The sequence below is a fragment of the Neoarius graeffei genome, chromosome 12 (assembly GCF_027579695.1).
Source record: "Neoarius graeffei isolate fNeoGra1 chromosome 12, fNeoGra1.pri, whole genome shotgun sequence".
NCBI classification, from domain to species: Eukaryota; Metazoa; Chordata; class Actinopteri; order Siluriformes; family Ariidae; genus Neoarius; species Neoarius graeffei.
In genome coordinates, this window is record NC_083580.1 from 81910561 (window position 1) to 82198918 (window position 288358).

Sequence of the window (288358 nt, forward strand, 5' to 3'; positions counted from 1 at the left end):
GCCCACTATGTGATGCATGAAGTAGTATCTTGAATTGGGTCATGGTGTAGCAGGAAAAAATAGCGCAGAATTTAGGGCCATGTGGCTCTAAATTTATTAATTGTTCTCTTTAAAAAAAAAAAACTAATAAAATTGGAAGTCTGTGATTCGAATTCAGTAGCTTTTGGTCACTAAACAAAAATAATTGGATGTCGGGGAAATTCTTTTTATGACCTACACTTGAAAAATCTGAAAGGCAGTATACTTTTAAAGTGATCCACAAAACAGTATGTGAGGCGTCTGCTGAAATCTGGTAGATATTTCAGTCTGGGGGGTGTTCGGTCTGTTGGTCATGGTTAAAAATGGGGACATTTCCAGGGACAGCTCCAGACAGGGACAGGCCACCAAAAATGGGGACGTCTGGTTATCCTACATCATGCTGTCACCATCAGGACCTGTGTTACACGTGATTTAGTGACGATGTTCACGCGCACATTCACGGTTTTACCATGGACCTCAAACTTGTCAAATTCAGGAAATCAGCAACAGAGACCCTTGAAATGCTTCCACACACAGCAATTCCTCCAGCATTGAAACACTGATCTGGTTGAGATGTTTTGAGCAGCATTCGTGCTTCAGAAAGGGCAGAACATCACTGGAGGACGATGAGCGGAGAGGTCAGGGCAAGCCGATGATCCTGACGCACAATGCACTCAATTTCTTGGACATTTTCAAGGGTTGTGCTCATGAAGCATTTCAAGGGTGTCTGGGGCCAGTTTGCTGAGTTTGACACAGAATTTGATGCCTGCTCTCTGCTCGGGTTTGAGGTCGGCGTTAAAATCGCAAATGTGCACATGCACGTGGTCACAAAATCACATGTAAGACAGGTCCTGATTGTAAGAGTGTGACATCACACAGCATACTGACTCACGAAAATTACTGCTCGCTCCTGCTGCATGGGCATGACTCAGTATTTATTTATTTATTTATTATAGGTATTTATTATACACAAACACACACAGCTTGCACAACCTCACACGGCATAGACGCACATCCGATCCTGAGTCGTTATTCATCAAGACTCACAGTATTACTCACTAATCGCACTAATAAGACAAAAGTGTTCTTCTGACTAAACTGACTCACAGTTCTGAGCAGGACCTCAGATTTTATTCCATTATCAAAAGACTTCCATTTATTTTTAGTGACGTGACATTTGTGATTGAAATTCCTTCTGCAGGATCGTGATGTTGTCTGCTTAGCTCCGCCCACTCCTGGCATCGGTACACACACATGCTGTGGTCTTTTTTTTATGTTCATTTATTATTAATGCATAAAATATAAAAGTGTCACACTTCTGTTGTTTTATGGAACTGTGTAAACATGCAAACTGACGTTCAGAATAATAAATTGTGCTTTGTGTGTGTGTGTGTGTTGAGTTATTATCTTTTTAAAAAAAATACATTTACATCAGTTACTCAGGTGACTCCGATGTGCTGTATTTTCGAAAAAAAAAGATGTCTGAACAATGTGACATGTTTCATCTTCCATGTGTCTAAGAAACACTGAAAAAACGATGTAATTTCCCTTTAAATGGTCAATAAGCCCGATCATAATCATCTAGAAGTCTGGATTGCAAAAGGCAGCAATTATTTTGGCACCTCATATCTCAGGAGGACTTTTGTGTCAGAGAAGGAATACAGACCCTGATCCTTGTTTGTGCTTATTTCATAATAAATTTACAAAAAAAGAAGTGAGACCTGCTGGAGGTATATAGAGTTTAAATGTTGGAATGCTCTCTGGACTTTCGGAGTGCGCAATGCAAGGTGATCATATCATACTAGCATTTAACTCCTTGTGGAATATGACGATGTTTTTACAGCCCCGTTTCTAGAAAAGTGTGCTGGGGTCAGACGAGTCCACATTTCACATTGTTTTTGGAAATCATTGATGTCATGTCCTCCGGGGTGAAGAGGAAAAGGACCATCCAGACTGTTACCAGCACAAAGTTCCAAAGCCAGCATCTGTGATGGTATGGAGGTGTTCATGCCCATGGCAGAGGTAACTTACACGTCTGTGAAGGCTCCATTAATGCTAAAAGGTTCATACAGGTTCTGGAGCAACATGCTGCCTTACAGACGACATCTTTTACAGAGACGTCCTGTTTATTCCAGCAAGTCAACGCCAAGCCACGTTCTGCACTTGTTACAACAGCATAGCTTTGTAGTAAAAGAGTGCAGGCGCTAAACTGGCCTGTCTTCCTCCCATTGAAAATGTGTGCCAAGCCAAGTCAAGTCAGTTTATTTGTGTAGTGCTTTTAACATCAGACATTGTCGCAAATCAGCTTTACAAAAAAATAAAGACTTTAAACATATGAGCTAATTTTATCCCTGATAAATTGATTTATTAATGTCTGGGCAGGACCCAGCAATACTTTCTCTCTAGAATCGATTTGCGTTGTTCTTTAATAAGGCTCTGCGGTACCGCACTCTTTATCGAGGCTGGTTGCTTTTTTTTGTTCGCTCCTGAGTCACACTGTGGAGTTTCAGTGTGTGATTTTAGTTTTCTAAGTGAACACAGCTGGCCTGATTAAGGCTCCTAAAACAAGCATGGTGACACGGTCCCTGGATATTGGAGGGGGGTTTAGGGAAAAAATCTAAATGATCTTGTACAGTAAGTAGAATATCAAACTGTCACACCTCTGCTATGTACAATATCATCGAGTATGCTTGTGTACATCATATCCACCCAAGCTTTAATTCAGTGAAGCCCTGTTTTTTTACTGTACTTTATCCTTATCAAAAGAGAAAAAGTTTGTGATTTCACTGTGATGTGTGTGTAGCTGGTAGATGGAGTATAATAATTCTGATGAATATTTAATGCTGGGGGTGGCACGGTGGTGTAGTGGTTAGTGCTGTCGCCTCATAGCAAGAAGGTCCTGGGTTCGAGCCCCGGGGCCGGCGAGGGCCTTTCTGTGTGGAGTTTGCATGTTCTCCCCGTGTCCGCGTGGGTTTCCTCCGGGTGCTCCGGTTTCCCCCACAGTCCAAAGACATGCAGGTTAGGTTAACTGGTGACTCTAAATTGACCGTGAATGTGAGTGTGAATGGTTGTCTGTGTCTATGTGTCAGCCCTGTGATGACCTGGCGACTTGTCCAGGGTGTACCCCGCCTTTCGCCCATAGTCAGCTGGGATAGGCTCCAGCTTGCCTGCGACCCTGTAGAAGGATAAAGCGGCTAGAGATAATGAGATGAGATGAGATTTAATGCTGGTGTGTGATTAGATATTTAACAGTTTTTCCATGAAATCGAGTCGTACATGAGCCGATAGGTGACGAGGCGCGTAGCACCGAGTTGTCTATAATCCATGTACGATGAGATTGAGTGGAATAACTGTTTTATTCTATCCACATCCACTGGATTTTGAGAAACAGAGCATTTTTATTTTATTTTATGCAAATTCAATAAATAAAAACTTTATACAAAACATCCAACAAAATAATTTCCGCTTAGAATGTAAACAAATCAGTGAAATGACAGGAGCAATATGTGGAAAATGCGATAATAATTCTTGAGAAATAAAAAAGTTATGTTCTTACCATCAAATACTTTCATTCCATATTTTGTTGCTTTTTTTGTATTTTGGGGGGTTTTGCTTTCGAGTAGAGTTTTTATTTCGTCCTCGGTTGGTTCAGCAACACACTCCCATACATGTCAACCTATACGGAATGTCCGTATTTTATACGGATTTGATTCAATAAACGTAGTATACGGGCGTATAAATAAAGTTATACGGATTCTTTAAAAAAACTTCAATATTTATCTTGTCTCGTCTCGTCTTCTTCCGCTTTATCCGGGACCGGGTCGCGGAGGCAGCAGTCTAAGCATGGAAGCCCAAACTTCCCTCTCCCCAGACACCTCGGCCAGCTCCTCGGGAAGAACACCGAGGCGTTCCCAGGCCAGCCGAGAGACATAGTCCCTCCAGCATGTCCTGGGTCTTCCCCGGGGCCTCCTCCCGGGGGGACATGCCTGGAACACCTCCCCAGGGAGGCGTCCAGGAGGCATCCGAAAAAGATGCCCGAGCCACCTCAGCTGGTTCCTCTCGATGTGGAGCAGCAGCGGCTCTACTCCGAGCTCCTCCCGAGTGACTGTGTTTCTCACCCTATCTCTAAGGGAGCGCCCAGCCACCCTGCGAAGGAAACTCATTTCGGCCGCTTGTATCCGTGATCTTGTTCTTTCGGTCATTACCCAAAGCTCATGACCATAGGTGAGAGTCGGAACGTAGATCGACCGGTAAATTGAGAGCTTCGCCTTTTGGCTCAGCTCCTTCTTCACCACGACGGACCGGTAAAGCGACCGCATCACTGCGGAGGCTGCACCGATCCGCCTGTCGATCTCACGCTCCATCCTTCCCTCACTCGTGAACAAGATCCCGAGATACTTAAACTCCTCCACTTGAGGCAGGACTTCTCCACCAACCTGGAGAGGGCAAGCCACCCTTTTCCGGTCGAGAATCATGGCCTCGGACTTGGAGGTGCTGATTCTCATCCCAGCCGCTTCACACTCGACTGCAAACCGCCCAAGTGCATGCTGGAGGTCCTGGCTTGAAGAAGCCAACAGGACAACATCATCCGCAAAAAGCAGAGATGAAATCCTGTGGTTCCCAAACAGGATTCCTTCCGGCCCCTGGCTGCGCCTAGAAATTCTGTCCATAAAAATTATGAACAGAACCGGTGACAAAGGGCAGCCCTGACGGAGTCCAACATGCACTGGGAACAGGTCTGACTTACTGCCGGCAATGCGAACCAGACTCCTGCTCCGTTCGTACAGGGACCGGACAGCCCTTAGCAAAGAGCCCCGAACCCCATACTCCCGAAGCACCCCCCACAGAATGCCACGGGGGACACGGTCGAATGCCTTCTCCAGATCCACAAAGCACATGTGGACTGGTCGGGCAAACTCCCATGAACCCTCGAGCACCCTATGAAGGGTATAGAGCTGGTCCAGTGTTCCGCGACCAGGACGAAAACCGCATTGTTCCTCCTGGATCCAAGGTTCGACTATTGGTTGAATTCTCCTCTCCAGTACCCTAGAGTAAACTTTCCCCGGGAGGCTGAGAAGTGTGATTCCCCTATAATTGGAGCACACTCTCCGGTCCCCTTTCTTAAAAAGAGGGACCACCACCCCAGTCTGCCACTCCAGAGGCACTGTCCCCGACTGCCACGCGATGTTGCAGAGGCGTGTCAACCAAGACAGCCCCACAACATCCAGAGACTTGAAATACTCAGGGCGGCTCTCATCCACCCCCGGTGCCTTGCCACCGAGGAACTTGCAAACCACCTCAGTGACTTCGGCTTGGGTAATGGACGAGTCCACCTCTGAGTCATCAGCCTCAGTCTCCTCAATGGAAGACATGATGGTGGGATTGAGGAGATCCTCAAAGTATTCCTTCCACCGCCCGACAATGTCCCCAGTCGAGGTCAACAGCTCCCCACCCGCACTGTAAACAGTGTTGGCAGAGTACTGCTTCCCCCTCCTGAGGCGCCGGATGGTTTGCCAGAATTTCTTCGAGGCCGACCGATAGTCCTTCTCCATGGCCTCCCCGAACTCCTCCCAGTTCCGAGTTTTTGCCTCCGCAACTGCCCGAGCTGCAGCACGCCTGGCCTGCCGATACCCATCAGCTGCCTCAGGGGTCCCAGAGGTCAACATGGCCCGATAGGACTCCTTCTTCAGCTTGACAGCATCCCTTACTTCCGGTGTCCACCACCGGGTTCGGGGATTGCCGCCACGACAGGCACCAGAGACCTTGCGGCCACAGCTCCGAACAGCTGCGTCCACAATGGAGGTAGAGAACATGGTCCACTCAGACTCAATGTCCCCCGCCTCCCTCAGAAGCTGGGAAAAGCTCTCCCGGAGGTGGGAGTTAAAGACCTCCCCAACAGAGTGCTCGGCCAGACGTTCCCAACAGACCCTCACCATACGTTTGGGCCTGCCAGGTCTGTCCAGCTTCCTCCTCCACCAGCGGATCCAACTCACCACCAGGTGGTGATCAGTTGACAGCTCAGCCCCTCTCTTCACCCGAGTGTCCAAGACATAGGGCCGGAGATCAGATGAAACCACAACAAAGTCTATCATCGACCTCCGACCTAAGGTGTCCTGGTGCCACGTGCACTTATGGACACCCCTATGCTCGAACATGGTGTTCGTTATGGACAAACCGTGACTAGCACAGAAGTCCAATAACAAAACACCACTCGGGTTCAGATCGGGGAGGCCGTTCCTCCCAACCACGCCCCTCCAGGTGTCACTGTCATCGCCCACGTGAGCATTGAAGTCCCCCAGTAACACAATGGAGTCCCCAGTCTGAGCACCCTTCAGTACCTCTCCCAGGGACTCCAAGAAGGCCGGATACTCTATACTGCTATTTGGCCCGTAGGCACAAACAACAGCAAGAGCCCTCTCCCCAATCCGAAGGCGCAGAGAGGCGACCCTCTCGTTCACTGGGGTAAACTCCAACACATGGCGGCTGAGCTGGGGAGCTATAAGCAAGCCCACACCAGCCCGCCGCCGCTCACCATGGGCGACTCCAGAGAAGTGGAGAGTCCAACCCCTCTCGAAGAGCTGGGTTCCAGAGCCCAAGCTGTGCGTGGAGTTGAGCCCGACTATCTCTAGCCGGTACCTCTCAACCTCCCGCACAAGCTCAGGCTCTTTCCCCCCCAGCGAAGTGACATTCCATGTCCCAACAGCTAGCCGCTGTGTCCGGGGATCAGGTCGTCGAGGCCCCTGCCTTCGACTGCCACCCAATCCACACTGCACCCGTCCCCTACTGCTACCTCTGTGGGTGGTGAACCCACAGGAGGTCAGGCCCACGTCACCTCTTCGGGCTGAGCCCGGCCGGGCCCCATGGGCAAAGGCCCGGCCACCAAGCGCTTGCATACGAGCCCCAACCCCAGGCCTGGCTCCAGGGTGGGGCCCCGGCTGCGCCATACCGGGTGACGTCACGGTCCTTGATGGTTTCTCCATAAGGGTTTTGGTGAACTGCTCTTGGTCTGGCCTGTCACCTAGGACCTGTCTGCCTTGGGAAACCCTGACAGGGGCATAATGCCCCCGACAGCATAGCTCCTAGGATCATTCAGGCACACAAACCCCTCCACCACAATAAGGTGGCAGTTCTAGGAGGGGTTCAATATTTATTTAGAGCTATAATCAATTCCCACGATGATAAAAGAGCGCATAACATTTACAAACGTACTGTACACCACAGACAGCCAGTAAAGAGTCTTATGAAATCGCGCGTTATCTTGTGGTAGCGAGACTTCGTTCCACTTTTGATCATGCGCACACCGCATTGCGAGAATCCCGCCAACCGTGAAGTCATAGACATATAAACATAGACGCCGCCTTCTGCGTAGAATCATACATCATCCTCGCCGCCATATTGGATGTGGCAAAGTGGAGATTCTTCAACCGTCTCTGGTATAGCGTCTAGACAGTAGCGGAGAATAAAGATGCCTCATTCATGTGCTGCGTTTAACTGTACCAACAGGTTTACCGTCCAAACGAGATCACATGGGATTACCTTTCACAGGTGAGACTGGAAAAATACTTTTCATTGTATTTGGTCATTATAACGTAATTTTACGAACAGATTTTCCTGACTTTGTGGCTAATATGAAGTCTCGCGCATAATAGCCGCTCGGTGAAACCTGTCTCCAAACAATGAAGTATTTCCTTCGTAACTACGCTGATAACACTTTGTGTTTTTGTCAAACATTGGAGCTTTGTATTCATTCTGAAGGTTTATTGTTATTAATATTGAATAAAAAGTAACTGGGATGTATCATTGTTAATTATCATTCAAATTTTAGGTAAATTATTTTAATTTGCATCTTATACGGATTTTATAAGGGAAATACGGAGTTTGGAGGTTGGTTATACAGGTTTGATTGACCAAAGGTTGACATGTATGCACTCCGCCATTTTGTTTTTCTCTACTCATGGTATATGAGCTGATAGCCTAGAAGTGGAGTAGCCAATCAGAGCGTGTGATTGCTCATATCCAGTGAATGTGGAGAGAATAAAATGCTTTACATTGGTGGTTGCAATTTAGAAAAGTGGTAGTTGCTGTCTATTGTTTGTGCCACAGCTCCAATCAGCACCTCAGGTTTGGAGCTGTAGTGGCACTAAATCTGAAGGTCAGGAGTGTTCTTGGGTTGACCTTCCATGATATTTTAACAGCAGTGGTTTTAAAGTTAGTTGGATGTCACTTTCATACTTTCATTTTTGGTTGTAGGCCTCAATTTAGAAGACTTATTTTGAAGTATTAAGTTTCAAAATTGTTCCCCCCCACCGGACCCCCCCACCCCACCCCACCCCATAACATACGCCTCGACGCTGCGCATGTCGCTGCCCCTCTTCCCCTCCTATTCTTTCAACTCCTCATTCTACTCAGAAGCATACTGAGAGACTATTCTTTAAATTCGTTTCTTAAGACAAGGATTTTTTAAGATGTTACCTTGACAGTTTCGGCGATAAACTTCCGCCTTCTTCAAAACAGTGTTTTGAAGAAGGCGGAAGTTTATCGCTGAAACTGTCAAGGTAACATCTTAAAAAATCCTTGTCTTAAGAAACGAATTTAAAGAATAGTTTCAATAGGTAGACATAATGAACTTTCACTACATACTGAGAGAGCTGAAAGTAGAATGAGATAATACTGGTGCTGGGTTGCATTTGTAGTTTTGTCTGCTGTCGGAACCAGAACTGGGGAGTCAGAGGTCCATTTTAAAACTATAAACAATAAAATGTTATTTCAGAAGAGTTTCCATTACAGGGTATTTGGATTGGATTGGATTGGATTGGATTGGATTTGTCAGATTGAATCACTGAAGCATTCTCCAGGACACACTGATGAAATAAAAACAGCCTAGTAAAACAGGAACCTCAGATTACTGATCTGATCTGTCCTTTTTGCGATGCTTACTGCAGATTTTTCTCTTCTTGAGTTCCTGATATTGTCTCCTGTCCTTCACCTTGCAGGTGGTCTGATGTGTGAACTCACCTCATGTCTCTTTCCTCCATGTGTCTTTGGAAAGAAACGTTTTTATACCTACTCATGGTCCTCTTGGTCCTATTTTAATGGATCTGCAGATGTTGTCTGTGGCTCCTACCATGTGATGATTGTTTTGGCCTCTGGTCAGGATGCTCCTGTGAAAACGTCAGATCGCAGGCTCTGAGGAACTCATGGCAGATTGATAGGAAGCCGTGGAGGCCGGTGCACTGGGAAGCACGTCTGTCTGTCAGAAGGAACAACCAACCAATCCAATTACTGTACCAGGAGAGCGGAAAGGATCTGATTTAACTCCATGACTTCTTGGGTGTTGGTTTGGCCTCATGTTTAAGTCTCAGTTTCTCCTCATAAGGAAGAACATTAAAAGATCTCTTTTTGCAGAATCGATGCCAGCATTAGCATTGTCTGCCATGTCATGGAAAAAAAAGCAGCAAATGGTGACTATACCTGAGAAAGCTTTGAAAATATTTTTAAAAGACTAAAGTCTGACACCAGCTCACATCTAAAGACTTTGGCTGTGTTTGAAACAGAAGGTTGTTGTCTCGTTGCCTCACTGCTGTAATTGACCGGTGTCTCATGAGGCAGGACTTTCATCTGAAGGCATTTTCTCAGGATGTGGGGGTTTTTTTTCAAATGACCTTTTAGGATCGTGTTTACGGTAACGTGTGACGTCAGTACACCGTGTAACTAAACCAGAGAGTTCGCTAGTTGCCCAACAGATGCCTCCCAAATCACATCAAACAAATTTCACTGGTTACAGTTGTTACAAGTAGGCCTGTTGCGATATATTCGATATACCGACTTATCGTACGGTAAATGAAAATGAACTTGGTAATTTTTTTTCCGTGATTTTGGCATGTACATCTACATAGGGAAGTCGCCAGAATATTAGCTTGACACACTGACTGAATAAAACACCGCGCTGTTTTCTGTTGCCTCACGCGGCTCTCTGTCAGAGGCGGGGCCTCCCAGCATGCAACAGTTATCCAGCCAGAGTATCCACTGAATGGGGAAAAGACAACAACACGTTGCTCCGTTGTACAGACCATAGGCGTAGAATTGGGTATGGATATGTCCCTACCAATATTTCTGATTGAAGAAAAAAAATCACGCTCTGTGCGCGGTACACAAATGGTCACTGTAGGTTTCCACTAGGCGAAACCATGCAAAATTCACTCATGAATATTCGCTCTGGGGGCGTGGTCGTGAAAACAGCAATCAAGTCTGGCTACCATGTCAATTAGCAAGTGCGGTTGCAGTGCAGTGCCTGGCTGCTAGCTAGCAAACTGTCCTTGAGGAATGGACCGTTAGATTAGCTCATAAAATTAATCAGTTAACAACAGTTCGGATTCAGTGTGTAAAAACGACAACATACGAATATGACTGTTTTCTAAGTTTGTGTGGCATGTAAATAACAATCCGACTCGATACCGACAACAACTGGTGTTCATTAAGGTCATAAAGACATTATTAAATCACATCAGATTGTGCTAATGTTGGCTAATATTGCACCGAGTCTTGCTTGTGAAGTGCCTGCAAACTTTAGCAGCCCGCTAACCCTGAATTTGAAGCGCTTCAGTTAAGACCTGCAGAGCCCTGACCGAGTTCGGGTAACATGACACATATAAACAACAACCCGATGGTGATGTGGACATTGTTCGTGGCCCAGACACCTTTTAATCAAATCAAACATTTTCATGTAATAAGCAGAACAGCCTCCGCCTTCTGGATCAGATAGTTTTGGTTACTCCAACTCTCTTTTGAAAATGTCACATCCCGAGTCCACACATCCGCTGGACTGATTGGTTTTCGAGGCGGGTCATTTGAAAGCGGTGGCTAAAAACTTTTCTCTGCAAAACACTGCCCCCCCGCTCTGGGCTCAAGAAGACAACAAAAGGGCAATAATATAACAACAACCAATCAGAATTCAGATACAACAACCAATCAGAATTCAGATACATTATGTTGCCAAGTAAAATTGTAACCTTTCAACATGTCAAAAAAGTTCTCGAGCCCTCGTGCTGTTTTACCGTTAGAGCAATCACACATCAGCTTAAACTAGCATTCTAAACTAGTTACAGATCCCACAGAAGAGAGCGACTCCCCCTGCAGCCTCATGGAACGCAGTGTTTAAGGCTCCGGATGGGTTTTATTTCCATTTATGAGGGAAAGGAACATACACCCTCCCGACAGTCAGTGCGTTATTCGCTTGTAAAACACATTTGCAAATTGGTAGAATGAGTTAATCATCACATGCAAGATTTGCAATTAATCAAATGAATTGCACATTATTATTATTATTATTATTATTATTATTATTATTCATGAATTACTACAGTTCTGAACTTCAAATTTTAAAAGTCTGAACTTTGGAGAGATGATGGAGACTCTTTTGGTGGAACACAACAGAGCAAAATATTGTGACCCTCTAATGTTGACCTGAAGTTGGCGCTACTGGGGGTTGGCATTGGGTTTATGTCCCCACCAGTGTTAATACCAAACCTACGCCCTTGCCTACATGTTATCTCGTTCTAATTGTTGTTACTTTTATCCAAATGACAGTTGGCAGTACGTTGTTACTTTGCACTTTTTGTTTATCTGGGTGCTAATCTTTGAGAAACTGGATTGGCAGAATGTTGCCTGTGAAGAAAAGAATGCCTTTTTATTACCCTGTGCCAAGTTAATATTTACTTAAGTGCAATTTTTAAGAGCCATACGGTAGATTGTATTTTATTTATTGTTTTTGTTGTGATTGGTTTTGTTTGATTGTTTTATTTCGTTAGGTTACAGCGCTGAGCGTAAATGAGTGCACCCCCTTTGAAAAGTAACATTTTAAACAATATCTCAATGAACACAAACAATTTCCAAAATGTTGACGAGACAAAGTTTAATGTAACATCTGTTTAACTTGTAACGGGAAAGTAAGTTTAATAATATAACTTAGATTACACATTTTTCAGTTTTACTCAAATTAGGGTGGTGCAAAAATGAGTACACCCCACAACAAAAACTACTCCATCTAGTACTTTGTATGGCCTCCATGATTTTTAATGACAGCACCAAGTCTTCTAGGCATGGAATGAACAAGTTGGCGACATTTTGCAACATCAATCTTTTTCCATTCTTCAACAACGACCTCTTTTAGTGACTGGATGCTGGATGGAGAGCGATGCTCAACTTGTCTCTTCAGAATTCCCCAAAGAAAATAATTTCTTTACACCGCAAAGGTGAAGGCTACAAGAAGATCAGCAAAGCTTTACTTATCAGTCAGAATACTGTAGCAAAAGTGGTACAAAAATTTAAGAAAGATGGAACTGCAACCATCTCACAGAGACGTCCAGGTCGTCCACGGAAGTTAACACCTCGACAGGAGCGTCTTCTGATGAGAAGGGTTGAAGAAATTCGGCATGCAAGTTCACTGCAGTTATCTAAAGAAGTAGAAAGCGAAACTGGGGTGACTATTTCCCGTGACACAATACGGCGTACGCTGCAGAGGAATGGCATGCATGGATGCCGTCCATGAAAGAAGCCTCTCCTAAAGCCCAGGCACAAATAAGCCCGCCTAGAGTTTGCCAGGGCCCATGCTGACAAAGATGAAGACTACTGGGACTCTATACTCTGGAGTGATGAGACCAAGATAAATGTTTTTGGAACTGATGGCTTCAAAACTGTATGGCGTCGCAAAGGTGAGGAATGCAAAGAAAAATGCCTGGTGCCTACAGTGAAACATGGTGGTGGTAGTGTCCTTATGTGGGGCTGCATGAGTGCTGCTGGTGTCGGGGAGCTGCATTTCATTGATGGCATCGTGAATTCGCAGATGTATTGCTCTATACTGAAAGAGAAGATGCTACCATCACTCTGTGCCCTTGGCCGTCGTGCACTTTTCCAACATGACTAAACACACATCTAAGGCCACTGTTGGATTTCTGAAGAAGAACAGGGTGAAAGTGATTCAGCGGCCAAGTATGTCTCCTGATCTGAACCCAATCGAACACCTATGGGGAATTCTGAAGAGACAAGTTGAGCATCACTCTCCATCCAGCATCCAGTCACTAAAAGAGGTCGTTGTTGAAGAATGGAAAAAGATTGATGTTGCAAAATGTCGCCAACTTGTTCATTCCATGCCTAGAAGACTTGGTGCTGTCATTAAAAATCATGGAGGCCATACAAAGTATTAGATGGAGTAGTTTTTGTTGTGGGGTGTACTCATTTTTGCACCACCCTAATTTGAGTAAAACTGAAAAATGTGTAATCTAAGTTATATTATTAACCTTACTTTCCCGTTATAAGTTAAACAGATGTTATATTAAACTTTGTCTTGTCAACATTTTGGAAATTGTTTGTGTTCATTGAGACAGTGTTTAAAATGTTACTTTTCAAAGGGGGTGCACTCATTTATGCTCAGCACTGTGTGTATTTATATTTATATATATTTTACGTTCCACTGTTGAATTGAATAAGTTGACTTAATTAAAAAGTTTACTGTTCTCTGAAAGGGTGTATTTGCATGATCATTATTATTTTACTTGTGGCATAAAATTTGTCTTGAAAAGACATCAACAATAATATCGTTTATCACACTAATTTCTGAGACAATATATCGTCCAAAAAAATTTGTTATCATGACAGGCCTAGCTACAAGCGATTTTTAAAATCAGGCGAATTTGGATTTACATCGGTGAATTAGGTCGATATTCTTAAAAGGGATTATTTTTGTGGGGGGACTCATTTAAAAAAGGGGCTTGGATTTTTTAGGGGATTTATAAAAGAATGCACACACTTCAACAACTGCCCTCTAGTCACCTCCCCCCCCTTTACTGTATATCATTTTGCACACACCGAGACCTGGGTAACTGCGTTTTGTTCTTATCATGTCACGTGGTTTGAATGACAGTAAATCGGAGTCTGATCTTCTACCTCTCTACCCAGAATTGCACTCATACACATCTGTCTTTCTGTCTAATTTGTCCCCCCCCCCCTTTTTTTTTTTTGATGTCCTTGCTGGGAATCAAACTCAGGACCTTCTGCTTTGAAGTCTATCACTTTACCACCACTACACCACAGAGGATTCATTTATGGTAAAGAAATTAAAGATTCCACTAGGTTACCCAACCCTAACCCTAAACTCTCATTCTGGTAAATCCAGAGTCACCTGATTTCAAAAATCACCTGTAACACAGTCACTGGGTTATAAGATCATATAACGTTTATTTCTTGGTAACTTTTCAAAAAAGACAAAAAAAAAAGCCTAAAAACTTATATTTAAATATAAAAATCACTTTTCTGAAGTTCAGTCTGCCATATTTTTTATTTTTACCGTTGTTTGAGGGATCTCAGATTCTCAGCACAGATTTCTGGGTAACGGGCAGAATTGAGGATCCATCCTGGGATACAACTGGGGGCAGTTTGAAGGAGTTTTAGAAGACAGGAAATGAGAGTTCAATCCGTTTCAAATGGTCCTTGATGCCTCGCTGTCTTGTTCGCCTCCTCCCGAGGCAGCAGTTTCCCCTTTTTGAAAGAACCCAGCGTGTCATTAGTCGCAGTTTTTAGTCACAGGCTACGATTCTGCAGAAACTGGGCGTCTTGCAGGGTCACTGTTTACAGAACTTCAACTGGATTCCTTTTGAGCAAAGTTCCTGCCTGTTTGGTGCTGGAGGGAGTTCACCTACTGGTTATTGATAATGTCCATGTTTTTAATTTGTCACATAGATCATGACAAGGGAAGAATAAAGGGCAAAGCCCCAATTGATTTTCAACCCCTTTGGCTACACCGGATGCCCTTCCTGATGCAACCCTCCCCAATCTGTCCAGGCTTGGGACCTGCACTAAGCCTGTATTGGCTTGTACAACCCCAGTGTCTGGGTATTTTACCAAATCTGCATGTCTTTGGACTGTGGGGGAAACCAGAGCACCCAGAGGAAACCCACAGACACAGGGAGAACATGCAAACTCCACACAGAAAGGCCCCTGTCAGCTGTGGGGTTCAAACCCAGAACCTTCTTGCTGTAAGGCGACAGTGAGAACCACTACACCACCGTACCACCAAACCATATGTCACTATAAGTACAACCCTGATTCCAAAAAAGTTGGGACAAAGTACAAATTGTGCAACCCCGATTCCAAAAAAGTTGGGACAAAGTACAAATTGTAAATAAAAACGGAATGCAATGATGTGGAAGTTTCAAAATTCCATATTTTATTCAGAATAGAACATAGATGACATATCAAATGTTTAAACTGAGAAAATGTATCATTTAAAGAGAAAAATTAGGTGATTTTAAATTTCATGACAACAACACATCTCAAAAAAGTTGGGACAAGGCCATGTTTCCCACTGTGAGACATCCCCTTTTCTCTTTACAACAGTCTGTAAACGTCTGGGGACTGAGGAGACAAGTTGCTCAAGTTTAGGGATAGGAATGTTGACCCATTCTTGTCTAATGTAGGATTCTAGTTGCTCAACTGTCTTAGGTCTTTTTTGTCGTATCTTCCGTTTTATGATGCGCCAAATGTTTTCTATGGGTGAAAGATCTGGACTGCAGGCTGGCCAGTTCAGTACCCGGACCCTTCTTCTACGCAGCCATGATGCTGTAATTGATGCAGTATGTGGTTTGGCATTGTCATGTTGGAAAATGCAAGGTCTTCCCTGAAAGAGACGTCGTCTAGATGGGAGCATATGTTGCTCTAGAACCTGGATATACCTTTCAGCATTGATGGTGTCTTTCCAGATGTGTAAGCTGCCCATGCCACACGCACTAATGCAACCCCATTCCATCAGAGATGCAGGCTTCTGAACTGAGCGCTGATAACAACTTGGGTCGTCCTTCTCCTCTTTAGTCCGAATGGCAAGGCGTCCCTGATTTCCATAAAGAACTTCAAATTTTGATTCGTCTGACCACAGAACAGTTTTCCACTTTGCCACAGTCCATTTTAAATGAGCCTTGGCCCAGAGAAGACGTCTGCGCTTCTGGATCGTGTTTAGATATGGCTTCTTCTTTGAACTATAGAGTTTTAGCTGGCGACGGCGGATGGCACGGTGAATTGTGTTCACAGATAATGTTCTCTGGAAATATTCCTGAGCCCATTTTGTGATTTCCAATACAGAAGCATGCCTGTATGTGATGCAGTGCCGTCTAAGGGCCCGAAGATCACGGGCACCCAGTATGGTTTTCCGGCCTTGACCCTTACGCACAGAGATTCTTCCAGATTCTCTGAATCTTTTGATGATATTATGCACTGTAGATGATGATATGTTCAAACTCTTTGCAATTTTACACTGTCGAACTCCTTTCTGATATTGCTCCACTATTTGTCGGCGCAGAATTAGGGGGATTGGTGATCCTCTTCCCATCTTTACTTCTGAGAGCCGCTGCCACTCCAAGATGCTCTTTTTATACCCAGTCATGTTAATGACCTATTGCCAATTGACCTAATGAGTTGCAATTTGGTCCTCCAGCTGTTCCTTTTTTGTCCCTTTAACTTTTCCAGCCTCTTATTGCCCCTGTCCCAACTTTTTTGAGATGTGTTGCTGTCATGAAATTTCAAATGAGCCAATATTTGGCATGAAATTTCAAAATGTCTCACTTTCGACATTTGATATGTTGTTTATGTTCTATTGTGAATACAGTATCAGTTTTTGAGATTTGTAAATTATTGCATTCTGTTTTTATTTACAATTTGTACTTTGTCCCAACTTTTTTGGCATCGGGGTTGTATGAGCCAAGATGAAAACTGTATAATAACATTAAACACGGCTGATTTTTATCGGAACGTCAAGATGAATAAACAACTGATTTGAGGCAGTGAATCTGACCACCTGACATCAAACGATCATGATGACAGAAGAGCATCACATTTCACTGAAGGACGTGGAGACAACAAGCTAGACGTATAAATAAACTTTCAAACACGCAACATTCAAACATCACTTTATACATGTAATTACAACTTGTTTACAATATATACCAAACACTGTACAGAGATAACCTAACAAGCTTTACTGGTTTGTGTAAAACGGTTCTGGATTCGGTTCCTGATCCGCTGCCCGAGCTCTGAGTGCTCTGTGATTCCCACCGTCTCTGTCAGTCGAACTTCACACAATGCAGGAAGATTCACTGTGACGCCTCGCATTCCCTCGTTCACACTCACGTCTCGTACACACTTCACTTCACACTGTTTATCATATTGCTGTTTAGTTGTTTGACGTCGTATTCCCTTTTTCTACACGCAGTATTAAGTGAAAATCCCCTGCTGTGTTTCTCTCTTAAAGCTTTCACACTAATGCATTTGTGTGACCTTTTCCCTGCCTGTGAGAGGAGCGTTTCTCTGAGTAATTACTTTCCTCTCCGGGCTGCTTTTTTCCCACACAGTGAAATGGTTTTCTCTGCAGACTAAATTAGTTCTGTTTGTAGCAGAATTAGGAACTGAATTGCTTATGTGATGGAAAAGTAGTGTTTAAATAAGGAAGATGGAAAAGAGGGAAACGGTTCCTCTGAGTCGCTTTTAAGAGAGAAAAGCTTGTTTAAAAGTGACAGGATGTTAGAAATGAATTACTGTTGTTATCGTTGTTATTATTGCCAAAAAAGCATTATTAATTATATATTATCTGTGTGTGTGTGTGTGTGTGTGTGTGTGTGTGTGTGTGTGTGTAATGATGTCACAAATTGTGCTGAATTACGCAGGGTGTTTGTATGAAACTGTTTGATATCAAATTGTGGGTTGAAAAGAAGAAACGCAGCACTTTACAACAGAACAAATTATTGATTTTTAATGACCGTCTCCATGGTGTTGGTTGCTATGGAGATTCTCTGAGCGCTGTCTGAGAGCACGTGTTTACCTGAGTTCACTTCCTCTCACAAAGCTCTGGTTTGACGCCACATCCTTCATCTGTACAACACTATCAGTAATGTTCTATTACATCCAAGATGTGTCATATCTCTGTGGGAACTGTTGCACATTAACCATGTGTGTGTGTGAGAGAGACAGACAGACAGATAGAGAGACGGAGACAGAGAGAAAGAGACAGAGAGACAGAGAGAGACAGACAAACAGACAGAGAGACAGAAAGAGAGACAGACAGGCAGACAGACAGACACAGAAAGAGAGACAGAGCGAGAGAGGGACAGACAGAGATGAATCATGCCAGCTATGTGTAGAGCTGTGAACTCTTCAGCGGCCTCTCAGGTCATTTTGTAGCCAGAGTGTGTGTGTGTGTGTGTGTGTGTGTGTGTGTGTGTGTGTGTGTGTGTGTGTATTTACGGGTTGTGTAGGTGCTGAACACAGTAACCCTGTGTGGTTGTAAGTCGTCGTGTCGTTATGCTGGAAGCTGATTGCTGTTAATGTAAAACCAGGTTCCCATAAACTCGTGCCTTCAGGTCACCTGGCTGTCGATGTGAACATTAAACACCATTTTCACAAATATGAAATTAACTCCATTTTCTTTGTTTCACCAAATCATTCTCTGATTCAAATTCATGCAACTCTCTGCTTGCAAATATTTTGATTCGATAACATTTGATTCTTTTGACGCTGCACTTAAATACACCAGCACTAAGCTCACATAATCCTACAAACAAATCAGATTATACAGTTTACATGATTTAGCTTTACGGCGTTTATCACACACCGGAGCAGTTGAGGGTCAGGGGCCTCGCTCGGTGTTTGAGTTACTCTCTGCTCACTCACTCAGTGTAATGGCACGCCGTTAGCTCTTCCTTGGTTACTGTACCGTTTCTAGAGTCAGTCGAAAAAACACTCTTTTTCCACGCGAGCGACGAGACATGACAACTTCCCTTGTCTTTCTAAAATGTTTACTTAAAAACAACAAGGTAAATCACGAATTCTGGCGCACGGTCAAAACACTGTGTTGCTTCCACCATGTTCTGACTCGAAACTAAGGCCCTGTTTACATTATTTCGAATCAGCGGATCATCAGATTAACGTTTTTAAAACGATTCGTGTACACACACAATTTCTGTGCCCGCAACAAAACTGTTCCCCGTGCACACAGCAACGCCAATACACGGATACGCTAATCACATGACTAATTAGACGGCACGTCACATGTGCACGAAGTTGTCCCACCAAGCGCTGCTTCTTCCTGGTCTAACCCAAAACCAGCGCTCCATGTATGGCTTCCGTTGCCGCAGTTGCAGGGTATTCACATCGCAGAAGGCTTGCAGAATCTCGCGCCTCCTCGCCAAGTACTTCTGGGCAAACTGTACTGCCAGCAGTAGGACAGAGAGCAGGTTCTGAAGATTCTGAATGCGACCGTCGTTGTCCATGTTGTTTTCCATGCTGTATTTCCGTCGACAAATAGCAGGAAGTGAAGTCCGCGCCGTTTTTCAGCAGTCGTGTCACATGACCAACGTGGCATGACCAACGCCAGCGAATCAGGAAGGTGGATGTCACAGTGACGTTGTCCAATGACGACATCATCTAGAGCTCAGCACTGCATATCCTCGTTCCTCAATGTTTACACAGCACCGGATCAGATACGTACTGGGTTGAATACGTGGGCCCTGGCGGATTCAAATTGTTCCGCCTGTGGAGTTGTTTCCCGGCATTTTAATGTGCACGGACAGTGCATCCGCAACAAAAACGATACGGATACGGTCTAATGTAAACACCACCTAAGGTATACACAGTCAGTTACCATAGTTACCACCATAGTGATGTCATATCATAAGATTTAGAACATGGAACTCTTTTCTATGTTCTTTTTCTATGTTCTAAACTCATTTCTATGTTCTTAAATTATCATCATTCATTTTTAACTGTTTTTAACTTAAATTATTTTTGCTTAACTGGCCCTTACACTCAGCGTTTTTGTTTTTTGCACCATGCTGTACAGACTGTTGTGTGTAAAAATCTCAGGAGATCATCAGTTTCTGAAAAACTCAAACCAATATCCAGGCCACAGTTAAAGTCACAGAGAGCTCATTTTTTCTTCACTCTGATGTTTGAAGTGAACATTAATTGAAGATCTTGATCTGTATCTGCAGGATTTTATGCCGTGCACTGCTGACATGTGATTGGCTGATTAGAGAACTGCATTAATGTCTCAGCTGTTCCGATTAAAATGGACTTCCTACAGCTTCATAAATATATATAAATATATATTAACATTTCGATGCACTTCAATGCAAAATCATTTCTGAAATTCCAATTCAGCTGCAATTCCCAAGAGAATTTTCCTGTGTTTAGTGTTTTATTTTCCATCTGAGATATTTTTATAATGTCAACCTTTTTTTATTCTGTGTATGAATCACTGTTTTATACCTTTTAGTCAAATATTATGTCTAACATTAGTTTTACTGAAACCCTGAATATGAAGAGACTGAAAGATGAGCATGTGAACAGTAAATGTTTCCAGAACTTCTGAAGGAGAAAAGGGTAAATCTGTGCAGAAAGAGCGTCATGTGAAAATGTTTCTCCATGAGCAGGATGGATTTATACGAACAGAACATACAGTGTCCTCAACACCACACTTAGGATTAAATACATGAACTTTTGGCAGTAAAATGACACCATAGCATTTCATTTTTCGGTCACACGGAATATCTGTTCGGCGATGGAGCAGTCCACGGGTCCACATGTGGTTCCGCTCCGGGGCTGGGCGTGAGTTAGCTGTTGTAAACATCACCGATGTGAAAGCTGTATCCTTTTCCGCTCAGGTGTTTCTCTGACGTCTGTCACACCGATGATCTTTTTTTTTTTAATGCACAATGTTAAAGGCGTTTAATTTGTGTGAATAAAATGAAAACGAATATATTTCCATATCGGTGGACACAGAACCCAGAGTCCACAGAAGGAAGAGGAGTTCCATACGGCCCTCGGCTAATTTATTCTTCTCCCACAGACTGTGTGTCTTGTCTCCAGCCGTAATGTGTTAACTGAAGGGTAATCACATAAAAGAAAGAGGAAAATGGCACAATGTTCACTGGTCCTTGTGCCATTTATCTGTTTTAGCATTGAGAACATGTCAGGTTCTAATTGAATTGGGTTCTCGCTGAAATCTTTTATTGCTTCCCCGTAGCAAGGCAAAGGAACACAAGTACTGCTTTTTACCCCTCTCCGGTTCATCTTTTATATAAATCTTTAGAGTTATAATAATAATAATTGGGGCAGCCATGTCCTAAAAGTTAGAGAAGCAGACTTGGGTCCAAAGGGTCATCAGTTCGATTCCCTGAACCAGCAGGGAAATGCATGGCTGAAGTGCCCTTGAGCAAGGCATCTAACCCCCAACTGCTCCCCAGGCACTGTGTGTGTGTGCGTGTGTGTGTGTGTGTGTGTGTGTGTGTGTGTGTGTGCGCACACTCATTGTATGTCGCTCTGGATAAGAGCGTCTGCTAAATGCACGTAATGTAGTAATAATAATAATAATAAGTAGAAGTACTGTTCATGTGTGAGACTGTGCCACACTCAGCGTGTGTTCTTGGCCTGTTTTCTGTATAAATGTGTCCATCATCAAGCTTCAGAAGCTCAGGAAGCTCATGGGGTTCTGGTGAGATGTGTTTGCTCTCCAACCGAGTGTAGTGTAAAGAATAACACACTCCATACCATGCTGTTATGTGAAAATAATCCACGCCGGGGTGGTGGGATCTGACCTGATGCCAATCGGAGTGCTGTTACCACTCTGGAGTGGATTATTTTTGTACAACCACATGGACAGGATGCTAACAATTAAAGCGTTTCATTCAAAAAATTTGAAATCACAACTTACTTCCTCTCTCTCTCTCTCTCTCTCTCTCTCTCTCTGCAGATATTTTGATATTCTTACACTATTCTCAGGTATTCTTCCTATAAGCAACTGAAATTATACATTTTACATTTACATTTATATCCCTCATCAAATAATTCCCGTGCAGGGATTGGCCAGGGATGGCTCACGTGACATAAAATAGCAGAACCATTGATTAAGCAATGTACGGTATCTTGTGACATCAAAAATTTTAAAAACAGATATGGTGTGAGTCAGTCATGGTATATCCTGGATATACCATGGACTGATGTCACAATTTCACGCTTTACGGCTGACTCGAGTCACAGCTGTGGCTCCATGAGCATTTCTGTGTGTGTAGATCTACGTCTCCTAGCAAGGCAGAGTTAGTCCTCGAATATTTATTTCAGGTTTATTTCTAATTTTCTGTAGTTAACACTTTTAGTTTGGAAGTGTTTGATGAGGGATATAAATTAAATATACCATGCACTGAGAGGCAGCGGGAATTCTGGATTCTCTGTGGTGACTGGCGTAGTGCTCCGCCCCTCAATAAATACTCCTGTACCAGTCACCTCAGAGAATCTACAGTGCCTTGAAAAAGTATTCATACCCCTTGAACTTTTTCACATTTTTCCACCTTACAACCACGAGCTTAAAAGTTTTTTATTGAGATTTTATGTGATAGACCAACACAGAGTAGCACATAATTGTGAAGTGAAATGAAAATGATAAATGGTCTTCAAAATTTTAAACAAATAAAAATCTGAAAAATGTGATGTGCATTAGTATTCAGCCCCCCTGCGTCAATACTTTGTAGAGCCACCTTTTGCTGCAATTACAGCTGCAAGTCTTTTGTGGTATGTCTCTACCAGCTTTGCACATCTAGACACTGAAATTTTTGCCCATTCTTCTTTGCAAAATAGCTCAAGCTCAGCCAGATCGGATGGAGAGCGTCTGTGAACAGCAGTTTTCAAGTCTTGCCACAGATGCTCAATGGGATTTAGGTCTGGACTTTAACTGGGCCATTCTAACACATGAATATTCTTTGATCTAAACCATTCCATTGTAGCTCTGGCTGTATGTTTAGGGTCATTGTCTTGCTAGAAGGTGAATCTCCTTCCCAGTCTCAAGTCTTTTGCAACCTCCAACAGGTTTTCTTCCAGGATTGCCCTGTATTTAGCTCCATCCATCTTCCCATCAACTCTGACCAGCTTCCCTGTCCCTGCTGAAGAAAAGCATCCCCGTAGCATGATGCTGCCACCACCATGTTTCACAGTGGGGATGGTGTGTGCAGGGTGATGAGCAGTGTTAGTTTTCTGCCACACATAGCGCTTTGCATTTAGGCCAAAAAGTTCAACTTTGGTCTCATCTGACCAAAGCACCTTCTTCCACATGTTTGCTGTGTCCCCTACATGGCTTCTTATGCCTGTCTTTCAACAATGGCTTTCTTCTTGCCACTCTTCCAAAAAGGCCAGATTTGTGGAGTGTACGACTTATAGTTGTCCTGTGCACAGATTCTCCCACCTGAGCTGTGGATTTCTGCAGCTCCTCCAGAGTGATCATGGGCCTCTTGGCTGCTTCTCTGACCAGTGCTCTCCTTGCTCGCTCTGTCAGTTTAGGTGGACGGCCATGTCTCGGTCGGTTTGCAGTTGTGCCATACTTTTTCCATTTTTGAATGATGGATTGAACAGTGCTTCTTGAGATGTTCAGAGCTTGGGATATTTTTTTATAACCTAACCCTGCTTTAAACTTCTCCAGAACTTTATCCCAGACCTGTCTGGTGAGTTCTTTGGTCTTCATGATGCTGTTTGTTCTTCAGTGTTCTCTAACAAACCACTGAGGCCTTCACAGAACAAGTGTATTTATGCTGAGAGTAAATTACACACAGTAGGACTCTATTAACTAATTAGACGACTTCTGAAGGCAATTGATTGCACTGGATTGTATTTAGAGGTATCAGAGTACAGGGGGCTGAATACTAATGCACACCACATTTTTCAGATTTTTATTTGTTTAAAATTTTGAAGACCATTTATCATTTTCGTTTCACTTCACAGTTATGTGCTACTCTGTGTTGGTCTATCACATAAAATCTCAATAAAAAACTTTTAAGTTCGTGGTTGTAAGGTGGAAAAATGTGAAAAAGTTCAAGGGGTATGAATACTTTTGCAAGGCATTGTATAATCTCAGCCAGAGCCTCTCAGTGCAGGGGATATCTGATTATTATGCCATTGATCAGATTCCTGAGCTGTTGGTAACTTGGCAGTGCTGAGACTTGAACTCATAACCTTCTGATAACCTTCAGCCTCATTATAATTTGACTCATGTGTCATAAAGAAAAAGCATGGACAAAGAAAAGTGTCATGACATCAGCTTTTGGAGAAGCAAGAATCTCAAAGCGTGAGAGTCCCATCCTTGGTAAAGATGAGTAAAAACTTATGAAAAATGCATTTGTGTTTAATTAATTATTAGATATTGATATGATATACAGAGGCTGTTATACGGTGGCATGAAGATATGAAGTTGATCTTTGAGTGGTGAATATATTCATGAGTGAGTAAAGTGAACGAGTGATATATTTTTCAACACTAGAAGATAAACTTCATATCTTCAAGCCAATATGTGATTTTCTTTTGATTATATCGACACATTCACAAACAGAAAGTCCCCAAATTTATCAAAACAATTCATGGATTTCCTCACGGGGGACAGATAGAGATTTATGCCCCGGTTTTGGTTCTCCATGTCCCGGATGGAGCTCGGATGGAAAATATCAGTGATGTATTTCACACTAAAACACTCATGTCTGTGTAATATAAATATAAATATAATATATAGCAAGGTCAGTGTGGGGTTTTTTTCGTATTAACTTTAACCCAACCTGCCAGAACCAATAAGACAAAGTTGTTATTAAGAGAAATTAAACCTAATGGAGTTTTTCTGGTGAATTGATCTGGGGACAAAGTGATGGTTTTGATCAGATGACAGCTCGGAGGTTCTGCTCAGAGCTGTTCATCTCCTCAGACATGGCAATTAGTTGTTTCTATGGAAACACACTCAACATCTTAGTGTCTTTAAGATAGAAAGACAGAAAGTGAACCTTTACTATTGATCATGTGGTTGAGACTCGAAACTGATGTTAATAGACACCTTTAGAGTTCAGTCCTGATTACTGTAACTGTACACACCACTGCTACGCTTTCAGTCGGGTCGTTTTACGTAACATCACACACAGGTGGGAGTCAGATTTCAGAAACTCGTATGTCGTTGTTTGTGATTGTATTGTACATTCAGTGTTTTCTTGGCAGTGTTAATAAGATTAAGAGTACGAATTGTTCTTTATTGGTGAAAGAGAATGAACATCAGCACAGAGGTGGACATGATGGAGGAAGTGGGATTTCTGTTCTATTTAATGTTAAACCACTGGAATTTTACACCCTCTTGGATCAGACGCGTCAAACTATACAACGTCCTGCTGCCTCAGTTCATTCAGAACGGCCCGGAGGTTTCTGCATTCATGACGACTCAATGGATTCCTATCAGACCCGTTCACACTTAACATCCTGATCGAGTTTCATCGACTCCTGAATGTGCAGCTCTAACAGACTCGTCTGTACGTCCTCAGATATATACAGTATTTAACAAAAAATATAATCAGTGGAGAAAATATGATCATCTCATAGTTTCTGTTCATCCTTCTTTTTCCTAGAAACACCCTGATCTTGGTTCAGAGCTGGATATGGACCACGTTAGTCAAGTCAAGTCAACTTTATTGTCAAATATGTTATAGATGCTCGACATAGCACAGATGAAATATCAGTCCTCTCTGACCCACGGTGCAAACAGGCAATGCAATAAATAAAAATAAACAGTATAAACACTCTAGATAAGAAATAGACATAGACTAAACACACATACATATAAATTGGAGCAAAAGGACATAAAATAAACAGTCAAGGGCACTTGAGGTATAGCAGGTAAACATGAAATAAGCAGAATAAACAATAAACTAGCAGCTGTTAAGATGAGGTAGTGCGGAATAGTGCAAATGAGCGAGGTAAAGTGAGATGTGCGGTCCCTGAGTTCAGTGTGTTAATGAACGATGAGATGTATGTGTGTGTGTGTGTGTGTGTGTGTGTGTGTGTGTGTGTGTGTGTGAGTGTGTGTGTGTGTGTGTTGAGGGGGGGACTGTGAGATTGACATGTCAGATGCTGAAGGGGGGGCAGGGGGGTGTACGGGCAGAATCTGTGGCAGGGGGCAGAGGGGGGAGGAGGGGCAGAACAGGGAGGGAGTTGAGCCTCCTGACCGCCTGGTGAAAGAAACTGTTCTTGAGCCTGCTGGTTTTGGCCCGGAGACTCCGCAGTCTCCTCCCCGACGGCAGCAGGCTGAAGAGGCTGTGAGATGGGTGGGTGGGGTCACCTGCAATCCTGATGGCTTTGCGGGTGAGGCAGGAGTTATAGATATCCATAAGAGAAGGGAGAGAGACACCAATGATCCTCTCAGCTACTCTCATGATGCGCTGCAGAGTCTTGCAGCAGGACACGGTGCAGGCGCCGTACCACACGGTGATGCAGCTGCTCAGGATGTTCTCGATGGTGCCTCTGTAGAATGTGTGCATGATGGGGGCCGGGACTCTTGCTCTCCTCAATTTGCGGAGGAAGTACAGACACTTTTGGGCTTTTTTGGCCAGTGATGCGGTGTTGTTGCTCCAGGACAGGTCTTCAGAGATGTGCACACCCAGAAACTTGGTGCTGCTCACCCTCTCCACTGCAGCACCGTTGATAGTGGAGCATGCTGGGCGTGCTCTCTCCTAGTCTTTATAAATAAAAAGAGATCTTTTGGGGTAACCTGGTTGCAAAAAAAACCTGAGTAGCCGAGCAACTTGAACTGGTTCTAATCCCATTTACCTTAATGTCCGGACATCTCCTCGAAACTCCAAATGTTTATCAAATGAGGATGGGTTCCCTTTTGAGTCTGGTTCCTCTCAAGGTTTCTTCCTCATGTCGTCTGAGGGAGTTTTTCCTTGCCACCGTCGCCACAGGCTTGCTCATTGGGGATAGATTAGGGATAAAATTAGCTCATGTTTTAAGTCGTTCAAATTCTGTAAAGCTGCTTTGCGACAATGTTTATTGTTAAAAGCGCTGTACAAATAAACTTGATTTGATTTGATTTGATTTATCCTAAAGAGAGAAACTGAAGACACACGACTGTCTCTTCTTGTTTACAACTTTTGTTTGTGAGCACATTCAGGACAATATATGATTGCACCATTGAAAAAAAAAAAAATAAATAAATAAATAAATAAATAATATCCAAAGTTTGTTTGTATGTGGGAATCATATTGAGTCAATAAAAACGTGTCTTCCATATAAATTTATGAAGTTTTATTCCAAGCTTTTGGACCTACGGTCCATCATCAGGGACAGAAAGGAATGTGTAATTACAAACATCAACAAACTAGTTTAATCAGTGGCGGCTGGTAGTCTTTCAAACAGGGGAGGCTGGTCGGTTACGATATTTCCAGATTTTAAAAGAAAAAAGAAAAAACACATCAATTTTACCCATACTCTTGCCTCTGATCTGGCTGATTGTTGGCAGGGTCACAAACTGTGAAATAACAGGTTCTGTTGGCCCATTAGCCTACTGTCCAATATACATGATGGTGGTGTTGGGGGGGGAGGGGTATATTTTAACATTTTATATTTTAAAATTGTGGCATGTTGTTTAAAAATTGATCATTATTGAAAGCAGCTCTTTGTCAGGAACCTCAGCAGTAACAGCAGAGTGTTCTGGAATAGGCACAAGCACTGACCTTGGGGAGCCAAACATGGAGCTGGGTGCCACACATTTCATTCAATGACACTTTCCCTATATTTTACTTATTTTGACTGAGAAATGTTTTATTGACAATTTTGATAACCCTTCACTTTTAATCCAGGTCTGTAGTGTGAAATGTTCTCGGCTGTGTTTTTGTTTAAAAATGTTTTCCAAATTGTAGCTGTGTTTAATTCATATCCAGAGAAATATATATTCCAATATAATATACTCAGCATAAACATTTTAAATAGATTCTATATTTTTGGTCCATCCATGACATATTACTAAAGTAGCCTATTTACTGTTGTTGATGTGGGTCACTTGCTGTTAGCCAATTCACTTTCTTGTACCAGGAGAGCTGAAAGGAACGAGTATTATTCCCTACCTTTTTCACCAAGTCAATTTGAGGCATTGCTCTACCCTGCTCTTTAATTTTAATTTTTTCCTCGAAAGGAAGACTGGCAAATGGCTTCGCCAAAATTAAATCAGCAATGCTTGGCATCCGTGCGCAGCTTTCTTGCTAGTTGACTAGCCCCCTCAAGTTCAAGTTCAGTCACTCAAATAAACGAAATTTCTGGAACTAAGATAGCAAACTTGAGAACACTATATTTACACTTTATTTACAATGAAAATATATACAAACTAAAAAAGCTGGTAGAAACCGTATGTAATGAATGAAATCGAAATGTAAGCTGATCTCTTACAATACACCACAGCACTTGCGAATCCGCATGGGACTGAACTGAAATTCACCGCTGCCTGTCTATAGTTGAAACAAGCTGTCAATCAAAGAAAATATCCAGCTGCTTTCACCAATCACCAGTCTCCTCGTGGAAACTGCCATGTCCCTCCCACTGTGAGGCTGGGAGTCTGGTGGGCGGGCGTTTTCGCAGTATTTGTCCAATAATCGTCTTGCATTTTGAGATTGACAAGCGCAGAGCTCCCAATCCACTGAGGCTGGGCTGCATCGCGCTGTCACGAGGGGGAAAAACTCACGCACACATTAGGCGAACTGGGGAAAGTTATAACGGAATGATTTCGCACTGTAGTGGGTTGAGCACATATATTTCTATGATTCTGGATCTGAAATAGCAATGTTATGAGGTCGGCTATAACATAAGCCTAGCGCAATTCATCCTACACGATGTTCATCATTTTTAGAGGAGGCTGAGCCTCCCTCGCTGTCTTAGAGCAATCGCCCGTGAGTTTAATCGAAAATAACAACAACTACTACTACTACTAAACTGTCACTCACATTATGACGGGTCATGGACTTATAAAAGAAAATCTCCAAGAAATATTGAATTGGGAGGAGGACATAAATAAATAAATAAATAAATAAATAAATAAATGCTACGAGATAAACTAAAAAACCTTACATAAAATTGACGTTATAAATGATATCTTTTTTTAAGATTTAAAGACAGATAACGTTCAGGTATTTTCCTGCCACAGTCTCTCTAACCATCTAATTAAAAAAAAACCCTAATGAAAAATTAGTGAGCTAAATGTCTCGATAATACACAACTTCTCAGTAAGAAAGTGAATGAGATATCTAGCGTTGGATTGCAGGTTTGTTGATACAGATTTTAGGTGAGGTTTGTTAAACCAGTGTAAATTCAGCATGTTCGTGAACGAGCAAGCTGAGCCTGTTCAAATCCCAGTTTTTACCAAATGATAGTTTGCTATTGAGCTGCAAATACGGCGGCCGCCCTGTTGTCCCGTCGCCCTGTCGGCTTGGAAAGGTGTCTGATTTGGTAGTCTGCACTAAACCAGATGTGTTTATGAACATTTTGCCGATTCTGACACCCAAGCAACACAACAGGACATTTTTACTCTTTCAAAGTCTCCGACTGTGTTTCTGCACCAAGAGGCGTGGCTGATATCGGTCACGTGACATGTCTCACTCGGGGTGGACTAGTTTAACTGGAAGAATAGATGATAACGTCAAAAAAATTTATAGCTTTAGTTATCTTTTAAAGACTGATATAGCCCAAGCAAAAATTTGAGTTTGACCTTTCACCCTGTCTTGGATGGTAAAACCTTGAAGATGAAAACCAGATGGTCCAAGTTTTTAATCTGTGTGTAAGCTGTATGTTTTTTGTTTGTATCTCCTATCAGTGTATTTGATTAATGGAGAACGAAGGCAGCTTTGATAGTGTGACAGTTTCCCCCTGCGAGTGGGCGAGGTGGTGCGTCAGATCATCCCATGACACACTTGACCTTCTTTATTCCGCTTGCGTGCCATGGCCGAGGCTGGTAGAGACCCGAGGAGATGGAGTCAGACTGCAGGGAAATACTTCAACAGGAAAAAGAAAGAAAGTTCATGAGAAATATTAAGATGAATAATTCTTCTCTTCGGAGAGTTTCACGTCTTGTTTTAGAAGCGTGGCATTGCACAAGGCTTCGAATGTTCCTGAGCGGTGTTTAGCCGTGTGATGAGTCGTAGATTGTCCGTGTGAGTTGTGTGGTCTGGCAACACGATGACTGTATGATGTAGAGATGACTGATGAGGTCAATAAACTGCATTCTCATGTGCATACAGGCATGAAAGTACTTTCTTACAATCACAAAGCTTTTGGGTTTGTGTTCAGTTGTACAGTTTTTCCTCCTTTACGTCAGTCTTCAGGGATGAGATGCAGACACATGGCTGAGAACGTAGATTTATCAGACTTTACTCTTCCATTACAGAAAAAATAAAATACTAGAAATTCTGAAATTCATGTAAAGATTTAAAAACTTTTTCACTCAAGTTACTGCTGATCAGGCCTGGAATTTCATCATTTTAGGGGCGGGGCCACTTGGCCTTTTGTGCTGTCAATTTTTTGAGGGCACGAAGGCCAAAAGCCAGGGCACCAAGGCCATAAAATAAAACAGTTATTTTAAGTTCACGTCTATAATGAATTTAATTTAAGGACTAATGACTCTTCTGAGGAAGATTGGAGTCTCAGTCGAAACTATCAAGCAGGTAAAGAAACATCTCCTACACTATTATGTCTGAAGATAAGAAAATATTGAACACATCTAAACTTATCGATCCATCACTCACTTCAAAAACTGTAAAACTTATTAAACCTACATCCTCCCATCATTTTTGTTCAATTGACACCAAATGTGCAAGCGCGTCTTCAGACTGTACTACTACACAGATTTTTGATTTATCAAAATTGAGCCTGGAGTTCATCAGAATGTTTGACTGTAAATGGAACATATACTAGCATGCAGGCTACTGATTAACCCATAAGAGCCCAGACCCATTTCTCAATCAAGGAAAATTATTGAGGAAATAAAATTAACTAAATAGACGACAAAAAACATTTCTGACCTTTTATTTTTTAAAATAGCACTTTCATGTCTCAAGATCTGAAATATTAAATTGCAAATGTGCAGAACACTGCAACGCTATTACACTGTTAACCCCAAAGTTCATTCAACGCAAACAGTTTGAGTAAATTCCACTTTTAAAGATTCGTTTTATTGCATTACTTAAACAGTGTGAGTATATGAAGAGTATATGAGAGAGTCATTGGGTTACTCATTTTTGTAATTTAAACAAACTTAAACTATCCTGTTTTACCTCAGGCCGCAGTGCTGCCCTGCTGTGATTGGCTCAAAACTCAAGACAAGTCTGTGCTTGTCCGTTGACGGCTACAGAGGAAGTTGCGCCATTTTCTAATTTATACAGAGCAATTTAAGGTCTTTGCATTTTTGACAGCAAGCTAATTAGCATTTGTTAGCGGCTACAGTCGGTACTCGGCACGTTAAAAGTGGGTCAACGTTGTAACGACATAACGTTACTGTACAAGCAATGCTTATTTAACGGTAACAAACTTAAGCCCTATATGTTGAAATTCCTCTCTTATTCGTTCGTTAATTTATCACACAGTCTTACCTCAGTCAACTTCTTCCCTCCTTCTGTGAAAATTCAACGTCTCAGACGCGGACACGAGTGGGCGGGGAATGCGTTTGATTAAGTCTCCTGATTGGCTGGAGATAGATTGGTGTCATTATAGCGTGTCGGAGCAGTTCATGCCAAGCTCGAGTCCGATCCACCACTGATGAGTTGCCCAATAAGAATCCAGAATGTCATCAAAAGACGTATTTTTTTCTCAGTAGACGCAGGTGATGTTAAAGCCTATTGGCAGTCACGAGGCAGACTACAAAACCGCAAAACCGCAGGGCATCAAGGCCACTGTGGCCTTACGGCAGATATTTTTTTCCAAGGGCACAAGGCCAAATTGAGAGGGCCACGAGGGCCATGGCCCTCGTGGCCCTCGTGAAATTCCTGCCCTGCTGATGATGATATAATTTCTAATAATTTAATAATAATAATAATAATATAATTCTCATCTCATCTCATCTCATTATCTCTAGCCGCTTTATCCTTCTACAGGGTCGCAGGCAAGCTGGAGCCTATCCCAGCTGACCACGGGCGAAAGGCGGGGTTCACCCTGGACAAGTCGCCAGGTCATCACAGGGCTGACACATAGACACAGACAACCATTCACACTCACATTCACACCTACACAGGGGTTAAATTGGGATTGGTTATGTGGGGGGGCTCTGCCTCGTACCTGCCCCTGCCCCAATATACTTTTTTGGAAAATAACCCTCTAATTTGATAACCATATCATATTGCACAGAGATATACACCTTATCTGTGTGTTGTAGGCCTATGTGTGTCTTGTAGTGCCCCCCTACACATTATGGCAGTTTGAATGTAGATTGGTTGGCCAATGTAACAGATTGTACAGGTTGTTGTACATTGGTTTGAAGGAAATGATTAGTGGGGGGTCTGGGGGTCCTCCCCCAGAAGTTTTTTATTATCATACATGTTATTTGCTGAATTCTGGTGCATTTTAATAAGTTGTTAGCTGACTTTACAGAGGTAGGTTGAGCAATATCATGTTAAATCTTGTCACATGCCTACAGGTGAAAAATGTGAAGGAGAAATGTTCAGTGAGAAAATTTGAAGGCTTGCACAATCTTAAACCAAAACAGTTGATTTATTTTGAAGGATAAATGTTAAATATGCCAAAACACTGTCAGTCAAATTGTCAATCAAATATATTCATGCAGTGAATGCAACCAAATACAAACAACACTATAACATTGGAAGCATTTATTATTATTGCTATTATTATGTATTCAATTATTTATTTGGCATGTGGTGCTTTTTGTATTGTCTACAAAAAGCACCACATACCAAATAAATAATTGAATACATAATAATAACAATAATAATTACACTAATAATACACTAATAATATTAACAATAAATAATAATAAATTAACATTAAATTAAATATTAACAATAAATAATAAAACACTAATAATATTAACAATACAGTGAACATAATCATTATCATATTTTTTATTATTAAAAACAAAATATCAAATAATACCGAAGAGGGGAAAAAATAATACTGATCTAAATATGTTGTGTTTTTATTTTTAGACAGTATGTGTTTTGCTAAACACATACTGTCTAAAAATAAAAACACAACATATTTAGATCAGTATTATTTTTTCCCCTCTTCGGTATTATTTGATATTTTGTTTTTAATAATAAAAAATATGATAATGATTATGTTCGTATGCAGGTAAAAGGGGAGACGGTGTACGGAGAAAATTATAAACAAGTCACAACGCTGAAACACAAGCCCAAAAACCCGCAAACCACGACTTCTGATTTTTTTTTAAAGCGAGCTCACAAAAAAAGAAACCCCAAAGTCGCTTATAAAAAGCGGAATTGGCAACCCACGCAGTGTTCCAGAAACCAGAATCTCTGATCGCAAGTTCTGTTCTAAATAGCTTTGACAGGTCGTCTTGTTATCAGGAAAACTATGATCTATCTCATAAAAGTCATGGGTTTATTGATTAATAAAACGATATTTAATTATTCAGAACTGAAAATCGTGAAAAGGGTTTGTTGCTTTTGATGTGTGCGTGATCATATGCCAGCCGCTCCGAGCTTATGTGCCGGGGCTCAGCCCCGGCCCAATTTAACCCCTGCACCTACGGTCAATTTAGAGTCACCAGTTAACCTAACCTGCATGTCTTTGGACTGTGGGGGAAACCGGAGCACCCGGAGGAAACCCACGCGGACACGGGGAGAACATGCAAACTCCGCACAGAAAGGCCCTCGCCGGCCACGGGGCTCGAACCCAGGACCTTCTTGCTGTGAGGCGACAGCGCTAACCACTACACCACCGTGCCGCCCTTAATATAATTCTAATAATAATAATAATAATATAATTTCCCCCTACCCCTAGTCTGTAACACATTCATTCACACAAGAAAACTACCTCATCCATTTGCACATCACACCACAAACATTAGCATTACTGCTGTATCTGCTGCTATTGCTCATTTGCACTACTGTCATATTCACCTCATAAACTGCTCTTCTAGCACCTTCTCCGTTATTGTACTGTATTGCACTACTGCTATTTTGTACATTGTTTGATTTTAGAGTGCATTTTTATCTGTATTATCTATATTTATATATTGTTTTTCTTAATTTTTTAATCTATATTATCTAGATTTACAAATATTTATATATATTGTTTTTTTCATAATTTTCTTTGTGTGTGTCTATGTGTGTGTGTGTGTGTGTGTGTGTGTGTGTCTATGTGTGTGTGTGTGTGTGTGTGTGTGTGTAATCTTTATCTGTTATTTTACAAGTAAGGTGAGAGAGAAACGGCATTTCGATTCTCCTATACAGTGGTGCTTGAAAGTTTGTGAACCCTTTAGAATTTTCTATATTTCTGCATAAATATGACCTAAAACATCATCAGATTTTCACACAAGTCCTAAAAGTAGATAAAGAGAACCCAGTTAAACAAATGAGACAAAAATATTATACTTGCTCATTTATTTATTGAGGAAAATGATCCAATATTACATACCCATGAGTGGCAAAAGTATGTGAACCTTTGCTTTCAGTATCTGGTGTGACCCCCTTATGCAGCAATAACTGCAACTAAACATTTGCGGTGACTGTTGATCAGTCCTGCACACCGGCTTGGAGGAATTTTAGCCCATTCCTCCGTACAGAACAGCTTCAACTCTGGGATGTTGGTGGGTTTCCTCACATGAACTGCTCGCTTCAGGTCCTTCCACAACATTTCCATTGGATTAAGGTCAGGACTTTGACCTGGCCATTCCAAAACATTAACTTTATTCTTCTTTAATCATTCTTTGGTTTAACGACTTGTGTGCTTAGGGTCGTTGTCTTGCTGCATGACCCACCTTCTCTTGAGATTCAGTTCATGGACAGATGTCCTGACATTTTCCTTTAGAATTTGCTGGTATAATTCAGAATTCATTGTTCCATCAATGATGGCAAGCCGTCCTGGCCCAGATGCAGCAAAACAGGCCCAAACCATGATACTACCACCACCATGTTTCACAGATGGGATAAGGTTCTTATGCTGGAATGCAGTGTTTTCCTTTCTCCAAATGTAACACCTCTCATTTAAACCAAAAAGTTCTATTTTGGTTTCATCCGTCCACAAAACATTTTTCCAATAGCCTTCTGGCTTGTCCACATGATCTTTAGCAAACTGCAGATGAGCAGCAATGTTCTTTTTGGAGAGCAGTGGTTTTCTCCTTGCAACCCTGCTATGCACACCATTGTTGTTCAGTGTTCTCCTGATGGTGGACTCATGAACATTAACATTAGCCAATGTGAGAGAGGCCTCCAGTTGCTTAGAAGTTACCCTGGGGTCCTTTGTGACCTCGCCGACTATTACACGCCTTGGTCTTGGAGTAATCTTTGTTGGTCGACCACTCCTGGGGAGGGTAACAATGGTCATGAATTTCCTCCATTTGTCCACAATCTGTCCGACTGTGGATTGGTGGAGTCCAAACTCTTTAGAGATGGTTTTGTAACCTTTTCCAGCCTGATGAGCATCAACAACGCTTTTTCTGAGGTCCTCAGAAATCTCCTTTGTTCGTGCCATGATACACTTCCACAAACATGTGTTGTGAAGGTCAGACTTTGATAGATCCCTGTTCTTTAAATAAAACAGGGTGCCCACTCACACCTGATTGTCATCCCATTGATTGAAAACACCTGACTCTAATTTCACCTTCAAATTAACTGCTAATCCTAGAGCTTCACATACTTTTGCCACTCACAGATATGTAATATTGGATCATTTTCCTCAATAAATAAATGACCAAGTATAATATTTTTGTCTCATTTGTTTAACTGGGTTCTCTTTATCTACTTTTAGGACTTGTGTGAAAATCTGATGATGTTTTAGGCCATATTTATGCAGAAATATAGAACATTCTAAAGGGTTCACAAACTTTCAAGCACCACTGTATATCCTAGATATATAGTGAATTGACAATAAAGAATCTTTGAATCTAATGAAAGATTTTGTATTACAGCTTGAGTCCTGAAGCCTGTTGACGTACTTCTTCCTGTACAGTGTTCTTCTGAACCAACTGATAAACAGGAAGTGGGTTTAGAAGATACAGTACAGTACAGTCGCTACACAGTGACTGCATGCTTGGCATATTGTTGTAACTCATTTGACGTGCATGATGATGATTATATTATAATACTGAAGGACACTAGTGAAAAATAAAAAAGAAACATGTCAGGTTCAGTTCCAGTGTTTGCATCTTGCAGTGTAGAAACAGCACAAAGACACAGTTGTGAGTTTTGACAGGAAGTGGAAAAGGGAAACGGAGTCATTGGGGATTTGATCTGCAGCTGTTCATAAACACTTGGAGTCAGAATTCATGCTTGAGTCATTTTGAGGCTGTAAACTAATCCCTGTCCGAACTAAAGAGCATAAGGTAACTCAACTAACAGTACAGGTCACATCGCTAAGTCCGCGTTTCGCTGTGACCTGTAGCTATGAGCTGACACTTGAGTGTGCTTCAGTACTCACAGTAATGGAGTCATTAACGCTCCCATTACATAAAATATCTTGTTTTCTGACCATTACAGACAACCTGCTGCTCAGATTTACACAAAAGTGATAGTGATCTGGGTTTATTTTTATGCTACTAGTCTGTATTTTTTTGTGCAGCTTCCTACAAACTGTTGTCGTGGTTTCCGGCTAAAAATGCCACAGATGATAAAGTTACTGTGTGGCCTGTGTGACAAAACGATTTAATCGTCTCTACACAATATTACACTGCAGTGAAATCCAGTGATGTTTACTTTGATTCTATTCTATTCTATTCTATTCTATTCTATATGTATTAATATAACCAGCAATTTAATATCAGTGTATGCTAGTACCAGTGCTGTAGAACTCGAGTCTGGTCTCAAGTCTACTTTTTGAAAGTCTCGGTCTTGTCTTGGAATCGAGCACGTTTTTACTCAGTCTTGGATCTAGAGGACTCAGGATTTTATTTCAAGACCGGTCGAGACCACAACTGTGTGGATTTCACTAAACTGCCTGTGTATTGTCTGATTTATTTGTAAACATCGTTACTGTGATTGGATGTAAAACTTCCTGCTTCAAATGCGACCAATAACGTGACTCATTGCAAATTTCAAGTTTTCATTACTGTTAATGGCTGTCACCCCTCCCCCACCCCCTTCACACACACTGGTCTGGTTCTGGTCTTGACTCGGTCTCGGTCTTGACTTGATCTCAGTTAGGTCTTGACTCCAACACTAGCTAGTACAAGATTCGCTGATCCAATCATCTGAATCTCTCGACTGGGTGCTCTCACTTTCTGTCACGGTAAACAGAGAATATTTTGAGTTAATTAATTTATGTGGAGTAAAAATCTATTAATGTTTTACTTAGCTACATTACATTAACGGCATTTAGCAGACGCTGTTATCCATGTTTCAGTTTGTTGTCCTCTCTTGACTATACAAACTGAACGGTTGAGTATTACCCTTACTCACAGGGAACTTTATTAAACACTTCCGTAACTCACTCTTTAGTACAATGCAGTCTCTACTCATCGCAGGTACAACAACAACTGCGCATGTGCGGTGCCTCCTAATGCAGTCCGTGTGTAAACAACAGTATGAAACAATCCCATTGTTACGATCCAGAGCGACGTACAACACACCCAGAGTAGCCTGGGGAGCAGGTGGGGGTTCGGTGCCTTGCTCAAGGACACTTCAACCATTCCTGCTGGTCCAGTGAATCAAACCAGCAACCTTTTGGTCTCAAAACTGCTTCTCTAACTGTTAGGCCATGGCTAACATTAGACACATACATAATTAACATTCAATGCTGTATTTATTAGAGGTGCCATCAAAAATAGTTAACATGGCTCATTCTGTTTTCGGGCAAAAGAGAAAAAATGAACGAACATTTTGACCCAAAAAAGATCAAATCAGCCAACCATGAAGCATCAGATTGAACACTTTATAAATAATGTGAAAATGTTGGTGATGTGGGCTTTAGACACCCGAATGTGACTCCAGAGCTGGTAATGTTTTTACACCTCCACAACTCTCTTTAAAACATTTTAAACTCGTAAATTGCAAGCAGTAAAAAAAAAAACACTTTAACCAAGGTCTTATCATCAGTGTGCAAAAAAAAAGCAGTCTATAAGTGATGATATTGCTCACTTGGGAAGAAATAAATAAATAGGGAATAGTGATCCATTCCATATAATAAATTCCATTTGTCCTCTGTGTTTGGAGTTTATCCTTAATCCAGATCTCTCTCTCTCTCTCTCTCTCTCTCTCTCTCTGCATGGATAAAAGGCTTTATAATTCTCCTGTAGACCAACTAATGTATGTCTATGGAACCTTAAAATGTCAGTGAAAGTGTTCTGCTTTGGGAAAACGAACGTTTCCCGTCACATAACAGTGCGAGAGAAATCCTACTCATCACCGCGTAGCGTCATTAAACCCGTCTCGTCCTCAGAGCCGCATGTTAAATCACTGTGAGATTCACTGACACTTCGGTTATGTTCATACACTGTAAAAATGATATCTTAGCAAGTGAAAATATCTTGAAAGTAGCTGAAACGATTGAGCATTTCCTATTAGAAGAATACAAGACAGCAATTCTCAGATTATTAAACCGAGTTCTAGATTGCAACCAATTTATTCTAAGACGTCTTATCAAGTAAAAATATCTGTCCATGCAGCATCATTTCACTCGTATTACGTAATTTTCTTCTCAAATTCAGTTTTCAACTTTTTGCAGTGTAAGCACATACTATTATAATGAAACTTTATTCTTCTTCATGTTGGGTTCAAGTTTCCTTTAATCATCAGCTCGTTAAAATTCCTCACAGAGTGCGTGGGACCATCATGACCATCATTACACACATCTGTTAGAGCTGAACTTGTGGTGAGAGAATAACGGACGCTGACACGGCTGTGTGATGAGGAGAAGGATGCAGTTGAAAAATATCAGAAAGTGTTTTATCACCGCAGATATACAGTACATTCTTACTTCCTCCAGCAGTCTTCTAAAATCCAAAAAACCAGTTTTTCAGATGAAGGAAGGACTTTAATGATTTTATATTTGGTGTGTTATACAGTGAGCAGTGCTGAGTGTGTTTAAAGGTAACTATAAATGGATAAAAAGCACAACATGGTGTTCATTACTAAATTAAAGTTTGTAATGTAGGTATCATACCGCCATCTTGTGTCAGAACTACAATTCCCAGTCCACTTCCGTGTGACCTACGTCACGCGTGGGCGGGATCATCTACGTCATCATACAAGGAAACATAAAACAATGGGACAACGCTTCCATCTTTGCTCTCTCACGTCTGGCTTCCGATGGATCTGGATGTATAAAGAGGCGCGCTCTCCACCCCAAAAAGACGTCTTCTTTCTTGCAAGATCCATCACTCAGCGCGATTTTCCTTCTTACCCTTGGCAAAGGTAAACTCTAGAGTCGCGCGATCTTTAAACTCAACCTGAGTTACAACCGGTTTACTTGCATTAGAAGTGACGTCACGACTGCAGCCCAGGCAGTTAAAAGTTAAGAAGCGATTGAATCCTTTTTAACTCAAAGCGCTGTGCATCTTATTCTGATCAGAGACTTTTCCTCACGAACGCTGAGGTTCGGACCAAGAACCCTCTGCTTTCCACGGGAACCACCCAAGTGCTCCGTTCGACCCGAAAGTTTCTCCGCCTCCATCACGAGCGGCTCACGTGCTCCCACGGCGAGGCCCGAGACTACACCGGCGAATAGTTCTTCATATCTTGCTAAAGGCAGGATTAAGTAAGATTTTGGCATTTGGGCATAATTAGGATAGTCTTAGGAATTTGCTTTTATTTGAAATAGTGTGAATTTAAACCCAGGTTTATTGTTACACTGTTGAACACGCAGCGTGTTGATTTATTTTGGTTCTATGTTCTCTCAATTGTTTAATAGATAGGCTGCGCATGCTTCTCTCTTTTATTCTTTACTACTAACATATAGTTCTCATTATTATACATCTTGATGTCATTAAGATTTCAGTGGATTCAGTATGGTTATGAGCTAGTGGGTTAGCTACAGCTTCGCTTTTGTCTGCTTAGCAACACAAAGCTAATCAAGGCCTACCATGTGCTCAGCAAGCCATCAGGCCTAACAAACACACTTTAGCTAGGCTATAGGGCCTTTCACAAACACATACTAGCAACACAAGGCTAATCTAGGCCTCCACCACGTGTAGTTAGCTACACGAGGCTAAACACAGAGCTAATCCTTTGTTCTGTTTAGATAACATTCTTTTGTTTAGCTACCAACAAGCTAGGCCTCCACCACGTGTAGTTAGCTACACGAGGCTAAACACATGGTCAAGTCCTTCACACTCCCTCTCTCTCTCTCTCTCACACACACACACACCTCACTGCTTGTATATATTGATTTATCTTTTTATCTTTGTATAATAAATTCATTTATTAAACAAACTGTGTTTATTTGTGTGAACAACATCTGAAGTCCCCAATTTTCTCAAAGAATTCAAAAAGGGTGCAAATGTTATATAATATGGTAAGTGATCTTAATAATTTGGAAATGTACCATAATTTAGCTGTTTGGTAATTTATTATTAAGCACCAGGATTAATGGTATGATTCCCTAAATGATTCCCTAAATGATTCCCTAAATGATTCCCTAAATGATTCATTGAACGATTCCCTAAATGATTCATTGAACGATTCACTGAACGATTCACTTCAAATGAGAGTGATTCTATGGTATGATTCAATTCAAACGAGTCAAATTAAATGATTCAATGGGATTGATTCATTTTAATTATTGACCTTCAAAATTTAATGAGACTGATTTAACGAGATTGATCACTTAATATCAATAATTAACTGATTGCACCCACAGTTAAATTGGTGCCCCGTGTGAGGAGATTGGTTTGTTGACTTCTGGATTATTGTTCAACAACAAATAAACTATCAGTTTAATTCAGCAACTGCTAAGGTATATCCCCAGGTGTGTTAAAACGGATAACAGTAGTGTGATAACCATATCACCAATACTCATAACCTATTCAACTTAGGATAAGAGAGCATTTCCAAATAAACCTTCATAATTAATTACATAGTTAATTAATAATGATTAAATTAATAATTAACTTGATTAATTATCTAGCATCCAGCCTAAGTAAAATGGCATCCCCTCATGTCTCAAAAATGGAAGACAATGCTCAAGACGTGTCTCTCCTTGAGGTCATCGCAGACCTCATTCACTGCTCTGCCTCCGAGAAGGCAAACATTAAGTGCACGAGTGAGAGTGAATGCCAAAACAACATAGACAATTCAAACAAACATATGAGAGATCCAAAAAGAACAACTATTAGTGTCCAAGCGGCACTAGGTAAGCTATTCCTATCATACTTCCAAAATGCTGATTCAGAAATCAGATGCCTTCGCGGAGAGGTTGAAAGGCTGACCACCAGCAATGCCAAGCTGACAGCCGATAATAATGATTTACATAGGGAGTATGAGCTCTTGAAGACCTCCCTTGATGATTGCACCGAGCGGCTAGAGAAAGCCGAAATGGTTGCTAAGAGGGCTGCCCAGGAGCAGACCCCCCAAGAGCAGCGCGAGGGGCGTGAAAGACCCCCAACAATGCGCCAAAGCTCAGAGCGGGAAGAGGCGTCCGAACCGGACACCGTAAATGATCTGGTCGAGGACCAGACACCCCGCCAAACTCCATCAACTCGCTACACGACTCCGTCGTCATCTAGCCAGGATGGAGCCGCCCTGCGCTCATCCCGAGCCCAGGCCCGTAGCACACCTAGGTCAGTGCGCTTCAGTATCCCTGATCAATCTTCAGATGAATCAGACCACGAATCTAGTGCGAAACGGGAACAACACCAGAGTAGCTTAGATAGTGAGTGCTCAGAAGAGCCAAGAAGGTCGCACAAGGACGTGCACCAAACCCTTCGCTTACGGCAAATTGACCTACTTGCCCAAGATATCGAGCGATTCGATCCCGATAATCAAAGAACAAACGTAAACTATTATTTACGAGGAATTGACCGATGCCTGATGGACCTGCCGAACGCCACAACACGTGAAAAACTTAAACTAATCTGGAAGACCTCCAGTAGTAGCGTTCGTGCCTTTTTAGAGACACTACCCCCAAACATTCGCGATAGTTATTCGAAACTTCGCAATTACATGAGGGAAGAATATGCACCATACACGGACGAAACCTCCGCGATATTGTGTGCATTACAAATCAAACAAAAACGGTCTGAGGCGCCTCGTGAATATTACAGACGGCTACGTACTGCCTATTTCCAAGGTAGTAGTGCACCAGGGTTGGAAGAAGATAGAGGTTTCATATCTCTCTTCTTGCATAACCTCCACCCAAGCGTGCGGACCCATGTCACACTGACGTGTCGACAAGGTCGCTATTCGATGAGGGAAATTAGGCGACTAGCCCAAATGACCTGGGAGACCATTGTCAAAACCGCAAACGGAAATGATGATGAACCCAGAGTCCTTAGTCTCCAGGGTGAGGACAAGCCCCCGCTAACCTTAGGAGGTGAAGCACCGAAAGGGGGACCCACCTGGAAGAATTCCGGTCCAGTCCGATCCTTGCCGAGCCATCACAAGGGTGAGTGGAAAAATCGACAAGGTAAGGCCAGGAGGGACCGAGGGCGAGTCCACAGTGACGATGGCAATCGCCCATCACATGAAAAGGGTCGTAGGGAACAAAACGGTTGGCAGCAAAACCGTCATCCCCGCTCTGACCAGAAACGGCAGAAGCGTTCCGACCGTAGCTCTAAACGCAAGGGTAGAGACGACCAACACAGTGACTCAGACCAACCTGGTGAGTTCCACTCAGAGCTGGACTCTTTAAAAGCCCAGTTGGCTGAGATTAAAGAACTGTTACAGGAGACGTCAGACCCCTCAACAGAGAAAACAAAAGAGCCCAAGAAAAATGGCAAAAAGCTATTTGCTGGCATGACTAGGCCAGGAACCACGGGTATATCTCGTAAAAGGGGGAAGGAGATCCCTCTGAAACAGCAGGCGAGGGTCAGGATGTAGGGCCCCCCCTGGTGGCGAAGGCAAACACACAAGACGCACCTCTCATGTGCGCTAAAGTCTTCACCACCATTTCTCAGACACACGGCTCTCACAAGGCGACCCAATCCCAACCAAGCCCTGCGACATAAACTTAGTCAACTTCACACAAAACAAAACCCCACAGTCGTTGGATCCCACAAAATATGCACAAAACCGTTGCGACGAGATTAGTGCGAACACCGATCAACCAAGCGCCACGCGAGATCAAATTTCGTATGAACCTCAGTTCATGTCTTTGCACACCGAGTTCGATGTCGAAACACCCGACATTGCGATTCCCCCTAGTGGCAAAAATCTCCCTTTATCCATCGACTCAGACACAGACACCCATTTCACCGCTGGTGTAATGGCTGCGCTGTGGAACATGTTAGGCGTCGAGGTGAAATTCAATATCGCGTACCACCCTCAATTCTCTGGTCAGGCTGAACGAGCCATTCAAGCCATTGTGAGCATGCTGCGAGAGTATATCACAAACCATGGTAAAATTTGGGACGTGAAACTTCCCTTGGTGCTAAGGGCCATTCGGTCCACCCCTCATTGCGCCACTGAAGTCACACCCTTTGGGATGATGACTGGGCGAGAGTCGGTTCTTCCCCCGCATCTCCTATACAAACCAGAGGCCATGAGCGTCGCGATTGCATACACCGCACATCAACATGTCGCCGACCTACAACGCCACCTACAGTCAATCTTTATAGGTGCCCAAAAGAATCTCGATTCGAGAGTAGAAGGACACAAAGCCTACTACACCCGAATCTCAGAGAAGTTCCTACCACCCTGGTCGAGACCTTTCGATCGTGGGAAAACCGTTCCCCATCGCGTATCACATTAGGACATCTAGGCCTAATCAAACGCTTTCATATCGATTTAATCGAACCAAACCTTTTGAACAGTCCTCACTCCAAAAGGGGGTGGACGACAGCTAGGCCCATCCTGTCCACTTAGCTTGTACGCATCACTCAACCATAAGCGTACACTAACATTCCCGGTCAGACTTCACCAACACAAAGAAGTAACCCTTCAGTATAACATGGTAGATAAAATACTAAAATCCGCTATTATTACTAGTGTGTAGTCATCGCAAATACACCTGCCGTATAGTCTTGGCAGTGCTATCCTCACTTTTGTGAATCCACAAAACTTAGAGATGTGCACCTTCACGAAAGACATCCACTGGGTCTGCCCAGGCAACCCATACATAACACTACACACCTAGCTAGATAAGATGGTCTGTGTCCCCGACAGCTAGCTGCAGTAGCGCATGCTTTCTAGCCAGACCCCCCACTGCTATCACCTTCCCAGAAGATTAGGTTTGCCAACCCAAACACTAATACTTCTTTCCTTCCTTCATTTCTTCTCTTTTCTTGTTTTTTTTTTATGCATAGGAAATTAAACGCTACATGTTTCATGTTCAATGTTTAATTTTTTTTTTTTGATGTGGTTTTGATCTAGTTAGTTAGTGATTATATGCCCAAAATGCCCATAGTGATTATATTATGCCCAAAATGCCTCTGTCTCCAACTGTCTTACTGGAACTCACAAGTTTACAGTCTTCACAGGACACCATGGACTGCACAGGACAAGTCTACCTCAAGGACTATGGACACGGCGATGATACGATACGGTGCTCTCAGTGCTACGACTCCGTCATACCCCTGAGACCAAAAGGGGGACTGTAGGTATCATACCGCCATCTTGTGTCAGAACTACAATTCCCAGTCCACTTCCGTGTGACCTACGTCACGCGTGGGCGGGATCATCTACGTCATCATACAAGGAAACATAAAACAATGGGACAACGCTTCCATCTTTGCTCTCTCACGTCTGGCTTCCGATGGATCTGGATGTATAAAGAGGCGCGCTCTCCACCCCAAAAAGACGTCTTCTTTCTTGCAAGATCCATCACTCAGCGCGATTTTCCTTCTTACCCTTGGCAAAGGTAAACTCTAGAGTCGCGCGATCTTTAAACTCAACCTGAGTTACAACCGGTTTACTTGCATTAGAAGTGACGTCACGACTGCAGCCCAGGCAGTTAAAAGTTAAGAAGCGATTGAATCCTTTTTAACTCAAAGCGCTGTGCATCTTATTCTGATCAGAGACTTTTCCTCACGAACGCTGAGGTTCGGACCAAGAACCCTCTGCTTTCCACGGGAACCACCCAAGTGCTCCGTTTGACCCGAAAGTTTCTCCGCCTCCATCACGAGCGGCTCACGTGCTCCCACGGCGAGGCCCGAGACTACACCGGCGAATAGTTCTTCATATCTTGCTAAAGGCAGGATTAAGTAAGATTTTGGCATTTGGGCATAATTAGGATAGTCTTAGGAATTTGCTTTTATTTGAAATAGTGTGAATTTAAACCCAGGTTTATTGTTACACTGTTGAACACGCAGCGTGTTGATTTATTTTGGTTCTATGTTCTCTCAATTGTTTAATAGATAGGCTGCGCATGCTTCTCTCTTTTATTCTTTACTACTAACATATAGTTCTCATTATTATACATCTTGATGTCATTAAGATTTCAGTGGATTCAGTATGGTTATGAGCTAGTGGGTTAGCTACAGCTTCGCTTTTGTCTGCTTAGCAACACAAAGCTAATCAAGGCCTACCATGTGCTCAGCAAGCCATCAGGCCTAACAAACACACTTTAGCTAGGCTATAGGGCCTTTCACAAACACATACTAGCAACACAAGGCTAATCTAGGCCTCCACCACGTGTAGTTAGCTACACGAGGCTAAACACAGAGCTAATCCTTTGTTCTGTTTAGATAACATTCTTTTGTTTAGCTACCAACAAGCTAGGCCTCCACCACGTGTAGTTAGCTACACGAGGCTAAACACATGGTCAAGTCCTTCACACTCCCTCTCTCTCTCTCTCTCTCTCTCTCTCACACACACACACACACACCTCACTGCTTGTATATATTGATTTATCTTTTTATCTTTGTATAATAAATTCATTTATTAAACAAACTGTGTTTATTTGTGTGAACAACATCTGAAGTCCCCAATTTTCTCAAAGAATTCAAAAAGGGTGCAAATGTTATATAATATGGTAAGTGATCTTAATAATTTGGAAATGTACCATAATTTAGCTGTTTGGTAATTTATTATTAAGCACCAGGATTAATGGTATGATTCACTAAATGATTCCCTAAATGATTCATTGAACGATTCACTGAACGATTCACTTCAAATGAGAGTGATTCTATGGTATGATTCAATTCAAACGAGTCAAATTAAATGATTCAATGGGATTGATTCATTTTAATTATTGACCTTCAAAATTTAATGAGACTGATTTAACGAGATTGATCACTTAATATCAATAATTAACTGATTGCACCCACAGTAATGAATGGCAGTTATTGTGTTATAAAGAGAATAGCACATGATGGATTGTGTTTATATAAAAATAATCTTCAGGGTGGATTAATTTTCTGTAACAGCACGGCCCATCGGTTGTTATTCTTTACCTGTGACGAGTTTCAGTTGATAATCATGAAAACTTTGGTCAGTTGTGGCCAGAAACGTGTCCATGTCTCTAAACTGTAGAGCGATGCTCAGAGACATTCCACAGAGAGATGGATCAGATGCTCAGATGTTCCATATCCCATGAGCAGAGACTGAGACTTTCTTTAAATTTATAAAAATCCTCCTGATCTGATCTGATCTGATCTGATTTGATTGATGGAGGATAAAAGATTCACATTATCAGCATTTCTGTTAATAATATCCTTTATTCTGTTCACATTATTATCACAGGGAGCGTTTCCACGCGGAAAACAGTTCACATTGCTAAGAAAGGTCGCGTATGTTTACACCTCGTCTCTAAAGGCACAGAGCAGGTTTCTTCTCGGTCGTTAAAGACAGAGCCGTCTCTGATTGTGTAAGATTGTGTTTATCCCGTGGCATGAGCTCACACTGCACCTGTTCTCCCTCAGTAACACACAAACCGGGTGATGGTTAGACAAACGACATTTAACACAAACGAGGTGCTACTGTAGAACAAGACATGCCTTCTTGGAGGGCGGGGCATGTCCAGTTCTAGAGAGCATTTGCATGAATATGAATAATTAAAAATGTTTTGATCATTTCCTGGAAATGATGAACAATAAAAATATCTCTAAAAGCATTTTTTTGTGTTTTCCATAACACTAAGAAACAAAAACAAAAAAAATAAAAAAATATATATATTTTTTAATGCTTTTTGTATGTCACATAGTTCCGTGTGTGTGTGTGTTCCATATGTTGTTTCAGAGTTTTGGTGTCTTCAGTGTTGTTCTGCAGTGTAGAGAATGGTAATACAGAAAAAAAAACTATGAATGAGTAGGGGTGTATAAACTTTTGACTGGTACGGCGTATATACTACAAATCACTGATACTGTATAAATCACTTAAGAATTTAATTTGCACTTCAAAAATCTACTTCAAAAAAAAGACAAAAAGCTCAGAAGCACTGATTTTGATTTCAGAGACACTTCAGTTTAAAGCACTGGCACTTTATCTCTCTTGCGTCCACGTGATCCATCTCACACACCATTGTGATTTGCGTGTGCGTGTGTGTGTGTGTGTGTTTCCTAAAAGCAGACTGTGAAAGGCAGATCAGTGCCCTGACCTCGGTCCACGTTTTCCCCACAGTATCTCTCCAGACTCTTCTACTTTGTCCTGCTTTCTTTTCTTAGAATATGACTTTAAAGTGCATATCCTGGACCAATTTTGTTTTTTTTTAATATGAAAGCATGTCCCTTGACACACTCATCCAGAAGGGTAATTTTGCACAAGGCCATCTGTCTACAGCAGAAAAAAATAAAACTAGACTGCATTTCCACAGAGAAAATGCAAAGTGTGCTTGCTGAGCTGTAGCAGAACAGCTAGCATGCTCAAAGCTAGCATGCCAACATGCTAATGCCAACATGCTAACAACTAGCATGCTAACTGTTAGCATACTAACATGCTAACAGCATACTAACATGCTAAAAGCTTGCATGTTAACATGTTAATACTAACATGCTAATGGATAACATGCTAACAGCTAGCATTCTAACCTGCTAATGATTAACATGCTATTTGTTAAAATTCTAACACTTTAAGGCTAATATGCTGACAGCTATCATGCTAACAGCTAACAGGCTAACATGCTAATGGCTAGTATTTTAACTTTTAGCATGCTAACACACTGAGGGTGACATGCTAACAGCTAACATGCTAACAGCTAGCATGCTAACATGCTCAGGCGAACCCGCTAACAACAAACATGCAAACTCTGCACGCTACCATGCTAATCCTAACATGTTAACAGCTCTCATGATAACATGCTAATGGTGAACATGCTAACAACTCGCAAGCTAACAGCAGGCCTGATATCGTAATGGGTACCATGCTAACAGCTAGCATGGTACCACGTGAATGCTTATATGCTAATTGCTATCGTGTGCGCGTGTAAGTATTCCTAATAAAGTGGCCATTGAGTTGAAGTTGATTTGCAGTCAAAGTCTCAGATGAGCAGATCCTTGCCAAATGCATCATCACCTATGGGGGAAGGGAGGAACGACTCAGTCGAGCTTCCACTGATTAGCGGCAAAATGGAGAAAAACTGGACGGATGAAAGGCGAGAGAAAGGCGAGTGCGGGTCAGAACCGATATCGTGTGTGATGGTGATTTGGCCTGAGGTGCCGTATGAAGTTTGGTGGATGTGTGGTGAAGTGTTACTGAGCAAAACTCCATTCATTTGAATGGGGCCAAAAATCAATGGAAACCTATGGAGGTAAAAAGAGATGCGTGAAAACCAAGGAAAAGACGAGTGCAAGTCTCAGATGAGGGGATGGATCTGTGCGGGGACTTGGCCTGAGGCATCAAGTGAAGTTTCTTGAAGTTTGGTCACTTGGTTAAAAAAATTGATGGAGAGATTGGGGTGTCGTGGCTCAGGTGGATAAGTAAACTTAAGAAGAACAATAGTGTGCTTGCCTTTGGCTGCTGTGTGCCTGAGCAATAAACACTAATCACAAAACGCGTCTGGAAAAATCCCAAGGGAGTCTGGAGCCAGATTCGTGACGTCACCTGCGGAAGCGCCAGCAGGCTGCGCGAGCTTTGCACGGTTTCAGTGCACAGCCTGTGTAGACCAAGCGCTCCCATTTCTCTCTCATTGTCCGGTCTTTTGGGAAACGATGAGTACTAATCCCATCATGATTGGTGTTGCTACACCCTCCTACGATACATCTGTTCACCATTTTAATAATTACGCGATAACGTTGAAGAAATTTGCAGAAAACCACCAGGTCATTTTCTCATAAACAAACCAGCGCTGACGTGGGATTCAGAGGGAGGCGTCCCGCACGCGACGTCACGAAAATCAATGTTTCCCGGGAAATCCAAATGCCAGTTTTTTCAGAGGTGGACCAATTCGCCTCAAATGGCTTGATTTCAACTGATTTTTCTGGTATTGCACAAGGTAAACAAACTGCACAAAATGCAGAATGTGACAGATATTTGACCAAAGTTTAATATAAAATAGGAGAATTACATTGATCTTGCTCCTGAATTTACCCGTGATATGCACTTTAATCTCCAGAATGTCACATTTCTGCTTCTTTAACTCCTCTTTTTTTTGAGGCAGTGATAAAAGTGCTGTTTTTTTTTTCTTCCATTATGACCAGGGGTGTAGTGGTAAAAAAAGAGGTGGGTAAACTATACATTTTGGGATCGGGGGACCATGACGTTGTAAGGGCCAATTCATAGTCGACGCAAGCATGACGCAAGGATGCTACGATGCGTATTGTATGAAACAACTTTTCTGACACATAGGAGTGTGTGTGTGTGTGTGTGCATGACAGTGCATGTGTGTGTGTGTATATGACAGAGTGTTTGTGAATGTGCATGTACTTGTGTGTGTGAGTGCATGTATGTATGTGTGTGACAAGGGTTCCCTGAGGTCTCTACTCTATATCATTCATAAAACAAGATACACAATAAGTATGTTTGAGGTTTATTAAATCTTAATAAAGAGAAATATAATGTCAGTGTGAAAGAATGGCAAATTACACATACCAACAGTAGGCCATATGAAATCCATAAGCTGACAGATACATCACAGCAGTAGACCTTGCACTAGAAGAATGTTAACTTTTGTATGTGTATGAAAGTGTGTGTGTGTGTGTGTGTGTGTGTGTGTGTGTGTGTGTGTGTGTGTGTGTGAGTGTGAATGTGCATGTGTGTTTACTTGTGTGCATGTGTGAGTGAGTCCAAGCATTGTGTGTGTGTGTGTGTGTGTGTGTGTGTGTGTGTGTGTGTGTGTGTGTGTGTGTGTGTGTGTGACACCAAGTAGAGTGGTGTTTATGAAATCTAAATAATCAATAAAGAGAGAAAAATAAAGACTGTGTGTAAGAATGGCAAATTACACATACTTTCAGTCCAGATGTGTGGATGGCATCTGATGCTTTCTGATACTGTCTCAGTTTCCTCTGCCTCCATTTCGTCTGTCTCTGCATCTTCTCTGTCTGATTCTCCTCCCTTATTTTCTCTTCCTTCTGTTCCGTCTATCTGTTTTTCTTCCCTCATTTTCTCCTCTCTCTGTTTCTCCCTCAGTTTCCTCTATCAAAGTTTCTCTTAAAGGCCTATCTGATTCTCCATCCATTTGCCTTCTCTCTTTTCCTCCCTTTTCTCCTCTTGTAGTTGATCCTGTTTCATCCTCTCTTTGCCCTATTTTCCTCCTCTCACTCTCTCCTCCTTCTGTCTCTCCTCCTGCTGTCTCTCCTGGCCCCGCAACACTGTCTGTCTCTCCACCACTATCTGTAAAATTAAATTAAAACGGCTAAGTACACCAATCATGTGGACAAGTATTTCTGCCCAATCTGAATGCTATAGCCTTCTTTAAAAAATAAACACACACACCCACACACCGAGAAGGGCGGGGAGGAGTGACTTGCCTAACGTTACTTTAGGCTAAGTTCTCTATATTATGTCCGTGACATGAAGCTAGCATGCTGTCATCATGACTTCGAGATTAACATGAAATGACAACTATTTGTCTTACAATGCGCTACAAATACTGAATTTATGTTGATATAATAATTACCAAAAACTTTAGACTGCACTAACAACGTCATTTGTCTGCCAGAAAGGTAGGCTAATTTGTTGGCACAAGTTAACAACCTAACGTTAGTTAGTGGCATGGGTCACAAACCAAAACGATGGGGAGTTTATCCTAAAAACGTGAAGTTCAGGATTCTTTTTGGACTCACTGTGTCGAGACGTTTTGCTGGTATCAGCTGGAAGGGTGATGCTCCGACGCTTCAGAAATCGCCTAATATCCATTTCTTCACCATTTCTTCACACACGTAATCAGTGACTAATGAATCTCGCAGTCTGCTGGCTCCCGCAAGAGGGCGAGCGGTAGACAGACAATTACTACGCGTAGGCTACGCAGTGTTGATAAAACCCACAAGAACTTGTGCAGGATCTACTAGGTGTAGGCAATTGAAAAATAACGGAAAAGCTGTTTTAATATCTGTATAAAACAAGAGACATACGTGCGTAAACTGTATTTAGAGGTGGGTAAACTATGCTTGGACGTGCGTAAACTATATTTAGAGGTTCATAAACGCTATTTCCTAAAATCTGGAGGTGGGTAAACGGCGTTTATGTGCGTTTACGCACCACTACATCCCAGATTATGACACTGATTGCTGTTTCAGTTTGTTTCTGAGCCTCACATTGTATGTTGTGTGGTTCTCGGTTCATTGCAGTTCTGTTCTGAGGCCTGAAGCCGGCAATTTGAGCTCATCTGATCCGATCCGACCCAAAGCCCCGGCCAGTAAGATCTGCCTGGTGTGTTCGGATGAGGCGTCTGGTTGCCACTACGGCGTTCTGACCTGCGGGAGCTGCAAAGTTTTCTTCAAAAGAGCTGTAGAAGGTGAGCATCCAAGAACTAACGACCCAGACTCAGAAAAACACTCATTTATTTTTAAACTGTTTGTGTAATTTGTTTTGTTTTTGTTTGCTTTTTTTGCTATTATACACACTCACTGGCCACTTTAATAGGAACGTGTTGTTGATTTGTAGGATCCCTGTTCTTGGCTGCAGGAGTGGAACCCAATGTGTTCTTCTGCTGTTGCTGAGATGCTTGTCTGCTCACCACAGTTGTAAAGAATGATTACATGAGTTATTATATCCTTCCCGGGGGAAAAAAGTCAAGTCAAGTTTATTTGTATCGCGCTTTTAACAATAAACATTGTCGCAAAGCAGCTTTACAGAATTTGAACGACTTAAAACATGAGCTAATTTTATCCCTAATCTATCCCCAATGATGAAGCCTGTGGCGACGGTGGCAAGGAAAAACTCCCTCAGACGACATGAGGAAGAAACCTCGAGAGGAACCAGACTCAAAAGGGAACCCATCCTCATTTGGGCGACAACAGACAGCATAACTATAATATTAACAGTTTTAACATGAAGTCAGTTTCGTTGATGTTATAAACTCTTCATTGATGGAAACTTGAGTGCAAAACTGTTCATGACAACTGCAGTCCTAAAGTTAGCAAGTCAACTGTAGTCCTCAGCCATAAAAGCATTACTGTAAGAGTCCAGAGCGTCCTCCAGATGTGACTTTCAACTGTCCACATGGGGCCGTCCTCCACAGGAGCGATGTGATAAGACTCCAGCCAGACACAGGGCACCAGGATGGATCAGGCAGGTCCGAGGAGCAGAAGAGGTTCAGCATCTTGATCTCAGGACTGACATGTAACTCAGAGGGACAGATTGGGGGGGGGGGGGGGGCACAGGTTGTTAGGTATGCCCAATGTCACCTGAATAAGTAGGAACAGTATACATATTGCACTGAGTGCAAGCAGGGACTCCGGCAAAACTAACTATGACAGCATGACTAAAAGTGGAGAGCCAGAAGGTAAAACAGGCATGAGGGGCCCCGGGACATAAAGCAGCAGCCACTACACCGTCAACAAACTCGAGTGAGCAAGCGAGTGGGGACTGACAGCATCCATACATCCCAGTTTACCAAAACACTCTGTCTGAGGATCCTCCAGATCTACTCCTTTACCTCATAAACACCATTAACACAAGGCTTGACTAAACAGATCTGTTTTCAGCCGAGACTTAAACACTGAGACTGTGTCTGATTCCCAAACACTACTTGGAAGGCTGTTCCATAACTGTGGGGCTTTGTAAGAAAAGGCTCCGCCCCCTGATGTAGCCTTCACTATACAAGGTACCAGCAGATAGCCTGCACCTTCTGATCTAAGTAGGCGTGGCGGGTCATAGAGGAGCAGAAGTTCACTCAGGTACTGTGGTGCGAGAACATTCAGTGCTTTAAAGATCAATAGTAGTATTTTATAATCAATACGAAATGTGATTGGGAGCCAATGCAGTGTGGATAAGACAGGGGTGATGGGGTCATATTTTCTAGTTCTAGTAAGGACTCTTGCTGCTGCATTTTGAACTAACTGGAGCTTGTTTATGCACTTATTGGAACATCCAGACAGTAAGGCATTACAATAATCCAACCTGGAGGGAACGAAAGCATGGACTAGTTTTTCAGCGTCATGTAGTGACATTAAATTTCTTATCTTGGCAATATTTCTGAGATGAAAGAAAGCTATCCGGGTGATGTTATTAATGTGAGTTTCGAATGAAAGACTGGGGTCAATAATCACTCCGAGGTCTTTTACTGCTGCACGTGAAGAAACAGAAAGGCCATCCAGAGTTACTGTGGAATCAGAAAACTTACTTCTAGCTGTATGTGGTCCGAGTACAAGTACTTCAGTCTTGTCAGAGTTAAGCAGAAGGAAGTTAATAAGCATCCAGTGTCTAATGTCCTTCACACATTCCTCAATTCTATTAAGCTGGTGTCTCTCATCAGGTTTTGCAGAAACATACAACTGTGTGTCATCAGCATAACAGTGGAAACTAATACAATGTTTACGAATAATATCACCCAGAGGTAACATATATAAAGAAAAAAGCAGTGGACCCAAGACAGAACCTTGTGGAACACCAAACTTTATCTCAGTACGTCTAGAAAAATTACCATTTACATCAACATACTGATAGCGATCAGTTAAATAAGAGCTGAGCCAGGAGAGGGCCGTTCCCTTAACTCCCACAACATTTTCTAGTCTATCCAGAAGAATGGAATGATCAATGGTATCAAATGCTGCACTAAGGTCAAGCAACACAAGCAGTGAGACAAAGCCCTGATCAGATGCCAACAGTAGGTCATTTACTACTTTAACCAGAGCTAACTGTGGGTGGTAAAAGAGAGCAACTGGACTTGCTTGAAGATTCTTGAAGACGTTTCACCTCTCATCCGAAAGGCTTCTTCAGTTCTGTCTGACTGGTAGGGAGCATCAGGTATTTATCCTCTCATGGATGAAAAGCTCATCTAAGGTGTCGTTGAGTCATCCTGTTGGTGTGGGTCACTGGGGGCTGAATGTGAACGGTCTCGAGAGTTGTTAGGGTGATCAGTGGATTGCCCGTTAAGGTGATCAATGGAATGCTGATTCTCTCTGTCCTCCTGTGAGCCACTGAAAACAGCTGGGTTTTGGTGTGCATTCAGTTGTCTGGGAAGTGTGCCAAGGACTGCATTGTAGGTGGCTGATAAATTATGTCTTAGACCCCCACCTCTGTACAGTGATGGCCGTTCCAGGTTGACAAAAATGGCTTCTTTAACTCCTCGCTCATACCAACGATCCTCTCTGGCTAAAATGCGTACGTTGCAATCCTGAAATGAGTGTCCTTTGTTGTTAAGATGAAGGTAGACAGCAGAGTCCTGGCCTGAGGAACTGGCTCTCCTGTGTTGAGCCATACGCCTGTGAAGCGATTGTTTGGTTTCACCAATATACGAGTCCGTGCATTGCTCACTGCACTGAATTGCATACACCACGTTATCCTGTTTGTGTCTGGGTATTCTGTCCTTAGGGTGGACCAATTTCTGCTTCAGGGTGTTACTGGGTCTGAAACGTACCGGAATATTGTGGTTGTAGAAGATCCTCCTGAGTTTCTCAGATAGACCAGAAATGTAGGGAATGACAATGTTCTTGCGTTTGTTCCTGTTATCCTCCTTGTCCGTTATGTTCCTTTTTCTGCTCTTGAAGAAAGACCAGTTGGGATACCCACAGTTCTGAAGTGCTTTCCTGATGTGATTCTGCTCCTTCTCTTTTCTCAGTCTGACTACCACTTATTTCCAGTTTAATGAAAGTTTCTACAGACAGAACCATGGATGTGCCATGGGCTCACCGGTGTCCCCTATTGTGGCCAATCTTTACATGGAGGAAGTGGAACATAAAGCTTTGACCACTTTTTCAGGAGTTGCTCCCAGCCACTGGTTCAGATATGTGGATGACACCTGGGTTAAAATCAAAGCCCATGAAGTGGAAGCCTTCTCTAAACACATCAATGCAGTGGATATCAACATCAATTTCACTCGGGAGGACATAAGTGGGAATAATCTAGCCTTCTTGGATTGTGATGTACACATTAGACAAGACAGAAGCCTTAGCATCGAGGTCTACCGGAAACCCACACACACGGACCAGTACCTACTCTTCGACTCTCACCACCCACTGGAACACAAATTGGGGGTCATTAGGACCTTGCAACACAGGGCTCAGAACATCCCTAGAACGGTAGAGGGAAAAGAGAAGGAGCAGAATCACATCAGGAAAGCACTTCAGAACTGCGGGTATCCCAACTGGTCTTTCTTCAAGAGCAGAAAAAGGAACATAACGGACAAGGAGGATAACAGGAACAAACGCAAGAACATTGTCATTCCCTACATTTCTGGTCTATCTGAGAAACTCAGGAGGATCTTCTACAAACACAACATTCCGGTACGTTTCAGACCCAGTAACACCCTGAAGCAGAAATTGGTCCACCCTAAGGACAGAATACCCAGACACAAACAGGACAACGTGGTGTATGCAATTCAGTGCAGTGAGCAATGCACGGACTCATATATTGGTGAAACCAAACAACCGCTTCACAGGCGTATGGCTCAACACAGGAGAGCCAGTTCCTCAGGCCAGGGCTCTGCTGTCTATCTTCATCTTAACAACAAAGGACACTCATTTCAGGATTGCAACGTACGCATTTTAGCCAGAGAGGATCGTTGGTATGAGCGAGGAGTTGAAGAAGCCATTTTTGTCAACCTGAAACGGCCATCACTGTACAGAGGTGGGGGTCTAATGCCATGTACACACGTAGCTGGGTATTTTTAAAACCGAACATTTTCCCCCCCTCCATTTATAAAAATGTTTTATCCACACCACCTCGTCTTCGAAAAAAATCCCTTCCACACATAACCGAACATCTGCGTTTTCAATCACATTCATAAGCATTCCAAACCTGCAGATGGCTATTTCCCCAAATCCTACCCCCTAATCACATCGCCTGTGCTCTTGGAGCAGTAGTTGGGCTTCTAAAATTAAACATGTAAATAGCACCTGCACAATAATTAACGCTTTCAAGGCACTCCTCCGATCCATTACTCTTTAGCTAGCCGCACACTACGCCGATTTTCAGCGTACCGAGCCAACTGAAGTCGCGAGTCAGGCGTAAAGACTAGTTTTCGATGGTACCGACTCATCTCACAGCCGATTCGAAAAACTAATCGGGAGCCAGACTGATCGGCGAGAGTCGCTAGCAATAGCCAATCATATCTTTCGCATATAACACGTGGCATCATTAAACACAATTTCTAGCGCGAGAAATACGTGTTGGTAGCACCTAATGCAGGTATATACTGTAATTCCATAGACTGAAGCTTTATCCATAGACACAGTGGGCTGGAAAGCCACTCTGCTCAAGTTGTGTGGCTGAATTCCAAATCGCTTTAACTCCCCTATAAAAGTGCACTATTTAAGGTTGGAAATAATAGCTCATGCAGCCTAGATAGTGCGCTACATATTCCATGTTGTGTCATTTGTAATTCAGCCTGTAGCATCTTCAAGTGTTGGATTTAACAGTAACTATATCCAATAGCCAATCACAAAGCTATTAAGTTGTCACGTGTCGCTTCAATCGCAACTGCACTCGTCAACAGTCGGGAGTCGGCTCTGAAATGGGTCGGTTCGGTACCGCGTGGATCGCCGTAGTGTGCGGCTAGTCCAATCTGGCTTCTGCAGTAAACAAAGGTCGCACGTTTGACGTCAGGGCAGATTTGTTGTCATTTTTTTGGCGCAGATTGTGACATTCTAAAACGCAAACCTCCGGTTATCTCTGTCTACACGAAAAGGCATATACGGAGTTTTCAAAAATCTTCACTTTGCCCGGAGTTTTTTTAAATATTCGTTTTTGATGTGTTTTCATGTGGATGACAGGCCAAAACGTAGAAAAATATCTTCGATTTAGCAGATACCCGGCTATGTGTGGACGGGGTCTAAGACATAATTTATCAGCCACCTACAATGCAGTCCTTGGCACACTTCCCAGACAACTGAATGCACACCAAAACCCAGCTGTTTTCAGTGGCTCACAGGAGGACAGAGAGAATCAGCATTCCATTGATCACCTTAACGGGCAATCCATTGATCACCCTAACGACTCTCGAGGCCGTTCACATCCAGCCCCCAGTGACCCACACCAACAGGATGACTCAACGACACCTTAGATGAGCTTTTCATCCATGAGAGGATAAATACCTGATGCTCCCTACCAGTCAGACAGAACTGAAGAAGCCTTTCGGATGAGAGGTGAAACGTCTTCAAGAATCTTCAAGCAAGTCCAGTTGCTCTCTTTTACCACCCACAGTTACTATGACCTGGATGACTGAGAATCTTCACAGACATTTAACCAGAGCTGTCTCTGTGCTATGATGAGGTCTAAATCCTGACTGATACATTTCATGGATGTTATTCCTATGTAAATATGAGCATAACTGCTGTGCCACAGCTTTTTCAAGGATCTTGGAGATAAAGGGGAGGTTTGATATTGGCCGATAATTGGACAGCTGACAGGGATCAAGGTCAGGTTTTTAATCAGGGGTTTGATAACTGCTAGTTTAAAGGATTTGGGTACATAGCCGATCGTAAGAGAAGAATTTATTATTGTTAGAAGTGGTTCAATTACTCCAGGTATTCTCTGTTTGAATAGACGTGTAGGTAAGGGATCTAGTACACAAGTCGAGGCTTTTGATGCGGAGATTAATGAAAGTAATTCAGTTTCTCTAAGGGGAGTAAAACATTCTAATTGCTGATCTGATAGTTATATTGTTAACTACAGGGTCCCTTACATTGTCTGACCTTAAATTAGTAGTTTGAATTTTTTGTCGGATATTCTCAATTTTGTCATTAAAAAAATTCATGAAGTCGTTGCTACTCCATACTGCAGGTGTGCATGTGTCTATAGTGGACTTATTCCTGGTTAATTTTGCTACAGTATTAAACAGGAATCTAGGATTATTTTTGTTATCTTCTATTAGGGAGGAGAGATATGTTGATCTCGCAGCACTAAGAGCTTTTCTATACTTCAGGAAGCTCTCCTTCCACGCTAATTTGAACGCTACCAATTTTGTTTGATGCCATTTATGTTCCAATTTTCAAGTGGTCTGTTTTAAAGTGCGACTGTCATCATTATACCAGGGTGCTAATTTTTTGTCTCTGACCATTTTCCTTTTAAGAGGAGCTACATTATCTAAAGTATAGCAGAATGTTGACTCTAGTTCTGCAGGGGCTGACAGTGACCCAATCAAAGTTGACAACTCTGGGAGATCATTTATAAAGCTCTGTGCAGTAGTTGACGTGAATGTATGTTTAATACAGTAGCGTCAAAAAGCTCAACCCAATCTGTCCATTTCCCTCTGACCCTCTCTTATCAACAAGGCGTTTGTTTCCACCCACAGAACTGTCACTCACTCACTCGATGATGTTTTTGTTTTCTGCACCATTCTGTGTAAACTCTAGAGACTGTTGTGTGTGAAAACCCCAGGAGATCAGCAGCTTCTGAAATACTCAAACCAGTCCATCTGGATCAAACCAACACCCAGACCACAGTGAGAGAAAGTCACACTGTGAGATCACAATTTTTCCCGTTCTGATGTTTGAACATTGTGAACATTAACTGAAGCCTTTGATTTGTATCTGTGGGATTTGATGCATCAAGGGATCGTCTGATTAGAGAACTGCATCAAACTATAAGTGGACTTATGGGTGTTCCTAATCAGTGGCGTGCACAGACATTTTGGGGGGCAAGTGCTCTGGGGGGAAAAATGGGCACTTTTTTGCGCATGTGGAACACCTTATTATAAAAGTCTGAGATTTAACCCTCCTCTTGTGTTCGGGTCGCCACTGACCCGTTTTAGTTTTTAAAGGTGTAAAACAACCACTTAATGTTAATTTATTACATCAAGGCTTTTTGACTTTGCCAGGAATCTCTAGTTGAACAAAATAGAAAAAGAAATTTTTGTTTTCCTAAATCTGAAAATGGTCTAGCAAAAAATATAATACTTATGTGCAGTTGTTTCTGTATGCGACGGGCTACTTCACGACAAAATAATTACAGCTTGGGCTTAGAGGGCAAACAATACATTTTCACTCGATTCATGTGTTAGCTGGCTGGTGGGGCAGGGGAAGAGCTGACTGACTGCCCGATGTGTTGTCTGTGCTACGACAAGGCCGTGGCTTCCAGGACACTATGCTGCTGCAACCTCACATTGAATGCACTGCACGCTTGTTCACGTGACAGAGCAAGAGAGACAGAGGTCCGGTGTGTGTGCGGAGGGGGCACACATCGGGACATTATTTTCACACACGCTTTTAATGCCGCGGCTTTTCTAAAAGATCATGTCGACATTGGCCTCAGTAAACTGTAAAAAAAAAAAATTTCAAAAGGGCACTTTTTTGGACAGAGGGCAGAGGGGCAGGTGCTTGAGCACCACCTCGTGCACGCCACTGTTCCTAATAAACTGGCCAGTGAGTGTATATTTATTTTTAAGAATGTCACATACATGAACCTCTGAATTCGACTGAGTCGTGCACGGCTCCTCCTGTCTCTGTTACACAGATATCTGAATGAGATTTGTGTGTTTGTGGTTCATGCTGTGCATCCTGCAGTCAGATTGACAGATTTGCTGAAAGGATGTCGACGCCTTTTGTGTTTGTAAACAAAAAGAGATTCGTGTGCAACCATGTGTTATAAAAAATACCTGAGTAACCACATCATGACACTACGATAGTCAGACTGAAGGGTCTATTGTCGATCATTAGCAAAAAATTATTATTATTAAGTTGTTTATTTGTATCGCGCTTTTAACAATAGACATTGTTGCAAAGCAGCTTTACAGAATTTGAACGACTTAAAACATGAGCTGATTTTATCCCTAATCTATCCCCAATGATGAAGCCTGTGGCGACGGTGGCAAGGAAAAACTCCCTCAGACGACATGAGGAAGAAACCTCGAGAGGAACCAGACTCAAAAGGGAACCCATCCTCATTTGGGCAACAACAGACAGCCTGACTATAACATTAACAGTTTTAACATGAAGACAGTTTCACTGATGTTATAAACTCTTCATTGATGGAAACTTGAGCGCAAAACTGTTCATGACAACTGCAGTCCTAAAGTTAGCAAGTCAGCTGTAGTCCTCATGGGGCCATCCTCCACAGGAGCGATGTGATGAGACTCCAACCAGACGTAGGCAAGGGCGTAGGTTTGGTATTAACATTGGTGGGGACATAAACCCAATGCCAACCTCCAGTAGCGCCAACTTCAGGTCAACATTAGAAGGTCACAATATTTTGCTCTGTTGTGTTCCACCAAAAGAGTCTCCATCATCTCTCCAAAGTCCAGACTTTTAAAATTTGAAGTTCAGAACTGTAGTAATTCATGGATAATAATAATGCAATTCATTTGATTAATTGCAAATCTTGCATGTGATGATTAACTCATTCTACCAATTTGCAAATGTGTTTTACAAGCGAATAACACACTGACTGTCAGGAGGGTGTATGTTCCTTTCCCTCATAAATGGAAATAAAACCCATCCGGAGCCTTAAACACTGCGTTCCATGAGGCTGCAGGGGGAGTCGCTCTCTTCTGTGGGATCTGTAACTAGTTTAGAATGCTAGTTTAAGCTGATGTGTGATTGCTCTAACGGTAAAACAGCACGAGGGCTCGAGAACTTTTTTGACATGTTGAAAGGTTACAATTTTACTTGGCAACATAATGTATCTGAATTCTGATTGGTTGTTGTATCTGAATTCTGATTGGTTGTTGTTATATTATTGCCCTTTTGTTGTCTTCTTGAGCCCAGAGCGGGGGGGCAGTGTTCTGCAGAGAAAAGTTTTTAGCCACCGCTTTCAAATGACCCGCCTCGAAAACCAATCAGTCCAGCGGATGTGTGGACTCGGGATGTGACGTTTTCAAAAGAGAGTTGGAGTAACCAAAACTATCTGATCCAGAAGGCGGAGGCTGTTCTGCTTATTACGTGAAAATGTTTGATTTGATTAAAAGGTGTCTGGGCCACGAACAATGTCCACATCACCATCGGGTTGTTGTTTATATTTCTCATGTTACCCGAACTCAGTCAGGGCTCTGCAGGTCTTAACTGAAGCGCTTCAAATTCAGGGTTAGCGGGCTGCTAAAGTTTGCAGGCACTTCATAAGCAAGACTCGGTGCAATATTAGCCAACATTAGCACAATCTGATGTGATTTAATAATGTCTTTATGACCTTAATGAACACCAGTTGTTGTCGGTATCGAGTCGGATTGTTATTTACATGCCACACAAACTTAGAAAACAGTCATATTCGTATGTTGTCGTTTTTACACACTGAATCCGAACTGTTGTTAACTGATTAATTTTATGAGCTAATCTAACGGTCCATTCCTCAAGGACAGTTTGCTAGCTAGCAGCCAGGCACTGCACTGCAACCGCACTTGCTAATTGACATGGTAGCCAGACTTGATTGCTGTTTTCGCGACCACGCCCCCAGAGCGAATATTCATGATTGAATTTTGCATGGTTTCGCCTAGTGGAAACCTACAGTAACCATTTGTGTACCGCGCACAGAGCGTGATTTTTTTTCTTCAATCAGAAATATTGGTAGGGACATATCAGCCATCGTTTGATATTGGTAGGGACACATCCATACCGTCCATACCCAATTCTACACCTATGGACACAGGGCATCAGGATGGACCAGGCAGGTCTGAGGAGCAGAAGAGGTTCAGCATCTCAATCTCAGGATTGACATGCAACTCAGACGGACAGACAGAGAGTGGGGGGGGGGGGGGGGGGGGAGAAAACACAGGTTGTTAGGTATGCCCAATGTCACCTGAATAAGTAGGAACAGTATATATTTTGTGCTGAGTACAAGCAGGGACTCCGGCAAAACTAACTCTGACAGCATAACTAAAAGGGGAGAGCCAGAAGGTAACACAGGCATGAGGGGCCCCGGGACATAAAGCAGCAGCCACTACACCGTCAACAAACTCGAGTGAGCAAGCGAGTGGGGACTGACAGCATCCATACATCCCAGTTTACCAAAACACTCTGTCTGAGGATCCTCCAGATCTACACCTTTACCTCATAAACACCATTAACACAAGGCTTGACTAAACAGATCTGTTTTCAGCCGAGACTTAAACACTGATAGGGTGTTCACACGGCACATATTTGCATCGATGCTGCACCGATGTATTTTGTTGCGATATATCTTACACCGGTGTAAATTTTGCGTAGCGTTCACACGTCACAACCCTGCTTACTAGAGAGAAGCGTGTTAGCACTGGTGCAGCCCCACTTGCGGTCACACGGCAGTTTCTGCGACCGTGTTATAGTAGCAAAAACTTTATTACTATCATTTCCTTTGATAGTAATAAAGTTTTGATATTTCCTTTTATTACTATCATTTCCTATCATTATTACTATCATTTCCGATAGTAATAATGCGAAAATGAAATATGCGCATGCGTGAAAATGTACTTCCTTTTCCCGGTTGTCATGGCATCACCAAGCGCCGGGAAAACAATGTGGATGAAGACACCAGTGTTGCCAGATATCGCTGACGTTTTCCAGCCCAAAATATGTTCAAATCCACCAAAATGCACTTAAAACTGCCAAATCTGGCAACACTGGAAGACACGCAGTTCTGTTGTTGTTGATATTCGCCATTTTGGAAGCACAAAATACCAGGATGCAAATTATGCAATGCCCGTATGTAATCAACTCTCCTCACGCGTAGCGAGTCTACCCCTGTAGCGTTCAGACGTCCCATTTTATATCGGTGCTGCCCCGCAAACTAGCATTTACTCCGGAGTAAATTTCTTAAACCACCTCCCGAGCAGGGTTAGATTTGCACCGGTTTAAGCAGCTTTCAGGGGCTACACCGGTATAACTTTGTACCGTGTGAACGCTCTACCGGGGCAGCCCCGGCGCTACACCGGAGTCAAAGTTGCCGTGTGAACACCCCTCGAGACTGTGTCTGATTCCCGAACACTACTTGGAAGGCTGTTCCATAACTGTGGGGCTTTGTAAGAAAAGGCTCCGCCCCCTGATGTAGCCTTCACTATACGAGGTACCAGCAGATAGCCTGCACCTTCTGATCTAAGTAGGCGTGGCGGGTCACAGAGGAGCAGAAGTTCACTCAGGTACTGTGGTGCGAGACCATTCAGTGCTTTAAAGGTCAATAGCAGTATTTTATAATCAATACGAAATGTGATTGGGAGCCAATGCAGTGTGGATAAGACAGGGGTGATGGGGTCATATTTTCTAGTTCTAGTAAGGACTCTTGCTGCTGCATTTTGAACTAACTGGAGCTTGTTTATGCACTTATTGGAACATCCAGACAGTAAGGCATTACAATAATCCAACCTGGAGGGAACGAAAGCATGAACTAGTTTTTCAGCGTCATGTAGTGACATTAAATTTCTTATCTTAGCAATATTTCTGAGATGAAAGAAAGCTATCCAGGTAATGTTATCGATGTGAGTTTCGAATGAAAGACTGGGGTCAATAATCACTCCGAGGTCTTTTACTGCTGCACGTGAAGAAACAGAAAGGCCATCCAGAGTTACTGTGGAATCAGAAAACTTACTTCTAGCTGCATGTGGTCCGAGTACAAGTACTTCAGTCTTGTCAGAGTTAAGCAGAAGGAAGTTAATAAGCATCCAGTGTCTAATGTCCTTCACACATTCCTCAATTCTATTAAGCTGGTGTCTCTCATCAGGTTTTGCAGAAACATACAACTGTGTGTCATCAGCATAACAGTGGAAACTAATACAATGTTTACGAATAATATCACCCAGAGGTCGCATCTCATTATCTGTAGCCGCTTTATCCTGTTCTACAGGGTCGCAGGCGAGCTGGAGCCTATCCCAGCTGACTACGGGCGAAAGGCGGGGTTCACCCTGGACAAGTCGCCAGGTCATCACAGGGCTGACACATAGACACAGACAACCATTCACACTCACATTCACACCTACGCTCAATTTAGAGTCACCAGTTAACCTAACCTGCATGTCTTTGGACTGTGGGGGAAACCGGAGCACCCGGAGGAAACCCACGTGGACACGGGGAGAACATGCAAACTCCGCACAGAAAGGCCCTTGCCAGCCACGGGGCTCGAACCTGGACCTTCTTGCTGTGAGGCGACAGCGCTAACCACTACACCACCGTGCTGCCCTCACTCAGAGGTATAAAGAAAAAAGCAGTGGACCCAAGACAGAACCTTGTGGAACACCAAACTTTACCTCAGTGTGTCTAGAAAAATCATCATTTACATCAACATACTGATAGCGATCAGTTAAATAAGAGATGAGTTTAGTTGATTATTATTATTATTGTTATTATTATTATTATTATTATTGATTGGAACTTAAAGACTGGACATATATACACATCACATAGAACTGAAAGCATTCAATTACACCGAGATATCTAGCGTTGGATCGCCAGTTTCTTGATGTCGTTGAAGGTGAGCTATACAGCTTCGTTAAAGCATTATAAACTAGACAGGTTCACTAACAAGCACACTAACCCTGTTAAATCCTTCATTAGTTCACTGATATGATCGTTAGCTTTTTAACTGAGGTGAAACGGACGCTGCAGAGACGGAGCATCTCGGGTCAGTTATTCCTCATTATTGCCTGCAGTTACAGCCGTCCTCTGTTGGCTTGGAAAGTTTTCAAAGTTCAAGGTTCAGTAGTGTGCAGGAAAAAACAGTGTGTTTATGAAATATTTTCCAATTCTGATACACAACAGACACAACACACAGCACTTTAGAAATCTATTCTAATTCACTATTATTAATGAGGCTGAGGATTAGTGCTGAATTAACACAACCCCAAATCAGAAACAGTTGGGACGGTTTGTTGAAATTGGAATTAAAACTGAAATCAATGATGTGTAAATAATCTTTGACCTGTACTGAACCCAAAAGAAGAGAACAGTGCATTTATTTTATGTTTTACCTCGTGATTTTTTTTGTTTTTCTTTCACAATAAACACATTTCAATTCTGATTCTTGCAACACGTTTCAAAAAAAGCTGTTACAGTAAATCATTCCCCACTTTATAATGATGTGTATAATGTTCCCGTTCCTTCTCCCGACGCTTAAAAGCTGTTTATGGACTGAAGACTCCAAGTGATGAAGTGTTTCAGGTGTTATTTTTGTCCTGTTCTTTCTGTAAACAGGTTTTAAGGTGTGGAACAGTTCGGGGTCGTCACTGTCATATTTTTCATTTCTTAATTCTCCACACATTCTCTATTGGGGACAGAGAGGACACGCCCTTTTCTTCCACAGCCACACCTTTGTAATGTGAGCAGAATGTGGTTTTGCATCGTCTTGTTTAAATCTCCCTGGTAAAGACGTCGTCTTGAAGGCAGCAGATGAAATCTCAGTGCACTTTTCTGCATTAATGCTCCATCACAGAAGCGTAAGATACCTTTACCAAGGGCACTGACCCAATGCCATACCATGACACACCCTGGCTTTTGGACTTGTTCCTGCTAACAGTCTGGATGGTCCTTTTCCTCTTTGGTCTGGAGCACACGGCGTCCATTTCTTCCAAAAAAGTCCTGGAATACTGATTTGTCTGACCACAATACCCATTCCCAGTGTGTGATGATCCATCCCAAACGCCTCCGAGCTCAGAGAAGTCGACGGCGCTTCTGGACACAGTTAACATAACACTTCCTTTTTACACAGTAAAGTTTTAACTGGTGTTTGTGGATGCAACTCCGTATTGTAGCTTGATAAAGGTTTTCCAGAGTAATCCCGAGCCCATGTGGTTCTATCAGCTGTAGATGAATGAGGGTTCTTGATGCCGTCTGAGGGATCGGAGATCACGGGGGTTCAGATTAGGCTTGAGCCCTTTACACACTGAAATTCCTCCAGATTCCTTGAAAGGTTTAATGATATTCTGCACCGTAGAGGGTGAAATATCCAAATCCCTTCCTATCTTTCTTTGAGGAACATTGTTTTTAGGGTTTCAAAGGGTTTTTTACTGAATAAATTAGCATGGTGTCAGAGCGATCCCCGATACCGGTGTGGGTGTATCCTGAGTGCAGACACAGGGTCACAGAACAGCTCTTCAGTGAGTGAGGAGATTAGACATGGACAATGTGCCTTGTAAACAGACCCGACATTCAATTAATCACAAGTAATCAATGACTTCTGATACCTGGTCATTTAATTGTCTTAATTTAATCATAAGTCTCTGTTGGACAGTTTAGACTCCATGGCCTCAGGATCCTGACTGTTAGAACGAATTCGTCTGGATCCTTAAAGTAAAGCTGAACTCATTGGGAAGCCACCCGTGATGGAAATGAAGTGTTGCCGTGACTACCATGTAGAGTTTACTGCTCCAAACCGAACAGCAGAAACCCGACACTGATGTGGTTCATCATCCTCAATCTGATCAGATCGTGTGTTTGAATCCAGCTCAGTGCTTCATCTTCATCTTTAATTACAGCACTGAGGAGGTTTAATGTCCTGGTGCTTTTCAGTACTTTCATATCATTCTCTTCGTCTCATTTCCCAGAACAGTCTTGTTTTTGTCACTTTTTTCTATGATTCTGTGAATTTATTTAATTTGTCCAGAGGCGTGTGTAGTCGTAGTTGTACTTGTTGTGATCGTGCACTTCCTGTCAGAGGGCTGCAGATCACCGAGCCCACGCTTTAATGTAGTGGATTCCACTTACTCACTCCTTTATCAAACTGTTCATGAGGTGGAGTGGTGGAACAGGAAACCGTTCACTTCTCCGTCTCTGGAGTCTGAAGTGATGCTCCATGTGGTTTAACCCGCAGTGTCTGGGCGTGTAAGGAGGATTATTTAATTATTTACTCTGAATGAACCGCAGCCGTTTCTGTTCTTCTGCTTTTTTAGCCTCCAATCAGTTGGTGACCTCAGACCCTCAGATCCCCTGGGCTTATACGCCTGTGCGATAGAGAGGCAGACAGACAGACAGACAGACAGATAAACAAGTGGACAGATAGACAGCCAGGCAGATAAACAGGCAGGCAGATAAACAGGCAGACAGACAGGCAGATATACAGCCAGGCCAATGGTCTGACAGATAGACAGGCAGACAGATAGACAGCCAGGCAAATAGACAGGCAGGCCAATAGTCTGGCAGATAGACAGGCAGGCAGATAGACAGGCCAATAGTCTGGCAGATAGACAGGCAGGCCAATAGTCTGGCAGATAGACAGGCAAATAGATGGGCAGATAGACATGCAGGCCAATAGTCTGGCAGATAGACAGGCAGGCAGATAGACAGGCCAATAGTCTGGCAGATAGACAGGTAGACAGATAGACACCCAGGCAAATAGACAGGCAGGCCAATAGTCTGGCAGATAGACAGGCAGGCAGATAGACAGGCAAATAGATGGGCAGATAGACAGGCAGGCCAATAGTCTGGCACATAGACAGGCAAATAGATGGGCAGATAGACAGGCAGGCCAATAGTCTGGCAGATAGACAGGCAGGCAGATAGACAGGCCAATAATCTGGCAGATAGATAGGTAGGCAGATAGACAGGCAGATAGACAGCCAGGCCAATAGTCTGGTAGATAGACAGGCAGGCAGATAGACAGCCAGGCCAATAGTCTGGCAAAAAAACAGGCAGGCAGATAGACAGGCAGGCAGAAAGTGAGGCAGATAGAGAGACAGACTGATTGTCGTATCATACAAGAATGTTGTAAAACGTGTAGCCCTCAACATGATTATCATAAATCACACTGAATTATAGCTGCCCAGATCGTGAAATCCTGATCCTGTTCTCTGTGTAAGACTCGGAGATGGTGATTTTATTTTTACATGATGACCGTAGGTTCTTATTTTCTTCTGCCTTGTATGTGATGGGAGTCGATCGGAGGGTAATACAAAGGGACTCGGACTTCTCTGATGTTTTGTGTCTGTGGCTGCAGCATTGATATACTGTGAACTCTTGCAGGCACATTTACTGTAATAATAATAATAATAATCACACACCACTTTTTCCTCTCAGGTCAACACAACTATCTTTGCGCCGGGAGAAACGACTGCATTATCGACAAGATTCGCAGGAAGAACTGTCCGGCCTGCCGCTTTCGCAAATGCCTCCAAGCGGGCATGAACCTCGACGGTAAGAAATGCTGTATGATCTTTAACAAGCATCAGTTATTCACGTTACAGACCAACAGCACTTCTGTGTATGATGCAATTTATTTAACTGCTGTAATAATGAGTTTAAAAACATGGCAGCTTTCTGTACAATAATCCACTGTGCAGCTTCTTTAAAGGCACTTCAAGGAGTTTGATCAGGTTTGTCTACGTGAGTGCAGGGGCTTCTAGAGGGCATGACAATTAGTTCAAATTCTGGATAAGTGTGTGAAAGTAAAGTTGGTGCAACTGCAATGGTTCAACCAGTAAAGGTACATTAGTCAGGATTTATCCAGATTGGTGAAGATTAGCTCTCTAACTCAAGTCAAGTCAAGTCAAGTTTATTTGTATCGCGCTTTTAACAATAAACATTGTCGCAAAGCAGCTTTACAGAATTTGAACGACTTAAAACATGAGCTGATTTTATCCCTAATCTATCCCCAATGATGAAGCCTGTGGCGACGGTGGCAAGGAAAAACTCCCTCAGACGACATGAGGAAGAAACCTCGAGAGGAACCAGACTCAAAAGGGAACCCATCCTCATTTGGGCAACAACAGACAGCCTGACTATAACATTAACAGTTTTAACATGAAGACAGTTTCGTTGATGTTATAAACTCTTCATTGATGGAAACTTGAGTGCAAAACTGTTCATGACAACTGCAGTCCTAAAGTTAGCAAGTCAACTGTAGTCCTCAGCCATAAAAGCATTACTGTAAGAGTCCAGAGCGTCCTCCAGGTGTGACTTTCAACTGTCCACATGGGGCCGTCCTCCACAGGAGCGATGTGATGAGACTCCAACCAGACACAGGGCACCAGGGTGGATCAGGCAGGTCCGAGGGGCAGAAGAGGTTCAGCATCTCAATCTCAGGACCGACCTGTAACTCAGAGGGACAGACTTTTTTTTTTTTTTTTGGGGTGGGGGGACAGGTTGTTAGGTATGCCCAATGTCACCTGAATAAGTAGGAACAGTATCAGGGGCGGAGCTAAAGGGGTGGGTGGGCGGGGCCATTGCCCCTGGGCCTTGGGTCCTCCCCCTAGCCATACAGGGCCCCACCCTTTGACATTCAGGCCTTCCCAATAAATCTGCCTTACACAATTTCATTGGAAATTCCTTGAAACCTACAAGTTTTCACATGATTACAGACGAGTTGACCTACCATATAACCTCTAATGAACACCCCCTCCCTAATTAACGCCCCCCCCATATTTTGGAAAAAAATAATTCAAAATTAAAAAAACTAACAGTCTGAACAGTTTTACATACCCCAGGTTTTCTATCCAAGTCCAGTATCCAAATTGAATACGAATTCAATGTCCTGGGCTATCACAATCCGTTGATGCCTGCTCTGAATCACTGCTGTCAACCTCCTGCTCCGACAAAACAATCTCTGTGACATTTTCTAACACCTGTTCTCCCATGTCAATGTCCTCCTGGGAAAACCCTTCAAACGCCTGGCTGTCCTGGTCATCATCGTTCGATTGCTGCTGGAAAATATGGTCCTCCGAGCCGTCGAGGGCCGACGTGATGCCACACTTTTTGAAGGACTTTCTGATCATCTCTGGGGTGATGTAACTCCAAGCATCTTTGATCCACTACAGCACAAGTAGTTTCGGAGGGGGTTTTCTGTTGCCAGCTGGGGTTTTTTCAACCTCCCCCTCGAACAGCCAAGTGTCGTAGAACTCGGCCATCCTAACTTTAAATGGCTGGTTCCATGACACATCAGCTGGTTGCAGTCTAGACGTATAGCCTCCAGGTATGACACAAAGGTCAGTGTTGCATGTTTGTCGCAAATAATCCTTCACCTTTGGCGTTAGGTGTGCACAGAAAGCGTCCCACACAAGCATGCGACAGCGGGTATTGTTCCAACCCCATAACTTCTGCAACCAAAAGATGATACTCTGTTCCGTTGCCCATTATTTTTTTCCAGCACCACACATAAACACGACGATACCGGTGGGAATATCCTTTTTTGGGAGTGGTCGAATCCCAGGTAAGTGAACCAAAGGTGCCATTTTTGTCCCATCTGCATAAGCTCCAAGAGTCACGGTAAACTTCACTTTTTCACGGCCTGTTGATGTTACAGACACTTCATCATCGCCCCTACTTGCGTAAGTATTTTTGCCTGGCATTTCTAGATAGATCGGCGTTTCGTCCATATTCCCAATGTCCATATCACTGTACTCTTGCAAACGTCGCATGCATATGACATATCTTAAAAATCGGTCCACCAGTCCATCTGTAATTTCAACAGACTTCTGTCGAATGTGTGTTGTCCAGCGGAAGGCGATGTAGTTTCGCTTCTTAAAACGCCAGAACCATCCGTTTGATGCTTTAAACGACTGACATCCGTCTTTCTCATGGAGCCGCATTGCCTCCATTTTCAGTGCCTTGCCTGTGACCCTTACCCCAGCTTCCCTCCTTTGAAAGAACCACTCAAGAAGTTTTTTTTCAATGGCCGCGTACTGCAGAGGCCGACCTGCACCACTAGCCCTTTTCTGCCCGGCTGCCAGAGTTTCAATTTTGCGTTTTTGTTGGCACCATTCACAGACTCATTTACGATCGATCTTGTAGAGTTTAGAAGCAAAGTGCTTTCCTTTCTCCTCCGCCGTTTTTACGACTTTTAGCTTAAAACTCGCAGTGTAGGATTTGTGTTTTTCAACACGTGTGTCCATCTTTACGATTAGAAACAGAATGATCAGATCAAATTATCTGGGAGGCGCGTGACTTCTGCAAAAAGGGAGCTTTATGCAAAGTGAGTGATGTAACAGTGGTCGGCGAAAAGATCAAAGCCAGCTGACACGCGAGCTATATCTGGGCTGTTTCCTCGCCGAATGAACACCTGCATTACCGTATACACTCCAGTAAGCGCCCCAAAGAATAAAAAAAATCAATTTTTAAAAACACTTAATTCGACGACTTTTCACCTAGAAAACGTATGAAAATTAGGGAAAATTAGTAGAGCAGTTATGTTAGGGTTTGAAAAATTCGATCAACTGTGATTTTTTACCCCAAATAAACACCCCCCCTTTTGAAAAATGTAACACCCCCGGGGGCGTTCATTAGAGGTTATACGGTATATATCTCTCATTTTTGCTACACGTTCTTATCATGGTTAAAAAAACAATTTAAAAACCCTGTGAAATCAGGATAGTTGAGGCTTTTCTTGGATTCGAGATAACTGTGAACGCATCTGCTTCTGAACTGGGCTGAATTGTTAGCTGCATTGAAGGGAACGGCTTAGATCTCTCCAGATGTCGTGGACAGGGTTATGACGGTGCAGCGAACATGAGCGGAATTTATTCTGGTGTTCAAGCGAGAATAGCGGAGCGGGAGCCCCTTGCTTTGTACGTGCACTGTGCGGCTCATTGTCTGAATTTGGTACTGAATGATTCTGTCAAAACGGGCGGCACGGTGGTGTAGTGGTTAGCGCTGTCGCCTCACAGCAAGAAGGTCCTGGGTTCGAGCCCCGGAGCCGACGAGGGCCTTTCTGTGTGGAGTTTGCATGTTCTCCCCGTGTCCGCGTGGGTTTCCTCCGGGTGCTCCAGTTTCCCCCACAGTCCAAAGACATGCAGGTTAGGTTAACTGGTGACTCTAAATTGAGCGTAGGTGTGAATGTGAGTGTGAATGGTTGTCTGTGTCTATGTGTCAGCCCTGTGATGACCTGGCGACTTGTCCAGGGTGAACCCCGCCTTTCACCCGTAGTCAGCTGGGATAGGCTCCAGCTTGCCTGCGACCCTGTAGAAGGATAAAGCGGCTAGAGATAATGAGATGAGAATGAGATGAGATGATTCTGTCAAAACTATCCCAGAGATTAGACAATTTTATGATGTGGTTGCCAACAGTGTTAAGAGATGGGCATTACTTGGCGACTTATTGAGCCCAGAGAGCAGGGCCATAACCTTGAAACGCCTCTGCCCAACCCGCTGGTCCTCCCGCTATGATGCGCTTGTTGCGTTAAAGTACAGATATGGAGACGTCATTAAAGATCTCGACAAGCTCTCACTTACAAGCAAGAAAACGAATGAATGAGATGAGGCAGATGCACTTAAAAAGGCCATTACTAAATTTCAGTTTACATTTTTAATCAGCCTTCAGACAAAGATTTGGAGTGCACTAATGCCATCTCAAAGTTACTGCAGGAGAAGACCATTGATCTCCTCAAAGCGTCTGTATTATTGCAGAATGCTGTACGAACCCTACAGGAGTACAGGGAGCAGTTTGATGAGGCAGAGGCTTCCACTCTGGCATTAGCTGTGAAATGGGGCAGTCAAACGCAATTTGTAACCACCAGGTTGAAAAAGTGAAGCGCCACTTTGATCACCTTAGCGAAGACAGTCGGCTTTCCGATGCAGAACATTATTTTCGGGTGAATGTGTTCTATTCATGCCTTGATGTAATCATTCAGCAGCTGTCACAAAGGTATGTCAGTTTAAATCGGACTGCTCATTTGTTTGAGGCTATTCATCCAAATACGCTCCAGCATGCCAAGGACGAGGAGCTATACGAAGTGGCCCGTCGACTGTGTGATCACTATAGTCGGGATATTGACTCCAGCTTTCCTGGTCAACTAGTGTCATTTAGGGCTGGTTTCTAGGAGCAGATAGCGAGACACACATCTGTGCTTAGCCTGGCCAGGTTGCTGGTAGTAGATCATCCAGCAGTAACTTCTACATTTAGTGAGGTGTGCACGGCCTTCTTGCTTTTTCTCACTCTCCCCGTCTCAGTTGCGACAGCAGAGCGCTCTTTCTCCAAATTAAAATTGATAAAAAATTATCTCAGGAGCGCAGTGGGTCAAGAGAGACTCTGTGGATTGGCCATTTTATCGATTGAGAATGAGCGAGCAAGAGCGCTTAACATCCCTCAAATAGTCAACGACTTTGTGGAGTGCAAGGCACGTCGAATGCCTTTTTAATGACGAACGCAGGTTTCCGTGTCAGCTTTATAGTTGAAGACGTGCTTACACAATGAGGGTGTATCATTCATGATTGCTGGATTTTTTTGTTGTTGCTGTTTAGTGTCTATTTGGAACATAATAAAAAATGAATGGAAAATACAGGCTATGTAGGCCTATAAAAAATAAAAATAAATAATAATAATTAAAAAAAAACTTTGAGCAAGTTCTGTTCTAATATAGCCTGATTATATGCCGCAGGCCTTCTGTTTGTTTGCAATTTCGCCATGGCTAGGTCCAAAGGCTATGTTCTTAAAAACTGTTTTTTGTTAGATATAGCCTGAGTAGGCCTATATGCCGCAAGCCTTCTAATTTGTTTGTTTGCAATTTTGCCATGTGGTGAGTGGGGGGGTGGGGGGGTGGCTGATTGGTGTTTTGCCCCGGGGCCTTGTGTAGCAACAGCAGGGGCTCCAGCAACTAACTATGACAGCATAACTAAAAGGGGAGAGCCAGAAGGTAACACAGGCATGTTGGAGTCGAGTAAGATTTGTTGATTTTTTGTGAAGATGATTTCGTGAAGATGAGCATGTTGTTAACAATGAGCAGCCACAGATATCTGCATCGCCCATGCAGATTGAGGACCTGACCAAAGACAATCATGCCAAGGCTGCATCATCCACATCTCGACCCCATGCAAGTATCACAGAGACTGTCAGGGAGACACTCACAAAGACCTCACCAAAGTCCCAATCTCAGTCTCGCTCTTCTGACTTTGTTGTACCATCTCCGTCTCCCCCCTGCATGGATTTCCCTAAAAGTATGCAGAGATTGCTGCCAATAGCTGCACTCTCTTTTTCCAGCCCAAATCATTCGCGTCAAGCAGTGTACCCAGTTCATCAAAAATCAACCAACAGACTGAACTGTGTTCGCCCAGGACTTTCAGCTGGCTACCAATCTTTTTCACCATCTAAAAAATACATGACATCTCCAATCCTCCCCCCCCCCAACCTCATGGAACATACAGAGAGTCTTGTATGATGTACTGTGGGTCCCTGCATTGGGTGTAGTTTTGAAAACAAGCTGGGACCCAGTATGCCTATGCCATTCTCTATTCCTGTGTTGATAAGAAATAGAAAACATAGAGCATATTTAACCCAGGGGGTAAACCAGTCTAGTCTCCTTCCTGTTTCAAAACAACATCAGAGTGCCCAAGCGGATATTACTTCTAGACTTTCTGTAAAGTTAGCTCTTCTGAACGTTAGATCACTTTCAAACAAGTCATTTTTAATTAATGATCTTATTTGCAAACACAATCTTGATTTTTTGCTTCTAACTGAAACATGGCTGGATCAAGCAAAGAGTGCTACCACCCTTATTGAAGCAGCCCCCCCAAATTTTAATTTCATGAGTGCTACCCGACATGGGAAAGGTGGAGGGATCGCAAATATATTCAAAGCCTCTTTTCAATGTAAACAGTCCTCACTTGGTGATTTTACATCCTTTGAACACTTATGTGCACTTGTTACATGCTCTCCTAACATATTGTTATTAACTATTTACAGGCCTCCGAGACATTCAGCCAAAGTTTTTCTGGAAGAGTTTGGTGAACTGTTGTCAGTCATTTGCTTAGAGTTTGACTGTCTTATTATATCTGGGGATTTTAACTTGCATGTAGATAATCCTGAAAACACTTATGCCAGAGAACTACTTGCACATATTGACAACTTCAACCTAGTACAACATGTACAGGGCCCGACCCACTCTCGTGGTCATACCCTTGACCTCGTTATTGCAAAGGGTCTTACTGTTTCTACTACTGTTGTTGAGCTGGCCTTATCTGATCATTTCTGTGTTTTCTCTGATGTTTCTATGTCCCCTCACATTCAGAACAGCTCATCGACTATGGGTAGGAGAGTCATAAACGACAACACGTGTTCTCTTTGAGCAAGCTCTCTCTCGGATCTCAACTAAAATGTCAGACTCCGTAGACGACTTACTGGAAATTTTTTATTTAAATATGACCCAAATTATGGATGATATTGCTCCATTCAAAATCAAATGAGTCAATGACAAGCAGAAAGCACCATGGAAGCAGTACCCAGCTGTTAAACTGCTAAAGAGAGAATGTAGGAAGACTGAAAGAAAATGGCCCAAATCTAAACTTCACATCCATTATCAAATCCATAAAGAGATGCTTTGTAAATATAATTATGAAATTCGTAAAGCAAGACAGTCTTTCTTCTCCAACATCATCAACAGGAATATGAACAATGCCCGTGTGCTATTTTTAACAGTAGAGAAGCTAACTAATCCCCCACCACAATTAGCACCTGAACTTCTCTCAGTTAATAAATGCAATGAGTTTGCATCCGGGCAGCACGGTGGTGTAGTGGTTAGCGCTGTTGCCTCACAGCAAGAAGGTCCGGGTTCGAGCCCCGGGGCCGGCGAGGGCCTTTCTGTGTGGAGTTTGCATGTTCTCCCCGTGTCCGCGTGGGTTTCCTCCGGGTGCTCCGGTTTCCCCCACAGTCCAAAGACATGCAGGTTAGGTTAACTGGTGACTCTAAATTGAGCGTAGGTGTGAATGTGAGTGTGAATGGTTGTCTGTGTCTATGTGTCAGCCCTGTGATGACCTGGCGACTTGTCCAGGGTGAACCCCGCCTTTCGCCCGTAGTCAGCTGGGATAGGCTCCAGCTTGCCTGCGACCCTGTAGAACAGGATAAAGCGGCTAGAGATGATGAGATGAGATGAGATGAGTTTGCATCCTTCTTCAAAGGTAAAATTGATAAAATACGTCAGAATATTGCTCATAATATATCTCAGTTGCAAATAACTGAAAAGCTGCAATCACCAGTGACACAGACAGACAATTTCAACAAAATGTCAGAATTTTGTTTGATTGATTACGAGACTTGAAAAAACTGTACAAAATCTCAGTTCCTCAACATCTGAATTGGACATTCTGCCCACCAACTTTTTTAAGTCTGTTCTTCACCTCATAATTACAGATGTGCTTCAGATCATAAATACATCCCTAGAGACTGGCATTGTTCCTGTGTCCCTGAAAAAAGCCGTTGTAAAGCCCCTACTTAAAAAGAATAATCTGGATGCTTCAATATTGAACAACTACAGGCCAATATCAAATCCACCATTCATCGGGAAAATCCTTGAAAAAATTGTCTTCAATCAATTAACTGCCTTCTTGATATCAAACAGCTGTTTTGATAACTTTCAGTCAGGATTTCGTGCCAATCACAGCACTGAAACAGCGCTGATTAAAGTTATAAATGACATATGTTATAAATGACATATGCAGGCAAAACATCGGTCCTGGTGTTACTGGACCTCAGTGCAGCTTTTGATACTGTTGATCACAACATACTGCTATATCGACTTGAACACTGGGTTGGATTGACTGGTAAAGTTATCAATTGGTTAAAATCATACTTAAAAGATAGAAGCTTCTTTGTTACCATGGGAAATTGTACCTCAACATTAATGTCCTTGACCTGTGGTGTCCCCCAGGGGTCGATCCTTGGACCATTACTATTCAACCTTTATATGCTCCCACTTGGACAAATTATCAAGAACAACTCAATTTTGTATCACTGCTATGCAGATGACACCCAAATTTATTTTGCTCTATCACCTAATGATTATGCCCCCCTTGAATGTCTCTACCAGTGTATCGACCAAATCAACAACTGGATGTCACAAAATTTTCTTCAGCTGAACACAGATAAAACAGAAGTAATTCTATTTGGGAAAAAAGATGAAAGACTCAGGATTACCACTATTCTTGACACAAAGGGGATTAAAACAAAAGAAATGGTTAAAAATCTTGGTGTTTTCATTGACAGCGAGCTAAACTTTGACAGTCACATGAAAGGAATCACTAAATCGGCATTTTATCACCTAAAAAACATTTCCAAACTAAGAGGACTTATGTCAAAAAATGATCTGGAAAAACTAATACATGCCTTCATCTCTAGTAGGGTTGATTACTGCAATGGCCTTTTCACAGGCCTGCCAAAAAAGACCATCAAACGACTTCAGGTGATTCAAAATGCAGCGGCGAGGGTTCTCACACGAACAAAAAGAACAGAGCACATTACTCCAATTCTAAGGTCCCTTCACTGGCTTCCAGTAAGCTACAGAATTGACTTTAAAGCATTGCTGCTGGTGTACAAATCTCTAAATGGTACAGGGCCCAATTACCTCTCTGATATGTTGCAGCGGCCAAACCCAATCAGATCTACCAGATCACAGCAGAAAAATTTACTGTTAAAACCTGTTGTTAAAACAAAGTGTGGTGAAGCAGCTTTTAGCTACTATGCAGTACAGCTATGGAACCAACTGCCAGAGGACATTAAAAATGCTCCTGCTGTTGGCAGCTTCAAATCTAGACTAAAGACCAAGCTGTTCTCAGATGCTTTCTGCTAAATTATTAATATTGTCATCTTTACATGTTTTAAACTTTACTTAACTTTTATTCTATTTTATTCTGCTGTTTTTTACTGAACTTTTACTTCATTTTATTATTGTATTTCTACTATTGTTTAATTCTTATTATTTTTTTCTCTCTTCCCCCTTTATTTTATGTCATTTTATTTTCTATTGTTTACTGTTTTGCCTTTACCTCTGTAAAGCACATTGAACTGCCACTGGGTATGAAATGCGCTATAGAAATAAACTTGCCTTGCCATGCCTTGCCTTAAGCCCGCCCCCATTCCAACCCATGTACACAAAGCTCCGCCTCCAGAACCTATAGCAGTTCTACTGGAGTTAGCGTTCATTTCGTTAACTAGTGTTATCTGATAACTGCATGAAAGCCGAGTTATAACTCTATAAACACACACAATTTACATCCTACTGATTTCTGAGAATGATCACATCACCTTCACTGCCCTGTTTTTCTTTGTAATGAAAAATAAAAACCCTTATTTACACGATTCATTACGTGAAGCTGGACATTCAGACATTTTAGAGCTTTCTGCAGATTGTGTTTACAGACGTGTCCAGTAGCAGCGTCGCTAATTCTGTGTCCAGCGTCATGTCCTTCACCAGTAATACATGACTCCATCGTGTGAAAGTGCTGAGAGTGTTTATTCTGGTTTTACTGTTTCTTGTCATGAATTGTTTAAAGAGTGATTTTATGCTCACAGGAGAATGATCTGACTGCGCTGTGCACGAATGGAGTTCAGACTGAGATGTGGGTGTTAGGGAGTGTCTATAAAATGACTGACAGGAAGCCAGTGTAAACAGAAACAAGAATTTTGGACCATAAAGCAGTTTTCCAGAAAGGTTTTCTCAGCTGCATAACATGCGTGTGGATAAGGCCATGGTCTAAAGTGTTATTTTTCTTTGCATGTTCTACATATTTAACCGATTATTGTACAAGCAATAAATAACAAATATCAACTGTTGTACGTTTGAAGGCTCTTCGCAGCTGTAGAAATACACTGTCACCCTGCTATAATGAACTCCTTGGGTAATGTCCAAATAGTTTGTTATGCAGAAAAGTTCATAATACTGAACTGGAGCCATGTGTCACACCAAACACTCATGTTATATGTGAAATTTGAGGCACATTCTCCTTATCATGTATTACTATCTCTATAATTTCTGAGTCACTATCACAGTTCACTGACTGAATTAAAGAATCACAGACGGAGGTGATGGTTAATTTCTTCATCTGTTATGGAAATGACGGAGGTTACCGGTGTATCATTCATTGTAAATGTTCAAACACTGACTCACTGTTTTTTACATTTTCACCATTCAGTTCATTCATGTGTCGCAAATCACCAATTATGTCATTTATGTCGCGCCACTGGGTGGGGCGGGGCGGGGCGGGGCTGGGAGTATAAAAACACTGCAGGTACGCTTTAGCAAGGTGTTAAGTTTAGCGGTATCAGCAGTCATGTCATCCTTTTATCGATCTTTTGATCAGCGTTCTTGGTGATTGTTGGTGATTGACATCTAAGCGAGGCTCGTTAAGCCTTTGATTTATGGCGCGAACATGTATTGCTAACTTGACTGTGGACTTGATTACTTATTGTTTCTCTCTGGGGGAAGAGGAGCGCATGGCTCAGTGATTGTTTTTTTTTAAAAAAGACTGACTCATTGTCATTAAAGCCAGGGGACACGAACTTAGCTCACTGTATGCGAAAGTTCGTGGTAAGAGAGTTCGTTATAGTGCGGTTGCAGTGTGTTCACAATGGACCATTTAAAAAGTGGAGGGAATTGATGGTGATGATTTTTTCTCTTGACATGATGAGAAAACACCATGGCTTTGTGATATTAATATTTCCTAACGTTTGATTAACCCTGGTGTTTGTAGCACACAAACATTATCACTTTTCCTCTATCCTCTCTGTTTCAGCACGCAAAAATAAAAAGCTGACTCGACTAAAAGTGCAGCAGGCCACGCCCAAGTCCTTGCCCCCCATGGCCAGCGAGCGTCAGTCTTCTCTCATGCTCAAGTCTGTGTTTCATCTCGTCCCCACCATGCTGTCACTGCTGAAGGCCATTGAGCCTGAAATTGTGTACTCTGGCTATGACAGCACCATCCCCGACACCTCCACATACCTGATGACCACCCTGAACCGACTTGGGGGGCGCCAGGTCATCTCCGCCGTCAGATGGGCCAAAGCCCTGCCAGGTAAGAGCAAATCCTCTTAAAGTGCGGGACCACAACCTGCAGATGGGGAAAAAGATTGAAAATGATTCAGTTCAAGCAAATCAGTAAAGAACTCTATAAGACATGATGTTTTAGCAGATGAAGAGTCATCAGAGGTCAGCCTACAGTTACGCAGGTCCTCAAGAGCATAACTCTGGCAACCCAGTCTGAAAATACACTCCGCCATGAACAAATACTTTATTTAAACTCGTTGATGAAGTAGATGTTTTAAGTTTATATAGATTGAGTAAGGTGATTTATATTCTACTGTTAGCTTTATTTAAATTATTAAAATGAATCTCAGGCTTTTCTTGGACTATTCATAGAATAAAATAATTAATTGTTGTAGCTCAGGGTGGGCAATACAACAAAATATCACGATCAGTGTCACAATACGGTGCTTGAAGACATTTCTTAAATTGTATCACAGTATAAAGGTTTACGAATAAACTGGCAACATGCAGTGAAAAGCTGAATTTGGTGTGTCATAGAAAAATGTATTATTATCAGATAGTATGTTTTATTTAAAATATATTTTAAAAAACATTTCAATAAGAACAGTTGACATTTTTTGGTGTATTTTACACTTTTTAAGGCTCAGTGTGAACGTTTACCATCAGCTGCTGGCAGTCAAAATTTATAATTATTATGAAAAGAAGAATTCAGAATAAATTTTAAAACAGGTATCATGATACTGATGATATTTCAGAAAAGTGTATTATTGCAGTAAAATTCATCACGATATCAGTGTTAGATCATCATATCGGCCAGACCTCATTCTGTCCCGAGGTAAAATATTTAACTGTTGAAAGTTGGCCTGACTCCAGTGTTCACGAACACCGAGCATCGCTTTAATGAAGCCGACATCAGCATCAGGTGGAATTATGCATTTATTATTAACTTGATAATAAAGATATCAACTATGGGTGGGTTTTTTGTTTGTTTGTTGTTGTTTTTTTTGACAGAGAGAGACAGAGTTTTCTCTCGGTTCTAAATGAGCTACACTATTGCCGACTGGTGGAAAATTACACTTATTAGCTGCATTTCAGTTGCAGCTCAACATGTATTCTGCCAGTTTAATATTAATTCATTTATTATTTAAATGTTTATTAACCTCTGTTGAGAGCGATGGAGTATTTATACCTCAGCGATGTCGAGTTCCCGGATCAGAAGATGTTGATTAATTTTCTAGAAAGTCCTTCCGGCTGAAACACAAATCACAGGTTTATATTAATGAGCTTGTTCTAGTACATTATCATTATTGTTTCTATAGCAACAGCTCATTCACAGGGACTTGTACAGCAAACACTTCACGTAAACAGATTTAAAAAAACAAACAAACATTGTTTAGCAAAGAAGAATGTAGATCCTTGCGGTGAAGTTTCCTGCTGGGGATTTGTGTTTGTGACGTTTATGGAAGGAGTCTCCGGTGTCAGTGCTGTGTAACAGTCAGGGGGTTTTCTGACTCTTCAGGACACACGAGGTTACGCCTTGTGTTTTCATGACAAGCTGCAGACTTTCTACAAAATGATAAGTGATAAGTGAACTGAGCTCCACTTCCACATGCATGCAGTTTAACACGTCTTACACAACACACACACACACACACACACACACACGGATAAATACGACACAAAGTCCAGCCACTGTGCACCATGGTTTTTGCTCCATAGTTACCTGAAACGTTCCCTCCTGGTTCTGAACATCCTCTGATTTCGAAGGTAGATGAGAACATGTGAAGAACAGGAAGAAATAAACCAACGCAGGTCTTGAAGTCTGGAACAGTGTGACATGATGATGCAAAGCCAACACTTTATGGTAAAACCTCACTGGGACCAGCGGAAGAGCGTTTCTGTCGAATCCTTGTTTCCCCACAGCACTAGTGTCTGCCTTGTGTTAATTCTGTTGTGTGTATGGATTAGATTAGATTAGATTAGATTAGATTAGATTAGATTAGATTAGATTAGATGAGTTTCGATTCGATTCGATTCAATTCTAATATTACTGTATTTCCCTCTTCTAATCCAATTCATTGGTAGAAGATTCACAACAGTTTTTTTCCCCTTCCTGTACACAAAAAAACCAACAGTGGTGTCAGAAGCTCCAGGATAATTTGTCTCTGTAACCATTACGAATGCAGACTGTAACTCAGTCAGAGATCAGTGAAGTTCTCCTGCTAGCAATGGTATGAGAAAGGCACATGATACGTTAATCGCTGTAAGGATTTACTCCGTCCCTTTCTCCAGCTGGTCTTAGATCAGACTCAGAAGCGTGCGGTTACATAACAGCCTGCTTGAGTAAACACGGCTCTGGAGAACCTTACGACATCTTTATCACAGTCATTCCATGATTCTGAACATTCTGAAACATCTCCAGGTCTGGGGTAAACAATGTCTCAGAAACACAGAGTAAACAATTAGGAAGCACTTTTAGCATCCTGTAAACAACATCCCTGTTCAGATCCTCGGGGATTCGTTCATAAAAATTGTTGGAGGTGAAAAATATTTTTAGATCGAGTCGCTGCACTTATTCATTACTAGCCAATTCCTTATCATCTAAAAATAAATCTGTTTCAGTTTCATCATTTTATTGTGAAATATGCACAACGGTTATCACAATCATTCACTTTCTTGGAAAACTGTTGTGACATTTGTTTACAGCAGGAATTTTTGTCTGAATTGTGCAAAGCTCTAAAATGCAGATCTGATCATTGTGAAATGCTGTTGGGTAACAAATAAATAAATAAATGTAGAAGTCATGACCTTATGGTTTGAGAAGCAGCTTTGGGACCAAAAGGTCACTGGTTCAATTCCCTAGACCAGCAGGAATGGCTGAAGTGCCCTTGAGCAAGGCACCGAACCCCCAACTGCCCCCCAGGCTGCTCTGGGTCTGTTGTACATCACTCTGGAAAAGATGATCTGCCAAACGCCTGTAATGTAATGAATGAATAGCTGCAATTTCATATTCCTCATGTTTGTGGTGTTCAGTGAAACTCACTACATTCATTCCCTGGTATGTAAGGAATAACACACAACGCACCATGCTGTTATGTGAATATAATCTGGAGTTACTTTTAACACCCCAAAGTGGATTATTTTTCTACAACAGCATGACCTGTAGTGTGTTATTCCTCTTATACCACAGCAATCACATGCTTTTTTTTTCCAAGTTAGTTCCTGTTCTCACTTACATTATAGCAGCTATAAACGGTCATTCCTTCTCATTTTCTCTTTCTTGAAATTAATAAGACTTGTGTTCCAGTGCAGTGTAGACTGAGCATCACTCCACCTCAGATCTGAGATCTTGAAGATAATATTCACCTGTGATTTTGGGAATCTGGATCCGGGTTGTATTGACCTTTGTGTATTTATTCATTGTGTTGCTGTTCCAGGTTTCCGGAATCTGCACCTGGATGATCAGATGATGCTGCTGCAGTGCTCCTGGCTGTTCCTCATGTCCTTCAGCCTCGGTTGGAGATCTTACCAGCAGTGTAACGGAGGCATGCTTTGCTTCGCCCCTGACCTCGTCATCAACGAGTAAGCCTTTTAGTCTGAATAAAAACTTCATACAACAGAAAAGTGTTCGCTCTGTTGTTCAGAGAGAATTAATCCTGTAGCTGCAAACAGCCGTCCGAGGCTGGGAGACTTAGGTGGGGTTTACATTAGACCGTATCAGCGGATCATCAGATTAACATTTTTAAAACGATTAGTGTGCACACAGCAACACCAATACACGATTTGCGTGCACACAGCAACGCCAATACACGGATACGCTCGGCTCCGCAGGCATCCTGCGCTCCAAATCACTCCGCCCTGAACAGCGAGTGCCCTCTGGAGGGTGCGCACTCCGGCCCTGCGCAGCTCACACAGCGCGCGAGTGAAGTGCACGAGCAGTGATTCAGGACTGAGATGCTGTGTGTGTGATCCCAGCACATATCACTTACCACTTGCAAGTGGAAGGATGGCAAGCTTAAAGACAATCATAACTACACAATGGGCAGTATTTGCATCAGTATTTGCAGTATTTTCATACTTTTATACTCTTTAATGAAAGGTGATACAAGGCGGAAGTCCGCGCCGTTTTTCAGCAGTCGCGTCACATGACCAACGCCAGCGAATCAGGAAGGTGGATGTCACAGTGACGTTGTCCAATGACGACGCCAGCTAGAGCTCAGCACAGCGTATCCGCGTATTCTCAATGTTTACACAGCACCGGACCAGACACGATCTGGATTGAATACGTGGACCCTGGCGGATTCCCGTTTCCCGGCGTTTCCAGGCGTTTTAATGTAAACGGACAGTGCATCCGCGAAGAAAACGAGACAGATACGGTCTAATGTAAACTTGGCCTTATAGAGCAAAATTGGCCGTGCTGTATGGGTGGGAGGGGCACACCCTCTCTTTCCTGTCAATCACAGCAACACTAGCCAATTGTGGGATTCTGTCAGCTCATGTATGTGGAAGAGGGCAGATAGTGAGCTCCTCTGAGGATGTTACGCTGCTCTGTGATGCAGCAAGAGCAGCAATTTGACTAGTTCTGATATTTCTGAAACATTGTGTTGTTGATGGATCTGAGTAGAGTGTGTGTGTGTGTGTGTGTGTGTGTGTGTGTGTGTGTGTGTGTGTGTGTGTGTGTGTGTGTGTTGCAGGGAGAGGATGAAGCTGCCCTACATGAGTGAACAGTGTACCCAGATGCTGAAGATCACGAACGAGCTGGTGCGGCTCCAGATCTCCTACGATGAGTATCTGTGTATGAAAGTGCTGCTGTTGCTCAGTACAGGTTGGTGCAGTCGTCCGTCCGTCCGTCCTTACGTCTCTCTTCAACTCTGCTTTTGAAATTGTATTGTGAACGTGACGAGGAGTACCGCACTCAGACTCGTGTGCTTTCCTGCTTTTAGCTCTGAGGCAGAATTTGCAGAACCTTTTGTTTCTATTAAACTGGATGTTAGTGTCTCTGTCACTGAGTGATGAAAGACTTATCTAATAATCTAATACAGGTAATATCAGATAATATTATCTAATAATTACAGATAATAATTACACTTATTCGCTGTATTTCAGTCACAAATCACCACTTGTTTGGTCAGTTTTATATTAATTCCCTTATTATTTCCTACGGATGTTGAAAATGGAGTCCGTGTTCTCGCCTCTGGTGAGAGTGATGCAGATACAGAGTGAGGTTTCATTTTACACTTTTAACTGAAAAGCATTTATTTATTTATTAAAATACATATTTTTGCTGAAAACAGAACAGGAACTGGACCAGTACCAATGATTAAATGTTAGGTTTGTGTGATATAATGATTTAAACATCTGTACAATATTGGCACTGCTGTGATATCCAGTGACTGATTTTATTCCACTCTGTTTTAGTCTTCTCTGTTCTGTTCTATTCTATTATATTATATTTAACAGTTATTCTCTGAAATCAAGTCGTGCATGAGCTGATAGACAACTCGGTGCTACGCGCCTCATCGCCTATAATCCATGTACGACGAGATTGAGTGGAATAACTGTTTTATTCTATCCATATTCACTGGATTTTAAGAAACAGAGCATTTTTATTTTTAGCAAATTTGATAAATAAAAACTTTATACAAAACGTCCGACAAAATAATTTCCGCTTAGAATGTAAACAAATTGGCGAAATGACAGGAGCGATTTGTGAAAAATGCGATAATAATAATTCTTGAAAAAAATGTAAAAAAAACCAAACAAAAAAACGATACAGTCGGGGGCGTCGTGGCTCAGGTGGTTAAGGCGCCATACCATGAATGCGGGCGACCCGGGTTCGATTCCGGCCCGAGGTCATTTCCCGATCCCTTCCCGTCTCTCTCTCTCCCGCTCATTTCCTGTCTCTACACTGTCCTATCCAATAAAGGTGCAAAAAGCCCAAAAAAATATCTTAAAAAAAAAAAAAAAAAACGATACAGTCTTACCATCAAATACTTTTATTCTATATTTTGTTGCCTTTTTTATTTTTTGGGGTTTTGTTTTCGAGTGGAGTTTTTATTTCATCCTCAGTTGGTTCAGTAGCACGCTCTACCATTTTGTTTCTTTACTCACGGTATATGAGCTGATATCCTAGAAGTAGAGTAGCCAATCAGAGCGTGCGATTGCTCATATCCAGTGAATGTGGAGAGAATAATAGCTGATATTTACAGTTTAACATCAGAGTACACTCGTCCGAGTTCTCATTCAGAATATTCCAAAAGTTCAGTCTTTTTCTCTCCACCTATCTCGTGGCGCTCTCACTTTGTCACAGTAAATGTCATGGAGAATGTCCTGAGTTCATTAATGTGAACTAAAGTCTGTTAGTGTGTGTGTTCCACTTAGAGAACATTACACACACACACCAGTTAACATCAGGTAAATATATTTATGAGGGATGGCACTGGGAAAAATAAAAACCCTGTTTTCCTATTGGCTGTGCCCCACGGTGATGTTTCTTCTTTTATTTATTTATCTGTATTCTCTCATATTTGTCATTTTATTTCTAAGTAAAAGCCGAAACAGAATTCTGAGTATGAGGAAGTTTAGTCGGCTGAAACTTCAGTTGTTTTTTTGCGGTTAGCTCTGAATAAAAAAAAAATCTTCCCAAAGAAGAAGTAATTTTCTGGTCCTTCGTCTGTCAGCCCGAGATAGCGTTTGTTGTGAAATGGTTTCCTTTAACAAGCATTAAAATGGTTATTTTTATGCCTTTCAAAATTCTCTGAAAATGGCTGTGTAAAGTAAAAAGGATCAGATGCTCAGGTGTGTGTTGATCACTTCTTAAACAAATCTAAATTGCATGTTCGTTAAAGAAAATGCTTTTTTTGTTTCAAATAATCACGATGACTTTGACTAAAAGGAAAGCAGCGTTTATCACCGGGGTCTGTTCCTTCTGCAGCACCTCACTGCTGTGAACTTCAAGTGGACTTTGTCAAGTTTAGAGTCGTCTCTCTGATGCCACTGAGGAGTCGTTTGTGTAATGATTGAACTCTGTTACACGTCTGATAAACACGAGTCAGTGGTTAGAATGCGTTCATCTGGGTTTGTATCTAATCATATCATACGTGTCTAATTTATTCGAATCGATTTCAGTGACTGTTCTCTCGTCTGATTACACAGAAGGATACAGTGGTGCTTGAAAGTTTGTGAACCCTTTAGAATGTTCTATATTTCTGCATAAATATGACCTAAAACATCATCAGATTTTCACACAAGTCCTAAAAGTAGATAAAGAGAACCCAGTTAAACAAATGAGACAAAAATATTATACTTGCTCATTTATTTATTGAGGAAAATGATCCAATATTACAGATCTGTGAGTGGCAAAAGTATGTGAACCTCTAGGATTAGCAGTTAATTTGAAGGTGAAATTAGAGTCAGGTGTTTTCAATCAATGGGATGACAATCAGGTGTGAGTGGGCACCCTGTTTTATTTAAAGAACAGGGATCTATCAAAGTCTGATCTTCACAACACATATGTTTGTGGAAGTGTATCATGGCACGAACAAAGGAGATTTCTGAGGACCTCAGAAAAAGCGTTGTTGATGCTCATCAGGCTGGAAAAGGTTACAAAACCATCTCTAAAGAGTTTGGACTCCACCAATCCACAGTCAGACAGATTGTGGACAAATGGAAGAAATTCAAGACCATTGTTACCCTCCCCAGGAGTGGTCGACCAACAAAGATCACTCCAAGAGCAAGGCGTGTAATAGTTGGCAAGGTCACAAAGGACCCCACGGTAACTTCTAAGCAACTGAAGGCCTCTCTCACATTGGCTAATGTTAATGTTCATGAGTCCACCATCAGGAGAACACTGAACAACAGTGGTGTGCATGGCAGGGTTGCAAGAAGAAAGCCACGGCTCTCCAAAATGAACATTGCTGCTCGTCTGCAGTTTGCTAAAGATCACATGGACAAGCCAGAAGGCTATTGGAAAAATGTTTTGTGAACGGATGAGACCAAAATAGAACTTTTTGGTTTAAATGAGAGGTGTTATATTTGGAGAAAGGAAAACACTGCATTCTAGCATAAGAACCTTATCCCATCTGTGAAACATGGTGGTGGTAGTATCATGGTTTGGGCCTGTTTTGCTGCATCTGGGCCAGGACGGCTTGCCATCATTGATGGAACAATGAATTCTGAATTATACCAGCAAATTCTAAAGGAAAATGTCAGGACGTCTGTCCATGAACTGAATCTCAAGAGAAGGTGGGTCATGCAGCAAGACAACGACCCTAAGCACACAAGTCGTTCTACCAAAGAATGGTTAAAGAAGAATAAAGTTAATGTTTTGGAATGGCCAAGTCAAAGTCCTGACCTTAATCCAATGGAAATGTTGTGGAAGGACCTGAAGCGAGCAGTTCATGTGAGGAAACCCACCAACATCCCAGAGTTGAAGCTGTTCTGTACGGAGGAACGGGCTAAAATTCCTCCAAGCCGGTGTGCAGGACTGATCAACAGTTACCGCAAACATTTAGCTGCAGTTATTGCTGCACAAGGGGGTCACACCAGATACTGAAAACAAAGGTTCACATACTTTTGCCACTCACAGATATGTAATATTGGATCATTTTCCTCAATAAATAAATGAGCAAGCATAATATTTGTCTCATTTGTTTAACTGGGTTCTCTTTATCTACTTTTAGGACTTGTGTGAAAATCTGATGATGTTTTAGGTCATATTTATGCAGAAATATAGAAAATTCTAACGGGTTCACAAACTTTCAAGCACCACTGTATGTATAGATGAAGGATAGAGCTAGATATGATGTCATGTGACCTAAGAGCCGTGTGCTCTTCACTGCAGTGCCGAAGGAAGGGATGAAGAGCCAGGCTGTGTTCGATGAAGTCCGCTTGTCCTACATTAAAGAACTGGGCAAAGCCATCGTCAAACGGGACGAGACCTCCAGCCAGAACTGGCAGAGGTTCTATCAGCTCACTAAGCTGTTGGACTCCATGCAGGAGGTGAGATCATGAAAGAAATGTGTCATTGCTGTTCATGAATTTGTCTATAAACTGCTCGGAATTCAGTTTAGTTTTAATGAGTTAAATGTTTAGGTTTATGAGACGGCTTTAGTTTCCTGCTGATTTCAGCCTCCGAAGGACAAAAGAGGAATCTGCAAAATATATTTCCTCCTACCCATTCAATCATTATCTCTTACAGAGCATTTTCTTAATATTATTTTCTTTGCATATTTTTCAGAATTGTCACCCCTAACTGATTTAGAACTGAGACTTTGATTAGATATCACAAACTTATGAGGTACAAACACTGTGTTCAAGTAAAAAGCTGCACCGTGCATGTAAACTTTTCTAGTTTCTACATCTTAACTAAAACAGAAGCATCTGGAATTGAATATATGTGCAAACAAACATACAAACAAAAAAAACTACCATGATCCAGAGGTGCTCTCATAGCTAGTTACGGCCATCAGCACACATCTGTTCATGACGTAGATGGTAATATGAAGTACAGAACATTTCATCATTCATTCATTCATTCATTCATTCATTCATTCATTCACTCTCTGTACTATTTATCTGTTACGGGTCGCAGGGAAGCTGGAGCCAATCCCAGCCGACATCAGGTGAGAGGTGGGGTGCATCCCGGACAAGCCACTAATATATCACATGACCAACACAGAGAGACAGACAGACGTTCACACTCATATACAAACTTATGGGTAATTTAGTTGAGCCAGTTGAGCTTATCAACACGAGTTGGCCTAGTGGTTCGCGTGTTCGCCTCTCGACCAGGAGATCATGAGTTCTATTTGCAGTCGGGCCATACCAAAGACCATCATAAAAATGATGCCTCATGCCATCTGGTGAGGCGCTGCAATACAGATATAATCAAACTCTCGCTGTTACCAGAGGACCCGCCCCCTACTGTAATCTTAGCTACGTAATACACAAGAGGCTGAGGGCTACAGAAACAGAGATCGGTGCCAGTCACTGTTAGTACTGGACAAGAGACTGCCTGGGATGGTGGGAGGGGCTTTGAATTGAACTAATCTGCATGTCTTTGGACTGTGGGAGGAAACCAGAGCACCAGGAGGAAACCCACATGGAAAGCCCACAGATGTGGGAATGAAGCAAAGCGACAGTGCTGTCCACCCCTGTGCCTTACATTTCAACATTTTGTTTTATTTATTTTTTTGTCTGGGAATAGTGTGCTTGTATACAGCTTTTGGAAAGACGCACTCATTCAATAATTTTTTTTTATTTTTCTGTCTTTTTTTGGAATTGAAATGAATCGAGTTTCGGAATCAGACTTCCTGCTTGGTCACGTTTCAACACAGAGCCATCAAACTTCACATGACACCTCAATCCAACTCATCCATGAAATCAGCTCTGACCCGCTTTTATCTTTTTCTTGCTTTTTTCCGTCCATCTGTTTTTTTTTCTCATTGACTTCAATGCATTTTTGGCGCCATAGAAATGAATGAGGTTTTGGAATCAAAGTCATCCTGCTCGATCACGCTTCGTCAGAGAGCCACCAACCTTCATTTCATACAACCCCGATTCCAAAAAGTTGGGACAGAGTACAAATTGTAAATAAAAACGGAATGCAATGATGTGGAAGTTTCAAAATTCCATATTTTATTCAGAATAGAACATAGATGACATATCAAATGTTTAAACTGAGAAAATGTATCATTTAAAGAGAAAATGAGATGATTTTAAATTTCATGACAACAACACATCTCAAAAAAAGTTGGGACAAGGCCATGTTTCCCACTGTGAGACATCCCCTTTTCTCTTTACAACAGTCTGTAAACGTCTGGGGACTGAGGAGACAAGTTGCTCAAGTTTAGGGATAGGAATGTTAACCCATTCTTGTCTAATGTAGGATTCTAGTTGCTCAACTGTCTTAGGTCTTTTTTGTCGTATCTTCCGTTTTATGATGCGCCAAATGTTTTCTATGGGTGAAAGATCTGGACTGCAGGCTGGCCAGTTCAGTACCCGGACCCTTCTTCTACGCAGCCATGATGCTGTAATTGATGCAGTGTGTGGTTTGGCATTGTCATGTTGGAAAATGCAAGGTCTTCCCTGAAAGAGACGTCGTCTGGATGGGAGCATATGTTGCTCTAGAACCTGGATATACCTTTCAGCATTGATGGTGTCTTTCCAGATGTGTAAGCTGCCCATGCCACACGCACTAATGCAACCCCATACCATCAGAGATGCAGGCTTCTGAACTGAGCGCTGATAACAACTTGGGTCGTCCTTCTCCTCTTTAGTCCGAATGACACGGCGTCCCTGATTTCCATAAAGAACTTCACATTTTGATTCGTCTGACCACAGAACAGTTTTCCACTTTGCCACAGTCCATTTTAAATGAGCCTTGGCCCAGAGAAGACGTCTGCGCTTCTGGATCGTGTTTAGATACGGCTTCTTCTTTGAACTATAGAGTTTTAGCTGGCAACGGCGGATGGCACGGTGAATTGTGTTCACAGATAATGTTCTCTGGAAATATTCCTGAGCCCATTTTGTGATTTCCAATACAGAAGCATGCCTGTATGTGATGCAGTGCCGTCTAAGGGCCCGAAGATCACGGGCACCCAGTATGGTTTTCCGGCCTTGATCCTTATGCACAGAGATTCTTCCAGATTCTCTGAATCTTTTGATGATATTATGCACTGTAGATGATGATATGTTCAAACTCTTTGCAATTTTACACTGTCGAACTCCTTTCTGATATTGCTCCACTATTTGTCGGCGCAGAATTAGGGGGATTGGTGATCCTCTTCCCATCTTTACTTCTGAGAGCCGCTGCCACTCCAAGATGCTCTTTTTATACCCAGTCATGTTAATGACCTATTTCCAATTGACCTAATGAGTTGCAATTTGGTCCTCCAGCTGTTCCTTTTTTGTACCTTTAACTTTTCCAGCCTCTTATAGATAGTTTTCACTGACGTCACGGCATTCCGGGGAACGCCCCCCAGCTGCCATCTTGGAGGGCAAACAAAATGGACCATCGCCACTACTGGCTACGTTATCTCGGACGAATTTATGAAGTTATATAGTCAGTTGTCTAAAATAAAGATCAATGTCGGCAAAATCAAGCAAACAGAAGTATATAGATACATTAGACGACATCTCATGACAACGGTATGCAGCCAAACTGGCCTTGATTGGGGGAACGAAGTGGACAAAGATGCATTTTCAAGTGACTATGCAGGGCTGCCAAAGCCTGAAACTGCCAAAGCCTGAAACTGACTTCATCAAACTTTAAAGGCTGTCTGATATATACAACTTTATATATTCACAGCGTGTCTTTTGTCGGATGCCGCCTGAATCGCGCAGATCCGGGGGTTTTTTTAGGGGGGGCGTTGGAGTGTCTGATTATAATTTCAAAGTAAATTCTGTATTAAAATTACTAAATAAGCAAATCCGTTACAGTCCATGAAACAGGAAGTATAAGGATGAGAAAAAAACAGTTTAAATCGGGAAGCTGCGCACATTTGTGCAGTCCTGCACACCGCTCGGGCTGCGCAAATGTGCTCAGCTTCCCGATTTAAACTGTTTTTTTCTTATCCTTATACTTCCTGTTTCATGGACTGTAACGGATTTGCTTATTTATTAATTTTAATACAGAATTTACTTTGAAATTATAATCAGACACTCCAATGCCCCCCCTAAAAAAAAAATCGGATCTGCGCGATTCAGGCGGCATCCACCAAAAGGCGCGCTGTTTGCATCCCAAACACAAATTAAATCATACAGAATAGACCTAAAATGTTTTTCAAAAATGACCCTTGCATGAGTGAAGTGACAAGTTTCAAATAGAAATGTGACAAACGAGCGATATTAAGTGTATATTACAATGTAAATGTACACTCAGCGGTTCCAGTTAGGCATTCTCCAGAGATTGTTCACACGATGTTTTGGTTTCCAAAAACAAACTTAAACACAATTGATTGTTTATTTAAACAACTTACCACTTATAAAATGATCGGAGCAGACTTTGCTGTGTTCGGAAGGCTGATAATCCTTGCGGTTGATTCTCGCAAGCCATAGATTTCTCCTTTGTATGCTGAGTTTGTTTGCTCGCCTTAGTGCTCCCGTACAGTGGGAATTCCATAAAAGCTCCGCTTGACTTCATCATCTGACCTATTACGACAGCCGTGAATACAAGTTTGCACCATTGCTAGCTTTAAATAGTAGTAATATAACTATAAATGTAAATAATATATAAATGAATGTAACTCGCGTGCTACAGTGTGTGCTCAGTGACCCGTACGGTAAGCTGGCCCTCCAAGATGGCTGCCACCAGGGAATCCCCGACTCTGTGATGTCATGTGAAAACTATCTATTGCCCCTGTCCCAACTTTTTTGAGATGTGTTGCTGTCATGAAATTTCAAATGAGCCAATATTTGGCATGAAATTTCAAAATGTCTCACTTTCGACATTTGATATGTTGTCTATGTTCTATTGTGAATACAATATCAGTTTTTGAGATTTGTAAATTATTGCATTCTGTTTTTATTTACAATTTGTACTTTGTCCCAACTTTTTGGGAATTGGGGTTGTAGTTCAGACCAACTTGCCTGTCACACATCACGTTTTATTGCAGGAATGTGTCTGTAGTTTCTTTTTGTATTATGAAAGGAAACCACTGACAAACTCAAATATGGCATTTCTTTGGTTAAACACTTTTCCCCTCAGAGTTCCATCACATTATTACACACTCAGGCTCGTATTTAGTGCTAGTGCAGTCTCCTGACTTAATGCTTGCTAATGACTGAATGGCTTTTTGTGTTTGCAGATGGTGGAGGGACTCCTCAACTTCTGCTTCTTCACATTTATGAACAAATCTCTGAGTGTTGAGTTCCCTGACATGCTGGCTGAAATTATCACCAACCAGCTTCCGAAAATCAAAGACCAGAGCATCAAGCCACTTCTCTTTCATCAAAAATAACTGTCTTAGATGATGATGATGCCTTAACGCCACTGGTAGCTGAACAGACCTTCAGACCTGAGTAGACCTTCAGCCATCATGGCTTCACTGATGTGATTATTATTGTTTTGTTGGGATTTTTTCAGTGTGTGTAAAGATTGCTTGAGAGGGAGAATGAAAGAAAGTTAAAGAATGTCCATGGCACAGATGAGGACTGAACACACACACACACACCTTTTTCAACCCTTTATTCTCATAAATCGTCGTTCTAATATTTTGAAATTATGCTTGCACACTGATGCAATGTTTACAGAGGAACATCAGCAAAGGGAAAATGTGCCTTTAAAAAATTCTTCATGTAAATGTCTTACACTGCAGAAAATGATATCTTAGCAAGTGAAAATATCTTGAAAGTAGTTGAAACGATTGAGCATTTCCTATTAGAAGAATACAAGACACCAGTTCTGAGATTATTAAACCGAGTTCTAGATTGCAACCAATTTATTCTAAGACGTCTTATCAAGTAAAAATATCTGTCCATGCAGCAAGATCATTTCACTCGTATTAAATAATTTTCTCCTCAAATTCAGTTTTCAACTTTTTGCAGTGTACTGTCTCTGTGCCTTGTATCTGTGAAAGCCGTTTCTCCTCTTCTGCTAATCCTCAGGAGCGCTCAGGTTCAGGATGTAATCCCTGAAGCCACAACATGGGGAAACAAACGCCCTTTCCAACCCTTTGAGAATATCAGTAGTGTAAATGCCTCTCACCGCTCTTCTGTGCGTCCCTCATTAACATATTCACAGTTTATTTGAAATGATCGTTCCCTGTGATTCGAGATGCAGCCAAAAATTTAAAAAATGAAATGTTCTAGAACTTTGTCATTGCACGTGTTACAGGACGGCGAAATACAGTTTGCTTACGGTCGCGGTCGGTCGTTCTATCAGTTTAGTGCAGCAGCAGATTAATGAGTGATTCAAACTAAAATGGATTAATGGGTCGAACCAGGAATTCTGTTCCGGAGCCGCAAGTCAGCAATGTTCCTCACTGCATCACAATCAGTCTCCTGAAAGGATCAGATGATTCTACATTTAAATGTGGAACAACAACAAAAAAACCTTCAAATCTGTTTCCTGCTTTTCAGAACCAAAACGCTTCTCTGATACCCTCGACTCCCCCCCCATAAATAAATAAATCTAACTGACATTTTTCAGGCTGAGAAAGTTCTGATGGCCGTTTGATTAAAAAACAGAAAGAAACTTTATCTTGGAAAAATATAACAGATTAAAAAGCTCATCTTATCAGCACTGGGCTTTCACAGCACTTTAACCTGGTATAGTGCGCGCGCTCGTGTGTGTGTGTGTGTGTGTGCGTGTGTATGTGTGTATGTATGGGCGTGTGTGCGTGTGTGTGTGTATGGGCGTGTATGTGTGTGTGTGTGTATGGGCATGTGTGTGTGTGTGTGCATGTGTGTATGTATGGGCGTGTGTGTGTGTATGGGCGTGTATGTGTGTGTGTGTGTATGGGCGTGTGTGTGTGTGTGTGTGTGTATGGGCGTGTGTGTGTATGTGTGTGTGTGTGTATGTGCGTGTGTGTGTGTGTGTGTATGGGCATGTATGTGTGTGTGTGTGTGTGTGTGTATGTGCGTGTGTGTGTATGTGCGTGTGTGTGTGTGTGTGTATGGGCATGTATGTGTGTGTGTGTGTGTGTGTGTGTGTATGTGCGTGTGTGTGTATGTGCGTGTGTGTGTGTGTGTGTGTATGGGCATGTATGTGTGTGTGTGTGTGTGTGTGTGTGTGTATGGGCATGTATGTGTGTGTGTGTGTGTGTGTGTGTGTGTATGCACGCAGCTCTTCTGTAAATGCTAGTGGCTTTTTCCTGCACGTCCATTTTCCTGTTTGTTTCAATTCCACTGTAGAATGTGTTTAATTTACTAATTTTTTAATATATATAATTTTTTTAACACTTTAATCCTTATCTTGTCCTCTGTGCGCCTTCACAGTGTCAAAACCTACACACTGCTCTTCTGTCTGCTCAAGCCCAAGTCGTCTTGTCTTTCCGTCTGCTCATGTTTTTATGTGAGAGCGATTTTTTTTACCAAAAAAACTGCACCAGCGAAGGTTTATAGGAATTCCTGAAGTCCACAAGCCATTTAACACCAGCCTCGTCATTTTAGCGTGCACTTTTATTTATAGCACTTAAAAATCCTCTTTTTTTTCTTCCTGTGACCAGAATATTGCTATTTAAAAAGAAACTCTCTTTTCCCCAAACCCAGAGAGCACACAATAACAAACTCCTTCATTTAGGTTTAGGACTTTTTCCTTTGTTTTGTTTTTATTCCCACTCCTGCAGCCTTCAGAAGGAATTCTGATCAATCCCACTGCACTTATTCCGATTTGAACCACACTGTTACTTGCTCTAATTCAGTTTTCCAAAAATATAAATCTCTTTCTCAGTAATTTAAACCACAGAGACACTGAACTGTTACTGATGTGGAAGCGTAAATGCTGTTACATTCTTGTTTTAAACAGCGTCACCTTTCATCGTCCCACGAGCTTCGTTCTTGACCCCTGGAGCTGGGCGACATGACAAAAATATCACTTCATGAGACCTGACAGTGTAAACGATACACGATATTTATCATGATGCACAGTTTAGCAAACAAACTGCTGGCAAAAGAGAAGGATTAAACTTGTAAAAATGAGGAACAGATAAACAGAGTTTTTAATAATAATTTGCTTAATTTCTACATTCTAACACTGAAATTCTTTGAAAAATGTAGAATTTTAAAAGTATGGTGGGTTTTTGTTTTTCCATCAACTGCTTCCATTTAGTTTGTAATTATTAAAATAAACCCACAAAGTGATAACTATCACGATACGGACAAAATCTCAGAAAAGAATATCATGATGTAATGAAACACGTTATTGTACATCTTCACAGGGCTCGGGGATTATTTTCTCACGTCACTTTCCCAACACCCCAAAATATGATTCATGTCAGTCCTCACTAACGGAAGATGCTTTCGATGCGTTTCTGATCCGACAGCAGTTCCAAAAAATCTAATTTGTCTCGTGTTTGAATTCTGTTCCTGCAGTTTTGTTGCATAAGATGTTCTTGTCGTGTTTGTATTTTGTTTAAAAAAAAATGCATTGCACTTTTATGTAAAACAAAGTGTTAAGGTTGCTTTGTGATAATTCTCTAAATGAGTGGAAAAGACTTCAGAGTGATCACGGAGTTTTAAAGACAACAGATTGAGAATGTAGGGATTTTTTTGTTGTTGCTGTTTTAAAAAAAAAAAAAAGTGGTTAAAGCATGGAAGGTGTTAGATTGATGATGCTGATGATGATTATTAAAGAAAGTGTGTAAATTATACAGTGGTGCTTGAAAGTTTGTGAACCCTTTAGAATTTTCTATATTTCTGCATAAATGTGACCTAAAACATCATCAGATTTTCACACAAATCCTAAAAGTAGATAAAGAGAACCCAGTTAAACAAATGAGACAAAAATATTATACTTGCTCATTTATTTATTGAGGAAAATGATCCAATATTACATATCTGTGAGTGGCAAAAGTATGTGAGCCTTTGCTTTCAGTATCTGGTGTGACCCCCTTGTGCAGCAATAACTGCAACTAAACGTTTGCGGTAACTGTTGATCAGTCCTGCACACCGGCTTGGAGGAATTTTAGCCCGTTCCTCCGTACAGAACAGCTTCAACTCTGGGATGTTGGTGGGTTTCCTCACATGAACTGCTCGCTTCAGGTCCTTCCACAACATTTCCATTGGATTAAGGTCAGGACTTTGACTTGGCCATTCCAAAACATTCACTTTATTCTTCTTTAACCATTCTTTGGTAGAACGACTTGTGTGCTTTGGGTCGTTGTCTTGCTGCATGACCCACCTTCTCTTGAGATTCAGTTCATCGACAGATGTCCTGACATTTTCCTTTAGAATTCACTGGTATAATTCAGAGTTCATTGTTTCATCAATGATGGCAAGCCGTCCTGGCCCAGATGCAGCAAAACAGGCCCAAACCATGATACTACCACCACCATGTTTCACAGATGGGATAAGGTTCTTATGCTGGAATGCAGTGTTTTCCTTTCTCCAAACATAACGCTTCTCATTGAAAGCAGAAAGTTCTATTTTGGTCTCATCCGTCCACAAAACATTTTTCCAATAACCTTCTGGCTTGTCCATGTGATCTTTAGCAAACTGCAGATGAGCAGCAATGTTCTTTTTGGAGAGCAGTGGCTTTCTCCTTGCAACCCTGCCATGCACACCACTGTTGTTCAGTGTTCTCCTGATGGTGGACTCATGAACATTAACATTAGCCAATGTGAGAGAGGCCTTCAGTTGCTTAGAAGTTACCCTGGGGTCCTTTGTGACCTCGCCGACTATTACACGCCTTGCTCTTGGAGTGATCTTTGTTGGTCAACCACTCCTGGGGAGGGTAACAATGGTCTTGAATTTCCTCCATTTGTCCACAATCTGTCTGACTGTGGATTGGTGGAGTCCAAACTCTTTAGAGATGGTTTTGTAACCTTTTCCAGCCTGATGAGCATCAACAACGCTTTTTCTGAGGTCCTCAGAAACCTCCTTTGTTCGTGCCATGATACACTTCCACAAACATGTGCTGTGAAGGTCAGACTTTGATAGATGCCTGTTCTTTAAATAAAACAGGGTGCCCACTCACACCTGATTGTCATCCCATTGATTGAAAACACCTGACTCTAATTTCACCTTCAAATTAACTGCTAATCCTAGAGGTTCACATACTTTTGCCACTCACAGAAATGTAATATTGGATCATTTTCCTCAATAAATAAATGACCAAGTATAATATTTTTGTCTCATTTGTTTAACTGGGTTCTCTTTATCTACTTTTAGGACTTGTGTGAAAATCTGATGATGTTTTAGGTCATATTTATGCAGAAATATAGAAAATTCTAAAGGGTTCACAAACTTTCAAGCACCACTGTATTTCACAGAAGCACTTGGCATCATGTTCTGAATGTGTTGTTTTACTTCATTTTTATTTCTTTTCTGCATTTTAGACTCATGCATATTGCTGTGAAAGTGAACCAGTCACTTGAAAAAGAAAAAAAAAAAGATAAAACTATGTGAAAGTAAAGTGCCAGTGCTGGAGGATTTGCACTACCCAACTCTGATATCAGTCTGAGTTTATTTTGTAAAAGTTTATTTTGTAAAACATTAATGCAGAGAAATGTCCCTGGTATACGAGTTACAGCAAAATAAATCTATTCGAGGTTTGTTTGTATTTTAGTGATGTGAATGTAACCCAAAGTGAAGAATCATGCGTTTAAAATAGTTTTGTATTACACTTCAGTCGATTCAATTCAATGTCAATCTTTCAAATACATATTTGATTAAATGTTGAACACATGATCATGTCATCAGGAAGTAAAATTTTTGTTTGTTGTTTCTGATCGATTATGTTTTCTCGTCTGCATGGATGAATTTTAATGACATTTGTTTAATGATTGATTCATGTGGCTGATTTTTCGAAATCTGAGCTTTCAGAGTAAAATCACGGCATCAGAAAACGCAGAGGTTTCTCCAGGAGAATGAGGAGTCTGAATGATGGAGACGAACTGAGAGTCTGAACGATGACATTTGGATAAATTTCATGATTCTGTAAATCCAGCGTGTGACTCTGTGAGCAGATAAACAGGACATTAAGGTTTTAATGATGTTCATCGACTTGAAAGCTTAAAAGAAGCTTATTTTTTAAAAACTTTTTTCCCCATCTGCTCCATATCAACTCTGCTGTGTGAAATTTGACTTATTTCAGAATTTAGATGTTTCATCTCACAAATTGTGACATCTAAACATCTCATCTCATTATCTGTAGCCCCTTTATCCTGTTCTACAGGGTCGCAGGCGAGCTGGAGCCTATCCCAGCTGACTACGGGCGAAAGGCGGGGTTCACCCTGGACAAGTCGCCAGGTCATCACAGGGCTGACACATAGACACAGACAACCATTCACACTCACATTCACACCTACGCTCAATTTAGTCACCAGTTAACCTAACCTGCATGTCTTTGGACTGTGGGGGAAACCGGAGCACCCGGAGGAAACCCACGCGGACACGGGGAGAACATGCAAACTCCACACAGAAAGGCCCTCGCCGGCCCCGGGGCTCGAACCCGGACCTTCTTGCTGTGAGGCGACAGCGCTAACCACTACACCACCGTGCCACCCACAGCTAAACATTTTATGAGAAATATTCTTCTCTCAAATTCTGACTTAAAATTTTCAAATATTAGCTCAGATATTTGACCCAGTAATAACTCATTAATCTGATGGCGGACAGTGATGCTGTTCACATGATTTAGTATTTAGTGAACTCCTCATACACAACACACTTTCTATATTTTGAGATAAATCAGAAATTTAAGTAAGTGAACATTTTTTATTTATTTAAAAAATGTTATGCTATTATTATCTTATCCAGCCAATGAGTTTATTCCATCATGTGTCATCCGGCGTCCGTCCGGCGGCGTCCACATTTCATGAAAATCACTTCTTCTCCCTCAATTCTTCAGTGATTTTTATTCGTTTTGGCATGAAGGTAGGTCTGTCTGGGGTGCAAATGGCTTCTACCCAAATTTGCAAAATTACAATTAATAATTAAGATATGGAGTAATTAATCAATCCCAAACGAGCAGTTTCCACACAAATCGCTTCTTCTCCCTCAGTTCTTCACCGATTTTGATTCTTTCTGGCATGAAGGTAGGGGAACCTAGGGTGCATAGAACTTCTACCCAGATTTGCTTCATTACAATTATTAATGAAGTTATGGACTAATTAAGCCTTAATGAGCAGTTCAACAAAAATTGCTTCTTCTCGGTCAATTCCTCACCATTTTGGATTCTTTCTGGTAAATATTTGAGCCGGACTGGTTGAGAGTGGAACTGTGCAAGGTGGCCCACTTTAGATCGTTCCTTCTGGACAAGACGGGGCCGGAGTGAGCTACACCGCCACTGACTCTCATTTTCTTTATTACCTGGCAGAAATTTCAGATTTTTTAAAAACCTGATTCATGCATCAGACATTATGTGCATCTGTCTGATCCAGTCTAATCATAGTGGTGCTGCTAGCATTCAGCATTTTAGCTTATTCAGGCCAAAAAAAAAACAACTAACAGATGGAAATGAAATTTTAATCAACAGCAGAATCGAGTGATTTTTTTTATAGTTAGTCTCCACAGTGATCTTCAGTCCTACTGAAGGATATCAGACGCTCTTATCCCTCCATTCCTTTTTAAACCTCAATAAAAATCAGGATTCGATTTCAGTGTAAAGTGAAAAGTCACTCTTTTCTTATTCTGTAAGAAAGAAACACACACACACACACACGTTGATTCTCAGTACTGATTTTTAATAAGGAAACCTGAACATCATGATCTCATCAATTCCTGGTGCGTTTTAACATTTTAAGAATATTAAAACTGGCAAAATTAAATTAGATTTTTTTAATGTAAAAAGAGGAATCAATCATGGTACCAAAATTAAGTTAGTAAGCTAGAGTACAAAATAGAATTACTGTATTTACATCAACATTATGAACAAACCTCATGAATTGTTCGGTATTTACAGTACAATGTGAACATGCTCCAGGAGACGGGACACACATCTCAGCAGAGAGATCACATAAATACGAGTGGTTTTATCTCTGATTAGCACTGAATTCACATTATATTTTTTTGTATTTCTTTAAAAACTCGCGGACAAAAATGAAGAGTGGAAGACAGCTCGAGCGTTTCATAAATCATTTCCTTAAATACAAAAGAGTGCAAGTAGAGACAGAATTGCTCAATCTTTTTTTCTTTCCAAAATTAACCAGTTCCTCTTAGTAGTTCTAAACATATTACACAGGAGCGTCTGAAGATGGAAGATGGGATGGAGACGGGATGGAGGCGGGACATTCCCAATGCTCCATAAACTAGGGTGATGTAGGAACAGCTCCGAGTTCCTGAGCTGCTGGAGGAACAGGAAAATGGTCCCAGGTTTTTTTTTCTCTCTTTTTCTTAATAGTGGCAGTGCTTTTTGATAGCCAAGTATTCTCAGCCCACGCACACACACGCACACACACACCACTCCTCACTTCAGAGCTGCACTTTTCATCCTGTTCTGGTCCACAGCTACATAAACTCCACATAGTTCTCAGGAATTAAACCCGTCCTCCCGTCCAGCGTGCCCTCTAACCAGCCGGGTTCCCTCGATGGATGAACTGAAAGAGAGACCGTAAAGGGTTAGGGTGAGGTCTTTTGGTGTGTGCAGGACACTGCTTAGGACTTTTTGTGACTCTGTGGTAGCATCAGTGATTTTCTACGCTGTGCTCTGCTGGCTGTGGAAGTTCAGAGAGGGACAGGAAGAAACTTAATAAACTGGTCAGAAGGGCTGGCTCAGTCTTGGACTGTCCTCTGGACTCTATTGAGGTGGTGGGTGAGAGGAGGATGTTAGCCAAGCTGACCTCAATCATGGATACCCCCTCTCACCCCCTACATGAGGCTGTGGGGGCTTTAAGCAGCTCGTTTAGTAGTAGACTGCTGCACCCACGGTGTAAGAAGGAGAGATACCGCAGGTCATTCATACCTGCTGCTGCCAGACTGTAGAACAACCGCAACTTGTAACGTCGCACCAATAACCTGTTTGTCGTTATATTTGCACTACTTCACCACTACTACCTCTGCCATCTCTCATCGATGCAATTATTATGTGCAATAATATAGGTCTTAAACTATTTTTATGCATATATATATATATATATATATATATATATATATATATATATATGTGTGTGTGTGTGTGTGTGTATATACAGAGTCTACCTGTAATGTGCAATTTTTCTGAGCCTCTCAATAAGGCAATTTTTCTATACTTTTTCATGGTAGATAATGCAAATAGCCCTCTGTATTTAATCCTTTGTTTGTCTAATTTTTATTTCAGTTTTATTTGTTAGCTGTTTGACATTTTCTTGCTACTGTACCACGTGAATTTCCCCGATGTGGGATGCATAAAGTGAATCTAATCTAATCTAAAGGCAGTGTCTCATTTTAAACATCAGCTCGACTTTAATCTCGTTTACATCCTGCACTTTGAGGATTATTAATCTAAATCATGCAGGTTTGATCTCTTTGATCTAGAAACATTTAAATAAGATCTTTCATGTTTTATTATCATCTTATCTGCACGGATGTGTGTTTCTTGTGCATTCTAAATAAAAAATTCTGCCACGTTGCAATTTAGAAACTACAAAAAAAAAGAAAGAAAAACTTAGTTACAGTCAAACTGTTGTAGCAGGATTTAAATAAAGTGACTCGGTGGTTGGTGAACAAATCACTGCCATGTGGGGAGTAAAACATACATTTTCACCAATAATTGGTCTGTTTTAGGACAGACAATAAACGGGATGGACTATAAGACTGCTGGTTTTATCTCAGCCTGCGTAATGAGCTTTTTCTCTGGACTGCAGAACATCATCAGGCTGAGATATTAGCAATACAGCATAAATAACCCACTCAATAACCACCAACTCCGATTAGAGACTGTACACAGATCAGTTTAAAGGCATTTGCTGTTTTTCATTGCTGTAGTTTTGTTAATAATTTGCACATTTACAGTGTCCCACCACTTTCCCTGCTTCTCCATCATGAGTTCAGAATTGTGTTTCTGATGGGCTTTACACAACGTGCCGGAGCTCACACTGCTTCAGGATTGAATTCACAGCCGGACTTCCATCTGAACTTTCATTCCGCTGACCTCCTGTTAAAGCTAACAGTAACGCATGATGTTTATGAGAAATCAGATTCCCCAGCGAGCTGCAGTAATGAATAAAACCATCACACGCAGCTTTTAGATCACAAACCTGAGAGAGGAAGTGTGGAGTCACTTTCCTGACAGAATGAGTCAAGTGAGGTGTTTATTAGACTGATAAACTGCGAGAACAGTAAATTGTAATGAAATGGAGTTGGTAATAATGCAGACTGGGAGTCTTTTGTGCTCACAGGAACTCACCGTTCTCGAATATTGTCCCTGCGGTGAAGGACAGCTCAGAGTCATGCTCGGCTTTGCAGGCGTACAACGCACGAGCCTTTCGTACAGGAGGGCTGTGGGCAGAGAGGGAAACAGAGTTTCAATGATTTCCTGGCAGCAGATTGTTCATGGTTCTCAGTCACTGTGACTATTTTCTGTCATAAACCGAGTCCTGAGTCACGAGAATACGAGCATCTCGTAAAGCTCCATGATGAAAAGTCGGAAAGTCATCACACAGATAATCAGAGCAGTGATGTGAGTTAGTGATGTCTGTGTGTTGTGTGAGAGGCGTTAATCATCCACCAAACACTGCTGAAAAAACAAACAAACAAACAAAAAACTCAGGACACACCCGAGTGGGGACGAGTCACTGGACGTGCAGGAGGCCGACTGAGGGCTGGAGGGAGCAGAGAACATCGGCCAGGAAGGAGAGCGAGGTGAGGTGGAGCTGGGTGACGCTGGGCTGCGATACACACACACACACACACACACACACACACACACACACACACACACATATATATATATCAGAATGGCGGGGGGAAAAAAATTCCTTCCCTGTTCTCACCAGGTGCTAGTACTAGAGCGGGTTCAACTTGTGAACCTTTTAACATCTGGTTTGCTTTTCCACAGGCTCAAGAGCCACCGCAGAGCCACGTCATTATATCACTGGTTAATACAGCTAATGTTGCTAGCTCATCCCTGCTAGCGCCTCTAACCTGTTCCCGCTAACCCTGCTAGCACCAAGCACAACAACAACAACAGCCTACATCTCTTTCTTCTTCTTCTCTGGATTAGTCAGACTAGACACTACACTAGCTCTATTGTTTTTTGTTTCCAAAAAATACTGATCACACCATTTCAGCCCTCAGCCCCCATCATAAGCGGTTCTTGCTTCTAGATCAGCAAGGTGTTGCTGCCGCTCGCTCTGGAGCCAGTTTTCCTGGCCGAGAGTCAGTTCTTTAACTCTCAAAGCACAAAGAACCCGTTCAAGATTCGGCACCGGCTCCGAAGCCACCCTGGAACTGCCATGGTGGAAAAGGGGTATCGGTGATCTCAGTGACTCTCAGTGACTGTGGCCTGGGTGTTGGTTTGAGTTTTTCAGAAGCTGCTGATCTCCTGGGGTTTTCACACACAACAATCTTTAGAGTTACACAGAACGGTGCAAAAAAAAAACAAAAAAACATCCAGTGAGAGTCAGTTCTATGGGTGAAATGTCATGATGATGACAGAGAGAATGAGCAGCACTGACAAATAATCACTGTACAAATGTAGTGAGCAGAAAAGCATCTCAGAATGTACAACATCTAGAATCTTGAGGTGGAGGGACAACAACAGGTTCCTCTCCTGTCAGTCAAGAGCAGGAATCTGAGGCCATCTGAGTGTTATTACAGCCCTCTGTGGGGACAGCTTAGCATCTTATAACGACCATCTCCAGCATGATAGAGCATCACATCCATCACAAAGCACAAGTCATCTCAATAAGATGGTGAGGTCAGGGCACTTCAGTGGCCGTTCCAGTTTGAAATGAGACGCACAATAAGTCTGATCTGACCTGGAGTCTGATTTTTTGTTTTGAGATTCAAGTTTCTGTTTATAAAAATGAAACTCTCGTACTGTAGCACTGCTCAGGGTTCTCCTGATGAGAGAAGAAGTCCAAGAACACACACTATTCATCTAATGAAGCATGACACAGTGCATTCTTACCTTGTTGATACACTGCTACCTCGAGTCCTTGGAATTTGTCTAAAAAAACAAACAAAAAAACAGCAGTTTGGGGAAAGTTTATTGTTCATATTTACAGTAAAAAAAGACAGACTGTATAAAAGTTCTCCTGTATCTAAATTATATCAGGATATACATTTACTACAGTATTTGGCCAGAAGTATGTGGACAGCCATCCTAAATGATTGAATTCTGGTGTGTCACTGACACCCAGCGCGAGCAGGTGAATAAAATCCATGTCATCTCCACAGACAGACACTGGCAGGAGAATGGATTCCCCATTTACTACGTCATTTAGTGAAATTTCTGCCCTGCTAGATCTGCCCCAGTCAACTATAAGTATTATTATTGTGAAATCAGGAGCAACAGAAGCTCAGCCATGAAGCGGTAGACCATGGACGCTCACAGAGCAGCGCCACCAAGTGCTCAAGCTCGTAGCATGTAAAAATCCAACCCTCTGATTCATCGCTCACTGCAGAGTTCCAAACTGCCTCTGGAAGCAACATCAGCACAAAAATGGTGCATGAGGAGCTTTACGAACTGGGTTTACATGGCCGAGATCACCATGCGTGTGAGCCGGAGTGGTGTAAAGCACCAACACTGGGACTCTGAACCAGTGGAGATGTCTCCTCTCGAATGATGAGCCACGTTCCACTGTGCACAAAGTGAGATCCATGAAGACATCCAGGGGATGAACTGGAACGCCAACTGCACCCCAGGTCTCCTTGACGTCCCAACATCAGTGCTGGCCCTTACTAATGCTCTTGTAGTTGAAATCTCCACAGCCACACCCCAAACTCTATTGGAAAGCCTTTCCAGAGGAAACATTTCCATGGTAATGCCCTGGATTTGGAATGGGATTTCCAACAAGCCCATATAGGTGTGATGGTCAGATGTCCATATACTTTTGGCCACAGCACATAATGTAAAGGTTGGTCTGTATGCACACACCGTACAGTTTTGTTTTTTTTAATCCCAGATGTTTACACCAGGTTTGAAGAAGTAAAGTGATTGTTTTTATGCAGTAATAAATGTCTGTAGTGACGGTGAACAAACAGACAATGATCCAACTGAAGGTTGCCATGGCGATCATATGACCACAAAGCTTCAGGGTTCTGGCTCCCAAGCTGATGACTGTAAATTTTACAAAAATCTTAAAATGGAAATATCATCATGGAGTTATTAATCACTGTGTACTCACATAACGTTCAGCGTGTACTCACCTGTGACGTTAACCAATTAAATATTTTAGTGTTTATATCAGTCTTATTCACACTCTCACTCTTTTCTGTAATTCAACTCAATCAAATTAACAGTTAGGGCATGTCAGCGAGCTTGTGCTTCAGCACAGCCCCAAGGTTTTTAGGTGTAATGGAAAATACTGCATTCAAAGCTTCATAATTATAAGTAATAATTAATCAGGGAATTATTCACTTCATTTCTTTATTTGTGTTTGATAATATTAGCTGAAATTATTAAACTGCACTCGGTCAAAATGTCTTTAAAGGACTTTTCTTTAAAGCATAGAAAATAGTTTCCATAATCTCGAGCTTTGGTGTGGTTTATAAACCTGCAGCACTAGAGCTTTGTATGACTGACAGACAGGAAGTCAGAATCAGGGGAATATTACAGTGTATACGATGAAGGAGCGACAGAAACCTCAGACGCTTTTCCAAAAAAATTCCCAAAGCCTGAGTCATGGGAAAAGTGAAACGATCTCCATGAAAATACCAGGACCGAGTCCAAAAACTCACTGCTGCTTACAGAAAGCTGAGAGATTTAGGAGCATGTGTTGGACGCTGCACTTTCTGCTCCAGTAACAAACCCTTAAACCCCCAGCTGCTGAAAACATCATCATTTAATCCACCCGCTCATGGCTCGCTGAGGAAAAAACCCCCCAGCTTTTTCACTGAGGACACTGACTTTGATCATGTAAACAGGTATGCATTAAAATAATCTGGCTTATTTTCCACCTGAACACTCCATTCACGCTCACGGATCTGACCCGAACACCGTCTCTAGGCAACAGCGCTCAGTGTGTTTCTCCTGGACAGTGAAAAACATCCCTTTACTCTGTCAAAATTCAGCTAATTAGTGAGTTTAATCCATTTGATGCTTTTCTCTTGAGTGCCGCAGCGTTAATGCAACTTTGTCTGTTTACTGCTTTCTCCCTCAGAAAAAAAAAAATCTAAAAAATAAACTCCTGCAAGCCATAAAGTACAAGAACATCAGGTTACAGCCCATGGCCTCCATCTCAGGAGAAAGAAAGAAAGAAAGAAAGAAAGACAGAAAGACAAAGACAGAGAGAGAGACACACACACAGACAGAGAGACACACAGACAGAGAGAGAGAGACACACACAGACAGAGAGATAAACACAGAGAGAGAGACACACACAGACAGAGAGAGAGACACACAGACAGAGAGAGAGACACACACAGACAGAAAGACACACACAGACAGAAAGACACACACAGACAGAGAGACACACAGAGAGAGAGACACACAGAGAGAGAGACACACACAGACAGAGAGAGACACACACACAGACAGAGAGACACACACACAGAGAGAGACACACACACAGAGAGAGACACACACACAGACAGAGAGACACAGAGAGAGAGAGAGACACACACACACAAAGGGAGACACACACAGACAGAGAGAGACACACAGAGACACACACACAGAGAGAGAGACACACACACACACACACACACACACACACACACACACACACACACACACACACACACAGAGACACACACACAGAGACACACACAGACAGAGACACACACAGAGACACACACAGACAGAGAGACACACACACACACAGACAGAGAGAGAGAGACATACACAGAGACAGAGAGAGACATACAGAGAGAGACTTTTAAAAAAAACTTTAATTACGCCATTGTTCCTTGTGTGTGTTTTCTTTCACAATAAATAAAACAATAAATAATGGAGAAATTAAAAGGCACAGAAAAAGTCATTGCTAGAAAAATCATCAAATTCAGTCCATAAAAACCCTTCTCTAATAAACATTCTCTCTTTCTCACACACACACACACACACACACACACACACACACACACACACACACACACACACACACACACACACACACACAATTATACATTAAAAGCTGAGAGTTAGTGCACCATCCTCTTCAAGTGAACATAAAACCTGTCTAAAACCCCACAGACCTATAAAAGTGTCCAGGTTATTGGTTAGTGTGTAAAAAGCACGCTCTACCTTAAGACGAGATGCAACCAAACCTTTCAGGCTCTGAACCGCATCAGTCCATCCCAGGCCCAGCATCTGATTCTTTCTGGTCTTCCACGTTGCTAGTTTTGCAGTTACAATTAAAAAATTAATTAAAACCCGAGTCAGTCTTTTCCTGACTGTGTATTTCGGCCCAAAGACAAACAAAGGGACGGAAAATTTCTCCTCTAGGTGTTCCACCCACTCTCGCAGTGTCTTAAATAGGCCCGCTACACGAGGACAAAGAGACACCAAGTGTTCTGGGGTTTCCTGTTGACGGCAGAAGGGACAGTCCTCCCCAGTGCTGGGATCCAGGTGAGCCCTGTGTCTGTTTGTGGCTATCACTCCATGTATGATCCTCCACTGGAGGTCAACTGTCCATTTCTCAATGGGCGGCTTGTATAGAGTCCTCCAGCAGCCTTTAGGGGTGCATTCTGGAGCAAAAACCTGGGTCCGCCTCGACTCCCTGACTTCGATCAAAGAGCGGAAGTTCAGTACCTTTACACAGCTGTAGTAGAGCTGCTTCTTCCCACATGAGCTGAAGTTGCCCAGCACTGGTGTTTTCAGGGACAGAAGCAGCCCTCTCTCCTCTCGCCACTCTTCAGTTGCAGGTCTGACGCTTAGTGCAGGACAGATGTACTCGTGGTCCTCGTGCCATAGGCCAACCAGGGTACGGTCCTGGGCGTACACCCTGAGTGGTACAGACAGGGACTGCCAGACCTCGTCCACTATCTTCTTCCGCACCCTGGAAGACCTGATGCCGATGACTCCACCAAGCCTCTCCGGAGATGTTCTTATGAGGTGGCCCAGTTTGACAATGCCAGCCTCGACAAACTTGGTGCGAAGTGATGTGGAGGAAAGCATGCCAGATGTAAAGAAGTCATTGTATAACAGCGGCTCCTCAAAGATCCACAAACCAGGTCTGAGGTCTGCGGTCCATGTGGTCTTGAATGTCTTCCACACATCAAGCACCGAGTTGTAGAAAGGTGTTATTCCAGCCAGGTCAACTTCAGAGGACCTTACAAGAAAAAGCTGTTTATCCAGTCCCAGCCGGTCAGCCTTCTTCAGGAGCAGCTGAGCAGACGCCAGCCAGCAGTATTCGCAGCCATAGAGTAGCCTCTGTGCCGTCTGCAGTCTGAAGGCAGCAATTCTTGATAAAATGTCCATGAGGCCATGTCCTCCCTCAGCCACAGGGAGATAAAGAACTGGTGCCCTCAGCCAATGCTGACCTGACCAGAAGTTGTTCACCAGGAGCCGCTGTATGTCCCTCACGAGGCCTGGTGGTGGCACTAAAACGATCAGTCTATGCCAAAGAGAAGAGGCAACCAGGTTATTGGCTTTCAGAACTCTACCCCTGTAGGACAGCTGGGGAAGCAACCATTTCCATTTAGACAACTTGGCGCTCACCTTCTCCAGCACTCCCTCCCAGTTCTGTTTTTGGAAGTCCTCACACCCCAAGTACACTCCCAGAACTTTGATGGCTCTTTTTTTTAGGCTCCACTGACCTATTCAACAGGCTTCACATTTGTCCCAGTTAACTTTAGCGGAGGAGGCCTTTTCATACACAGTCAGGCTTTAAGTTCTTGTATGTCTCTCTGATCTTGAATAAAAACATTAACATCATCCGCATAAGCTGAGACGGCCACAGAGCGGTTCTGAGCCAGCTCAGGGAGACCCAGGCCCTGTAACCTGCTCCTCAGCCTACACAGAAGAGGTTCAATGACAATGCTGTAGAGCTGGCCTGAGATGGGGCAGCCATGTCTGATTCCTCTTTTAACTGGCACAGGGCAGCTCAACCCTCCCCACACCTTTACTAAACAGCAGGCTTCATTGTGCAATAGTTTGACCCAGGATAAAAAACTCCCCCCAATTCCAAAAGCCTGCAAGGTGGAGAAGAGAAAACCATGACGATAAAACATAATATAAATGCAATTAAAATGTTAAATTATATGTTCTCTCATACAAGCAATTCAAATTCACCATTGTCACACTGTTAAAATTAACCAAGATTACAAGGTCATTAATGTGGAAATTACATGGAATTTGATGGTTGACATGATTGACAGATTAGCTTAGTAGGCTACCTACATACATGAACATAATGTAAGACAACAATTAGACATCAATTTCCTTAATATTTAGTGCATCTTTAAGCTTTGATAAAATATTAAAGGGAAATTAAATTTGAGAACTCTATCTTCTAAAACTACAATGGCAAGCTGTTTCAGTACACTTCTTCAACATTCCGCCGACTTTCATGACAAAAAGGTCTGCCTCAATAAAAGCTCTTGCTTATAAACAATGAGTAGACTTAAACACTTCTCAGTGCCTCAGTTGTAATGCTTGGACCTTTGTTGTACCATCAGTGAAGTAGGGAATTTATTCAAGCTTGTTTAAGGGTGGAAAAAAAAGAATCTTTGACTTTCTAGCGCCAGTCTTTACTACTAGCAATGCCAGTGTGTTCGGACAAAAAATGACTAAACTCAGCATGACCTTTTAAAAATGACTGAACTCAGCATGACCTTTTAACATGCCATTTTTCATTTTACACCACCAATTGACTTTAATTAATATTAATGAAAATAAGTGCTCCAACCCCTAGTAATTGTGTTTGTTGTTTTGTGAACAGAATAGGATGATACGGAGTGAACGAGTAACCAATGGATCCACACTCTATTATCGGTAGTGTACATTAAATAGCACATGTATAGATTTACAATTATAAGTCTGTAATTATTAGTCCTAAACATTAAGAACAGAAGCCATTTCAAAAACATATGAGATATCTTCATGATACCATAACGATTATTTTGTCATAACAGTCATTGTTATTTCTTCTTGGATGTGAATTTATGGGCCAGGGCGTTTCAAGATTGATACTTGATTCAAGGATCGGACTGGATGAAACCTACACACGTTCATAGTACTGTGCACATTCATAAATGTGAACTGGTGAAGTGCCAAAAATATGACAATCTAACCAGACATGACAAGTGAACACATTATACACAAATATACTGTTATAATAATGTGTACATTGTTATTATATAATGTTAATACACAATGTAATTAATACACACATGTTGGAATTTACTCTCCTACCCTACAAAACATATATTCTGACCTTTTAATTGCATTAATATTTTGTTTTGGGCCTGAGATATGGGCAGATCTCCATTTGGCGGCCATTTTGGACGCCATCTTGAATTTCTCAGAGAGCACAAGGGGGATTTCCGGGGACTTTTAGTATGTCATTCCTAAAGGTATTCTGAACATATTCTGAAATTTTCAGCTTGTTACTAATTTGTTCCGGGTATAACCCTATTACTCCTGGGCTATAAACCGCCACCCAGAAACACAACTAAACAGGAAATGGAAGCCATCAGAACACTCACAAAGAACAAGAAAATAACAATACTACCGGCTGATAAAGGGAGGACCACGGTTATCCTGGACACTAATCAATATGAAAAACAAATGAATGAAATGCTCACGGACCCAAACACATATGAAATACTCAAAAAAGACCCGACAGAGGAAAAGAAAAAGACTAAAACTATTACTCAAACCGTTAATGGACGACAACAAAATCGATAAACAAACATACAACCACCTCATCCCCACAGCAGACATCACCCCCCGGATATACGGCACACCGAAAATTCATAAACCCGGAGCACCACTAAGACCCATAGTAGACAGCATAGGATCAGTTACTTACAACCTTTCCAAGACACTGGCAGACATAATCAAACCACTCCTCGGACTCACGGAATACCACTGCAACAACTCAAAACAACTGGCGAAAGAACTAAAGGAAATCAAGATAGAAAAGGATGAAATCTTTGTATCACATGACGTCATATCCCTCTTTACAAAAACACCAGTCACAAACACACTAAACATAGTAGAAAACCGGTTAAAAGCAGACAGAACTCTGAAAAAACGCACAAAACTTACAGCACAGGACATAACAAAACTGTTGCATTTCATTTCCACTTCCACATATTTCCAATTCAGAGGTACAATTTACAGACAAAAAGAGGGATTTGCAATGGGGGACCCGCTATCTGCCACTCTGTGCAACTTTTTCATGGAGGATCTGGAAACCCGAGCCATAGAAACAGCACCGGACGACTGCAAACCCATTTTCTGGAAAAGATACATTGATGACATCCTTGAAATAATCAAAACAGGCCACACACAACAACTCACCGATCACCTAAACTCCATAGACAAGACAGGCAACATCAAATTCACACACGAAGAGGAAACGGACAAGACAATAGCGTTTCTGGACCTAAAAATACACCACACAGAAGAAGGGAACATTAGAATCACAACATACAGTAAACCTACACACACCGACCAATATCTTCTCTGGACATCTGAACATCCCATCGCACACAAAATGTCAGTAATCAGAACACTATACGACCGAACACAGAACATCATGGAGGAGAAAGACAGACAGGAGGAGGAACAACACATCCAACAGGCATTAAAAAACTGCCAATATCCACCGTGGGCAATTCGAAAAGGGAAATTACAGACACAAAAAAAGGAAAAAAACAAACAAGAAAAAACACCGAAAAAACAAACCGGGGCTTTGTCACACTACCGTACATAAAAGGAGTCACAGAACGCATCCAACGATCCATGAGGAAATACCACATCAACACCCCGGTCAAACCATACAAGAACCTCCGACAGCTGCTAGTTCACCCCAAAGACAAAATACAACCGGACAACAAATGCAACGTCATCTATGAAATCCCTTGCCGTTCATGCAATAAAGTCTATATTGGCGAAACGGGCAGATGCTTCCATACACGAAGGAAAGAACACCAAATAGAGTGTGAGAAAGAAACAACAAAAAGACACACAAGATCCGAAAAAGAAAAAGCAAACCAAGAAAACCTAAAATCAGCCATTTCAGACCACTGCAAACGACAAAATCACATAATGAATTGGGAAGAGGCCAGAGTCATTCGCGCTGAAGAAAACAGATTCCAGCGTTGGATTTTAGAGGCAGTGGAGATACGCAAGCGGGCAGAAAGGACGATAAACCGAGATGAGGGAGCGTACGCGCTGTCACACACCTGGAGCGCCGTCCTGGGGGAGCAGCCTGACAGCAGGAGGCGTGGACTACCTGTCAAATCGGACAGGACGTTCACGCCTCCGTAACGTAACATCAGCTGATAAGGCACGTCACCACTCGACATCTGGTGACAGTTCTGAGGAAGGCGGAAGTTTCACGCCGAAACTGTCAACAAACAAGGTAACATCCTAAAAAATACGTGTCTTAAGAAACGAACTTAAAGAATAGTAATAAATGAATATGATGTATGTAATTGCTCAGTTAAAGTAAATAAAGCATGGTCACCTGTAATATCAAAGAACTTGAACTTGTGAATAATAAAAAAAAAAAAAAAGACAGAGAACAATATACTGAGGAGACAGGGTTTCAAAGAGGGCAAGACAGGTAGAGAATATTTGTCAGATAACAGGCCCTGACGAATGCTCTATTACTAATAAGAAACATAGATAAGAAATAAATTAATAAGAAATATATTAATATAGCTTATTTAAGTATGACCAAAATTTTTAAGCCCAACTTTGTGTGCACATTCCCACCTATGGCCAAGGTTCAGCTTTTTGTGTTTCAATACTGTTCAAACTTAATCATTTTAATGTTTCTTGTAGCACATGCACATTTTGCTTACTGTTTAAGCATTTTATTTGTTCTTTTGCTGTTGATATTTTCCCCCATGCCAATCTTCTGCTGAACCCAGTGGTGGGGAAAGCCCTTAAATGCATAATGAATAGTCAGTGAGGGACAATCTTATTTTTTGCAACAGTTATTAAAAACTTAACATTTAGTTTCAATTCAGAAGGTGTTTAGGCTTAGCTGATGAAATATTTTCAAACATGAACTTGCCTTTAAATCTGAAACACAGGTCTATAGGGCTACAGGAACATTGGCAGTCATCTGTAGTTTTCTAGTGTGGGGGCTTTTAAGCCAAAACTTGGTGCTTTTGTTGGCCACAAGCTGAAGGCCTGGCAAGTCAGGGTGTGTAAGAATGTAGGTATGGCACAGCAGGCCACTCCAAAAATCCACCAGAATGCAGGAACATCTACTAAATCCAAAATCTCACCCCCCCCCCCCATTGTCCATCTCCAGCTGGACGACCCACAAACAAAACACCAGAATGCAGGGGGACAAGTGAAGATCAAACTGAATACAAAATTCCCACTTACTGCATGGTGTGCGGAAAAATTTTGGCATCGCCCCCCCCCAAAAAAAATCTCACTCCAAGGAATTTCAAAAAGTTGGCAGCCCTGATGAAGTTGGTGCATCCATGTCTTGGAGTCGAGTAAAACATGCTCGGACTAGCGCTCCTTTAGCTCTGTCCTGCAACCCATCATTTTTTTTGTTGATCAGCTTGTGAGGTAAAACAATTTTCCAAGTCCCTTATTTCCTCTTCCAGTTTCTGGACAGTTCTCTGGATTTTAGCTGTTGAATTAGAGGAATACTGCTGACAAAACACTCTAATTTGGGCCTTTCCTACCTCCCACCACTTAATGAGTGAAGGAAAAGTTTCCTTCCTGGATCTCCAGTCGATCCAGAATAATTTAAAATTTTTACAAAAATTAAGATCATGTAATAAATTAACATTAAAATGCCAAAAGGACTGGTTTTTCCGTGGGAGATTAAAAAAAAAAAAAAAAGATCCATTAAAACTAAATGATGATCTGTAAAAATAACAGGGGAGATTTGGTAGTCAGTAATTCTTGAAGTAAAAGGTGCAGAAATATAAAATCTGTCCAACCTTGCTGCACAGACTCTACCGTCAGATATTTTCACCCATGTGTATTGTCGTACTGAAGAGCGCTTCATCCTCCACACATCGACCAGATCGGTTCTCTTTAAAAAGTGAGATAAAATGGACGAGGAGTGAATGTGTGGTTCCTCTCCAGTCCTGTCTAATGTAAAGTCTGTGCAGCAGTTCCAGTCTCCCCCCATTAAAGCACACTCCCCTGATCATTACAACTGAACTAAACAACTCGTCACGTTCAGAGCCTTGGTTTGGTGCATAAACATTGATAAAACTAAAAGTAAAATCCTGTATTTTAACTTTTACCATAAGAACTCTACCTTTCACCAACTCTGTACTGGACACGATGTTTATATCTAAAACAGGAGAGAATAAAATCGCAACTCCTGCACTAAAATGTGTCCCATGACTAAGAACGTATTGTCCATTCCACCATAAATCCCAGGCAATTTTATTCGACTCGTCACTATGTGTTTCCTGTAATAAAATAATATCCAGTTGGTTTTTTTGTCTGATTACTTCAGATAATAAAACTCTTTTCTGTTCATCTCTTCCCCCATTTATGTTTAAAGAAGCGACTCTTCACCCCTGCATATTGAAAGATAAAGAGACAGAACAGTAAAGAGACAGATGAAAAGAACCAGTGGAGATGAAAACCCAGTGCTGTGCAGTCATTGAAAACTTATTTTTTGAGTTTCATTTTCTTAATCATTCTACTCTTAGACTCTTTTAACCCTTTCCTCAGACCAGTGACGTGCTTTTTTAACCGATAACGTTTCTTTCCATCCAGTAAATCCATTCCAACAACTCTTTGAAGTGTGGTAACTGATTTGATAAACTTTTCAACGTCGGGAAAATAATCTTTAACATTCGCTTTTTTTCCAAAAGTTTCATCCAAAAAGTTACTAATCTCCTCAAGTGAATAAAGGTCCTCGCTTTGAGAAATGCTGTCCGCTATAGAAATAGAGTCAGAGTCACATTCCATATCTGTCACACTGTCACCATAACAACTGTCCGGCTTTGTCACCTCCACTGTCTCACTGTCGGGTCTGACAACCTCCTGTAAAACTGGAGACTCCGCGTCCTGCTCAGACCCCCCACACTGACCTCTCCTGGCTCCGCCCTGCTACGTTCAGCCTCTACAATTTCTACTGAATCGCTATTACTGGCAACCCCAATCACGGAGCTATCAGCATCCGTATCTGCAGGCACGGAGCCTCTGGCCTCAGTTTGAGTAGGTGGAGCAGACTCAGATAGCGCTGGCCAATCGCTGCTCACTTGTAGCATCAGCCACATAAAGTTTTATTTATCAGTAGCGTAAAATAGTATCTAAGACACTTCTTTATATTTCGTATTAAAACGTCTATGTAAAGTAAGACATAGAAAGCCTCACTTTAAGAGAAATTCAGGGCGAGCGTGAGCCTAGGAAGTCTATAGGGTTCTTCTCTGTCACTCACCCTGTCACTGACACACACACACACCTCCTCGCTCCGTGTCCTATGGCCTTAGACCCTTTAAATCACGTGCTCATTTTTTGAATGAGGGAAGCGGAAAGAGGAATGAATGGAGGTAGATGGAAGCCGGCGCAGGTACGTTCTGACATCCTTCAGTATTCTTCAATGCTCCGAAATAGATTGACTGCTACACGCTTATGGATTACTTTTTTTCTTCTTCGCCCTTTTTGAGGAAGGTACAGACGGACTTAAACCCACATCTGAAGAGGTGAGATCGCTCCTTTTTTGTTTCCTATTTTTTTTTGCTGGCGGGATTGTTTTGTTTTTGGAAAGCGCACGGGCGGTGCGCGGTTTTTGTTATACTGCTTACGCAGTGGTTGGACTAAAGACTCTGGCCTGAAGGCTATCCTCTCACTCTCTCTCACTCTGCACCATCATACAATAAAATATTCACATTGGAAATATGTTGTAAGCGCGTTTCATGCATTAAGTCATAAGATTTGTTAACGACTCGTATCAAGTTCGTTACACACTTTCCTGCCATCTGTCACCACAGCGACACCACTGCCCGCCTTCTCACCTTCAGTCACACCACTCCTCACTCCATAGCGTCAGTCACACTACTGTTCACTTCCCTACCGTCAGTCACAAGCGCTACCCCACTGCCCCCCTCCCCGCTGTCAGTCACTGCAGCCTCACCGCTGCCCCCCTCGCCGGTGCCAGTCACACCACGTCTTTCCCCGCTAGTAGTTCTCGCCGCTGGTTCTACCTGTCTATGTGGACAGGTAAGTCTTTTATGTTCCACATCTCCACACTCAAAACACTTCATGTTTCCTGAGCTCGCATGCACCATGTAAAAACCTTCCTCATGCTTCACACGGAAGGAAACATCCAGTGTCTGAGTTGGAGAGTCCAAAAACAAACACCTGTCTCCGGAGAGACTGAACATGTTTTAATTTGCTGTCCTTACAGCCCAAACTCACCGTCTGGAAACCGCTCGCGAATTTCCCGAAGTGCTTTAGCTCTCGCTCCAGCACCTCGTTCGGAATGAACGGGGGAACTCCGGACACGGTTACCCGGACGGAAGGCACTGCCAGTGGGGAAACTTGCACAAACTCATTATTGATGCAAACGCTGCTCTCGATGAGCTGACTAACGAACTCCGGGTGCTTCATGAACACGACTACTGCCTTGTTCATGCGGGAGGCACATGTGATGTTTTCATAGCCCACCTGCTCTCCGACGGTGAGCAGTACTTGTTCTACCGGTACCGTGGGTTGCGGTACTATCCTAATGCTATGTTTCAGGGACAGGGGCGGGGTCCCAGAGGACATCATCCTTGCCACAAACAGAAACAAACAAAAACACATGCACACACAACTACGAACAACCACAAACACTATAAAACAATTAATAAATACTCCAAGAACGAATAGCAAAAAAGTTAGAAAGAGAAATGTAAGCTCTGAGCCAACCTCACCACACCCTCCACCAGCAAACTCCCAGCATGCAGTGCAGAGAGAGAGAGACACACACACACAGACAGAGAGAGACACACACAGACAGAGAGAGATACACACACACACAGACAGAGAGAGAGAAAGAGAGACACACAGACAGAGAAAGAGAGACACACACAGAGAGAAAGACAGAGAGAGACACACACAAACAGAGAGAGATACACACACACACAGACAGAGAGAGAGAAAGAGAGACACAGAGAGAGAGAGAGAGAGAGAGAGACACACAGAGAGAAAGACAGACATACAGACAAAGACAGAGAGACACAGAGAGAGACAAACACAGCATGACCGAGAGAGACAGAGTGAGAGACACACATACACACAGTGACAGAGAGAGAGACACGCGCGCACACACAGAGTGACACAGAGAGAGAGAGAGAGAGAGAGAGAATTCTTTAGCTGTTAGTTGCTAACGTTAGCATCATATAAGTAATAAGAATTACTACGAGATGAATTTTGTAAAAACGAATAATAACGTCACTGAGATTGCTGGGTCACGTGTCTGAGCCTGAAGTCCCGAGCAGGATCTTTGCATGTCCTCCCCATGTATGCCAGACCCAGGAGGTGGAGTCAGACCTGATCCTGATCCTCCCACCTGGATCCTGCCGAATCACAAGGCCAGAGAGCGGAGACAGTGATCCAATATTTCATGTATTCAATACTTCGTTCTGTATTTTAGATCAGATCCAGCTCCCCATCCACCACCTGCCACCACCCCAAAAAACCACCCACACTCCCCCCCAAAAAAACACCCACACTCCCCCCCCCAAAAAAAACCCCACCCACACTCCCCCCCCAAAAAAAACCACCCACACTCCCCCCCCAAAAAAAAACCCACCCACACTCCCCCCCCAAAAAAAAACACCCACACTCCCCCCCCCAAAAAAAACACCCACACTCCCCCCCCAAAAAAACACCCACACTCCCCCCCCAAAAAAACACCCACACTCCCCCCCAAAAAACCCCCACCCACACTCCCCCCCAAAAAAAACCCCACCCACACTCCCCCCCCAAAAACCACCCACACTCCCCCCCCCAAAAAACCCACCCACACTCCCGCACAAAAAAAACCACCCACACTCCCCCCCCCAAAAAAACCACCCACACTCCCCCCCTCAAAAAAACCACCCACTCCCCCCCAAAAAAAACCACCCACACTCCCCCCCAAAAAAAACCACCCACACTCCCCCCAAAAAAAACCACCCACACTCCCCCCAAAAAAACCACCCACACTCCCCCCCCAAAAAAAACCACCCACACTCCCCCCCCAAAAAAACCACCCACACTCCCCCCCCAAAAAAAACCACCCACACTCCCCCCCCCCAAAAAACCACCCACACTCCCCCCCCACAAAAACCACCCACACTCCCCCCCCAAAAAACCCACCCACACTCCCCCCCCAAAAAAACCCACCCACACTCCCCCCCCAAAAAAACCACCCACACTCCCCCCCAAAAAAAACCAACCACACTCCCCCCCCCAAAAAAAACCAACCACACTCCCCCCCCCCAAAAAAACCACCCACACTCCCCCCCAAAAAAAACCACCCACACTCCCCCCCAAAAAAAACCACCCACACTCCCCCCCCAAAAAAACCCACCCACACTCCCCCCCAAAAAAAACACCCACACTCCCCCCCAAAAAAACCACCCACACTCCCCCCAAAAAAACCACCCACACTCCCCCCCAAAAAACCACCCACACTCCCCCCCCCAAAAAAACCACCCACACTCCCCCCCAAAAAAAACCACCCACACTCCCCCCCCCAAAAAAAAACCACCCACACTTCCCCCCCCCCAAAAAAACCACCCACACTTCCCCCCAAAAAACCACCCACACTCCCCCCCAAAAAACCACCCACACTCCCCCCCCAAAAAAACCACCCACACTCCCCCCCCAAAAAAACCACCCACACTCCCCCCCCAAAAAAACCACCCACACTCCCCCCCAAAAAACCCACCCACACTTCCCCCAAAAAAAACCACCCACACTTCCCCCCCAAAAAAAACCACCCACATTCCCCCCCAAAAAAAACCACCCACATTCCCCCCCAAAAAAATCACCCACACTCCCCCCCAAAAAAACCACCCACACTCCCCCCCCAAAAAACCACCCACACTCCCCCCCAAAAAACCACCCACACTCCCCCCCAAAAAACCACCCACACTCCCCCCCCCAAAAACCACCCACACTCCCCCCCCAAAAAAAAAAACACCCACACTCCCCCCCCCCAAAAAAACACCCACACTTCTCCCCCCCAAAAAACCACCCACACTCCCCCCCCCAAAAAAACCACCCACACTCCCCCCAAAAAAAACACCCACACTCCCCCCCCCACAAAAACCACCCACACTCCCCCCCAAAAAAACCCCACCCACACTCCCCCCCCAAACCCCCCCCCACAAAAACCACCCACACTCCCCCCCCAAAAAAACCACCCACACTCCCCCCCAAAAAAACCACCCACACCCCCCCCCACAAAAACCACCCACACTCCCCCCCCCAAAAAAACCCACCCACACTCCCCCCCCACAAAAACCACCCACACTCCCCCCCAAAAGAAACCACCCACACTCCCCCCCAAAAGAAACCACCCACCCCCCAAAAAAAAGAACCACCCACACTCCCCCCCAAAAAACCACCCACACTCCCCCCCCAAAAAAACCACCCACACTCCCCCCCAAAAAAACCACCCACACTTCCCCCCAAAAAAACCACCCACACTCCCCCCCAAAAAAACCACCCACACTTCCCCCCCAAAAAAACCCACCCACACTCCCCCCCCCCAAAAAACCACCCACACTCCCCCCCAAAAAAACCACCCACACTCCCCCCCAAAAAACCACCCACACTCCCCCCCCCCAAAAAAACCACCCACACTCCCCCCCAAAAAAACCACCCACACTCCCCCCAAAAAAAACCACCCACACTCCCCCCAAAAAAACCACCCACACTCCCCCCAAAAAAAACCACCCACACTCCCCCCCAAAAAAAACCACCCACACTCCCCCCCAAAAAAACCACCCACACTCCCCCCCCCACAAAAACCACCCACACTCCCCCCCAAAAAAAACCCACCCACACTCCCCCCCCAAAAAACCCACCCACACCCCCCCCCACAAAAACCACCCACACTCCCCCCCAAAAAAAACCACCCACACTCCCCCCCAAAAAAAACCCACCCACACTCCCCCCCCAAAAAACCCACCCACACCCCCCCCCCACAAAAACCACCCACACTCCCCCCCCAAAAAACCCACCCACACCCCCCCCAAAAAACCCACCCACACCCCCCCCCACAAAAACCACCCACACTCCCCCCCAAAAAAAACCACCCACACTCCCCCCCAAAAAAACCACCCACACTCCCCCCCCACAAAAACCACCCACACTCCCCCCCCAAAAAAACCCACCCACACTCCCCCCCCACAAAAACCACCCACACTCCCCCCCCAAAAGAAACCACCCACCCCCCCAAAAAAAGAACCACCCACACTCCCCCCCAAAAAACCACCCACACTCCCCCCCAAAAAAAAATAGAACCACCCACACTTCCCCCCAAAAAAAGAACCACCCACACTCCCCCACCAAATAGAGATGAAAGTGGAGCAAAGAAAAAAACCCTGAACTTTTGAAAGTCAAACTAAGATGGGGGGGCGACATCCCCCGAAGGGGGGCGACATCCCCCGAAAATATTTTAATAACAACACGCAAACCCTGCATTCTAGTGCATTTTAGTACTTATTTTCACTAAAACAAGTTATAACTTTTAAGCCTTTTTCTTTCATGTACATTACTGATTAACATGTCAAAAATACCAAATTCACTTCCCCGAGTTAATGAGTAATTTTCAGGAGTGCGTTTAGAAAACGCGGTGATTTTCCTGCTACACAGTTCATTAAACTCAGCAAAATCCCAAAACAGTGCTGTTAAAAAGTAAAGGTCTGTTAGAGTTTCTAAAGCTTTCAGGTTTCAATGTTGGGGACGTTGATAAACGGGACTCAATGTTTTAGTAGAGCTGTGCGTTTGCAGAAGCTAAAGTGAACTAAAAATTTCCAATTCATATTTATGCAAGTTGAAGCCAGTTGTTTACATTAGTTCATATTGTCTGTAAATTTAAACACCAATGAATAACAAATTTCTCATATAAATCAGGGGCGTAGGGTGTGTGTGTGTGTGTGTGTGTGTGTGTGTGTGTGTGTGTGTGTGTGTGTGTGTGACACACTGACTGGCAGCCTGAGTGCATTATGGAACAAAAAATAATTCCCATTGCTAGTTTTAGGCAGCTTAGAAACCGGCTCTTCCATTATTGCTGTTTCTTCCACGTTTTCTTGATGATGTGTTCTAGAAACGGCACTAAAACTTTGCTTCAAAACCACAAAATGCAACTTTGATGGGAAAAAATATATAATAAATTGCTTACCTCTCTTCACGTCGAATGAAGGAGGAAAGTTTTGCTTGTTTTGACATGGTGAATTATTAACGAGAAAATACTCGTAATTCGCAACTAAAAAGACCGCAGCTACACTGGCAACTTGATCATGCTTTCTAGTGCGATTGTGTTGCGCAGAACGGTGTCAGTCCTGCGCACCGTAGCTCGTGCACCTGAAGGCATGCCTTGGGCACGCGCACCTAACGAGCTCCGGCACGCTTGCCGTTAACAAAGAACACCTGTCTTTAATCAATGAACTATGTTTGGGCTATTTAAGGACTGCGCCCATGCAAGGACGATGCAAAGTATTACACCGCGTCTAGCAACGCAAAAAATCCGAAAAATTAATTTCTCCATTCGGAAAACCGGAGATTTTCAAGAGTTTTGTCAAATATCCGGATTTCCGGGTATTTCGTCATTAGCGGAAACAATCCAGAGGAATTTTCATGAAAATCTAAAAATCCGGAATTCCGGGAAAATCCGGAACACTTTCATGACTAACCAAAAAGCCACCTACACTCTCCCCCCCCCAAAAAAAACCCCCACACTCCCCCCCAAAACCACCCAAACTCCCCCTCAAAAACCACCCACACTCTTCAAACCCCCCCCACACTCCCCCCAAAAACCACCCCCCAAAAAAACCACCCCTCAAGAAACCCACCCACACTGCCCCCCAAATAAACCACCCACACTGCCCCCCCAAATAAACCACCCACACTGCCCCCCCAAATAAACCACCCACACTGCCCCCCCAAATAAACCACCCACACTGCCCCCCCCAAATAAGCCACCCACACTGCCCCCCCAAAATAAGCCACCCACACTGCCCCCCCAAATAAACCACCCACACTGCCCCCCCAAATAAACCACCCACACTGCCCCCCCAAATAAACCACCCACACTGCCCCCCAAAAAAACCACCCACACTCCCCCCCAAAAAAACCACCCACACTCCCCCCCCACAAAAACCACCCACACTCCCCCCCCAAAAAAACCCACCCACACTCCCCCCCCACAAAAACCACCCACACTCCCCCCCCAAAAGAAACCACCCACCCCCCCAAAAAAAGAACCACCCACACTCCCCCCCAAAAAACCACCCACACTCCCCCCCCAAAAAAAATAGAACCACCCACACTTCCCCCCAAAAAAAGAACCACCCACACTCCCCCACCAAATAGAGATGAAAGTGGAGCAAAGAAAAAAACCCTGAACTTTTGAAAGTCAAACTAAGATGGGGGGGCGACATCCCCCGAAAATATTTTAATAACAACACGCAAACCCTGCATTCTAGTGCATTTTAGTACTTATTTTCACTAAAACAAGTTATAACTTTTAAGCCTTTTTCTTTCATGTACATTACTGATTAACATGTCAAAAATACCAAATTCACTTCCCCGAGTTAATGAGTAATTTTCAGGAGTGCGTTTAGAAAACGCGGTGATTTTCCTGCTACACAGTTCATTACTTTGAAAAAAATCAGACAGTTGAAGGTAAACTCAGCAAAATCCCAAAACAGTGCTGTTAAAAAGTAAAGGTCTGTTAGAGTTTCTAAAGCTTTCAGGTTTCAATGTTGGGGACGTTGATAAACGGGACTCAATGTTTTAGTAGAGCTGTGCGTTTGCAGAAGCTAAAGTGAACTAAAAATTTCCAATTCATATTTATGCAAGTTGAAGCCAGTTGTTTACATTAGTTCATATTGTCTGTAAATTTAAACACCAATGAATAACAAATTTCTCATATAAATCAGGGGCGTAGGGTGTGTGTGTGTGTGTGTGTGTGTGTGTGTGTGTGTGTGTGTGTGTGACACACTGACTGGCAGCCTGAGTGCATTATGGAACAAAAAATAATTCCCATTGCTAGTTTTAGGCAGCTTAGAAACCGGCTCTTCCATTATTGCTGTTTCTTCCACGTTTTCTTGATGATGTGTTCTAGAAACGGCACTAAAACTTTGCTTCAAAACCACAAAATGCAACTTTGATGGGAAAAAATATATAATAAATTGCTTACCTCTCTTCACGTCGAATGAAGGAGGAAAGTTTTGCTTGTTTTGACATGGTGAATTATTAACGAGAAAATACTCGTAATTCGCAACTAAAAAGACCGCAGCTACACTGGCAACTTGATCATGCTTTCTAGTGCGATTGTGTTGCGCAGAACGGTGTCAGTCCTGCGCACCGTAGCTCGTGCACCTGAAGGCATGCCTTGGGCACGCGCACCTAACGAGCTCCGGCACGCTTGCCGTTAACAAAGAACACCTGTCTTTAATCAATGAACTATGTTTGGGCTATTTAAGGACTGCGCCCATGCAAGGACGATGCAAAGTATTACACCGCGTCTAGCAACGCAAAAAATCCGAAAAATTAATTTCTCCATTCGGAAAACCGGAGATTTTCAAGAGTTTTGTCAAATATCCGGATTTCCGGGTATTTCGTCATTAGCGGAAACAATCCAGAGGAATTTTCATGAAAATCTAAAAATCCGGAATTCCGGGAAAATCCGGAACACTTTCATGACTAACCAAAAAGCCACCTACACTCTCCCCCCCAAAAAAAAAACCCCCACACTCCCCCCCAAAACCACCCAAACTCCCCCTCAAAAACCACCCACACTCTTCAAACCCCCCCCACACTCCCCCCAAAAACCACCCCCCAAAAAAACCACCCCTCAAGAAACCCACCCACACTGCCCCCCAAATAAACCACCCACACTGCCCCCCCAAATAAACCACCCACACTGCCCCCCCAAATAAACCACCCACACTGCCCCCCCAAATAAACCACCCACACTGCCCCCCCCAAATAAGCCACCCACACTGCCCCCCAAAATAAGCCACCCACACTGCCCCCCCAAAATAAGCCACCCACACTGCCCCCCCAAATAAACCACCCACACTGCCCCCCCAAATAAACCACCCACACTGCCCCCCCAAATAAACCACCCACACTGCCCCCCACCAAAACAAATTAAAAAAATTTTTAAAAACCCCGACCCACACCCCCCTCTTTCCTTTTTCTCCATCAGATCTACATTTCAAACTTCATTGAGAACACACGATCATCAGCAGGTCTCTCATCCACCACTTACATCCTGCATAACGTTGAGCCGGCTGTGTGTGTGCGCACGTACGTGTGTGTGTGTGTGTGTGTGTGTGTGTGTGTGTGTGTGTACTTACTGTGAATTGGTGCGGCTCTGACGTGCCTGTAGAAGACCATCTTGTTCTCCGTCTCCGCTGCTGAGGTTAATAACCTTGTTCCAGTTCTGAGTGCTGTTGCAGTTGAGTGACGAAAGCGCTGGCTGCGGTTCAGAGTTGAGTTGCACGCTGTTCCTCTTCTCCACTGCTGCTGCTGATAAAGAAACGAGATGGACTCTGACAGCTGCTTAGGTTAAAGAGGGAAAGGTCTGAAAGGTCAAAGCCTGAGTTAAGAGACCACACACTCATTATTTGCATTTGCTCTTCTCTTCAAAAAAAAAAATCACTAAAAAAACCTCACTCACAGGGAACAAAAGAAAATCTAAATATACAACTTAAGTGTCGGGTTTAAAGGGCTCCAGGATCCCTGAGGATGCCCATAAATAATGTTAATAGTTCTCACACTGATGCACTGCAGAAAATGATATCTTAGCAAGTGAAAATATCTTGAAAATAGTTGAAACGATTGAGCATTTCCTAGTAGAAGAATACAAGACACCGATTCTGAGATTATTAAACCGAGTTCTAGATTGCAACCAACTTATTCTAAGACGTCTTATCAAGTAAAAATATCTGTCCATGCAGCAAATCATTTCACTCGTATTAAATAATTTTCTCCTCAAATTCAGTTTTCAATTTTTTGCAGTGTACAGACGGATCTTCAGTGGCAAACAGTGAACAGAACAAGAGGATTAATCTGCATGTGTCCTCATCCTCACCTCGGTCTTTCTCGGAGTGTGTAGGAGTGTGGAAGAGTGTGAGCGGTCTCTCGCTGCAGGATGGAGCTTTGCTCTCCATGCTCCTCCTCCTGGAGATGCTGGTCTGAGAGCTGCTTTGTCCTGCTCCAGGAAGTGGCGTCTCTTTAAAGATCTGCAAAAGAAATAAAACCACGAGGTCAGTGACTCAGAGTAAATATTTTCCCTATAGCACAATTATCAGGTCACCGTCCATCATCTGAAGGTGAACACACACACACACACACACACACACACACACGTGTTCACCGAGATCAGATTCTTTACTGAATACTGAAAATTATTAGTGTGGGGTTTTTTGTACTACATTAGCAACAGCATTCACCAAATTACAACCCCGATTCCAAAAAAGTTGGGACAAAGTACAAATTGTAAATAAAAACGGAATGCAATGATGTGGAAGTTTCAAAATTCCATATTTTATTCAGAATAGAACATAGATGACACATCAAATGTTTAAACTGAGAAAATGTATCATTTAAAGAGAAAAATTAGTTGATTTTAAATTTCATGACAACAACACATCTCAAAAAAGTTGGAACAAGGCCATGTTTCCCACTGTGAGACATCCCCTTTTCTCTTTACAACAGTCTGTAAACGTCTGGGGACTGAGGAGACAAGTTGCTCAAGTTTAGAGATAGGAATGTTAACCCATTCTTGTCTAATGTAGGATTCTAGTTGCTCAACTGTCTTAGGTCTTTTTTGTCGTATCTTCCATTTTATGATGCGCCAAATGTTTTCTATGGGTGAAAGATCTGGACTGCAGGCTGGCCAGTTCAGTACCCGGACCCTTCTTCTACGCAGCCATGATGCTGTAATTGATGCAGTATGTGGCTTGGCATTGTCATGTTGGAAAATGCAAGGTCTTCCCTGAAAGAGACGTCGTCTGGATGGGAGCATATGTTGCTCTAGAACCTGGATATACCTTTCAGCATTGATGGTGTCTTTCCAGATGTGTAAGCTGCCCATGCCACACGCACTAATGCAACCCCATACCATCAGAGATGCAGGCTTCTGAACTGAGCGCCGATAACAACTTGGGTCGTCCTTCTCCTCTTTAGTCCGAATGACACGGCGTCCCTGATTTCCATAAAGAACTTCAAATTTTGATTCGTCTGACCACAGAACAGTTTTCCACTTTGCCACAGTCCATTTTAAATGAGCCTTGGCCCAGAGAAGACGTCTGCGCTTCTGGATCGTGTTTAGATACGGCTTCTTCTTTGAACTATAGAGTTTTAGCTGGCAACAGCGGATGGCACGGTGAATTGTGTTCACAGATAATGTTCTCTGGAAATATTCCTGAGCCCATTTTGTGATTTCCAATACAGAAGCATGCCTGTATGTGATGCAGTGCCGTCTAAGGGCCCGAAGATCACGGGCACCCAGTATGGTTTTCCGGCCTTGACCCTTACGCACAGAGATTCTTCCAGGTTCTCTGAATCTTTTGATGATATTATGCACTGTAGATGATGATATGTTCAAACTCTTTGCAATTTTACACTGTCGAACTCCTTTCTGATATTGCTCCACTATTTGTTGGCGCAGAATTAGGGGGATTGGTGATCCTCTTCCCATCTTTACTTCTGAGAGCCGCTGCCACTCCAAGATGCTCTTTTTATACCCAGTCATGTTAATGACCTATTGCCAATTGACCTAATGAGTTGCAATTTGGTCCTCCAGCCGTTCCTTTTTTGTACCTTTAACTTTTCCAGCCTCTTATTGCCCCTGTCCCAACTTTTTTTGAGATGTGTTGCTGTCATGATGGATGGATGGATGGATGGATGGATGGACCAGAACGTCAAGGGCGTAGTCACTCATCTGGCCTGCCATCAAAACAACCCTGATGACCAAAACATCAAACGGAACTGAAGTGTGACGATGTGAGAGAGGACCAACCTCCACAACAAACTGTTCACAACAGGAACATCAACAAAGGGCTAACTTTTGTTCCTCAAGGGAAGATCTACCAAAAACATCGATCAGAACTGAAATTGCTTGATAAATGATAGAGGAGATACAATTCTAGTGAGAGGCCTGCAAAATTCATTCGTCTCGTCTTCTTCCGCTTTATCTGGAACCGGGTCGCGGAGGCAGCAGTCTAAGCATAGAAGCCCAAACTTCCTTCTCCCCAGACACCTCGGCCAGCTCCTCGGGAAGAACACCGAGGCGTTCCCAGGCCAGCCGAGAGACATAGTCCCTCCAGCGTGTCCTGGGTCTTCCCCGGGGCCTCCTCCCGGGGGGACATGCCTGGAACACCTCCCCAGGGAGGCGTCCAGGAGGCATCCGAAAAAGATGCCCGAGCCACCTCAGCTGGTTCCTCTTGATGTGGAGGAGCAGCGGCTCTACTCCGAGCTCCTCCCGAGTGACTGTGCTTCTCACCCTATCTCTAAGGGAGCGCCCAGCCACCCTGCGAAGGAAACTCATTTCGGCCGCTTGTATCCGCGATCTTGTTCTTTCGGTCATTACCCAAAGCTCATGACCATAGGTGAGAGTTGGAACATAGATCGACCGGTAAATTGAGAGCTTTGCCTTTTGGCTCAGCTCCTTCTTCAACACGACAGACCGGTAAAGCGACCGCATCACTGCGGAGGCTGCACCGATCCGCCTGTCAATCTCACGCTCCATCCTTCCCTCACTCGTGAACAAGATCCTGAGATACTTAAACTCCTCCACTTGAGGCAGGACTTCTCCACCAACCTGGAGAGGGCAAGCCACCCTTTTCCGGTCGAGAACCATGGCCTCGGACTTGGAGGTGCTGATTCTCATCCCAGCCGCTTCACACTCGACTGCAAACCGCCCAAGTGCATGCTGGAGGTCCTGGCTTGAAGAAGCCAACAGGACAACATCATCCGCAAAAAGCAGAGATGAAATCCTGTGGTTCCCAAACAGGATTCCTTCCGGCCCCTGGCTGCGCCTAGAAATTCTGTCCATAAAAATTATGAACAGAACCGGTGACAAAGGGCAGCCCTGCCGGAGTCCAACATGCACTGGGAACAGGTCTGACTTACTGCTGGCAATGCGAACCAGACTCCTGCTCCGTTCGTACAGGGACCGGACAGCCCTTAGCAAAGGGCCCCGAACCCCATACTCCCGAAGCACCCCCCACAGAATACCACGGGGGACACGGTCGAATGCCTTCTCCAGATCAACAAAGCACATGTGGACTGGTCAGGCAAACTCCCATGAACCCTCGAGCACCCTATGAAGGGTATAGAGCTGGTCCAGTGTTCCGCGACCAGGACGAAAACCGCATTGTTCCTCCTGGATCCGAGGTTCGACTATTGGTCGAATTCTCCTCTCCAGTACCCGAGAGTAAACTTTCCCCGGGAGGCTGAGAAGTGTGATTCCCCTATAATTGGAGCACACTCTCCGGTCCCCTTTCTTAAAAAGAGGGACCACCACCCCAGTCTGCCACTCCAGAGGCACTGTCCCCGACTGCCACGCGATGTTGCAGAGGCGTGTCAACCAAGACAGCCCCACAACATCCAGAGACTTGAGATACTCAGGGCGGATCTCATCCACCCCCGGTGCCTTGCCACCGAGGAGCTTGCAAACCACCTCAGTGACTTCGGCTTGGGTAATGGACGAGTCCACCTCTGAGTCATCAGCCTCAGTCTCCTCAATGGAAGACATGACGGTGGGATTGAGGAGATCCTCAAAGTATTCCTTCCACCGCCCGACAATGTCCCCAGTCGAGGTCAACAGCTCCCCACCCGCACTGTAAACAGTGTTGGCAGAGTACTGCTTCCCCCTCCTGAGGCACCGGATGGTTTGCCAGAATTTCTTCGAGGCCGACCGATAGTCCTTCTCCATGGCCTCCCCGAACTCCTCCCAGTTCCGAGTTTTTGCCTCCGCAACTGCCCGAGCTGCAGCACGCCTGGCCTGCCGATACCCGTCAGCTGCCTCAGGGGTCCCAGAGGTCAACATGGCCCGATAGGACTCCTTCTTCAGCTTGACAGCATCCCTTACTTCCGGTGTCCACCACCGGGTTCGGGGATTGCCGCCACGACAGGCACCAGAGACCTTGCGGCCACAGCTCCGAACAGCTGCGTCCACAATGGAGGTAGAGAACATGGTCCACTCAGACTCAATGTCCCCCACCTCCCTCGGAAGCTGGGAAAAGCTCTCCCGGAGGTGGGAGTTAAAGACCTCCCCAACAGAGTGCTCGGCCAGACGTTCCCAACAGACCCTCACCATACGTTTGGGCCTGCCAGGTCTGTCCAGCTTCCTCCTCCGCCAGCGGATCCAACTCACCACCAGGTGGTGATCAGTTGACAGCTCAGCCCCTCTCTTCACCCGAGTGTCCAAGACATAGGGCCGGAGATCAGATGAAACCACAACAAAGTCTATCATCGACCTCCGACCTAAGGTGTCCTGGTGCCACGTGCACTTATGGACACCCCTATGCTCGAACATGGTGTTCGTTATGGACAAACCGTGGCTAGCACAGAAGTCCAATAACAAAACACCACTCGGGTTCAGATCGGGGAGGCCGTTCCTCCCAACCACGCCCCTCCAGGTGTCACTGTCGTCGCCCACGTGAGCATTGAAGTCCCCCAGTAACACAATGGAGTCCCCAGTCTGAGCACCCTTCAGTACCTCTCCCAGGGACTCCAAGAAGGCCGGATACTCTATACTGCTATTTGGCCCGTAGGCACAAACAACAGCAAGAGCCCTCTCCCCAATCCGAAGGCGCAGAGAGGCGACCCTCTCGTTCACTGGGGTAAACTCCAACACATGGCGGCTGAGCTGGGGAGCTATAAGCAAGCCCACACCAGCCCGCCGCCGCTCACCATGGGCGACTCCAGAGAAGTGGAGAGTCCAGCCCCTCTCGAGGAGCTGGGTTCCAGAGCCCAAGCTGTGCGTGGAGGTGAGCCCGACTATCTCTAGCCGGTACCTCTCAACCTCCCGCACAAGCTCAGGCTCTTTCCCCCCCCCAGCGAAGTGACATTCCATGTCCCAACAGCTAGCCGCTGTGTCCGGGGATCAGGTCGTCGAGGCCCCTGCCTTCGACTGTCACCCAATCCACACTGCACCCGTCCCCTACTGCTACCTCTGTGGGTGGTGAACCCACAGGAGGTCAGGCCCACGTCACCTCTTCGGGCTGAGCCCGGCCGGGCCCCATGGGCAAAGGCCCGGCCACCAAGCGCTTGCATACGAGCCCCAACCCCAGGCCTGGCTCCAGGGTGGGGCCCCGGCTGCGCCATACCGGGCGACGTCACGGTCCTCGATGGTTTCTCCATAAGGGTTTTGGTGAACTGCTCTTGGTCTGGCCTGTCACCTAGGACCTGTCTGCCTTGGGAAACCCTGACAGGGGCATAATGCCCCCGACAACATAGCTCCTAGGATCATTCAGGCACACAAACCCCTCCACCACAATAAGGTGGCAGTTCTAGGAGGGGACCCTATGAAGGGTATAGAGCTGGTCCAGTGTTCCGCGACCAGGACGAAAACCGCATTGTTCCTCCTGGATCCGAGGTTCGACTATTGGTCGAATTCTCTGTCCATGAGGCCGGATTATGTTCAAATTCATTAATTTGCGTAATTAGTAACTCGTTCGCAAAAAATTTGACAAAACAACAACCCAGTTTTGTGCGGTGTGGTGAGTTTTTTCAAACAAAACAATGGGAACAGAAATCCATGGAGACCTGATGGAGGAGATATGATTTCACTGAATTGTGGATGGCGGATGCCTCGCCATGGCAACAACTCACCGGCCTCATGGACAGATGAGCTAAAAAAAAAACAAAAAACAACATCCCCCCCAAAAAAACAAAAAAAAACCCCACACTTTAAAAAAAGTGTAAAGGCCCAAGAACTTTATCTGTATACCGTACATGTTCTTGTCCAGTTCTTATCCTCTGATATTCATATTCATCTTTTGTCCAGCATTAACCCTGTACAGACTGACTGGATTCTGCTCACAACATGATAAACACTGACGTGCTGATGTTCAGCATCAGAGTTTAGTTCACTGTTAAAGGAGATTAAACCACCTGCCGTATTTCTGTGGCTTCAAGCAGCTCAGTTTGTTCATTAGTGGCATTTCCCATTGGTTCCCTGCCAGAAATCTGGTTACAGCACAACTGCAGAGTTAAATTAAGATAATAATAATAATAATAATAATAATAATAATAATAATGTCTCGCATGGTCACTGCTCCATCTACAGGATCCTGTCAGTGCGACATCGTCAGTTTAATGCATGAATGCTGATCGTACTAAAGAAAGATCACGGGATCGTTTTCACACAGCTGTCTCCACTTCACTCTGGTGTAAAAGAACATTCCTCCTTTTTTGCCTCCTGTAGCTCCAACTTTTCCAAAACACACTGCTTTCTGCTGCTCACGGAAAATAAAGCAGCAGAATTCCAGCTTGAGATTTGAGTCTAAAAGCTGAAATATATTTGCGCTCACGGTTTGTGTATGCATTTACTTCAGTGTCAGTCTTCAGCGTGAGGACACACGAAGAGCGAACAGGGTGAAACTGGGCCAAGGTTCCGTCATGTGACTGGTGGGTCAGGTTACTGTCGAGTGGAAGCAGACTGTCTGGACTTTAGCGTCACTGCTACACACACACACACCCCAACAGGTCTGAGTGAGACTCGAACACTGGCTCTCTCTTCGTCTGCGTAAGCAATGTGACATCATGCTGTAAACACTTAATGAAAACTGGAGAAACGAAAGCTGCACACAGGAGTGTTTCCAAAAGAAATAAAACTGACTGATTATAAAACAGAGACATTGTGAACTTCACTTTTACTAACCAGCCATGAGTCCTGAGGCAAAGAAGCGTCCATTTTTTAAAATAACGTACAGTATTTATGATGGTTTTCCACATTTTTTGCTTGTCGCACTCTGCTTTGTGTTCACTGTTGAAGCTACAGGAAGTAGTTTAAACACTCACCCGTTCGTGGTTCTCAATGAGGATCTCCACCACAATGTTCTGGAACTTGATGTCCATGATTGCAGCCACGGTCTCCTCCTGTGGGCGGAGCAGGGTGGGGCCGAACACGACGCCCAGATTGGCCACCGTCATCAGGTTCTGCTGGTGGTGACTCGCCACACTGCATAGAGACCGCTGTTACTTTAAAACGACATAACTGCTTTTCATTTAATGAACAACGTCCTGTGCACAAAGCTAATTTTAGATGCAAATAAATTTTATTTCCTTTTTACTTAAAGGTCCCATGGCATGGTGGTTTGTTGATGCTTTAAACGGGATCGTGGAGGTTTCCGGATGTTATATCCGCAGCCTTTCTCGAAATGAACCCTCGGCACGTAGATATAGCCTCCTGGGAGAAAGCCCCATTTCAGCGCTTTTCCCAGTGCGTCGTTTTGCTAATGAGAAGCAGGAGGCGGGGAAGGGTAGAGGGTGGGGGCGGGTCTTATCATTAATATTCATGACATGTAAACGTGTTACCTCTGATTGGCTAACGGCACTGTGACGCTACCTCCAGTGGGTCAGAACAAGCGGATGTGGGTCTCTTACTATGGCGAGAGAGAAGGAACAAACCGCGAAGGGAAAAATACCGCGTGCTGACGTCATTAAGGTGCGACGCGAGGAAATAAAATAAATTCAACAAATGTTTCGGTTTTTACTGAACAAACAAACAAATAAAATGAACGAGTGACTTAAAAAAGAGAATGTGGGTGTCTTTGTAAAAACTGTTTTGATTGGCTATTATAACAGAGCATGCTGCATGCTTTTTGGTTTTGTAGCGCAGAGTACCTGGCTAACTGCAGGAAGCGGTTAGCTGCACAGCTAATGTAGCCATTGCAAGGCTAACGCACCGATTTTAAAACACGGCAAAACGACTTAACAGTTATACACTTACTTGTTCGGTGTTTGTGGCTGATGCGGCAGGGATGCTTGGTACGGACCCAGGCTTCAGTGACAGTTGATGTGCAAAACCTGCCCTGTACTGTCCCAAGTTGTGGAAACATTCATCAGGAAAATGCTTCTGACAAACATACACCGTCTTAGGTAGACTCGACGGCGTATTATTCAGGGATCCCAGACGTCCGCTATTTAGCAGAATTCTGCTATTTTCTAGCGAAAGTGTTTTTTTTTTTTTAAATTTCTTGTATATCCATTAAAAATGGGTGGCACGGTGGTGTAGTGGTTAGCGCTGTCGCCTCACAGCAAGAAGGTCCTGGGTTCGAGCCCCGGGGCCGGCGAGGGCCTTTCTGTGTGGAGTTTGCATGTTCTCCCCGTGTCCGCGTGGGTTTCCTCCGGGTGCTCCGGTTTCCCCCACAGTCCAAAGACATGCAGGTTAGGTTAACTGGTGACTCTAAATTGAGCGTAGGTGTGAATGTGAGTGTGAATGGTTGTCTGTGTCTATGTGTCAGCCCTGTGATGACCTGGCGACTTGTCCAGGGTGAACCCCGCCTTTCGCCCGTAGTCAGCTGGGATAGGCTCCAGCTCGCCTGCGACCCTGTAGAAGGATAAAGCGGCTACAGATAATGAGATGAGATGAGATGAGAGCCATTAAAAATATGTTTAAGTAAAATGATCAGCAGAATACGTTCTGATTTGGTTTGCTTGTTTAGCGATGTTTTCGTCGGCTTCGTTTGTTCTCGTTGACACTCGGGAACACTCTTCTTCTTCTTCTGTTGATTTATTGGCGGTTAACAATCGATGTGTATTACCGCCATCTACCGGGCTGATCGGGAACACTCGGAAGTTAAATTGATGTAAATACCGCGAGACTGTACGCGATAGAACGAGAAAACAATATGGCTGCGCCCGTTTGCTAGAAAACATGTTTTAACTCCGTTCGTGCTTTTGTTTCTAATGCGTTGAACTTAATTTAATTCTAATGTGTTGAACTTAATTCAGAGCCCTGCAGGAACATCAGAAAAGCAGAAGGAAAGATCAGAGAAACAAAAGCAGAGAAAACTGGAGGAAAGACAGAATGCACCCCAGAAAAGAGCATTACATTCCTCTGCAGTGAAACCTTTCAAAAAGAGAAAGGTTTAAATCAAATATCTCCAATATTTGCTGTACATATGTCTATATCTAATATTACTGAATCATTGATTTCTGCTCATATTCATGATTTTTGAAAAATGAATGTGGCTTATATTAGACTAGTTTTGACATTAACTCGAAACAAAAAAATAAACAAATGAGATGAACTATGGATACTATTGTTATATTATAACAAAATCAGTGGAATATTTAGGCAAGTATATTCTTCAAAGCTACATTTTCGTCTAATTTTTATAATTTTTTTTTGCCACTTACGTCATTGATTACAAAATATGGCATCAAATAGATTCACGTTATGGTTAAATTCTGTTGCTTTTCTATGTTAAATCTATGTAAAAATGTGTTCTGTAGCATCTTTAAATGTTAAAATCTCAACAGCTTCAGGCAGCCCCCTTGACCCCTGCTGATAGTTTCTTACATTCCTCTATTTTTTTCAATTACTGCTGGGATCCCTGATTATTGGAGTAAATAAAATGAAGCCACTGCGTCTTCAGGGGCTCTCCCATCGGCAGTAAAAACAGACTCCTTTCTGTGTTGTCACATCCATGTACAGCGCAATTTCCATGTTTCGCTCGCTTAGGTGATGCCATGTTGTTGTGTCCTCTATGGTCTCTTTACTACAACTGGGCGGGGCAATCCATACAGTGGGTGGGAATCCAGAGGGGGGGCGTGGGGATCATCTCCCTTGCTGACGTAGTAAAGGGAAGAGCTTATCAACGCACCGTTTTGACGCGCCATTCTCAAATGTTGGGCATAGTTTGGTTTACACATTATGAAATTTCTAGCCACTGGGGTGATTTAAGAAGGTCAGAGGAACTCATTTTAACGTTAAAAAACCTCAGAAAGTGAAAATTTCATGCCATGGGACCTTTAAATATTTCTCATACTGTGGTAAGAGTCTATATGGAGCTTATTATGGGGCAAAACTTGGATTGTGACATTAAAAGTTCCCATGAAACGGCGTCCCAGCTGTGATTCAATTCCGTATGTTGATGCATTTCCTTCTGAAACAGGAAGCCAGAGTAACATCATGCTGAAGTGCTTGACTGATTTACACAACAGACAGTAGGGTTTGAGATGCACCACGTCCCCGCCCAATCTAAACTAACCTGCTAACAAGCTGCTACTATAGAGCAAGACATCATGGAATGGAATTAAAACGGTCACCTACTTCGCCAAGTGCTTCATGAGCAGCTCCAGCATCTGATGGTTCTTCTCTGGAAGACGGTGCACGATGCTGTGGATCTCCTGAACACGTGCCTCCGGATTATCCAGCTCTGATACGGAACAGAGAAAGAATGAGTGTGGAAAGAACAGAAGGCAGGAAGGATGACAAGGAAGGGAGAGTGAAGAGGAAAACAGAAGAGGAAGAAGAGGAAGAGCAGGGTTTTCATGCACTCTTCCATCTCCAGCGTCAGTAGATGTGTTTCACTCGTCTCTCACACAGAAGAGTTATAATCAGAGTGCTTCAGTAGAGAAACTCTCCTGTTGGACAGAAGTGCAATTCTTACTGATACAACACTGAATTCTATCAGTAAAGATCCACATCACGGAGAAAAACGGCTCACAACAACTCCACAAATACTCCAAATTTATTTATCACATGACAGATTTTACAGATTTACAGTTTATTTATTTTTGTACATATTAAATAAAAGTATCATCAAACTAATTTATGAAAATCTTCTTTTCTTTACCTCTAACAAGGAGGTTATGTTTTCGACTCAGTCTGTTTTCTTGTCTGTTTGCACTTGGTGGAGGGGTTTAGTGCTGGCTGCAGAAGAACCCAGTACAGTTTGGAGAAAATCCGAGTGGCCGGGTGGATCCACGACGTGAGCATGTAACGATTCACCCAATTCACGATTCTATTCTATTCACAACATTGGGTTCACGATTCGATTTTTCCGACAATAAATTCTCATCTCATCTCCTCTAGCCACTTTATCCTGTTCTACAGGGTCGCAGGCGAGCTGGATCCTATCCCAGCTGACTACGGGCAAAAGGCGGGGTACACCCTGGACAAGTCGCCAGGTCATCACAGGGCTGACACATAGACACAGACAACCATTCACACTCACATTCACACCTACGCTCAATTTAGAGTCACCAGTTAACCTAACCTGCATGTCTTTGGACTGTGGGGGAAACCGGAGCACCCGGAGGAAACCCACGCGGACACGGGGAGAACATGCAAACTCCGCACAGAAAGGCCCTCGCCGGCCCCGGGGCTCGAACCCGGACCTTCTTGCTGTGAGGCGACAGCGCTAACCACTACACCACCGTGCCACCCCGACAATAAATAAAATGAAGAAAAATATAACACCAAAAAAAAAAAAAGCAACATGTTTTTTCCTATTATTTTTCAACTTCACTATTCCTTTTATTAAATTAAAAACCCATTTGTTTTGTGCTGTATTCGAGTAAAATATAATAGCCTAATAACTTATATTCCTTTTAATAAAAATGTAAAGTTAATTAAAAAAATATTCCTTTTGTTAATATATTTTTACGAATGCTTGTTCTGCCTCCATTTGCTTCTCTTTTCTTTATGTTTCAGTCTGTAAAAAGAGAGTTCTGATTTGTTGCTATATCTATTTGTACACAATCACACAGCAACTCTTTCACATTTTACATCTGTTTATTGTGTTTTTGCAGCATTAGAGCTGTGTTACTTCTGCCTACAGTGAAGTCACGTGTATTCCCAATATTTAAATAATATTGGCTGGCAGTGAGTGGTACCGTATATCAGATATATTCCATTCAGCTAGCATGATACTGAACAAGTCGAAGAAGAGTCGCTGAATGGAATATATCTGATAGACCACAAAAAAAAGCCATTATTATTATTATTACTATTATTATTATTATACATACACATTCCTTTCAGGTGTTCAATGCGTCTTTCTCTTTCAAAATTCTCTCACAATCTTCCGTATTTAACGAAGCAAACCTGGCGGCCATGTTTGTTTACAAATTGTCACAGTTGCTTGCTAGCACGGAAGTTTTATGTCTCTGACGTGTGACGTCATGTTGTCTTGACAACTGTGCAATATCGTAAACCATATTCAACGCTCATTCTCCATTGGGTAGAGTGACGTAATACATGTAGGATAAGCGATATGATAACAATATTGCATGCTATCAAACCAAATGAATGAAACCCGCTAGAAGGGAATAGAACACGTTTTTATTCCATCGAAAAAGTGTCCTGTGTGGATAATAATGTATGTTATTGCGCTCTCTGCTGTCTAAACAACACAATTACAGCAAGGAAAAACTAAGATTATGCAGACTGATAAGAATCACAATTTATTTTTTATTTCATTGATTCAAATTGTCACCAATTTGTATCGTGATTTATCATCAAGATATATCATTACGTGCCGGCTACAAATTTATTTTCACTTTTGCTGATGTTGTGTGATACAGAGTTTAAGCTCAGTGGAAGTCTGCACTCAGAAATGCCATACATCTGAAAATCCAGTAGATGGTAGTAAAAAATTTAATACTGACAAAACCTAGCTATCGGAGGCAGCCAGGTTTCAGCCTGAAACATCCTGGAGTTTTGAAGATCTTCAAAAAACATCTCCTGAGCTACCGTCGTATTTCACTTCAGCCTCAGGTTCTTTTTCACTGAGCAGGTCGATGGTGTGTCCAAAACATCTGATTTTGATCATCTGGTCATAGATGAAAGTTTGAAACTTTATCTCATTATGATCTTCAGTGTGTGTCAGTGTGGGATTTCTGTGTTTATATCCATTACATGACTGTGTGCAGGTCAAATCACACCTCTTTAAGAGTTAAATGTGTTTTTGGATTCTCAGTGGTAATAAAATTCATTACAGTGCAGTGTGTGTATGTGTATATATATATATATCCTTCCATTGTAATTGTTGTTGGTCTCATGGTTAAGGAGTTGGCTTAAGAATCAGAAGGTTCTGAGTTTGAATCGTGGTTAAGTATGGAAGAAAAAAAAGGTTAATTAAGTCAATAGGAATAGACAGACAAACAGTAATGGAAAATCTCTCTTAAGATAATCCAAAATTTTACCAAGGTTGGAAATTATGAACTAGATGAAAAATTTTAACCCAGGTCAAAAAAACCCCCAAACACCTAGGCTGAAATTTTTTTGACCTGTACCATTTATATTTCTTCATGAAAATAAGTATTATTCAACCGTTTGAATCAGATGTTTTTGTCAATTTTTTTTTTTTAAATGCAAATAATTCTGGTCTGTGTTCCGTTTCTGTGAAACCCAAACACTGTGCTGGGCAGGCAGCCTGGAGGTCTGATGTGGATTTGGTAATGAACGGCGATTTGTTCGGCATTGATGAGTTTGAGAATGAACACGAGTTATGAGCAAGCACAAACATCATGTCCATGTTCTCTCTGAATGGGTGTGAAGCGTCATAACTAAGCTAATGTATTCCAGTGTGCACGCACGCACGCGCACGCACACACGCACGCGCGCGCGCACACGCACGCGCGCACACGCACACACCACATGAGATCCTCTTTGATAACTATGCTTTCTTTCTCCATGTGTGAGCTCAGCCTCCATCACACTCCACACCCTGGAAACATCATCATCATCATCAAAACAACTTACAACTTCTGCACGTGTGTGTGTGTGTGTGTGTGTGTGCGCGCGCGCGTTTGTATGTTCCTGCATTTGTATATCCAGTTTTCTGAGCCATTTCTGTCCTGTTTTCCCCGCCTTCCCCTGATTAAAACCCCGAACACACAGACCTGGCTCCTGTAGTGACTCCCCACTGCGACGAGACAATAAAGAAGTCACATGTTTTTCTCTCTAAAGGTCAGGAGCTACGTCTGCCACGTCCACCCCAATCCTCTCCTGTAGCGCAGGGACACTGAAAAGAACAGACGTTCTTATAAAGAGACACAGAAAGAAACGGGATCAGAACAGAACACCGTGTTGGTGCTTATGTAAGATGGTCGAGGTGTGAAGTGTCGGTTATATCATGGGTTTGGGGAGTTAAATATAGAGCAGATGTTTCTTGGAAGTGGGAAGTAGATCAGGGGTGCAGATCACACACACGCACACTTTTGTCTTGTTTGCATGAACTCTCTTGGATTTTTTTATTTTTTACAATCTGACTCCAGATGCTCTTCTCCTCTCACGCACACATGCAAATCTCTTTCTCACACAGACATTCCAAACTCCACTCACAGATCGCTCTCTCTCTCTCTCTCTCTCTCTCTCAGATCACATACAGGCTCCAGGTGGCATCCAGCCTGTTTTTACATAACTATGAGAGGGAGGGGGGGAAAGAAAGAAAAAGAATGAGGAGTGAAAAGGAGAAGTCGTGGCCTCATGAAAATCCAGAGTTCATATGAGGACAAGAACCTCACGTCACCCTGGGACAGGAGAGAAAGACAGAATGAGAGATCGAGCAAGAGAGAGAAAGAATGAAATGAATTCAACGGAGTGACATGACAACGTGGAATAAAACACAGCACCAGAAGAGGACACGAAGACAATCGTTAGAGGATTAGAGAGAAAATGGACAGTGAGAGACAGACGACAGAAACTCTTCCATAACCAGCAGCTGATAGAGTGGGAAAGGCAGTGAAGGGCGTGGTGTAAAAATTCACTTCCTGTTCCCTGTGGGACAACAAACCCTGGACTTCCTGGTTTTACTGAGCAGAAATGGGTCACGTTAAAACCGGCTGAGAAGCTGATTTATCCGAACGCAGACTGAGGAAATCCGGACTGTACTACACTCGCAGCAGGAAGGCTGGAATACATACATCAGTCTTCCTAAATAAAACATTCATTCTTTCATTCAAAACCAACCTTTAAACCCCATAATATTCATATAGTTTCATAAATCAATCATCATTTTTAACTTTCTCCAAACTGGATCTTAGTGTATAACACACCGTATAGGACGGAGACGTTATTTCAGCACAGGATGGTAAAGGTGCAGCTTCCAAATCCATACTGACGAATACCAATGTAAAGGGATGAAGAAGAGGGAAGGAAAGGAGGGAAATGAGCCAAAAGGAACGGAAAGGAAGGAGTTAATTGCTCCTGCACTCACTGGCAGCTTTGATGAAACTTCTTTGGTACTGGTAGGTCATCAGTGGCGCTGGCAGCATCCTGCAGCAGAGAGAGAGAGAGAGAGAGAGAGAGAGAGAGAGAGAGAATGGAAAAAAATAAATGAGCAGAAAGAGAGGAGAGAGACAGAGAGAGATGAGGAGAGACACAGTGAAGGATAGAGCAGATGAGGACATGGGGCAGATAAATGGAGAGCTTTTAAGGTCAAAGATAAATGCACACTGAGAACAAGCTCAGCACGTACACACACACACACACACACACACTCAGTATGTGTGCTGCCCTCGTGTACCTGAGATAATGTTTGATGGCGCTGGTGATGGTCTTGATCTCCCACTCGGAGCTTTCCAGTTCCACATCAGCGCAGGTTTTTGGATCTGAGGAGTAAACGTGACATTCTCTTATTATTCTCTGGCGTATATGACGAACACACCACTGTCTCAGGTGGACGAGTGTGTCACAGTCAACATGGTCAACGCATTGGATAAACAAGACCGTCAATGGTGGTGTACCTCACTCCAGCCCCGTCTAGTATATATACACAAGCTATATATAGAAGCGATATCCACCCTAGGAATACCGACCTATTTACCAAAAAGAATCCAAAACAGCCAGGAATTGACCGAGAAGAAGCGATTTTTTTGCTGAACTGCTCATGAAGGCTTAATTAGTCCATAACTTCATTAATAATTGTAATGAAGCAAATCTGGGTAGAAGAAGTTATATGCACCCTAGGTTCCCCTACCTTCATGCCAGAAAGAATCAAAATCGGTGAAGAATTGAGGGAGAAGAAGTGATTTTCATGAAATATGGATGATGACAGACGGACGACGGATGACACGTGATGGCATAAACTCATCACCTGTTGGCTGGATGAGCTAATAATGACTGTATGACGCTGTCTGGGAGAAATGTGATCGATAAAGGCTCTAAATGCCATTACAAACCCACACTGAGGTGCTTTTTACACAGTTATTCATTTACTTTCCATTTAGAAATTTATTTTTACCTTAAACTACAAAAACATTGCAAAACAAAAAATGCAATATCTATACCTGCTCTCAAAACCACAAACATCCAAACAGACTACAATTCCCATCATCCTCACACACACACACACACACACACACACACACACACACACAGAGCAGAGCCTTCAGCTTTATTAGAACTCTATTACAGCTCAATAACAGCTTTTAACTGCAAATGAAATGAAATAAAATAAAATGCAATAATATTTCTCATCTCATCATCTGTAGCCGCTTTATCCTGTTCTACAGGGTCGCAGGCGAGCTGGATCCTATCCCAGCTGACTACGGGCGAAAGGCGGGGTTCACCCTGGACAAGTCGCCAGGTCATCACAGGGCTGACACATAGACACAGACAACCATTCACACTCACATTCACACCTACGCTCAATTTAGAGTCACCAGTTAACCTAACCTGCATGTCTTTGGACTGTGGGGGAAACCGGAGCACCCGGAGGAAACCCACGCGGACACGGGGAGAACATGCAAACTCCACACAGAAAGGCCCTCGCCGGCCACGGGGCTCGAACCCGGACCTTCTTGCTGTGAGGCAACAGCGCTAAAACACTACACCACCGTGCCGCCGCAATAATATTTAAATAGATAAATAAATAAATATATATATATATATAAATAAAGTTATTTTACTTTTTTTAATCCAGTTGAGCATTGTTATTTAGAAGCCATTATTTATAGCATGTTCATTATTAATACACGGCCTGTCTGGATGGAAACACTGAAAAGCCTTTGATTAGATAATTACTGCACTAATTAATGTTTCATCTGCAACAATTCTTAACTCTAACTGATGCAGTGAGTCGCTTCTCATTTCTTAAGCAATCATGTTGGGAGGCGTACCTCGTGCTCATGGAAAAGATGTTCCTGTGTTTCAGAAGGTCAAATAATTGTCCTGCATCAAGCAAAGAAAACACCTCAGGAGATCTGAGCTGAAATGACTGGAATTGGGTTCAGAACTGACCAACACCTCATTAAACCCTGGAAGGATCGAGATGAACCGACAACTTCACAGGAGAAGTGTGGTTGGAAAAAAATCCTGACTGAGTATGATCAGACATCACTGACACGCTTGGTGAAGTCGAATCATAAAATAATGGACAGTAGAGCTCAGGGCTGTTTAATAGTGAGATTAAGATCATTTCCACTCACAGTGGGATGAGAACTCACAGGATTGGAACTAAACCGCTGTGTGTCTGTAAGAAACCCACTCGTTAGTGAGACTAATCAGGAGAAAAGGCTTCGGTTTGCTCAGGAGCATAAAGACTGGACTCTGGAGCGATGGGGAAAGGTCATGTGGTCTGATGAGTCCAGATTGACCCTGTTCCTGAGTGATGGGCGTGTCAGGGTAAGAAGGGAAGCTCATGAAGCTCCGCCCCATCATGCACAGTGTCCACTGTAGAAGCCTCTGGAGGCAGTGTGATGATCTGGGGTTGGTTCAGTTGGTCAGGTCGAGACTCAGCAACGTTACGGGGCAATAAAATGAAGTGCGCTGACGACCTGAATGTGCTGAATGAGCAGGGTCACATCAGTGGGGTTTAATTCCCTGATGGAATAAAATTAGGGCTCAGAGTGAAACAGTGGTTCAGGGAGCACGAGGAATCATTTACACATGAATTAAGCCCCACAGAGTCGCGACCTTAACCCCTACTGAGAGTCTCTGGGATGCTGGAGAAGATTTTACACAGTGGTTCCACTCTTCAAGACGAGAGCTCAGAAAAATTAATGCAATTTTTCAATTGGATTAACTGGATGTAAATAAGCGCGACATTGCATAAGGTTATAAGGTTGCTGAAACAATGCCGTGTGCGCCGTGATCAAAGCTAAAGGCGGAGCAATGATTTTATCAGAGTGTGTGACTCCTTCCAGCCGGGCAGTGTATAATCTCACCCTGGAACATGGCACTCGAGGGGAGTTCTGCAGACCAGGAGGGGAGATATGGGTTTGTTTGGTGAGAACCTTTTGTTCATTTCCACCTCCATCTTGTAGGAGTACTTCATGTTTAACAGCGATTACAGCCGTGAATCTTTTCTCAGATGTTTAAGGCCGTGATTTACAAAACAAAACACCACAACACTGACTTTTCGTGTCACGAAGAAGAAGAATTAAAATCTGATTGTTGTCCGACTCTCACTTTACCCCACTTGATAAACAAAGAGGGAATGAGGGATCACACTGATGATGCTTTGCTCCTCCGCTTTTTCCGGCTGTACACTAGGCTAATAGCTGATCACTGGTCAGTGGCGTCTTACCCATGGCGAGACTCAGCAGCTTCTGGACTCTTGAGTTGACTCCGACGATTCTGTACAATCCCTGCTCATCGATACCTGATCAGGTCAAGACACGGCATTAGATGCAAACACACACATCATTAATTAAATTAATAAACACAGATCTGAAAGATACTCTGGTGAAATTATGCACTTGGGTTACAGATATTTTAAGTATAATGCATATTAAATAAGGCTGAATGATGTAATGTGGGTTTTTTTTATCATCACATGAACTAGAATAATGTGTTTATAATGTGATTAACGCTGGAGCAGAACACAAGCGCGAGGACATGAAGTCATACCTCTCGTCTCTACGGCGTAGATGAACTTCTTGATGACGTTGAAGCCGATCACGTCGAGCTGCGCCACTGAGGTGAGACAAGAAACATCAGAAGAACAGACAGAGAAGTGTCGATAGGTTTTACAGGTTATTAGTGTCTGCATTTGCACAAAAGTGAGCTGTGTGTTTGTTTGCAAAAAACATCCAGCTGTAATGGAAGGTGAATCAAGAGTTTTATTTCTATAAAACTTACTGGCTTCGTTCTGGCTGTCTCGATTCAAGTTGTACACCTGCAACAGGAGGGACTTTTACATTCACAGAAACCTTCTGTAAACACAGTCACAGCAACAACGCAACATCAAACAAACCCTGCAGCTGTGCACAGAGCTTATTAAAGGACCACGCCCATCACAAATAAGCCGGAGTACAACATATAATAAAGTTATCCATCAGTGTAAACGTGCAGTCGCTAAAGAAATCCTTCAAACACACAGTGATCACAGCTGGAGGCTCAGCTGGCGGGCAGCAGATCGGTGCGCGTCTCTCTCAGATCAGACCTTTTCATCTTTTATGGGTCCTTCAAAGCGGGTTTAGGTCTGTAGTTAGATCTAGAATCATTTTAAGACATAAAGTGCAGAGAAGATTGTGTACAGCATGCCGAGACTGGAGGAGGTGAGTGTTTCTGCCTGAAAAGCTTCCTGTTCAAATTCATTCATTAATAATTATAATCGTTACGAAAATGTCTGATACAAGAATAATAACACACTTTAGATTGGATTATGTTATATGAAAATAATCCATTTCAGATCAGACTGCATCACACCATCATCCTGACAGCATTCCTTACATAGACGATTCCAGATGTATTGGCACCCTTCTTGAAAACGAAATATAATAAAAAGCATGCAGTAATTTGGACTTAAGCATTTTGCATGCCATCGTTTTGTTTTAGTTCAGACTATTTTCACAAAGGTAAAATTAATCGCATAAACAAACCCTAACCCATTTGTCCTAAACAAATGAACGGTACAAGGAAAAGCACTTACAGGAAAAAACACCACACGCTGGCGGATTCATTTTCATTCACAGCACTGTTCTGTAGCTCTTATGAGAACTGGTGGCTTCATGAAATCTTCAGTGTTGCAGGATATTTTAGTACAAGACAGCTTGCATCTACCAGGAGTTGAAAAAAGATCTACCCAAGTCCACAATAACAAAATAACCACAAATCAACAGGTTTATAATCAGTTAATAATAAATTAATTACATGTAGAAGGCTCTCCACCCTCATTAGATGTGACGGGATGAGACTCCATGCTGTTATTGTCTCCAGGGGAAGAGTCGCTTCATATTAATATTGTGAGGGTTCTGATCATTTACATATCTGTTTTAAATTTGTTATACAATTAATTTGTGAAAATAGTGTGAGCTAAAACAAAACAAAGGCATACAAAATGCTTAAGTTCAACTTACTGCGTGTTATTTATTATACAGGGTGCTTCAAAACATTTGTTATTGAGATGTAAATGTCCCAGAAACTACATAGTCCAAGCAAATGAAACTGAACAGGCTTAATGATGAGCAACACAAGATTTATTCCTCAAAATCTGAATGAGAAATTCAAAAGGTACGTGGATTCCATGAACGATTTCACAAAATTTCAATATGCGTGCCACCTGAGACACAGACACACACATCAAGTCAGTAGTCCAGCTCCTGCCAGACACACTGCAGCATGTCTTTAGTAACAGTCTTTTCTGGTAACAACGTGTTTTTAGAGAATTCTCTCATAAATGCACGCTGCAGTCTTGTTCAAGTGTTCGAGCTTGCTCTAACACACAAAACACCTTTTCTTTTCTAGTGAATGGTATTTCTATCCCTAAAAATATCTCATCTCATTATCTGTAGCCGCTTTATCCTGTTCTACAGGGTCGCAGGCGAGCTGGATCCTATCCCAGCTGACTACGGGTGAAAGGCGGGGTTCACCCTGGACAAGTCGCCAGGTCATCACAGGGCTGACACATAGACACAGACAACCATTCACACTCACATTCACACCTACGCTCAATTTAGAGTCACCAGTTAACCTAACCTGCATGTCTTTGGACTGTGGGGGAAACCGGAGCACCCGGAGGAAACCCACGCGGACACGGGGAGAACATGCAAACTCCACACAGAAAGGCCCTCGCCGGCCACGGGGCTCGAACCCGGACCTTCTTGCTGTGAGGCGACAGCGCTAACCACTACACCACTGTGCCGCCCCCTAAAAAGATAAACACATTAAACATAAAATTTTGACCTGTTTCCACACGTTGTTAAAATTTGAGGTCAACTGAACAAGAATTGGCAAAATTATTAGATTGTGAAATGACATCAAATTTTTTCTGTATTTCATTTTCAAGAAGGGTGCCAGTACTTCTGGAGTGGTCCATGTAAGGAATGCTGTCAGGATGATGGTGATGCAGTCTGATCTGAAATGGATTATTTTCATATAACGTAATCCAATCTAAAGTGTTATGCTTCTTGTATCAGAGATTTTCCTAACGATTATAATTATATAATTATTAATGAACGACACATTACATGTTTTTATTTTAAACTATTTTTAGCTACATTTAATGCTGTGGAACGTCCACAATCACGAGACGAGTCAGTTCCTGCTCTCACTTAGCAGCTATAAACAGTCGTTCCCTTTCCGGCCTGGCTCTCTTTTTCCCCTCTCTCTAGAAGTTAATTTGCGATAAAAATGCAGAAACCGCAAAGAAGGTAAACTCTGTCCTGAAAATGTCAGAAACATAAAGTGACAGTTTTATCTCTGACTGCTGTTCATTAAACAGACGGAGCGTTAGCTGTAAACGTCCCTGAGAACGAGCTGTAACAGCAGAAACGACAACATTTTAGAACAAGTGCTTTAATATAAACCCGTGACTGATGTTACAGACAGAACGACTGTCAGAGCTGCTAAAAAACACATTCTGGTTCAGGAATTATACCACGCAGGGGCATAAATTTACGTATAAACAAATAAATGATGTTGTTTGACACGTCACATGACGCTGACACAGAGGAACGGAAAGATAAATGAACGGACCGGCTCTCTCCCGTCCATCGCCTCCATCCACAACCTGCGGTCCTCTTCTGACAGAGCCTGCATGGTTATCATCACTCCAGGCCTGAAACACACACACACACACACACGTATGTACACAAGCACATATTTCTCCCTTCTTGTATTTCTTGCAAAGCTGAAAAATGTGTTTGCCGTACTATAATCGAACCGGTTCTAAACTATGCTGACAGTGCGCGGGGTCGTTTATCCAGTGCACGGGGTCGTTTATCCAGTGCACGGGGTCGTTTATCCAGTGCACGGGGTCGTTTATCCAGTGCACGGGGTCATTTATCCAGTGCACGGGGTCGTTCATCCGCTGAAAGTTGCATGAAATTACAGAGACTACAAAATCGAGCTGCTCATCATCCCCAGACGAGACGCCTCTAAAGATGCTATAGAAGTTTTAAACTGGACTGATTTAGAGACAAACAGAAAAATTCACAAGTGTTTGCTCGTATTTAAATGACTTTGTAATTTAGTTCTTAAATATTTGAGTGATTATTTCACTAGGGACTCAAGTATTCAGAGTTATAACACTCGACATAAATCTGACTTGTATTCACCAAAACCTCAACTTGCGCTCAGTGAATGAACTTTTAGATAATCGGGTTCAATACTTAATTCATTTCCAGCAAATATTAAATCAACTATGTCTCTAAATCAATTTAAAAGGCTCATCAGGTCATATTTTTCATCGTCTTATTAGGGCCGAGCCCCAAGGCGCAAAGCCCTATTGTTTTAGGTATGCTTTTTATTTTTATTTATTTTTTCCCCCTCTACGCGCCAACTCATTTTTGAGGCACTTGTGATGCTTGAAAACTCAAGAATTTTGCCACACTGATCAAAAAATCATAAAAGTTACAGTGAGCAAGGGACTAGGCGTGGTCCTGGAGCTCTATAGCACCCCTGAGAACAAGCTATGGTTGAGATGAAGTTGCTTGGATGGGCACAAGATTTGGTGTGATCAATACTCGTGGTACAGGACAAAGTTCACTTGGTTGTATTTGACTCCGCCCAACAGGAAGTCAGCCATGCTGGATAGAATGTGAGATTTTTAGACTTTCCCGTGTTGTTTTGAGGGGCTCACCGTGGCTAAAAACTCATGGAACTTTGCACATGCATTTGTCCTCTGATAGAATTTGAGTTGATATGGTAAATCAGTCTAGGTGGGCTTCATTGACTACATAGCGCCCCCTAGTTCAAAAATACAGATTTGACACCTTGGAAATATTCGAAGACTCAGGAAATTTCATGCACTCGTGAAAATAGGGCAAAAGTTTATTATTCTTAGGTTATTTGCCTTGGGTGAGGCTAGAAGACACCATAGCACTGAGTGCGAGGGCTCTTTATCGCTGCTAGCGGCTATATTTTATATTATATAATTATCATATTTTTGTTAGTTTCATATATTTTTCTCTTATACTTTTCATAGCATTTTTTTCTCCTCTTAAGACCTTAATGGTAGTTTTAATAAAATTTTTAGATTAATTATATTAATGAGATCATTAAAGATTATTGTAACATTCTTGAAATTGTAAATTAGTATAGTTTTGCAGGGCCCCTGTGGATACCAGCTGTGCTGAATAGGCCCCCCTGTTGAAATAAAGTTTATCTATCTATCTATCTATCTATCTATCTATCTATCTATCTATCTATCTATCTATCTATCTATCTATCTATCTACTTTCCCACCTTTAATAAAGTTCCACATGCTGTAATATCTTTTGTCCTGAAGCTCCAATCCCACTGTGCTGCTGCTGTAACTCTTCTACAAGACTGTGATGGCAGAATCACTAATCTTCAGCGACCGTCATAATACATAATACAAAACACAGCTGCCAGCAGTGACCAGTGGGTCCAAGCAGCCAGGAAGCAGCAGTGTGTGTGTTTTATGAGGAATTACTGCCATGTGGATTTATTATGAACAAACGTTAGGCTTTGGGCTACACCGCATCATGTGCTGTAGAATTACAGACCGCTCCCTCTTTGTTAATGTTAATCTTAATTAATTGCAAACAGAAGCTGCTTATTTGATGTGAACCTGCTGAACTGTCTAAGAGGACGAGAGTGAAATATGGGAACAGACTTGATGTTTACGCCACATTGCATAAGTCAAGTTTATTTGTATCGCGCTTTTAACAATAGACATTGTCGCAAAGCAGCTTTACAGAATTTGAACGACTTAAAACATGAGCTAATTTTATCCCTAATCTATCCCCAATGATGAAGCCTGTGGCGACGGTGGCAAGGAAAAACTCCCTCAGACGACATGAGGAAGAAACCTCGAGAGGAACCCGACTCAAAAGGGAACCCATCCTCATTTGGGCAACAACAGACAGCATAACTACAGTGTCTTGAAAAAGTATTCATACCCCTTGAACTTTTTCACATTTTTCCCCCCAGGGCCGGAGTGGGCCCTGTTTTCAGTCCGGGAGTTTAATTCACATTCAGGCCACTTTGAAATGGAGGAGGAATTTGAGTACATTAAAAAAGATAAAACAAACAACTGTTCTTTCACAATGCTTTTTATTTGGTTTAAATTCAGGTAAACTTCACTTCACTTTAACAATATAGGTTATAATTCAAATTAACATAAAACGAAAGATAAAAATTATGACCACAAACGTAATGCAGAGACCGACGAACGATTTCATTTAGTATGAGATGGGGCTCCACTTAAAATTGGATGGTGTGTGGCCGCGTGTCTAATCCGCATATACATTTATCTGTGTCACCAACATGTCCCAAAGTTCCTTAGTGAAAATATTTGAAAACACATCCAAAGGACATGCATCTTCAGAAATCGGCATCTTCGGCCCGGGTGTGGGAATGAACTTTTACGTCGGGGGCGAAATCCAGCTGACTGCCACTCCAAATAGCAAAGCAGCGAGTATGGCTGATTGTTTCACGTTATTTAAGACGCATTACACAACACATTTTTAGTCACATAGTCTTAAAATAACGAAAGCACCCATCTCGCGTGCATTTGAACCAATGCTTGTGCATTACACGCCGCATACACCTCGAAAATAATGGCAAATCAACAATGCTGGGTACTCAGCAACCGGCAGATAAAGCGTGAGGGTGCACTAGGCAACTCAAAAATGGTTAAATGAAATGTAGGCTAAAGCAAGTGTTCGATTCTGCTTAGAATATTGGCATACGCATACACCTCTTCTAAGTTATATATTTAACAACAATTATTTAACATCAAATATGACTTCTAGGCCTGTGTGTTCATAACCACAATGTGCGCACGCCTGTGGAAATGCACGGTGTGACAGCGAGATGAAATAGGCTGGATGAGGAAATAACGCGCAACAGCACATTTGGGACCTGGTCATCTAAAATTGTTAATAACTGGGATGTAAAGCAATGTCCGGTTCTTCTTAGAATTAAGACATACACCACATCTATACCGTGTAAATTGCGAGATTTCACATGACATCAAAAAGCTGAATTGACATCGCAAACTATCGACACATTATAGGCCTAGCATAGACTGATAAAATCGACAAACAGGGTTATCATACTCCATATCTTTCGTAACCTACCAGCTGGTCTTGAGAACATATCTGTCAATTTGGCACATTTTGCTGCCACCTCCTTCCTTTTTTTAAGCTCCGCCCTTTCGGTTCCACCTGGCCTCTTTCTGCCCTCCATCACTGACGCGCGCTGTTTCGCGCCAATGTTGTTTAAGTTCCCCGCAATACAGAGGAGGAGTCTTGGACCAAACCAACTGCAATAGAGGGGAGGGGAGAATTTCCTTATTTGGTAGCGCCTATTTAATCTGCTGCGATGCTGTCGGCGTCTGGGCTGCCATGTGAAAATGCAGAGTGCAGTTGAATTGATGATTAATGCAAGAATAAGATCAGTGACCAAAATTAGTGAAAATTATTTTCCCCATACTCCAAGCAGGCCACCATTGATGGTTTGGGCCGGGGATGGTCCCGGCTAAATATAGGGCCACCCCGGCATTGTTTCCACCTTACAACCACGAACTTAAAAGTTTTTTATTGAGATTTTATGTGATAGACCAACACAGAGTAGCACATAATTGTGAAGTGAAATGAAAATGATAAATGGTCTTCAAAATTTTAAACAAATAAAAATCTGAAAAATGTGATGTGCATTAGTATTCAGCCCCCCTGCGTCAATACTTTGTAGAGCCACCTTTTGCTGCAATTACAGCTGCAAGTCTTTTGTGGTGTCTCTACCAGCTTTGCACATCTAGACACTGAAATTTTTGCCCATTCTTCTTTGCAAAATAGCTCAAGCTCAGCCAGATTGGATGGAGAGCGTCTGTGAACAGCAGTTTTCAAGTCTTGCCACAGATGCTCAATGGGATTTAGGTCTGGACTTTGACTGGGCCATTCGAACACATGAATATTCTTTGATCTAAACCATTCCACTGTAGCTCTGGCTGTATGTTTAGGATCATTGTCTTGCTGGAAGGTGAATCTCCTTCTCAGTCTCAAGTCTTTTGCAGCCTCCAACAGGTTTTCTTCCAGGATTGCCCTGTATTTAGCTCCATCCATCTTCCCATCAACTCTGACCAGCTTCCCTGTCCCTGCTGAAGAAAAGCATCCCCGTAGCATGATGCTGCCACCACCATGTTTCACAGTGGGGATGGTGTGTGCAGGGTGATGAGCAGTGTTAGTTTTCCGCCACACATAGCGCTTTGCATTTAGGCCAAAAAGTTCAACTGTGGTCTCATCTGACCAAAGCACCTTCTTCCACATGTTTGCTGTGTCCCCTACATGGCTTCTTATGCCTGTCTTTCAACAATGGCTTTCTTCTTGCCACTCTTCCGAAAAGGCCAGATTTGTGGAGTGTACGACTTTATAGTTGTCCTGTGCACAGATTCTCCCACCTGAGCTGTGGATTTCTGCAGCTCCTCCAGAGTGATCATGGGCCTCTTGGCTGCTTCTCTGACCAGTGCTCTCCTTGCTCGCTCTGTCAGTTTAGGTGGACGGCCATGTCTCGGTAGGTTTGCAGTTGTGCCATACTTTTTCCATTTTTGAATGATGGATTGAACAGTGCTTCTTGAGATGTTCAGAGCTTGGGATATTTTTTTTATAACCTAACCCTGCTTTAAACTTCTCCAGAACTTTATCCCAGACCTGTCTGGTGAGTTCTTTGGTCTTCATGATGCTGTTTGTTCTTCAGTGTTCTCTAACAAACCACTGAGGCCTTCACAGAACAAGTGTATTTATGCTGAGAGTAAATTACACACAGTAGGACTCTATTAACTAATTAGACGACTTCTGAAGGCAACTGATTGCACTGGATTGTATTTAGAGGTATCAGAGGACAGGGGGCTGAATACTAATGCACACCACATTTTTCAGATTTTTATTTGTTTAAAATTTTGAAGACCATTTATCATTTTCATCTCACTTCACAATTATGTGCTACTTTGTGTTGGTCTATCACATAAAATCTCAATAAAAAAACTTAAGTTCGTGGTTGTAAGGTGGAAAAATGTGAAAAAGTTCAAGGGGTATGAATACTTTTGCAAGGCACTGTATAACATTAACAGTTTTAACATGAAGTCAGTTTCGTTGATGTTATAAACTCTTCATTGATGGAAACTTGAGTGCAAAACTGTTCATGACAACTGCAGTCCTAAAGTTAGCAAGTCAGCTGTAGTCCTCAGCCATAAAAGCATTACTGTAAGAGTCCAGAGCGTCCTCCAGGTGTGACTTTCAACTGTCCTCATGGGGCCGTCCTCCACAGGAGCGGTGCGATAAAACTCCGACCAGACACAGGGCACCAGGATGGATCAGGCAGGTCCGAGGAGCAGAAGAGGTTCAGCATCTCGATCCCAGGATTGAAATGTAACTCAGAGGGACAGATGTTTTATTTTTGGGGAGAGAAGACGCAGGTTGTTAGGTATGCCCAATGTCACCTGAATAAGTATGAACAGTATACAGTGGCTTGCAAAAGTTTGGGCACCCTTACTGAAAATGTCTGTTACTGTGAATAGTTAAGTGAGCAGAAGATGAACTGGTCACCAAAAGGCATAAAGGTAAAGACGAGACATTTCTTTTCAGTGTTTTCTGCAAGATTTGTGTATTATTTTTGTTTTGTACAATTGGAGAGTGAAAAAAGAAAAGGAACACCATGCGAAAGTTTGGGCACCCCAATACATTTGAGTTCAGGTAACTTTTCCCAAGGTTCCAGACCTTAATTAGCTTATTGAGCTGTGGCTTGTTCAAATTCTTCGTTAGGAAAGGGCAGATGATGCAGATTTCAAAGCTGTATAAATTCTCCGACTCCTCAAACTTGTCCCTAAAATCAACAGCCATGGGCTCCTCTAAGCAACTCCCTCGCATTCTGAATAATAAAATAATTGATGCTCACAAAGCAGGAGAAGGCTACAAGAACATAGCAAAGTGTTTTCAGGTAGCTGTTTCCTCAGATCGTATTAAGAAATGGCAGTTAGCAGAAGCAGTGGAGATCAAGGTGAGGTCTGGAAGATGAAGAAAACTTTCTGAAAGAACTGCTCGTTGGATTGCAAGAAAGGCAAATAAAAACCCTGTTTGACTGCAAAAGACCTTCAGAAAGATTTAGCAGACCCTGGAGTGGTGGTGCACTGTTCTACTATGCAGCGACACCTGAACAAACATGACCTTCATGGAAGAGTCATCAGAAGAAAACCTTTCCTGCGTCCTAGCCACAAAATTCAGCTTCTGAAGTTTGCAAATGAACATCTAAACACGCCTGATGCATTTTGGAAACAAGTCCTGTGGACTGATGAAATCAAAATAGAACTTTTTGGCCACAATGTGCAAAGGTATGTTTGGAGAAAAAAGGGTGCCAAATTCCAGGAAAAGAACACCTCTCCGACTCTGAAGCATGGGTGTGGATCCATCATGCTTTGTGGTTGTGTTGCAGCCAGTGGCACAGGGCACATTTCACTGGTCGAGGGAAGCATGGATTCAAATAAATACCAGCAAATTCTGGAAGCAAACATCACACCATCTGTAAAAAAGTTGAAGTTAAAAAGAGGGCGGGTCCTACAATAAGACGATGATCCAAAACACACCTCAAAATCTACAATGGAATACCTCAAGAGGCCCAAGCTGAAGGTTTTGCCCGGGCCCTCACAGTCCCCTGACCTAAACATCATTGAAAATCTGTGGATAGATCTCAAAAGAGCAGTGCATTCAAGACAGCCCAGGAAACTTGTAGAACTGGAAGCCTTTTGCAAGGACGAATGTGTGAAAATCCCCCAGGTAAGAACTGAAAGATTATTAGCCGGCTACAAAAAGTGTTTACAAGCTGTGATACTTGCCAAAGGGGGCGTTACTAGGTACTAACCATGCGGGGTGCCCAAACTTTTGCTTCGGGCCCTTTTCCTTTTTTGTCATTTTGAAAATGTAAAAGATGAAAATAAAAAATTGTTTTTGCTTAAAATATAAAGGGAATGAGTCATCTTTAACTTTATGCCTTTTGGAGATCATTTCATCTTCAACTTGCTTAACTGTTCACAGTAACAGCAATTTTGACCAGGGGTGCCCAAACTTTTGCATACCACTGTACATATTGCGCTGAGTACAAGCAGGGACTCCGGCAAAACTAACTATGACAGCATAACTAAAAGGGGAGAGCCAGAAGGTAACACAGGCATGAGGGGCCCCGGGACATAAAGCAGCAGCCACTACACCGTCAACAAACTCGAGTGAGCAAGCGAGTGGGGACTGACAGCATCCATACATCCCAGTTTACCAAAACACTCTGTCTGAGGATCCTCCAGATCTACTCCTTTACCTCATAAACACCATTAACACAAGGCTTGACTAAACAGATCTGTTTTCAGCCGAGACTTAAACACTGAGACTGTGTCTGATTCCCGAACACTACTTGGAAGGAGATCTCTCTCTCTCTCTCTCTCTCTCTTCCTCTACCACAATCGATAAATGAGTTCATCCCCACAGAGGTGTCAATATCAGACGCTAAATTTATTTCCACGCTGGTGAAAGTGTCATAATAATTCCACATCAGATAACCGGTTCATCAACCTGGTTTTTGAAATATCAAACACATGCACTTTACAGAACACACACTTCATATGAATATGTAGCTCCACCCTCAGCTCCTCCCACTGCAGGTCACACAGTGGGGCGTTCCTCAGACTAAACGATCTCTGCTCCCATTTCCTGTCACATGACCAGCCAAAGCAATCAGCTGTGCACTGGCACTGTGTCTCAGTCTGGGTTTTTACCATCTCTGCCAATCCGCTGTGTTAAATCCAGGGTGTGTTTTTCTGTGGACTGCAGTGTCACCTGGTGGTGCTTACGAAGAACTGCAACTTACCGATCCATGGGCTCCACATCGAAGCAGAATCTCTTCTCGATGGAGTCGGTTTTCCTTCGGATGCAGGACTTCAGGACGAAGCTCTCCTCCTCTCCCTAAAATAAAATAAAATAAATACACTTCACACACACTTGTAAAGTTCCTGACCTGAACGCAGCGCCTCGGACCGCTCGGCCATCCTGACTCAGAACGAAGTGCACGACTTACCAATAGGGACTAAAAACAGACAGAGGGCATGAAGGAAAAACAGACGCGTGGCTCTGCCCCGTGTGAAAGTGTGTTAATCCACAGGAACGGCTTCATCTACAAGCTCACTGTTGACAAAAACTGTATAGACTGTAGATTTTAAATACTGTCTTTGATCACATGATGATTAATAATAATACTGATGATGTCATAATGCAAAATATAATATCTGTTAAATACTTGTTATTAAATTTACCATAAGATTTAGGGCAGAAATCCATAAATGGATAAAACCAGATTTCCCTAAAAATGCTCAGGGATCAAAAGAGAACTCTTAAAGCAATATCTATATATTATTCTCTCCACATTCACTGGATATGAGCAATCGTGCGCTCTGATTGGCTACTCTACTACGAGGATATCAGCTCATATACCATGAGTAAAGAAACAAAATGGCGGAGCGTGTCACTGAACCAACTGAGGACGAAATAAAAACTCTACTCGAAAACAAAACCCCAAAAAATACAAAAAAAAGGAACAAAATATGGAATAAAAGTTTTTGATGGTAAGAATGGATCTTTTTAATTTTTTTAAGAATTATTATTATTATCACATTTTTCACAAATTGCTCCTGTCATTTTCTCGGTTTGTTTACATTCTAAGAGGAAATGATTTTGTCAGACGTTTTGTATAAAGTTTTTATTTATCTAATTTGCAAAAAAAAAATGTTCTGTTTCTCAAAATCCAGTGGATGTGGAGAGAATAAAACAGTTATTCCACTCAATCTCGTTGTACATGGATTATAGACAACTCGGTGCTACGCGCCTCGTCGCCTGTCGGCTCATGTACGACTCGATTTCAGGGAATAAACTGTTCTCTAATCTATCTAAACATTCAAGTTAATTATTATCTCCTGCTTCTGTAGCTTGTGAATTCAAAGCTCCATGAATTAGGATTGTTAATAAAAAGTCATGTCTATTTAAAGCTGTTCTTCCTGTATTTTTTTTTTCTAATTTACAAACAATCAGAAAGTCATTCTGAGGTTTTTTTGGTGTCCAGACACCATCAGGATAAGAACAGGCACTTCCCGTTGTGCCTAGTTAAGAACATGAGGAGGATTTAATAAGAGTAAATGTTACACACTATACTTAATTCCGATGGATTATACTGGGTAGTGTCTGAGCCAACTGAGGAGTGAGAGTGTTTAGGGAGTGAGAGTGTTTAGGGAGTGAGAGTGTTTAGGGAGTGAGAGTGTTTAGGGAGTGTGTAGTTGTGTAGGTTGATACGGGGAACGCAGCCAGGCAGAATTTCTGTCTTTCTAAAGTGTTAATGACCCAGTCTTGGCTCAGGAGAGCGAACACGACACCAGGCCCTGCTTCCAGCCTGCCATCTCAGCATCGAGTCTTCCTGGCAGAGGAAGGGCACGCACACACACACACACACACACACACACACCAAACACTCTGTGCCAACACGCTCTCCTGCCTGGATCTTGGCAAAAGGAGAAAGGTGTAAAGACAGAATGAGGGTGTCTGTTTTGGAGGGAGGGAGGGAGGGAGGGAGGGGGAGCGGTAGAGGAGAGGAGAGAAATGCAGAATGTACAGAATGCAGGAGCTCGCGGCATCTGATCACCAATTCCAAATTTACTGTGGCACTCAGAAACCAGCGTGAAAACTGTCCAGCACTCACTCAGCTTCAGACACACACGTGGACCCGAGAAGCTGCTTACAGTTTTGCCTCCAGATTTCTGGTCGAACAGCACAGTGGTGAGTCGTTTGGACTCGCGCTGGTAAATGCAGTAGTACTTCACCCACGTGGACACGAAGGAACCTGAAGGAGAAACAGAAACATTTTACTAACCCATACCACATCCACACCAACTCTACCGAGTCACGTGGTGGTCTCCTGATTCTGACAGATACACCCGCCTACTGAGTTTAATTAAAAAAAAAAACACTTTAGAAAGTAACCAGTGAACAATGTTGGATTCTTTCTTCTGATCTCAGCACAGAGAGGAGACGAGTCTACAGCGTCAGATCGTCATTAGGTGAAGCCGAGAGCCAGTGGAACGGTGCGATGATGTTAAGGCTAAACTGTATCACTCTATCCTATCGAGCCATTCCATTGGTTCTCTGCAATCAGGTCACATATTATAACAAATCATGCCAGTATTTGTAAAAGACAAACACACTGGTGATCATGAACAATGAAAATGCTGAAGAAAAAAAAAAGGTTCGCTATGAGTTCAAGGCGACTTGGTCATCAGATCATCCAGCATCAAAGCATCGAGGTGAGGTGAGGAGCATGGATTTTGTGAAGTACATCTGTCCGATCTCTAGATTAAATTTTATTCAAATACAGGGCTCAGAACCGTGAGCTGGCCTAGTGGTTAGTGTGTCCACTTCTCAATCAGGAGACCGCAAGTTCAACCAAAGACCATCATAAAAATGGTACCTGTAATACAGATGCGAGTGAGGAATCAAACTCTCACGGTTACCAGAGGACCCGCCCCCCCACTGTAACCCGAGCTGGATAGGCGAGAGGCCGAGGGCTATAGAAGCGGAGATCAGCGCCCCAATGCGCCTTAAGGGCCTGGTTAGTACTGGGACGGGACACTGCCTGGGAAGATCAGGTCCTGGAGTGGGAGGGACTTTGACGGCACTCAGAATGCAGGTGAAGGCACCATTTTATACCGTTCTTTTTTTCCCCAAAAAAATGCCTCTGGACTAGAGCTGTAATCGGGCCTGAAAAGTCAAGCCCGACTCGGCCCGAGCCCGACAGAATTCGACCCGAGCCCGACAAGTACGCCGTTTTAAAAGCCCGAACCCGTTTACAGCCCGACATTAGGCTATTCAAATGTGCGCAGGCACACAGCTCTTTTGTCAAGAATGAGTCATTTATACATTTTTTAACATCATTTATTCATGACTGATGTACAGTAGGTTATAGGCCACTTGGAACTTGGAAAAAATAAATAAAATGTCCCCTTTTAACATCGTAATATCTCAGGCCTACGCATAGTCTATAAATAGGCCAAAGCCTATTAAGGCCTAAAAGAACGATTAGCGACAAAAAAAAAAAAAAAAAAAAACGACAATTCTAAACTAACATAGGTAGGCCTATTTGGAACTAACGAAATAGGCCTGACACGAAAATTACATAAAATTGCAGTTAGGCCCAAGACGAATGAAAACTGGGCTTGCTTGCGGTCGCCTTTCTCCACAATCATCACGAATGTGAATAGGCCAATGCACCAATAAAAATGTGTTTTTCTTAACAAATTTAATTAAGATAAATTCTAAATTAAGATGCATATTTGGCAATAACAAAATTAAGATAAAGGCTCCGCAGGCTTTGTTTCCCCACGTCTCTCCACAATCCGGCCTCAACGCGACGATGAACAGCAGCTGAAATGTAATAAAAGAATAATACCTACATTAGCCTATATGCTCCGTCTACGTTGTGCGTTTAAGACTCAATTAATGTTTACTTATAACTTGAAAAACCTTTGCTCACCAAGATTAGGCTACATGTTTTTGTGGAGGAAAATGATTGAATCCACTGTAGATGGCTTCAGCGCGGTTCTGCGCTCACTGATGGTGCGTCCAGCAGCACTGAACACCCTTTCACTGCTGCTGCTGCTGGCCGCGATGCATACCGTAGTGCTGATCTGGCTAATTTTGCAAGTTTTGGGTAGGATGGTTTGTTTATCTTCCACCAGCCAAGAACATCCATTTCATTTTCCATGACAGCCGTTTCAGTGCAGCGAGTGACCTCGTCATCTTCCCAGTCAGCTTGCTGTACGTTTTCCCGCTCCGCAAAATCGCTCTTTTTGCCGGAGGAGTGGTTTCGACTGCGGAGAGCTCTGGGTCCACATCTTGTGCACCTGCAGCCATGGCTTGCAGAAGAGTGCGGGCATGGGCATGTACGGCATTCCTGTCTGAGTGTGACAACATTCTACGTTGGTTAAACTTTGGCCAGAGGAATGTTGCGATCTTGTGGAGGTCCTGTATTATCACTTTACGCGCGAGCCAGTCTTCATGCCGTTTACGCACGACAGCTTGCTGAGGGGAGTCCAGGGCATTGGGTTGACAGTGGCGTTTCAGTTTCTCACACCAGAGACACACACGATTAAGTGTTGGATAGTTGTCTCCCTCAAGTTCCCGCTGTGCATCATAGAACAGCCTCAGAAAGTTAATCAAAAAGCCCAGTGTGTCCGGTGCTATGTTTTCAATGCGTGCGCTCTCCCCTCGTGCCTCCAGCTTTTCATGGAGCTCATGATACATGGCCTGTATAGAGGTCAGTGTGAGGTACGCTGTACTGAACCCAGTGTCTCCCATTTGACATGTCTGTGGTCATCCTTCAACAAATTCTTAAGTTTCTGCACTAAAGCTTCTCTCTTTTCTTCTGCCATGTCAGTGCACCTCTTCGCAGTTGTCACATGGCGGGGAATAACAGACTTTACGGGAACCCTCCCATATGCAGCCCCGACATTAATTAGTTCTTGCGCCAGCTCTTCAAACCCCTCGCCATTTACGACATTAAAAGGCCTAATGTCTTTACAGCAAAAGCTGACGCACTTCTCCGTCACCGAATGTTTCGCCGTGGCAGGGATGGGTTTAAATGCTGTAACAAACGATTTGACTGTAGGTTGATCACTGGCAGGTGTTGAACAGCTTCGATCAACATGTCTCATCAGCGACGAATTCCCTGTTGTTTTGCTATCATACTTAAACAGAACGTCGCATCTTTTGCATTTCACAACCCACTGGCTCATCATTCTCATCATGGACATGGTCAAAACTTTTCCACACCTCAGACTTTACTTTCGCTGACGGTGCAACCAAAACGTAATCGCCAGAGGCCAGCCTCCGTTTCACCTCCTCGGCGTCCATTTTTGCATGTTTCGGGCGCTAATCGAAACGCATCACCTGACCGCTCATTTACCGCACAAACCCGAGCCCGGCCCGAGCCCGAGTAAAATGACAGAAATTAAGCCTGAACCCAACCGAACTCGTCGGGTCCCGTCGGGTTCGTGCAAAGATCTTCAGCTCTACTCTGGACCCCCCTAGAAGGGCGCGACTGCATCACACAACCTGATCTACCACTTTTCATTCTCTGAGGGTTGGGAAGTATGCACATCACTGTTGAATTCTTAAATCTGATTGGTCAGGAGTTTATTAATTTTCTATAACTGGCGCTCTGACAGCCGCAAGACAAAATCACAGGTTTATTTATAATCAAAGAGCTCGTTCTAATACGTTATCGTTTCTATAGCAACAGCTGATTTACAGGGATGTGTACAGCCAGCAGACGCTCCATGTGATCTACGGCTAACGGTGGCTTTTAAACAAAAGAAAAAAACATTAACATCATGAACCTTTCCGTAAGACGACGTTTATTTGAGTCTCCACTGTGTTTTGACGTTCAGCTGCTGCTTTAAGGTTTTTTTTTTACTGTAGGAGAAACACAGAGGCTGAACGTCAGGAATGTTTATAGCTGTTATAAAAAAGAACTTTCATAAGAAACTGGTTTTGTGGACGTTTCACAACATTAAATATAAATAAAAGTGGATTAAAAAAAAAGCACAGTGTGCCTGTAATCAGGAAAAGAAATAAAACGCATTTGGACGTCGTGTGATGGCTGATTATTTTCCTGAAACTTTTCATTTAAAAAAAAAAATTCTGGATTTTTTTTTTTTTTTTTAGAAAGTCCTGAAGTGTTTTCTTCCTTCGGTGTATATTATTATTATTATAGTCGTGGTCATGTGCATAGATAGAGGATGGACACTCACGTTTCTCCAGGATGAACAGGTAACCCTCCATAGTGTGAGGACTGATGTTCTTGTGCTCGTGCGGGTTCTCCTTCATCTTCCTCATCAGACTCTCCACCTCCGACCGCGTGCTCTCGAAACGGTTCCGAGTCTGAGAACATGAACACAAACCTGATCAGATCTGTTATTCCATCATGTATTTTGCCATTTCTTCAGAATCTCCTATAAATCCCCATCCAGCAGAGTTGGTGTGATTGGCTCTGCCCGTCAGCAGCTCCCGACTCCACAGCTGTAACACTCGTACTCCTCCTCTAACACTCACATTCTGGATGCTGATAGTGAGATCTGTCTTGAAGTGGTTGAAGTCTTTGGCCAGTTCGTACCCGTGGTGATAATACGTGAACAGCCCCTGTAGAAAAGCCAACAGCTACAAACAAACAAACAAACAAACAAACAAACAAACAAACAAACAAACAAACCAGAGCAAGAATCAATGTGAACACCATGAAAAACAACAGTGACACAACATTCAAGTGCTTTAAGATAATTTTTGTACGTTTAGATGTACACTATGCAACATGACGGAATTAAACTGAAATTATTTGCTCGTGTGTAAAAATGTCTCGTTATTTACCGGCTCAACAAACTCGAACATCTTCCTCTCCTGGACTTCCTGGACTTTAAACACATACTCCAGGGACACCTCGTAGAAATGCTGCCTTACGTGATCCACCTGATTGTCTGCCTGGTGACAGTGAATGAAAACTAAAATTATCACTGACAATCACCGTTATACAAATGATAGCGATTAGCACGCTTACTGTTAGCTACGTTAATCATTAGAATGTTTGGATGCGTTATTCCTTTAGATACCTGATAACACAGAAGAGCACGTGGACGCAAACGTAGGCTGTGCCTGGTGATCGTTAACTATGTTACCATGGTAACAGCTTGTTTATACAATATTTAGTCAAAAAAACCCAACATGAGCATTTCCACATGTGAAATTAATAAATACTTCTCTGAGCAGGTTCGGTGACGTGACGTGATCTACTTTAATACTCGATTTATTTTACCAAGCCCAGAAGATTATTCAGAAACAATCAGCTGTTGAGCTGCACTGGTTAAAAGCATTTAGGGGCGGGGCTTTGTGTGCTTCAATGGACAACCTGAGCACGCGATACAGCATACAGTCATTAAAAACGAGCGCGAGGTGCTGTGAACTGTCTGCGAAAGTTATTTGTGCGCATGCAGAGAATAACATGATGTGCGAGAGCACTTCAGTTGAGCGAGCACTGAGCACCGTGACACAAACACGATCTTACAAATCAGGTAAATGAACATAAAAGAGCCATGGCCCAAAATAAAAAATAAATGATTTATATTAGTATAAATACGCAGGTGATTATAGGAAATCGCATGCACTAATTGGTCGAGAAATTCTGATTATTTCTTGATAATCACCTCCAGCGACTCGGCAAAATGGCAGCCAATCACTTTGTCACCGTAAGTGAGGAAGAATTACAGCTGATGAAAGAAAACGCTGTTCCTAAAAGCACTAAAGATGCTCCGAAGTTTGGTCTAAAACTATTCAAAAGGAAGGTGGGGTTGGGATTTATTTTATCCATTTCAAAACAAAGTATTCTGTGTGACTCGGCGTAGATCAGTGACAAGTCTGCACCGCAAAGTTATTACACTTACATGAAGCTTTTGAAGTCTGAAATAAATTATTTTAATACAATTAAAAATGATCATCTGCGTGTTTATACTAAAACAATGATCCGCCTCAGGCTCAGTGAATATTAGGAAATAATAACCTCAACTTCATCTTGCCGATGTTCACTTCACCTTCAGCAAATAATTGTTAATAAATCATAATTTTATTGGTATTTTGGCAAATAGAACAAATAGAATTTTACAGCCATATTTGATGTCATTTTGCTGTTATTAGCGGCCGCATGAGTTTATGCGATCACGTGTCGTCTGTCATCATCGTCTGTTCACAATTTACAAAAACCACTCCTCCTCCTACAGGATTGATCAGATTTTGATCAAACTCACATACAGTGTTCCGCAGGTGGGTGTGTATAAAAGTTGTGAAGACGGTGGCGCCACCTGTCGTATTTATGATTTTATGGGTGTCTGAAATTTTTGTGTGACCCGTCACACCAAACACTACTGATTGTAAACTGCTGGGACGTTTTCACTGAGACTCACCCAGAAGACTCTAAAGACATATTCCAACAAGAATTGTTCACCAGGTGGCGCCACCTGCCATGGATGCGGCTACACAGGGGTCACATGCAATTTCACAATAATCGCTGCTCCTCCTACAGGACTGATCAGATTTCAAACTCGCACACAGCAGTGGACGGTCGAGCTAGAGCTGAAGATCTTTGCACGAACCCGACGGGACCCGACGAGTTCGGTTGGGTTCAGGCTTAATTTCTGTCATTTTACTCGGGCTCGGGCCGGGCTCGGGTTTGTGCGGTAAATGAGCGGTCAGGTGATGCGTTTCGATTAGCGCCAGAAACGTGCAAAAATTGATGCCGAGGAGGTGAAACGGAGGCTGGCCTCTGGCGATTACGTTTTGGTTGCACCGTCAGCAAAAGTAAAGTCTGAGGTGTGGAAAAGTTTTGACCATGTCCATGATGAGAATGATGAGCCAGTGGGTTGTGAAATGCAAAAGATGCAACATTCTGTTTAAGTATGATAGCAAAACAACAGGGAATTCGTCGCTGATGAGACATGTTGATCGAAGCTGTTCAACACCTGCCAGTGATCAACCTACAGTCAAATCGTTTGTTACAGCATTTAAACCCATCCCTGCCACGGCGAAACATTCGGTGACGGAGAAGTGCGTCAGCTTTTGCTGTAAAGACATTAGGCCTTTTAATGTCGTAAATGGCGAGGGGTTTGAAGAGCTGGCGCAAGAACTAATTAATGTCGGGGCTGCATATGGGAGGGTTCCCGTAAAGTCTGTTATTCCCCGCCATGTGACAACTGCGAAGAGGTGCACTGACATGGCAGAAGAAAAGAGAGAAGCTTTAGTGCAGAAACTTAAGAATTTGTTGAAGGATGACCACAGACATGTCAAATGGGAGACACTGGGTTCAGTACAGCGTACCTCACACTGACCTCTATACAGGCCATGTATCATGAGCTCCATGAAAAGCTGGAGGCACGAGGGGAGAGCGCACGCATTGAAAACATAGCACCGGACACACTGGGCTTTTTGATTAACTTTCTGAGGCTGTTCTATGATGCACAGCGGGAACTTGAGGGAGACAACTATCCAACACTTAATCGTGTGTGTCTCTGGTGTGAGAAACTGAAACGCCACTGTCAACCCAATGCCCTGGACTCCCCTCAGCAAGCTGTCGTGCGTAAACGGCATGAAGACTGGCTCGCGCGTAAAGTGATAATACAGGACCTCCACAAGATCGCAACATTCCTCTGGCCAAAGTTTAACCAACGTAGAATGTTGTCACACTCAGACAGGAATGCCGTACATGCCCATGCCCGCACTCTTCTGCAAGCCATGGCTGCAGGTGCACAAGATGTGGACCCAGAGCTCTCCGCAGTCGAAACCACTCCTCCGGCAAAAAGAGCGATTTTGCGGAGCGGGAAAACGTACAGCAAGCTGACTGGGAAGATGACGAGGTCACTCGCTGCACTGAAACGGCTGTCATGGAAAATGAAATGGATGTTCTTGGCTGGTGGAAGATAAACAAACCATCCTACCCAAAACTTGCAAAATTAGCCAGATCAGCACTACGGTATGCATCGCGGCCAGCAGCAGCAGCAGTGAAAGGGTGTTCAGTGCTGCTGGACGCACCATCAGTGAGCGCAGAACCGCGCTGAAGCCATCTACAGTGGATTCAATCATTTTCCTCCACAAAAACATGTAGCCTAATCTTGGTGAGCAAAGGTTTTTCAAGTTATAAGTAAACATTAATTGAGTCTTAAACGCACAACGTAGACGGAGCATATAGGCTAATGTAGGTATTATTCTTTTATTACATTTCAGCTGCTGTTCATCGTCGCGTTGAGGCCGGATTGTGGAGAGACGTGGGGAAACAAAGCCTGCGGAGCCTTTATCTTAATTTTGTTATTGCCAAATACGCATCTTAATTTAGAATTTATCTTAATTAAATTTGTTAAGAAAAACACATTTTTATTGGTGCATTGGCCTATTCACATTCGTGATGATTGTGGAGAAAGGCGACCGCAAGCAAGCCCAGTTTTCATTCGTCTTGGGCCTAACTGCAATTTTATGTAATTTTCGTGTCAGGCCTATTTCGTTAGTTCCAAATAGGCCTACCTATGTTAGTTTAGAATTGTCGGGGGGTTTTTTTGTTTTTTTTTTGTCGCTAATCGTCCTTTTAGGCCTTAATAGGCTTTGGCCTATTTATAGACTATGCGTAGGCCTGAGATATTACGATGTTAAAAGGAGACATTTTATTTATTTTTTCCAAGTTCCAAGTGGCCTATAACCTACTGTACATCAGTCATGAATAAATGATGTTAAAAAATGTATAAATGACTCATTCTTGACAAAAGAGCTGTGTGCCTGCGCACATTTGAATAGCCTAATGTCGGGCTGTAAACGGGTTCGGGCTTTTAAAACGGCGTACTTGTCGGGCTCGGGCCGAGTCGGGCTTGACTTTTCAGGCCTGATTACAGCTCTAGTCCAGAGGCATTTTTTGGGGAAAAAAAAAAGAACGGTATAAAATGGTGCCTTCACCTGCATTCTGAGTGCCGTCAAAGTCCCTCCCGCTCCAGGACCTGATCTTCCCAGGCAGTGTCCCGTCCCAGTACTAACCAGGCCCTTAAGGCGCAATTACAGCTCTAGTCTGAGCTCCAGCCTCACTGAGGTGATTTCTGTTATTATTACTGTGATGGGTAAAGTGTTTGTGTAAATTTAACTTAGTTTTTTTTTTTTAGATAAAAGTAAGACAGTGTAAATAACTCATGGCCTCCACGTGCAGTAACGATGATTAATTTCCTACTGAGTGTCTGATTTCAAACACACATCATTCCAAGTCCTACTTCATGAAGGTGGGACTCCTTTTTCTTGGCAGATAAGCTGAGGTGCTTCTCCAGGACAGCGCAGTATTTCTCCGTCTCCTTGTCATACTTCTTCTTTGCCTCCTTTAACATGAAAAACAACCATAAAAAATATCAGTGACACCAGCATCGATAGACACCACATTCACTAAACGACACTGTAATCGAGAAGCATGTTCACGTCGCTTTATTTGCTTGTGCATGTTCTGTGGTTGAATCCCAAACTTCAACACTTAACCATCTTTAGGAAACAAATGACATGAACAGGAAGTCACTTCCTGTAACTAGAAAATGTTTGATAGTGATTTCAATCGCTAAATAAGAGAAGAAACGTAAGATCAGGTTACAGAGATGAAAAAAATAATACACAGTGGGCAAATAAATCAAAATGAATTTGAAATATTAAATATTACAGCTGTTTAAAACTTGGATTTTCTGCCCTTATCTGATTATAGCCACGCCCCCTGAGTCCTGCTGAGGGCTGTGATTGGACAGCGATTACATTTCAGTGTGGTGTGACTTCAACCAGTCACAAAGTCAGCGTTTATTTTTTTAAGAAGCAATAATACCCTGCTGGTGATGACTTGCTTTTCAGAGCAGCATGTTTTCGCTGTGTGATGAATGAAACACAGTGGAGTGCGAGTCCACGTTTTGTTTCCTTTTTTTTTGGTTTTCTACTTTAACAGCAGCATGGATCGCTTTTAAAGGTAGATCACGTCGGACACATCACAAGTTCTGCATTTAACTTTTATTCTTAATCATTCTTATTAATACAGTAAAATGAAGGTTTTGTTTTTCAGTGTGGTATTTTTTCTGTGCGTCACTAATTCACGTTTGGGTGACTCGTGTAGCAAAGCCATTATTTATTACTTACGTGCAATAAATCTGTAATAACATCTTTATTCTGTCCACACAGCTATTTTCTTTCTACATGGATCGTTACGTGCAATATATACGGTTTACATTTTATATATATTATTTTTATATATTATTGCACATTTCATACATTTTACATATCGGTTTAATTTTGTAATTTATTTTCTCTGCTTTAGTGTGAGCACCTGCAGATGTCCTCGATGTACTCAATGCCTCCTCAGGATTATTAAAGTATTTCTGATTCTAGTTTTTGATTCTGTATTGTATTTTTTTAAAAATGTGATTGCTCTGGCAGTCATGGGACAATAAATTCTCTTCTAGTCGAGTCAATTTATTTGTATTGCGCTTTTAACAACAGACACTGTCACAAAGCAGCTTTACAGAAAATTAAAGACTTTAGACATGAGCTAATTTTATCCCCACCGCCTGGTTGAAAGGGCTCATCACGAAGCTAGGGGAAAAGGGTGACATCTCTTACTGTGAGAACAAGCGAGGAATCACGCTTCGCTGTGTTGTGTCTAAGCTCTTTCAAATCATTGTTATCTCGAGATTGCCTGACGGTATCGAGGCTGCGCTTCGCAAAAACCAGTGTGGCTTCAGGAAGAACCGATCATGTATGGACCAGCTCTTCTCGCTGAGAGTTATCGTTGAACGTGCGCTGGAGTTTGACCTACCACTTTATGTCAACTTCATTGACTTTAAAGCTGCGTTTGACTCAGTGAACCAGGAGTTTATCTGGTCCGCCCTGGAACATTACGGGATCCCACAGAAATACATAAATGTCTTCAAGGCATTCTACACAGACACTGTCAGTTCATTGCGTGTTGGAGACGACCTTACAGAGCGGTTTGCAGTAAAGTCTGGAACTGGGCAGGGTGACATTCAAGCTCCACCCATCTTTAATCTCGTCCTGAACTGGGTGATGGAACAGGCCATGCAGGAGAAAACAGTCTCCGGAGGCTTCCTGCTTCAGAAAAGCAGAAGCTCATGGTATGCTGCCGTCTATGTCACTGACTTGGATTATGCAGATGATATAGCCACTCGACAGTACCATACCCAGGCTTCAAGAAACCACCAACCATACTGCGAGGTATGGCAAGGAAGCAGGCCTACAGATTGGCACAAACAAGACAAAGACCATGCTGATAGGAAGGTCCCATAACCAGCATCCTTACCCTCTTTCCGAGACCCTGAATACAGAGGTTGAGGGAATAAATCTCGAGCAAGTAAATCACTTCCGTTATCTGGGATCCACGATCTCTAGTGATGGCTCAATCGATAAAGAGATTAAAACCAGGTTTGGTCTAGCTTCTAGCGCCTTTAACACTCTGAATAATATATGGAAGAATAGAGGAATCACATTGAGCACCAAAATTACAATCTATGAGTGTGGAGTAATCGCAATACTGCATTATGGTTGTGCAACATGGGCTCTTAAACAACAACAACAACAACTACAGCGTTTGGATGCATTCCATTACAACTGCTTATGAAGGATTTTGAATGTCCGATTTTACGACCATGTTTCAAACCGCGAGATAAGGAGAACTGGGTGCTCCACACTAGCAACTGTCATCAGTCATCGACGTCTCCTCTACTTCGGCCATGTAGCTAAAATGCTAAGTGAAAGGCTCCTGTTACGTCTCCTCTACTGATTGCCCACTCATGGGTCTCAACGTGTGGGGTGTCCCAGGCTATCCCTGTTGAAGATCTTAGAACAAGACCTCTGGCTCCTCTTGGGTGATGACTGCGACATCTCGGATGGTGCGAGACTAGCATTAGATCGCAATAGATGGCATCGCCTCTTGTGAACCGCACTGAATGAACGCAAAAAATGTGAGCGGGCAGAGCCGTCACCTGAAGACGACTGAAGACCTGGACAAGGTACAAGGTCAAGAGTAGGTAATTTTATCCCTAATAAATTTATTTATCCCTGATGATCAACCCTGTGGTGACGGTGGTGATGAAAAACTCCCTCAGAAAACACGAGGAAGAAACCTCAAGAACGAACCCATCCCCATCTGGGTGAGAACAGATAGCGTGATTATCAATAACTCACTTCTATAACTGTGTCCTATAGAGTCACAGAGTACAAGTGTGTAACCAGGAAATTCATTATAGTTTAACAGGAAGTCTGTTTTGTTGAAGTTACAAACTGGAGGCTTTAGTGTAAAACTGTTCATGACAACCGCAGTCCGAAAGTTATGATGTCTCTCTCTCACATGTACAGAGCGATAATCCCATCTCACACCATCACTAATCCACTACATTCACTGTGTGATGCTTCATGATGCTGCAGAGTTTTTCATTTCCAACCCTTCAGGACATTCACATCCTTATAGGACTCACGCATCGCTGGTCAAAAAGCACTGACTTCTCTTTCTCTCTGCACGTGTTCAACAGATCCAGGCCTGTCCACAGGAACGGTTACGATTGCCCTGAAGGGATAAGTGTGTGTGTGTGTGTGTGTGTGTGTGTGTGTGAGAGAGATATGAACTTGAAGGAACACATCACCATACAACAGCAGTGATACAGTCATACATCCTCTTTCATACAAAGCTCACCTGGTGAGCTCAGAAACGAGTGCTGCACCCGAAGCTCTCGCCACAGCACGCTCAGACAAGCGTTCTCGTCTCAAACCTCACGCTCATGCATTCTACATCTCTCAAACTCCTGTAATGATCCCTCTATCACATCACGGAGATCAGGAGAAAACAGATTCCATTTTGATTCCAGTTCTTCTGAAGGTTTCTTTCTTCCATATCAGGGAGTTTTTGCTCACCACTGTCACCTCATTAGGGATTTGAATCAACATCTGGATTTCTATTGTTTAAATGTTCTATAGAAATAAAACTAAATACTGAACTGATTTTCAAAAATGCATCAGCAATTAAACTTTTACTGTTTCGCACTCAAAATCGTGTCCCTGTTCCTCCTGCGAGCCGTAGATCATCCAGCCAAAGCCAACATCTGTCTCATCTGGGGTTGATTCTGTCGCCTTGCACTCAGTGGTGCTGGGATTAGCTTCAGATCCACTGCGAGTCTGATGAGGATTACTGAAGAGTTTACTGAAGATTCAAGAATGAAATTCCAAACGTGTCATTTTAAAAAAGACAATTTATACAGATCACCACCAGATGGCAGTGTGGCGCAATAAACTGTGACTCCAGTTGAGAATGCAGAGGAAACTCATAGGGAGTTCACACGGCACATATTTGCATCGATGCTGCACCGATGCATTTTGCTGCGATATCTCTTACACCGGTGTAAATTTTGCGCAGCGTTCACACGTCACAAACCTGCTTACTAGAGAGAAGCGTGTTAGCACCGGTGCAGCCCCACTTGCAGTCACACGGCAGTTTCTGTGACCATGCAATAGTAACAAAAACTTTATTACTATCATTTCCTTTGATAGTAATAACATTTTGATATCATTTCCTTTTATTATTATCATTTCCGATTATTATTACTATCATTTCCAATAGTAATAATGCGGAAATGAAATATGTGCATGCGTGAAAATGTACTTCCTTTTCCCGGTTGTCATGGCATCACCAAGCGCTGGGAAAACAACGTGGATGACGACACCAGTGTTGCCAGATACTGCTGACGTTTTCCATCCCAAAATATGTTCAAATCCGCCAAAATGCACTTAAAACCGCCCAATCTGGCAACACTGGAAGACACGCAGTTCTGTTGTTGTTGATATTCGCCATTTTGGAAGCGCAAAATACCAGGATGCAAGTTATGCAATGCCCGTATGTAATCAACTCTCCTCACGCGTAGCGAGTCTACCCCTGTAGCGTTCAGACATCCCATTTTATATCAGTGCTGCCCCGCAAACTAGCATTTACTCCGGAGTCAATTTCTTAAACCGCCTCCCGAGCAGGGTTAGACTTGCACCGGTTTAAGCAGCTTTCAGGGGCTACACCGCTATAACTTTGTCCTGTGTGAACGCTCTACCGGGGCAGCCCCGGTGCTACACCGGAGTAAAAGTTGCCGTGTGAACACCCCTTCAGAGTCCACAAAGCAGGTGTTTATTTCTGAGTTCCTTATTCATGAGAACATAAACTGAGATTCACCAAAATTCCACAGTTTTTTTTTCTCATATACAAGAATTAGACGGAATTAAGATTAATTTATGCTCTGAAATGAACATACACTAATGTTTTACTCACAGAAATAATAAAGATTTATTCGTCAGAGTTGAAGTTAAAGGCCTTCGAAGCCTCCCTGTTTAATTAGTCGACATTAATTAATAGCCAAGTGTGATTGATTACATTTTCAGAGCTCAGCTGAGGAGTGCTTTTAAAGGTCAAAGTTTTGGCCAATTCAGCTCAGGATTCAAGATTTGATTGGCTTTTCCAGCCTCTTCCTCAAACAAACAATCTCCTTCAGGCGTGACGTGATGAATGACAACGTGACAGCTGGACACTGTTTTATCGCACAATCACTAATCTGGTTTCTCACAGACGTCTGCGGGTTACTGTAGCTACAAATGTGTAATGCTGTATCAGTAAACATTTTATTTCATGTTTTAAATGAGAAGGTTTTTTACCTTGGCAGCTCCAATCTGTTCCTTCCGGAACCGTTCCAGTGGTGTGATGAGAACATCATTTGCATTATCAATCTGAAGAAGAAGGAAAAACACAGTTGAGTTTGTTTCCCAATGTGTGTCAGTGATGCTGCAGAGGATGAGATTGATTAAGGTTCTGGGTTCACTCACCATCCGTGTTCTCTCGTCCTCCAGGTTCTGAAGAACGCCAGCAAACTCCTGGAGTGATCTGGCTGTTAAACACAAGAAACAGACAAAGACACGATGCTCTAAATAAATGGGACTGGAACCAGAGCTGCAGGTGTCCTGTCCTCCACAGCTCAGGGTTTAGCCAACTCATCCTCTTCAACCCCAAAACCTGCTCCCTGTGAACCTCGTCATGTACATACACTATATGGCCAAATGTTTGTGCACCCCTGAGCATCACACACACGTTGAAGATTCCATTCCAGATTTATAAGAAGCTCCACTCTTCAGTGAAGGTTTTCCACCAGCCATTTATTTTACTGGCATCAATTAAAAGAATAGAATAAATGAAGAAATTCAGCTGAAACACGCCCAGAAATGAAAACAAACGAAACTAATTGTTCAATTATGATAAAAGTAATGGTGGTGTATAAACGCCTCAGCTGATGAAAGATTTAACATTCACTTTTTATGATTAATTTTATATTTTATTAAATATTTTTGCTGGTAGAGAAGCGAGTCAAAATAACTTCCACTCCTGCTTTTCAGCCTTTACCCTGATCGCTCATTTTATTCTCCCAGCTGCCTGTGCAGTTGATCTTTTATGGAGTTTTGTGGGCGTGACTACAAGCAAATGAGCTGGATATTTTTAGTTCAGTTTGGTTTACACAAACATTTACACATAACTTTATTAAAAGGTTTATAAATAAAGCCCACTGTCAGGCTCCGTCACTGAGGTGAATCATATCACCCACGTGGACGCGATCTTATTCACTCCGTATATCAGGGATCCTCGCCCTTCAGAATGAGCACCAGTTTGGCTAGAAGGGTCTACGGGAAGATGGCCGCATGACAGTGACAGAGCTACTGATTGTGGTGTTTATGTCACTAGGTGTCGGTCTGTAAAAACGTCAATATGGGTGTTCACGTGCACGAGGAATTACACATGCGATTCCCTTATGGAACCATCAATCCACCACAACATCAGGTCACGGACACGGAGTTTATTCACACGGACACGGGGGTGAGGGACAGAGACGCCGTATCTGAAGTTCTTCAGTTCCAGTGAACATAAAATCAGATCTGAAATAAAAATCTAAATATTTCATGCCAAATGAAGGCAAATGGCCAAATCTCAGCTCAGCGCTAACCGACATGTCAGGGCCTGTCTGCTTTAAAGTGGGGCGGGGATGAAATGTCCTTAAAGTGGCTGAGAGTCATTTGATCTCCCCCTCTCTCTCTCTCACTCTAGAATATCTCCCAGAGGATGCCCGCTCTCCCACACTTAGCGCTGGGTGATATGACAAATCTCTCATATGATACTTGAAGTTCATTTCTACAGCACATACAATATACACTATATGGTCAAAAGTATGTGGACACCTGACCTTCACACCTACTGTGTTTGCGCTTGTTGGACACTCCATTCCAAATCCAGGGCCATACCATGGATCTGCTCCTCCTTTCGTGTTATAATGAGCTCCACTCTTCTCTTCTCTTCTGAAAAGGCTCTTCACTAGGTTTTAGGGCGTGGCTGTGTGGATATATGTGTTCATTCAATTCAGCTACAGGAGCATTAGTGAGATCAGACCCTGAGGTCTGGGGCCCAGTCTGTGTTCCAGTTCATCCCAAAGGTGTTCAGTGGGGTTGAGTTGAGTCAGGGCTCTGTTCAGGACCCTCGAGTTCTTTCACTCCAACCTTCACACACCCCGTCTTCATGGAGCTCTGTGCTGTGTGTGCAGGAGCATCGTCATGCTGGAACAGGAAAGCTTTCTCCTGGCATCCACCAAACCCACATTTGTCCATCAGACTGCCAGATAATGAAGTGTAATTCATCACAGAGAACACTTTCCACTGCTCCAGGAGTCCAGTGTCGGTGCTTTACACCACTCCACTCAACACCTGGCACTGTGCAGTGAGCTTACAGCTGCTTGGCCATGGAAAGTCATTTCATAAAGCTCCTGAAGCACGGTTCTTGTGCTGATGTCGCCTCCAGGGGCAGTTTTGGAACCGTACTGAGTGATGCATCAGAGAACAGGCGAATTGAACCCACGATGTGCTTCAGCACTTGGCAGCCCCACCCACTCTGCGAGTCTGTATGATCTGTTTACAGATTGCCGTGTGGTGAAGGGGACATTTCATAACAGTGTCATGTTTAAAGTTACTGAGCTCTTCAGTACGACTCTTTCTATCACCATTCTATCTGTGTAAGGAGGCAACACGGCTCAGTGCTGGAGTTTATGTAAGGAGCGTGGCTCAATAATTAGGAGGTGTGTCCACATACTTTTGGCCATGTAGTTTATATCAGGATATAAAGGTTTGCTAATAAACTGCTACCAAAACAGTAACAACTGTGAAAAGCTGAATTAGTTGATATTTTATTGAATGTATCATAAACATTTTATAATTTTAAAGATTGAAAAAGTGGATTTTTTCCCTCGTCAAATCAGCGGCTTTGATTTCAAAAATATAAAAAAAAAATTTTTTAATTTAACAAAAATCAGAAACGTGTCCTGTGTTCTAATTTATCACTACATTGTTTTAGCCATGATTTCTAACTCTCATCACAAAGTGAAATTATCAGTTATAATCTGATTATGTTTATAATATTATGATATGTTGATGTGTTTAATTGCTTAAAAATAGCAAGCGACAATTGAAATTTTGTTTAAAGTTAAAAACTTATCAAACAGCTTCTCCGACTGTATATTAATGTTGTGCAAGTTCTGATGATCCTTATGTTTAAGATAAGATTGACATTCAAATAAACTCAAACCCATGCTGCATGTTTTGTTCAGCAGGAAAAACACATATCTGAGGGTGTTATTTCAGTGTTTTCTGTAAGTTAAAGCTTTAACTGTGTGAATAAAACACACCACTGCATTTGGCACTCGATTTCTGGCCCACTGTGGACATGGCACACAGCGACGCTACACACTCCAGCTGCCTGGGGAGATTTTTCCTCCTGCAGCTCCGCCGGCTGTGGATCCGATCCAACCGAAAATCCCAACATCAGCTCAGTGCATTCCATGTTCCATGTGCATTAGATTAAGGTTAGAACTGCGTCCTACAGCAGCGTGGAACTGCCTTACAGGGTTGTCTCCGAGACACCACCGTGCAAACAGTTACAGCAAGTGGAAACGTCTTGAATACAGTAATATTTATCTAAAGCTTTAGAATAGAACAGTTTCATTCTAATGCCAGATCATTTTTCAAGCATTTATTTGAGATTTGTTTGAGAATAAGATCATTTTAAGCTTGAAAAGAATAAATCTGTATAGAAATCATCTTAACGCTCTAATATTTGTCGTATAACAATCAAATAATGAGAAATATCACATAACTCTTCCTTTAATTAAGATATCTTTACTTAATAAGATATTATTTATTTTACACAGTGTAGAGCTCCAGAGTCCGAGCCAGTGTTGTAGTCGAGTCACTAAACCTCAAGTCCCCAGTGTTCAAGTCCAAGTCATTAAAGAAACTTTCGAGTCCGAGTCGAGTCCACTATTGAGCCGAGTCAAGTCCAAGACTCCACCCGCACCGTGTGACGGTGGCTGTTGCTGCCTTTATGTGAAAGCGTCTCTGCTGCTGTGCTGGACTAACGTTCCTGCTCCACTGCCCCGTTTTAGTTGACAGGCTACAGATAAAAAGCTTGGTCATCGCTCATCAAGCCCCGCCCACTATCAACAGGGTGAATACCATGAGAGAGGGTTAACATTAGCTAGTTCATCACTTAGCAAGCCCCGCCCACTATCAGCAGAGCAATGAACATAGCGTGCCACTTCCTTCTCTGGGTGGAGTCTTACCAAATGACGATTGAAGTTCGAGGTTGTCCCCGTCGTCTCCTCGATGGTTCTTCTACATATGGAACACACAGCAGTGCATTTTTTCCCACGGCACGAGAAGTCTATAAGCAAAGCAGACAATCCTAGTGGCGTGCTCTCCAGGCATTTTAGCGCCGTTAATGTTAGTTTGTTCCTACGTAAACATGACGTATGAACAGGTGAATGTGCATTCTCTTGCACAAAACTAGTATAAAGATATAAATATCTTATGCCAAATTATTATGGCATGATACAAAAAAAAAATCAGAGTCCTCGTCTCCGATTTACGAGTCCGAATGCAGTTAATGCACGAGTCCGAGTCCAAGTCATCAGTGCTCAAGTCCAAGTCAAGTCACAAGTCCTTAAAATTAGGGCACGAGTTGGACTCGAGTACTACAAGCCTGCCCTGAGCTCAGGTTCCTGTCTGTGTGAAGTTTATAGGGATTTTCTCACCAAAAACATGCAGGTTGGTGCACTGGCGAAGTTCAGGTCCAGTTATTTACACACGGACTTGTTTTGTTCTTTCAGCGATTCTCTGAACTGATCTTTTTCTGTGGCAGAATGATTATAACACACACCTTTAATAGAAAAACATTGGTGCACACGCTTTAATTTATTTTGTGTTTTTTTTTAAATCAACACAGGGTCAAAAATATACAGACACCCACTTAGATGATTAATTCAGTGGAGCTGAAATTTCCAAAATGTCTTAACTTGCCAAGGTCAAGACCTCTTAACTTCCTGTTAGTGATGACTGACTGCAGCTGGAAGCTTCTCTGTGCACAACATAAAAAGGGTTCAACTGACAAGTACAAGTTATTGGGAGGTGAAGCCACTTTGCCAAGGTCTGGAAGAAAACCCATACTGTCCCTCAGCTGGTTCAGATGGTCAGGAACAACTCAGGAACCACCGAGGCACAGACCTGCCATGAACTGGAAGCTTCTGGACCACCAGTGTTACTGTCCACAGTCAGGAGAGTTTCACATCACCATGGACTGAGAGGCTGCTGCCCAGGAAAGAAGCTCCTGCTCCAAAATCCACACCTTCAAGAAGGACTGAAGTTTACAGCTGAACCACATGGATAAAGAAAAGCCTTCTGGAGGAAAGTTTTATGGTCAGATAAAGATTGGAGTTGTTTGGCCACAAAGACCTGAGGTCTGCTTGGAGGAGTAAAGGAGAGGCGTTCAACCCCAAGAACGCCATCAACTGTTACACAACTGTTGAGCACGATTAACCAGAGTGGATGGAATAATGAAGAATCTCAGAATTCTTCAGCAGAACCTCAAACCATCAGAAACTTGGACCCAGTTTTGTTCCAACAGGACAACAACCCCAAACACACATCAGAGCTGGTGGAAGATAAAGCAGGAGAACATTCAGCTTAAAACAGGTCCTGACCTCAACCCTGTCGAAAATGTGTGCACTGTGTTTAAAAGTTGGGTCTGTTCCAGGAAACACACACATTTAACTGAACTCGACCCAGAAGAGAGAACAAATATCCAACCGGAACTCTGACAGAAGCTTGCTGATGGCGAACAGAAGCTTCTGGTGAAGGTGAAACTCGCTCAGGGAGATTTAACCTAATATGAGGAGGCTGTATGTATAATTCTGACCCTGTGTTGGTTTCAGAGCCAAAATAAATTAAAACTTGTGCACCAAGTGCTAGTGTTTTGTTTTGTTTTTATTAAAGACGCATGCTGTAATCATTCTGTAAAAGAAAATCACTGAAAGCCTGATGTTCCCATCACATCCATGACGAGTGTATGTACACTTCTGACCTCAACTGTACAATAACTTGAATAATAGTGGCTTGTGACTTAAACACTGTTCCTCCTGAGGCTTCAGTCGATCTTTCCCAGGATGCAACGTTACTGAAGGAAAGCAAATGATGATGTCCTCAAACTTTTGACAGAATGTGTGAAATTTTCCAGCAAGTGAAACAAATCATTTTGATTGTGTATTTTGTAATCAGGGAACTCTCAGGAGTTCTACGGGCAGCTTCAGTCTGCGCAAACCTTCAGCTGGAATGAAGTTGTTGGTGGATCACTATTTAAGAAGGAATAAAATTATTTAAAATATAAAATAATCCATAAAACGAAGGAGAAGAGTATAAGAGCAGTGTGCTGCCTCACCAATGCAGATCTCATCGTCTGTTTCAGCGTCCCCGATGCACTGGAACTTAAACTCATTCAGCGACTCTGCAAACTTTCTCTGTGCTGTAGACAGATCTGCAAGAGAGACGAGGACGAGCGTTAAACACCTCGGTGTGGAAAGCATGAGAGAGATGACGGAGGTATGAAAACAACAAACAGTTTCATATCCTTTAGAACTGAAAGTGTCTGAAAAGCAGCTCGAAACCTAAAACTCTGCTTTGTCTCCTGAAGCGCTGCTTTAATGCTTCTGCTGCTCCGAGTTACACTAAGACACAAAGAACAAAGAGAAAAAGAGAGGAGCGAAGGAGCGACATCACACTGAAGCAGTCATTCGTGTCGGTCTTTACAGTTTTGTGTTGATCTGTGACGCTGAAAAATCCACACTGCGTACGAGAACATGTGGAGTGACACAAAACTCCGTTCACTCACAGCACTGGAATGTGATGAAAGATCGTCATAATGTCAGAATTACAGCTGGAGGATATGAGCAATTATTCTCTCCACAGTCACTGGATATGAGCAATCGTGCGCTCTGATTGGCTACTCTACTACTAGGATATCAGCTCATATACCATGAGTAGAGAAAAACAAAATGGCAGAGCGTGTTGCTAAAGCAACCGAGGATGAAATAAAAACTCTACTCGAAAACAAACCCCCCAAAAAAAAGCAAAATATGGAATAAAAGTATTTGATGGGAAGAACATATTTATTTTTTCATTTTTCAACAATTATTTTCACATTTTTCACAAATCGCTCCTGTCATTTCGCTGGTTTGTTTACATTCTAAGCGGAAATTATTTTGTCAGACGTTTTGTATAAAAGTTTTTATTTACTGAATTTGCAAAAAATAAAAATGCTCCATTTCTCAGAATCCAGTGAATGTGGAGAGAATAAAACAGTTATTCCACTCAATCTCATCGTACATGGATTATAGACAACTCTGTGCTACGCGCCTCGTCGCCTATCGGCTCATGTACGACTCGATTTCGGGGAATAACTGCTAATTATTCATATTGTGATAAATTACTGTATGCTGCAATACAATTTTCCATGATATGTTTTATTATTATTATTAATTTTAACATTTAAATCAGGGGTGTCCAAACTGATCCATAAAGGGCCGTGTGGCTGCAGGTTTTCATTCCAGCCATGCAGCAGCACACCTGACGTGGCTCATTCAATCAACTGAACTGTCTTCACACAGTCAAATACTTGCAGCCACACCCACCCTTGATTAAAGGATGGGTGTGTCAGTTGATTGAATGAGCCAAGTCAGGTGTGCTGCTGCATGGCTGGAATGAAAACCTGCAGCCACACGGCCCTTTATGGATCAGTTTGGACACCCCTGATTTAAATGATTACAAACTGACTGCAAGCAGTTGATGTGATAAAATTTTGTATTAAATCTTTAAAATTGTAAAATTAAAAAGTGAAATTCTGCACTTGTTATTTTTTAAATGTAAAATGCACATAAAAGAGATAAACAAAATAAATATATAACAACTTGATATAAAAATTTATAATAATAACAAATTTTTTTTTTAATGCGACCCTATTGCCCAGTTTGTTGTTTTGGGTATTGTGAAAAAAATGCCTTAATGGATCATGATGTGATTTTTTCATCAAAATCGTCCACCACTTGTGAGAATCAACCAAAAATGATTTTAATTTCTCCACTTCTGCTCTGAACACTGAGGGCTTCCTGAGTGCTGTTTCTACACAGGGACATTAAATATAGTGGACCAGCAGGTCAGGACTCGTGACACTCCTGCACGTCTGATGGACGTTCTACACGAACCGTATCCTCTGAAAGCTGAGCGATCAGTGTGGTGGGTTCAGGAAGCGCATCATCAGAGCGAGTGGGAATGTATGACCTCTGACCCCAGTCCAAGACCAGCTCAAGTTCAACTCCTCACAGATCAGTGAACACGGGAACATCCGGTTCTTTTACAGACATCAGAGAGGCAGAAAGTGACTGGTGACTTCCTGCAGCATCATCACTCACCATTTATCCAAACTGGTCACACCTTTCCTCCACATAATAATAATAATAATAATAATAATAACAACAACAACAACCATCATTCATGTTTTATTTTTACTTCGGTTACTGACATGAAAACAGAAAAACAAAGGAACACAAAAACAACACACACAATGTTCCAGCTGAAGGCGTCTCTGTTCACCACAGTTACAGTTCTGTTAACGACCAACACAGCACCACCCACCACCTCACACTGAACCCAGCGACGGACCAACGAGCAGAGATCAGACATAGGCTGAGATCAGACGCTGCCATCATCACTCACACACACACACACACACACACCCATGATGCTCAAGCCCAGGCATGTCTGAGATCTGCTGTGATCAGAGACACGGACTCGAACGCTGAGAGAACCAGCTCACTGATCCACTCATCAAATTAACGACACTTTAAAACAGAGCTCTCACAGCGCATTCACACCACGACTGTTTCACTGAACACAAAACAAAAGTTCTAAACTCCTAAAACCGCGCTCATTCACAACATGGCGACGCTCCGTATTCCCATCGCCGCGCCCCTCCACGCCGGAGCTCTGTCCAGGGTTCAGAATTGGCATCGATGCTGATGCGAATACCAACTCAAATTAAAGTTCACTCCACATTCTCAGTCTCTCTTACATCAGCAGCCTTCAGACAAACATCGAGCCCATCTGAAGCTCTGAGGCTTTCGGAGTTTTAACGGATCTCAGCAAAAACAACTCCGTTACCATGGAACCAGCAGTAAATATGTCTAAAAACTGCTTAATGTGACGCGAACGCTGGAAGGAAATCACTGACTTGTTGGTCAGAATCTGTTTTGTACACATGTGGGGTTTGAGCTTTAGTGTCTTTAGAAACTATAATTCTAAAAATGTAGTAATCTGGGATTATTTCGGTTCTTCTGTTGATTTTGATTTTAAAAATGTTTCCCATGAAAAGTGTCACTTTCTGATCTTTCCAAGCTGATGTCATCTAATGAGTCTTTTTTTTCCACTTACAACATACTCATCACCACACACACACACACACACACACACACACACACACACAGTCTTCCGAAGGTTTAGAGACATGAAAAAAAAGATAATTAAATAAATAATTAAATAATGGACAGTTTGTTACAACTCTGCAGAATAATAACTCTGCAGAATAATAACTCTGCAGAATAATAACTCTGCAGAATAATAACTCTGCAGAATAATAACTCTGCATGGTCTAAAGAAAAAAAAAGTGAACTTTCAAGCTAGAACCTTGGACACACATCAGGCACGTTCCTGAGGATTCTCATGCTTTGACAGATTGTCATAAAATGATCTGACGTAATGATGCTGGAGTAATCGGTGACCTTCAGAGGTGATAAGATAGTCATTTTTGAGCTAAAAAGGTCACAGAAACAGTGGCAGTGTCTTTTTAGGGTTTAAAATCTTTAAACATGTCATAAATAAATTTCATCTCTGACTCCAGCAATAACTACACTTTGTTTCTGAAGGACGTTCCATGCAGTGTGGGTTCTGACACTGAGCTCGTCTCGTCATCAGAGAAATCACTGACAGCAGCATGAGCCAAAACAGCATGTGACTCAGTGTCAGGAGAATCAAACACACCTTTCTGCACACAGACAATCTGCTGTGTATAAATACATTTCTGAGAAATATATTCATAGAATTACAAATCGGTTTGTTGGTCAGCTGGACGACAAAAAAGATCAGTTTTTTTTGTTTGAAAGCTGTAAGACACAGCGGTCACACGTTCCAACGCGCTGACGCTCTGCCAAAACACAAGAGCAGTGAGATTATTATTATTATTATTATTACTACAGCATATTATTCAGTAACTATTATAAACGGTTCAGTGGCTGCTGTGACTCTAAACAGTGCTGTAGCCAGGAGTTCATTTCAAGATGCAGTGAGAAAATCCAAACCAGCGTGTCAGTGACGCAGCTCACACAGCTGTACAGGACCATCAGAAACCAGACTCATTTATAATTAGCGCAGTTGCTCTTCATGAGAACAATTAGATCTTCCAAACAAAACAATCAGAATCAAAATCCACTGAAAACTCACGGAGGAGTAACGATTTTTGTGAACTGTGGACAGACAGACAGACAGACAGACGCTGCGTGATGGTAATAACTGTGGCCGTATGAGCTAATAATAAAACCCCAGCATGTTCTGTACGTTTAAACAGATGAGTGTTACGGGTTAATGGGGTTTTCCAGAATGTCAGACAGCAGTAGGAACGAAGACAATATGACTTTCTTATTTATTCATTTAAGGCATGATCTATTATCAGCCTCACCTTATTAATAAAACACCTTTATTATATTCATCCATCCATCCATCCATCCATCCATCCATTATCCTGTTCTACAGGGTCGCAGGCGAGCTGGATCCTATCCCAGCTGACTACGGGCGAAAGGCGGGGTTCACCCTGGACAAGTCGCCAGGTCATCACAGGGCTGACACATAGACACAGACAACCATTCACACTCACATTCACACCTACGCTCAATTTAGAGTCACCAGTTAACCTAACCTGCATGTCTTTGGACTGTGGGGGAAACCGGAGCACCCGGAGGAAACCCACGCGGACACGGGGAGAACATGCAAACGCCGCACAGAAAGGCCCTCGCCGGCCACGGGGCTCGAACCCAGGACCTTCTTGCTGTGAGGCGACAGTGCTAACCACTACACCACCGTGCCGCCCCCTTTATTACAGTTCCACTGAAAATAATTCAGATAAGATGTAAATAATAGAGGAAGTGATATTTTATTCTATAAAACCACATCTGCATGTCTTTTTCTCTGCCTGCGCTGCACTCATCTCACCTCCCTGACAGCCCAGAGCTTCACCTCGACAATCCAGAACACGGAAAATGCAGGATTCTGACTGGCTCATCCCGTTTCACACCACAGCAGCTGGTAGCCAATAAAACGTGTTTAAACAAACTAAGGGATGAATTCATTTAACAGGTCGTGAACATCGTTACAGCACCGTTACCGTGCAGTCATGTTATTTTAAACGCATTAACTATTTACACATATTCTAATCCCAAAAGCTATGAAAGTGACATGGATTTAGATCAGTGGGAAAGAAATAAAGGACAAAAACACAGACAGTGACCTTGAGGGTTGTATATTAGTGTGAGACGTGAGGAGAAACAGAAGAACTGCTGCTCTTCAAGTGAAGGACATGTTTCTGAATCTGACGGCCTTCACAGACACCAGATCAAAGGGTGCGACAGTTCTCCACCATCATCATCACCATCAAAACACAAAGTAAGAGGGTATCTTTTGATGCTCATCGCTCCAGTACAGTTCTACAGACATGCTGAATCCATCCCAGCAGCACCAGGGAGCAATAATTAATGAAAGTTAAAACTTAATTGTTATTTTAATGCACAAAATAAAACATTTGGTGCAAAACTATATTCCAACATCCAATATATTCCAGCTGCTGGAAAAAAAAAAAAAGTTAGAAGAGACAAAACCAGTGAATATTTTCATCTCCAGTCTGCTGTGAGTGCAGTTTCTCATCTCTCACACACACACACACACACACACACACGCGAGGAAAGGAAAGATGGACGGTCCGGTCTGGTCCATAACGGTACTGATTACACACAGCACGTCGTACAGCACTAATTACAAGGTGTTTATATCTTACACAACACTGTTCAATTAGAATTTCCCAAAACAGCAGAACACCACGAACAGCACAGGCCCTTTTCCCGCGTCTGCTTTCAGTCACGGATCAGATCTCATCCCGAGGAGGCGACAGAACGTCTCGTACAGCCAACAACACAACTAAAGCAATCGAGTCTGTGTCTCAGCCTGTGCTACACTATCAGAGGATTATTCTCAAAAGTACAACAGCGACAAGTGGACTTTATTTTGGTGCTTGAGATCGTCAGAAGTCTGGAGGAAGGAGAACAAAACGGCAACAGGACGCTAAAAAATACACGCTAACTGTTAGCTGGGTTTGGGGCAGTCCCAGCATTATTTCCATCCTGTTCTTCTCCATTACTGTCCTCCGCTTCCTGACCACAACCTGCTGACACAATGGCACTTATACACAAACTCTCTCATGTGAAAAAATAAGTACACCCCATGGAAACGAGACTTTTCTCAAAATATTTAAACAAGCAAACATCCCCCTCTCTTTGAATCAGCGCCCACAGATAAAGCTGATCTTCTCCAACAACCGACACATAAAACTGACATTTTGTCATCATTTTCATAATTTAAATGCAAAAGAATATCAGTCAAGAAAAGTAAGTACATCCTGGGAAAAGTAAGTACACCCTTACATTCCCATAAACTTATACTCCAGTGTTCCAGATTAGGTTCCACTGATCGGACCCTCCTGCAGGTGGAGGTGCAGGTGGAACCCCGTCTTATTTAAACCTCACATCTCAGGTCTGGTGTTCTCTTTACTACTGAAGTGTGTGGTGTCATCATGCCAAGATCTAAAGCGCTCTATAAGGACCTCAAGAAAAAAAAAGGTTGGGGATGTCTATGAATCTGGCAAGGGATTTAAAAAGATCTTGAAATGATTAGAAATAAATCTTTCCACTGTCAGCCCAAGAGCAGACCATCTGATGCTAAAAGAAAAGAAGTCTCCAAGAACCACAACATTTCATCGCTGGATCTGCAGGTAGCTCTGCAACTGTTGGCGTGAAAGTGCACACATCTACAAATCAGAAAGAGATCGGACAGATTTGACCTGCGTGGGAGGTGTGACAGGAAACAGGCTTCGCTCTCTAAAAGGAATGTTAAAGCAAGACTACAGTTTGCCAATGAACATCCTGGTGAAGACCAGGCCTTTTGGAATAATGTGCTCTGGACAGGCGAAATATGTGGCACAGATCAAAGACGGCTTTTCAGGAGAAGAACCTCATACCACCTGTGAAGCATGGTGGTGGAAATGTTCTGGTTTGAGGTTGCTTTAATGTCTCAGGGACTGGAAACTTGCATTCATTGATTCAACGATGAATTCTGAATCATATCGAAGAGTGCTTGAAGATAATCTGAGGTAATCTGTTCAAAAGTTGAAGGTGAACCAGAGGTGGATCTTTCAACAAGATAATGATCCTAAGCACACAAGTAAATCCATCAAGGAACGGCTCAAGAAGAAGAAACAGAGGGTTCTGGAACTGCCTTGTCAAAGCCCAGATTTGAACCCCATGGAAATGTTGTGGGAGATTTGGAAAGGGCAGAACATGCAAGAAAACCCTCAAACATCTTGCAGCTGAAGGAATTTTGCATGGAAGAACAGTCAACAAGTTCAGCAAGCCGATATCAGAGACCGGTGGACAGTTATACAAAAACACCTACGAGAAGTTACTTCCGTTAAAGGGGGCAATACAAGCTTCTGAAGCTAACAGTGTACTTACTTTCTCCACAGAAGAATATTACATCTATTCATGTTCTGTTGAATAAATGATTGAAAGAGTGAATTTTCCTTGTTTTGTTCATCACCTTCACCTGTAGGTGTTCAGTCAGAAGGGTGAGATGTTTGTTGTTTAAATGTGTTGAGAAACATCGACAATTTCCACGGGATGAAGTTCTTTTTCTGAATCACACAGCAGTCGTACAACATTCCGGCGCAGCCAGGAGCTCATTCATTCATTCATTCATTCATTCATTACCGACTCCATGAGCTTTGTTTGTTTGAAAGTCATGTCCAGATGGAAGTGTGTGTAGAAACACCCTGTACAGCATGCACACACACACACACACACACACACACACCATCAGGCTCTGTTGGACCCTTAGCCACACATCTGCTGATGCATCATCTGGACTCGAACATATGACCTCCCAGCGACAGGGTGAATGCATGTCTGCTCCTGAGCGCTCCAAGTGGCACAACAGAAAATCACTGTCCATCACAGCAACACGAACCAATCACGAGTGTGTGAGATACAGTCCACGCAGAAGAGGGCAGATTTCGGAGTCAGTGTGTTCCACCGTCACGTGATGGAAAGATACCGCTGACGGAGTTAAAATGTCAGACAGAAAACGGGGAACGATCTTTATCCTGTTCCAGGCACAGATTACAACTCAGTTCCATCTCACATCTACAGATCTGGTGCAACATCCTCGCTGCTGAACAGTTTCATGTGTTGGTGTACAGCACGTTCAGGATCATGGAACAGGTGAAATAATCAAGCTGGAGATGCTCCTCACACTGGGTTCAATAAGAAGGAACTCTAAAACCCATCCGAGTGGAAGAACATGAACATTACTGAGGAAAGTGTTTCGGCCAGAGGAACGGAACGGAATATTTGCAGAACAGATTCTTGGAACAAGACTGAAGGTCTCACATAATTCAACGTCAACTGAAAGAGAGAGACAGAGACAGACAGACAGAGAGAGACAGATACAGATTGAGAGAGACAGAGAGAGAGAGAGAGAGAGAGAGAGAGAGAGAGACAGACAAGCAGACAGAGAGAGAGAGAGAGAGAGACACACACAGACAGATAGACAGAGAGAGAGTTTAATGTATCTCAGGTGACAGAGGTGTAAAAACTAAACGAGCGTGGATCAGAGGCCCCAGAGCGCCAGGTGTATTCTCTCATTGTTAAACGTCTCTGGACCCCATTTTGGTTTGGGCTTCAATCCTCATCTGGTTTTAAAAACAAAAACAGAACACATCACCATCAGAAACCAGACAGAAACTGAACAGAACTCTTCAGCACTTTTTTAGATGGATGTTAGAAACAGATCTGGGTGAAGCGCGTGAGCAGCAGCAGCGAGACTCCAGAGCCATAATGAGAACGAGTGAAGAGCCAACGCTCAGTCAGCAGCTTTACATCCAAACACAACCACGGCCTCTAGAACCACATCAACAGGCCAACAATCGGAAACAGCGCCGCCAGGCTCCACCAGACCACCCCCGCTCGTTAAAGGCAAAGAAACGGTCATGAAAAACGATGCCGTGTACCAAGTGTGCTTCAGATCACTAGCTCACGCTCTTCATAACCTGAGATCTTCACAGATAAACACGTCACTGTTTATGGTTTATAATGAGGTTCATGTCGAATCCCACAGCAGTCAGTTATTCACACTGGTGCGAATGTTCCGTCACTGAACGAAGCTACAGTGATTTAGAACAACAAAATGGATTCTGCAAAAACGAATGTAATGCACAACAACTCACTTCTTATCCACACTGATGTAGACACACACAGAGTGCCTGTTTATTTTTTTATTTAAAAAATACAATTAAATAAAATCAGTTTAATAACTGCACGTTCTTTCTTCCCAAATTACACTCGGCTCATTTCCACACTATCGGCTGGGAGCTGGTGATCTTCACATCCGCAGGTTTCGGGGCAGATCAGGGAGACGGAGGGAAAAGACAGCTGATGTTATTTTTCATTTCTGGAAGAAGCAAGCAAAAGTGACAGGACAGAACAAGATGCTTAAAAACCCAAACAGTAGTGAATACCTCTGTAAGGTCATGGGTTTCAATTTGAGATACACAGTACTGTGCAAAAGTCTTCATCCCCCTTATTTTTTTCCATACAAACTTTGTTATAGTTTTATATTTTATGACTTCTACATTATCGAGTTAAAACATCACAAAAACATTTTAGAGTCCAAACATTCGGGTTTTTTCCAGCACAAAACGAAATGGTATCTAAATAAATAAATAAATAAATAAATGTTTGTATCTGAGCAGTATATTCCATAAGAGACACTTCTCAGATGAGAAAATAAAGCATAATGAAGGCTGCTGGGTTTTGGTGTAAAATGAAGAAGTGAGTGTGACAGTCAAAGTGTCCAGAAGAACTGGGGCTGGTTCTGTAAGATGCTCAGCAAAACCTACAGACCATTTCCGCATAAAACTGACCTCACTGGACCGGAGACCGATATTGTTTTTTTAAGCAAAGGGTCGTCTCACACCAAATACTGAATTTGTTTTATTTATTACAGCTCACTGATTACTGTTTATAATTACTTTAATTTTGAAACATTTCATTATTTTTAACCGCCAAGGGGCGGAGGGTGTCCGGTTTGGTAGCATCAAGATCGCATCTCTGATTTTTGCGGATAATGTGGTCCTGTTGGCTTCATCAATCTGTGACTTACAGCATGCGCTGGGACGGTTTGCAGCCAAGTGCGATGTGGCTGGGATGAGGATCAGCACCTCCAAGTCCGTGGCCATGGCACTCAGCTGGAAACGGGTGGAGTGCCTACTCCAGGTCAGGGGGAGTCGCTACCTCAAGTGGAGGAGTTTAAGTATCTTGGGGTTTTGTTCACGAGTGAGGGTAAGGGGGAGCGGGAGTTAGACAGATGAATTGGGGCAGCATCAGCAGTGATGCGGACGCTAAACCGGTCTGTGATGGTAAAGAGAGAGCTGAGCCAAAAGGCAAAGCTCTTGATTTACTGGTCCATCTATGTTCCCACTCTCACCTATAGTCACGAGCTGTGTGTAGTGACCGAAAGAATGAGATCGCGGATACAAGCGGTAGAAATAGGTTTTCTCCGCAGGGTGGCTGGGCTCTCCCTTAGAGACAGGGTGAGAAGCTCGGTCATTCAGGGGAGACTCAGAGTAGAACCGCTGCTCCTCCACATCGAAAGGAGTCAGTTGAGGTGGTTCGGGCACCTTGTTAGGATGCCCCCTGGATGCCTCCCAGGGGAGGTTTTCTGGGCATGCCCCACCGGGAGGAGACCCCGGGGCAAACCCAGGACATGCTAGAGAGATTACATCTCTTAGCTGGCTGGGGAATGCCTCGGTATTCCCCCAGAAGAGCTGGTGGAGGCGGACAGGGAGAAGGAAGTCCGAGTTGCTCTGCTTAGGCTGCTACCCCTGCAACCCGGATCTGGATAAGCGGCAGAAAACGGGTGGATTTTTAAGCCTTTTTTGGTCAACAGCATTTCTTTACACGCAACTACGACTTTTACACAGGACTGTAGTTCATGACAACAATCACGACGACTGATGATTTGGCTCTGATGTGCCCTCTAGTGGATGTTACTTTAATACTGCAAATATATATAAAGTAAGGCGGCACGGTGGTGTAGTGCTTAGCGCTGTCGCCTCACAGCAAGAAGGTCTGGGTTCGAGCCCCGTGGCCGGCGAGGGCCTTTCTGTGCGGAGTTTGCATGTTCTCCCCGTGTCCGCGCGGGTTTCCTCCGGGTGCTCCGGTTTCCCCCACAGTCCAAAGACATGCAGGTTAGGTTAACTGGTGACTCTAAATTGAGCGTAGGTGTGAATGTGAGTGTGAATGGTTGTCTGTGTCTATGTGTCAGCCCTGTGATGACCTGGCGACTTGTCCAGGGTGAACCCCGCCTTTCGCCCGTAGTCAGCTGGGATAGGATCCAGCTCGCCTGCGACCCTGTAGAACAGGATAAAGCGGCTACAGATAATGAGATGAGATATAAAAAGTACGCAGGTGTGTGTGTGTGTGTGTGTGTGTGTGTGTGTGTGTAAACATGCAGCTGTCATTGCCCTTGTTTTCTCTTGGTTCTGTTTGTTATCCTTCCAGTGTTTCTTCAAACTGTTAAAGAATCTGAGCTTTTAATTGTCGGTATGATTCTGAACTGAATAAACAGATGTGAATGTTTCAGTTATTTCAGTTAAAAGGCTCTTATCAGGGTTTTCTTCCACACTAATAATTGTTCATTTTGACTCAAAGCACCGAGTATATTTCATTTTGTGTTCTACAGTAATGAGACCTGGTATCTGGAAGATTTTGTCACTCAGGATGTTCGGATGGGAAGATGGAAAAGCCTTTATTTAAAAAAAAAAAAAAGTTAGGCAACATCTATATAAACGCCTCATTTTGGGTTTTTTTTTTTTGCTGAAAGGAAGTGTGTAATAGAAGGGCACACTTCCTCTCTGCGTGTTCAGCAACTCTCAGAGTTCAGAGCTACTGAGGCTCTGACCCAATGAGCTGCTGGATCAGGAAATGACCGTTCTGCTTTTCCCTGAATTTCCGACTCCCAGTCACACAGTGACGCTTGTTTGTGCCGTTGGTTACAGGTTTGTTTCCTGAAGTTCCACCAGACGTGCACCCTGAGCCCAAAGCAATAAAACCCGGATCAGAACTCAACCTGTGTGTTTTCAGGTCCTTTAGTGAACTACACACTCGCCTCATGTTCAGCAAGTGGAACACACACGGAGAGATTTTATTTCACATTAATGAACTTGAATCTTTCTCGATTTACACTGACAGAAAGCGAGAGCGCTGCGAGTCCAGTCAAGGCCATGTGAGATGGGGGCAAGGTGGAGCTTCCAGTTGACATCAGTTAATATCAGAGAAAAATATTCTGCTCTTTTGGTGTCTTTTTGAGTGAGAAGTCATACCAGTGTACTCACTCTGGTGTTAAACTGCAGCACTCAAATGCACAATGTGTAAAGGTTCTAAAATAATTAACAGTTTGTTCCCTGAAATCGAGTCGTACATGAGCCGACGGGCGACGAGGCGCGTAGCACCGAGTTCTCTATAATCCATGTACGACGAGATTGAGTGGAATAACTGTTTTATTCTCTCCACATTCACTGGATTTTGAGAAAACAGAGCATTTTTATTTTTTGCAAATTCGATAAATAAAAACTTTATACAAAACATCCAATAAAATAATTTCCGCTTAGAATGTAAACAAACCAGAGAAATGACAGGAGCAATTTGTGAAAAATGTGAAAATAATTGTTGAAAAATGAAAAAATAAATATGTTCTTACCATCAAATACTTTTATTCCATATTTTATTGCTTTTTTTTTTATCCCCCACCCAAATGAAGTTGGACGGGGGGATATAGAATTGGGGTCCGTCTGTCTGTCTGGTCACATTTTTGTTTCCGGGCCATATCTTTAAAACTACTGAAGATATCTTCATGAAACTTTGTATACATATCAAGCAACATGTGAACTGGTGCCTTTTGCTATTTTGGATTTTTAAAAAAAAAGTATTTCAAATTTTTACATAAAAAATAGATTTTGACTTAGTTTCTAAGTGCAATGTTCGTTTCCGGAGCATATATCCAAAACTATTCATGATACGGATTTGAAACTTGGTATACATGTTAACGAGGTGATGTAGATGTGCCTTTTCATACTAAGAAATTTGAGAAATTTTAATTTTTCATGTTTCCATGGGGGCGGCACGGTGGTGTAGTGGTTAGCGCTGTCGCCTCACAGCAAGAAGGTCCTGGGTTCGAGCCCCGTGGCCGGCGAGGGCCTTTCTGTGTGGAGTTTGCATGTTGTCCCCGTGTCCGCGTGGGTTTCCTCCGGGTGCTCCGGTTTCCCCCACAGTCCAAAGACATGCAGGTTAGGTTAACTGGTGACTCTAAATTGAGCGTAGGTGTGAATGTGAGTGTGAATGGTTGTCTGTGTCTATGTGTCAGCCCTGTGATGACCTGGCGACTTGTCTAGGGTGAACCCCGCCTTTCGCCCGTAGTCAGCTGGGATAGGATCCAGCTCGCCTGCGACCCTGTAGAACAGGATAAAGCGGCTAGAGATAATGAGATGAGATGTTTCCATGGAAACAATTTCAGACTTAGTCTCTGAGGTTAGTCTTAGGGGTGGGTTTTGTTTCCGGAGCAGAACTTGAAAACTATGAGTGGTTTGGTCTTGAAAGTTGGTATGTGTGTTGATTAAGTAATGTATATGTGACTTTTGATACCAAAAAATGTGAGAAATTTTAATTTTTAGTTCACCTGAACCAAAGGTCCGGTGGCTTTATGCCCTGGGCTGCTGAGGTCAGTGTAAAGAGGTCGGGTTGGTTTCCTGCAGCAGAACTTGAAAAATGTAACAAATAATATCTTGAAATTTGATATACAGTTGGTATATAGGGCGGGGGATATAGAGGACTCTGTCTTCTTGTTGGGTTTTGTTTTCGAGTTGAGTCTTTATTTCATCCTCGGTTGGTTCAGCAACACGCTCCGCCATTTTGTTTTTCTCTACTCGTGGTATATGAGCTGATGTCCTAGTAGTAGAGTAGCCAATCAGAGCGTGCAATTGCTCATATCCAGGGAATGTGGAGAGAATAAAACTTAATATATAGAGGACATTACACGGCTGCATGAAGATATGAAGTTTATCTTCGAGTGGTGAACGGATATTTTTCAACACAAGAAGATAAACTTCATATCTTCAAGCCAACGTGTGATTTTCTTTTTATTATATTGACACAAACAAAAAAGTCCCCAAATTTATCAAAACAATTCATCGATTTCCTCACGAGTGACACACAGAGATTTATGTCCCGGTTTTGGTTCTCCACGTCCCGGATGGAGCTCGGATGAAAAATACGAGTGGTGTATTTCACACTAAAACACTCGTGTCTGTGTAATATAAATATAATATAATTGGAGTAAACGTCACTGGATATTCAGTGTAATATGAAATCTTTAAAACACAGAATCCTAACACTCCTCCTGATTAACTGGCTCCTTCTGGGGTTTTTTAAGAGATCTCAGTCACTCCATGAATAAAGAGCTGCACCATTTGACTGACGGATTTTTACCTCCGCCAAGGAGGTTGTGTTTTCGGTAGCGTTGGTTTGTTTGTTTGTTGGTTTGTCTGTTTGCAACATTATGGAAAAAGTAATGAACGGATTGCTCTGAAATTTTTTTCCAGAGGTGTGACTGGGCACAAGTAACAATCCACTAAATTTTGGCGGTGATCCGGATCACCTTCTGGATCCCGGATTTTTTTAAACGATTAATTTTTTCCCCATTGAAATGAATGGGCGCGCAACGCAAAAAACTGATTTTTCCTTCTGTGGCCAAACCGTAAGGTGTAAAGTCATGAAACGTGGTGCACTGATAGAGGAGTGGACCCTGATTGATTTCATCAAGTTTCATGTTGGTGCGCCTCACGCTCTAGTGCCACCAACTGATCAAAGTCTTACATGCGTTCATGCATGTAACTTTTGATCCGTATGTCTGATTTTCATAAGTCTGGTGCCGTTGGAATCCTTGGAGCTAGATGATTCCAACGCACCCTATGATGTCATTCTCCGCCTAATTAGATTTTCCGCCATTTTGAATTTTGTCCAAAGTGAAGGTAGAGAGACCCTGGCCGCACGTTTTGTCCGATCATCACGAAACTTGGCACACATGATCACCAGTCCATGCCTAATGAATGATATTCGTTTCACTCTCATATGTCAAAGCGTTCGACTGTGGCAGCCAATCAAAATCGATGGCGAAGCCACCAAACAGGAAGTGAGCTCATATCATGGAAATGCTTTGACATATCAAGACCATATTTAGTGGCATGACTTTGGACACCATCCAAACTACCCTCATCAAATATGGTGTCATTTGCCCACTAGGAGGCGTCACAATTAGCAAAAACGTATTTTGGCTCATATCTCAGAAACGCTTTGACTTATCAAGACCATATTTGTTGAGATGACTTTCGGCAACACAGTTCATGTACCCTCATCAAATTTGGTGTCATTTGGCCACTAGGGGGCGCCACAATGAGCAAAAACGTGTTTTGGGTCATATCTCTTTACGGATTTAGAATTACATCTAAATTTTCATGTTAGTGCTGCTCTGGGATGTCCCTGTAAAGAACCTTGCCAGCCTGTCATCTCCGTATGAGAATCCGCCTTGTGTCTTGGCCAAACTTTCGCGTGTTGACACAAAACTTGTTGTGTGGGCGTGCGGTCGCCTCTCTTGCCGGGTCGCCATGGCAGTGCACCTGAGTAAGCATACTTTTGCATTTTCTCCAGAAATGCATTCTAGTTATTATTATTATTACCTCCACCAAGGAGGTTGTGTTTTCGGTAGCGTTTGTTTGTTTGTTTGTTTTTTGGTTTGTCTGTTGGCAACATTACGGAAAAAGTAATGAACGGATTGCTCTGAAATTTTTTTTTCAGAGGTGTGACTGGGCACAAGTAACAATCCATTAAATTTTGGCGGTGATCCGGATCACCTTCTGGATCCCGGATTTTTTTACAGGATTCTTGGCGGAGGTCTGTGCTCTCAGAGTGCTTTTCTAGTGTTCCAGATGGTACCGTATCCATATCACTGGTGTCCATGTGACCCCCCCACCCCACTGATCATCACCCTGTTGGAGTTTTATCACCAAACCCTGCAGTGTGGCTTTACAGACTGCAGGAGAATAAACAGAGATTTGGATCTTCACATCACCTGGATATTTTTCATGATTACAAGAAACACACCACCTTTTCCAGTTCACTCCTGCATAATATAATCCGGTATAACAGCAAATACGCCGATCCGGCGCTCTGAGGTTAGAATAATGAATGAGTTGTGCAGCATGTGAGCCAACGTCACCCGAGTGTCATGTGACCATTCTAGTGTTTGTGATTCTGCAGTTCCCATGTTAATTATTTACATGTGTGAATGTGGTCTGGAACGTCACCGTGGTGCGACAGACATGCAGAGGGAAAGAGAAGGAAAGAAAGGAATTTCAGTGGAGGAAAGCAGAAGAGAGGAAGAGCACATGTGGCTCAGTACTGCGACACAAAAGAGAGCGAGGCTCCATGTGCTGGAAACACAGCCTTTGTCTCTGCAAGCAGCTGCCTTTCATCACATCAGCTTGTGTCAGCAGGACGACATTGTTTTTGTGTGTGTGTGTGTGTGTGCGCGTGTGTGTGTGTGTCAGGGTCAAACCAGTTGTATAGAAAGAATCATATTCTTTTTTTATTTGCACGTCAATGGACGTTTGGAAGCGGATGAAAGGAGATGAATATGAGCTTTTATATATTTAAATTACATCCACGTCACTTTAAACATGTGGCCTGTGGTGGAGGAGGACATGAGGTCGGCTGGTGTGACAGAAGAAGATATGAAGGACATGGGGAGATGGAAGGACATCATCTGCTGTGGTAACACCCAACAGGAACAGCCGAAAGAAGTTGTTGTTGTTGTTGTTGTCCCTTTAAATAATATTCCTGTTTTTCTGTGGCGTTTTGGTCTTCATTTTGTTTTGAACTTGCTAGGGGTGAGATTTAGCTTTAAAATCATGCTATTTTTGCAGAGATGTCCAGAAGCGCTGGCGACCAGCGGTTTTCTCCGCTTACACAGACGGTCTGTATCAGCTACTCGATCCCAGAAAAAGTTAAAAAACTTGCCTTTCAGTGTTCAAGTGATTTATATTATCTCCGCTGCCCAGAATTTACTGCAAATCCAATTATTCCACCACAAAATTGCCTTTGATTCGGGTCTAGCATGACCGGAAGCGACGCCATATTTGTTGATCGATTCTCATGCTCTGATTGGCTGAACTGGACCATGTGACCACGCCATAGCATGAGCCAGGGAGCGTACTACAGAGGGGAACTGAGAAAGCCAAGCACACACACACACACACACACCTGGAGGGAAATTTCAGACATATTTGTAAGTATTTTACAGGGAAATGGTGAGTAATTTATTAGCAGAGAAATGCACCAGAAGCCACCACAAGGCATGCACGTTTGGCGGGCATGCCCCCCCCAGCATTAGCGCCGCCACAAATTCCAGAGCTGCCTACTATTTTTTTTTTTAAATAGCTGGCTACTTCAGATTTTCTGGAGAAGCCTGGTTTTGAGATTTTTTTAAAAATCAGAAATCTCAGAAAATGTAGTTTAATTCCCAGGGATTCTCAGGAAAACGGAGAGGCTTTCAGAGCAGCGGAACGGAGCGGTTAGCTGCTCGCTGCAGCGTCTCAGTGTCATGTTAACGAAGAGATGTGGACTGACGAGCATCATAAACACAGCTAAAGTTTATGTTGTATTGAAAGAAGCTTCAATCCTAAATCCTATTCAGACGCTAACTCTGGCTGGTTTCTGCTCAGGAATGACAGTAAGCTAATATTAGCATGGAATAAACAGATACGCTGGGCATCAAGTTTTCAGCGTCTCTGTAGAACTCTCAGTACTTGCGTAGGAGCACTGAGTGACCTTATGCTATAATTTCAAATTAAAAAAAAAAGGTGTTAAAGGAAATTTTATCCCCAACAAAATCAAAACCACTGGCAAACATGTAAATTGATTAAATACACCACAGGAACACAAAGAATTGTATCTAATGTGACTTATGCTGTATATAATTCCAAAATCTATTTAAACACATTGGGTGACGTTAGATCCTCCACAGGAGCCACAGCCCTCAATGTCACAGGAAGTGTGTTTAAACAGGAGGGTCTGTGAGCCACAACGCTGATGGAAGGAAAACGAAGCCGTGTTTCACAGAGGGACAGAAAGCACACAGTCCGTGGAGAACTGATGGGAGTCCATTCAGCAGCGCAGCTTATCTGAAGAGCCTGATGTTCTGAAGTAACAAGACACAGCGGCAAGCAAATAAATAGATCAATCAATCAATAACCTGCTCCTAAAGCTTCTCATCTTCCACCACACCCTCGATTCAGTGCTTCCTTTCACTTCATCCCCCACATCACAGCTATTCTCCACTCGCAGAAACCCAAAATGGCCACGGTGCTCGGCCACACAGCGCCGTCTCCTAGACACCCGCACAAAAGGATCACTGACGAGAATTCTCTCTCTCTGAGCTGGTGGAATTCTTCCTCAGTGTTCTGAGCTCGGCCTCGACTGACGCGGACACAGCCAGAACAAAGCCCAACACACACACACACACACACACACACACACACACACACACACACTGCAACTTTTCCACAAACAACAACAAACTTTGTGAGAGCAGAGGAATCTCATCCAGTCATCACGACTCTACAGATATAAAAACTGGTGTTAAATTATTTTGTTGTTGTTTGTAGAAGCCACAGAAATGCATCGCACAAATGAGAAAACCAATTTGGAAAACTAAAAGTTGGATGCATCCAGGAGATAAAGACAAGCTGTGTGCTTACACCTACTGCAACTTTATTTACATGCAAGCTGACTGATGTTCCTTTATTTTAACGAAATCTGAACAAAGCTTCACGTGCACACCGAGCGCCCATTCATCCTCCATTAACACGAGCAGTGACGCGTTGTTTACATTTATTCCAGTTTTATACATCTCTGTTAATCTGAGGAAAATACAAAGCTGCAGAATTTCTTCCATTTTTGGACCGAGATGCTCCGGACTCAAAGCGTGATGTGTGCACACTCGAACACCAGGAGCGCGACAGCGAACAGGTGAAACTGGAAACAAACAAACATTCACAATTTTTAACATTTTTACAACAAAGTAAGAACAAGTTCTATTCAATATCCATTATAGATATCCAGGGTTCCCAAAGGTCTGGAGGAATTTCTTTACATAACATTTAAATATTTTTAATTTTATTTCAGACAAATCTTATTTAAGTGACGTGAAGAAAAAAAAAAAAAACAGCGTTATTGATGTGTTTGGTTTCTTCATCAATCACACCTACAGGGAGACGCTTCAGTCATCACCAACAGAGAAGATAATGAACTCCATCCTCACACAGATCTGCAGTGATTAATTCAAAAGCAGAGCCAGAGCTGCTGGCGATGAGGAACGAAGCACTCGGATCATGCAGTAACTCTGATTTTACATGTGAGAGAACATGATCTGCAGCTCTAATGTGGTTTGGGCGTGCGAACACCTGCCCAGCGTCAGATCACGAGGGAGGTTTGGAATGTAACGCAGCAGTAAGTGGGCTGAGGAGTGAGGAGGCGGCTTCACGCAAATCTTTATAGGTGAAGAACGCCAAGGCAGCAGTCGTGCTTCCTGATTCCGAAATCTGACTAAGGTTCCTGCAAGTTTCCTGGGAAGTGAGAAAGAGATGGAAGATGATGGTAAAGGAGATCCCAGAAGACAGAGCAAGTGAATCAGGGAAAAGGCATGTGGAAGGTTACAGATACACCCTGATTTACTAAAGGCTTCCATGTGTGAAAACTCGATAATAAAATGTTTCCCTTTTGACTCAGTCTCTCTAATTATGGAAAAAACTTCCCAAGAATCTTGACTTTATCCTGCTGTCGATGATCAGAGTTCACGTTCAAATTTTCACACACTTCCGTTAGCATTTACACCTCATGCACACGACACCACTTTAACCCAGAAACCGTTCAGAAGGGGCGCAGACACTACACACTGTGCAGTTTGATATTTTCAGTGTGATGTTCTCAGCGATGAATCACGCAGTGGGACGTCTCTGTGACATGCAGCACGAACTGCGCTGAGAAACAGCCAATGAGAATCACAGAGGAAATCAAATTCATTTCCTGATCTGTGCAGCAGATCCCTGAATCCGGGTTATCAGTCTATTAGTGTCAGAGCATGAGGACAAAATGGAAGCGCATTAATAATAACAACAGCACTTCTATATGAAATTATTTTTTGTGTCAAACTCAAATGGTCGTTAAAGCAAAAATAAAAACACATCACTCCTGAAGGCGTACAGTTTAAAAACAGCTGTCTCTTCATTCGCTGTACCTCCAGGTCTCTTTGCACAACAAACGATTTCTGCCTCACTGTCTTCATCTCCACAAACAATCCGTCCTCCAGGGTTTTTCTCTTATTTCTTTTTTGCATACAAAACAGCAACAAAATCAAAGCTAAACAGACAGCGAGCAATTGTGTGAAAAGGTTTTATTTACATATAGGGCATGTTAGGAATAGATCAGACACTCAAAATCGACACAGTTGTTCTCTGTAAACCACCCTGATCGCCGCACGCTGAAATTAACATGCTGTTTGAGAGGCGAGTGAGCGCATGCTAGTCCTTTTTTTTTTATTTTTAAATACCACGTGTGAGGAGTACAGCTCACGCACATCACTCAGGGTCACAGCGCCATTAATCAGATATTTACTGCGTATTTGGATCAGATCACACTCGTGTCTGAAAGTTTTTCATCATGAAAATTAAACTGCTTTGTACAAGGCGGCTCCCATTGTTCTCCACACGCTGCAGAGGGATTCAAGGCGTGGATCAGGCTGCAGCTGCACAGACCATGAATCCTGATAAGTCCAAACCCAAGGCTACATCAAATCAAGCCACAAATATAAATATCTAAATCCATCCCCTGTCTGAGGAAGTGGCTTCAATGTGCAACACTGATGGCTTCAGATTACTGCAAGTTCCTCTTTCCCCTTCTTAGAACATGAAATATTGCCAGGAACTGAGTGATGAGTTTCATAACACGTGTTCCCATGAGTGTAATTTCCGAGGACAGCCTTGAACCGAAGCCTGAATACAGTCAGCGCATCTCATCAGCCAACACAGGCCTGTCTCACCCAGCCCACTCTGGAACACTTCTACCCTGTGCTATCAAATCCGGCATCCATTTTATATCATTAACATCCTCCCTGCCACATCGAACTCTGGACAAACCAACCACAGCATCAGCGTAACGATTCTGTGCGGTTTCTCTCCAGGAGTTTGTGATTTTCAGTCTTCTTCTCTGGACATCGTTTCCTTGGAGAGGAACATCCACAAGATTCACAATGGTAATTTCACAAAGTACTGTACACAGTGGAAGTTCATTCAGCAAGGAATCTACATACTGCATGCAGACAGGGTGTGGCCTTCAGATATGAACCACACGGGACAAAGAATAAATCAGTTAAACTTATATAGCGCCTTTCGCAAAACCCAAGGTCGCTTTACAATTACAGGGAAAAAAAAAAAAAAAAAAAAGGCCACCAAATAGAGGTCAGGATGTCATTCCAAATGGTGTAGCAGCCACAGTCCCACCAAAAGGCGCACGAAAACAAGTCCCACACTGCCTGCACAGCCGCCGCGCCGCCGCCGGGCAACATCACTCAGAACAGCACACCAAGCACTAAAGCACTGCTGCACAGAGCGCTGGACAACCACGAAGTTAAAATGAGCAACGAGCTCACTGCAGTCCACAACGAGGAGCACAGGCATCACCCACAGCGAACCAAGGCCTGGAGGGAACGGACCCCCAAAACTGGGTCCGGAGCTACACCACAACTGGCGGACAAAAACACTCAAACAGAAACAAACATCAAAACTACACACACACACACACACACACACACACACACAAAGATAAAATAAAAACCTCCAGTGAGAAATGGCACCCAGAATGCGCACAACGTACTTTCAACCGGAAAACGGAAACCCTCATGAATGGTTACAAACAGGCAGTCAGGTCCATAAGTATATGGACACTGACATGGTTTTGGGAATTTAAGCCTCTGGACATGACCACAATGGGGCTGAAATGAAGCCACGGAGATGTGACTGAAGTGGAGACTTTCAACTTTGATTCAAGGTGTTTAACAAAAATATCGCATTCACCGTTCAGGAATTACAGATTTTTTTTTTATGGCTTCATTTCAAATCCATCGTGATGATGCAGAGGCAACTGGGTCACTGTTCAAATACTTATGGACTTGACTGTATGAATTAGATTTTATTACAAAATATTGCAGCTGGTTACAAACAAAAGTAGTAACTGCTCGAGTGAGCGGGATTAGTCCGAATGAGTCAACATCTACTACATACAACCCTAATTCCAAAAAAGTTGGGATGCTGTGTGAACTGGAAATAAAAACAGAACACAAAAATTTGCTAAAATCATGGAAACCCTATATTTCATTGAAAATAGTACAAAGACAACATATCAAAAATTTTTTTTTTAAATATACGCTCATTTTGAATTTGATGTCAGCAACATGTTTCAAAAAAGTTGGGACAGGGGCATGTTTACTACTGTGTCGCTTTTAACAACACTCTGTAAATGTTTGGGAACTGAGGAGACCGATATTGCTGTAGTTTTGAAAGAAATGTTGTCCCATTCTTGCCTGATATACAATTTCAGTTGCTCAACAGTTCAGGTCTCCTTTGTCATATTTTGCGCTTCATAATGCACCGAATGTTTTAAATAAGAGACAGGTCTGGACTGCAGCAGGCCAGTTTAGCACCTGGACTCTTACTCCAGAGCCATGCAGTTGTAATCTGTGCAGAAAGCGGTTTGGCGTTGTCTTGCTGAAAGAAGGAAGGCCTTCCCTGAAAAAGATTTTGTCTGGATGGCAGCATATTGCTCTGAAACGTGTTTATATCATTCAGCATTAATGATGCCTTCCCAGATGTACAAGCTACCCATGTCATGTGCACTAACGCCCCCTCATACCATCACAGATGCTGCTTTTGAGCTGTACACTGACAACAAGCCGGATGGTCCCTCTCCCCTTTAGCCTGGAGGACGTGGGGTCCATGATTTCTAAAAAGAATTTCTACTTTTGATTCGTCAGACCTCAGGACAGTTTTCCACTTCGCCTCAGTCCATTGTAAAAGAGCTCGGGCCCAAAGAAGGGGGCAGGGTTTCTGGATATTGTTTATATCTGGTTTTAACTTGCGTTTGTGGATGCAGTAATGAAGTGCTTTCACAGACGATGGTTTTCTGAAGTGTTCCTGAGCCCATACAGTGATTTCCACTACAGACACGTGTCTGCTTTTAATGCAGTGTCTCCTGAGGGCCTGAAGATCACACGCATCCAATGTCAGTTTTCAGCCTTGTCTCTCGCATACAGAGATTTCTCCAGATTCTCTGAATCTTTAAATGATATTATGGACCATAGATGATGTGATCCACAAATTCTTTGCAGTTTTACATTGAGGAACGTTATTCTTAAATTGTTGCACTGTTTGCTCACGCAGTCTTTCACAGAGCGGTGAACCCCGCCCCATCTTTACTTCTGAGAGACTCCGCCTCTCTGGGATGCTCTTTTTATACCCAATCATCTTACTGACCTGTTGCCAATTAACCAAATTCGGGGTTTTTTAGCATTACACAACTTTTTTAGTCTTTTGTTGCCCCTGTCCCAACTTTTTTGAAACGTGTTGCTGACCTCAAATTCAAAAATGTACAAATATTTTTCAAAAAACAAAATTTTTCAGTTTCAACATGTGATATGTTGTATTTGAACTATTTTTGATGAAATATAGGGTTTCTATGATTTGCAAATCTTCACATTCTGTTTTTACTTATGTTTTACACAGTGTCCCAACTTTTTTGGAATTGGGGTTGTACATGACTCAAGAAAAGTACTGAATCACTCCAGAAAGGACGAGAAGCTGATCGAGGTGAAGAGTCTCACACGTGGGAGTCCAACTCAGAGAAAAAATATCATACTTTTGTTTTGTTTGCTGTTTTGTCACACTGTACGCCATTAAACAAACCAAAACTGCAAAAGAAATGATGTCTGAGGGGCGTGTAGGGATGAACATGTCCTCGGAAAACTCTTTCACTCACCTGTTGGAAACACAGTGATGGAATAAAAGTAAACTTTAAATATTTCTGTAAAGATGCTTTGTGACAATGTACACAGTTAAAAGCACTACAAATTATCCATCCATCCATCCATCCATCCATCCATCCATTATCTGTAGCCGCTTTATCCTGTTCTACAGGGTCGCAGGCGAGCTGGATCCTATCCCAGCTGACTACGGGCGAAAGGCGGGGTTCACCCTGGACAAGTCGCCAGGTCATCACAGGGCTGACACATAGACACAGACAACCATTCACACTCACATTCACACCTACGCTCAATTTAGAGTCACCAGTTAACCTAACCTGCATGTCTTTGGACTGTGGGGGAAACCGGAGCACCCGGAGGAAACCCACGCGGACACGGGGAGAACATGCAAACTCCACACAGAAAGGCCCTCGCCGGCCACGGGGCTCGAACCCAGGACCTTCTTGCTGTGAGGCGACAGCGCTAACCACTACACCACCGTGCCGCCCACAAATTACATTTAATAAAATTAAAGAAACTTTTTCCAATGAAGTGTGTGTGTGTGTGTGTGTGTGTGTGTGTGGGGGGGGGGGGGGGGGGGGGGGAATCACAGAAATCAAATAACTAACTAGTTTGAAACATTCTGTGTCTTGTGCATGGTTTATTTTCCATTTTTTTGTTTCATCGGTCCAAATCTCCAGAACATGTGACATTCCTGCATCTTTGTGCTTTGGCTCTGTTCAGCAGCTCACACCTACAGAAAAACATCAAAACCCAAAAACACACAGCATGTCTGATTCAGGTCTGATCTTCAGCGAGTCGATTCAGAGTCAAATTATTTTCTCACTGAAACAAAACAGGACCATGACCTTTAGCATCAGGGAGTAAAGTTCACTCTCACACCGTTAACAAAATCATCTTTATTTAGTTCGTCTGTGTATAATCACAGCGGCTCAATAGCCCTAAAAGCAGATGATGAAGATCAGGATAAACTCAGCTTCATCAAAATCTCAGGTTTCAGTCCCCAGTGTGCCAGCAGTAATCACCTCCTCAACTTCACATCCTGCTCATATTTTCCCTCAGGTTAAACACCATCTCACTGTGACACGTCGAGGCAACATTCAGAGATTCATCAAAACATAAAAAGTGAGATATTTCCAGGAGGAACGCTGGAGGAGATCCTGCTGGCGTTCTCTCTAAATCAGTTTATTTGAGTTGGAAACTTCTTCAAAAGTGACAAGCTAACACACACACACACACACACACACACACACGACGAGAGTGTCGGCTAACCTCGCCTGCTCCACACAGCGCTAATCTGGACCTCATCACGGATAAGAGGGAGAGAACAGACCCGATTCATTACACAGGCGTTGGTGGCCCATCTGTCATTTCCGCTCATCACTCGAGTCTTTAGAGGAGGAGAACAAAACGGTACTGATCCTGAGTGTGAAAGAACGTCTGACTACAGCTCACTCGCACTGCTGTGGATTTCACGGTAAATCTGCTTTTTAGGAAAATCCACCACAAAATACAGAAGTGTGAACAAAAGATACAGTGGTGCTTGAAAGTTTGTGAACCCGTTAGAATTTTCTACATTTCTGCATAAATATGACCTAAAACATCATCAGATTTTCACACAAGTCCTAAAAGTAGATAAAGAGAACCCAGTTAAACAAATGAGACAAAAATATTATACTTGGTCATTTATTTATTGAGGAAAATGATCCAATATTACATATCTGTGAGTGGCAAAAGTATGTGAACCTTTGCTTTCAGTATCTGGTGTGACCCCCTTGTGCAGCAATAACTGCAACTAAACGTTTGCGGTAACTGTTGATCAGTCCTGCACACCGGCTTGGAGGAATTTTAGCCCGTTCCTCCGTACAGAACAGCTTCAACTCTGGGATGTTGGTGGGTTTCCTCACATGAACTGCTCGCTTCAGGTCCTTCCACAACATTTCCATTGGATTAAGGTCAGGACTTTGACTTGGCCATTCCAAAACATTAACTTTATTCTTCTTTAACCATTCTTTGGTAGAACGACTTGTGTGCTTAGGGTCGTTGTCTTGCTGCATGACCCACCTTCTCTTGAGATTCAGTTCATGGACAGATGTCCTGACATTTTCCTTTAGAATTTGCTGGTATAATTCAGAATTCATTGTTCCATCAATGATGGCAAGCCGTCCTGGCCCAGATGCAGCAAAACAGGCCCAAACCATGATACTACCACCACCATGTTTCACAGATGGGATAAGGTTCTTATGCTGGAATGCAGTGTTTTCCTTTCTCCAAACATAACGCTTCTCATTTAAACCAAAAAGTTCTATTTTGGTCTCATCTGTCCACAAAACATTTTTCCAATAGCCTTCTGGCTTGTCCACGTGATCTTTAGTAAACTGCAGACGAGCAGCAATGTTCTTTTTGGAGAGCAGTGGCTTTCTCCTTGCAACCCTGCCATGCACACCATTGTTGTTCAGTGTTCTCCTGATGGTGGACTCATGAACATTAACATTAGTCAATGTGAGAGAGGCCTTCAGTTGCTTAGAAGTTACCCTGGGGTCCTTTGTGACCTCGCCGACTATTACACGCCTTGCTCTTGGAGTGATCTTTGTTGGTCGACCACTCCTGGGGAGGGTAACAATGGTCTTGAATTTCCTCCATTTGTACACAACCTGTCTGACTGTGGATTGGTGGAGTCCAAACTCTTTAGAGATGGTTTTGTAACCTTTTCCAGCCTGATGAGCATCAACAACACTTTTTCTGAGGTCCTCAGAAATCTCCTTTGTTCGTGCCATGATACACTTCCACAAACATGTGTTGTGAAGATCAGACTTTGATAGATCCCTGTTCTTTAAATAAAACAGGGTGCCCACTCACACCTGATTGTCATCCCATTGATTGAAAACACCTGAATCTAATTTCACCTTCAAATTAACTGCTAATCCTAGAGGTTCACATACTTTTGCCACTCACAGATATGTAATATTGGATCATTTTCCTCAATACATAAATGAGCAAGTATAATATTTTTGTCTCATTTGTTTAACTGGGTTCTCTTTATCTACTTTTAGGACTTGTGTGAAAATCTGATGATGTTTTAGGTCATATTTATGCAGAAATATAGAAAATTCTAAAGGGTTCACAAACTTTCAAGCACCAATGTATGTGGATTATCACTTATTAACCCTTTCAGTTCTGCTTATCTGATTCACAATATGCCATTTCTCACCAAGTGCAAAACACACGACAATAAACACACGACAGTACACACATCGTGCTGTGTTCAAGGACAAACCAATATTTTACAGTAAAACTTATACTTGTTGAAAATTTATTTACTTAAATTATATACAGTACCAATATTTTGTGTCATCTTCAACAAGCCTTTAAAACCATACTGACTTTCAGATTTTTCAAGTGTAGGTCATAAAAAGAATTTTCCCCGACACCCAATTATGTTTTTTTTTAGTGACCAAAAGCCACTGAATTCAAATCACAGACTTCCAAATTTTATTAGTTTTTTTTTAATAGAACAATTAATGAGTTTATCTCCATGTGGCCCTAAATTCTCCGCTATTTTTTCCTGCTTCACCATGACCCAATTCAAGATACTACATCAAGCATCACGTGGTGGGCTTTCCCCGTTCACACAAGGCATTGTGGGATACAAATCTGAAACAGGAGAGAAAAATGGAGGACGTGAGTGTGAGAATGAAACGTGAAAGAGCGACTACAGTAACGGAAAGCGAGAAGAAAAGACGTTATGTTATATACGAAGGAAAGGAAACGCAGGACCAAACTAATAAATATGGGCGCTCAGCGAGCACCTCGGTGTGATCAGCTGTTCGTTTAGCGACAGAATGATGGAACTGTCAGTGCACGCTCAAAGGGAAACCTGTAGATGGCAGTAATGCAGCACTGTGGATGCCAGCTGCCGTAAAACCCAAAAGAAGAAGGTAAACCTGCGCATGCGCACACGGACTTCCTCTGTCTGCTTGACTGCGCCAAGCGAGCGATTTCATGCACATTATTTGCTTTAATCCCCTCAAATTAAATAACTTCCCAGCCACAGAATGGCCTGATATTTTGTGAGATATTACAGAAATAAACAGATATCACAATCACCACATTTCAGACAGAACTAAATTTCACTGATTTTATGAAATTGAAAGGCTGTCTAGCTTTAATCAATATCCTTTTTTATTTCAGAAATGATTTTTTTTTTACAATAAAAATAGCTTTTTTATAAAAGTTATCAGTGATGCACCAAAATGAAAATTCTGTTCCAAAAAATCCACAATTGTGGACACAGTGGAGCAAAACCTGAGATGCAAGACGTGAGCTGTGGAGTTTATTATTATCACTGTAATTATTCACTCACTTCCTGTTCTGATGCATAAACTGCAATAACGCAATCTGCATATTACACTTTTCAAAAAAACATTAATTACTGTTACTCCAGCAATGCTGACAGTAAAGGTGTGTGTTGGTCAGGTGTGGACTGGCTGCAACGTGTGACTCTCACACACACACACACACACACACACACACACACACACACACACACGTCTGCTTAGAAGCTGAAAGGCGCGAGTCCTCCACAGTCCCCTCTGTGACCTGGTTAATCTTTTCCCACTTTACCATCACAGTCACCTGAGGCAGGAATACACACACACACACACACACACACACACACACACACACACACACACACACACACACCCCCTCCACCTCGAAGAGGAACGACTCTGAACACACTTACACTGAACCTGAACAGCAGGTGAAGCTCCGTCTCTGAGTAACACTAAATGAAAGCAGGGTCACTGAAGGTCACACGCAGGAGTCCAGACCTCAGCCCAGGAATCTGTCTCTAACTACTGAGTGATAAAAAAAATAACAATTCCATTCAACAGTCATAAAGAGTTTCATTAGATAACGATGTTGCTGCCAAAAGTGTTTGACTGCGAGTCGTAATGTCTTTACACTCATCCAGTAAAAACATCAACACACTTAATTGGATAAAACGCAGTCGAATCACTTCCACAAAACCATTCTTCATTATTATTCCACACTGTTACAGAATAAAATAACGAAACACTTTCCAAGTCTTTTGCCTGATTTTACTTATTTTGGCTTCAGGGTTTAATGTGAATGATTTTAAGTGCGACACTGCAGTCTCCTCTTTACTCTCGAAAATTATTTCACCTGCTGCTTCTAACCAAACCTTATAAAGCCCCCTGAGAAAAGCAGCATGCTTTATTTTTTTGCAGACAATTTTTAAAGCATGTAACAGTGCAGTGGTCAGTGTGCGCGGTGTCTCAGGGCGGGTCACAGACACGCCCAGTCCCGTCTATTCTCCGGCTCTGGAAACACTGCTCGATTGTGCCGCCACTTTCACCGCGCCTCATGAAGACTCGCTGCTTCTGAGAGCGAAGAGCAGCCCGACGGCACAATGACATGTATTCAGCCGGAGAGAAGAGACACGGCGCTACGCTGCTCCTGATCATGACGACAAACAGCGATGAACAAAAGGCATAAAAAGATCAAATTGCAGATGAGTCGTGAAAAAAAAAAAGTTCCACAGCTGTAATGTATGAAAACAGAACAGTAGTGTTTTTCGCTTGACCTCCTGCACTTCTCCCTGGGGCGTTTCCCATCACCATCTTACTGGCCATTAACATTCTTTCACAACTCTTGTGGACTTCACGCGACTACATTTTGGAACGTTGTGCAATCGACACAACTGTAGTCCTGACAATCAGAGGTCTGGTTTACTCAGGGAGAGAGAGAGAGAGAGAGAGAGAGAGAGAGAGAGTGGAACTTTATCACTAAACTGTGTGAAAACTTTTTAGACACGATTCCTTGAACTTTTCCAGTGACTCGATCTTACCGCAGCGTTCAGAATCTGGTGCACAAAAGCCAGTCAGATTCTGCAGCTTTCAGGATTCTGAAGCCTGTGGGCCAGAAAAGCATAGAGCAGACACTTATACACCACACTGCTCAAAAGCACTTCAGCCATTCCTGCTAGTCCAGGGAATTGAACCGGCAACCTTTTGGTCCCAAAGCTGCTTCTCGAACCATTAGGCCATGGCTTCTCCAGATGCTTAGCAGACACTTCAGAATCAGGATTATAGAATTACAGAACTGAAGTACAATCAACACGAATGTCATTACAAAAATACAGAAGCACTGAACCACAAGTGGTGTCATTATTTCGACTTAATAATAAAGCATTACTCATTATCTCATCCAGCCAACATGTGGTGGATGATTGGACAAGGGTATATTGGACAAGGCACCGTCTCTCGTCACCGACAACGCTTCTAACACGATCAAAGCTGGTGAAGAGGCAGAGATGTCACCACACAAAGTGCTTCGCGCACACACTCAATCTGACAACACAAGACGGCCTGAAGATTGCGGCCACAGAAAGGCTTTTAGGGCACGTGAGAAGAATCGTGGGGGTTTTCACCGCAGCGCAGTTGCGACCACAGTTTCGAAGGAGAAGCAAAGTTTGCTGGGGCATCCATGCCACAAGCTCAAAGCAGACATGAAAACCCGATGGAATTAGTTCTTTCAAGATGTTGGAACAATTTCTTGAACAACAAGCTGCGGTGATGGCGACACTTCTCGACAAGAAAGTCAGAAAAGGCTCGTGTGACGTGCACACACTCAGTGAAAGTGATCTCTTGACTGCAGAACAAATGGTGAGTCTGCTAGGCCCGCTAAAAGTTGCTACCACTCTGATGTGCGAGGAGAAGCAACCCACTGTGTCCATCATCGCACCTCTCCGAATGAAGTTGTTGGTGCATTTCGAATCCGCACCGGATGACGCCCCCTTAATCAAAGACATGAAACGACTCATGGCTGATGAGCTTAGAGAGCGGTATGTGGACGAGGAACCATTCTTAATCCGAGCAGCTGCTTTGGACCCCCGATTCAAAAAGCTTCCTTTCCTGCGTGATGAGAGAAGAAACCAAACCTTTGACTATCTTGCTGAAGAAGCGGCACAGCTGAAGGAACAGAGGGTAAGTTGTTTCTCATCTTAAGTGGTTCATTTAATAGTGATGGTGTTTAATTTAATAGTAATGCTGAAACTCGTTGTCCCATTGAGTACCTGTTTACTATTAAGTTTGCCTTTATGCGTGTCTGTGTGCGTTGCAGAATGAGTCAGAGGCCCAGCCTGAGGAAACACCTCCTCACTCTTCTCATGACCCGATTCCTATGGAGCTAAATGAGGTGTGAGATGCGGAAACCACCGAGGGTATGTGTGTATTCATACATTGTAGACATACTTGATAAAATCACACTCAAATCTACCCTTATATAGAACACACAACTATAATCAAGTCTTTTTTTTAATTTCTATTCCATTCTAGAATGCCCTCCTGTTTCCAAGAAATCAAAGGTATTAGAGGACCTGTTTGGTGACTCCTTCTGCACTGAGGACCAAAATGTCAGAGACCAAACATCCAAAGAGCTAGCCCATGATGAAATTAGGAAGTACAGAGATGTTGCATCTTTGAGTCTAGATGGTAAGGTGTCAGACTGGTGGAGAGCTCACCAAGCTGAGTTTCCTCTCCTTGCAGACCTGGCCAAGACTTACTTATGCATTCGTGGTACAAGTGTACCATCAGAACGTGTATTTAGTACAGCAGGGGACATCGTGCGTTCAGAGCGTAGTGCACGGTCTTCTGAGCATGTGGACCAGTTGATTTTCTTGAAGAAAAATCTGTCAAGGAGCACCACTGAGAGTATTGAACTGTAGAGCTCAGCCTCCTTGTTTTTGGTTGTTTTGCCATTAATGGGCTGTAGGCTTATGTCCTAGACTTGTGTTACTTTTGATTCTTACTGCACTTAAACTGGTTTTGTTGAGTAACTGTTCTATTTGCAAGGCCATGTGTGACCACTATTACCTCATTCTTCTAAAATGCAAATGCATTTTTGTTATTTTACAGTGAATGGGCTGTAGGCTTACTGTATGTCCCAGACTTTTGTTACTTCTTGTTATTATTGCACTTTAACTGATTTTGTGGAGAAACGGTTCTATTTGCAGTTCACCTACTGCAGAGGATGTGTGACCATTACCTCTTAATAAAATGCAAATGATTTTTCAAAATGGAACCAAGAAAAGTGCAGGGTTGATGTACTTGAACTGTAGAGGTCAGTCTTTGTTTTGTTGTCTTTTTTTAACAGTGAATAGGCGAATTGGCCATACTAGACCTGCACAGTAAGCACTAGACTTTATTTTGTTTTTATTACAATTTATCTGATCGCACTTTATTTTACTCTTTTTGTGGAGTAACTGTTCTATTTGCAACTGCTATGTAACACGCTTGTGTGAATAGAATACTGTTTCTGTATTCTTAATAAAAGGCAAATGATTTATTTTTTTGTTGATTTATTTGAAACTTAATAGATATAATGTATAAAAATATCGAGTATTGAATCGTATCGAATTGTATCGTGGGGAATTCTGAAGTATCGAAAATAATCGAATCGTTGGCTTAAAAAAAACGATATCGTATTGAATCGCCATTAAGGCTCCGATTTACACCCCAACTGCACATGCAGACTGTTTGTAAGTAAACAGACACCGGGGCTCCAGGGGGCGCTCACACACTCTGGTGCACACCTGGGGCTGGTTAGGATTCGTTGGACACCTGTCATAAACACACACTGTTCCCAGAACAGGGCACTCGCTGGGTTTTTGCTCTTTGTTCTGGAATGCTCCTTGGATTTGTGGTGTTTTGTTTTTGTTCTGTGTTTTTTTTTCTGTTATTTACTCCAGTTTTTGTGAATAAAGCCATGTTTTTCTCCCACAACCAGCGTCTGCTCCTCCATCTCCTGCTCCTGCTGACAGTCGGATTGTAATATAAAAGGGTAACAGGCTTGTAGTACTCGAGTCCAACTCGTGCCCTAATTTTAAGGACTCGTGACTCGACTCAGACTCGAGCACTGATGACTCGGACTCATGCATTATCTGCTTTTAGACTCGTAAACTGGAGACGAGGACTTGGATTTTTTCTTTATTTTTTGTAACATGCTAAATTATTATGGCATAACATTTATATCTACATTAATTTTGTACTAATTTCCTGTAAGAGTGTCACACCTGCGCACCTTGGCGCGTGCATCAGACAGACTCTCGGGCGCGCTCCGGACAGCGTGCGCCAAGCGGGCTCTCACACGCTGTAAACGACTCGCACCTGCACAGGATTAAGGTGCAATCAGCATGCCGATATAAAAACTGTGAATGCACACTTACTTTAAGAAGTATTGAGTTGTGTTACTGACACATTACCGAGCCTTATTTCCTTGTTTGGTTTCCTGATCCCCGATTTCCTGTTTCTTGTCTTTGATTCTGCCGAGTCTACGATAGGCTGTTTGTGCCTCGCTCGACCCGTTACCTGTTTCACGATTTTGCCTGCTGTTCTGGATTGTTTACTGTCTTCACTTGTATTAATAAACACACCTTCTGCACTTCCATCCGTCTCCCAACCATCTCTGACAGAATACTTCACACTCCCTGATAAAGAGAAGCACATTCACCTGTTCATACGCCATGTTCAGGAACAAACTAATGTTAATGGCACTAAAACAGCCATGGTGCGGGTGGAGTCTTGACCTCAACTCGGCTCAATAGTGGACTTGACTCAAAATTTTCTTTAATGACTTGGACTTGAACATTGGGGACTCGAGACTGGACTCAGACTCGAGGTTTAATGACTCAACTACAGCACTGAAGAATAATATAAATATTGTCATATGAAAGGTATTCTTGAGGGTAAAAACACTGCAGCTGCCTGAGGGAAGGTGATATTTCTGCTAAACTGCGATATTCACAATATCCAGTTGGCTGATGATATGAATTTGGTAATTTGGTGATAATTTATTAATATATTCCACAGACATTATATACTCTGACATTATAATTATGCGAATTCAAAATAAGAAGCGCTACAAGAAAAATGACAAACTTTAGATGAAATGAAGGTTCTACAACACAGTGGCTGTTGATCATGATCCTGGGATTTACGATCCTGATGTTCCAGATGTGTGTTATTTTATTGCGTTCTGTAACTGAAAGGTTCCAGGGATCTGTGAGTGTTCTGTAATGAGAAACACAACAGTTTGCACTGTTCTATAAAACCTCTCCATGCTGGAGTGATGTGCCACGCCCTGTTTACAGTGAGACACTGGTTATCGTGCACCTAAGGATGCACTCACATCAATAATATCTGCAAACCTGCATCTTTTGCTGTACAAAACATTGGCCGAATACGCAAATATTTAAACAAGAACGACTGTGAGAAGCTAGGACATGCCTTCGTCACATCCCGCCTAGACTTCTGCAACAGCATTCTATTTGGTCTTCCAGACTCTGATCTCTCTAAACTCCAGCGACTGCAAAATACTGCTGCTCGGTTTGTTTCAAAATCAAAGAAACCTGATCACATCACACCCGTCTTACAAAAACTCCACTGGCTTCCAGTTAAACTCCGAATCAACTCCAAAGTTTTGCTATTGACTTACAAGGCATTAAACGGCATGTCTCCTGATTATATTTCTAGCCTACTCATCCCTACAAGCCTGCTCGCACTCGCAGATCCTCGAACCAGAACCTATTAGCCGTACCTAAAGTGAACACTGTAAGCTGTGGTGACAGAGCTTTTTCCTTCTGTGCTCCAAAACTGTGGAACTCTCTGCCTTTCCATGTCAGAAATGCTGAGGATATTAATGTGTTTAAATCTAAACTTAAGACTTATTATTTTAATCAGTTCTTGCATTAAATTGTGTGTATTTGTTTCATTTGTTAAATTTTTTAGTTCTATGAACTTGTAAGAGCATTGAGCTTAGATAATGCTCCTAAAACGTATATATTTATTATTGTTACTGATATTTAAATGTTACTGAATGTTTGTTTGTGAGAAAGTTAGCTCCTGTTCTCGATAACGTTAGAGCAGCTATAAACGGTCCTTCCTTCATCTTTTTTCTCTCTCATGAAGTTAAAAACTCTGTTGCACAGCAGTGACACTGGAGACTCCTTCCTTAAATGTTCACATCCCCTACAGAACCTTCACCACATCACTGATTACACACTGTGTGTGTGTGTGTGTGTGTGTGTGTGTGTGTGTGTGTGTGTGTGAGATTTGAGGAAGACTGTGAAAGATTTTACGATCTTTAATGGATTTTGTTTGAATCGGTTTATTATTAGTGTTCGATTTACATCCCTGAGAATGAGCTGTTACTATGGAAACGATAACATTAGAATGAGTAAATTAGTTATAAATACAGTGCCTTGCAAAAGTATTCATCCCCCTTGGTGTTTGTCCTGTTTTGTCGCATTACGAGCTGGAATTAAAATGGATTTTCGAGGGTTGGCACCATTTGATTTACATAAACATGCCTACAGCTTTAAAGGTGCACATTTTTTTTAATTGAGACACAAACAACAAGATGAAAAAATAGAAATGTGGAGTGTGCATAAGTATTCCCCCCCCAAAGTCAATACTTTATAGAACCACCTTTTGCTACAATTACAGCTGCAAGTCTCTTGGGGTGTGTCTCTATTAGCTTAGCACATCTAGCCACTGGGATTTTTGCCCATTCCTCAAGGCAAAACTGCTCCAATTCCTTCCAAGTTAGATGGGTTGCGTTGGTGTACAGCAATCTTCAAGTAATTCCACAGATTCTCAATTGGATTGAGGTCTGGGCTTTGATTAGGCCATTCCAAGACATTTAAATGCTTCCCTTTAAACCACTCCAGTGTACGTAGCTTTAGCAGTATATTTAGGATCATTGTCCTGCTGGAATGTGAACCTTCGTCCCAGTCTCAAACCTGTGGCTGACTCAAACAGGTTTTCCTCCAGAATTGCCCTGCATTTAGTGCCATCCATCTGTCCTTCAGTCCTGACCAGCTTTCCTGTCCCTGCAGATGAAAAACATCCCCACAGCATGATGCTGCCACCACCATGCTTCACTGTAGGAATGGTGTTCTCAGAGTGTTGGGTTTGCACCACACATGGCATTTCCCATGATGGCCAAAAAATTAAATTTTTGTCTCATTTGGCCAGAGACTCTTCTTCCATGTGTTTGGGGAGTCTGCCACATGCTGTTGGGCAAACTCCAAATGTGATTTTTTTAAGCAATGACTTTTCTGGCCACTCTTCCATAAAGCCCCGCCCACTCTTTGGAGTGTACGGCTTAAAGTGGTCCTATGGACAGATGCTCCCATCTCCACTGTGGATCTTTTCAGCTTCTTCAGTGTTCTCTTTGGTGTCTTTGTTGCATCTCTGATTAATGCCCTCCTTGCCCGGTCTGTGAGTTTTGGTGGGCGGGGCCTTCTCTTGCCAGGTTTGTAGTGGTGCCATATTCTTTCCATTTTGCTATAATGGATTTAATGGAGCTCCATGGGATAATTTTTATAACCCAACCCTGATCTATACTTCTCCACAACTTTGTCTCTGACCTGTTTGGAGGCTCCTTGGTTTTCATGTTGCTTGCTGAGTAGTGTTGCAGAGTCAGGGTCCTTCCAGAACAGGTGGATTTATACAGACATCATGTGACAGATCATGTGACACTTTGATTGCACACAGGTGGATCTTAATCAACTACAGTAATTATGTGATTTATGAAGTGAATTGGTTGGAGCAGCTCTTATTTAGGGGTTTCATATGAAAGGGGGTGAATACTTATGCACACTCCAGATTTCTGTTTTTTCATCTTAATTATTGTTTGTGTCACAATAAAACAGCAGTGTGCACCTTTAAAAGTGGTCGGCGTGTTGTGTAAATCAAATGGTGCTAACCCTCCAAACATCCATTTTAATTCCAGCTGTAATGCAACAAAACAGGACAAACACCAAGGGGGGTGAATACTTTTGCAAGACACTGTAAACCTGTGATTTATGTTACAGCGGAACGACTGTCAGAGCTGCTGGTACAGGAAATTAATCGGCACCTTTTTTTAACCTGTGCATTAATTAACGTGTTTCACATCACACATGTAGTGATCATATTTTAGTCTGATATTTCTGTCCATATTGTACAGAGTTGAGGAACATCAGAGTGAGATGAAGCTGAATATCACCCCTCACCCACTTCCTGTCTTCCACTCCCACTTCCTGTTCGAAGTGTTTCAGTAGGCCGGTGATGAATCTGGGTATCTGAATGAGGCCATTCGATTAACACACAGCGAGGGGTTTCTCTCTTCTACTGCAAGGTGAAAGCTATTTTTGGTCGAATGATAATGAAAGGGTAACGACACACACCGCGAGTCTCAGTAACACGACAGAGACGAACTGCTCCAGTTGAGTACCGACACAAACTCATACGCCAAAGACTGATCTAGAAATAACTGGCACGGTGAGAGATTAACTGTTTATCTGAAAATTGAAGCGAAGCACTTCCACGACACAGCTGCGTATTTCTCATTTTTCACTCATTGCGTGATATAAAGCGTGAGGAAGAATAAAGGATCCGTTGAGGATGATGTAAGGAGTGGACTGGCAGGCAGCGTTTACTCTCCATCACGCTAAATGAATGTGTGTGTGTGTGTGGATGGGAGCACATACTTTCTGTATGAGAAAATACATGAGTAAATATTAAATCCAGTTGTCTTTACAGAGCAGTCAGGAGCATTAGCTCATGGCAACACGGTATATACTGTTCACACACACACACACACACAGTCTTTCATCTGTCCAGCATTTTATGGCTCATGATATCATCATCATTGTTAATAACCATCATTAACGAGCACTGATCATCTGAACACACCCACTACACTTCAGGTCACGTCTGATACAAATCACGAACATTTCATCAAAACAGTAAAAGAAAAATCACCAGATGAATAAACATCATTTCTATAAAGTAAAATAATCAAAATATCAAAAGCTCACCGAGTTACTTTAATATCTCAAAATCATCCAACATGTAAAAATATTTGTCTAATCCCATTAAAGGTTACGTTTACGCTGATTCTGTTGTCTCAGAAAAGAATCTGCACTCAGACCGTGTAACGTGAGCCGCTCAGTTTACTGCCATTCGGATCAGCGCCACTGAGACCAAACACACAGCGGATGACAAGAAGCAAAGCTCCGTCAGCGTTTTTAATCAAATCAAACCAAACCCACCAAACAGGGACCAACAGAAGGATGAAAAAAGAAGTCAGGTTTGTTGAGGGAATGACACCGAAGTGTTCTTCTTCACCGTTTAAAACAGGTTTATTCTCAGCGTAACATTAGCGCTATTATACGACGACCTGTTCGTGTTTAAAGTAAAACTTTATTCCTGTCAGAAACGTAAACCTGCCTCACTCTGAGCTCTCAAATCAGACGCGTGTTGCTCAGACTCAGAATGTCCCCTGTGACACCGACTAATCAACATGCTGGAGCCCACAGAGCCCACAGGGGTCATTAAAAATTAAGAGTAATGAGTCATCGTTCTAAATAATCTAAATCTATAAAACCCATCGTGTTCCAGGGTGCACGGCGTGAAACTGCGGCCAGAAAACAAACCCAGCGTCGAGGTTCTGAAAGTGAAGTCGAGCTCTCAGGGCACCACAGGCTTTTATGCCTTTAAACCCAATGAACCAGCAGATCAATTTCCTGTTCAGATTGAAGCGTTTATTCTGGACGGATTTTTTTTTATCCAAGCTGGACAGCAAGAACACAAGACAGAGAACCCGAGTCACGTCTCAGACATTTCTGCACTTACTGTCTCACTGAAATAAAACAATTCATCTCAATTCAGGTCAGAGAGAGAGAGAGACTTTTGCAGCTCCACTTATGCTTAAAACTTATAATCAAATTTGCAGGACTCCGTATGGGTTGTGTTCAGACCCAAGTTTGTCATGGTGCAGCCTGAAAATCATCAGTTAAAGACACAAAAGTCAGAGAAAAAAAAAAAAAATCACCTGGAGCTTTATTTCTGACTGAAAACTCTGAAAATCTTCTTCAGGACATTTTACAAGCAAACGGATTAATCATACGGTTATCATTTTTGTAGAGATTTGTTTTACTGTTCCATTTGTACGAGCATCATGACTGCAGGTCAGAATGTTTCTTCATAAACACAATAAACCACGCTGGACATTTTGCCCCAGAAGTGCCCGAGCCCGGCTGGTCCCTGTCTGACCCCACCGAGAGCCTGTTTTCATAAGAAAGGCCACCCAATTAGAGTGTGGAGAAACAAAACAGGAAGTTTGAACCAGGTCAAATGGCATTTAGCGTGTGTGTGTGTGTGTGTGTGTTGTGAGAATGATTATTAACCTGCCTTCTTCTTGCACCACCTTCACTAAAGATTTCACCCTGAACACCTCCCTGAGCTCGGCACGGTTCTGAATCACACCGTCTACAGTAAACCTCAAGCCCAAACATGACGGCTGGCAGAAACGTCCTGCTTCAGAATCTTTTTGCCCCGCGATCTCATGCCAGGCCCAGAAGTCAGCCCCTAAAATAATGCTTCATGCTGAGCAAGTGAACCTCACTTCCTTTTTCCTGGTTCAGCAGCAGAGGTTTTGAAAACCATGTGCATACTTATTCCAGACGGAGACGACGGCAAACGCAGCGAACCACGAAGCAGCAAACAGAACCGGGACGGTTTTCTCTCCCCGTCTCACTTGCTGTCTCAGTCTTTTTATCTCATGCCTTCTTCATTACCTTATTAAGATCAAGTGCAATAAGTTACATTCATGACATTTGTGGGGAAATTTCCACTGCACAGAAATGATGTGAATTCAGCTCAGGATTAACAGCTGCTAACAGAAGTTCATGGCTTCTGAATTTCAATGAACGCATGAGAAGACCACGGAGAGAGGGACATGATGAACATCTTAATGAATCTGCAACAAAACAACAAACACCACTGACCAGAAAGAGCAGCCCATACACATTCAGGAAACATTGTTAGGAATTAATGAAGAGAGAACCCGGAGAAAACCCACGCAAACACGGAGAGAAACCCGAGCTCAGGATCGGGCCGAGAACCGGAGCGGTGAGGAAACATCGCTGTCCACTGAACCACCGTCTCACTGTTTAACTGTTACTTTCTCATTCTGTATTATGCATCAGATACGTGCATGATGTCATGTCGAGAATAATGACGAATAGCAGCACGTTATTTTATACGAGTCCAAATACAGCAGAACTGAGCGGCACTGAGAAACAACTCGAGATCAGGATTTTAGTGCACTTTATATATTTTGCAGTTCAACTTAAAATATACGTCTTATGCTCAAAGTTAATAGACGGATCTCAGGAGCTTCTTCTTTCAGTAAATAAGACACATCTTTACCTTCACAATCCCGTACATTCACACCAATTTCTGTCAAATTCATCTGAGCACTGAGAAACCTCGAGGTCGTCTTTTATCAGACTTGTGATCCATCTGAACGATCGCTGGTGAAGTCACTCTGATCAGACTACGAGAGGCTTTTCTGTACAAACTCTGAAAACTGATCTGCTTTATAAATGGTGTCCACTGATGAAAAACGGCTCACTGAGAGTAAAGCAAGGTGCTGGATTTAATCAGCTCTCTAATGAAGGGATTGTAATATTCAAAGGTCAGTGTTATTACTGCTTTATAAGAAGTTTTATTCTCGTGTTCTTCCTCTTTACAGGTTGGATTTCTGTATGTGCTCTGTACAGATGTGTCTCACACACAGAGCGAGAGTTAACACTGAAAGGAAATGACACTCACCCCCAAAAAAATAAATAAACACCCACCCCCAGAAACAGACCACTGATCAGACAACAGATTGGACAGATACCCAATATTTCTACTCTTTTGTCTGTTTTGTGTGCATTAAGCGTTTTTAGGAAGCCTCCATATTTCCACTGTGACAGTATCAGCGTGATCCTGTGATAAAAGGTTTCATCCTGATTTCGATGGAAGTTCTATAAAATCCAAAGCCTGAATCCAGAACAGATTATAAAGCAAACCGTTTACAGACTTACAGCTGCTCTGAGCCAATCAAGACGAGTGACAGGAGAAGCCGAGGGAATACTGCGGCATTCCACTGATGCTCGGAACTCGGAAAATTAAAAAAAACTGATGAGGAGAAGCTGAAGAAAACGGCCTTCAACTTGGAATTCCTGTCGGAAAGTAGGGAAGGTTTCCTCAACCCCGGGTCAGAACATGAGGGCGTGTCGGCATGACCACTCCCACCACCAGATTTACTTCAGATCAAATCAACACAGTCACATTAGTTGGTTAAATCTTTAAACACTGACTGTACAGTTCATGGTTTTTCGCAGAGTTCTCCTGTGAAAGATTTATTTACAGGGGATCAATAAAGTGGACCTTATTTTGTCTTATTATTAATATTAGCTTGCAAGCTTATTGCTAACAAAACACACACTTTAATAGGAGTGTCCATGTTTTTCCCCACTTTGTAGCTGAAACACACCAAGCTGGAAAACCATGTAATTCTGAGTTCACACTTCCGACTTCTGAGGAAAGTCAAATGTAGCGTTGCTTCAACTATATGGAACACAGCTAGTGGAAAAATAAAAATCCGTACAAGCGTTCCCTGGGAGTCAGTCCTCCAGACAGTGTGAGTGAAAAGCGTGAGCAGTTTATCATCACTTATTTTATAATAACCCTCATTTTCTTCTTACATCAGGCTTCTTACTGCTGGTTTCCAGTTAAACTGTAAAGCTGTAATCATGACATTTACACAGTCCTGAGCTTACAGAGTGTTTATAAAGATAAGGATTTTGCGTGCTACTGTAATTAACAGGTTTTAGCGTGTAACTGGCCCCTGATATCGTCTGTGTTATTACTGCTTATTCTTTACATCTTCCATCACTGTCAGTGTTTCCTGCATGAATCAGTAACCATTCTGTCTCATCATTTGGACTTTAGTGTCAATAAAGAGATTAAAAGTGCATTACAGACACGTGTTTGGAACGACAGGGCTGTGGCTTCACTCTGGGATTATAATGAATAGGGTTCATGGCTGAAGTTCTAAACAGGAGCCTTTCACTGTGTGCTTAAATAGAAGGTTTGTTGTGTGTTTATACACAAGCAGGTAACGTTCGCTGACGGTTACTGTCTGTAGAGTCGGCAACGCGACATGAAAATGGACAGTAAACACTCTCACGGTGAGCCCTGTGGTCTTGCCTGTGTGTGTAGGCTGAGTCTCACTGAAAATCTCTGACACAAAGCCTGCAAAAATACGTCGGATGACACTGAGAGGTATTTTAGAGGGTCCTCAGAGCAGCACTCACAAAAACCAACCTGAAATCTCACACAGTGTGGAGGAAACTGCCGGTGTGTGTGTGTGTGTGTGTGCGCGCGTTTGTGTTCTGTACTGTGGATGCTCCACATAAAAAAAATAAAAACTACATGTGCAGTCATTGCTATGGTGATGTTTATGGATTATGGAAGGAGTCTCCAGTGTCAGTGACCTGTAACAGAGTTGAGCCTTTACATGTTCTGACACCTTCGTAACAGGAGAAGTTTACACTTTGTGTTTTTTAAATAACAGCAACTAACTCATGAAATAAAATGTGGATAAGTGTACAACGTGTTCTTGTAACTGTGCCAAGAACTGAAATACTCCAGGGCGTGCCGTTACTGAAAAATAATCAAGTCGTGTTTTCTTCCTGAATGAGCGCATTTATATTTATAAAAGTTCTGTGAAATCAACAGAAAAGTAAATTCTCTCCCGATCTGAGTTTCAGAAAAATAAAAACACCCAGTTTACACCGGAGTCAGAAGCAGCTGGAGCTTTAAAGGTAAAGGACTTGGACAGGAACCAAGTAGAAGGAGAAGAACCCTGCTGGTGCTGAAGTTACCAATGGGTCGTTCTTCAGTAACGGAATTACATTCTAGGCAAAATGTGGCAACTTTTTTTAGTTGCAGTACTCAAGACGATGGTATTGAATAAAAATTTCACACTGTATGGGGTCTTTTGACCCTAAAGAAGCATAGAAAAAGTGGCCATGTTTAATTCTGAACGCAAAATCCTTTATGAGGAAAGAAAAGTCAGTAACAGAATGACGTCAGAAAAAAAAACTGAACTTTCATTTCTTAAAATTTCAAACCCAGATTTCTCTGAAGTGATGCTGCTGTAATTGGGGTTGTGATGATTTTTAAATCTGGGTTTCAGTCCATTTTGCCTTCGGTTCCACACTTTAGCAACATCACTGATCTGACCGGTGAAAGCGATCTTAATCAGCTCAGAATTTTTGGCCCCTCTGCTGAAGAACTGCCCAAATAAAGAGAGTCAACATGCAGAGCTGTTTTTGCTGTGCAACAAATGCAAAGTGTGAAGTTGCATGTGAGCACGCTTTATTCGAACCCACAACCTACAGTTAACTGTTTTAGTGCGATACAGACCAGATTAGATCAGATGGGATTAGATCAGAGCCTCTCCACCCTAACAGCATTCTTAGACTTTTAATTTCCCTGAGGGAACCCTCCCAGAGGGATCAATAAACTTTTATCTATCTATCTATCTATCTATCTATCTATCTATCTATCTATCTATCTATCTATCTAGAGAAACAAAGTGCACCCCAGAGCACACAGGGCTTACTCTTCAGGGCCTGGATCAGCGCCTTCCCGTCCTTAATGAGCTCTTTGATGAACTTGTTGGTGTTGTCCAGCTCCAGCTCGTGGGACTTTAATCTGTCCCGGAAGTGAGGGCTGTCCAGGTAGCAGTCGCTGAACTCCAGAGCGGGTAAGCCCATGGTGCGGTGCGGTGCGGGTCCGGGTCCGAGCCTCTGATCAGGGTCCGAGCGAGGGGAAACAGCAGAGCTGGCGCGCGCGCGGTGTTTAATTACCGCTCCATTACCGGCGCGCTGATTGTTCTTTCAGCAACAGAGCGCGCGCTGCAACACGCTGCGACTAAATAACAACAAACATCAAAGTCGCATCCCACAGCGGCCACTTCCGCCTAAAGACGCGCGCGCGTCCGGTGTCTCAGCGGCTCCTCAAACTGAACCGAGGCCGTCAGGGTCAGATCTGCGGGAAAGCCGCGCGCCGAGCAGCAGGAGGTGAAGGCTACCCTCAGCAGGAGGAGGTGAAGGCTACCCTCAGCAGCAGCGGAGCCTCTCTGCGCGTTTTAAACGCCTCGATTCCCCCAAGCGCAGCTCCAACCTACCAACACACCGGTAATCCGATGACTGACGCTCCTTCAGCCAATGGGATTGCAGGGTTCCAGGAGCCCAATCCGAGAGGAAACAGCGGGAGGGTGGGGGAGAACTCAACGGCTGTTTGGTCGCGAGCCATGACGTCATCTTCAAAGCGGGGATTTCGTCTGAAGCCCAACTGTTCTTCACAAACAAACAAACAAACAAATCCCCAGATGTGCTGTGACACACTGTGGCCCTGGAGATCAGAGTGGAGAGTTTTATTATCATTATGGTTTTATTGTCTCAGTACAGTCTCTCTCCACTGTAGACTCAGGTTCCTGTCTGAGGAGCCCGCTGTGCAGAGGCGATTCTAGAATCTGTTGTGGCCCCAAGCAAAAATTTCCAGGGGGCCCTTCTGACCAGTGTTCATCACCAATATCTCATCTCATCTCATTATCTGTAGCCGCTTTATCCTGTTCTACAGGGTCGCAGGCGAGCTGGATCCTATCCCAGCTGACTACGGGTGAAAGGCGGGGTTCACCCTGGACAAGTCGCCAGGTCATCACAGGGCTGACACATAGACACAGACAACCATTCACACTCACATTCACACCTACGCTCAATTTAGAGTCACCAGTTAACCTAACCTGCATGTCTTTGGACTGTGGGGGAAACCGGAGCACCCGGAGGAAACCCACGCGGACACGGGGAGAACATGCAAACTCCACACAGAAAGGCCCTCGCCGGCCCTGGGGCTCAAACCCAGGACCTTCTTGCTGTGAGGCGACAGCGCTAACCACTACACCACCGTGCCGCCCTCATCACCAATATGTTATAAATAATCTGACACCAACGAAAAATGTATGAAACCAAAGTTTTTTAAATTCCAAATGTGAAAATACAATAGTAAAGAACAATAAAAAACAAAATAAATAAGCCCTCAGGCCCCGACTCTCGGGGGGCCCCTGAGCCAGGGGGCCCCAAGCAGTTGCCTGCCTTGCCTGTTTACAAGCTGCGCGTCTGCCGCTGTGGTCTGTTCTTGTGTTGTAGCTCATCCTGGGCATTCTGAGATGCTTTTCAGCTCACTGCGGTTGTACAGAGTGGTTATGTGAGTTCGTCTCAGCTCCTATCCCCCCTGACTCTCTCTGATCAACGCAGCGTACACACACACACACACACACACACTGACTCTCACAGGATGATTTGTTTACTTGTTTGTTTTTTGCACCATTCTGTGTAACTCTACAGACTGTTGTGTGTGAAAACCCCAGGAGATCAGCAGCTTCTGAAAAACTCAAACCAACACCCAGGTCACAGAGGGAGGCCCTGAGGTCTTTATCCAAGTTCTGATGTTTGATTCGAACATTAACTGAACCTCAGCCTGGATCTGCTGATATTATGCATTGTGCTGCTGCAACAAATTTAGCAGAGGAGAACCAAGAATATGACCTGAAACCATGTGGGCAGTAAATGAGGTCCAATAAAATTCAATCAATATTTTCTGTTAATAATTACAGGCTATTTGTCCCTGAATGATGGCACGCACAATCTAATCAAGTAAACAGTTAAATAGCTAAACCACTGTAAGCCTTTTCTTATGCTCACTGTCCAATCCAGACCAACACCAACCTGCTGAAGCTAATTAAGTAGCAAAAACTTACTAGAAGATCTCTAGCTGTTACTAAGGCAACTTCACACCAAATCATCAGGAGCTCATTAAAACTTAAAACTGTTTTTCTGTTGAACTGCAACATTTGCCTGAGATTATATAGTTGGATGAGCATGAACATGTACTCTCTCTTTCTCTCTCTCCCTCTCTCTCAGTGGTATATGGCTCATTTCTCTGTAACTTCATTGCACCAACATCCTCCTTTCAAAATAGAACGTGTAAAAATACAATGCAGAACTTGATTCTGGAACAGAGAACCATTTCAGTACATTGCTACAGAAGAAACTGTACTTTATAAGTTCATAACAGTAGCACTGGCAGATTGACCAAATACATTTATAAAAAGTTCAGATATAAACATCTTGTGTGCAAATTAAATGTCAGCAGTCATTATCAAAGCTACGTGGCTAAAAATGTTATTGGCTAATCAAAAGGGATTTAAGTCCACTATTGGGAATGTATTATCGTATATCTGTAAAAAGTGTGCTGAGAGCAGTTCCTCGGAGTGTGCCAGAGCTCAGAAATGCTCTGGAAAGTGTCATGGAAACTAAACGTTGATTAAATATTTTCTATTGTTTCTGGAAAAACAACATAAACGCTTCCACTGAAATGGTCTGCTCAAGACTAACCCTGAGGAAAGAACATAATTACTCTCAACGCGTATTTAAATGAAGCGTTTCAGGAGAACCAAAGCCAATGAATCATTAAGAGAATATCTGTTAACTACCAGAGCGTTTCTCTGACCAGAGTTTTGACTCTAATCCCATGATTCTGTTCACAAGGGTTTTTAAAGTTATTTTAACAGTAAATCTTATAAGCCATGGCAATAATCTTAATGTGAAATAACAATGCAAGCATATCGTTATTTTCTAAAGGAGCTTACTCAAGGATTCCTGTCACATTTACTGCCTTTATTCACAACAACTTAAAGGTGCAATAGGCAAGTTTGTTTGTTTGTTTGTTTGTTTGTTTGTTTGTTTGTTTGTTTGTTTTAAAGAAAAACTTCAGAAAATATGTAGTACATGGTAAAAACAAAAAAAAGAGGCTTAAGCGATGGTCTTGACCCAAGTGGCTGAGAAAACTCATTTGGAAAACTGTATTATGGTTTGGAACGCTTGTTTTTGTTTGGCTGAGTCTCCTGTCAGTCATTTTATAGACATGCCCCAACACCCCTTCACTCCGCCCCCATCTCAGTCTGAAAAACTCAGAAAGAAAAATATATGTCTGAAATTGCATGGGTTTTTTTTTCTTTTGTTTTTTTTTACATTACGAAGAAATTGGGACAGTGAAGAACATACAACTCTTGCCCATTCTCATGAATCTCTGAGCTGAATTTTATGTTTATATCATTATAACTCAGCTGTTCAGCAGGCCAGAAAGTGACGTCCTCACAGTCCATGCGAATGCTGACCCAGGTTGCACCTGAGAGTGTGGAGTCTCTGAGGTTTTGTCTCTTAATCACTGAGATTCAATCAGAAGCCCAGCGTCCTCAGGGACTGGAGCGAGCAAGCCGTCTTTCTCTTAGTGCTGTAAATTATTCAGTATAAACTCTGTCCTTCAATTTACATTTCGACTGGATATTTCATACAGAGCCACATGTGTGGGGTGTTTTATCTCATCGTCCATCAGGTCCACGAGTCAACAACAACTGCTGTATGTTTTGTTCCTCCTCGTTTATCTTGTCTTCTTGCATTTCCATCTTTTTTCCTTCTTCTGTGATTTTGTTGTTGTTGTTGTTGTTGTTGTTGTTGTTGTTGTTTTATTGACTGGCTTTGCCTGATTTGTGTTTATTATTCTCTTTATTTATTTGGGTCCCTGTGGTTCCTCTTGATGCTGTTTGTTCTTTATTTGTAGTTCCATTGTATATTTCTTTGGTTATTGCATTTATATGAAATTATGATTTTAAAAAATTATGTCTCACTGTTTACATTTGTTTTGCTTGCTCTATTATGATTGCTGTTTTTTTATTTGCTTTGCACAATGTCTGTATTTTTCTTTTCTTTTCTTTTTTTAATAGCGCCCCTTAGTGCATAAGATTGTCTATTACACGTAGCATTCCTGCCTGGTAAAGTCCTCCTGTTCTCTGCATTTTTTTTTTTTTTTGTTCTTTTGTGATAATTTTTTCTTGTTTAATTTTTTTTTGCTGTTGTTTTTAATTTTCCTGCCTGAATTAAACAATCATGTTTTGTTTGTTTCTTTGAACAATATGCCATGGACCATTCTTTAAGTAGCTGCACCTTAAAGTAGGATTTTAAGAGAATCTTTTTAAAGCATCTGAATCTTTGGAGCATCTTTGAAACAGATTCATCTTTAGTGTCAATTCAATGCACTGGTTCATGTTCAGGAAAGTTTCTGTTTCAAGCTGTCCTCGGTCTCTTATATACTGGTCTGTGGTGCCACCCAGTGGTCAGATTGAGAACAACACAAGATAAAATTCACTTGTGGTGAGTTTCATCTTTGACAAAGTCCAGTATTGTGGAAAAGGGATCAGGTTTTTAGGGTGTTTTCACATAAAGTCTTTTTTTAAATGAACCAAACTCAGTTTGCTTAAAGTGGACTAAAAAGTGGACCAAGAAGAAAAGGGACTCGGTTCTCTTTGTGTTCTTATTGTGAGTTTATTTGAAAGGGGACTCAGTTCTCTTTCTGTTCACACTGCAGTTCCTAGCGGCCATGGTTCTGTCAGCTTGTTTTTTCAAGTATTCCAGTGCAAAAGCATGTAATCTGTCTACGGTGAGTCTAAACAGTTAAAATACAACAACAAAAGGTGACGCAAACCTGGAGTGCTGTGTTCACAATACAGACTTGATGAGAAACCAAACTGAGGTGGTCTCACACCTACTCTCAATCCAGTACTTTATATTTCGACAGTCAAAGAACCGGCTCTCGGCCAGGAAAACTGGTTCCAGAGCTGAACCGAGTCTTTGCTGGTCTACAACTAGGAACCACTTATGTCAGGAGCGAGGGACAGGATTATCATGACCAATAAGACCAGCTAAAACTTTCTGACTGCTATTAAAAAAAAAAAACAGAACAAGGGTAGCATCTAGTCTAACTAATCCAAAAAAGAAGAAAAAGAGATGATGTAGACTGTCATTGTTGTGCTTGGTGCTTGTGGCATTAGCAGGGCCGGCTAGTGGAGCTGGTGGCATTAGTTGGGTGGTTTAGTGGAGCAAGTAGCGGGCTGGTGTCTCGGAACACAGAGACGCAAACAGTGACATAATGGCGTGGCTCTGTGGTGGCTCTCTAACGCGTGGAAACACAAACCAGATCTTAAAAGGTTCACAAGTTGAACCAGCTCTGAACCAGCACGAGCACCAGCCCACAAACAGAACCTGGTTCATGATGGGGGAAAGAGGTTCGGTTCGTTTCAGAGGCGTCTGAGTTCGTTTAGAGTGTTCAGTTCACATACACACAAAAAACACTGACTAATGGCTCTGTGTTCATTTTGAGGACAGAAAGGGACCTTAAATCTTAAAAACACCTTAAATCTGTCTATCTATCCAGGTGTGTGTGTGTGTGTGTGTGTGTGTGTGTGTGTGTGTGTGTGTGCACGTGCGCTTGATTGGCTATTTTTCAGCAAGACAATTATTTGTTCTTGTAACAACAGTGGAACCGTTTCAGTGTCACACAGAACCATTCTGAGAACCTGGAACATCTCGAGTGGAAACCATGTTTCCATTTTCACTTATTTTCAAATGAGTTTTCCTTTCTTATATTAATTTTTACGTCCCATTTCTGATGATGCTAATATTTATTCATATCCTTCACTTGAGAGACCCAGGATGTTATGAGTTCTCCCCTGCCACATTCTTGTAGTAACAGAACTTTATTGCACTTCATGCTGATATCAGTGTTTGAGCTATTAGAGTTTCAATTTTCATTACAGATGCCACTCTTTCTGTTCTGATTCTGAAATTCGGAGTATTACACTAACACCAAGATTGCAAATATAATAATATAATAATAAAAATTAATCCCTAACAAGAAAACACAACCAAGTCTCTTTATATATAAACAGTTTCCATTCTAAGAATCATTTATAATATGTCACAGGATCAAATCATATTCAGTCTGATCTAAATCTGATCCACTTTTTTTCTGCTGGTGTTTGCAGTGATATTCTCAGACTCTCTCCTCTTTTGTCCTCACGTGGTGATGTGTTTGATGGCAATTACAGAGCACTTCTGTAAGTCGTTCTGGAGAAAGGCGCCTGCTAAACCATATGCACGAGCTCACACCCTGGAAAATGTCTCTCCACAAAGCATTGATGTTAATTACAGACTTACAGACTTGAGAAGACTGACATCAGGCTTCATGAAGAAACCCACTGCTGCTGCCTGGTGTTTTAAAGAGAAACCCTCACCCTGTTTGAGCAGAAAGGTGTAAAGAGACCAGGACACACTGACATCAGTGAAAGTACTGATACTGTAGATCATCCATATGAGCAAAAAAGGAAAGGAGTCATCAATGATTCAGGGTTAAATATGAAAAAAAAATTGAGTAATGAGGTGACAAAATGGAAAATAATAAACATAGTGGAACGCTACATAAATATGTTCCTTCTACTGTATACCTGAAGCACATATTACTGAACCATGATCTAAACTGAGACACTGATCTGTGCTGAAGTGAAGAGAGGTGAAGAGAGCTCACCGTGTGCAGGTGAAGCAACTCTCAGCGCGAGCACAGACATGTTGGTGCAGCTGCTCGAGAGTGGAGGAAGTGACGTCATCCCCATCGCCACCTCACAATGTCTAGCCTTTGCTAAAACCTTATTCTTTTGTTATCTGCCCTCAAAATTAACCCTAGGCCATGTTAAATTAATGTTCAACTAAACAATGAAATAAGCTTCGCCTAATGGGGTATTCTTGGTTGATGATGAATTGTTTGCAGTATTTGCTCCTCCCCAGACACAATGGACATAAGGACATTCTTTACAAAGCAGCGGAAAGTCAGTCAGAATTTCCCCACAGGACAGGGTTTCTTTGTCCCAATTGAAATGTTAGTGCAGTTAGCTGGCTAGTCAATGTTAGAAGATGTATCAGCTAGCTTAATGTTAGCTATCATTTAATTCAAACCCAGTAGGCCTGCCTTACTGTAATGCCAAGAATGAGGTCAAGTCTGCTCTCATCTCATCTCCTTATCTGTAGCCGCTTTATCCTGTTCTACAGGGTCGCAGGCGAGCTGGAGCCTATCCCAGCTGACTACGGGCGAAAGGCGGGGTTCACCCTGGACAAGTCGCCAGGTCATCACAGGGCTGACACATATGCCGCTTTTCCACTACCAACGCGGCTGAGTTGGGCTGAGCCGTGCTGTGCTGAGTTGGGCTGAGTCGAGCTGAGTGGGGCTGTTGGAGTTGCATTTCGACTACAACCGCGCTGAACCGTGCTGGCTGGAAGTGGGTGGACACATTAGGTGGAGTTAGCGAAAGTGGGTGGATGTCAGGTGATGTCGTTAGGCGGCGCAAACAGTGACATCAGTGACCTTTTAAGCGGTAGTCTCACGACCCGGATAGTAAACAATAAACATGGAGGACATGGAGTCGTTAGTGTTGCTGGTCTTGGTGCTGTGGCTTGTTGTCGCCAACAACGCCAACAGATACTGGCAAGAGCGTATAGATGAGGCGAGGCGCATAAGGCTTCATAATTCTCGTAATTCTCCTTCTTCCGGGTTTGCGGTGTTTACAGATCCCAGCGTGCTCGCGGGGCGTGTGTGGGCATGTGAGGACACTCCTCCTCACCAATCAGTGCACAGGGGAGTGTCTCCTCACGCCCCCAGCCTCACTCAGCTCGGTTTGGCTCGCTTCAGCCCCACTCCAAAACCGTGCGAGTTTTGGGTGCTAAGCAGGGCTGAAGCGAGCTGAGTCGTGCTGTTCTTAGATAGTCGAAACGCAAGCCGTGTCGGGCTGAAGTGAGCTGAAAAAGGGTAGTGGAAAAGGGCCAATAGACACAGACAACCATTCACACTCACATTCACACCTACAGTCAATTTAGAGTCACCAGTTAACCTAACCTGCATGTCTTTGGACTGTGGGGGAAACCGGAGCACCCGGAGGAAACCCACGCGGACACGGGGAGAACATGTAAACTCCGCACAGAAAGGCCCTCGCCGGCCCCGGGGCTCGAACCCAGACCTTCTTGCTGTGAGGCAACAGTGCTAACCACTACACCACCATGCTGCCTAGACTTATTGTTGAGTCTCTAAAATAGTCATTGAATTAAGTGACTTTTGTTCGTAAAATTAGGTGTTTAACAACCTGTTAAAAATACACCAGAATGCAGGAAATGGCATCTAATTAATTAAAAATTTTCTGATGGAGGACCCCCAGACCCCCCACCAGTGTGTACCCCCCACATTAAAAATTCTTCTGACACCCCTGAACACCTCCATTATTAATAAAGAAACATCACATTAGCTGTAGAGCTAAATTAGCTCAGTACTGTTGAGTAACGTGCTAAGTTTGTTAGCTCACTAACTAGCACATGTTAATTCATACAGTACATTCATTGTGGTCAATTAATAAGAAAAGTTATATGATGAAACATTTTGAATATTCAGTGACAAACTATTTTATAAAATACACTCCAAACACTGTCACCTGTACACTAGTGCTTGAAAGTTTGTGAACCATTTAGAATTTTCTATATTTCTGCATAAATATGACCTAAAACATCAGCAGATTTTCACACAAGTCCTAAAAGTAGATAAAGAGAACCCAGTTAAACAAATGAAACAAAAATATTATACTTGCTCATTTATTTATTGAGGAAAATGATCCAATATTACATATCTGTGAGTGGCAAAAGTATGTGAACCTCTAGGATGAGCAGTTAATTTGAAGGTGAAATTAGAGTCAGGTGTTTTCAATCAATGGGATGACAATCAGGTGTGAGTGGGCACCCTGTTTTATTTAAAGAACAGGGATCTATCAAAGTCTGATCTTCACAACACATGTTTGTGGAAGTGTATCATGGCACGAACAAAGGAGATTTCTGAGGACCTCAGAAAAAGCGTTGTTGATGCTCATCAGGCTGGAAAAGGTTACAAAACCATCTCTAAAGAGTTTGGACTCCACCAATCCACAATCAGACAGATTGTGTACAAATGGAGGAAATTCAAGACCATTGTTACCCTCCCCAGGAGTGGTCAACCAACAAAGATCACTCCAAGAGCAAGGCGTGTAATAGTCGGCGAGGTCACAAAGGACCCCAGGATAACTTCTAAGCAACTGAAGGCCTCTCTCACACTGGCTAATGTTAATGTTCATGAGTCCACCATCAGGAGAACACTGAACAGCAATGGTGTGCATGGCAGGGTTGCAAGGAGAAAGCCACTGCTCTCCAAAAAGAACATTGCTGCTCGCCTGCAGTTTGCTAAAGATCATGTGGACAAGCCAGAAGGTTATTGGAAAAATGTTTTGTGGACAGATGAGACCAAAATAGAACTTTTTGATTTAAATGAGAGGCGTTACAGTTGGAGCAAGGAAAACACTGCATTCCAGCATAAGAACCTTATCCCATCTGTGAAACATGGTGGTGGTAGTATCATGGTTTGGGCCTGTTTTGCTGCATCTGGGCCAGGACAGCTTGCCATCATTGATGGAACAATGAATTCTGAATTATACCAGCGAATTCTAAAGGAAACTGTCAGGACATCTGTCCATGAACTGAACCTCAAGAGAAGGTGGGTCATGCAGCAAGACAGCGACCCTAAGCACACAAGTCATTCTACCAAAGAATGATTAAAGAAGAATAAAGTTAATGTTTTGGAATGGCCAAGTCAAAGTCCTGACCTTAATCCAATGGAAATGTTGTGGAAGGACCTGAAGCGAGCAGTTCATGTGAGGAAACCCACCAACATCCCAGAGTTGAAGCTGTTCTGTACGGAGGAACGGGCTAAAATTCATCCAAGCCGGTGTGCAGGACTGATCAACAGTTACCGCAAACGTTTAGCTGCAGTTATTGCTGCACAAGGGGGTCACACCAGATACTGAAAGCAAAGGTTCACATACTTTTGCCACTCAAAGATATGTAATACTGGATCATTTTCCTCAGTAAATAAATAACCAAGTATAATATTTTTGTCTCATTTGTTTAACTGGGTTCTCTTTATCTACTTTTAGGACTTGTATGAAAATCTGATGAGGTTTCAGATCATATTTATGCAGAAATATAGAAAAAAATTTTTTTTGGTGTTTTCTCTGACCTATGTAAAATGACCTTGAGGTTCAGAAAGGTGCTATACAAATGTAACTTATTATTATTATTATTATTATTATTATTATTATTATAAAATTCTAAAGGGTTCACAAACTTTCAAGCACCACTGTAAGCTAATCACTGATCTAAGCCGAATATGACACTGAAGGTGTTCGAAGTGCGTCTGGATTTGTTCATGAATGGAACCGAAAGTGAAAATGGTTTAAGAGAATCTTATAAATAAAATAAACTCTTACAGGAATAAACCCCTGAGCTGTGGAGATGGTGCAAAGGACACAGGGCTGAGTACACATATTTCATTACAGGCATTTAGCAGACGCTCTTATCCAGAGCAACATACACCACATCCAGAGCAGCCTGGGGAGCAGCTGGGGGTTCGGTGCCTTGCTCAAGGGCATTTCAGCCATTTCTGCTGGTCCTGGGAGTCAAATCAGTGACTTTTTGGTGCTGAGAGAGAGAGAGAGAGAGAGAGAGAGAGAGAGAGAGAGAGAGGAAGGTGGTGCACTGGAATGGATCCAGACTCACTGGGTCACTGGAAAACTGGAATCCCAAGATGACCCAGTTTACTTAAATTTATTTATTAAAAAATAGAAGTCTCCTTCAGATACAAGAGGAAATGTGCTGCTGATGTGGGATGGTGTTTCACACCGATGGCACAAGCAGGCGAGGAAAAACGACAGAAATTCTTCTTAAGTGGCCGTAAACAGTAGATAATGTCTTTAAAACAATGACAGTAGTAAACATGCAGAGCTCCTCCCCTTTCATTCTATAGAAATGAAGCCAAAATTCCTCCATCATGGGGTCAAATTTGGAGCCAGAGTTTGCACCGTAGAGACGAGAGTTGAAGTCAGGTCCACCTACTCGTTTCGTAGAACCACCCCTTCTGCTCCCTTCCAATACATCGCCCAGGCTGTCAATCACTTCATTCCCAAGTATATTCTTACTATTTCATAGAATGATGTTTTAAAGACTAATTTCTGAGAGAAGATAAAAATGTGCAGATATCAGCATCAGGAAAAATTACCTGTTCAAATTAGACACTGCAGATGGAGAGTTTAGATGAGAAAAGTGACCCTGAAAATATTCTGTTTTGTGATTGGAACACATGAAAATGGGCGCGGCTACATAGTATCCTGCAGCCAGCCAGCAGGGGCGCTCGACATGTAGTAGCTTCATGTTTTTGAGATGTTTTGCTGTCCATGTTTTCTACAGTTACTCGGTTAAAATCTTGCTTGGGTCAAAATGGAAGCCAAAAATGTGCTCAAGTAAAAGTCGAAAACCTGCAAGTTTTAAATGTAATCAGATGTTTAAAACTTACATTTATAGTGAAATGATGTTCATGTCTTGTTTCCATGTGAACAGTAACTTTTATTAGTTTTACTCTAAAACTGTGAGATGATTTTCAATGTTGTTTTGTCCGAAATTTTCCCTCAGCCTCTGAGAGGCTCATCCTCAGGGCCAGAGTTGTTTATCCTTAGGGCCAGAGAGGCTCATCCTCAGGGCTAGAGATGTTCATCCTCAGGGCCGGAGTCGTTCATCCCCAGGGCCGGAGTCATTCATTCTCAGGGCCGGAATCGTTCATCCTCAGGGCCGGAGAGGCTCATCCTCAGTGCCAGAGACGCTCATCCTCAGGGCCGGAGTTGCTCGTCCTCAGGGCCGGAGAGGCTCATGCTCAGAGTTGTTGATCCTTAGGGCCGGAGAGGTTCATGCTCAGGGCCAGAGACGTTCATCCTCAGGGCCAGAGAGGCTCATCCTCAGGGCCGGAGAGACTCATCCTCAGGGACAGAGTTGTTTATCCTTAGGGCTGGAGAGGCTCATCCTCAGGGCCAGAGACGTTCATCCTCAGGACCAGAGAGGCTCATCCTCAGGGCTGGAGAGGTTCATCCTTAGGGACAGAGCTGTTTATCCTTAGGGCCAGAGAGGCTCATCCTCAGTGCCGGAGAGGCTCATCCTCAGGGACAGAGTTGTTTATCCTTAGGGCTGGAGAGGCTCATCCTCAGGGCCAGAGACGTTCATCCTCAGGGCCAGAGAGGCTCATCCTCAGGGCTGGAGAGACTCATCCTCAGGGACAGAGTTGTTTATCCTTAGGGCCGGAGAGGCTCATCCTCAGGGCCGGAGAGGCTCATCCTCAGGACCAGAGACGATCATCCTCAGGGCCAGACAGGCTCATCCTCAGGGCCAGAGACACTCATCCTCAGGACCAGAGACGATCATCCTCAGGGCCAGACAGACTCATCCTGAGGGCCAGGGACGATCATCCTCAGGGCCAGACAGACTCATCCTCAGGGCCAGGGACACTCATCCTCAGGGCCAGGCATGCTCATCCTCAGGGCCAGAAAGGCTCATCCTCAGGGCCAGAGATGCTCATCCTAAGGGCCAGGGATGCTTATCCTCAGGGCCAGGGACGATCATCCTCAGGGCCAGACAGACTCATCCTCAGGGCCAGGGATGCTCATCCTCAGGGCCAGGGATGCTCATCCTCAGGGCCAGAAAGGCTCATCCTCAGGGCCAGAGACGCTCATCCTCAGGGCCAGTGAGGCTCATCCTCAGGGCCAGAGACGTTCATCCTCAGGACCAGAGAGGCTCATCCTCAGGGCTGGAGAGGTTCATCCTCAGGGACAGAGCTGTTTATCCTTAGGGCCAGAGAGGCTCATCCTCAGTGCCGGAGAGGCTCATCCTCAGGGACGGAGAGACTTAAGGGCCGGAGCTAAGGATAAACAGAGTTCTTTATCCTTAGGGCCGGAGAGGTTCATGCTCAGGGCCAGAGACGTTCATCCTCAGAGCCAGAGAGGCTCATCCTCAGGGCCGGAGAGGCTCATCCTCAGGGACAGAGTTGTTTATCCTTAGGGCTGGAGAGGCTCATCCTCAGGGCCAGAGACGTTCATCCTCAGGGCCAGAGAGGCTCATCCTCAGGGCTGGAGAGGTTCATCCTCAGGGACAGAGCTGTTTATCCTTAGGGCCAGAGAGGCTCATCCTCAGTGCCGGAGAGGCTCATCCTCAGGGACAGAGTTGTTTATCCTTAGGGCTGGAGAGGCTCATCCTCAGGGTCAGAGACGTTCATCCTCAGGGCCAGAGAGGCTCATCCTCAGGGCTGGAGAGAATCATCCTCAGGGACAGAGTTGTTTATCCTTAGGGCTGGAGAGGCTCATCCTCAGGGCCAGAGACGTTCATCCTCAGGGCCAGAGAGGCTCATCCTCAGGGCTGGAGAGAATCATCCTCAGGGACAGAGTTGTTTATCCTCAGGGCCGGAGAGGCTCATCCTCAGGACCAGAGACGATCATCCTCAGGGCCAGACAGGCTCATCCTCAGGGCCAGAGACACTCATCCTCAGGACCAGAGACGATCATCCTCAGGGCCAGACAGACTCATCCTGAGGGCCAGGGACGATCATCCTCAGGGCCAGACAGACTCATCCTCAGGGCCAGGGACACTCATCCTCAGGGCCAGGCATGCTCATCCTCAGGGCCAGAAAGGCTCATCCTCAGGGCCAGAGATGCTCATCCTAAGGGCCAGGGATGTTTATCCTCAGGACCAGAGACGATCATCCTCAGGGCCAGACAGACTCATCCTCAGGGCCAGGGATGTTTATCCTCAGGGCCAGGGATGATCATCCTCAGGGCCAGACAGATTCATCCTCAGGGCCAGGGATGCTCATCCTCAGGGCCAGGGATGCTCATCCTCAGGGCCAGAAAGGCTCATCCTCAGGGCCAGAGACGCTCATCCTCAGGGCCAGTGAGGCTCATCTTCAGGACCAGAGATGATCATCCTCAGGGCCAGGGACACTCATCCTCAGGGCCAGGGACGATCATCCTCAGGGCCAGTGAGGCTCATCCTCAGGACCAGAGATGATCATCCTCAGGGCCAGGGACACTCATCCTCAGGGCCAGAGACGCTCATCCTCAGGGCCAGTGAGGCTCATCCTCAGGACCAGAGATGATCATCCTCAGGGCCAGGGACACTCATCCTCAGGACCAGAGATGATCATCCTCAGGGCCAGGGACACTCATCCTCAGGGCCAGGGATGTTTATCCTCAGTGCCAGACAGACTCATCCTCAGGGCCAGACAGTCTCATCCTCAGGGCCAGTGAGGCTCATCCTCAGGACCAGAGATGATCATCCTCAGGGCCAGACAGACTCATCCTCAGACCAGGGACGCTCATCCTCAGGGCCAGGGACGATCATCCTCAGGGCCAGACAGACTCATCCTCAGGGCCAGGGATGCTCATCCTCAGGGCCAGGGACGTTTATCCTCAGGGCCAGAAAGGCTCATCCTCAGGGCCAGAAAGGCTCATCCTCAGGGCCAGAGATGCTCTTCCTCAGGGCCAGGGATGTTTATCCTCAGGGCCAGACAGACTCATCCTCAGGGCCAGTGAGGCTCATCCTCAGGGCCAGAGGCATTTATTCTCAGAAACAGAGACACTCATCCTCAGGGCCAGAGACCCTCATCCTCAGGGCCAGAGACACTCATCCTCAGGGCCAGACAGACTCATCCTCAGGGCCAGACAGACTCATTCTCAGGGCCAGAGATGCTCATCCTCAGGGCCAGAGACACATATCTTCAGGGCCAGACAGACTCATCCTCCTGGCCAGAGATGCTCATCCTCATGGCCAGAGATGCTCATCCTCAGGGCCAGGGACATTTATCCTCAGGGCCAGAGACGCTCATCCTCAGGGCCAGGGACATTTATCCTCAGGGACAGAGATGCTCATCCTCAGGGCCAGAAAGGCTTATCCTCAGGGCCAGGGATGTTTATCCTCAGGGCCAGAGATGCTCATCCTCAGGGCCAGAAAGGCTCATCCTCAGGGCCAGAGAGGCTCATCCTCAGGGCCAGAGACGCTCATCCTCAGGGCCAGAAAGGCTCATCCTCAGGGCCAGAGAGGCTCATCCTCAGGGCCAGAGACGGTCATCCTCAGGGCCAGGGATGTTTATCCTCAGGGCCAGGGATGTTTATCCTCAGGGCCAGAGAGGCTCATCCTCAGGCCCAGGGATGTTTATCCTCAGGGTCAGAGATGCTCATCCTCAGGGCCAGAAAGGCTCATCCTCAGGGCCAGAGAGGCTCATCCTCAGGGCCAGAGACGGTCATCCTCAGGGCCAGGGATGTTTATCCTCAGGGCCAGAGAGGCTCATCCTCAGGCCCAGGGATGTTTATCCTCAGGGCCAGAGAGGCTCATCCTCAGGGCCAGAAAGGCTCATCCTCAGGGCCAGAGAGGCTCATCCTCAGGGCCAGAGACGGTCATCCTCAGGGCCAGGGATGTTTATCCTCAGGGCCAGAGAGGCTCATCCTCAGGCCCAGGGATGTTTATCCTCAGGGCCAGAGAGGCTCATCCTCAGGCCCAGGGATGTTTATCCTCAGGGCCAGAGAGGCTCATCCTCAGGGCCAGAGACGCTCATCCTCAGGGCCAGAAAGGCTCATCCTCAGGGCCAGAGAGGGTCATCCTCAGGGCCAGAGACGGTCATCCTCAGGGCCAGGGATGTTTATCCTCAGGGCCAGAGAGGCACATCCTCAGTGTCCACACTGCAGTGTGGTGGATTATCTGGATTACTGCAGCGCTAAAGACACTGAGAAGCAGGGGAAGATTTCTGACAGTTTTACCATCTACATGTGTGAAATTGAGTGGACACTAATCTCCGCCCAAGTGATTGTTGTGTAGTGAACAGGCACTGGTTGGATGAGAGAAGATTTGTAACAGGAATTTTCAACGTCTAAATGAAAAAAGTAAAGAGTAAAAAGGTTTTTTTTTAATGTAGCTAAGTAAAAGTTCTAAATTTCAATAAGATGGAAGTAAAGTATAAATACAACCAAACAACCTCTAACTATAGTAACAGTGTACAACTCCTCAGGTATTTTCCACCTACAGGTGAAGTCTTCCAGTGGTTAGATGTTAGTCTCTAATGCTCGTGTGTGTGTGTGTGTGTGTGTGTGTGTGTGGTATTTCTCTCAGACCTGTCTAGCATAGGGTGACCAGATTTCCCGAGTCTGAAACCGGGACACTTTTGTGCGCGACCATGCTCGTGCACGCACACCTTTTTTTTTTACGTAAACGTGACACTCAGAGAGGTGCTCTTATCATTTTGTTGAAGCTCACATTTATCAACATCTCACATGAAATAAAATCTAGTAGCATAGTGGTATACAGATCAGTTAAATTATGGTCAGACAACAGATTTTGTAATGGCTGAGAATAGGCCAGGCTATGTCCATAGGCCAAATTTAAACTGATTTATTTCACCTGTTTGTGAGAACACCAAGAAGAATGCATATGCACATGTAGGCTATATCTCTAAAATTGTATGCACAATAGCATGAACTTAAAAAGTAGATATGTGACCTCAACATAGCCTCGGTCAGAATCAACCTTACTAACCATTCCCCCAACTGAATGAATAAAGCAAGATGATGTGTCCAAAAGTGAACACTTTAATGGAAGGTGCAACAAGCTGTTCAACACAGCAATATGGCCAAACTGTCAGAATGGTATGTTAAACAGAAACAAAAAAGAGACAAGTGATTTGAGAATATCAGAGGTGGAAAAACCCGGCTGCAGAAAGTAAAAACCCTGCCACATTTTTGCTCCAGCCAATTCAATGAACCAGCTGATCCTAATTACCACATCCCCTAAGCCAGGTTGATGAGCTAATTGGTGAAATCACCTGTGTTGAGAGCACAGGCAGAAGGAAAACCTAAGCAGGACTTTTACTTTGTCAATCCAGTTTTTCCACCTCTGGAGAATATACATTCAAACAAAACAGCAGTAAAGGAAGAGAGGGGCGACAGCCCGAGGAAAGCCCCCACAGGAGCGCACAGCATTTGCAAAATAGGCTACCCAACTCAGTACAAGAACAAAGCACAGGAACAAAGCTAAGGCGACTGTCAATCCACCCACCCTAAACAAAATGCATTAGCCTACATATATTTACAAGAAGAGTGAATCTTTTCCAGTTTTAATGTGATCCTGTATATCAGCGTTACCACCGTGGGCTACGGAGAAGGAACACTTACAGTGTGTGCAGTAGGCTTCGTGCGCATTGTTCTGCACCTCTCGGAGGAAGGGGTAGATGCCCTGTAAATCTTTGGAAAAGGTACATTTTCTTTTCGGCATAATTGCTGCGGCATTACTGCTGCTGGCTACTAGACAAAGAACATTCGCGCCAGTTAATGTTTATTTTAGTGTTGCATGGCAACACGTTCTGTTGTCTGGAATAATGTGGCTAAATAAACACCCATGCCACAGGGCCAGGGGGCAGTAACCAGGAAAGTTTGTGATTCCTGTCAATTCATCAAAATAGTAAATGCAGGGCCCTATGAAAGATTACAATTTAGGGCCCCCCCGGTAAAATTTTCAAGCTCAAGCAATTGAATTTGAAGTCTGTTTTTGGCTGCACTTCTACTTTACTATGCATGTGATCAGCTACCTAGCAAGTTTAGGTGATACAATTATTTGGTATGTGAACATTTTAAATGCAGAACTGTCAGAATTAGACTGAATAGACTGTTGCCTTAAAATGAAAATTCCATGATATATATTATGGAAGATATATTTCTTTTATGAGCAACTATTATTAGGCCACTCAGTAGCCTATGGAGTTCATTCAATCCAAATGTTTGTGTTGAGAGAAATTGCATGCATCACTGTATCAGTATGGATTTATAACATTCTGTATGCACATTATGGAGACTCCAGAGCCCTCCAGCAAACATCATCGATAATCAGGATTACAAAATGTATTCCTTTGTTTCCTCCATTTATTGACTTATTGTAGGTGATCAAATGTATGCCTTGGAATAACTAGTTTTTTGATACAGTTACAGAGTGCACTGCAAGAAATCCACTGTGTTTTTGGTTTCTTTTAGGCATCACACATTTATTAGAAAACACAGCAAATGTTTAAATCTCATCTCATCTCTAGCCGCTTTATCCTTCTACAGGGTCGCAGGCAAGCTGGAGCCTATCCCAGCTGACTACGGGCGAAAGGCGGGGTACACCCTGGACAAGTCGCCAGGTCATCACAGGGCTGACACATAGACACAGACAACCATTCACACTCACATTCACACCTACGCTCAATTTAGAGTCACCAGTTAACCTAACCTGCATGTCTTTGGACTGTGGGGGAAACCGGAGCACCCGGAGGAAACCCACGCAGACACGGGGAGAACATGCAAACTCCGCACAGAAAGGCCCTCGCCGGCCACAGGGCTCGAACCCAGGACCTTCTTGCTGTGAGGCAACAGCGCTAACCACTACACCACCGTGCCGCCCCCAAATGTTTAAATATTCAAGTTAAATACTTAGCAACAGTATCAATAAATCCACACATGAACAATAGCAATGATATCTCTGACCACAGCTAATGTGCAAAATATTAAAGTTAAATACTTAACAATATCAACAAATCCACACATGAACAATGGCAAAACATCTAGACTTAATTATACAATAAAGATACCTATGAAAAAAGGTGATATCCGGACTTCATAATTCATCACACCTGCTCCTGCTTAGCAACTTCTAGAATGCTCACCTCTGTTGCGCACATAGAAAAACCGACAGCTGATCTAAGCTGCGCTAATAGCGGCGCTGTGCACACACGGAGCTACACATTTCACGTGTCCCGTTCCCAGAATCACACTGTACCATTAGTAAAAAGGGTGGAGGGGTGAAATGACAATATCATAAATAATTAAAGAAAAATGTTATAGCAAATCATAACCATATATAATTTGCATATTTTAACAGATGAAATGAAATATTTTATTTCAAAAACTTACACAAGGCAATACTATTAAAATAATATTAATATCTCTCACAGGCCCCCCTGTCAGTGCCAGGCCCTTAGAATCGTCCTAACTCCCCCCCAGCGGCGCCCCTGACGTCGCGAGTGGCGAAAACTGGGACATATCCGTGTTCCGACAGACTTTTGTCGGGACTCGGGACACACAACCCCAAATCGGGACTGTCTCGGTAAAACCGGGACGTCTGGTCACCCTAATCTAGCACTAAGGCTCCATTTGCAGTAAGATGATTAACTCCATGCTGTATAGCCACATGGAAACTCGCCTCACTGTGGGCAGAGAACTCACATTCTTTCTGTGGGATTCTTTTTTCTTTCCTGCTCTGCAAATCCAGAGCCTGATAACTTCACAAACCATTCCAGTAGTGGGGACCAGAGATGTAAGAGAGAAAAGGACATCTGGATGAACAGTGGGCTCCAGTGAGTCACAGAGATGATACAGCTATATATTTGGTTTATTTTTCCTCCGTCAAAGACATCAATTCCCAAAAAAGTCTGAGCTGTGTGGAGCGCTGTGTGCTGTGTGGACCGCTGTGTGCTGTGTGGAGCGCTGTGTGCTGTGTGGAGCGCTGTGTGCCGTGTGGAGCGCTGTGTGCTGTGTGGAGCGCTGTGTGCTGTGTGGAGCGCTGTGTGCCGTGTGGAGCGCTGTGTGCCGTGTGGAGCGCTGTGTGCCGTGTGGAGCGCTGTGTGCAGTGTGGAGCGCTGTGTGCTGTGTGGAGCGCTGTGTGCCGTGTGGAGCGCTGTGTGCTGTGTGGAGCGCTGTGTGCCGTGTGGAGCGCTGTGTGCCGTGTGGAGCGCTGTGTGCTGTGTGGAGCGCTGTGTGCTGTGTGGAGCGCTGTGTGCCGTGTGGAGCGCTGTGTGCCGTGTGGAGCGCTGTGTGCCGTGTGGAGCGCTGTGTGCAGTGTGGAGCGCTGTGTGCTGTGTGGAGCGCTGTGTGCTGTGTGGAGCGCTGTGTGCTGTGTGGAGCGCTGTGTGCCGTGTGGAGCGCTGTGTGCCGTGTGGAGCGCTGTGTGCCGTGTGGAGCGCTGTGTGCAGTGTGGAGCGCTGTGTGCCGTGTGGAGCGCTGTGTGCCGTGTGGAGCGCTGTGTGCCGTGTGGAGCGCTGTGTGCCGTGTGGAGCGCTGTGTGCCGTGTGGAGCGCTGTGTGCCGTGTGGAGCGCTGTGTGCCGTGTGGAGCGCTGTGTGCCGTGTGGAGCGCTGTGTGCAGTGTGGAGCGCTGTGTGCCGTGTGGAGCGCTGTGTGCCGTGTGGAGCGCTGTGTGCCGTGTGGAGCGCTGTGTGCCGTGTGGAGCGCTGTGTGCCGTGTGGAGCGCTGTGTGCCGTGTGGAGCGCTGTGTGCCGTGTGGAGCGCTGTGTGCCGTGTGGAGCGCTGTGTGCCGTGTGGAGCGCTGTGTGCAGTGTGGAGCGCTGTGTGCCGTGTGGAGCGCTGTGTGCCGTGTGGAGCGCTGTGTGCCGTGTGGAGCGCTGTGTGCCGTGTGGAGCGCTGTGTGCCGTGTGGAGCGCTGTGTGCCGTGTGGAGCGCTGTGTGCCGTGTGGAGCGCTGTGTGCTGTGTGGAGCGCTGTGTGCTGTGTGCTGTGTGGAGCGCTGTGTGGAGCGCTGTGTGCTGTGTGGAGCGCTGTGTGGAGCGCTGTGTGCTGTGTGGAGCGCTGTGTGCTGTGTGGAGCGCTGTGTGCTGTGTGGAGCGCTGTGTGGAGCGCTGTGTGCCGTGTGGAGCGCTGTGTGCCGTGTGGAGCGCTGTGTGCTGTGTGGAGCGCTGTGTGCTGTGTGGAGCGCTGTGTGCCGTGTGGAGCGCTGTGTGCCGTGTGGAGCGCTGTGTGCTGTGTGGAGCGCTGTGTGCTGTGTGGAGCGCTGTGTGCTGTGTGCTGTGTGGAGCGCTGTGTGGAGCGCTGTGTGCTGTGTGGAGCGCTGTGTGGAGCGCTGTGTGCTGTGTGGAGCGCTGTGTGCTGTGTGGAGCGCTGTGTGCTGTGTGGAGCTCAAATGTACACATGACACAGGCAGTGAAGATTATAATAAAGATCAACTCTCAGCAACGCTGTGTGTTCAGTCAAATTAATGGACCAGAACCAACTGTTGTATAAAATTAAACATAGAACCAGGAAGGTGAAGAACATGCAAACTCCACACAGAAAGGCCCCAAGCAGCCATGAGATTCGAACCCACAACTTTCTCCCTGTGAGGTGACAGTGATAACCACTGTACCGCCCCTGGCACATGTCGTCTAACAAACATCCAGGACACCGTCTGTATTTATTTTTAAATAAGGTGAAATATTTGTTCATGGGGCTGTGTGTTGGACACATTCACTGGACTAGAGGAAGGTCCTGAGAGATTTGGACCGACTGGTTCTATTTCTTTACTCTGAGAAATGGTGATTTTGGGTTGTTTGTGGTGTTTTGTGTTTTTGGTGTGTTTCCCCCATTTCCCTGCTCCTCCAGGATCCTTTTTACGTGCACTGGAGCATTTGGTTCAGGGCTCTACATAACCAAATCAGAAGGGTGGCGTTACGGTGAACACACACACACACACACACACACACACACACACACACACACACACACACACACACACACACAGGCTCCATGAGAGAACCAGAACTGGTGCGTTTCCTGCACCAGACTCCTGGAGAGACTGTGCAGGATGACAGATGGGGTCCCTGTGGAGGGGGTTTCTGTGGAGGGGGTCTCTGTACTTCTTGGTCCGTCGCCGTTTGGTGCCAAAGCACCAAGTTACAACCTGTTAAAGCAGGTTTACTGCAGGAATGGAGGCCAGTTCCTGTGCGTGTTCCCAGGAGGAGTGGTGGAGGGAATCCGGCAGAGTGATGCTTACAGTAAGAGCAGAGGAGCATTAAAGTGGAGTGAGATGGAGGACAAAAACTAAAGTCCTTCATTAACACTAACACCTGGCTTCAGATTACACAACGACATGTGCAGTGGGGGATTCACACCGTGTGTGTGTGTGTGTGTGTTCATGTAAATCCGAGTTCTTTACTGTCCGCACTGTCAACACACAGTCCACTGAACTGAACCTCTTCTCTTCTCTTCTCTTCTCTTCTCTTCTCTTCTCTTCTCTTCTACACATCAGTACAGTGTGTACTCTCTCTTTCACCTGGGAAGGTAAAGAACCAACTGTGGAGCTTTAAAAATGATTCAATTCAGTTCTATTTATCATTTCAACACTTTCAACAGGAACATCATCACAGAGCAGCTTTATAGAAATCTGTGTGGAGAGTCAGGTTCCATCTCCATACCAACGAAACCTTAACCACTCAATATCAACCTTAAATACATGAATAACTAAACCGTTAAAACAGGATGTTTTCATATTTCATAACTGCAGAATGTTGGATCACAGATCGCAGATGTTTCATCTCAGTCTTTCCAGAATATGTGGTGAATTTGGGCCTGTTCTATCACTTTTATTCTAAGTGAACTTTGGAATATAATGATTTGTGTTGTGAAAGGATTTATGGCCCACTGTTGTATCTTTAATTATCTTTTAGATTAAAGACATAATCATATAATATACAGTACGAACATTTATAAAAGTGTCAACTAGTAACATGTCTGTGAAGATTCTCAGTCATCCAGGTCATAGTAAACTGTGGGTGGTAGAAAAGAGCAACTGGACTTGCTTGCTTGAAGATTCTTGAAAACGTTTCACCTCTCATCCGAAAGGCTTCTTCAGTTCTGTCTGACTAATAAGGAGTATCAGATATTTATCCTTTCATGGATCAGAATCAGAATCAGAATTCTGATGACAAACTCATCTAAGGTGTCGTTGAGGCATCATGTTGGTGTGGGTCACTGGAGGCTGGGTGTGAACAGCGAGTCATTAGGGTGATCAATGGATCAACTAGTAACGTGGTTCTTCCACATCTGTGTCTGTCAGTTAGAATGTAAAATTAAATATCTGAATTAATTACATTTGTGTTTTGTCTCATTAGTTTAATTTATAATAATAATAATAATAATAATAATAACAATAATAATAATAATAATAATAATAATAATCATCATCATCATCATCATCATCATTGCCATGCTCCCGGGCTCACCTAACACTCTGGACTCCACTTCCCACAATCCCACTCACACACCTGACACTACCACGTGCACTCCATCAGCCAACCCGGAGCCACTTCCTAGGAGTGGCTCCCCTGAGTTCTAATTGTCATCACCTGTACCTTTTTGTTTATGTCTGTATTTATACCCCTCTGTTTGTTTTGTTCATTGCACAGTATTGTCTCCACATTTCCGTGAGCCTACCGAGAGTTTATATTTCTGATTGCGTTTCCATGTATGACCCTTTTTGCCTTCCGGTTTCTTCCCTTTTTGCCTAGCCCTTGTGTTTATCTGCTCATTTCTCTCACTTCCCTGTTTCTCGATCTTTGCCTGTTTCTTGACTCTGATTTGCCTAGCCCCTGTGTTTATCTTGCCTGTGTTTTCCTGATTTCCGGTTCTTGGAGTAATCATGACCACGATTTGTCTAGCCCCTCACTACTTTGTTGGATTTCCTGGTATTGACCTGGCCTGATTATTGTACATTGTCTTCTCTCACTGTGTCTATTAAAACCTTGAGTTTATTCTTAATCCGCGAGCGTCTGGTTTGTCACAGCCACATTACAGAATACTGTGCCGACATGCAGACAGCGGATTACACGGAGCTACAGGTGGCGCTTAGCAGTCAAGGACAGATGTTTGGACAACATCACCAGCGTTTCAACTCCGTGACCCAGTCCATCCAGAATCTTACTCAGCAGCAGGGGGAGCAGCATAAACAGTTAGCACAGATAGCCAAAGCATGAAAGAAATCACAACCCAACTCCAACAACTCAGCCCCTCCAGTGCGCTTATGGTCACTAACCAGGCTGCTCCCCCCATGGCAGGTACCTGTTCATTTGTTGTCAGCAATCCGGATAAATTTGATGGCTCACCTAATCAGTGTAAGGGGTTTCTGTTGCAATGTTCTATATTTTTTTCAAATTCCCCCTCACAGAGAATATGACTGTTCTATTGAGTTGCTAGATGGTGCGGTCCTACCTAAATCTAGGGTTTACCTGCTTACTCAGGCAGAGGAGAGAGCTATGGAGGAGTATATTCAGGAGGCCTTACAACAGGGTTTCATCCATCCTTCTACTTCCCCTGTTACTGCGGGGTTCTTTTTTGTTGGCAAGAAAGATGGGGGACTTAAGCCCTGCATTGACTATTGTGGGTTAAACCAAGTCATGAAACTGTATTCCTCCCCATTGCCCTTAGTTCCTGTAGCGCTAGAACAACTTCGTGGAGCACATATCTTTACGAAACTTGATTTAAGAAGCGCTTATAACCTAGTCTGTATAAAGGAAGGTGATGAATGGAAAACAGCATTTCTCACCACTAGGGGGCAATATGAATATTTGGTAATGCCCTTTGGGTTGTGCAATGCCCCGTCCATATTTCAGGCTTTCGTTAATGACGTACTCCGGGACATGCTTGGCAAATATGTCATTGCATACATCGATGATATTTTGATCTACTCCCCGAATCTTGAAACCCATATTCGTCATGTCCATTCCATCCTCACGCATCTGCTTGAGAATCAGTTGTTCGTTAAAGGAGAGAAGTGTGAGTTTCATCTCCCTTCTACCTCCTTCTTAGGTTATGTCGTCAGTCTGGAAGGTGTCATTATGGACAATGAGAAAGTGAGAGCCGTAACAACTTGGCCCATCCCTGCATCCATAAAAGAGCTCCAACGATTTCTTGGGTTTGCTCATTTCTACTTTCGATTCATTCGTAACTTCAGCAGTCTCGCAGCTCCCCTTACCACCTTATTGAAGGGAAAGACCAAGAGACTCTTGTGGAATCCCAGGGCACAGGAGGCATTTGAAGCCCTCAAGGTAGCCTTCACCTCTGCCCCCATCCTGAAGCATCCTGATCCCACTCAGCCTTTCATGGTGGAGGTGGACACCTCTGAGGTAGGCACTGGGGCGGTGCTGTCCCAGTGCATAGGTGACCCCTGTAAACTATGTCCCATCGCCTTTTACTCCCACAAACTGACCCCTGCCAAACGTAATTACAGTATCAGGGATAGAGAATTGCTGGCTATTAAATTAGCTTTCGAAGAGTGGTGCTATTGGTTAGAGGGAGCAACGCATCCCTTCCTCATGTTAACAGATCATAAAAACCTAGAATATTTATGGTCAGCGAAATGGCTCAACCCTCGTCAGGCCTGGTGGTCCCTCTTCTTTTCCCGGTTCAATTTTTCCATCTCTTATCGCCTCGGTTCCCGTAATATCAAAGCAGACGCTCTGTCTCGCATATATCCCAGTCCCGAAGCCTCCTCAGAGGCAGTCAATGTACTACCCCCATCCGTTTTAGTCGCCCCCATTAGATGGGAAATAGATGAAGAGACCAACCGAGAACTATCTGTCACTCCTGTCCCAGAGTCCTGTCCCGTTGTCCCAAAGCAGCTTTACAGAATCTGAATGATTAGATTAGATTAGATTAGATTAGATTAGATTAGATTAGATTAGATTAGATTAGATACAACTTTATTGATCCCTTTGGGAGGGTTCCCTCAGGGAAATTAAGATTCCAGCAGCATCATTACAGATAAACAGAGAAAAGAAATAGAGAAAACTTCTAGATAAATTAAGTATTTACATATACAAATATAAAAGAATAAGATATGGGGAAGAGAGGAAGGGAGGAGGGGGGAGGGAGAGGGGGTAGCAGGAAAGATATTGCACTTTATATTGCACATTATATTGCACATTGTCCGGTATTGCTTATTGTTAGGCTAGGCTACTGCTCCTTCCTGTCCTCTGTCCTCCTGTTACCTCTCTTCCCCCCCCAGAGAGGAGTTGTACAGTCTGATCCCAGATAGCAGAGGGACGTTGAAACGGCGCCGATTCTTGGTCCGAATGGTCGGTTTCCGTCGTAAGTCAGAAAATCAACGCTGAAATGGCGCCGTGAAACGTTGATTTCTCCGCCGTCGGAGAAGGTCGATTTATCACTGTTGAATCACCGTGGGTAAAGGTTGATCTGTCAACCGTCAGAGAAGGTCGAATATACGATGTTGAACCATCGTCACTTTTGCCGGCCAGTTTTCAACATTGGTAGGAAGATCATCGCTGTCCCATAATGCAGTGCGATTACCACTGCTAGCACGTGAAACTCCCACACCACTCGGTTGGATCGCGACTCTCTTGTGGATCGGCCTGCTGTTACGCTTGGACCATTGAAACAACATTGAGAAAAACACTGGACCACGCTACATTTTCATTCATCCCTGGACATCTGGTACGTACCATTATTCAGTCACTATTAATAAAGGGAATTTCGAATACAATTTCAAGCAGTTTAAGAAGTTATGATGAACTTCAGTCATATCACGCGTTGGAGAAATTTCCCTCAACTAGTATCCATTTGAAACAACAACAATGCAGATGCATTATTCAATCGAAAAACGAGTCGAAGTACTTGTCTTGTTGGAGTGAAAACTTAGTGTTGGAGTGAAAACTTAGTGTTTAAATCGAGCATGTAGGCCTAGGTCGCATGTCGTTTTGAGCTGACCTGTTCTTTTGTGTAGCCATGGGTCGCGCCTTGCGGCCATGAACTTTAAAGATTATCCAGGCTAACGCTTCTGTAGTGACCACTACTGCTGACTTTCTTTATCAATGCTGCATCAAATTAATTTTGGTTATGTTTTTCTGTTTCCATGTACAGGTGTCTGCGCCGCAGGAGGAATAGGCCACAATTATAAATTATAAATAAATCATAAAATGTTTCTAAGAACTTGTTCAAGTGTGTTCTGTTCCTTATAAATGTTAAAAGTTATGCCTCATTAGATATCTTGACAAACATTAGGAGAGGTGCATTGTTGCATGCATTTTTATATCCTGTTGTACAACAGGACGTAGCCTACGCACATTGATATAAATTAAGTTTCACTTTCATGGTTGAAGTATGCATGTGTGTGTTCATCCTAGGCAAGAGCCCCGATGCTTTATTGTTAGCTAGTTTAATTTAGCCTGTTTTGCTTAATTTGTAGCCTTCCTATTGTACATAAAACAGGAAGTAAAGTTGGATGAATCATCGCCGAAAATTAAACTATAAATCGACCGAAATCCGTAGTTGAATAAAGGGTGAAAGGGGGTCTATTCTCTGTCGGCCACCATCCACTTTTCAACGTCGTTTCAACGCAAACTCGTATGAGCAAAGCGGTGTTGAATCAACGCCGGTGATCCACGATGATTCGACGGCGTATGGTCGAAGAACATGCCGATGATTCCCCGTCGAATCAACGCCCTTTTGCTATCTGGGATGACATGAGGGACAAAGGAGTGACCCAAGACATGATCCAATTTTATCCCTAATCTATCCCCAGTGAGCAAGCCCGTGGCAACAGTGGCAAGGAAAAACTCCCCCAGACGACAAGAGGAAGAAACCTCGAGAGGAACCAGACTCAAAAGGGAACCCATCCTCACCTGGACAACAACAGACAACATGACTATAACATTAACAGTTTTAACATGAAGTCAGTTTCGTTGATGTTATAAACTCTTCATTAATGGAAACTTGAGTGCAAAACTGTTCATGACAACCGCAGTCCCAAAGTTAGCAAGCCAACTGTAGTCCTCAGCCATAAAAGCATTACTGTAAGTGTCCAGAGCGTCCTCCAGGTGTGACTTTCAACTGTCCACATGGGGCCGTCCTCCACAGGAGCGATGTGATGAGACTCCAACCAGACACAGGGCACCAGGATGGATCAGGCAGGTCTGAGGAGCAGAAGAGGTTCAGCATCTCGATCTCAGGATTGACCTGTAACTCAGAGGGACAGATTGGGGGGGGGAGAAGACAGAGAAAACACAGGTTGTTAGGTATGCCCAATGTCACCTGAATAAGTAGGTACAGTATACATTTTGCGCTGAGTACAAGCAGGGACTCCGGCAAAACTAACTATGACAGCATAACTAAAAGGGGAGAGCCAGAAGGTAACACAGGCATGAGGGGCCCCGGGACATAAAGCAGCAGCCACTACACCATCAACAAACTCGAGTGAGCAAGCGAGTGGGGACTGACAGCATCCATACATCCCAGTTTACCAAAACACTCTGTCTGAGGATCCTCCAGATCTACACCTTTACCTCATAAACACCATTAACACAAGGCTTGACTAAACAGATCTGTTTTCAGCCGAGACTTAAACACTGAGACTGTGTCTGATTCCCGAACACTACTTGGAAGGCTGTTCCATAACTGTGGGGCTTTGTAAGAAAAGGTTCCGCCCCCTGATGTAGCCTTCACTATAGACCCCTTTCACTGACGTCACCCGAAACCGGAAGTAAACAGACCCTGCGCCATTTTGGAAGACCAACAAACTCGTGATAAGGGGATAATAACGGCAGCAGTATGTGAACCCACAAGAATAAAGTGGAGTGGCAAACGACTTAAACAAACAAATCTGAGCTGTTTTATTTATGATTTATTGGCCCAACAGTAGACTTGAAAGAAACCTGTGTGAGACTTGGCAAAAAACTGTGGATATAATGGACAAGTCTGTGCATGAGCTGCGGACACTTTGAGGTAAGCAAACGCAAGAAATTCAGATTTAAAACATGCTAAATTGGCCCCAAGTTGATAACTGTATGAGGAGCAAGCCTCCCAGACTTCTACAATTTAATAATAATAATAATTTAGGATGGTTTGGGGCTTGCTCGCTGCTGCCAGGTTGGTTGTTGAGTAGCCTGACTGGTTTTTTTCCTTGCATGTGGTATCATTGTTGACGCGAGGTTGATTTTGAACATGCCAATGCGGACACGATTTCCCCTGATGAGTTATGACTTCAGACGCGATGCGTGTGTGGAGGTGTGGAGTCCGCGTGATATGTGCATAAGATAGGCTTCTCATGTGTTTGGAGATCCGCGCTCCGAGACAAGCGCAAGCACACACACACACCCCCAAGGGAAAAAAAGGGACCCCCCGAAAATATCGGCATAGTTCGAACACTGAGTGTAGGCACTGGGTGTAAACAACAAATAGTTTACAATGTCTGGGTAGCAAACAGATGGCAGAATTGGTGTCTGGTCCTCCTTATGTTTCCATTCTCCCTTGCCGCGAGTCTTATCATATGGGTCAAACCCATCAATCACAGCCAGTTTCTCCACATACCGTGCCCTTTCTGCAACTGGTAATGTACTCACATAACCAGAATTATCATCCATCGTGTCACTTTACTCTCGCTCGTACTTTGTTTTATATTGTGAGTGCATGTACTTGGTCTTCCAATATGGCGCCTAACAAAATCTCGCGGCGCGGTGACGTCATGTGAAAGGGGTCTATACAAGGTACCAGCAGATAGCCTGCCCCTTTTGATCTAAGTAGGTGTGGCGGGTCATAGAGGAGCAGAAGTTCACTCAGGTACTGTGGTGCGAGACCATTCAGTGCTTTAAAGGTCAATAGTAGTATTTTATAATCAATACGAAATTTGATTGGGAGCCAATGCAGTGTGGATAAGACAGGGGTGATGGGGTCATATTTTCTAGTTCTAGTAAGGACTCTTGCTGCTGCATTTTGAACTAACTGGAGCTTGTTTATGCAATTATTGGAACATCCAGACAGTAAGGCATTACAATAATCCAACCTGGAGGGAACGAAAGCATGGACTAGTTTTTCCACATCATGTAGTGACATTAAATTTCTTATCTTTGCAATATTTCTGAGATGAAAGAAAGCTATCCGGGTGATGTTATTAATGTGAGTTTCGAATGAAAGACTGGGGTCAATAATCACTCCGAGGTCTTTTACTGCTGCACGTGAAGAAACAGAAAGGCCATCCAGAGTTACTGTGGAATCAGAAAACTTACTTCTAGCTGCATGTGGTCCGAGTACAAGTACTTCAGTCTTGTCAGAGTTAAGCAGAAGGAAGTTAATAAGCATCCAGTGTCTAATGTCCTTCACACATTCCTCAATTCTATTAAGCTGGTGTCTCTCATCAGGTTTTGCAGAAACATACAACTGTGTGTCATCAGCATAACAGTGGAAACTAATACAATGTTTATGAATAATATCACTCAGAGGGAACATATATAAAGAAAAAAGCAGTGGATACAAGACAGAACCTTGTGGAACACCAAACTTTACCTCAGTATGTCTATAGAAATCACCATTTACATCAACATACTGATAGCTATCAGTTAAATAAGAGCTGAGCCAGGAGAGGGCCGTTCCCTTCACTCCCACAACATTTTCTAGTCTATCCAGAAGAATGGAATGATCAATGGTATCAAATGCTGCACTAAGGTCAAGCAGCACAAGCAAATATGTACCTACTCAATGCAGGGATAAGTTAATTACCTGGGCCCATTCCTCTCTGTTGTTTGGCCATCCTGGTGAGACACGTACGCACCAGTTATTATCTGGCAGATATTGGTGGAAGAATATGTTATCCGATATCCATAGGTTTGTCTCCTCATGCACCACCTGTTCTAAGTGTAAAACACCCAAAACCCTCCCTGCCGGTAAACTCATGCCCTTGCCTGTCCCTTCATGTCCGTGGTCACATGTAGCAGTAGACTTTGTCACTGACCTGCCCCCCTCACAGAATTACACGGTCATTCTGACTATTGTAGATAGGTTCTCACATGAAGTGAGATTCGTTCCCTTCGTTAGCCTACCCACTGCCTTTCAGACAGCTGAAACCCTTTTTAATAATGTATTTCGTCTATTTGGTATCCCAGAAGATATCATGTCCGATCGAGGGCCCCAATTCACCTCACATGTCTGGTCTGCTTTCTTTGAGAGACTGGGGGTTAACGTCAGCCTCACTTCTGGTTACCACCCTCAGTCTAATGGTCAAAGTGAGAGGGTTAACCAGGAACTGGGAAAGTTTTTGAGACTATACTGTCATGAAAACCCAGCCAATTGGTCAGACTATTTGCCCTGGGCCGAAATAGCCCAAAACTCATTAATCAGCTCTGCTACAGGCCTCACACCCTTTCAGTGCATGCTGGGTTACCAACCCCCCTTAATGCCATGGTCGGCCACACCCTCTGACAATCTGGCCGTGGACAATTGGATGCAACGGAGCAAGCAGGTCTGGGAACAGACCCATCAGCAGATCGAGAATGCCCTCCGCCGGCACAAGAGGATGATGGATCACCATAGAGGGGACACCCCTACCTACCTCCCTGGGGACAGAGTGTGGCTGTTGACCTGGGACTTCAGGTTTCCTGAGGGAGGTAGAAAGTTATTACCCAAATACATAGGACCGTTCAAAATTCTCCAGCAAATCAATGAAGTTACATACAAATTGGATCTGCCTGTGCATTACCATGTTTCTAACTCTTTTCATTCGTCTCTCTTGAAACCTGTTGTCCCAGGTCCATTGGACGAGGCCACACCCGAAGTCACACCCCCACCTCCGGTGGACGTAGAAGGTACCCCGGTGTATGCTGTCCACCGGTTGCTGGACTCCAGAAGGAGAGGAGGGACTCTGCAGTACCTTGTGGACTGGGAGGGCTATGGGCCCGAGGAGTGCAGCTGGGTTCCCGCACGAGATATCCTACAGGTAATCCAGGGTTGGTGGAGGAGTTCCATCAGCGTCATCCAGAGAAGTCTAAGTCTAAAAAAAAAAGTCCGCGCCTCGGCTTTCAGGGCCGTCCCAGGCGCCATGGGTCCAGCCCTCCCAGCAGTCTGCACAGCAGTGGTCCCAGAGGTCATCTGTGGCGACGACCCTCTGTCCAGCACCGTGGAAGTTCTGGTGGCTTGCTCAGGAGGGTTCCCAGCAGGTGGGTGGTGGTCACTGTGGTTGCCCTCATCCCTCGTCCTCCTTGGACTCCTTGGAGGGGGGGTACTGTCATGCTCCCGGGCTCACCTAACACTCTGGACTCCACTTCCCACAATTCCACTCACACACCTGACACTACCACGTGCACTCCATCAGCCAACCCGGAGCCACTTCCTAGGAGTGGCTCCCCTGAGTTCTAATTGTCATCACCTGTACCTTTTTGTTTATGTCTGTATTTATACCCCTCTGTTTGTTTTGTTCATTGCACAGTATTGTCTCCACATTTCCGTGAGCCTACCGAGAGTTTATATTTCTGATTGCGTTTCCATGTATGACCCTTTTTGCCTTCCAGTTTCTTCCCTTTTTGCCTAGCCCTTGTGTTTATTTGCTTGTTTCTCACACTTCCCTATTTCTCAATCTTCGCCTGTTTCTCGACTCTGATTTGCCTAGCCCTTGTGTTTATTTGCTTGTTTCTCTCGCTTCCCTATTTCTCAATCTTCGCCTGTTTCTCGACTCTGATTTGCCTAGCCCTTGTGTTTGTCTTGCCTGTGTTTTCCTGATTTCTGGTTCTTGGAGTATTGCCCATTTCATGACCATGATTTGTCTAGCCCCTCACTACTTTGTTGGATTTCCTGGTATTGACCTGGCCTGATTATTGTACATCGTCTTCTCTCACTGTGTCTATTAAAACCTTGAGTTTATTCTTAATCCACGAGCATCTGGTTTGTCACAGCCGCATTACAATCATCATCACCACCACAGGATCACAGCTTTCTGTGCCATAGCTACAAAATGGATTGCGTTTTGAATGAAAGTAAAGACAGCGCAGATTACCGTGTACAACTGTAAGAGTCACATCTTGATAAAACATCTTTCTATTCCACTTTTCTTCCTCACAGTTGTGTTAAAGGTGACAGCAGCAGTGAGCGCAGGTCTGGTGATCATCCGAGGTCACGAGGCGGGGCGTTACCTGGCCATGGACAGAAGCGGAAAACTTTACATTAGTGATGAGTGAATTCATGGCATGAGTTAAATTCACACTGTTTTCAAGCTAAACAACAAAAAACTGAACGTGTGTGTCAGATGTATATAACTGTAACAGGGCGGTTCCTTTAAAACCCACACAGCGATGTTAAACAGGCAATTTCCAGTAAGCACAGTGAACCACATCGACTGTAAAATGATGTAATATGCAATGTTCAAACTTGTTTTAATGATTCCTTACTGACTTGTAAAGGATCCATGGAGATGAAGTTTAAGCCACACGCGTCACTGATCTGTCCTCCTGATTTTACGTCCCAGTCCTTGCTGAATGATGAGAGAAGCTGGAGGAGAACCATTACAACACGTACAGTTCACACAAACACCAGGAGCACGGAGTCTGGTATGTGGGCATTAAGAAAAATGGGCAGATGAAAAGAGGTCCGAACACCCACCAGGGCCAGAAGGCGGTCTGCTTCCTGCCTGTTCCAGCACAGTGAACACTGATGTTTCACCTGTTTTGGAATTTGGAAAGTGTGATTAATGTCAAATGACCAAAAACAAACCAGACTTATACAGAAGACTCTTGATTTTCCTCGAGAACCACAATTCTCAAAGTTTGGGTCTATTTCGAGACCCTTGACACAGAACCAGCATAAACACAGGGTCCATGATTTTCAAAAGAGTTTGTGCTCTAGAGTATAGAATACGAAGATTGAAGATTATCTTGAAAAGAAAATGTAAATTTATTAACTTACTGCTTTGATGTAGATATTAATTTAAGTAAATAGAGAATACTGTAATAGTAATTTCATGTATAAGTTTACAAAATCACCTTTTGTGTTACAGTTGTATATTTTATCTTTGTGCTATTGTATATTTATCTCATGATAAAAGTATTTTGATATTAATAAAACTTTTTTTTAAAACTTAAACTGAGAATTCAAAAGATAACATACAGGCGTATATGTTTTTGACTTGCATAACCATAGTAACTAAATTACTGAAATAAGAAGGTCAGATGATATTTAATGAACACGCTGTTTAAACTGGTTTGATATTGCACCAGTTTTGTTGGCACAAGGAGCATTAGAAAATTTCTTTGAAGAAACAAATTATTGAAAAGCTAACAGTAGGACATGTTGAGATGATTACGAATAATGGATGAAAAATGCACTGGCACAAAATGTTTATCTTTCATTTAAATTCTGTTTCCCTTCACAAATTTCACAAGCTCAGCTTGGATAATTTTTTAAGGTTTTCATGCTTCAGTATCATCCATCTTGTTTTTATTAACATTTCTAAATGTATATTATTATTAAATGGGCTACATGAAGTATGTTATGGTGCACTTTATAACTGAAAGGAGTTTTAGTTTAAATAATAGTCTGTATTAATCATAAGTGGATTTTTATTGACGATAATTGATTATATATTAATTATTATTGGAAAAGGAAATACAACTGGTGTGTAAAAATAATTTAACACACTGTAAAACATTTCAGCCTTGTTTAGTTATGTCCATTTACTTTTTCTCTTTAACTCAATGAGCTCCGAAAAGTGTTTTAATTTGAACTAATCTGTGCAAGTTTTCAAAGGTTAGACTTGAATTATTTAGTTGTCTTGACTAATTGAGACTTTTTTCTGAGTTGAAACAAAGATAATTGTCAAATTGAGTTAACTTGCATTTTCAAAGCAGCAGGTGAACTTGCACTTCCAAGCTGAACCAATTTGAAATGTTTTACAGTGCAGGCTAGCAAGGCTGATAACTCTGATACTTTAAAAACAATCCTTCTCGGCATCATTCACAAATTAATCCTAGGTCTACTGAACAGAGTTGTTCAAGTATCAATCTTTTTATTATTAACCTCTTTATTAAATCATCAGCACAACTGCTTTGGACAATTTGACGAAAATCAGAAACAACTGGGTTTTTGGATAAAGTTTTTAAAATATGCTTAAGAACGTACATAAATACAAGAATACAATGATTTCTTTCAATATCCAGACTTGAAAGGACACAGGGTCAGAGTGCAGGGTCGGTCATGGCATGGTGTGAAGGTTAAAGGTCTTCACACACAACGGTGTCTCTTCAGTGGTCCTGAGATGTGAAATCACAGCTTCTTCAGCTCCTTCATCACGACTGCAGAACCTGAACCACTTATCAGCCTCCTGTCTGCTCTTACAAAGTGCTACACAAGCTATATGATGACTCACAGCCTCTAGAGAGGACAAATATTTCAGTAAATAAAATCATACAGTACGTTCATAACATATATAACACAGATAGTCCACTAGATGTCAGTGTTGTATCTGATCAACGCCTTTGAAACCTTGAGGTTTCAAAAATCTTCACTCTGTTCTACTGAAGGTGATCATTCAGAGTGTTAGTCAGGGCTTCACAGGGGGGGCTGGCTGCTTCTTCCATTTAATTATATATTTCTTATGTCATATACAAATCCTAAAGCATGTGCATCTATTCAGTAATAATGCAGTCTTCTCTCCAGGTGATCTACTGTGAGTATTATTTTATTTCACATCTCCATTTTGGTGACATGTATATATATTTAGAACGAATTGTTCAAAATGGTTTCACAATAATCATGTCCTCATTTAAGGTAGTGTCAAGCAGCTGAGGCAAATGGCCAACAGCAGCTGTGGCTGTAGGAAATGAGGCCCCCTGCGGTGACCTCGTCACATCGGTGTGCTGAATCACAAGTAGGAGAAGCTGGAGAAGCTCATTCCAAAGCCATTAGCAGACATGTGTTGAGTTTTCAGCTTTACAGAGATACAAAAACCCCATAGACCCAAACAGATGTGCAAAATGCATATCCACCCACACAGACATGAGGGACGACTAAACCATGCACACACACACACACACACACACACACTGTTCTCCACTCTGGCCTCCAGCCTCTCGGTCCACAGTCAGAGCAGGAAGAGAGCTATTCACTGTAAACTGAACAAGCAATAGCTTCCTCTGGGAGTCCCCAAACACAGCTGCAGCCAAGATACCAGCACCATAAAACACTTTGACAGACCCGTGTCAGGCCGGAAGACAAATCCCCTGTAAATTGCACAAACACTCCTCTGTTACCTCAGAACACACACACACACACACACACACACACACACACACACACACACACACACACACACACACACACACACAGAGGCATCCTATAGGTCGAGGACCCTCTGGACCACCACCTCAGACTGAAAATGAAACTATCACTATCTCTATCACTATCACTTATTTATTATAACTTGTTCACTTCCCTTCTGTCCATCCAGGGCTTGGATACACACCCTACTGCCCAACATGACCAACACAACGAAAGTTTAACAAACCAAACCGGACTCATTGCGTCCATGCGATCTGCCACCGGTGAGGTTGTGCTGGCTTCTGTTCACCATCAGCCATCTTAGAGTTCTTGACTAAACTATCTCTTTAAAGACAGAATACCATCTGTTCAAGCGTTTACCATCAACCCACAAACCTTCTACATAAAGCAGAAGGTAATGAGGAGAGTGAAGGGCAGACCACTGACACGACGGAGAATTCCTCCCAGTGTGCCCTGAGCTTGGAGAAGAAACTCTGCTTCGAGGTTTAGTGATGGATAATAAACTGCACAGACACATTCCTGAGATTAATATTGAGCTCTGGAGATATCTGTTGTTAAGTCATAATGATTTTTTTGTATAATGTATTCTAATAAATTCTACAGGGAAGTATTCATATATGAGTAATTTATCTAGTCAGCATAAACACCACCAAATCCTAGAGTTCTTCGGCTTTAAGATCATTTAACTATTGTCTCATGATTATGTAGGTCTCAGAAAGTGGTTTATATGATTTTGTTGTTGTTTCTTTCCAGTTTTAGGAACAATAGTAGGTTAAAATAATGATTAAAATACAAAATATTTTAATTAGTGTGCAAGGGTCATAGACTAGTCTTTTATTTTCAATCAAAAGATCATTCAGTGCATATCATTAATCAACTGATAGCAAATAATAATGGGAGTGTCAGTGACGGTGTAGCTCACTCCAGCCCCGTCTAGTTCAGAAGGAACGATCTAAAGTGGGCCACCTTGCGCAATAAATTTTGTAAGCTATACACACACACACACACACACACACACATATATATATATATATATATATATATATATATATATATATATATATATATATATATCAGCTATATCCACTCTAGGAATACCAACCTATTTACCAGAAAGAATCCAAAACAGTGAAGAACTGACTGAGAAGAAGTGATTTTTGTTAAACTGCCCATTAAGGCTTAATTAGTCCCTAATGTCATGAATAATTGCAATGAAGCAAATCTGGGTAGAAGTTATAAGCGCCCTAGGTACCCCTACCTTCATGCCAGAAAGAATCAAAATCGGTGAAGAACTGACGGAGAAGAAGCGATTTGTGTGGAAACTGCTTGTTAGGGCTTAATATCTCCATATCTTCACTATTAATTAATTGCAATTATGTAAATTTGTGTAGAAGCTATATACACCCCTGGCAGACCTACCTTCCTGCCAAAAAGAATAAAAATCGGTGAAGAATTGAGAGAGAAGAAGTGATTTTTGTGAAATGTGGATGATGACAGATGGACAACACATGATGGAATAAACTCATCACCTGTCAGCCGGATGAGATAATAATGGGGAAAACATACAGTACATTAATTCAATTTCCAATCAAACAGCCATGCAGTGCTTATTTACACGGGTCAGTTTTAAGGATCACAATTAAAACTAAATATTTACAGATTTCCACACAGAACTGTTTGTACTGTTTTTGGCATTTGTCTGATTTTCTGTTAAACATTTTCCCATCATTATTATTGCTCTTTCTTGTTATTATCCATAAATATCTATTAGTGATTCAGATTAGTAGCAGCTTGATCACATTTTCAGTTTGATGCTCCCACATCTCACTTCCTGTTTATTCATCCTCCTGCTCACTTTAGTCCAAAAGCATCACAGCAACTATCTGTTTGTAAAAGAAGTGTGTATTCACACACAGGAAGGTGCTGCAGTTACTCCATTTTCCTCGTATCACCTTGAGTACTGGCTCTTTTAGATGGACCTCCGTGTGTGTGGATCAGCCCGTATTACATCTCACGGCTGATGTCCAGGAAGTCCAGCATGCCTCGTTTATCTTTCCTGTTTTTTAAAACTCTGGCAGGAGGACAGGTTTGGAACACTGCAAACCTTCATTCCTGTCCCAGTCCTGCTTTATTGTCAGAGTGCATCCTCAGGATGCTGGAATTATTTACACACCTAATGACTAAGTCCCTGTTTTGTTTTGTTTTTTTCCTACCTACAGGAGCCTGAGTCAGGTCGGAAATGTGTACAGTCTTTGATGATGGTACACATAGTTTTGGGGCTGATGTGGAAGATGTGTTTGAATTTTTTCCACAGTTCAGCTTGTTCTCACAGCCAAGCTTCCTCATGGAATCTCACACTCTTACTGTCCTCCGTCTCACGTGCAGACGTCACGTCCTCTTTCACATTCCTGCTTTTGTCCCACTGAGATCCTGTTGCCTTTCAAACAGCCTCTTTTTACCCTATTGACAAACAAACAAACACTGCGCATGAGTCTCTATTTCAGCAAATGTTTCACATTCCAGGTTGAAGCACAGCATTTCCTCTCCTTTATGATGTTACTTTTCTGTACGTTTCCTCCTGACAATCCTGACACCTACTGTACCCCTCAGACTTCCTCTTTCCTTCATTCATTCTTTTTTTGGCTACATCCTCTCCTGTGAAAGAGCACGAGAGCTCCTATAATTATCCCTTTATTCACAGGAACATCTAAATAGGTCACTCTTTTTTGTTGTTGTTGTTGTTGAAGAAGTGACCCATTGTCTCAGGAAGGGGGTGGAGAGGGACTCAGCTTACTCAGTCTCCCACAGAGAGTCCTGAAAACTGACCGTTTCCAATAAGTCCATTTCTCCCAGTCTCACTTTAACTCACAGAGAGCTAAAGTTTCTGATGATTGAAGGCCTCGTTTCAGAGTTTGGGCCACAGAGACCTCAGGCAACAGCGAGCAATTCCCTGAGTATAAGACACGGCCAAAACAATATCAGAATTAGTCAGCAGGTCTACTTTATTTGCCAAAAAAGGAAAGAAATCAGAGCAAAATAAAGTCAGCGCTGTTTTAGACCTTTACAATGATGCTATTACCATCCAGGACCTCATCCAAGTCATTTGCTCGGGGTAATAACAGAAATGTTTTCTTGTCTTGTATTGTATCTATACATTAAATAAAACAGATGCTGTTAATCCTGATTACAATACCTGTCACGGTAAAATTGTACAACTCCAATTCCAAAAAAAAGTTGGGACGCTGTGTAAAACATCAATAAAAACAGAAAGTGAAGATTTGCAAATCATGGAAACTCTATATTTCATTGAAAATAGTCCAAAGACAACATATCAAATGCTGAAACTGAGAAATTTTATTGTTTTTTTGAAAAATGTTTGCTCATTTTGAATCTGATGTCAGCAATATGTTTCAAAAAAGTTGGGACAGGGCAACAAAAGACTGAAAAAGTTGTGTAATGCTAAAAAAAACTAATTTGGTTAATTGGCAACAGGTCAGTAAGATGATTGGGTATAAAAAGAGCATCCCAGAGAGGCGGAGTCTCTCAGAAATAAAGATGACGAGGGGTTCACCGCTCTGTGAAAGACTGCGTGAGCAAACAGTGCAACAATTTAAGAATAACGTTCCTCAATGTAAAACTGCAAAGAATTTGGGGATCACATCATCTATGGTCCATAATATCATTAAAAGATTCAGAGAATCTGAAGAAATCTCTGTCTGCAAGAGACGAGGCTGAAAACTGACATTGGATGGCTGTGATCTTCAGGCCCTCAGGAGACACTGCATTAAAAGCAGACACGTGTCTGTAGTGGAAATCACTGTATGGGCTCAGGAACACTTCAGAAAACCATCATCTGTGAAAACACTTCATTACTGCATCCACAAACGCAAGTTAAAACCAGATATAAACAATATCCAGAAACCCCGCCCCCTTCTCTGAGCCCGAGCTCTTTTACAATGGACTGAGGCGAAGTGGAAAACCGTCCTGAGGTCTGACGAATCAAAAGTAGAAATTCTTTTTAGAAATCATGGACCCCACGTCCTCCAGGCTAAAGGGGAGAGGGACCATCCGGCTTGTTATCAGTGCACAGCTCAAAAGCCAGCATCTGTGAGGGTATGAGGGGGCGTTAGTGCACATGACATGGGTAGCTTGTACATCTGGGAAGGCATCATTAATGCTGAATGATATAAACATGTTTCAGAGCAATATGCTGCCATCCAGACAAAATCTTTTTCAGGGAAGGCCTTCCTTCTTTCAGCAAGACAATGCCAAACCGATTTCTGCACATATTACAGCTGCACGGCTCTGCAGTAAAAGAGTCAGGGTGCTAAACTGGCCTGCTGCAGTCCAGACCTTTCTCTCATTTAAAACATTTGGTGCATTATGAAGCTCAAAATATGACAAAGGAGACCCCAAACTGTTGAGCAACTGAAATTGTATATCAGGCAAGAATGGGACAACATTTCTCTTTCAAAACTACAGTAATTGCTCTCCTCAGTTCCCAAACGTTTATAGAGTGTTGTTAAAGGAACAGTCCACCATATTTCCATAATGAAATATGCTCTTATCTGAATAGAGACGAGCTGCTCCATACCTATCCGAGCTTTGCGCGACCTCCCAGTCAGTCAGACGCAGTCAGACGCGCTGTCACTCCTGTTAGCAATGTAGCTAGGCTCAGCATGGCCAACGGTATTTTTTGGGGCTGTAGTTAGATGCGACCAAACTCTTCCGCGTTTTTCCTGTTTACATAGGTTTATATGAGCAGTGACATGAAACAAGTTCAGTTACACAAATTGAAACGTAGCGATTTTCTATGCTATGGAAAGTGTGCACTATAATGAGAGGCATACTAACACCTTTTGCGCGCTTCAGCAGCGCATTGATACGGAGCTCAGATATCAATGCGCTGCCGAAGCGCGCAGAAGGTGTTAGTACGCCTCTCATTATAGTGCGCACTTTCCATAGCATAGAAAATCGCTACGTTTCAATTTGTGTAACTGAACTTGTTTCATATCACTGCTCATATAAACCTATGTAAACAGGAAAAACGCAGAAGAGTTTGGTCGCATCTAACTACAGCCCCAAAAAATACCGTTGGCCATGCTGAGCCTAGCTACATTGCTAACAGGAGTGACAGCGCGTCTGACTGCGTCTGACTGACTGGGAGGTCGCGCAAAGCTCGGATAGGTACGGAGCAGCTCGTCTCAATTCAGATAAGAGCATATTTCATTATGGAAATACGGTGGACTGTTCCTTTAAAAGTAGAGGTGATGCAACACAGTGGTAAACACGCCCCTGTCCCAACTTTTCTGAAACGTGCTGCTGACATCAAATTCAAAATGAGCATATAATTTTCAAAAAACAATACAATTTCTCAGTTTCAACATTTGATATGCTGCTTTTGTACTATTTTCCATGAAATATAGGGTTTCCATGATTTGCAAATTATCGCATTCTGCTTTTATTTACAGTTCACACAGTGTCCCAATATTTTTGGAAATGGAGTTGTAATTCTTCAGTTCTCCCCAGTTTGATCCTGAGCTCTGGAGTGTCTGTTTGGAGTGCCACACATGTTCTCCATGTCTGCAAGGGCTTCCTCTGGGTTCTCCAGTTTCCTTGCACTGTCCAAAAGCCTGACAGTAGGTGGACTGGATCTGGATAAATTGCCCCTAAGTGTGGCGTCCCATCCAGGCTGCATTCCCATCTCTCACCCAGTGTTCCTGGGATACACTTCCATTCCACCGCCACCCTGACCAGGAGAAAGCAGCTACTGACTATGAATAAATTACAAAAACAGACACTTTACAAAAAGAACTGCATACTGAAAAACACAAGTAAGTTTTATATTTTATTTCCAATTCATCAGGATAATTCTTCTCACATTTCTACCCGTGTGACTGTAAACTGCTTTGTCATCATCTCAGCAGAGGACTGTGCTGATCCGGAAAGTGTCAGGACCAGTTGACGGTTGGCTTTACATTGCCTGTCTCTGGTAGAAAGGCTCATGAGAAAGTGATGGAGGCTCAGTTTGGGGCTTAGATGTGCGTGTTGAGTGGTGCTTAGTGAGGATTTCAGGTTTGCAGGCTGTCTGCCAGAGTGGGGCTCTTTAAGGAGTCGTCCAGGGAAGACTCTGAGCTTCCGGACGGGAAGTGGCCAGAGAGCTCGAGACTCAGGCAGGAGACAGATCTGCATGAGAGATGACCGTGTATCCTGCAAGCTTGATCTCTTGTTCCCTCTTTGTCCAACTATCTCCTTCCCTATCCTTCCAATCTCGACTTCCCGCCAGTGACCTCGCTCTATTTATTCCCTCTCATTATCACGCTCTCTGCAGTCCATCTGAGTCTAGATTTCTTCACAGCCATACCAAGATACAGAGACAGAGAGCGAGTTACCCGTAAAGCCAGATAAAAGACATTGTTTGCTTTTTGCCTTTGTGTTAAATCTTTTCGTTCCACTTCATTCCACAGCTATAGGAAGAAAGTAGAGGATTGGATTCAGTGTCAGGATTTCTCATTTCTAATTGCGAGACACGTTGCAGATGGAAAGGAGCAGTGCCGTGGCCGACTAGAGCAGAACAGCAGAACAGCAGAACAGCAGACCCTGAGGCCCAGCTGGCAGAGACGGACTCACACTTCACTGCTCACGCCTTCGATTTGTACACACAGGCAGTTGAAAGCACGTAGGAGTCACGTAGATTTTCTTCATTTGCTCTTAAATCACGCCAAGATTTTCAGCAAACTTCAGAGTCTATGAAGGGAGAGCGTAGAGCTGAAAGTGTTCATTAGTGGTGTCAAGACTGCAAATATGGAACATTGTTAGAAGCCCTGAAACATAAAAGAAAGCAGGCAGAGACAGAATAATGTAAAGTGCATTATTCAGTAACTAAAGTGAAATGGTGGGGAAACTATCGAGTTAGAAGACATGAATGAGAGTCTAAACCCACCGATGAATAGATTAAACGCTACAATAAAATGGAAGAACAGACAAGAACAACCTCAGGAGGGCTTTCAGAAGAACAGAAAGATCAAATTTAAAAATTATAGGGTGCGCACAACCAAGAAAAGTTTTTGTATTTCTGTTTGTGGAGTAAAGCGGTGGAACAGTTTAAATGAGGAGCTCAAGGGATGTTCAGACATGAAGCGTTTTAAAAAGATGTACAAAAATTTGATTTTCACAAGGTATAAGGATGAAGGGGATTAATCATAACTGGCTGTTTATTGTGTAAATTTTCTTTTTTTGAGTCTTTGTCTATTTGTTTTGTTTTTATTTTGTTCTCCATTGTGAGCGTGGTATTTGTAGTAAACTTGTGTGTAGACATATGGATATACATATATAATTAATTAATTATATGATATAGTCATAGAGAATTGATATCTGAATAGTTGAAGTAATGAGTAATATACAGTGTATGTGTGTGTGTATATATATATATATATATATATATATATATATATATATATATATATATATATATATATAAGGAAGCTCGATAATCAGTTTATATTGACTAAAGTAGAGGGGTGGGATTAAACAAGTTTTTACTTCAGCCCACTCCTTTTTGGACATGAAAACTCAAAACTGCGTCCTTGTTTGTATTTTTGTTTTGTTTTCTTTTGTTTTGATATATTATTATTACCTATAATATGTTATTTAAGGTTTATTTTCTAATTTAGTGGCTTTTTATGTGTTCTTGTTGCAAATGCTGTTTTGCTTTTCTTGTTATCTGCTTATTTATTCATTGTTTGTTTACATGTTTGAAATAAACTATCATCATCATCATCATCATCATCATCATCATCATCAAGTTACACCAATTTACAAAATTGCCAGTTTATTAGGCATGCTAATAATGTATATAAGTGGACACAAAACCTTGTGTATACACTTTTTTTTGCTGTTTAATGTCAGATACACCAACGTTATACTTCACTTTATAGGTACACAACTCTCAACTGTAGCTACGTACAATCAGGAACTGCTTTATCCTGGTCAGGGTTTGCAGCGAGTCTGGAGTGCATCCTCAACGCTGGGCACAAGCCAGGAGTACACCCAGGACTCGAGGAAGTAGATAGTTTAAAGAGTAAAAAAGCTTTGTTTTTCCAATGAATAGAAAAATATTATTGTACACATTTTGGTTCTTTAAGAAACCGACAATTTTTCATTTAGTGTGCAGTATCGCTCGAAAGAACCTTTTCACGTTCAGGCCCCTTTATTTTTAAGAATGTACATGGTACAGTGTGTTAAAAAGAGTTCCCTTAAAGTAGAGATGTTCACAAGTCACTTTTCACAAGTCTGAGTGACGTCTCAGCTCTCAGAGTCTGTAAAGTGTGTGTCAGTCATACACTTATTTTAAATACTCGTCATTAGCTGGAGGTGTTTTACTGCATATAAACACAAACGCTGATATATTGTTATACAAAATCACCACTAAATGTCATGAAATTATTCACACAATTTGTAAAAAAAAAAAAGAGAGAGAGAGATCTACATTTCACAGAGACTTATACAGCGAACACTCGGTATAAACAGATTAAAAATCATTGATCTAGTGAAGCTTTGTGGAAGGAGCTGTTTATTTTACATTTATCAGTTTGTGCAGATGTAGCACTTTGTAACTGTAACAGGAAATTCTTCAGAACAGAGACGTTTACACTTTGCAGTTTCTCAGTAGCATGAATGACTTTATAGCTGCTATAGTGTGAGTGACATCAGGAAGTAACTTGGACCTCTTTTGGGCATTGCACAGCATTAAACTAGTGAAAAGGTGCGATGTGTTGTTCATTAATAAATTTTAAAATTGTAATTGTTGTCAAATGGCTGTGGTATAAATAAAGAAACACACAATGGCTCAGCACTGGGGCAGATCACAATATCACACCACCTCGACATGGAATATTTTCGTATAGCAGCATGATTCCATTGTGTTATTCCTCACTTATAAAACATTTTTCATCATTTGAGATTAGAATCTGACACCAGACTAATAGTCGTCTTTATGAACCAAACAAAAGCTCAGGACAAAACCCACACTTTTAACCAAAGTACTTTGATTATTAAACCATTCACATGTCAATGAATCCTAAGATCCTCCACCTCAAACCCAGACACAGGACAACTTCTGTAACAGCACGACTGAACCTCAGCACCAGAACAATATACAGTACCCTGACTAATAAACATCTCAAGTTTTACTGTGCCCCTAAACAAGTAGAACTCAACCCCAACAGTGTTCATTCATACTAAGATGTTTGACTTTTAAAATGTAATTCAAACAGGAAGGAAGGTGTTCAAGGAACACTAATTCAGATATCTGACCTTGCTGTAACCATCATCCTGTTTGGATCAATCCCAACATCTAATCAGTTCATCTGTAGGTGACAGTGATCATATAACGGGGACCATATCTGGGGATATGATGATGGTGAAGTCACTTGTGACTGCAGGGAGGAGCAGACCATGGAACATCTGCTGGTGTCATGCACCTGTGAGGACTTGGAAGCCCTGAATCACCAAGCCAAAGCATGTGTCCATCACCGGACAAGAGTTGTGTAGCAACTCAAGAAGAAGAAGAAGAAGTGATCATTCCATACAAATCCCACAAACATTCACCAGCTTGTTCTCAAGCTAACAGTTATCTCAGATGGACCTCGTAGTGGAGGCAGAAAAACAGCTCAAACAAAACCCTGACAGGTCAACAGCATCGTGGATAAAAGTCTGTAAGAGACCCAGATATTTACGACAGACTCATTTATTAATCTGTTAGACGGGTTTTATCTTCTTCTGGATTTGCCAACTATTCATAAAAGATGCCAAGTTCCCTTTTCCTCCTGATAAACCAAACAGAGCATCAGCCTCAAAAGAGAGAACTGAGAACATCCTACGGAGATAAACAAGTGAACACAGGAGCGTCTGTAAATTTAGAAATGTTATAAACAGATATTAATTCAGCTACTTAATCATTATCAATCATCATCTCTGTCTGATGTGAGAAGAGAAGGAAAGGGACGAGGAGGAGTTTCTCTTCATGGGGTTTCAGTCACTGCTGAACTGCAAACGGAAAGGAGTGTGTGCTTTTCCTCAATCAATTATTCTGGAACTATCAATTATAAAACACAATAATTAGATATCCAGTAATCACATCTGTACCTATAAGATTCTGTACACAGGATATTGGAACAAATGCTGTGAAACTCAGGTGTGTCGTATTTGTGATTTAAGAGAGAGGACATCATTTTTTTTTTATAAATGTTCTGCGCTGTGTATGCTAATTCTGGAGACGGATGTATAGATGTGTGTGTGTGTGTGTGTGTGTGTGTGTGTGTGTGTGTGTGTGTGTGTGTGTGTGTGTGTGTGTGATAAGCACACAGCACTTTTTATAGTTGCTCCCCTACCGTGCCCCTGAGCACAGCGTGTACAGTTACTCACATCCACAGGAAGTTTAGGAATGACATCAGCCTTATCAGCCTCGAACCCTCCACTCCCCCTGGACCCTCAATCTGCACAAAGAGAGAGAGAGAGAGAGAGAGAGAGAGAGAGAAGTTGCAAACATGCAAGCAAGGAAGAAAAACCTGGAATGTTGTTTTGAATGAGGTAACATGTTAAAGGTTAGTGAGCATCAGACGAATCACATCAACAGAGTGTAGTGTGTGTGTGTGTGTGTGTGTTCGCAGTAGACCAGTAATTTATACATTCATTCATTCATTCATTCATTCATTATCTCTAGCCGCTTTATCCTTCTACAGGGTCGCAGGCAAGCTGGAGCCTATCCCAGCTGACTACGGGCGAAAGGCGGGGTTCACCCTGGACAAGTCGCCAGGTCATCACAGGGCTGACACATAGACACAGACAACCATTCACACTCACATTCACACCTACACTCAATTTAGAGTCACCAGTTAACCTAACCTGCATGTCTTTGGACTGTGGGGGAAACCGGAGCACCCGGAGGAAACCCACGCGGACACGGGGAGAACATGCAAACTCCGCACAGAAAGGCCCTCACCGGCCACGGGGCTCGAACCCGGACCTTCTTGCTGTGAGGCGACAGCGCTAACCACTACACCACCGTGCCGCCCCTGTATTTCATCATTGCAAATAAATCCCCTAAAAAGCGTAAACCTAAAAAAAATGCCAACAGGAAATGATCAGGGAAAAAATGCAAACAGCTCACCTGGATATTTAGATCATAGGGCAGCATGTACGGTACATACCTGTGTGTCTTCATACATATGACATATTACAGAGATGGTCAAATGGTCTACCATAGAGAAAGAGAGAGAGAGAGAGAGAGAGAGAGAGAGAGAGGAATCTGGTTCACACATGTGGGTTATATTACCCTTTGCGTCCAGCTGAAATTCTGTATTATCTGTTTTCCAAATGAGAATTTAAGGTTGGGCCGTGAGCGCTGTCTTCCAGCTGGGCCTAGCAAACAGCCAGGATGAAGTACAGCTCCATTTAGCCTCCAAGTGCTGATACTGAGAGAGAGAGAGAGAGAGAGAGAGAGAGAGAGAGAGAGAGTGGTGCTTTGGGAAAGAGAAAGGTAAGCCAGAGTGTATCAACATCTTTTTCTGCCAACGACTTATGATGATTAGTAAACTTACATGTGTGAAAAGAAAGTCAGAGATGAGAGCAGGAGAGAAGAGAAGCATATTTTTTCAGTGTGCATTAGTCTGTAATTATTTTTATAATGGACTGAAACAGTTTATCTTGGTTGTTGTTGTTACAGTACACATAAAAGCACTTAAAGAGATCGTCCAGCCGATTTACGGTATTCTCAAACTTATTTTAAGTAAAAGTAGTCGCAATTTTCAAAATCAAACTTTCATTTTCGGAGACCAAGTAGTGTTCAAGAAAAGTTAATTTTCTTTAAAATGCCAGATGAGGGGCGGCACGGTGGTGTAGTGGTTAGCGCTGTCGCCTCACAGCAAGAAGGTCCTGGGTTCGAGCCCCGTGGCCGGCGAGGGCCTTTCTGTGCGGAGTTTGCATGTTCTCCCCGTGTCCGCGTGGGTTTCCTCCGGGTGCTCCGGTTTCCCCCACAGTCCAAAGACATGCAGGTTAGGTTAACTGGTGACTCTAAATTGAGCGTAGGTGTGAATGTGAGTGTGAATGGTTGTCTGTGTCTATGTGTCAGCCCTGTGATGACCTGGCGACTTGTCCAGGGTGAACCCCGCCTTTCGCCCGTAGTCAGCTGGGATAGGCTCCAGCTCGCCTGCGACCCTGTAGAACAGGATAAAGCGGCTACAGATAATGAGATGAGATGAGATGCCAGATGAGCTTCCTGTGGTGGTGATGTATGCAATGACGTCAGGTAGTGGTCACTTGGAGCAACTTGGCTGTTTATATTCTTTGTTTACATCATAGTTTTGCTAGTTTTACAAGTATTTTACCGAATTTATCAGTTTTTAAATCAGTATGACTCACTGTGTAGCATATAAACACCACAATGATGCTAAAAAGAAAGCACAAGCTGGAACTCGACTGCATTTCCACAGAGAAAATGCAAAGTGTGTTTGATCAGCTGGAACAGAGGGTCACCGACAGAAACTGGATCAGACACGAGACCTCGCGATGCAAAATCTTTTTTTACATGATCTACATGGTGCTGGGTAAATTAACAAAAAGAGTGTGGCATGGTTTAAAACAGATTTTAGAGCATGAATTGTCATGTCGCGCTGCGATGTGAGATATTTTAAACTGTGATTTTAGAGCACGTAGCCACACACTCTACACACACTCACACACAGACACACACACACACACACACTATGTGTAGATCACGTGAAAAAGATTTTGCATCGCGAGGTCTCGTGTCTGATCCAGTTTCTGTCGGTGACCCTCTGTTCCAGCTGATCAAACACACTTTGCATTTTCTCTGTGGAAATGCAGTCGAGTTCCAGCTTGTGCTTTCTTTTTAGCATCATTGTGGTGTTTATATGCTACACAGTGAGTCATACTGATTTAAAAACTGATAAATTCGGTAAAATACTTGTAAAACTGGCGGCACGGTGGTGTAGTGGTTAGCGCTGTCACCTCACAGCAAGAAGGCCTGGGTTCGAGCCCCGTGGCCGGCGAGGGCCTTTCTGTGTGGAGTTTGCATGTTCTCCCCGTGTCCGCGTGGGTTTCCTCCGGGTGCTCCGGTTTCCCCCACAGTCCAAAGACATGCAGGTTAGGTTAACTGGTGACTCTAAATTGAGCGTAGGTGTGAATGTGAGTGTGAATGGTTGTCTGTGTCTATGTGTCAGCCCTGTGATGACCTGGCGACTTGTCCAGGGTGAACCCCGCCTTTCGCCCGTAGTCAGCTGGGATAGGATCCAGCTCGCCCGCGACCCTGTAGAACAGGATAAAGCGGCTACAGATAATGAGATGAGACTTGTAAAACTAGCAAAACTATGATGTAAACAGAGAATATAAACAGCCAAGTTGCTTCAAGTGACCACTACCTAACGTCATTGCATACATCACCACCACAGGAAACTCATCTGGCATTTTAAAGAAAATTAAGTTTTCTCGAACACTATTTGGTCTCCGAAAATGAAAGTTTGATTTTTGAAATCTGTGACTACTTTTACTTAAAATAAGTTTGAGAATAAATCGGCTGGACGATCTCTTTAAGCAGAAGTCACTTTCATGATCCCAGATCATCAGAAAAAGAATCTCTGTACACACCTGTATTTGGCAAACAAAGGATTTAAGAATAGCCTCGAGTGATTCACTAATAAAGTCTGAACGGAACTTGTGAGGTCACTGTGAAAGACACACTGCGTCTATCCACATGAAACAATCAGAGGAAACTGTAGGAGGAATCTGGAGTTGGGTTTGAGATATTTTTACAAAAACAGACATTAAAGCAGTAGCTGTATAATCACTATTACATCATGTGGACTTCTTTTACGTCAAATATTCGAAATAGTCCGATTTCCTTGTAATGAATGGGTGGATAGGACAATCAGCAACTGAGTCACTGAGACCTGAGACGTGAGACAGGAACAGGGTTATGACAGGTCACTGACTCCCGCTATACAGTTCATAAGAACAGCTTTGAGCACAGAGGGGTGGGGAATGCTGTTTCCTGTCTGAAAGTTTCCTGACGTGTCTTGGACATGCGTTATCCAAGAATGAACAATGAAAAACCATTTCCAGGGTTGCTACTGATCTAATGCTTTTGATTAATCTCATCTACAAATGAATTCAACATTTAGAAAGAGAATGAAGAACAATTATAGGATGTTTCCTAAATAAATGAAATGCTTCCTGAAGTTCTCCTCATGTCCGGATGATATAAGCTGCATCTACTTTCTGTCTTTCATGCTTCACTTCCTGGCGGTGAGCAGCATGTTCTATAGAACGCAGGAAGTCGGCCTGCTGTTCACCGCTGGTACATAACCCCAGGCCCAGAATAGCACTCACACATTCTGTCCTGCCACCAATAGTGCCTCATGAACATCTAAACAGGCCTGGGAGGGGGTTAGGGTCAGTAGGGAGGAGCAGATGTATTATTTGAACTCAGCCCTGCTTCTTTTGTGAGCAGCTCATGGCATGAATGGGAGCGATCAGCCAACCATTACAGTCCATAATGCATTTTCTGCCTCATCCACAAGTCTAGAAGCGTGCCTCCGGTCCCTGTTTGGCCCCTCGATCATCCCCATGCACCAGTGAGCTGCTGGTCAGCACGGGACGAGAGCCAGCATGAGAAAAAGTACAAAGGCATCATGACTTCTTGCATATTTTGCCACCTTTAAACCAAATCACACTAGAAACAGGGTTTCTTTGGCCTTTATTTCTGTGAGCAGTGTTTCAGTCACACAGATCTACATAATGTTTAGATCTTCAGCTATGACTCTGGTGGTTTTCATACACACTTCGTTGTGCATGTGGTTACTGTATGTTTGTGCCCTCTGACAAGAAGAGGCGGCCTTCTGCCTTCCATGTTTAGATTTTGTGCCTCCAGCTTTCCTCTTTGTGGTTCCTACAGGATTAGCATCCACCTTTCGGGGGAAGTTGGCGGGGGGATTTGGGCAAATTATGTCGAAGGATCATTTTACAGGCCGAAGGGAAGGAGGAAAGGAGCCAGACAAATTACTAAATGAGCCAGCCAAGTAGGGAAGTGCTGAATCCTAATTAGGCCGGTCTCCTCCATTCAGTCCAGGTAAGAGGAGAGAGAACGAGGCCAGCACTGAGGAGACCAGAAGAGCAGAGCATCAGGTTGCTCCAACAGATCCCTGGCCTCCATTTCACTCACAATCACAATAAACATGCTAAAATTCCCCAGGCTCTTAACAGATCCAATCAAGCAATCTCTCACCCTCAATAAAATGAAAAACAAATGTACACTCCAAATATGAAAATGACTGAATTAATTTATTTAGAACCGATGCTTCTACATGGACATTATAATCTCTCATCCAAAACGTCTTAATGAGACATGGCCCTCTGCCTTACTTTATTAAGTGATTTCATGACAGATCAAAGCAGTTTGCAATTAAATCTCTGTTAAGATTTTTTTTTTCTGGGTCTGCTGGAAAGACCTGGCATTCTGAGCAGGAATGTTGCTCTTGAAAAGTAGTTACGACTTAATGAGAATTCCACTTGCAGCAGGAAGGAAGGGCTTAGAATGTGTGTCCCTTAGCGAATTGGGCAAATGTTAATTATGATCCTTTTTGCACACATGGAAGGGTCTGGAACAGACTGTAGAGAGAAAGTCAAAATAGAGGGGGATAAAGAAAAAAAATGAGATAAAAGCGATGGGACATTATTCAGTATTTTCTTTCCTGAATCAGTGCTTCTAGCTGAAAGTTTACATTTATGGACTTGGCAGACATTTTTATCCAAAGAACATTATATAATATGCACATAACTGAACCTTTGGGGGGTTAAAAGTTTTGCTCAAGGGCTTAACAGTGGATTTGAACTCACAACCTTCTGGGTTTTAGCACAGAACGTGCCTGAACACTGTCTGAAGCATTAAGCTGGATTGACAATCATATACTTTACTTTACATCTAAATAATTTAATTCTATTTTTTTCCGTTGTCATTTCATGATTTGCTGATAGCTCGAGTCCAGTACGGACTCCAAACAAACAGATGGAATTAGTTTCCTGGGCCTGTTTTTATTAAGGCCTACATGAGTTCTCCAGACATGTATGTCACCATTTACTTGCAGGCATTCTCTCTCTCTCTCTCTCTCTCTCTCTCTCTCTCTCTCTCTCTCAAATGTGAAGGACACCAGGCCTCTAGAGATCACGTCCCAATGCGTTCTGCTTCTTTTTTTCATATTATGTCCAGCAGAACTCCCCAAGACAAATGGCTGCCATATGGAGAGAGGAACAACTCACAGTGCTTTTCCACCATCAAGCCTGCTGCATGGTTCGCCTGGTCCGGAGCTTCCCCAGGGATGAATCCAGGAGATAAGAAGAGGGGAAGAGGCTTTACTTCTTTTCTACAAAACAACAACACAAATTTATCACAGCAGTTGTATATTTTTGTAGAAGGAGTTACAATAACATGCTGCTTCATGACAGTCAGTACAAGTGCTTACTGTAGTCAAATGGAAAAGCTTTTCAGATAACCAGCATGTATGAGTTTTTTAAGAGTGACAAGAGATATATATATTCTCTCCACGTTCACTGGATATGAGCAATCGTGCACTCTGATTGGCTACTCTACTACTAGGATATCAGCTCACATACCGTGAGTAGAGAAAAACAAAATGGCGGAGCGTGTTGCTGAACCAACCAAGGACGAAATAAAAACTCTACTTGAAAACAAAACCCCAAAAAATAAAAAAGTAACAAAATATGGAATAAAAGTATTTGATGGTAAGAACAGATCTTTTTAATTTTTCTAAGAATTATTATTTTTGCATTTTTCACAAATTGCTCCTGTCATTTCGCCGGTTTGTTTACATTCTAAGCGGAAATGATTTTGTCGAACGTTTTGTATAAAGTTTTTTTTATTTGCAAAAAATAAAAATAAAAATGCTCTGTTTCTCAAAATCCAGTGAATGGGGATACAATAAAACAGTTATTCCACTCAATCTTCTCATATATGGCTTATATATATATATATATATATATATATATATATATATATATATATATATATATATATATATATATATATATATAAAATTGGAACATAATTTTAGAGTCTAGAAAAACTACAGACTTGGTTAAAAACTTGGTAAAATTTTCTATAACTGTTTTATTATTAAGCTTAATCTTATCATTTGGACCAACAGCGATAAAAAAAAAAACCTCAAAGACGATATACAGTGGGCATTATGTAGTGAGAACACACACACACACACACACACACACACACACACACACACACACACACACACACACACACACACACTTCCTCTCTAGATCTTCTGATGAATACTATCGCTTGTGTGGGCTCTGACAGATGCGCTTTGTGTGCTGCCTTATTGATCCACTCAGTCATATCTTCAGGAAATAATTCAGAGCTGATGACCTCCTGTTTACGAGGACAAAATGATAAACCCTGCATTTACATTGGCATGGCACGAAGTGCAAACCCTCTGAACCTGCCCCTCTTCCTACATGGACATGTGTCCTCAGTGTCCTTCATTGTAATATTTCCTGATATAAAAATGCCTCTCATATCTTGCCCCAAAGGGAGCAGCTGCACTGGCTAATCCCCCCTGGGGCACCCATTTCCCTCCTCCTCCTACCCTCACTGAATCTCTCCTTCCTTCCTTCCTTCCTTCCTCCCTCCATCTCTCCTCTAATAGCTCCCTTGTTCCTGCTAGACAAAACTGGCCCTTTGTGGCTGCTCTCAGAGCAACATTAAAAACAGGAATAGGGAAATTGTAAACAGGAGGCTCTTGGCCTACAGGCTGAGGCATACACTTGGCCTCAGAGGCCTACTTCAGTCTAAGCAGAGAAACAGACCCTTGTTGCTAAGGGGATTAAGGGTTGAGGGATTTCAGGAGGCGCTGCAGAGGCGCACAGCCACCCCCGGAGGGAGGGGTTTTTGTAAGGGGATACCTGCATTATATATCACTGAGCGGAAATTGGGCCTTTCTATTTATATAATGGCACGGATGACCCGATACGGTTTCAGCTGAGGTTTAGGACCGCCGTTCACATCAGCTGTTTAGTGGATCGGACAACTGAAGCCTGTGCACCAATAACAATCTCAGTACTCTGAATTTTCAGTTCTGTTCCCTTCTCTCAGCATTAAATGATAGAGTTCATGCTATTTTAATGTCATATATCCATACTGACTCTCTGTTATTTATCTGTGACAGAAACTATGTTTAATTATTTTTGTAGTGTTAATTATGACAAACTTCCAATTTTAGTGCTATTGTAAAATGCTAAATGTGAAAAGTATTTCAGTGTACACTTTATTTTAGCCTATTCTAATTTTATTTACCCTGAATTATTACACAAGCAACTCATTCCTACCACACCTTTCCCAATGTGTGTTTATTTAACTGGATACTAATCAAGAATCATAGAAATCTAGATTATTTTGTGTCTAAGGTAAAGCTCATACAGCAAATTACAAATTCTTTGTTTTATTCTAATATGGCTTTGGTTGATGTTTACAGACGTTTGCTAGCTTATAATGTTCATATTACATTCTAGCAAGGCAACATTAAACACACACACACACACACACACACACACACACACACACACACACACATATATATATATATATATATTCAGAGCCGGCCCGTGGCATAGGCAATATAGGCAAATGCTAAGGGCGCTGCGTCCATCCAGGGGCGCAGAAACAGGGGAAGAAAAATTATGACTTCCACTATTCTGAAAACGAGTCAGCATTATAATGTCTTAGCCTAATTTAATTGTACAGCAAAGCATGTAGTCAGGGTGCGATTTGTCAAAAAAAGCGGGGTGGGGTGTGGTGTGGTGTGGTGGTGGTTGTTAATCATGAAACAATAAGCTCTCAACAGTGGTTCGCCCTGTCTATAGTGTGTCTTCGGGCGCGCAAGTGCGCATCCGCGGCTATTCTCTGTTTTGGCCATGTAATAGCCTTAGTGCAAAGTGTGCCCAGGGGTGCCAAGGGCGACCAAAACCCCACCAAAAAGGAGGGATGGAGTTATTGAATGGAGATGTTACCAAGTGCATCAGTGGTGTACAGTGTTTTCAACCACTGTGCTGCCGAACTCTAGTACCGCGGAACACTAGTGTGCCGTGAGAGATCACCAAGTGTTCCGTGGAAAATTATAGAATGACTGTATATTGTAAATATTGGCAACAGCGTTTTGGTTTCAGTCAACATTTTCTATTGGTGATGTGCCTTGAGATTTTTTCATTGAAAAAAGTGTGCCCTGTCTCAAAAAGGTTGAAAAACAAGTGTAGCCTATGCAGTAGTGGTCGGTGATTTCCTTATGCCTACTAAAAATGCACAATGATAGGTTATAAGGGGGGCGGGGGGAGCGGTGTTCATCGGGGAATGAGAATGGCTATCCACTGCAAAAAGTAGCCCAGACTACAAGTGCTTAAATGAAGAAATCCAAACTCTCGGGTGTGCAAGGGCGCAAACGAAGGCTACAGGGAGAAACAAATAGAGCGAAGTCGTAAGTCTGATCTAATCTCTCATATCAACCATTATAGTGGCAAATTAATATTTTAGACGCCTGAATCAATGTCTGCCTAGCTAACTAGATGCAAACAGCAATAGACTTCAATAACAAAGTACCCATAATAGCACTTTTGTTTGAAAATACAGCCCATTGATGTCTTAACAGGGTGCTTAAGTTTGCACAATTTAGAAATGTAGAATTTTTTATTCGTTTAATTTGTTAATTCTTCAGAGATGACAACTTTTAATAGCAAAAAAGAAACTAAAAATAATTTCTTGTTTATTGTCCATGCACTACACTTTGAACAGGGTGCGGAAGAGTTTTTGCCCATTATATGGAGACATGTATTGAATTTGTGTGGTCATTTTACTTTGTGACACTTTATGTTAATAATGATAACAATAATAACAATAATGAAAAAGATAAAAATGACTTCTTGTTTATTGTCCATGCACTGTACATTGTTTAATAGTAATAGAATAGAGTGATTAGATTAAAGTGTTATTTAGATGTTATAAGAGGGTTTTTTTTCTTGGGGGCACCAAAACTCAATCTCGCCTAGGGCAGCCAAAGACCTAGAGCCGGCCCTGTATATATATATATATATATATATATATATATATATATATATATATATATATATATATATATATATATATATATATATATAAAATTTAGTTAGTTAGTTATTCTCCCCACATTCACTGGATATGAGCAATTATGCACTCTGATTGGCTACTCTACTACTAGGATATCAGCTCACATACCATAAGTGGAGAAAAACAAAATGGCAGCGCATTTTCAACCGAGGATGAAATAAAAACTCTACTCGAAAACAAAACCCCAAAAAATACAAAAAAGCAATAAAATATGGAATAAAAGTATTTGATGGCAAGAACTTATCTTTTTTTATTTTTCAAGAATTATTATTTTTGCATTTTTCACAATTTGCTCCTGTCATTTTGCCAGTTTGTTTACATTCTAAGCGGAAATGATTTTGTCGGACGTTTTGTATAAAGTTTTTAATTATGGAATTTGCAAAAAATAAAAATGTTCTGTTTCTTAAAATCCAGTGAATGTGGATAGAATTAAAATGAGTTATTCCACTCAATCTCGTTGTACATAGCTTATAGACAACTCAGTGCTACGCGCCTCATCGCCTATCAGCTCATGTACAACTCGATTTCATGGAATAACTGTTAATTATATATATATATTCCATATAAATTGTTATTCTTATTGAAACTCTTGAATTCATTTAAAAATTCATTCACATTTTAAGAAGAATCTTGATTCCTTCACTTGACCATGATGAGTTATACTTACTGTATCTACATCTCACTCAACATTGTCTATATACAGTCTATATATACATTTATTAACTTATTTCATATTTGCCAGACACATTTTCATATTCTTGGGTCTTTACAGTATGCCAAGAGCAGTTCCATCATCTCCCATAGTTCCTTAAAGTATTATGAAAGCCACCCAAATAAAAATATCAGTTCTGTCTCGTACATGTCAAATATCAGAAATTCCTTTAATAAATCACTTCAGTATCACAGTCAGTTATACTTCCGATATTGTTATCCTTACTAAAAAACCCTTAAACATATTTGTCCTTGAAAAAGAACATTATTGTCTTAAACAATGTTTATTTCACTAATTAAACATGATGTGTTGTTCTCGTTACAGGCTCAGAGTCCCAGAGCTGGTGTCTACATATAGTGTCTATATCTATACTGTTCTGTATATTTCTGAAAATACATGGCATATCTGGGTCTTGTGCTCTTTTTAGAATCTTTACATTGGAGTCAGAAGTGCTGGAGTGAGTGCTAGAGTTTATAAAGCAGGAGGCTAAAGAATAAATGCAAGTCATAAAGGAAAGGTATAAAAATGATTATTAATTTTTTCGCGGTGTGGTTTCCATCAAATCCTGCACTCTGATGGGCTGGTGAGCGGGTTTTTATGGTACGGACCCCGGTTACGGACCTCTGGCGACTCGCTCGTTCACAACAACAACAAACATAGTAGCATTTTTTTGTCAACATTTATCTTTTTTTAAAATAAGATTTATTTATAAGATTATCAAAAATCTTATAAATTTTTGCCAGCATTTCTCAGGAGAACAGCATTAATTTTACAGCATGGATAGCGATAACGACAGTCTTCACAGCGAAAGCGAGTTTTACTCCCCTGAGGAAGAAGAAATAAAATAAAACATTTCAGGAGAAAGCTAAAAACCTCTAACTTGCTAACGCCGAGCAAAAACATGGCTGAATCCTGAATGACTCAATTTTGTATAAATAGGGGACGACATAGGCAGCAAAATGTAGGGTTTTTTTTCCCTTGCCATGGAAGTGCACTGTATACCGAGGAGGAAGCCATTTGCATTACAGCCGTGAATGAGGATTCAAAATGGCGGCTCGGCTCAGCTCGGCTCGGTTTTCCCTTTCGGGCGCTCTCGTTTTCTGTTAGAATTTGGTAAAGAAAAAAATTAATATATTATTTACCAGCTTAAGGTCGGTCCGTATGGTGAAATACCGTGACCTCGGCCTTGAATACTGACCTCAGCCCAGAGGGCCTCGCTCAGTACTTTCAAGACCTCGGTCACGGTATTTCACGATACAGACCGCCCAGCTGGTAAATAACATATATTTATGAACATTATTGTCTCAATTAGTGAATGATGTAAACATTGTACTTAGAGTGTAACATATAAACCTACACACAGAAATCAGCACAAACTCAGGGACACACCTACTGTGGGTTGGGCTTTTTTTTTTTAAGATGTTTTAACACATTGTTTCTCAACTTCATGCCCAGTACAGTCTCTCCTGATCCACTAATCAGCAAATGATCAAGCCTTTCATGGACAGGATCAGATGGATTTGAGAACTTCTGATTCAAAAGAAGAATTTAGACACAGCGAACAGTGATAAGTGTCTGTGCTATCTAAAGTTATTCGGTGTACCACCTCACTCACTCACTTTACCCACTTTATCCTGAACAGGGTCTCGGTGGATCTGGAGTCTGTCCTGGGCGTGAAGCAGGAACACACCCTAGACAGGACACCGGTCCATTACTGAGCACGATTCACACACATATTCACACCGGAAGTTGATTTATCTTAGCTAATCCATCTGCTGGTATGTTTTTGGGAGATGGAACAAAACTGGAGGACCTAGAAGAAACTCACATGGACACGGAGACAAACATGAACAGACAGTAACCCAAGCTCAGGATCGGACCAGGAACTCAGGAGCCATGAGGTGGCAAAGCTACCTGCTGCACCACCACGCCTCCTGGTTCCTGTCTCATATTCACTGCAATTACTTGGTAAAAACACAGCCATATTTCTGTGAAGAGAAGATTATTTAATTAAAGAGTAATGACAGCTTGTGAAAAGGTATGATACTTTTTTAAAAATGCAACCATTTGAGGAGTCTGAGATGTGTATATTTAGTGTGATGGGTAACCTCATACAAATGATAACCTCACGCTGAAGATTTAGTGCTTGCGAGAGCAGGCGGCAGGTTGGAAAAGGCTTTTCATGAGCGATATTGAATCTCCTTTGAGGCCTTCCTCCCCCATCAATGTCTCCATGTCTCTCCGTCTCTGTCTCTGTCTCTCTCTCTCTCTCTTCCTCCCTCCATATGATTCTGAACTTTCCAGCGACTCATTCTCTCTGTGTGTGTGCTTTGAACTTCCAGTTGCTCTTTGAAGGAAAGTCATAAAAAGGTCTTTTATTCAAGCCGGGCTGCTTTGATGGGGTTGTCACTTTGTACGATGCACTGAACCTTCCCAGGGAGACGGCCTTGTGCATCTGAGCAGCCAGACGAGCCGGTGGGTTCGGCCCAAACCGACAGGGACTCCTGAGGCAGAACCTTGGCACTAATGGACGCAGAGTGGCCCCTACACACATGCTAGTCATTGCATGCCTTGTTGTGGTTTGGTGGGTTTTTTTTACTCCTCTCTGCTGTTTTCTATTAACGGGCACAGTGTTTCATGGTTATCATATCACTTTTAATAACAACGCATACGTTTTTCATGATGAAGACTGAACAGTGGAGTAATGCTTCCTCACTTTTATTGACTTTCTACTGTCTTTTTCTGCTGAAGCTTTTTAATCTCAGTGTAAATAAAGACATGACAAGCAACAGTAAATAAAGCACGAAACTAGACACCTCTTGTTCGACAACATGAACAATGCGTGCAAATTAATCCCAGAAAATGTTTTTACATCTACAACAAAGCATGTGCAGGGCCTCAGTGCCCCAGGGCACAGCAAAGAAGCCAAGTGCATGCATGCTTTTTCTTTCCTTCTTTTTTTTACAGAGAGAGGAAGTACAGTCCCGATTGAACCGAAATGAAGTGAGTCCCAAGTTAGTTTGGCACAAAGGGAGGCAGGCTAGAGTGGCACAGCGCATGGGAACCAGCACGGAGAGATTTTTCTGGATAGGTTTTCTGTGACTGGGTACACAAAGGTGCCTCGTCGGGCTTGGCCTGGTGCCAAGAGCGTAGCACTACTGTCCCAGGTGTCGAGTGTCAGGGTGCTATTCAGCCCAGGAAGTGTTCCATGTCGCACTGTCCCCAGGTCCATCAAAGGGGCTGCTGTGTGCTCGCCATCAACCTCGGCATGGCTTGGTGTTCAGAGGATGATTGGTGGAAAAAACGCAGCCAGTTAATTCTTTTCCCAGGACTGTGGGTATCTGAACTGGATTGGGTCAAAGAGAATTAAATGTGAAATGGAGCTTCTGAAGCTTGGCCGAGTTTCTATTTCAAACCACTCCAGACACATTTACAAAAGGAGTGAGAAGGACACCCATCTGGGATTGGAGTTGAGGAGCATATTGAGGATTTGGACGTTGTATTGTGAGCCTTGATTTTTCCAAAGGCTACTGCAGGGACAGACTTTGTTTCAGCACTTCATTACCTACAGCAACTTTGTTGGAAGAGGTTATGTTTTTGCCTCAGTTTGTTTGTTTATTTGTTTGTTCATTTGTTTGTTTGTTTGTCAGACTGTTCCCAAAGTAACTCAAAAATTAGTGAACAGATGTTGATGAAATTTTGGATCAAGGTGGGCTATGGGCCAATGAACAGTTGATTAGATGTTGATACAAATCCAGACATGTGGCTTGGTGGAGGTATGCAATCTACAGAGTGACCTTTTGGTTATCAAATTACTTGATTCAGGAATGCAACATATTTAAAGCTGCACTGCCTTTCAGATTTTTCAAGTGTAGGTCATAAAAAGAATTTTCCTCGACACCCAATTATTTTTGTTTAGTGACCGAAAGCTACTGAATTCGAATCACAGACTTGCAGTTTTATTAGATTTTTTTAAATAGAACAATTAATAAATTTGGTTCCATGTGGCCCTAAATTCTCTGCTATTTTTTCCTGCTTCACCATGACCCACGTGGTGGGCTTTCCCTGTTCACGCAAGGTATTGTGGGATACAAATTTGAAACAGGAGAGAAAAATGGAGGACGTGAGTGTGCGAATGAAACGTGAAAGAGCGACTACAGTAACGGAAAGTGAGAAGAAAAGACGTTATGTTCTATACGAAGGAAAGGAAACGCAGGACCAGACTAATAAATATTGGCGCTCAGCGAGCACCTCGGTGTGATCAGCTGTTCGTTTAGCGACAGAATGATGGAACTGTCAGTGCACGCTCAAAGGGAAACCTGTAGATGGCAGTAATGCAACACTGTGGATGCCAGCTGCCGTAAAACCCAAAAGAAGAAGAAGAAGGTAAACCTGCGCATGCGCACACGGACTTCCTCTGTCTGCTTGACTGCGCCAAGCGAGCGATTTCATGCACATTATTTGCTTTAATCCCCTCAAATTAAATAACTTCCCAGCCACAGAATGGCCTGATATTTTGTGAGATATTACAGAAATAAACAGATATCACAATCACCACATTTCAGACGGAACTAAATTTCACTGATTTTATGAACTCGAAAGGCCGTCTAGCTTTAATACTATTTTCAAAGATCTTTCTTTATTATTGCACATTGTGGTCGTCATCTGTCTGCACCTGGTATCAAATTAGGAACAAACAAATCTGTATCAGATAAACTACAACAATATATTATTTCAATCATTCTGGAAAAATTTAACAAGCTGAATGCAGACTGCCTGCAACTGAGAGGAATTCTATTTAAACAGAATGCCATGTCAGGGAGAACGTCTATCAAACTGAATACTCTGACAGTGTCGGCTCCTGATAGAGCACAGAGTGAATAAATGCACTGAGGACAAAAGGACACTGGGTGACTTCAGCCCACCTCTATCTCCAATTATCATTGAATGGCGAAAGACAGGGACTTAGCATTGAGGGCGAATGGGGGAAGGGTGTCCGGAGGAGGAGGAGGAGGAGGAGGAGAAGGAGGAGGAGGGGGCACTTAGGAAAAGGGAGACTACATGTTGTTTCAGGTGGCCTAACTCACAGGCCTCCAGCTGGCCCAGGAAGTGGCCCTTGAGGGCAGTATTGGCAGCTCATTAGCCCAGATCAAAGACCTGCACTTCCTCCTGGGTAAATCTGCTTTACACTGCACTCTCTGCTCAGATCCCCCAGCGCTAATCTGATTGATACACAGACAATATGGCCAATTAACAAAATAGGAGTCTCAGAATTAGACAGCTTGGTTCCTGAAAACACCAGAGAGTTCTTATCAATGCAATAATCATAATATAAAATTAGCAGACAAATGGAGAAATGGTGAGGCTATCAGGATCACATCTATTGGACATCCTCTACACTCCTGCTTCCTCCTCACTGACTGACACTCACAGACCTTGTGATCATTAATCATTAATGACAGGCAACAAAATACCCTGAGTCACGTCCGGAGGCAGACTCTCCATCATCGGTCGGAAAATTGCTGTATCACTGGAAGTGGTCTACTTGGTGGCGATGTACGCCTCCTCCCAGCCATAGCTTATTTTAGACGTTCGCTTGTAAACAGAGGGTTAGATATTGCTGATCTGAAATTGCCCTCAAACAGCCATGCTGATTCAGGGCTTAAATTAAACCTCTGCTTAGTAGCAACTCTGGGGAGAACAGGTATCTCTTCTGTTTTCCGTCATGCTCCTTTGGACCACATTATGGTCAGGCTGCTAAAAGCACATGAGTCAAAGGATACATGTAAGATGAAAATGAAATCCTCCTCACAAGGTTTCCCTGAAAAGCACTTGCGATGTTGCAAAAGTGTCATGTCATGGACTTAACCACACACTAAATGCCCAGGAAGTCAAGAAGGTACTCATGTAACTAGGCTGTTCTTATAATTACTGTTAAACCAAAATGAGGGATATGACATAGGCTACAATTTCAGTTAATATTAGTTCCATTTGGACAAATGTGCTGGATTTAATTGCAGTAATCTGCTGAGCTTAATCACTGATTCACTTTTATCTCACCATGTTGCCCGTGAAGAAAATAAAAATTTGCTTTGCTTAAAAAAAAAATCCAACATGGCCCATATATTAGCCTTATTTTTCCAGAGGGAAAAAAATAGAATTTATGAAAGCATGTTGAACCCTAGATGGCATTTTATTGAGACATGGTAAGACAACGTTTTACTATCTGAGTGAAGATCTACAGAAGATCTGGGTCTTCTGAAACCATGCTTTCAGGGTCTCATTGGAAGGAAGCTGCTATATGAGAGGAGTGACGTGTGGAATGAGCAGAATGCCAGCCGTGTGAATGCTGGGTCCACACCCCAACAACAGGTCACGCTTCACTGCTAGTTTGTCCCATGGGTGAGAGTTCAGGGGCATTTCTGTCAGTTCTCTGAAGAAGGGTCAGGGGTCACCATATCAGCAAGAGCTCAGCTTTCCCCTCAGTGATGGTGGTGGTGGTGGTGGTGTCTCCTTCTAAACTCAGATCACTAAAGATTTGCATCCTTTGCAAACAAGTTCCTTCCTGTCGACTTGCTGCTTTATAGCTCAAGGACTCGATCCTCTTCAAACGAGGCACACATTGTTTTTTCAATCAGCTCACCACTGAATTTAATGTTTTTGGATGAAACAGGATTTTCAAAGTGCATATTTGAAGAAAGGTATGTTTGCCTGTGTGACTCTTTAGATGAGGTGAAAACGTATGTAATTATAATTGTATTGTAAATAATACACAATTCCATTCAGCTGGACCTGTATTGAGGCTATTTGAATAAAGAAACAGCTAGAAGAGAAACTGAGTGAGAGAAAGAGGAAAGATGTCATGCCCAAGCTTGTAAACACTTAAATGATCGTGCTGACAGAAAAGCGTTACATGAATCCTTTCACCAGTTTGACCTGTTAGTGTGTGTGAGAGCCTGCTGAGGGTCATTTCCATAGTAAAGTGCTGTGACCTGCTGTGTGCTGGAGCTGTGAAAGCTCCCTTATTTCCTCTGTGATAATCGTATTTCCAGTTTGTGCTCATTAGCACTGAATGAAAAGCATCACATTTAAAGAGCAGCCATGGGGTCAGTTTGCACCTTAACATCATCATCATCCGTCTAGACTACAGCTTCAGTCAGAAGCGGAAATCACTGATCACGCTGCCTTGGTGAAAATAAAACCAGATATTAGTCACTATAAATGTGGTTCTGTTAGGTATGAAATAATCCACACGGACACGGATCTCAGGACAAGAGAAAGGTGGAGGTCGGGCTTGGGTTTCAACTGAAAGATCCAAATCCTTATTCATGGATGGTCTGTAACACACACAAAGCACAGCTCATTAAATATATATTTTATATAAACTGTGTTAGAATGCAGTTGCTGCGTAAACAAATGTTTCTTCAGTGTCACCAGATTTCTGCAGTCATTGTAGAGCTGTTCCTAATGATGTTCATAAAAGGTCAACA

The 288358-nt window shown here is 42.9% G+C and overlaps 3 protein-coding genes across 7 annotated transcripts in view; 2 read left to right on the forward strand and 1 right to left on the reverse strand.

The window, feature by feature from the left end:
• LOC132895727 (glucocorticoid receptor-like) overlaps positions 1–97511 on the forward strand; it is a 116045-nt gene extending 18534 nt beyond the window's left edge. For all 4 annotated transcript variants that reach the window (XM_060936545.1, XM_060936546.1, XM_060936548.1 and 1 more), the window contains 7 exons: positions 51824–51990; positions 68540–68656; positions 79951–80229; positions 83639–83783; positions 84896–85026; positions 89044–89201; positions 94010–97511. In XM_060936545.1, the coding sequence (XP_060792528.1) occupies positions 51824–51990; positions 68540–68656; positions 79951–80229; positions 83639–83783; positions 84896–85026; positions 89044–89201; positions 94010–94162 (1150 nt within the window). In that variant the 3' untranslated portion in view covers positions 94163–97511. The remainder of the gene's footprint in view (positions 1–51823; positions 51991–68539; positions 68657–79950; positions 80230–83638; positions 83784–84895; positions 85027–89043; positions 89202–94009) is intronic.
• Positions 97512–101527: 4016 nt separating this feature from the next.
• Positions 101528–224383, reverse strand: LOC132895730 (rho GTPase-activating protein 26-like). Of its 2 annotated transcripts, none has more exons than XM_060936551.1 (24): positions 223819–224383; positions 180101–180196; positions 174127–174188; positions 173959–174030; positions 168507–168608; positions 164089–164199; positions 163777–163881; positions 163476–163605; positions 159411–159511; positions 157496–157590; positions 149156–149237; positions 146318–146354; positions 146087–146152; positions 145764–145838; positions 142761–142845; positions 142452–142510; positions 137558–137663; positions 134299–134458; positions 127358–127508; positions 126621–126789; positions 105913–105951; positions 104558–104668; positions 104188–104279; positions 101528–102400 (listed from the first exon to the last, which is right to left on the reverse strand). In XM_060936551.1, the coding sequence occupies exons 1-24, from the start codon at positions 223970–223972 to the stop codon at positions 102312–102314; spliced, it is 2349 nt and encodes a 782-aa protein (XP_060792534.1). In that variant the 5' UTR covers positions 223973–224383; the 3' UTR covers positions 101528–102311. The 2 variants fall into 2 exon arrangements, with proteins under 2 accessions (XP_060792534.1, XP_060792533.1); XM_060936550.1 differs by having other exon boundaries at positions 126621–126792.
• A 21291-nt stretch (positions 224384–245674) lies between these two features.
• LOC132894825 (fibroblast growth factor 1-like) lies at positions 245675–257286 on the forward strand. Its single transcript, XM_060934940.1, is given in 3 exon segments — positions 245675–245864; positions 256705–256833; positions 257126–257286. Coding segments are annotated over 3 exon segments (480 nt in total).
• Positions 257287–288358: the final 31072 nt, after the last annotated feature.

What these genes read in the sequence shown, in the direction of transcription:
- LOC132895730 (XM_060936550.1), bottom strand. Translation starts at nt 223,972, where the DNA reads ATGGGCTTACCCGCTCTGGAGTTCAGCGACTGCTACCTGGACAGCCCT. An exon ending in AACAGATTGGAGCTGCCAAG is followed by an intron (nt 168,609 to 173,958) that starts GTAAAAAACCTT and finishes TTCATGTTAAAG; the next exon opens with GAGGCAAAGAAGAAGTATGA. An exon ending in GGTAGCAGTGTATCAACAAG is followed by an intron (nt 104,669 to 105,912) that starts GTAAGAATGCAC and finishes TGTGTATCGCAG; the next exon opens with CCCAGCGTCACCCAGCTCCA.